This window comes from Podarcis muralis, chromosome 9 (genome assembly GCF_964188315.1).
Source record: "Podarcis muralis chromosome 9, rPodMur119.hap1.1, whole genome shotgun sequence".
Lineage (NCBI taxonomy): Eukaryota > Metazoa > Chordata > Lepidosauria > Squamata > Lacertidae > Podarcis > Podarcis muralis.
The window spans coordinates 78,607,135-78,895,492 of NC_135663.1; the positions used below are offsets into that span (position 1 = coordinate 78,607,135).

The following is a 288,358-nucleotide window of genomic DNA, read 5'->3' on the forward strand; positions in this document are numbered from 1 at the left end:
CATGGACTGCAAGAAGATCAGACCTCTCCATTCTGAAGGAAATCAGCCCTGAGTGCTCACTGGAAGGACAGATCGTGAAGCTGAGGCTCCAGTACTTTGGCCACCTCATGAGAAGAGAAGACTCCCTGGAGAAGACACTGATGCTGGGAAAGATGGAGGGCACAAGGAGAAGGGGGCGACAGAGGACGAGATGGTTGGATAGTGTTTTCGAGGTTACCAGCATGTGTTTGACCGAACTGCGGGAAGTAGTGGAGGACAGAGGTGCCTGGCGTGCTCCGGTCCATGGGGTCACGAAAAGTCAGACACGGCTAAACGACTAAACAACAACAGCAGCAGCTCCGCCTTTGCCCCTGATACTCCAGAACACTGGCACAAGTATGACTAGCCAAAATTTCCTGCATGGTCCTCTGCCCAAGCCTGGCAGGAAGGAAGAAGGGAGGCTGGAAGGGCGGCTCAGTCGGGCGCTCAACTAGCGGCCTCGTTGTGCCAAGCAAGCGGGGCCATGGCAGGGTTGGCGGGGCCCCTGAGGGCCGCCTGGTGGAGACAGGCCGAGGCGGTGGCTGAGGCAACGGCAGCTGTTCGAGATCCCCCTGGGAATGAGCTGCACATGGATCTGAGCAAGGAGGAGGAGGAGGAGGCAACCGGCCCCTGCGACAAGGACGGGGCCAGCATTGAGGAGGAGAGGAGACAAGTGACTTCTGCATGTGTCTTATGGGGCTCTTTTGCCCCCCCCCCCCGAAGAAAGCTCCTCCAGCGTCTTCCCCCAGACTAGCCCGGCGTCGTCGTCGTGTTGCCCTGCCTCTTGGCCCTGTGGATGCTGCCTGACCAGCTGGTGCCTCCAGACTCCCAAGGGTGCTGCCAGCTAGTCCCTTGGCCCACCTGCAGGCTTGGGCACCCCTGCAGCACTGGAAACTTGGTCTGGCAAGATGCACTTGCCTGTTCCAAGTGGCGTCAAGGGAAATGCCCTCTGTTCATCTGCAGCAGCAGCAGCAGCCATGGTGGGGAGGCTTCCCCTGTCTGGGTTTGGGGCTGTGCCTCTCTTTCCTCAGGACGCTGGACCCTCTCAGACTGACCCTCCCTGGAGATTTGTCTGCCAGTTTCCAGCGTCTGGGGGCCCCTTTTTGCCCCAGAGTTGGCCTCTGCTGACTTCCAGATGCTACAACCTGCTAAAGACTGCAGAAGCTGGATTTCCTGAGGGTGGCATCTCCCCCTCCCTTGCTTTTGACCGCAAAAGACATTGGTGCCGAGTGTCCTGGACTGGCAGAAGTCAGGGTTTGGGCACCTTGGTGGTTTGGCTGCTTTGCTTTTCCCCAAGGGCTCATGGAGTTTTATTTTTATCTTCCGGCCCAAACCTCTGGGCTCGTGTCTCCCCTGCCCACCCTCCCTGCACCCTTTCCAATGCCAGCCTCCTTCCACCGGATGCCCACCTCTTTCTCCTTTCAGGCTCCACTCTGTAGCCCAACGGACTCATTTCTGGGTTGAGAGGAAGGAGCGCTTGGTACCTCCTCTGCTCAAGAGCTGAAGGAACATTGGTCTTTTCTGCAATCTTATGATCTGATTCCAGAGGGCTATGGCTGTAGGGGCCTCTATCCCTTGGCTTCTCCAAAATTACTCCAGGCCCACCATTTGGAGCAACCTGCCAAGAACAACAGGCTTAGTCCCTTGTTGCCCCCCCCCCCCAAGGTTGGCTTGAGAAGTAGCCTGCTTTTGGTCCCCTTGAGGCTTCCTCGCTGCTGTTTCCCGCTGCTTCCCTTGCCCCTGTGCTAGGCAGCAAGGGATTTTGGAGCACCCCTTGGCCTCTTTCCCTTTAGATCCACTGGCTTGTTTGCCACCTCCTGTTTAACTCTGTTGCCTAGCAATTTTATTATAAAATTTTATTATAAAAAAATAGAAAAATCTTGTTAGCTCTTGAGAGTCTTGTTAGCTGTAGAGAACAACTTGCTCCTTTTTGTCCAGAGATCATTTGCTGTGACATTTTTGGGTCTTGCTTCAAGTGTGTGGGTTTTCTCTTCTTTGTCTTCCTCCGATGCTGAGGTCCTCTGCAGTAACGAGCACAAGGAAAAGCTTAGCATTAACTACAGGGGCTGTAATGGGCCCTTTGTTTATCCTCATCAGTAGCTGAAACAAAAGTGTGTGGTGTAGTGCAGGATTGGGCAACAGTTTTGGCCTGGCAGGCCAAATCTTGATCTCTCCATAATGATGCCAGGTGACTGACAAGTGGGTGAAGCAAGGAACTGATGCATAGGGACTTCTTTCCAGCCACGGGCATGACATCTACCCCACATCTAACATCACATATTATGTCAGATGTGGGGTAGGTGGGTGTGGTTTGGAGAATACAGCCTTGCAGTTAAAATGGAGAGTTCTACCTTACCAAATCTGACCCACAGGATGGAGGTTCCCCACTTTTGTTGCAGAGGTTGGAGTGTTGATCTGGACTCATGTTCAAATCCCCACTTAGCTCCCTAGGCAATATTGGGCCAGTAGGTATCTCTCAGTCTAACTTTTACCTCACAGTTTTTTGGTGAAAGTAAATGGCAGGGGGAAGAACATGTTTGTCACTTGGAGATCCTTGGAAGAAGGGCAGAAGATAAATAAATAAAATAAATGATTTATTAAATAAATAAATAAATAAATAAAAAACAGCCCATTGAATCTTTCCATTATCTTGGATGGCAAACAGTAGGAGAAGAGTTTTCCATTCTTCCCTTCCAGCCCCTTCTCTCTATGAACTGAACCCAAAGATTTTCATACTTAAAGCAGACCCTTTGAAAGTGGAATTTAAATTAGCCTGGATCTAGTTTGTAGCAGGCCTGGGTTTAAACTACACAGGTCTTTCACAATGATAGCTAGTTGAGTTTTTATATCTGACTCCCTCTAGAAACGCCATTCCATACTATACAAAGTTGAACAACAATATAAGCAGCATAGGGTACCTACCATGTTTTCAGGAACAGACATTGCAGCTGGTGTGGCCAGGATTACTGGTACACTGAAGCAACCGAACTGGCCTGTTACAAGACATAAGAAATACACTAGCAACTTCATTTGCATTTAGTGGCTGTTTCAGTCAAAGACAGTGCTGAAGAGCACAGGTGCCATTTAATAAAATAATTACTTAAATAATCTCAGATATCCCTGTCTTTCTGTCTTCACAACATGAGGGCTATTCCATTGTTTCATATAACAGAATAAACCAGGGGTCGGAAAACTATGGCCCCTGGGCCACATCTGCCCTGGGGGTGGTCGTTTAACTAGCCCCTCCCACTCAGTCCCCGCACAGAGGTAAGCTGGCGCAGCGTGGTGCCGGCTTGCCGTGTGGGGACTGACTTCTGTGACACAGCCACGGCTTCCCATTGGCTGCAGGAAGCTCCTGCAGCCAATAGGAAGCTGCGGACACCTCCTCCACCGCCACCTTTGGCAGCAAGGAAACCGGGATGTGCGCATGTGCGCCTGCCCGCACCCATGCACCTACTCTGGCCTGCCCCAAGGTTTTGGGGGCAGTTTACCGGCCCAAGGCTTTGCAGCTTTGCCGGCCCCTGGAATAAACTGTGAACCACAGTTTCAGAAAGCTTTCATTGCCCTATCAGGCTGGAAAGTTAACTATCTGCCCCGGTTGGGCCAAAGGTGCTGCTCTGCTTTCCTTTGGGCCACATCAGCAAGGATGAGAGGGAGGTCTGGTCCTCACGGCAGCTCAGAACCTCCATCAACACTGCCCCTGCTTGCACTCTGGGGAGGTCACTTTGGTGCCGCTCCTGCAGCAAAAAACAGGCTGGGCTGCAGAAGCACCAATAGCTAACACTCAGCTCTTACAGAGGAATCAAGGCTTTTCTGAACTGAAACGCCCTACTGAAACGTCTCCTTTAAGAAATTAAGCAGTTATGACACTATTCCATCTCTAGATTCTTATTTGCACAAAGGCCATACTTTGAATTGCTGAGTAAAATAATTCAAGCTGAATACACACAAAAGACTTGTGTTAATCCAGGGGCATTTTTTTAAACCAATGCCACATCAAACTGCTTTTGAAACTCCATTTGGTTCTAGCAACTGTTTCCCACGTGACACGGCGGGGTGCTGCTGTTTAAGGAAAAGGAGCCTTTAAGGACCTAGTTAAATGGGTAGTACTTAAACTGCAAAAATAAAATGTTGTCCATACAAGCTAAGGCTCTCCTTCAAATTCGTATTGAAAAGGAGATACCCACACTACTCACATTCTTTTGGAAACATTCAGCAATGTTTACCGATCATTGGGGGAGCTGTTTTGACCATTCAAGTCAGTCAGATTTAAGGTCAAACTAGCATGTGGAAGTGGCATCAGGCATCTGCTGCAGCAGTTTTCTGCCTTCCTTGATCCCTTCCCTTCTGCAAAGGATGAAAAAACCTCACACACACCCCGGAACAACTAGGGTAAAGGGCAGAAAGGCTCACCACTCCATTTTTTGGGGTAGACTCCCCACCCTCCCCTTATATCCAAGTGAATGGGGATGTGTGATTTATGCCCCTCCATCACATCTAATTTTGCCTTCGCTCTTTAAAAACATGTTGATAACCCGGTACACAAAATTACCTGTAATTATCTTCACAAGAGACACTTATCTTTCGGCTTTCCAGGATAGCTTTCAGCTTTAAAATGGATTGGCCCGTGCAAGTTTCACTGGAAATAAAAGCAATCACATTTCCATTCAGAATGAAATTTGTATGTCCGTCGGTCCTGTAATGTTTACAAATTAACTGTCTGCAGGAACTAGTAAAAGCATTTTAAGAGAAGAAAAGTACATCTGTCCTTGCTGCATGACCCATAAAAGTTCTTGAGAGCTCCAGAGTCTTCATTTCCTCTGACATGTTCTTCCTCATACAAATAGAAATCACATGAATGGGTAGGTTCAGGCTAGCTGCCATGTCCCTGGGGGCTACATGCTGGGGGAATGTCTGCAACAAGGAAGCCTGCTCAACTTGCATAGACTCTCTGGGTGACCTGGATCCTGACTGTACAAGTTTCTAGACAAGAAGGAGAGCCTGAGGGCACTTAGAAGTCTTCCCCACGGCAGATATATTCCACCAGTGTGTGGACAGCTAAGGAATGAGCCAAGCAGGAGATACCGGCAGCAGGTGCAGGCAGATAGCGTAGCCCAGCTCTCCCCCCTCCTGCAGTTGTTAATCACAAGAAACACTTCAACGGGGGAGAGGGCTAAGGGGATATAAAAATCGAAATCCCTTCCCTCAGTATGCCATAATATCCAGATTCCAGAATAACTGTTTATTTAAAAAGTGCTGAACCATTTAAAAAGGCATAGGAAAGTACTGTAGTGAGTTTGGGAATTGCTCTACCTCTCTTTTAAATCAGAACCAGTGAAGGCGGTGAAGGTCCTGTGTGAGTGTCTGGAGGCGGTTGGAGGATGGATGGCGGCTAACAGATTGAGGTTGAATCCTGACAAGACAGAAGTACTGTTTTTGGGGGACAGGAGGCGGGCAGGTGTGGAGGATTCCCTGGTCCTGAATGGGGTAACTGTGCCCCTGAAGGACCAGGTGCGCAGCCTGGGAGTAATTTTGGACTCACAGCTGTCCATGGAGGCACAGGTCAAATCTGTATCCAGGGCAGCTGTTTACCAGCTCCATCTGGTACGTAGGCTGAGACCCTATCTGCCTGCGGACTGTCTCGCCAGAGTGGTGCATGCTCTGGTTATCTCCCGCTTGGACTACTGCAATGCGCTCTACGTGGGGCTACCTTTGAAGGAGACCCGGAAACTACAACTAATCCAGAATGCGGCAGCTAGACTGGTGACTGGGAGCGGCCGCCGAGACCATATAACACCGGTCTTGAAAGACCTACATTGGCTCCCAGTACGTTTCCGAGCACAATTCAAAGTGTTGGTGCTGACCTTTAAAGCCCTAAACGGCCTTGGTCCAGTATATCTGAAGGAGCGTCTCCACCCCCATCATTCTGCCCGGACACTGAGGTCCAGTTCCGAGGGCCTTCTGGTGGTTCCCTCATTGCGAGAGGCCAAGTTACAGGGAACCAGGCAGAGGGCCTTCTCGGTAGTGGCACCCACCCTGTGGAACGCCCTCCCATCAGATGTCAAAGCGATAAACAACTACCTGACATTCAGAAGACATCTGAAGGCAGCTCAGGGAAGTTTTTAATATGTGACATTTTAGTTTATTTTTCATCTTTGTTGGAAGCCGCCAGAGTGGCTGGGGAAACCTAGCCAGATGGGCGGGGTACAAATAATAAATTATTATTATTATTATTATTAAGGAACTTCTGCTGCTCTGAAGGGAGTAGAATAATTTAATCTCCCAACATTCTTGAATAACTATTCCAACTATACACTGAAGTATAGTTGACAGTAAGCACTAACAGCTACTACAAACACACTTCTCTTTTGCCCGGCAAAATCCCACTATTGACAGCTGAATTGGAGCAAACGGCATTCCAGGGGAAACCCAAATTGCTATTTGCAATTTGATTGAGTGGTAAAGATCAGGTTTTCCTGGGGGAAGCGCCAGGGAAGAAAAAATGTGCTCAGAAACAGACCAGAAAAGCGCAGGGCAAACGGTAAGAGCTACACTTGCAAAACATTTCTAAGCATTGCATGCAGAGCTCTGCAAAGCTCTCTAAATGAAATATTACTGAAATGGTACAATATTATCTTGTATGAAAAATCTCAAATTATTATTAAACTGAGACACTGTTGCTATCTGCTCCTTTCTCTCTCAACTATTGCCCTCTAGCATTTTCTCTTTTCAGCTGTCCCTTTCTTTCTCTTTTTTCCCTCAGTCTCATAATTTTCTTTCATTCCTCCTCCTCTTCATTCTTGGTAGTTGCGCCCACCCTGTGAAACACCCTCCTGTCAGATGTCAAGGAAATAAACAACTACCTGACTTTTAGAAGACATCTGAAGGCAGCCCTGTTCAGGGAACTTTTTAATATTTGATGTCGCCCAGAGTGGCTGGTAGAACCCAGTCAGATGAGCGATATATTAATAATAATAGAAGGGGAAGAAATGGAGGCAGTGAGAGATTTTACTTTCTTGGGCTCCATGATCACTGCTGATGGTGACAGCAGCCACGAAATTAAAAGACACCTACTTCTTGGGAGAAAAGAAGAAGAAGAAGAAGAAGAAGAAGAAGAGGAGGAGGAGGAGGAGGAGGAGGAGGAGGAGGAGGAGTTTGGAGATGATATCCCACTTTATCACTACCCGAAGGAATCTCAAAGCGGCTAACATTCTCCATTCCCTTCCTCCCCCACAACAAACACTCTGTGAGGTGAGTGGGGCTGAGAGACTTCATGCAGCTGCATGTGGAGGAGCAGAGATGCGAACCCGGTTCCCCAGATTACGAGTCTACCGCTCTTAACCACTACACCACACTGGCAAAGACAAACCTAGACAGCATCTTAAAAAGCAGAGTCATCACCTTGCCAACAAAGGTCCGTATAGTTAAAGCTATGGTTTTCCCAGTAGTGATGTATGGAAGTGAAAGTTGGACTGTAAAGAAGGCTGATCGCCGAAGAATTGATGCTTTTGAATTATGGTGCTGGAGGAGACTCTTGAGAGTCCCATGGACTGCAAGAAGATCCAACCTCTCCATTCTTAAAGAAATCAGCCCTGAGTGCTCACTAGAAGCACAGATCCTGAAGCTGAGGCTCCAATATTTTGGCCACCTCATGAGAAGAGAAGACTCCCTGGAAAACCCCCTTATGTTGGGAAAGATGGAGGGCACAAGGAGAAGGGGACGACAGAGGACGAGATGGTTGGACAGTGTTCTTGAAGGTGCCAGCATGAGTTTGACCAAACTGCAGGAGGCAGTGGAAGACTGGAGTGCCTGGCATGCTCTGGTCCAGGGGGTCACGAAAAGCCAGACACGACTAAACAACTAAACAACAACAACAACAACAACAACAACAACAACAACAACAACAACAACAACAACTAATAATAATAATAATAATAATGTAGGCCACTGATACACACACTTTTTATCTACCCTTAGATAGAAACTCATCCACCTCCCTCAAGTATAAAAACAAAATCCATTTGTGTGATGCAGATGTCCTCTACTGGCAAGAGGCAGCACTGCAACCAAATCCATTAACTTCTCCCGAGTATGTACAGTACATGATAGACAGGCAAACATTAGAGAGAGACAATAGTTCTAGAGAGACAAGAGAGGCGTTATTTCTCCTGATAGCCAACTTTCTCTTCTTCTGTGCGTGTTCATCTCTTACTGAACAGGCTTTTGCAGTGCTTTTTGTCATTTAAAAAAAGGTTTAGGGGTATTCTCATTTTACTACTCATATTGAAACACTGCCCCTCACTGAGACCAAATTTAGATTCACAAAATGTTTAGGGGTATGTGTACCCCTGCGTCCCCCCCAGAAGAAAAGTGATGGGTTTTTGAAACACCAGACAAAACTGTGAACAGAGATGACCATTGTCCTCAGTTCATTGAGGACCCCACAGTGCCCTTTTCAACTCTTTGGGTAAATGTGCACTGCAGACTTGAACAGGTACTCTTTCTGTCTCTCCAGGTAACACTTCAAATTGTAGGTCTGGGAGTGAGGAAGCCTAAGGATGTCACACAACACCCATTTCACACTGGGTTCTTCATGGAAATTCATGACATTAAACTGATAGAAGTTTTCAGTATCAAATTTGTCTCCAGCCAAAAGACAAAGGCTGTGCCAAAAATTGTGAGAAAAGAAAATATGCATGGTTTTTTTTAATGTGGGATAGATTACATATAAAAGTACCAGATAAATTTTTTTTTTAAGTGCTTAATTTAACAACAGCAGCAGCCAAACCCCCTCCCTCCAAAAACACCTTTAAAATGACTGCCTAAACTGAGCTTTTTCTGAGAAAGCAGAACAGTACTGCTAACAAAGAAGGAATCATTCTTGGAAAACCAGCATGTCTGTTGGATAAGGATATGCCATGTTGTAGTAGTCTGTTTCTAACTGAACCCTAGATATAGAGAGTTATTATATTCTGCATTATCAAAACATACCTTTGTGGTCCATCAATGTCCTGCATAAGCCAAATCTGCATCTTGGAGACTTTATTCGGATTTAAGTTAACAACTTCAACACTGCCAAAAATGCTGAAAGAGCATAAGAAAAGAGCTCAGATGTTTACCAGCCTCAACAAAACATATCAGGTAAAAATCCTTATGGATGTTATTCATTGCCATTGCCTAGTGATTTCAGAAGATAAATATGTCTGTATGTATGATTTTGATTAATTACCCATCCTTCACTCTGAGGTGTTAGGGTGGATCACAACAATTTAAAGTACAATGTTAAAAACAGTTTAAAATGAAGTACAATCACAAGCCTAGGGAGAGTCCTTAAAATACATGTCTAAATTGTCAAAGGCCAGGATAAGGCCAATGAGCTATGTTAAGTTGACTCTTATTGACAGCAGTAAAGCTAGTTTGTTTATTATGAGTCTTTATTTACCTCTCCATCAATCAAGAGTAAGAACAACCTAGCTGGAAGCAGTGTGGCTGCCTTCTTAATCCAAAATAATACCACGTCTATCAATTCACTTTGGGAACAACAGGAAGATATACACAGGCCTTGGGCAGCATATCACAATGACCTGGGCATGGATAGGCAGGCATTACAGTCAAGTGGGAAAATACCTGTTGTTTATGAATGCTCCAGCTTCTATGGACCCATTAAGCATCACTTGAGTTATACCACAGGCTGCTTCTGCAAACTAAAACATATTTGAAAACATAGTTTAATGTAACAAGAGAACCTGCTCAATACCTTGTACCCACTTACAGTTTTGACCTTTCAACAGTCACCAATTTTATGAGTTTGCCTAAGTGAAGAAAAGATTGCCCAGGTTCTGCAAAATGCCCAACCATACTGGGGGAGCCAATAGAGTGCCTTCTAAATTTTGTTGGACTACAACTCCCATCTTCCCTGACCATTTGCTGTGCTGGCAGAGGCTGGCGAGAGAATTGTGATTCAACAGCATCTTGGCGGCACCAACCTGGCTATCCCTGGGTTAAGGGATACGATTTTGTTTTATTAGCCATTGGTTTTAATTCAATTGTGTATTAGTGAAGCATAATATATATTTCAGTATCGCTAACCTGGGTTGCATAGAACATACCATCTTGGACGACATTTTCCAGTACATTGAACTAGGGTTATTCTCACACTCAGTCCATTCGGGGCAAGATTCGTAGTTGACTCCTATAATAAATACAGTTTGAGCATAAATACAAGACTGATATATTGTGCCCTATGAGAGGGGAGGGAAGAAGAACTAAGTTTTAATGCAATGCCTCTGCTACAACTGGAAAGTAAGAATTTTAGGGTCTCAAGTAGAAAATAAAAAGGTAAAGGTACCCCTGCCCATACGGGCCAGTCTTGCCAGACTCTAGGGTTGTGCGCTCATCTCACTCTATAGGCCGGGAGCCAGCGCTGTCCGCAGACACTTCCGGGTCACGTGGCCAGCGTGACAAGCTGCATCTGGTGAGCCAGCGCAGCACACGGAATGCCGTTTACCTTCCCGCTGGTAAGCGGTCCCTATTTATCTACTTGCACCCGAAGGTGCTTTCGAACTGCTAGGTTGGCAGGCGCTGGGACCGAACGACGGGAGCGCATCCCGCCGCGGGGATTCGAACCGCCGACCTTTCGATCGGCAAGTCCTAGGCGCTGAGGCTTTAACCCACAGCGCCACCCCCGTCCCTCAAGTAGAAAATAAATGTTCATAAATGTACATGGCAAACACATTCCAGTATGTAAGTATATGAACCACGTGTCTGAAATAGTTTTGACTCTCCCAAATTGACCTCAATATATTTCTCCTCAAGGAGGGAGGAAATGGGGGAAGCCTTCCCTTTGTCTTTTTGCTTACAAATCCTGTCTTAAGGGCATATTTGTGTATGACTAGGGTGAGCCTGTGACCTGGATTCAGGAACAAAAAGTATTTACCATCACAAAAGAGTGGCCAGGCTGCCCAGGTAAAGCAATCAGTGACCATTAACAGATATCCTGGCAAACAGGATTTCTGCTGGAGACCGCCTCCTGTGAAGCATGTCTGATGTTTTGGGGGTTGGTCTTGGGCGCTGTGGGTTAAACCACAGAGCCTAGAAGACACAGGACATACCCAATCTGGAAGAATGGCAGATGAAGGTGATGGACTACATGGAATTGGCAGAAATGACTGGCAGAATCCGAGACCAGGGAGAAGAGACGGTGGAAGAAGACTGGAAGAAGTTTAAAGACTATCTACAGAAATATTGCAAAATTAATGAACGTTAGAATGATGTTGGATTGAAATTAAGTGGTTTCTAGCTGTAATGGTATAAAAGAATATGAAAAAATGTTTTTTTATAAGTAAAAATTTAATGTCATAATAATTTAAGATTAAAGATCAGGGTAAAATAAAGAGGGAAAGAAACTGCTGAACTAATAAATTGAATTGGAATACAAAAAAGGGAGGTATGAGGAGGTCCGGGAAACAAGTAAATGAAAGATAAGTGATGAAAAGATTGATTGTTTTTAACTATTTTTATTTTGTATTTTTTCTTTTATCTTTTTCATTTTGTAATATTGTAAAAACACTAATAAAAATTTATAAAAAAACAAAACAACCACAGAGCCTAGGACTTGCCGATCAGAAGGTCGGTGGTTCGAATCCCCATGACGGGGTGAGCTCCCGCTGCTCGGTCCCTGCTCCTGCCAACCTAGCAGTTCGAAAGCACGTCAAAGTGCAAGTAGATAAATAGGTACCACTTTGGCGGGAAGGTAAACGCATTTCTGTGTGCTGCTCTGGTTCGCCAGAAGTGGCTTAGTCATGCTGGCCACATGACCCAGAAGCTGTACAACGGCTCCCTCGGCCAATAAAGCGAGATGAGCGCCACAACCCCAGAGTCGGCCATGACTGGACCTAATGGTCAGGGGTCCCTTTACCTTTACCTTGGGCTACAGGGTGGGCAATTTCAAAAGTCTATAGAAGAGTTTGCACACCATTGTTCTGGGTTCCTCCTCCCTCCTACATGTGGTAGCGAGCACCCTGTTGCAACAGTTTAATAAACAGTTTACTAGCTGCTTTGCTTCTCAATATTCCTTGGTTGGCCTCTGCTATTTTCTCCTACCGACAGGAAACCCACTTAAGGACTCTTTACGGGCTCTTGGAGACCCCATAAAGGAAAAGGAGCAGGTTTTTCTTATAACAGTGCAATGCCTCCGCTACAACTGGAAAGTAGGGGTGAGGGTGAATTTGATGTCTACACACCATATAGAGCATCTATTGTACATTATTTCTATTGCTTTGATTTCTTTTCTTTTATTCTGAAGTTGTATCTTTCAATCACTGGTTAACAATACATTATTATATCCTTTCTACTTCAAATCTTCTTAAAGGATACAATTCCTACCCTCCCCCATACCAGAAGGGGGGAACCCTAAATCTCTCTTTTTTTTTTTTGTAGAGAATAGGACACTCTTCTTACCTGGGCTGGAGGGGTCTCCACACCATGAGAGCCCATCTGCCATGTAGCCTAGTAAAGTGTCTTCCAATGTGAGGAAATCACGATTAGTTTTTGTGTAACGGTGTACAAGGTCTTTTGTCTTGCTCCAAAACAGCGACTGTAAGTAAAGTGTCAATATTGAATTCCTAGCTCTGACACATTTCCTGAACTGTAACAGTAATATAACTCCTCCTCTTTCCATTTCTCTCCACAGTTTTGAGCTTTGGGCTTAAAGCTTCTGGATTTTTAAAAATATTTTTTTGTCTTAAGGGGCACGAGACCCAGAAGAAGTGGCAGAAAATATTTGGGCATCTGTACAGATAAGAACAAAAAGTCTTGGTAGTAAGAATGGGTAGGTTCTGTTGTTTTGTTTTTAATGCAATGTTTGCTCCACGAACTCCTGAGACCTCCCCCCCTTTGCTCATTATCCAGTTATGCTTACATGTAGAGGGGGGTATCTTAATTTCTGCCAATTCCCCCTTCCAGTTTCAGGCCTTCCTGTGCTATTCTAGATCTAATAAGTGGCCATTCTTTAGTAAAATCCATTCTTTCAACATAAACATAACTGTAAGTCAGGGAGAGCAAAACCGCCTCGCTCTTTGGTATCAATCATAATTTTATGTTTTATCCTGGATTTCCCCCCCTGCCAAATAAGCTTAGAAAGCTCTTTCTGTCATTCCTTGAAGTTTCAAATGTCATTAACTATAGGTACTGTCTGGAATAGGATTAGTATTTTGGGACTATGTTCATTTTTCTAGCCGAAATTTTGTCCAGCAAAGACAACTGCATTCTACGCCAGATTTTCAGGTCTTTTTTTATTTCTTTCCAAACATTTACATAGTTACCATTAAAGATGTTGTGATTATTCGCCATTAACCAAATTCCCAGGTATTTCACTTTCTTTTCACTCTTTATATCACTAGTTCTTTCTAAGTCTTTTGTAAGGGGACAATCCATATTTTTGACTATCATTGCTGTTTTTTGTTTATTCAGTTTAAAGCCTGCTAGATTGCCAAATTCCCTTATATCTTCCAGTACTGCTGGTACACTTTCTAGTGGGTTTTCTAAGGTCAAATATTATTATCTGCATATGCTTTTAACTTAGAATTTTGCTGACCCACCCTTATACCGCTTCTTTTGTCATTCATTCTTATCTTTGTGCCAATACTTCTGAAATCAAAATAAACAATAATGGGGACAATGGGCAGCCTTGTCTGGTTCCTTTCATAACTGTACACCCATCAGATATAGTTTTATTTACAATAATATTTGCTCGTTGTTCAGTATATATTGCTTCTATAGCCTTTAAAAATATTTTCCCCAAATCCATTTTCTTCAGGACTCTTTTCATAAATATCCAAGACACATTGTCAAATGCCTTCTCCGTGTCCAGAAATATCAATGCTGCCTGTTTTTCGTTATGCACTTCTAGGTATTCTATTATGTTTATAATATTCCTAACATTATCTTTTAATGGTCTGCTGGGGAGAAAGCCTGCTTGGTCCTCACATATTAAGTCACTCATAATTTTTTGAGTCTATTTGCTAATATTGTTGCAGATAACTTACATTTGCAGTTTAATAGCTATATCGGGCAGAGGTTTTTGGGATTTGTCATGTCTTTATCTTGGTTGGGTATCAAAGTGATATAAGCCTCCTTCCAAGTTTCTGGTGCTTGTCCTGTTTCTAACACTTTGATCATAATTTATTTTAGGTATAGGCCTAACTCATCCTGAAATTTTTTATAGTGCTCCACCAGGAGCCCATCTGGTCCCGGGGCTTTCCCAGATTTTCCCTGGCTTATCACCTGATGTACTTCCATCGTGGAGATCGGCGTATTTAATAGCTCTGCACTTTCTCTCAAAATATTACCCAATTTACTTCGCTCTATATAATTCTCTATAAGTTTAAAGTCTTCTTTCTCTCTTTTATACACATCTATGTAAAAGGTAAAGGGACCCCTGGCCATTAGGTCCAGTCATGACCGACTCTGGGGTTGCGGCGCTCATCTCGCTTTACTGGCCGAGGGAGCCGGCGTACAGCTTCCGGGTCATGTGGCCAGCATGACTAAGTCGCTTCTGGCGAACCAGAGCAGTGCACGGAAACGCTGTTTACCTTCCCGCCGGAGCGGTACCTATTTATCTACTTGCACTTTGACGTGCTTTCGAACTGCTAGGGAGGCAGGAGAAGGGACCGAGCAACAGGAGCTCACCCCGTCGCAGGGATTCGAACCGCCGACCTTCTGATCGGCAAGTCCTAGGCTCTGTGGTTTAACCCACAGTGCCACCCGTGTCCCAACACCTCACAAATTCCTGTCTGATTTCTTTTGGATTGTTTATGTGTACTCCATCCTTCATCAGCTCATTAATTAACCTTTTCTACTCTCTTTTTAAAGTTGCCATGCCAGTAACTTCCCTGGTTTATTTGCAAATTCAAAATTCCTTTGTTTTACAAACTTAATTTTCCTTTCTATTTATTGGTTTACAAGCATTGAATACTGTATCTGTAATAAATTAATCTCTTGAAGTGTCTCTTTATTTCCTGCGTCTGTAACCAATTCTTTCTCTTTTTTTATTAATTTGTCAGATAGTTCCAATTTCTTACATTCCCTTACTTTCCTCTGGTATGCACAATTCTGAATAAAATCACCTCTTAAAACTGCCTTACTTGCATCCCAAACAGTTTTTAAGTCAACATCTTGATTACAATTTAATTCAAAATATTCTTTAATAATTTTATTTGAAATTAACAAGCACAAAATAACTACCTTGTTACATGGGATGGATTGTCTGGCCAGGTCCATCAGAGGCTGGAAATCTTCCTCTGTCGCCCTGCATGGATGCTTGTACATAAAGGCATTTTGAAATAGCTCCCAAATTTTGAGGCAGTCTTTGTCTCTGTAGAACAAACAAACAAACAAACAAACAAACAAACACAGGGGTCTTTGAGAATGGCTGCTGTTCAGCCTGACACTATTAAATGTGAATTATACAAAATACCGTATTTTTCGCCCCATAGGATGCACCGCCCCATAAGACGCACCTAATTTTTTGGGGGGAGAATAAAGAAAAAAAAAATTTTCCCCTCCCCAGGCACGGGGCAGGCGCGGGGGAAGCCCAAGCTTCCCCCGACCCCAGCCCCCAGAACAGCCTGATATCCGCAAGCCTAGGGAGCCACACTGGTCTCCCCAGGCTTGCGGAGAGGTGCGTGAAGCCCGGGGGTGCTCTTCAGCGCGCACCAGGCTTCGGGATGCAGGCAGCTCTGCGCTACCCTCCGGAGCCCGGTGCGGCTTCGCGCTGGGATCCGGGGGGTGGCGCGGAGCTGCAAGAAGCCCTGGAGCGCAGGCAGCTCCGCACCACCCTCCGGAGCCCCGCGCGGCTTCGCGCCAGGATCCAGAGGGTGGTGCAGAGCTGCAGGAAGCCCTGGAGCCCAGGTAGCTCCGCGCCACCCTCCGGAGCCCCGCGCGGCTTCGCGCCGGGATCCGGGGGGGTGGCGCGGAGCTGCAAGAAGCCCTGGAGCGCAGGCAGCTCCGCGCCACCCTCCGCAGCCCCGCACGGCTTCGCGCCGGGATCCGGGGGGTGGCGCGGAGCTGCAAGAAGCCCTGGAGTGCAGGCAGCTCTGTGCCACCCTCCGCAGCCCCGCGCGGCTTCGCGCCGGGATCCGGGGGGTGGCGCGGAGCTGCAAGAAGCCCTGGAGCGCAGGCAGCTCCGCGCCACCCTCCGCAGCCCCGCGCGGCTTCGCGCCGGGATCCGGGGGTGGCGCGGAGCTGCAAGAAGCCCTGGAGCGCAGGCAGCTCCGTGCCACCCTCCGCAGCCCCGCGCGGCTTCGCGCCAGGATCCAGAGGGTGGCGCAGAGCTGCAGGAAGCCCTGGAGCCCAGGTAGCTCCGCGCCACCCTCCGGAGCCCCGCACGGCTTCGCGCCGGGATCCGGGGGTGGCGCGGAGCTGCAAGAAGCCCTGGAGTGCGGGCAGCTCCGCGCCACCCTCCGCAGCCTCCTACGGAGGGCGCCCCGTGCTCCGCGCTGCTGGCTGCCGCCCGCAAGCCGTGCACGCCGGGGGGGAGTTCCCCTGGGCGCGCAAGGCTTGCGGACAGCTGCGCGAAGCACGGGGCGTCCTCCAAAGGGCGCCCCGCGCTCCGCGCTGCAGGCTGCCGCCCGCAAGCCTTGCGCGCCGGGGGGAGTTCTCCCCGGCGCGCAAGGCTTGCGGACAGCTGCGCGAAGCACGGGGCGTCCTCCGAAGGGCGCCCCGTGCTCCGCGCTGCAGGCTGCCGCCCGCAAGCCTTGCGCGCCCGGGGGGGAGTTCCCCCGGCGTGCAATGCTTGCGGATAGCTTCCTGGAGCCTGGAGAGCGAGAGGTGTCGGTGCGCACCGACACCTCTCGCTCTCCAGGCTTCAGCGAAAGCCTGCATTCGCCCCATAAGACGCACACACATTTCCCCTTCATTTTTGGAGGGGAAAAAGTGCGTCTTATAGGGCGAAAAATACGGTAGTATTTGGATAGTGAGAAAGCACTCCTAATTCCTAAGCATAATGGAAGTCTGACAACCTGCTTTTCCCTCTCCTGAACAGCCCAAGAAATGTACTTCTGACTAAGAGGATTACTTCAACTAAAAGCAGTAGTCATAGTAAACTATGAGCATAACAGTAAGCTAACCAACATGCTTGAGTCTCATTAATTTCTCTTTCAACTGTGGAGATGGAAGTTACATTGAAATTAATGCTGCTTTATCTGGAGGCTGGGACGCAGGTGGCGCTGTGGGTTAAACCACAGAGCCTAGGACTTGCCGATCAGAAGGTCAGCAGTTTGAATCCCCATGACGGAGTGAGCTCCCGTTGCTCAGTCCCTGCTCCTGCCAACCTAGCAGTTCGAAAGCATGTAAAGTGCAAGTAGATAAATAGGTACCATTCTGGCGGGAAGGTAAACAGCGTTTCCGTGCGCTGCTCTGGTTCGCCAGAAGCGGCTTAGTCATGCTGGCTACTGGAAGCTGTACACCGGCTCCCTTGGCCAATAAAATGAGATGAGCACCGCAACCCCAGAGTCGGCCATGACTGGACCTAATGGTCAGGGGTCCTTTTACCTTTATCTGGAGGCTGATATTCAGAGCAACAGTGAGAAACATACACTGTACCAACAGAGACAGAATAGGGCACATTTGCTTGCTGTGGGGCAACATTTCAAGCGGAGACATGCCATCATTGGGCAAAGGTGGGCAGCAACAGATGTTCCTTGGGGTCAATGAGAAACGCTCTTGCCCTCAAAATACTAGACCTGGATTCTGTGAAAACATACTGGGGAGTGTACCCTGCAGACTCCATAATGAAGGAGCACTTCCTTATGGTCTGAGAACCTCTGCTGTAGAGAATCCCACACCACCTGTATAATATTTGATGGGGGTGTCTAACCAGGTAAGTTACAGGCTGACCTATTTTGACCCAAGGCTCATATTCACCCTTGACAAACCCTCCATACCAGTGATGGGTTTGGCCAAAAGTAGGCTTTGCCCCCTTGTACACAACACACAGGCCCTCCCGGAATCTGCTGATGCAATTCTGCACAAAGCAGCCAAAGAGGACATCTCCTCCACCCTGACTCCAGGTCATAATGCATCTTGATAAGAGATAAATAGTTAATCTGATAACAAGGGAGAGGACAATTTGCATCTTTATCAAGGTACTGGGCTGGGTGGAGAAGTTTAAACTTTCCTACTGCCCCAGAACCATTCAGATTAATGATGATAATGATGTTTAGTTTTTTATATATAAAAAACAATCACCAAAATAGATGCAGTCTGACAGGGCAGAATCTTTCTGGGGGAGGGCTGAATTATTGCTTTTTGCATTGTTGGGGAACTGCAACAGGAAAAGGCAACTATTTGTTTTTTCTGTGTACAGTGGTACCTCGGGTTACATACGCTTCAGGTTACAGACTCCGCTAACCCAAAAATATTACCTCGGGTTAAGAACTTTGCTTCAGGATGAGAACAGAAATCGTGCTCCGCCGGCGCGGCGGCAGCAGGAGGCTCCATTGGCTAAAGTGGTGCTTCAGGTTAAGAACAGTTTCAGGTTAAGAACAGACCTCCGGAATGAATTAAGTACGTAACCACTGTAGAAGTAAGAACCGTAAAAACTCCCCAAACCTTTTGCAGCTTGAGCTCTCTTTATCTTCCTATGAAAGTGTAAATCAGTGTGAAATACAGCCACCATGTGGAAGAGAGAGAGAGAGATACACCGAAGGCAACATTTGTAGCAGCATAGTTAAAAAGCAGAGACATCACCTTGCCAACAAAGGTCCGTATAGTTAAAGCCATGGTTTTCCCAGTAGTGATGTATGGAAGTGAGAGCTGGACCATCAAGAAGGCTGATCGCCGAAGAATTGATGCTTTTGAATTATGCTGCTGGAGGAGACTCTTGAGAGTCCCATGGACTGCAAGAAGATCAAACCTCTCCATTCTGAAGGAAATCAGCCCTGAGTGCTCACTGGAAGGGCAGATCCTGAAGCTGAGGCTCCAATACTTTGGCCACCTCATGAGAAGAGAAGACTCCCTGGAGAAGACACTGATGCTGGGAAAGATGGAGGGCACAAGGAGAAGGGGACGACAGAGGGCGAGATGGTGGGACAGTGTTCTCAAAGCTACAAACATGAGCCTGACCAAACTGCGGGAGGCAGTAGAAGACAGAAGTGCCTGGCGTGCTCTGGTCCATGGGGTCACGAAGAGTCGGACACGACTAAACAACAACAACAAGTTAAAACTAGCACTGTGTTCTCTCCCCCCCACTGCAAAGTATCCTCCATCAATTAATAAGAACAGAAATTGCATTTGATCATTATCAAAAGGAAAAGAACATTTTGGTGAAATTCTCATGGGGGGTGGGGTGTAGGGGTTTTGCTGTGAATACCTTACTTTTGAGGTGGCCAAGGGGCATTTGTGGATGTCTTTGCACTAATTTTACAAAATAATTTCTCCCATCTTTACACATTTCAGTTGAACCTTCAGGAAAGACATCATGAGTTATTCTCTCCCATGAAGCTTTTCCAGATTAGGAAATGCAAGCAGCCAGAGAGAGACGGAAGTACAGAAGAAATGTTTGCTGGGAAACACAAACACACCCCATCCTCAGCCACCTGACAATGAAGGTGTGGTTATCTTTATGGAACAACCCCACTGAAAAAGGTAACAGTGGTCCCCCAGACCTCCTTGCTGGTTGCAAAGCGGCCCCCATAACCAGTTCAAGCTTCAGGGCCCCCAAAATGTAGGTCCACCACTGAACAAAGCTAACTGGTGGTGTACAAATTATGCAAGTCTACTGACTCCAGTCATCATCCAAGGTCAGGATGTGCGAGGAGAGCCTTTTATGTATTCTCACAACTGGCTGTGCGAGGCTGTGGAACTCCCTGCTCCATGAGATCCCCCTGATGGAGATCCATTGCTGGTTAAAGAGCTTTCTGATTCAGCACCAGTAGGCTTATTGCTTGTTCAGGCTTGAATTTATAGGTCAGGATCCTCTTTGTATTATTTTATCTGCTGTCCCTACTTTGCATTTTATGTAGCCAGTGGTCAAAGTGTTGAACTCGGTTCAAATTCCAACTCAGCCAGGAAGTTAACTGGATGACTTTTCTCCAGTCACTATGGCTGTGTACACATTCACATTTACACACTCCCAAGCTATGTACACATGATGCTAGCCACAATCCCCCTCTGTCCTGTAGCTTCTTGAGAAATGCTGAGTTTGGATGCATTCCCCCACAAACCAGTCTTGATTCCATTTGAAAAGGTAGACTGTATGAAGACGCCCATGTCCGCTGTCTGACCTCTGGTGTGGGCAGACAGTAGGCAACTTGGAAACAAATCTTACCACACCAATGTGCATGACGACATGCAAATACGACATGAAGTGTAGTGGAGGGCGGTGGGACAACCTCTCTGCATTTTAAACCCGTATTGTGTCTAGCCCAACGCAGGATTAACTGGGAGAGGAGCATGTAGGAAAGCAGGTAGAAAAAGGTTTTGTTTAAAATTTGTTCGGTTTAAAATTGTGGGTCTGTTTCCTTTCATATGGAAAGATGGATACAACATTAAGCCGGGCTCTTACTAAAGTGCCTGTGGCAATATGTTTTTCACATCACAGATGTTTGAGGGAAAGGTCCTTATACTGTAGTTTTTTGTAATGTTTCTCTTTGTTTTCCATTTATGCCTGTTTGGACTCTTATCTATGGAGCTTGTTTGCACAAAATTACTGTAATTTCAAATGAGCCTGTCAGAGGCTTTATGCTGTCCAGCTGGCATAGATAAAACTCCGGGCTCACGGCCAGTTCCAATCTATTTGATTTATTGACAAAGTTCAAAGGTACATCTCCAGCGTTTCAATTTACGTCCGTCTCTTTTGGCACAGTTGCCGCGTCTACTTTTTCCTTTTCTTTACCCAGCATGCAAGTCTGCGGAAACCCCGCCCCTGCCTTCCTCTGTGTACAGAATGACTTGTTCCAGGCTCATCTTCCTCCCTCCCTGTGTCAGACGACAGGCTGCTAATGATCTCTTTAGGCTCTCTATAAGTGCTGGTTTCTGTTCTTGAATCTTTTCCCGTTTGCCTCTCCCTGACAGAGCCGTCTTCAGCCAGAAAGAGAAAAGGGAAGGTCCAGTTGTTACCAGCAGGAGTCTTGGCTTCTGCGCTCTCTCCCCTCCCTTGGGCACTTGAGGGACGGAAATGCGAAGCTTCTGTTCTTGATTCAGAAGGTGGGTGGCTAACCTAATTTGGGCTGGGGGCTGCATCGACCCATAGTGCACCCTCTGGAGGCTAAAGTGCAATAGTGGGGGTAGTCAAAATGCAGTTCTCAAGTGTGCCTTCCCAAAGACTTTCCCATCAGCTATTCTGCACCATTTTTCATCATCTTAATTCATGATTAAATTCAGTAAAAATAAAATCAACAAATGATTATTGCAGGGTCTGGGCCAGGGAAAGGAGGAAGGGAAAGGAGATTGTTAGCCGCTTTGAGACTCCTGAAGGGGAGTGAAAGGCGGGATATCAAATCCAAACTCTTCTTCTTCTTCTTCTTCCTGAGCCATTTATTGGGTCCTGAGCCATTTAAGGCTTTATAGGGCAAACCCCAGCGCTTTGAACTGGGCCCAGAAACCAACTGGCAGCCAATGCAGTCTGATCAGGATTGTTACATGTTCAAACTGTCTTGCTCTGGCTGCTGAATTCTACACCAGCTGAAATTTCCAAACCGTCTTCAGTAGAGGTTACCAGAGCATAGGTGACAAAGGTTAGGCTATCTCTGTCCAGCTGGGGCACAGCTGGGCTGCCAGCCGCAGCTGATGGATAGCACCCCAGACCACCGAGGCCAGGATCCAGGAGTACCCCCAAGCTACATACCTGCTCCTTCAGAGGAAGCGTAACCCCATCAAGAGCAGGCCACCTCCCAGCCATCTGGTCTAAGGAACCACCCACGAACAGTGCCTCGGTCTTATCTGGATTGAGCTTCAGTTTGTTGGCGCTCATCCAGTCCATTACCAAGGCAAGGCAATGCTCAGAAGTAAGTCCCACTGTGTTAAGTGCAAGTAAGACTGTAGCCCAAGTTAGCTACCGATAAAAGGAAATCTGTCTTTTTAATGAGAAGGCAAAAAATCAAATAGTTCTGAAGATAAATATTAGGATTCCCAGGGTGTGTGTACTGTATAGCTACTGTTTCCACAGGTACTTCCCCAAACTGCTTTCTTCCATGTTCACAGGACATTTGTTTCAACTGTAAGTAAGCTAAACAAGGGGGAAACAAGACAAACCTAGGATGGTGTCCAACATTAGTCATTATTTAAAACTGAAGTCAATGGACTCAAGTAAGTTCATTGATTTCAATGGGTCAACTCTGCATAGGACTTAGAAGGGTACCATCCCATCAATACAACTCTAAACTGGTGGTAGAAGAGAGGGGAGACTTCTTCCCTTTTCGAACCATATTTTCTCAGTCTTAGAGAAGTGGAAAGACTTCCTAGCAAAGACAACCTGTAATGCACATTTTTGCTGGAGGAAGAAAATAAATGGTTGTTATGGACATCAATTCCAAGCTTTGGGGAAAAGTAGTCACCCCCCCTGCTTTCTCCCTTTAAATGTCGTAGAAGTCTGAATGCTTGCTGAATTCAGAAAAAAGAGCTCTTTCAGGTTTTCTTGCACGCCTCTGAAAGTTCTTGCCAATTTCAGAGGTTCTGAAAAAAATGGCTTTTCAAAGCCTCTTTGTAAGCTTTGTTTTCTTTTGGTTTATTACTGCATACAAAGTCCATGACATAAATAAAGCAGAACTAGTCACCAACTCACACCCAGGCAATATCACATTCTGATAAAGAGCTAGCAAATTCACATTATTTTTTTTACATGTGCTTCAGTGACAATATAAATGCATATAGGTAAAGGGTCATCCCAGGCTGTAAAGTTTTGTTTTAAAATGCTGACATTTGAAGTAGTGATCCTGATTAGTATAGTGTGCACGTGACTGAAGCCTGAAGACTTACGGGCAGACTCCATGCTACACAAACACCTGGAACAATTGCTCAATAAAATTGAACCCTGAACCCTGCTAACTATCTCAAGGGGTCTGAATTTTGAGAACTTTTGGTTCAAGTTTTAACCTTTAAACTAAGAGGGAAATTGACTATAGTTAAGGAGCATTGCTCCATGATGTTATTGTTGTGAATTAGGGGAGGGCATGTCCTACTGTGATCACAAGTAGGTAAAGGGACCCCTAACCGTTAGGTCCAGTTGTGGCCAACTCTGGGGTTGCAGCGCTCATCTCACTTTACTGGCCGAGGGAGCCGGCGTTTGTCATCAGACAGCTTCTGGGTCATGTGGCCAGCATGACTAAGCCGCTTCTGGCGAACCAGAGCAGCGCATGGAAACGCTGTTTACCTTCCTGCCCGAGCGGTACCTATTTATCTACTTGCACTTTGTGTTTTCGAACTGCTAGGTTGGCAGGAGCTGGGACCGAGCAACAGGAGCTCACCCCGTTGTGGGGATTCAAACTGCCAGCCTTCTGATCGGCAAGTCCTAGGCTCTGTGGTTTAACCCACAGCGCCACCCGTGTCCCTGTGATCACAAGTACCGGTACTTGCAATTATAGCTATCCTCTGAATGGATAGGCCAACGACTGGACCTAATGGTCAGGGGTCCCTTTACCTTTATCCTCTGAATGACCCGCCATCTCTGCACAAGCAAGAGGAGCTCAGCAAGGCAACTAGGAAAGATGACAAAGGGAACTCTCCACAGCTAAACCTCACTCTTACCAGAGATAAAATGGGTACTTTGAACGCATTGTTTTTGGTACACTGTACATTCACAAACCCCATACTCACATGTTTGGTATGTACAGTCGTACCTTGGAAGTTGAATGGAATCCGTTCCAGAAGTCCATTTGACTTCCAAAATGTTTGGAAACCAAAGCGCAACTTCTGATTGGCTGCAGGAAGCTCCTGCAGTCAATCAGAAGCTGCAGAAGCCCCATCGGACGTTCAGCTTCCAAAAATAGTTTGCAAACCAGAACAGTCACTTCTGGGTTTGCAGCGTTTGGGAGCCAAAATATTCGAGAACTAAGCTGTTCAAAAACCAAGGTATGGCTGTATACAATTAGATGGTTGTAGGAAAGATGGAATCAACTTCAGCAACCAAGAAGTTGTAATTAGGGGAAGTTACTTTTCACATTTTGTCTTTTTTTCAGTTTGATCCACCTTTTTGAACCCCAGTATTCCTGGAGGTATGCATCATCTAAAAATGGGAATATTCACTTTTATTAATATTCATTTTTGTTAAATAGCACTTTTTGAAATCCAAGGTTGAGGGTTTTACCTCTGTACAGTTTGCCAAGTGCAAAAGAACCGTCAATGGGCACTGACTTCCAGACATTTCTAAAAACCACATTCTGAATGAGATGGCAACTTACAGGCAAATGACCAAGCAGCCGTTCTTGGTCCAGAGCAGAGATGCTGCGTTTCCTGGGTTACCAAGAAGAAAACTGGGACATACGAGCCATCAATCCTGAGTAGACTCTGAGTTTTTGCTTTAAGTGTGGAATTTTTATGAGACAAATCTGCTCTTTTGTCCTATCATCATACTTCTCTTAAATTTAAAAATGCATGTATGAGTTGAATGGAACTTAGGTTAAATGTTCTAGTTGAGGACTTTGATGATGCCACAGTGCATTCTAACTAATGATTTATTATACAGTGGTACCTCAGGTTACATACGCTTCAGGTTACATACGCTTCAAGTTACAGACTCTGCTAACCCAGAAATATTACCTCAGGTTAAGAACTTTGCTTCAGGATGAGAACAGAAATTGTGCTCCGGCAGCGCGGCAGCAGCAGCAGGAGGCCCCATTAGCTAAAGTGGTCTTCAGGTTAAGAACAGTTTCAGGTTAAGTACGGACCCCCGGAACGAATTAAGTACTTAACCTGAGGTACCACTGTATTTTTAATGGCTATATGAATGTGTGTAAATAAGGAAGTAGGGTGGAAAGGGACGATCCAAATGCTATTTGTTGTTGTTGTTGTTTAGTCGTTTAGTCGTGTCCGACTCTTCGTGACCCCATGAACCAAAGCACGCCAGGCACTCCTGTCTTCCACCACCTCCCGCAGTTTGGTCAGGCTCATGTTTGTAGCTTCGAGAACACTATCCAACCATCTCATCCTCTGTCGTCCCCTTCTCCTTGTGCCCTCCATCTTTCCCAACATCAGGGTCTTTTCCAGGGAGTCTTCTCTTCTCATGAGGTGGCCAAAGTATTGGAGCCTCAACTTTACGATCTGTCCTTCCAGTGAGCACTCAGGTCTGATTTCCTTAAGAATGGATGCGTTTGATCTTCTTGCAGTCCATGGGACTCTCAAGAGTCTCCTCCAGCACCACAATTCAAAAGCATCAATTCTTCGGCGATCAGCCTTCTTTATGGTCCAGCTCTCACTTCCATACATCACTACTGGGAAAACCATGGCTTTAACTATACGGACCTTTGTTGGTAAGGTGATGTCTCTACTTTTTAAGATGTTGTCTAGATTTGCCATCGCCTTTCTCCCAAGGAGCAGGCGTCTTTTAATTTCGTGACTGCTGTCACCATCTGCAGTGATCATGGAGCCCAAGAACATAAAATCTCTCACTGCCTCCATTTCTTCCCCTTCTATTTGCCAGGAGGTGATGGGACCAGTGGCCATGATCTTCGTTTTTTTGATGTTGAGCTTCAGACCATATTTTGCACTCTCCTCTTTCACCCTCATTAAAAGGTTCTTTAATTCCTCCTCACTTTCTGCCATCAAGGTTGTGTCATCTGCATATCTGAGGTTGTTGATATTTCTTCCGGCGATCTTAATTCCGGCTTGGGATTCATCCAGCCCAGCCTTTCGCATGATGAATTCTGCATGTAAGTTAAATAAGCAGGGGGACAATATACAGCCTTGTCGTACTCCTTTCCCAATTTTGAACCAATCAGTTGTTCCATATCCAGTTCTAACTGTAGCTTCTTGTCCCACATAGAGATTTCTCAGGAGACAGATGAGGTGATCAGGCACTCCCATTTCTTTAAGAACTTGCCATAGTTTGCCGTGGTCGACACAGTCAAAGGCTTTTGCACAGTCAATGAAGCAGAAGTAGATGTCTTTCTGGAACTCTCTAGCTTTCTCCATAATCCAGCGCATGTTTGCAATTTGGTCTCTGGTTCCTCTGCCTCTTCTAAATCCAGCTTGCACTTCTGGGAGTTCTCGGTCCACATACTGCTTAAGCCTGCCTTGTAGAACTTTAAGCATAACCTTGCTAGCGTGTGAAATGAGTGCAATTGTGCGGTAGTTGGAGCATTCTTTGGCACTTCCCTTCTTTGGGATTGGGATGTAGACTGATCTTCTCCAATCCTCTGGCCACTGCTGAGTTTTCCAAATTTGCTGGCATATTGAGTGTAGCACCTTAACAGCATCATCTTTTAAAATTTTAAATAATTCAGCTGGAATATCATCACTTCCACTGGCCTTGTTATTAGCGATGCTTTCTAAGGCCCATTTGACTTCACTTTCCAGGATGTCTGGCTCAAGGTCAGCAACCACACTACCTGGGGTATACGAGACATCCATTTCTTTCTGGTATAGTTCCTCTGTGTATTCTTGCCACCTCTTCTTGATGTCTTCTGCTTCTGTTAGGTCCTTTCCACTTTTGTTTTTTATTATGGAAATCTTTGTACAAAATGTTCCTTTCATACCTCCAATTTTCTTGAACAGATCTCTGGTTTTTCCCATTCTATTGTTTTCCTCTATTTCTTTGCATTGCTCGTTTAAGAAGGCCTTCTTGTCTCTCCTTGCTATTTTTTGGAAATCTGCATTCAATTTCCTGTATCTTTCACTATCTCCCTCGCATTTTGCTTGCCTTCTCTCCCCCGCTATTTGTAAGGGCTCGTTGGACAGCCACTTTGCTTTCTTGCATTTCCTTTTCATTGGGATGGTTTTAGTTGCTGCCTCTTGTATAATGTTACGAGCCTCCATCCATAGTTCTTCAGGCACTCTGTCCACCAAATCTAAATCCTTAAACCTGTTCCTCACTTCCACTGTGTATTCATAAGGGATTTGAGTTAGATTGTATCTTACCGGCCCAGTGGTTTTTCCTACTTTCTTCAGTTTAAGCTTGAATTTTGCTATAAGAAGCTGATGATCTGAGCCACAGTCAGCTCCAGGTCTTGTTTTTGCTGACTGTATAGAGCTTCTCCATCTTTGGCTGCAGAGAATATAATCAATCTGATTTCGATGATGCCCATCTGGTGATGTCCATGTGTAGAGTCGTCTCTTGTGTTGTTGGAAAAGAGTGTTTGTGATGACCAGCTTGTTCTCTTGACAGAACTCTATTAGCCTTTGCCCTGCTTCGTTTTGAACTCCAAGGCCAAACTTGCCAGTTGTTCCTTTTATCTCTTGACTCCCTACTTTAGCATTCCAATCCCCTATTATGAGCAGAACATCCTTCTTTGGTGTCACTTTTATAAGGTCTTGTAAGTCTTCATAGAATTGGTCAATTTCAGTTTCTTCAGCACCAGTAGTTGGTGCATAAACTTGGATTACTGTGATGTTAAAAGGTCTGCCTTGGATTCGTATCGAGATCATTCTATCATTTTTGAGATTGCATCCCAGTACAGCTTTCACCACTAAATGCTATTTAGCTCAATCTTTTGTGGGGGATGTTTATTCAAAGAATGTCAAATCTCTGTGCAAATAGTTCTCCCTGCAAACATTACCTAAAACTTAGATTCTTTCATGCCAAACTCAGCGGCTTTCAGAAGTAATAAAAACACTGCAGTAAAGTTTGCAAGTTTTCAGACCCATGATGTTGGTGCAATACAGAGAACGAGCAAGAAAGGAGAATTCCTGAATGAAAGTGCTCTTTGATGACAGAACCCCAGGAGAGATTTAAAATCACAAAATATGCAGCAAACTAAAGGGTGGAAATATAGGTTAGATTGTTAGATTTTTAAAATATGTGTCCTTCCAAGTGAGTTCCAGAATGTCTGCTTGTTTCTTTCCAAAGTTTTCCTCTTCCCCCAGCTGAGGAAAAGATCACACCTGGACAAGTTTTAAAAATGGTTTACTTACAAAACTCAGGTCCTTCAGAAAAGTTGCATGGGCAGTAATATTTAGCTTAGTTACAAAGTGGTGATCGTTCCTAAATTATTGGTATTTGAACTTGAGTGGCTTATGAGAGCCATATGGTTTAGCTGGAGGAACCAGCTCCGACCTCTTCACTCACTGAGCTTCTCAGGTAGACTGGAGGAGAACAAAGGCTTGATTACCTTTTGTTGTTGTTTAGTCATTCAGTCGTGTCTGACTCTTCGTGACCCCATGGACCAGAGCACGCCAGGCACTTTTGTCCTCCACTGCCTCCCACAGTTTGATCAAACTCATGCTGGTAGCTTCAAGAACACCATCCAACCATCTCATCCTCTGTCGTCCCCTTCTCCTTGTGCCCTCCATCTTTCCCAACATCAGGGTCTTTTCCAGGGAGTCTTCTCTTCTCATGAGGTGGCCAAAGTATTGGAGCCTCAGCTTCACGATCTGTCCTTCCAGTGAGCACTCAGGGCTGATTTCCTTCAGAATGGATACGTTTGATCTTCTTGCAGTCCATGGGACTCTCAGGAGTCTCCTCCAGCACCATAATTCAAAAGCATCAATTCTTTGGCGATCAGCCTTCTTTATGGTCCAGCTCTCACTTCCATGCATCACTACTGGGAAAACCATAGCTTTTACTATACGGACCTTTGTTGGCAAGGTGATGTCTCTGCTTTTTAAGATGCTGTCTAGGTTTGTCATTGCCCTTCTCCCAAGAAGCAGGCGTCTTTTAATTTTGTGGCTGCTGTCACCATCTGCAGTGATCATGGAGCCCAAGAAAGTAAAATCTCTCACTGCCTCCATTTCTTTCCCTTCTATTTGCCAGGAGGTGATGGGCCCAGTGGCCATGATCTTCGTTTTTTTGATGTTGAGCTTCAGACCATATTTTGCGCTCTCCTCTTTCACCCTCATTAAGAGGTTCTTTAATTCCTCCTCACTTTCTGCCATCAAGGTTGTGTCATCTGCATATCTGAGGTTGTTGATCTTTCTTCCGGCAATCTTAATTCCGGCTAGGGATTCATCCAGCCCAGCCTTTTGCATGATGAATTCTGCATATAAGTTAAATAAGCAGGGAGACAATATACAGCCTTGTCGTACTCCTTTCCCAATTTTGAACCAATCAGTTGTTCCATATCCAGTTCTAACTGTAGCTTCTTGTCCCACATAGAGCTTTCTCAGGAGACAGATGAGGTGATCAGGCACTCCCATTGATTATCTGTTGTTGTTGTTTAGTCGTTTAGTCGTGTCCAACTCTTCTAGTTCCTCCCAATCTGAGGGGAAGTGGACATAGTAACCTAGCTGTTCAGCTTACTCTATGGTATTAACCCCTTCATGCATTGATTAAACTTAAGCATTTTGGTTTTTTGAGGTTGGTTATTCCACACATAGAACCTATGACAGAATTTGAAACTGGAAATAAAAATACATAGTAAACAAGAAATTAATGTCTATTAAAAAGGGTGTACTGTGCCTAGAGCTCACAAACTGCTTGCACTAATGAAACTCCCTGTCGCAAAATGTGCCTGGAACGATGGGAGTTTCTAACGCTGGTCCTTGCACTCAGACACTTCACTGTAACTCTCCATTTTCCTTTTCCTTTATTTTAAAATGGGAAAGTAAATGATATTTCAAATCTAGGACTAGGTTGTTGTTGTTGGTGACACACATTAAAAACAGAAGTAGGCATGGGCACTTCCACCCTCTATCAGCAACTGAAATTATATATAGATTTGTTCATGCATAGGCACCAGCAGGGTACATGTGATACTCCTAGAGATTGAAGTGGAGGGGGAGAGATTTAACTCTTACCCTCCCTAGGAATATCCCATGCACACAAAACAACTATGGGTGGGGGGACCTCTTTCGTGCCTAAGTACTGCATGCTGGGGCGTTTGAAGTGGGGATGGTCATAGATGGAGAGGAGATAGAGAAAGGTGCCTCCCCACCCCCAAACAACAGCCTCTTGTGCCACAATTTAGCTTGAAGGAAAGCTAGTGACCACTATTCATCCAAATGAACATGAGCCATCAAGTCCCTCTGCTAAATTGCAGTCTGAAATGGTATTGTGCGGAAATGTTTCATGAACTGATTCTGTATGAACTGGCTCTTACTTGAAATGCCCTAAGTGATTCACATGGTTCTAGCAGGAACCATGCATTTTTCAAGTGCACTTACACTTCCTTAAGCTGAATTTAGCAATAATTAATTATAAGTAGAATGACAAACATATAAATTTAGCTCTGGAGATGAGCACCTCCCAGAGGATTTTTCAGCTCAACTGGGTCAGTTGCAGTGCCTAGAAAGGTTTTTAATTAAACGGTGATGCAGACATGATGGAGGACTAAAGGAAGTCTGGGCAAGAATTTGTGGCACTAAAATGTTTAGCCGTTGAAGCAAAGCCAGAAACTTGGAACAAAGAAGTCTTTTTCCCCCTTCACAAGCACAGGCTTTGAATCACTGAAGGGGTAGGAGGTATTGCCCTTCTCAGGAACTTATCAAGCAAACGAAAGAAAGACCAAGACAGATGCCATGGGCTCTGTGACATTCCTTCTGAAATAATGTTGGTGACTAGAAGTATTAATAATAGGCCTAAAGTGAGAAATGAAGGCCATGGTTTGGGGGATGAGGAAGATAGGTGAACTAATGCCAGTGTACTGGAAGAAGCAAAGATCACCAGTGTGGAAGCAATTATTCTTCAACATCAACTTTGTTGGACTGGTCATGTTGTTTGGATGCCTGATTATCATTTTCCAAAGCAACTACTCTATTCCGAACTTAAGAATGGAAAGCGAAATACCGATGGACAACAAAAGGGGTTTAAAGACACTCAAGAAAAGAAAAAAGATACTGTACTCTCAAGGCAAATCTTTAGAAATGTAGTATAAGCACCAATAACTGGGAAACACTGGCCTGCGAGTGCTCCAACTGGAGAACAGCCATTACCAAAGGTGTCAGGGACGCAGAAACCCAGGGCAAAAAGGAGAAAGGAGCTAAGAAGAAGGCACATTTGGCAAAACCTCACCGTGATCAACTCCCGCCCACAAATCTGTCCCCACTGTGGAAGGACTTGTGGATCCAGAATTGGCCTCCACCGTGACTTACGGACTCACTGTTAAGACCGTGTTCATGGAAGACAATCTTACTTGGCTATGAGTGATTACCAAAGAAGAAGATTGCACATTAAAAATAGAACAAAATCATGATACTGATGTTCAGAAGAACCTACTTTGTGATCAGAGCTCTTTAGAGAAAACCATTTCCTGCCAACATGAATAAGCTGGACTGTTTTTAGGAGTTTTCATGCTGGATTGAAGAAATTTCCAAAAATAGGCATCTTGTTAGTGTGTAGAATTTAGCATTTATTTTCAAATTTTCAAAGCAATTCACATGCATTCCCTTCTTTAAATCCTTGAAAACAATCCTGTGAAAAAAGTCAGCATTGCCATCATCTCCATATGAAAAGGCTGAGGCAGTGATGGGTGGCAAGCTTAAGAGTTCATCTACTGAATTCAAAGCAGAGGCAAGAGTCCTAGTTCTTAATTCTGATGTAAAGCACTCAGAATTTGGGTTCGGGGTCCCAAAGGGGTCCGCTACGGTTGGAGGAGAAGACGGGTGATGTCCAACCACGGAAAGAAAGAATCATGTGGCTTTTTAAAAGCACAAATCCTTTATTCAGTTGCAACCGGGTTCCCTACACAAAGGTGACAAAAGGTATGAGGAACCCTGCCCAAAGGTAAGTTCAGAATTTTATACAGTTGCAGTTGTGGGGGGTCTTATTTGTCACAGGTTTGTCAATTTACAAGGTAAGGGGGAGGGACATAGTGCAAAAGGGAGGTTCGGGTGCAAGAGACAAGGTGGGGTGCAAATCCTATCTATATGAGTAAGGTAATACCTGGAAGATGCAGGTGGCGCTGTGGAAGCTTATCAGGTTCCTTGATGAGAAGAGAAGCAGTAGATGGCAAACTATCTTTCCTGGCAGACAGCTTTTCATCATTATCTTCCTTCAGAAAAAGATGATAGAGCTTTAGCCCTTTCAATGTTGTTGTCCCAGACAGCCTAATCAGTAATGATGGATGAGGGGAGCTGCTGGAGTTGGAATCCAACAACATCTGGAGGGCTCTACAATAGGGTGACTTCTTTCCTACAACCATATTGTCGAGTAAGAAGGGATCCCAAGGGTCATCTAGTCCAACCCCTACAATGCAGAATCTCAGCTAAAGAATCCGTGACAGATGCACCCAATCTCTGCTTAAAAACCTCCACAAAGGAGAGTCCACAACCTCCTGAGACCGTTCCACTGTCAAACAGCTCTTACTGTCAGAAAGTTCCCCCTGATGCTTAGTCGGAATCTCCTGACTTGTGACTTTAATCCACTGGTTCGGGTCCTAGTCTCCAGAGCAGGAAAAAACAACCTTGCCCCATCTTCCATGTGACAGCTCTCGAGATAAGGTAAGCTTGCTTGACCTTAGTACTGTACAGTTGAATGTTTGAAATGCACAATATACTATAGAGGTAGAGACATCACAAAAGGTTCAGTTGACCAGAAGGAAGAAAAAATCCTACTGAAATGTTATTACATAAAGTCACAGAAGTGATGAAGGCATAGAATTCTTCTCGGTGCCACAGAGAGACAACTTCAGGTGGAGCTAGAGGGGTTGAAGGACTACGGTGCCCAGGAAGTCACAGACAAACTTCCTCCCTGCCAGAAAGCAGAACGAACCCGGAACTACCGTATTTTTCGCCCTATAGGACGCACCGTCCCATAAGGCGCACCTAGTTTTTTTCGGGGGAAATAAAGGGGAAAAAATTATTTCCCCCCCAGGTGCGGGGCTGGGGCGGGGGAAGCCCGAGCTTCCCCCGACCCCAGCCCCCAAACAGGCAGCTCTCTGCAAGCCGTGGGAGCCCAGCGCTGGCTCCCGCTGCTTGCGGAGAGGTCCGCGAAGCCTGGACACGCTGAGCGCGCGCAGGCTTCGGCATGCAAGCAACTCTCCGCAAGCAGCGGGAGCGCTCCCGCTGCTTGCGGAGAGGTCCGTGAAGCCTGGAGAGCAGAGGGGTCGGTGCACACCAACCCATCTCGCTCTCCAGGCTTCAGCGAAAGCCTGCATTCGCCCCATAGGACGCACACACATTTCCCCTTCATTTTTGGAGGGGAAAAAGTGCGTCCTATAGGGCGAAAAATACGGTATTTTTCATTTTTCCCCCTCCTGGTTAGAAAGCAGAATAATAGGTTGTATTTTCTTTCTTTCTTTTCATTATCTTTCATTTTAATTGCCTGCAAACTCCAATTTCCTTAAACACATTTGATTTCACTTTTCAGTCCTACAGGATAAATTCCTCAGCCCTTCTCACACTTCAGTGGAGTTCATGCTCCTAAGGAAGATAAAAGGGAGTTATTTTGTAAGATGTTTTAGACTCATTCTCCCCACCACTCAAAAAATAGAGATTAGAGGTTTCATGGCAGCCTAAAATCAGGCAACTAAAGATTTGTGTCTTTAAGATAGTGACATGGGGATTGTGTGTGACCCTCACACATAATCTCTACAGAGGCTAGATTAACTGTATTAAAATAATCTGACCCACTTCCTGTGGTAAAAGAAGAGAGGGGAGTTTACGGGATCAGAGGAAATGCTTTGAGGTATCACAGTCTCTTCTGAGAAATGACTACCCACTCAAAGAGCAGACGGACACGTCTTCTGTAATGCTCTACTCAAAGCTTACAGAGCTCCACAGAGAGCTCTGTAAGGACCAGTTCAGATCAGATTCAAGGACCAGTTCAGATCAGATCACAACATATCAGAAGCAGAGAGTAGGTACATAACCCAGACAGCTGACTATCAGCTAAAGAGGTCCAAGAAGTCAAAATACCACAGAAGCCAATTACCGCTAAAGCCAAAATACCACAGGAGTTGGCAGCTTGCCAACCTACTCAACTCCAAAGTATGATGACTAGGCAGTTTTGGTTTCTGAACAAATAAAGCTAATCACTGGTTTTTTCAAAATTGGGGAGAAGGGTGCTTGCTTTGGCAGCACATATACTAAAATTGGGGAGAAGGAGGTCTACATGATGCCACACAGGAAAGGAGGAGGGGAGACACATTTTGCAAACCATTTCCATGTAGAAAGAGTGTGCATCCTATATGTGGATGATCATGGGCTGAATGCACATGCATGCAACTTGAACATGGATTGCTTCAAACAACAACAATATACAAGTCTACTTTGCATATGGTCTTGGGCAATTTTCTGATGTATAGAGGTATATGTGTAAATGCAATCCATAATTTACACACAGCAACCATTATATTTTATGTACAAATGTGAGTGCACTGCACATATTATATGTAGGAATTTTATCAAATTTGAAGCCGCTACAACAACAACAACAACAAAACAACAACAAAACAACAACAACAACAACAACAACAGTTTATTGTTTTTACCCTGCCCATCTGGCTGGGTTTCCCCAGCTACTATGGGCAGCTCCCAACAGAATATTAAAAACACGATAAAAGATCAAACATTAAAAACTTCCCTAAACAGGGCTGCTTTCAGATGTATTCTAAAAGTCGGGTAGTTGTTTATTTTCTTGACATCTGATGGGAGAGCGTTCCACTAGGTGGAGAAGGCCCTCTGACTGGCTCCCAACATTTACCCAGATAAAGGCTGAGCAGATGAAAAGCGAGCCTTCTGGTGAATATCTCAACAGGTCTTTCGGTAGCAGATGCCAAACGTTCCTCATATGGCCAAAGTTTGCTTCTCACCAACCTCTCCCTCTAGTCAGAGACAGTATTATTTCCTCATTGCAACATTGTGATAAGGTTCAACAAATGCTATTACAAGATACTGTACTGATAAGGTTCAATAAGTTCTTCTGTTGACAAGTTTTTACAACATGCCTCTGAGCACCAAAGCTAGTAAGATAATGAAAATATTGTGATTTGAGTCCTAATCAACCACATCTTTTCTCATGTATTTGGTGATTTCAACACTTTCCCCCTGGCTCTTATTTAAAAGTCAAAGACTGCAGCCCTAAACCCAATGTACTGATTTCATTGAATTTAGTAGCCCTTGTTTCTGAGTAAACCACACATAGAATTGTACTACCAGGCCGTAATTCGGTTCATACTTACCTGGCAGCTATTTCAACTAAATGGAGTTGGATTAAGTTCTGGAGAAATATGGGTAGAACTGTACTGGGAGCCTTGAACCAGGAACAAGACGCCCCCAAGTTAAAATGTCATTTCTGTCGTAACATCACTAAATGGCCTTGATCAAGTCAGTATTCTTTAGACACGCCATCTCCAATATCATTAACCTACCTCACAATGCCATTGTATGGATTTCTGAGCTGATGTACATGAAGCACTTCAAAAACTGTGAACACTGTAAGTATTGCTAAAAAAAATTACATTTCTGACCCGTCCAATCTACTTACTCATACATACAGGAAACCCTCCCCTGCTTTCATTTAAAATACCCACTTCTAAATACCATCTTTGTGCAATTCTTACACTTTTAGCAGCTGTGTAACAGGCCAGAATTCAAAAGGTGGAACTTTCCCAAATCACTGCATGCTGGAGAAAGCCAAGCTCCTTATTATCATGCATATAAGAGAGATATAAAAGCCCTGAACAATTCCAATGCAGGAACTGTTCAGCTAGTTTTCAATCCAGCTTTTTAGCACTTTGGGGAGGAAATGAACAGCTTCAGATCTCAGCCTATACATTTTTCTCTAGAATAGCTGCCGTCCAGTTTCCCTGCTGCTCCTTCTTTGTCTACACTGCGCACTCCTGCTTTTATTCTTAGCACTCACCTGAGCTCAGGATTCACCATGGCAATGTAGTTGTGACATCTCCCCAAGACGATTTCCTTCAGCTGTTTAGTGGTCCCTTGGCCTTTCCACTGCAATACTTCTGAGCCAGGAGTTCCTTTCCTTCCAGGTATGAACACAGCAAGCAACACAGCGCTCACTAAGACAACTAAAACAACCATGGTCCCTGCCAATATGAGTTTGTGCCGTTGGGTCCTGGAAGAGCTGCTTGGAAAGGGCATCTCGCTGGAAGTTTCTGAAAAGCAGCAACAGCTGCTGCTTCTGTTTCATTCATCCTTGGCAGAAAAGTCACTTTCTTATATCTCCTCCTCCTCCTCCTTTCTGTTTCTCTCCCCCCCCCCCATGTAAAGACCAATGAGCAGAGGAGCATGAGTTGCATTTCTATTGGTTTAGATAAAAAGGCTGCACCCAAAGCAGGCCAGATCTCTGCAGCACCCTGCAAATTTGATATAGTGACCAGACATTCCTGTTCTTAAATACATTGTCTGTATTTAGGTCTGCTACGCAGTCTTTGTAATCTCCTTCTCACAGGGAGGGCACTCATGTCCCACCCTTGTCAAAAACTGCAGAGGGAACATTTTGCAAAGTAAATTAAGGGCTATCTGAAACAGAGAGAAAGGAATCCCTTCCAGCCAGTGCTTTCTTTTCTAAAAAAAATAAAATACAGTGGTACCTCGGGTTAAGAACTTAATTCGTTCTGGAGGTCCGTTCTTAACCTGAAACTGTTCTTAACCTGAGGCACCACTTTAGCTAATGGGCCTCCCGCTGCCGCTGCATGATTTCCGTTCTCATGCTGAAGCAAAGTTCTTAACCTGAGGTACTCTTTCTGGGTTAGCGGAGTCTGTAACCTGAAGCGTCTGTAACCCAAGGTACCTGGAAGTAGTCGCTCTGGGTTGCAAACTTTCTCCCAGGATGAAAACAGAAATCATGCAGTGGTGGCATGGTGTCAGCGGGAAACCCCATTAGCAAAGGTGCACCTCAGGTAAAGAAGAGTTTCAGGCTAAGAATGGACCTCCAGAACGAATTAAGTTCATAACCCAAGGTACCACTGTAATATTTAGGGGTACTCTCATTTTGACTCAAGAAAATTACCATTTTATAGTTCAAATTAGGAAAAATAAATAGAGTAAATGGACAAAAGTGCAATGATTCACAAACTGTTTAGGAGTATGCACAGGGCCGGATTTAGGTTTGATGAGGCCCTAAGCTACTGAAGGTAATGGGGCCATTTATATGTCCAGCTGTCCTCTGTCAACAACAAATTGCTGCTGTTTCATGTGTTGAATATATGCCATATGGTAATTTATGGACCTAATAGGTATCTAAAGTCATTTGCACATAACAAATAGGAGCCTACACAACACAAAACACTGTTGCTGTATGTAGGTTTTATTTTATTTTATTTTATTTGTTTTTTATCTTATATTTTGGAAATGTACATCCAGTTTTCCCCCCTTTAATTCCCCCCCCAAGAGATTGGGGCCCTAAGCTATAGCTTGCTTAGCTTATATGTAAATCTGGCAGTGGGGTATGCGTTCCCCTGCATCCCCCCAGAAAAAAAGCACTGCTTCCAGCTATTAAACAGTTCTTATTCTTCTCTTCCTAATTCCCATCTTTTTGCAAGGCGGTCTGCCAATATGTTTAAACTGAATGCAAACCTTCGTTACAAACTATGCTGATATAAATAAACTGGGCGGAACCATCGTTTTGGAATTCTCCTTAAAAAGAAAAAAGACATTCTCAACAAGCCAAATAACAAGGTAAGGTAAAGGTACCGCTGCCCGTACGGGCCAGTCTTGACAGACTCTAGGGCAGTGTTTCCCAACCTTGGGCCTCCAGCTGTTTTTGGACTACAACTCCCATCATCCCTAGCTAGCAAGACCAGTGGTCAGGGATGATGGGAATTGTAGTTCAAAAACAGCTGGAGGCCCAAGGTTGGGAAACACTGCTCTAGGGTTGTGCACCCATCTCTATAGGCCGGGGGCCAGCGCTGTCCGGAGACACTTCCGGGTCACGTGGCCAGCGTGACATCGCTGCTCTGGCGAGCCAGCGCAGCACACAGAAACGCCGTTTACCTTCCCGCTAGTAAGCGGTCCCTATTTATCTACTTGCACCCGGGGGTGCTTTCGAACTGCTAGGTTGGCAGGCGCTGGGACCGAACAACGGGAGCGCACCCCGCCGCGGGGATTCAAACCGCCGACCTTTTGATCGGCAAGCCCTAGGCGCTGAGGCTTTTTACCCACAGCGCCACCCGCGTCCCCTAATAACAAGGTAGCAATTTTGTGACAATTTTCAGAGGGGTAGCGTGTTAGTATTTTGCAGCAAAAATTACTTTCCCTGTGGCACATTAAATGCTAAGGATAAATTTATCATCAAAAAGCAAAATCAACAAGAAAATTTTCAAAATCCGCATTAGAGCAAGCAAGGCCTTTATTTGCCCAACCAAAATGTCACAAAATTGTAAGCAAGCTTTTGAACTCTTTACCTTTTATAAGATAAAGTCCAGCCTCCGCCTCTTCCCTGGCGCCCTCCAGAACCTGGCGTACTGGCGCCCCGCGCCACTAGCTTCTATGGGTAAGATGCCCCTAAGGAGCTCCCAGGTAACCTCAGCTTCCTCCATATAACAAAACCTCAGCAATGCATAATAACAATCATTGCAGAGTTCTCCTAGTGGTGCAGCAGTAAAACTGAAACACATTAAGGAGGGTACAGTATGGTTTCCAATTGGATGGGGGACTGAGATTCTTGCACTGCAGAGGATGAGAGTAGATGACCCTCAGGATCCATGCCAACTCTACAATTCTATGATTTTGTTCTTTTACAATAGGCTCTGCAACAAGAGAGGCTGAAACTTTCTCACCATGGGAACTGTTACACGGAGGACAGAATCAGGAGTCAAGACGACCTTGACAGATTGGAGAACTGGGCCCAAACAAAGAAAATGAATTTCAATAGGGACGAATGTCAGGTTCTGCACTTAGGCAGCAAGAACCAGCTGCACAAATATAAGATGGGGAAAACCTGGCTTGCCGATAGCACATGGGGAAAGGATCTACAGTGGGATGCAGCAGTAAAAAAAAAAGGTCCTGAGATTCTAGGTTGCATCAGCAGCTGCCTAGTGTCTAGATCAAGGGAGTATTACCCCACCTGGGTATTACCTCTGCCTTGGTCAGACTCCACCTGGACTACTGTGTCCAGTTCTGGGAGCCACAATTTGAGAAGGAAGCTGGGACATGTGCAAAGGAGGAGCATCAGGAAGATCAAGGGTCTGGAAACCAAGCCTTATGATGAACGGCTGAGGAAGTTGGGTATGTTTAGCCTGGGTAAGAGGAGACTGAGAGGAGATTTGGTAGCTATCTTCTAATATCTTCCAGCCTCTGGGCAGCTGTTCACAGGTCTAGGCTGTGCGGAGCAGTTGCAGCAACAGAGAGACCCTGATGGGTTGTGCACCCATAACCTGAGAACTCCTGCACAGAAGGCACCACTGCTCTTCCTGCTTCAAGCCCCTCCTGGTTCTCGTAGACAAGTGGGGCAGGGAAAGGCAAGGAGTCTGCTGAGCCACCTGTCAGCTGAACCATCTCATCTTCTTCTGCCGGATCTGGTGCACCTTCCTCTGTCTCAGACTGCCCTTACTCTGCCCCTTCCCCTGGTTCCTGCCTTGTGGGCGACATCAACCCCCCCATCACTGGCCCCTTCTCCTGGGTCACTCTCCTGGCCCCATGCCTCTGCCCCACACTCTTCGGGGTGCTGTCATCTTGTCCCGCTGCTTCCCTGCCCCCTGGAAAGCTGCTCTTTAGTGCTCAATTGGAGCTAACAGCAATCAGGTTTCCCATTTAAAACGAAAGAGCGTGTTTTCCTTGGCAAAGAAGCAAGGCAAAGGGGAAACCGCTCGGATCCATGCCTAGAGAGTGCGAGTCGAGTAGAAAACCGCTTGGACTTGTGCTTCCTTTAGGCACAGAAGAAGCAGAAGTGTGGATGAGCCCTGAATCAAGATTGAAAGCAGGTTGCTGAGGACGCACAGGAAGGATTCCAGATTGAGAAAAACTGCATGTTTGTGTTACAAACGGGTTAGTGTGTGCATAGCCTTACATTATGTCCAGGCAGCTTCACCAGCAGCCATCTTCCCCTTTTGCTGGTGGTGGTTGTTGTTAAACCATCCAGTCTGATGAAGAGTTCAGGAGAATTTGAAAGCTTGCACACAGTACCCTGAATATTTTTTAAAAGGCTTAATTGCTTTGATTTCCCCCTGACCTATAAATATGTATTTCCTTTGTTTTAATAGTTCCAGGCTGGGGGCGGGGAGGGAGAGCACTCTGGAGTCTTCCAAGAAACTGCAGCCGCAAAGGGCTCAAGAACTGAAAACAGATTCAGGCACTACTATTTCTTTATTTATTACATTGAGCTCCCAATTTTCTTCCCAAGAGCTCAAGGTGAGAGATGACCAGTCTACAAAGCAGCTTGAAACGAGGCTGGAGAACTAAACCGGGTGCCCAGCAAGTTGCTCTCCTTGCATGGGAAAATGACCAATTTTGACTCCTTGTAGAGGTTAACCAAACCTTGCCTCAAGTTAGCTGGAAATACGGGAAAGTCTTGGAAGGAAACTGCAAATAGGTTTCTTCATCATCACACCTGCCCTAGAAAAGGATGGGTTAGAAACTGCAAGTGCTTAATAGTCATTGTACTTGTATTTGTTTGAAAACCAATACAAATTTGTTTTTTTAAATTAAAAAAAATCAAGGATATTACTTACACGTTGCCCCCCTGCTCCTGAGCTGGATGACTGAGGAACTGTTGGTGGGCTGCATGATCCCCTAAATCCAAGTAGGCTGTTTTAATGTCCCGGTTAGGGAGTATTCTTGGTGTTGGCGCAAGACAGAGGATGCTGCAACACCAAATGTCTAAGAAAAAGCTGCAAACCGAACATTCTCTTGACTGTATCTGTTACACAAAGGTGCCATCTAGAGGATACGGCTCTTCATAGATTTAATCTGACAAATGGCAGCCTGCTTCCTACAACAACCGCAGAATAGGTAACTTTAAAATCGCAGGTGAGACCTGCGGATCCTCCCTGCTAAATACAGCCTGCCAGCTATACCTTGGCAGGGACTCAGCAAACCCTTCAGATTTTGCTGTCTGCTTCATCCAGTTTGGTAGGTCACAAGTTATGGTGGCTTGACGTAGACCGCATATTCACTCAGCGGTCCTTGTTGCACTCAGCAAGGAGAGAAGGGGATATGAAGAGATAGACCAGGCTCCCCCAACCTCGGCCCTCCAGATGTTTTGAGACTACAATTCCCATCATCCCTGACCACTGGTCCTGCTAGCTAGGGATCATGGGAGTTGTAGGCCAAAAACATCTGGAGGGCCAAGGTTGGGGAAGGCTGAGATAGACCCTTGTCCCAGTTGGAGGATCAGAAGGGACTTATCAGTACCACTATTTTTTTAACCACCCTCAACCATCATTTCACCATACCCTCCAACATTTCTCTCTTGAAAATAGGTATGCCCTATCATATGTGGGTGTCACTGTGGTCTAAACCACTGAGCCTCGAATCCGCATGACAGGGTGAGCTCCCGTTGCTCTGTCCCAGCTTCTGCCAACCTAGCAGTTTGGAAGCCCACCAGTGCAAGTAGATAAATAGGTACCACTGCGGCGGGAAGGTAAATGGTGTTTGAGTGCGCTGCTCTGGTTTCCATCACAGTGTTCCATTGTGCCAGAAGCAGTTTAGTCATGCTGGCCACGTGACCCAGAAAGCTGTCTGTGGACTAACACTGGCTCCCTTGGCCTGAAGCGAGATGAGCGCTGCAACCCCACAGTCGCCTTTGACTGAACGTAACTGTCCAGGGATCCTTTACCATTTTTACACCCTATCATAACCCCCAAAATTTCTCCAATGAAAAAAGTAATGTCCTAAGGAAAAGAGTGACATTCTGGGATCAAATCAGAAACTGGGATGGCTCCTGCAAATCCAGGACTGTGCCTGCAAAATAAGGACACGAGGGCTCTGTTTTACCTGCCACTGCCTCTGGATGCTTCTACCAGCCCATCCACCATTTCTTCTACCATCAGCTTCCATCTTGTGTCCTACAGTCCCTAGGGATGTGGGGGTGGCACTGAGGTCTAAACCACTGAGCCTCTTGGGCTTGCTGATCGGAAGGTTGGCAGTTTGAATCCACGCAATGTGCTGAGCTCCCGTTGCTCTGTCCCAGCTTCTGCCAACCTAGCAGTTCAAAAGCATACCAGTGCAAGTAGATAAATAGGGTATCGCTGCGGCAGGAAGGTAAACTGTGTTTTTGTGCACTCTGGTTTCCATCACAGTGTTCCATTGCGCCAGAAGTGGTTTAGTCATGCTGGCCACATGACCCAGAAAACTGTGGACAAACACCGGCTCCCTCAGCCTGAAAAGTGAGATGAGGGCCACACCACATAGTCACCTTTTACTGGGCTTAACCATCCAGGGGTCCTTTACCATTAGCCTGCAACACCCACCAGAAACATCCGGGTCCCACATCTGAGACATCTCATCAAGGCTGCTGTTGTTTCTCCCACCTGTCAAGAACAGCCCAATGTGCATTACAGAAGGCAGAAGGGGTGGAAACCTCGTTTCCTTTGAGCTTTCAAAGGGCTGAGCAGCATGCAGACCTTGAGTCCCTTCAGGGAAAAAGACGAGTATAAATTAATAACAATAATATAAATACTGGTGTGAGTTTACAGGGAGTTAGGTTAGCCTGCATGATGCCTGAGTCCCTTTTAATACCTGAGGTTGTTGAGCTCTTGAAGTGGTTGTGGTTTGCTTTTGAAGTTTTTGAGCTATTGGGGGGGGGGGGGGGGAGCGTGCTGACACGAGTTGCCGTATATATCCGGATTTTCCCGGACAGTTTTGTGTGTGTGTGTGATTTCCACATGGACACGGCTTCCGACTGCAGTATTCCGATTATGTTCGGGAAATTCCAGGCATATGGCAACCCTAAACTAGCCAGGCAAGTTTCTTGATGTATTTCTTGAACAAAGGAAGTTGTTCTGTGTTAGAGGGTAAATGGGAGAGGCCACCACTGCTATCTACTGAAGTTCTCGCCCTGGGCCAGCAGGGGGATACTGTAAATAGTTTTCACTCAGGTCCACATATGCAAATAAGGGATTGAAAGTGACGTTCAGTGATTGGATAGTTACAGAAAATGGTTACTGTTGCGTTCTAGTGGAGTTCTATATAAGCAGGCTGGCTGAACCCTTCAGTTCAGTTCTATTCTGGCCTGCAAATAAACAAGAGCTGTTTGAAGAATCACTGTGTCGTCTGATATGTTCACCCACAACTTAACAACCACCTTTTGTTGGAGTTTGTTCTGCTGTTGGACAGCTCTGTTAGAAAGTTCTTCCTGATGTTTAGTCAGAATCTCCTTGTTCCCTCTTCCACATGACAGTCCTTTAGATATTTGAAGATGACAATATACTTCTGTTGATGCAGCCTGGAATAGCAGTAGGTTTCCCCGTGCTGCACCACACTGTTGACTCGTGTTCAGCTTGTGGTCTAAGACTCCTAGATCCTTTTCACATGTACTACTGGCAAGCCCGGTATTCCCCATCTTATATTTGTGCAGCTGGTTCTTCTTGGCTAAGTACAGAACCTTACATTTGTCCCTACTGAAATTCATTTTGTTAGTTTGGGCCCAATTATCCAATCTGGTTTTCTGTGGCATTGGCTACCCCTCCCACTTTGCTATCATCTGCAGATTTGATTAAAGGTAAAGGTAATCCCCTCAATTCCTCAGTCCAGTTCCTTTATAAAGATGTTGAACTACAACGGCTTCAGGACAAAACTCTGTGGCACCCCACTAGTCGCTTTTTTCCAGCACTCTTTGGATTTGGTCAATCAAGAAGCTACAAATCCACCTAACAGTTACCTTGCCCAGCCCACAATTTACCCTATACAGTATCATAAAAACGTCTCTGCTGTTTGCCCTTTGTAATAGGAATTTTATGGTCTTAGATATATGGTAATGTTCATAAGTGTACCAACCAAGCACATACATAGATCAGCACAGGAAGGCCAACCTGGAACCATTTCGATTCCTAAACTGACTCTCTGCAAGGTCAAAATGGAAAAGCCTCTCCATTGTCTTTTCCTTCACAAATCCTATCTGTGTTTGAACAGGGTGTGAGCCTGTGACCTGGACCAGGAACTAAGTATTTATCACTACAAAAGACTAGCCAGGCTACCCAGGAAATCCAATCAAGTAACCTGCCAGACAGGAGATAAACAAGGACAAGAGATAAACAACATTTAAATTTCTGTTTAGACCACCTTTTCTGTGACGTAGGCATGATGTATCTGAGGGGTGGTCTTAGGTTACACCCCTTCTGGGATATATGTATGAAGTTTCTGGGGGTGGTCTTGATCTACAGGGGGGCAATTTCAAAAGTCTTTATAAGGTCTTGCACACCATTTTTCTGGGTCCTCCTCCTTTCCTGCGTGTGAGGGGAGCACCCTGTTGCAACAGATCAAAAAAGATCAAGCTTACTAGCTGCTTTGCTTCTCAATATTCTCTGGTTGGCCTCTGTTATTCTCTCCTACCAATAGGGCAGTGTTTCCCAACCTTTTTTGGGCAAAGACACACTTGTTTGATGAAAAAAATCTCGAGGCACACCACCATTACAGCCCCGTGACGTCAGCGCGCAGCGTCGCGCTGGGAGGGACGCACGAAAGTGTAAGTTTCAATTTTTTTCCCTCCCCTCCTGTGTAAAGGGGAATGCACTCTGCTAAGTAAAGGCACTTGCCACAGCAGCGTCAACGTCACAGCACCCACCGGCACCCAAGAGAGAAGGGGTCTCAGCAGCCCTTTTGCCAGGAAGAGGAGCAAGAACGAGAGGAGGAGGAGGAAGAGGAAGAGAGTCCCCCCCCAAAAAACATTCTCCTTTTGATCTTCCTTATTTGCAATTCCTCATTGCAAAACAGCGGTTGATATACAGCTGATTTTTTTGTTATTACAGTCCCCACCCCCTCACCTAGAAAAACACCACCTGTCAATTTTATTATTATTATTATTATTATTATTATTATTATTATTATTATTATTATTATTATCATCATCATCATTATCATTATTATCATTATTATTATTATTATTCCCCGCCACTCTGGGAGGCTGAAGCCCTTTAAGGCTTCCTTCTGTCCACTCTCTGTGAATTACCTGCCCGGAGCGGGTTTCTGGGGGGGGGGGGGCGCTGCTGCCGGTGTCCTCCCCATCGAGTCTCACCTTGCCCGGTGCGTGGCGGCCGCCCTTTCCCACACTCTGCCGGCTGCGCTGCCAAGCCCCGCGGCTCGGCCTGTCAGCGTTACCGGGCTCGGCGGGCGGTAATTCCCAAAGAAAGCCGGCGGCGCTTGAAGAGCTGGCAAGCCCCCATTTGCATGTCTGTTTTCCGCAGCCCTTGGAGAGGATTAAGTTCCCTCCTTCCTGCCGGGGAACCTCCAAGCTTTGGGGGTGGGGGGGGGAGGAGGCAGCAAAGCGAGGCAGGAAGGAGAGCGCGGCTTGGCTGGGTGAGCTTTGGCAGGGGCAGGGAATGAGAGCCGCGAGGCGGGCGCTGCGGACGGAAGCGCTGCCCGCCGAGCTCGCAGGCAGCCAGGCAGGCAGACGGCGAGAGCCCCGCGCTGGGCGGCCTCTCCTCGCCGCCGCTGCCCCGCCTCTCGCCGCCCGACTCGCCCGCCTCCCTCCCACGGAGGTAGGCTGGTGTGCCGTGGGAGGGAGGCGGGCGAGTCGGGCGGCGAGCACACGCGGGGCGGCGAGCGAGCTCCCTCCCACATCCCATCGCCGCTCGCTTCGGCCGGCCTACTGGGCTGTCGCAGGCGGAAGGCCTGCGCATGCGCGAGGTCTTCGCGCCTTCCTCCAGTAGGCCGGCCGAAGCGAGCGGCGATGGGATGTGGGAGGGAGCTCGCTCGCCGCCCCGCGTGTGCTCGCCGCCGCCGCCCCGCCTCTCGCCGCCCGACTCGCCCGCCTCCCTCCCACGGAACACAAGGCAACGTTCCGCGGCACACTAGTGTGCCGCGGAACACCGGTTGGGAAACACTGCAATAGGGAAGCTATGTAAGGACTCTATATGGGCTCTTGGATACCCCATAAGGGAAGAAGGGCAATTTTTGTTTACAACACCTTCCAAAGGAAACACAAACCCTGGGTAAGCTCCTGGAACCTCGTATCACACAGTGGTGTCCAGCAGATTTGAATCATTCGCCTTTAGATTTCATAGCAAAGTAGGATTATATAGTTTAATTTAAAGTTTAATTATGGATGTGTGAAAAGCTGGTTTGGCACCATTTCTAAAACTCCCCAAAGCTACTGGCTTTATCGTTAAGGCCTTGGTATAGTAAAGTGATGGCAGCGGTTGGAGGAATCAGTAGTTTGGATAAAAGCTGGTTCTCCCCATATAAGACCACAGAGCAGTGGAGTGTCTCTCCACATTTGGTGGGGTTCTGAAGAGCGGGGTTGGGGGAACCTGTGACCCACCAGCTGTTGCTGGATTGCCCCTCTCCTTCCTACTTCTGAGTGACCACTGGAGATGCTGGAGGTGGGGGTGCAATAGGCTTGCCACCCCCTGCAGACACTATTATTTCAGCCTTGCTCTGACCTCCCACCTTCTAGAGTACTTTGCAGTACTATGTTGTGATCCATTTTTCTCTCTCCAAGTCTCAGATCTCCAATCTGGAATATGAGGATAACTTTGTTGCTATGTTATGTATTGTTAAGGAAAAATCTAGGTGTGAGGCTGCTCAGTCCCCCAGGTGGTCAGGCAGAGCCCGCGGGTCCCTGCGGAATAAAGGAAGGAGTCCAGCCAACCGGAGCAAATAGCTGTAGACCAAAGTTTATTGCGCAATAGGTTCAAAGAGCAAATTTTGAACCCCGAGGATGGGGTGACAAAGACTTTTAAAACTTTCCTGCCACATCCCAGAATACAGTTCGAAGGGGAGGGGTTAACCTTGGCAAACATGTCCAGATAAGTCCTTGGTACAAGATTGGCATAAGCAGACATGGGAGGGCAAGGCTCAGGTATAAGATTAGCATAGACAAATAGGTCTTAAGTACCCACCACCCAAAAGTACAATAGAAGTTCCTTTGCATGTCTGGAGCCTGAGGCGAGTCAGGTGATGAGATTGGGCTTCCTTTGGCTAACAATGAGCCCAGCAATTTTCACCTCTGGGAACTTCCTGGAGTCCTTTTGCCTGGGGGAAAATAACTTTGGAATGGGGGGAACTGGGAAAGGAGATGATTTTATATTATTTTTAAAGTTAGGTGACTTCCCTGAGCTATCAAGTTGGAAGGATATATTCAGGCATAATATTTGTAATATTTAACTTTAAAGATGTGCCCCCCCTGTAATTTCTGTAACATGTATTCCGTGTTTTTATATCGTAAACCGCTTTGTGATCTTCCCATGAAGGGGTGGTATGTAAATTTAATAGATAAAAATAAAACAATAGCTACACGAAAAACTTAAGCCCCCAAGTGGAAAATGAGCGAGGTCCCAAGGAGAGAAGGATGGCAACCTAAGCTGATGGAATATGCGCAGCTTGCCGACTTAACACATAGAATAAGGGAACAGGAAGAAAGTGCGTTTAAAGAAGATTGGAAAATGTTGGACTATATGGGGGGAATTATTTACACCTGGAAATGTTGGCAGCATTAAGATAAATTCAACAGTGCAAATAAGTTTTGATGGAGGTAATAATGAATGGTATAGTTTATATAAAATATGCAGGGATTTATGATATGCAAAATGAACCATGATATCTTAAGGATGTTTAAATGAATATTCTAAATTGTAAAACAGAAAATTTAATAAAAATGATATATTTTAAAAAAGAAACCCCAAACTTAAATGTTTGACCACAAAATGAAAACTGATCTCGGAAGAGCTGGAACTTCTCTGTTCACTGGGGTGTGGATGTAGATCCCTGGTTTGATTTCTTCCGAGTTCTGCCCTGGGAGACATTGAAACAAACAAGGGGAGCGGGGGGGAGGCTCCTCCATGACACACCCGGAAGCGGCCTATCCAGTCCGCGCGTCTCCTCTACCCTCCGCAGCTCTCGGGTTTGTCCTTCGCGCACGTGACTCGGCGGGTGGAAGCGAGGCGCAGGCGCAGAAGGGGCAGCGTCTCTGGCCGCGGCTGCCGAGCGAGAGCGCCTGGTCTCTCTCTGTCTCTCTCTATATATATGGGGGAGAGAAGATGGCTCCCTTCCCTGAGGAGGTGGATGTTTTCACGGCCCCGCACTGGCGGATGAAGCAGCTCGTCGGGCTTTATTGTGACAAGGTAGGAGGGGGGAGCTTTCTGAGGGGGGAGACGCGCCGGCCATAGCCGTGAAGGGGGGGCGCGAGGTGGTCGCGCGCCCCTCGTTACGTGAGGCGCCGGGACACGCCCCTCGGCCCCCTCAGGCCTCGCGCGGCCGGCGTCCGTTTGCTGCGTGAGAGGGGATGCGCGCGCACCCTCGGGGGAGCCGGAGGAGGGAGGGGCGCCTGCGCAGCTGCCACCGCCTGGCGCGCGCCGTGACTCCTCTCGGCCACCGTCGTCCCCCCCCCCCCCAGCGCCACCTTCCTCCGCTTGCAGGTTCCCCCTCTTTCTTCCCCGTTTTTTTTTTGCGCTTGGTTGCGATCCCCTTTCCCTCGCAGGGCTCTGTCGCCGGCTGCGCTTCCTTCCCCGTCTTAGCGGAGACGTGACGCAGCTTCTCCGCTGCTGCTGGTGGTATCTCGGATGAGGCCTTCTTGCCACACGTGTGCACGCACGCACGCGTGTCCCTGGCTTAAGAATCTTTTCCAAAGGCAGCCCCCCCCCCCAATGAAGCGCGGCCTAAGTGCCTTAGGCGCCGACTTTCCCTTCTCCACCCCCCTCCGCCACTGCGATTCCCAGCTAGGCTGCTACATGAAGGCGGAAACTCTGCAGAAGACGTTATTGGACTTTCGATGACATGAACCATGCGTGTCAAATATGGACAAAGAAAAGCTCGTTCAGAAATCCAAATGTCAAAAAACATAGGTGGTTGGCGCCCCTCTGTGCGCCTCCAGGGTTGAGGTCAAACTCTAGAAGAGTTACAGTGCCTGCTGTGACTGTAGAGACATTGGCATTTCTTTTCTCTGCGCTTCCCCCAGCAGTCCTCCCTCCTCCGGTCACTGCTGTGGATGAACAAGGATTCCCACATGATGAGGTTAATGTTGCCAGCCTTCATGTCACATTTGCAATGCAGAGTTGGTGTGTCAGCAGGCGCAACTTAAAGGCAGATTTTATCTCCCTGTATCATTTTAGAGTGCATGTTCCTTGAAGCAGGTGTCTTTGCTTTTTAAGTTGGCAGCTTAACAAGTAAGGGAGAGGAAGGAAATGCAGAGATCGCAGGGGCCGGAGATAATGTATTGCTCAATGTATTTTGGTTATTACAGCTTCCTGATGGCATGTTTGGCTTGACCCAGTCAGTTTAGCCAATGATTAGGGGTTATGGGAGTTGTAATCCCAACAAGCTTTAAAAGCTCAAGGTTGAAGCAAGGTGGTCTAGCACACTCTGTAAAATAGGCAGTCCACACTGTGAATGGGGAGCATAACTGATTTACCTGGCAGCTGCACACCCCTCTTCCCTCAAAAGTAATTTGCAACTACAGTGGTACCTCTGGATATGAACGGGATCCGTTCCAGAGCCCCGTTCGCATCTAGAAGCAAACGTAACTAGCGACGGCACATCTGCGCATGCACGCGTCGTTTTTCGCCACTTTTGCGCATGCGCGTGGCGTCATTTTGACCGTCTGTGCATGCGCAAGTGGCCAAACCCGGAAGTAACGCGTTCCGTTACTTCCAGGTTGCCATGGAGCGCAACTCGAACGCGCTCAACCCGAAGCGCAATCAACCCGAGGTATGACTATACAATTCTTGTTAGCAGTTTTTTCCACATAGCAATGCAGATTTTGATTATTGATTATTGTGCCTTTATTTCAAGTTGCCAGTAAAGAATAACTTAAAACAATATAAACTGTAGGTTTCAGGTGGGTACTATCAAACTGTAGGGCAGGGCACATTCCAGGCTTGCAAGACTTACTTTTTCACTAGATTCCTGAGGCCTAGTAAGTGGAGAGAGGTACAAAATACAGGTACTTAGAATTAAATCTCAGTTCGTGAGCGGTTTTTTTGAACCAGAACTGAATTGAACTCACACACCTTCCAATACACAAATATCCATTTCTGTGTATGCCTCTTCTCCACCCTTCTTCATGTCAGTAGCATAATTGTTGCCATTGTTAATTATCTGGGAGTAAGAAAGACTTGATCTATTTCAGGTCACTCCCACATGTACAGGTATATCCTGATCTACCTCCCCACACCCTGCCCCTGCTCTACTTCAGGAAAGCCTTTGTAGAAAAGAGCAGCTCAGGGTAAACTTTATTTGCAGTTTAATTTATTTTTTTCAGGTGAGGGGCCATTTTACTTGGCCATATGCATGTCAAATACACAAAATTTACTGAATATGATCACATGTAGTGTGTGTTGCTATAGTACAGCTCTCAACCCCCAGAGCCCACTTGACTGAAAAATATTGAGGCCCAACAAGATGGTGGTGCAGGGCAAATGGTGGCAGATGGAAGCGAGGTTTAACAAAATCAACATGCAGTTATGGACATCATTTCCCACTGATATTTAATCCAACTTTTGAATTTGCTTTTTTTTGGTCACATTTCCTTGTGGCAAGAAGTTCCGTAGATCAGCTTTTCTCAGGCTAAGTACAGACATTTTCTCTGAAGGGACTGTGACTCAGCCTCTGCGTTTGAGGTAGAACTTCCTGATCCAGAAGCTTCTAGTAGAATCATTTTCTTCAGCCATGGATATTTCATTTTGTTTTTGTTTGTAGACAGGCTTCACTGTCTAAATATTATGATACTGTAGTTAGAAGTTAACATGGTGTACTGGTCATATTTACACTGTTATTTTGGTATTATATGAAAAGTGTCTGTGGGAAACTTGATCTAAATTAGTGGTTTAAATTTGCCTCCCCCCCCCCCCCGGTGTTTTAAATCACCACCTTGCCCCTGCACTATCCTCTTAAGTTATGACGTTTGTTGCTGCCAGTACTAAGGTCACTATCAATGTGGGTTGATATTTTCCTTTGTTTTCCTTTGCGTCATTTGATGAAATATGGGAGTGGAAAGAAGAGAGGAGGAGGAGGTCCTCTGAAATTCTTAGTCTTTAATTAGTGCCTTTGCGGGGCTTACACAGTTATGTCAGAACATGCTACATAATCTCTGAAATAAACCTTTGACCTTAATTGTGTTGTTTGCAATTTGCGAAAGGATTTCTCTATCTTCTTCTTCTCCCTCACCCAGTGTGGGTGCCAGTTGAGAAACAAGAGTGCTGGATACTAGTGGCAGAGTTGGCATTGATCCCTACTTTGGGGGTCCCAAGGCGGGAAGAAGTCTTTGTTGTCTGGCCAGATGTTCCTGGTCTGGGTGATGAGGTTTGCCTGGATGTTGCCTCTGTGGTTGTTCTGGGGCTTGTCCTTTGACTCTGGTTGGGAACACTGATACCTCAGAATAGACCATAGTCACATATTTCTAGTGTAGAAGGATGGTTGCCAACTTACTGTAAAAGAGAGCATCATCCTGGGCTATACTCCTGAGTGTAGGAACTGAATTCCTTGAACTTCTTTTTCAAGACATTTCATTTTCTGCCTTCATTGGTGCTAACATTATAGCCTCACATTATAGCCTGGCACATCTTAGAGAGTGAGCTGAATGTGGTATCTTTCCCAAGCTAATGATTGAGTCTGTCCTGGATGTGTGGCGATGCCTAGAGAGGGATGAAGCACCCAGCCTCATCTGTTCCAGTATTGTGGGATGACCTCTGTTGAGAGTCAAAGGATGCCAGAGACTGGATATCCCAAGACACTTCATCTGTTGTGGAGAGTGTCTGTGACAAAATGAATTTGCAGTCCATAGCTGAGGGTCACTGATGGTTCCTTCAGCCTAGTGGGAGCAGTGTGTGTGTATGTATGAAAAGTCTCTGAACCTCAGCACTGAATGACAGCACAACCCTAAAAGCACTTTAAAAGCTTGTGCTCTTACCAGATTTATGAGCAAAACCTTTTTTCTATAATTACAACAAAAATGATGATGATGATAATAATAATAAAATTTATTTATACCCCGCCGATCTGGCTGGGTTTCCCCAGCCACTCTGGGCAGCTTCCAACAAAATATTAAAATACAATAGTCTGTTAAACATTAAAAGCTTCCCTAAACAGGACTGCCTTCAGATGTCTTCTAAAAGCCTGGTAGTTGTTTTTCTCTTTGACATCTGGTGGGAGGGCATTCCACAGGGCGGGTGCCACTACCGAGAAAGCCCTTTACATTTACTACTAAAGTTAAAACTGAGGTTTTGATATATTTGCCATATGTTAAAATAACTTTCCAGGACTTTTTACCTGTAGTAATAATGTGTTGTCAGGTAGGTTTTGTTTTGTTCTTAATCAGAGTTAGAAACACCTGTGGTGGGGAGGGGAAACACATTTGACCAGGGACGTGGGATGGTGTCAAATACCTTTTTAGAGGATAACATGATTTACTGAGTATTAGCCCAGAAAGAAACTGATCATTTTTTGTTTCTTCCCATCAGCTTTCTAAGACCAACTTCTCCAACAACAATGACTTCCGGGCTCTCCTCCAATCCCTATATGCTACTTTTAAGGAATTCAAAATGCATGAACAAATTGAAAATGAATACATAATTGGATTACTTCAGCAACGCAGCCGGACTGTGTATAATGTACACTCAGACAATAAACTCTCAGAAATGCTTAGCCTCTTTGAGAAAGGGTTGAAGAATGTGAAGGTGAGCTTTCAGAAAGAAGAGTGTTTGGTTTCTGGGTGGTACAATGCAAAATCACATTTCTGAGATCATGTGTGAATTTGTGCAATCTCAGCGTAGTTCTGGTGCCACAAGGCTGGTTGTATATATGCTTGCTTAGAAAGAAGCCATGCTACGCTTAGTGAGGCTTATTTCTTGTAAGTGTGCTTTAGAATTTCCAGCTTAGTCATAACTTTATTGTGCATCCTTGACTCCTCCAGCTAGAAGGGAAGCTCTCTAAAAATATGGTTTACTTCCTAGCAAGCAGCTGCTTTTTGTTGAGAACAGTTTGGGCGATGTCAGCAGCTGACACTTCTGGCAGTGTGACATGCCTGAATAACACACCTTATGAAACAGGAGTCACATGGGATGTGGATGCATAAGAACATCATAGCTTTAAGATTTGATGGGTGGGGAATCTTTTTCAGTTGGAGGGCTATGTTTCATCTTCACCACCCCTCTTGGGGGTCGTATGCCATTGGCAGGAGAGGCTAATTCTGGAGTATGTGATTAAAGTGTCCATGGGCACACCATGCGCTTTCTCCTCTGCACCACCAGAATGCACATATAGCACACTCCTCACACATGTATGTATGCAGATTCTTACTCTTTCTTCCCTCCACCACACTAGGGTGGAAAAATAGCTGCATGGAGGGGCGTGTGTGATCTTCATAGGTATTAGTTAGGAAGGGGAAGTTTAAGCCTTCCTTTGCTAGCTGTACTTTCTGTAAAGATAGCCAATTTTCCCAAGTGGCAGTTAGCATTGAAAACAGCCCTCCATTAGCACCAGTAGAAGGCTTTTCCCCCCAAGCCTTATTCTGGTATGAGGGATTCACAGCACAAAGAGGGCAAGCACTTCCCTCCCCAGATGCAAGCCCTGCCTGATTCTTCCCTTCCAAAATTAGACTTGAAAAGCCCCCCTAGGTTTTTTCTAAAACCCTAAAACTTGTCTGGGAGGAGAAGGGGGTTCTGCAGACTGAATGGAGGGGCTACATCTGACCCATGGACTGCTAGTTTCTGACCCCTTTAAATGTATAGTGTCAGGGAACTGCCATCGGAAAGACAGGAGGTGCAAAGGCTCACTGAGGTTGAGAGAGACGTAACAGCGGAAGAGGGAACCAGTAGGGGGAGATCAGGAACTCCAAGGGAAAGTGAGTCGGAGGGATGGCTCAGAGACGCTTCCAGCGAAAACAGTGGGGAGGTCTCAGGACCTCCTATAGGGACACCCACTCCTCGTCGGAAACTGTCACGCCGAGAGTCCAGGAGACGTGTTTCCGTTAAGGAGCTTTTATGTTGGAAACGATTCCGAAAGCAACCACTTTCGGATTCTGCTAGCGATTGACGCAGCCATGCTGGAGGGGCTCCGTCACAGGCAGAGGTTTGAAAACCTGATCAAACTCTGAGGGACTTGCATTTTACGCACAAGCAGCTCATCATCCCATCACATATAGGTATATCAGAGAGACCCATGAGTTTATAGGCTTCTGACTCACTGAACGTTATCTTTACAAAGTGGCATATGTAGTTACTTTTCCATGCTTGTGACATGTCAGACGGTAATCCTTTTAATCTTTTCATCTGTTGAATTCTACCGGTACCACTGCTAGTTTTCAATGCCTGTTAAGTACTTAAATTATATAATGAAATACTCCCAAAATCTGGTCACCTACAAGTTCTTTAAAATTAATCTGAAGCATCATCTGGGGAATTATTTCAAAATCTACCTTACTGTAATTAGACATCCTGACAACAAGTGTTTACATTTGCACTAAAATAATAGCATTTTAGAAATGAAATGCTAACATATTTTATATAAGTTGGTCTCTGGGCATCTGTTTTAAGACATCTAATGAAGAGGTGTGTTGTTTTTGATGGCTTGAGCTTACTGTGAAAACTAACACAAACCAATTGGTACTTCAATATTGCTTCATATTTAATTTTAAGGATTTTAGAACTTAACAATTTCTAACAATTGATCGTAAGTGTTCAAATGGCACAAATGCTTCGTAATGGTATTTTTTATCATTCTCAGAATGAATATGAACAACTAAACTATGCGAAACAGCTAAAGGAGAGGCTTGAAGCTTTTACCAGGGATTTTCTTCCTCACATGAAAGAAGAGGAGGAGGTGAGCTGTACTAGGAAATGGTTTCTGGCCATTACGTTCGACTGTGCCCAGTGAATGGATGGGAATTGGATGGTTAATTAAGCTTCAGAATGCCATTTGTCCAAGCAGGCTTTAGATGTGCTTTTTGAACAGGAGGCATATTTACTTTGTGGCAAATGCTTGAAGCTTTAAGAGCAGTTGGTGGTATGCAGATTTTGCTATTCAAAGCAAATAAAAAAAAAGGGGGGGAGCCTCATTGTATTATCCTAAGTAACTCTTTCGATTCTGACTGTAGTAGTCAAGAGCCTTTAGTCTTAGATTTGAGTGTCCTCCTCAAAAGACAAAACTGGTCTGCTGCCAAAAATGGCAAGCTCATGTCTACTTCTCTTCTTTTCCATTTTCTGCAAGGATATTTGGAGCACAGTGCCATCAGTATGTTGAGGACACACAGCTCTATCTCTCCATTCTGTCACTTTTTTTCGGGGAAGGCTGTGAAGGTGGACCAGTGTCTGGAAGCCATGATGGGATAGAGAGGGACTAATAAACTAAGGCGGAATTCTGATAAGATGGAGGTGTTGTGGGCCAGTAGTTCCCGGGTCTAGGAACTGGATGTACAACCTGTTTTCAGTAGGGTTATGCCCCACTGAATGAACAGGTTCATAGTCTGGTAGTACTCTTGGGTTCCAATTTGTCACTGGAGTCTCAAATGGCTTCCATGGCTGGGAGTTCTTATGCCCAGCCTAGGCTTCTTCATCAGCTTTTCCTGAATCAGCCTGCCTGGCCTCAGTTGTCCGTGCTCTGGTGAACTCACACCAGGGCTACTGTTATGTGCTCTATGTATAGCTGCCCTTGGAGACCGCAACTAGTGCAGAATGCAGTTGTTAGATTGGTAAGTATGACAGCCCAATGGGACCAGTACCTGGATCACTACACAACTGTCATTGAGCTGCCAGACCCAGTTCAAGAATAGCTTTTGTTGTTGCTTTTGAGCTTTTGTTGTTGTTTAGTCGTGTCCGACTCTTCGTGACCCCCTGGACCAGAGCACGCCAGGCACTTCTGTCTTCCACTGCCTCCCGCAGTTTGGTCAAACTCATGCTGGTAGCTTCGAGAACACTATCCAACCATCTCATCCTCTGTCGTCCCCTTCTCCTTGTGCCCTCCATCTTTCCCAGCATCAGGGTCTTTTCCAGGGAGTCTTCTCATGAGGTGGCCAAAGTATTAGAGCCTCAGCTTCATGATCTGTCCTTCCAGTGAGCACTCAGGGCTGATTTCCTTAAGAATGGAGAGGTTTGATCTTCTTGCAGTCCATGGGGCTCTCAAGAGTCTCCTCCAGTGCCATAATTCAAAAGCATCAATTCTTCAGCTATCAGCCTTATTTATGGTCCAGCTTTCACTTCCAGTTTGAGCATACAGTGCCCTAAATGGCTTGGAACCCAATTACCTAAAAGAGCACCTTCCCCAGGCCATACAACCAGCAGGGGAGGCTCTGTTGGTGGTGTCTCCACTGGGGGTTGCCGAGTTAGCAGTGACCTGTGGCAGGGCCTTCACACATTGTAGGGGGTTGGACCAAATGACCCTTGGGTGCCTTCCAACTCTACAATTCTATGATTCTATGTCTCAATTTTTATGAGTTATTGTCGGTCCAGGTTCTAATCTGCAAAAGAGAACCTGCAGAGCTTGGTGATATATCAATACATCGTCTGAAACTGGTTGGAAGTTCAGATTGTGATAATGGCTTCAGAATTTTTGAGCTAGCAATATATTGCACATCTCCATTTGCTCCCTAGCTGCTGCCAGCAAAGCATATTTCACCCCTGGGCGCCCAGTGCTCGCTCACTCCCTCTGTAGTCCAGTTGCCGGAATTGGCAGAGGGCGCCCAAGAACCTGGGCACCTGTCTGCCTACACCTTCGTTGGAGCAAGTGGGTTGCCTCATTTCTCCTGGTCGTGCTTCCTGCTTGCTCCCTCCCTCCTCAGTCCAGTCTCACCCATCATGACATCAGACATCATGATGTATTGCTATATTGCGATGGTTCGCTGGTGATATTTCACGTTAAAAACCAGATATCGCCCAGCCCTACTGCAGCTAATCCTATGTGTATCTTGTTTCTCATCCTTGTATGTGTATCATATGTGTTTGATGATCTGAGACTGAGAAAGTTAAATGTAGTATTTCAAAAACAAGAGCAAGTTGGAACAATTGGGTTATTCAAAAAGTGACGTTTGTTGTGTATCTTAGGTTTTCCAGCCAATGTTGATGGAATATTTTACTTACGAGGAATTGAAGGACATAAAAAAGAAAGTAATTGCGCAACACTGCTCCCAGAAGGAAGCTGCAGCAGAAATACGTAAAGGTATTAGTCTCTGGAATCAAGCCGAGGAACTGCAGAAAGCTTTTAAATATTCTGTGGATGAAAAAGCAGATCAAGGTGAAGGTAACCTTTTATTTGTAGCAATCTTCTGAATTTCTCAGCTGGTTTTCTAGAAAATAATGTCGCATAACTCCATGGCACTTAAAATTATGTTCTTGCAACTTGTAGAGCTTTTGATGTAGGTTACAGTTACTTTCGGTCTCTTTAGTGATCTTGTCTCTGCTATACTCATTGGTCAGTCTTACTCATTGAAACATTTTTCATATCCTAAACTGCGCATTTTCACCCCAGACTAGCTTTCATTTTCTGATTGAAGGTAGTGCTTAATAATAATAATAATAATAATAATAATAATAATACTGCAGAGTAGAGTCCTGCAGGAAAATATCTGGGTTGCCAAAACAAGTAGCAGCAGTGCTTTGATGAGCTTTCTTGAAAATAGCAGCATTTATTTCCAAGTACATATTTTACTTTGTGGTATAGAGATTAATAAGGAACACCTGCAGGGTAAGAAAAGGTTGGGAAATATTCTAAAATGGGTTGGTTATGTTTTTATTTTGAATTATGTCTATGGTGGTTTAATATTCTGATTTTATCCTGTGAACCACCCTGAGACCTGCAGGTATAGGGCTGTATATAAATTTAATAAAATAATAAAAATAAATAAAAACACAATGATTTTGTCCTGCATGCTTCTTTGGTTTTGGATGAAGTGGCTAATATGAAAGCCCATTAGATAAATGGCAACAAAGAAATCAAGACTTTAAAAAGTGATGGCTGAATTGACACTAGAGAGCTTGGGAAGTAACATTTAGGCTTCAGTCCAGGACAGCTGAGTGTGCTTATGTTTGTTGGCTTTTCATTAGTTATACTTGTTTAATTGCTTAATGCTTGTGCAATTTAGTAGCAGTTGAGTTTGGGGTATTATTTATGTTTGTTATTCTTTTGGGAAAGGATGTCAACACTCAGTGCTGTGGCTCTGAGAAGGAGATGTAAAAGTTGATGGGCTCTGCCCCTCTCCCCATTTATACATGCTGTCAGCTTTGCTTTTCTGCCACAGCTTCAGTGATGATTTTTTTATTGTAGATTCTAAACAGAATAATACTTTTCAAGCCACTGCCAAAATACTGAATGTATTCCCATATATTTCAGAAACCGAAGAAAAAGGGCAAACCACCAATATTGTTGATCTTCCTTCTGAGGTTGTGCTGACTATTTTTAGTTACCTTAGCCCTCAGGAGTTGTGTCGATGCAGTCAAGTAAATAGCAAATGGTCTCAGTTGGCTAAAACTGGATCTCTTTGGAAACATCTTTACCCCGTGCACTGGGCCAGAGGTAAGAGGTTTAGAAGCTTAGATTACCATCCATTTATGTGTAAAAGAAAAGCCATTAAGGAAGAAGGTATATAATTTCTGAGATCAAGCACTGTAAACATAAATTACTCTTTTTATGGCATATCTATATTATTTGGCTAGTGTACACTTGTGAATAGCCCTACATTGACCCGTTACTGCTGATATACTACATACAAGACAGACAGAATTAATTAATTATGTTCAGTCTTAGTTATTTTAAATCACCAAGTTAAGACTGGGCTTAGAATTATTTATCTTGTATCTAACACATTTAGGGTGGCTAACCTGTGGCCCTCCAGCAAAAATTGTTGGATTCAACTTTCAGGGATGATGGGTGCTGTAGTCATACTATATCTGGAGGGCACCTGATTAGCCACACCTATATTACAAGATTCCTGCCCAGCTAGCAGTTTGAAAGCACGTCAAGTGCAAATAGATGAATAGGTACTGCTCTGGCGGGAAGCTTAACGGCGTTTCTGTGCACTGCTCTGGTTCATCAGAAGCAGCTTAGTCATGACCCGGAAGCTGTCTGTGGACAAACGCCGGCTCCCTCGGCCTATAGAACGAGATGAGTGTGCAACCCCAGAGTCGTCCGCGACTGGACCTAATGGTCAGGGGTACCTTTACCTTTACCTATATTACAAGATAATATCACCAAAGCAACTATCTGTAAACAAACAATAAACATCCATAAAAATGGCAAAAGTAGTTTCCTTCTCAAATAGGTTTTATCATAAACAATTGCAAATGCAGTTAAGAGTGCAGTAAGGAGATTAAAATAAGTGTTTCAGTGCTCATTTCTTCTCTTTCCAAAATACAGTCATACCTTGGAAGTCGAACAGAATCCATTCCGGAAATCCGTTCAACTTCCAAAACGTTTGGAAACCAATGAGTGGCTTCTGATTGGCTGCAGGAAGCTCCTGCAGCCAATTGGAAGCCCCGTCGGATGTTTGGCTTCCCAAAGAACGTTCACAAACCAGAACAGTCACTTCGGGATTGCGGCGTTCAGGCACCAAAACATTTGGAAACTAAGCTGTTCTAAAACCAAGGTACGACTAGATTTTATTTTGAACAACTGCATTGCAGTAATAAAGAGTCCACTTGTGATTAAAATTAAAGAAAAATTAAGGATTTTTAATTTTAATTTTCCTTATTCTACTTGTTTAATTCAGTGCAATTCTATTACAACTGATTTTGACACCTCGATGACTAAGCTGTAGCAATAAACGTCTGATTACGGGAACGACATCCGAGCACTGAACCGCAGGTATGTTCTGAAAAGGGAGGGCCCTTTTCAGAACAGGAGAGGGGAGATACAAATTCTACATGTGCTACTTTCCCAGTCTCCAAGGATTAAGGACAAGGAGAGCAACATGCATGTTCTTTGTAACACCATTGTGTTTTCTGCTGACTGACACTTCTTAAAAGAGCCCACTCCTTCCTGATATGTGTGGGTAATTCAAAGGTTTCTGTAACATAATTAAATGCTTTCTTGTTGGCTACTTAGGAGACTGGTCCAGTGGCCCACCAGGTGATCTTGATACAGATCCTGATGAAGAATGGGTAAAAAACAGAAAAGATGAAAGCTGTGCTTTTCAGGAATGGGATGAAGATGCTGATATAGATGAGTCTGGTAAGTTAAGGGGTGAACTGTATATCTTCCCTTTACAGTTTTGTCTTGGGTCGTCTAGAGCAGTGGTTTCCAACCAGTGTGCAATGGAATCCTGGGGTGCCTTGAATGATGGTCACAGGTGCCATGGGCGACACTGGCCTCTGTCCCTCTTTTCTTCCCTCTCTCCTCTGATGCCCTCTTGCATCCCTGCCTCCCGAAGGATTGCACAGCTGTTGTAGCAGCCCTGGCTGCAAGCTTCATAGGCAAATGGTGCCTCTGGGACTGGTCAGGGGTGGGGCTTCCCAGGTCCCTGAGGGGCAGTGGGAGGAGGCAGCTCTCTTTGGAGCGGAGGGGGGAGCAGCTCAGAAACCAGGGGCAGCAGCTGTGGCTGCCCAGAAGACTCCCAAGAGGAGAGAGGAGGCTAAGGGAACACTCCACAAGGGAGGGTGTTCGGAAAAGGGCGAGAGGCTGCCAGCTCTGCAGGGAAGGGGTGACATAACAGGGCTTCTGAGCTCCACAGGGGTGCCGCACAAAGTGTAGTTGGTCAAGGGAGCCAAAGCTTGAAAACCTCATCTAGTGTATGATACCTGGCAAGGATACCTTGAGAGCATGGCTTGTTTTTGCAGAGGAATAGGTCTGTGTGTCTGAGGGATGTAGACACTAGTCACCAAAAAAGCAACAGCAGGACATTTAAAGGGGCTATTCTTTGATGATATTTATTAGTACTGCTGGTCTTTTTGACTGATGTTTAGAGTTAAGTAAGCATACTTCGAATCCCCGCGGTGGTGTGCGCTCCCATCGTTCGGTCCCAGCGCCTGCCAACCTAGCAGTTCGAAAGCACCCCTGGGTGCAAGTAGATAAATAGGGACCGCTTACCAGCGGGAAGGTAAACGGCGTTCCGTGTGCTGCGCTGGCTCGCCAGATGCAGCTTCGTCACACTGGCCACATGACCCGGAAGTGTCTGCGGACAGCGCTGGCCCCCGGCCTCTTGAGTGAGATGGGCGCACAACCCTAGAGTCTGGCAAGACTGGCCCGTATGGGCAGGGGTACCTTTACCTTTACCTTTTTAAGCATACTTGTACACTTGTACATCTATATAATCTTGATTGTCATATTTCTCATAGTCAGTGCTCCTTTTCTGTTGGTTGAGTTTGCTTGACACTTTTGTTAGAACTACCATGCCCGTCAAATTTAAGGCATAGTTTCCTTGATGTTTTGGGGAAAGCTTGGTTTGTATGTACAGGTGAAACTTGAAAAATTAGAATATTGTGGAAAGGTTCATTTATTTCAGTAACTCAACTTAAAAGGTGAAACTAATATATGAGATAGACTCATGACATGCAAAGCGAGATATGTCAAGCCTTTATTTGTTGTAATTGTGATGCTTATGGTGTACAGCTGATAACAACCCCAAATTAACAATCTCAGAAAATTAGAATATTGTGAAAAGGTGCAGTAGCTATTCAATCCATAACACCTGCAATGGGTTCCTGAGCCTTTAAATGGTCTCTCAGTCTGGTTCAGTAGGAAGTACAATCATGGGGAATTTGTGCAGAAAGCCATCATTGAGCCATCCAAAAGGAGGGAATGCCTCAAAAGGTAATTGCAGAAGAAGTTGGATGTTCCCAAAGGGCTGTATCGAAGCACATTGATGGAAAGTTATGCGAAAGGGAAAAGTGTGGAAGTAAAAGGTGCACAAGCAGCAGGGATGACCGCAGCCTGGAGAGGATTGTCAGAAAAAGACCATTCAGACTTTCACAAGGAGTGGACTGAGGCTGGAGTTAGTGCATCAAGAGCCACCACACACAGACGGATCCTGGAGATGGGCTTCAAATGTCGTATTCCTCTTGTCAAGCCGCCAAATTAAGAATCTCAGAAAATTAGAATATTGTGAAAAGGTGCAGTAGCTATTCAATCCATAACACCTGCAATGGGTTCCTGAGCCTTTAAATGGTCTCTCAGTCTGGTTCAGTAGGAAGTACAATCATGGGGAATTTGTGCAGAAAGCCATCATTGAGCCATCCAAAAGGAGGGAATGCCTCAAAAGGTAATTGCAGAAGAAGTTGGATGTTCCCAAAGGGCTGTATCGAAGCACATTGATGGAAAGTTATGCGAAAGGGAAAAGTGTGGAAGTAAAAGGTGCACAAGCAGCAGGGATGACCGCAGCCTGGAGAGGATTGTCAGAAAAAGACCATTCAGACTTTCACAAGGAGTGGACTGAGGCTGGAGTTAGTGCATCAAGAGCCACCACACACAGACGGATCCTGGAGATGGGCTTCAAATGTCGTATTCCTCTTGTCAAGCCGCTCCTGAACAAGAAACAACGTCAGAAGCGTCTTACCTGGGCTAAAGAAAAAAAGAACTGGTCTGTTGCTCAGTGGTCCCAAGTCCTCCTTTCTGATGAGAGCAACTTTTGCATCTCATTTGGAAACCAAGGACCCAGAGTCTGGAGGAAGAATGGGGAGGCACACAATGCCAGATGCTTGAAGTCCAGTGTGAAGTTTCCACAGTCTGTGTTGATTTGGGGAGCCATGTCATCAGCTGGTGTTGGTCCACTGTGCTTCAGTAAGTCCAGGGTCAACGCAGCCATCAACCCGGAGATTTTGGAGCACTTCATGCTTTCTTCCACAGACGAGCTTTATGGGGATGCTGACTTCATTTTCAAGCAGGACTTGGCACCTGCCCATACTGCCAAAAGTACCAAAACCTGTTTCAGTGCCCATGGGATTACTGTGCTTGATTGGCTGGCAAACTCGCCTGACCTGAACCCCATAGAGAATCCATGGGGCATTGCCAAGAGAAAAGTGAGAGACATGAGACCAAGCAATGCAGAAGAGCTGAAGGCTGCTATTGAAGCATCCTGGTCTTCCATAACACCTCAGCAGTGCCACAGGCTGATAGCATCCATGCCACGCTGCAGTGAGGCAGTAGTAATTGATGCAAAAGGGGCCCAAACCAAGTACTGAGTACATATGCATGCTTCTACTTCTCAGAGGTCCAATATTGCTCTATTTGAAATCCTTGTTTTGCTGATTTCATTTAATATTCTAATTTTCTGAGATTGTTAATTTTGCGTTTTCATCAGCTGTACGCCATAATCATCACAATTATAACAAATAAAGGCTTGACATATTTCACTTTGCATGTCATGAGTCTTATCTCATATATTAGTTTCACCTTTTAAGTTGAATTACTGAAATAAATGAACTTTTCCATGATATTCTATTTTTTTGAGTTTCACCTGTATATGGTAAGTTAGCTTCAGGATAGAAAACTACCGTATTTTTCGCCCCATAGGACGCACCACCCTATAGGACGCACCTAGGGGTTTTTTTTGGGGGGGGAAATAAAAATATATATATATTCCCCCCCCCCCCCAGGCACGGGGCTGGCGCAGGGGAAGCCTGAGCTTCCCCAGCCCCCAGAACAGCCTGCTATCCGCAAGCCTAGGAAGCCGCGCCGGTCTCCCCAGGCTTGCGGAGAGCTGTGCGAAGCCCGGGCACGCTCTTCAGCGCGCCCGAGGCTTCGAAATGCAGGCAGCTCTGCGCAACCCTCCGGAGCCCAGAGCGGCTTCGCGCCGGGCTCCGGAGCATTGCGCAGAGCTTCCTGAAGCCTGGAGATCGAGAGCCTCTCGCTCTCTAGGCTTCAGCGAAAGCCTGCATTCACTCCATAGGACGCACCCACATTTCCCCTTCATTTTTGGAGGGGAAAAAGTGTGTCCTATAGGGCGAAAAATACGGTACTTTTGCTCAGTGTCAGATTAAGACTGTTGACACCATAACTACAGTAACTTTCATTGCTCTGAAGGCTGACCTCTTGTGGTTGGCAAAACATGCAGGGAGATGCTCTGCATCTGGAATTTGTCCTTTTGACTAAAGTACTTAGGCTGCAGCTTTTATTATACTAATTAGTATTTGATATATATTGATGTTTTTAAAATTAATATATTTGCATACTTTGTATATATGTCCATTTTTTATTCTTAAATTTGTCCTTTGATCCCTTTTATAGAAGAAAATTCAGAAGAATCCTTGGCTATCAGCATTATTCAAAAAGAAAAGGACTTTCTTCAGGGCTTAATTCACCATGTTCTCCCACGTGTAGGCACCTCAGTGAAAACAATTGTGCTCGCATACAGCTCAGCCATATCTAACAAAATGGTACAGTATACATAATGAATACATCTGGGGAATCTGTAAAGAATAATAAGGGTGCTTAAGTGGGTGTTTTTCAATAAAATAATCTCTTTGTTGCTTTTCTGCCTGCTCTGTACTCAAGGTGGATTAACAGTATAAAGACAGCAATATAACCTCTGGCACAATTTTTATTGCAACCATAAACTGATACTCCATTTTCTTTTAAACCTAGGTCAGACAGATCTTAGAACTTTGTCCTAACTTGGAGCATCTTGATCTCACTCAAACTGATATTTCTGATTCCGCATTTGAAAGGTTGGTAATCCTTTGGGGTGCCTGTTGCTTACTTTGCCATTGGTAAATTACCAACAGTATAGTAATTACTAGAGCCTTGATTATGTGAACTGTTTTTGGCAGGGAGAAATGTTAGTTTTGGAAGTTGTTACGTATCATACGCTACCTGCAGAATGAGGAAAAAGAGTTAGACAAGGGTTATTATTCTGTCTAAGACTCTACATTCCATTGCTCCTGTCTCTGATAAAGTGTAAGTCTTTTGCTTCTGCAGCACATTGTTTCTGCAGAACAGACCAGCAATACTTAGGCATTTTGCTATTAATCCTTAACTGATTTCTTTTAGTATTTTATGCATTTAGGGTTGAACATTCATTGATCCGAATATGACTACTTTATCTGCAATAGCTTGAATATGCTGGTTGGGACAATAACGAAATATGGGTTAACAAATATGTTAATATTTGTTTCAGTTGGTCTTGGGTTGGTTGCTGCCAGAATCTCCGGCATCTTGATCTCTCTGGATGTGAGAGAATCACAGATGTGGCTGTAAAAAAGATTTCCAGAGCCTTGGGAATTTTGTCACCCAATGAAGCAGGATCTCTGAAAAGTTGTCAAAACAGGAATGGAAAAACTGTGTGGAAAAACAAAGACATTGCCATGCAGGCCAGCAAAAAGAATTGTAGTTTGCATGATATTGCAAATGAAAATTTGATTAAAGGAGAAGGAAATGAAAGCCATTGGATTGCACCTGTCAGATCAGAGAGCTTTAACTCTGCCTATATCTGGATGTTAGATGCGGAAGATCTGGCAGATATTGAAGATGCTGCTGAGTGGAAACACAGAAATATTGAAGGAGTTTGTGTGGTAGAACCTTCATCAAATTTCACTTGTTCTGCATCATGCTGCAGCAAAGACATTTTTGGACTAAGGACTAGTATTTGCTGGCAGCAGCACTGTGCTCCTACTGCCTTGACCTACTGTGGTCACTCTTTCTGTTGTGCTGGGACAGCTTTAAGAACTATTCAGGCACTCCCAGGATCCTCTGCACTATCTAAACATGCACCAAGGACTAGTAAACAGTCAGAGGGGAAAGACTTTGCATACTTCAGGAGTGCAAAATCAGACCATGAGACAGCGCGAGTTCTTCAGTTCCTCAGTCTGTCAGGATGTTACCAGATAACAGACCACGGTCTCAGGTATGTAGCCTCTTTGAAACCCCTGCCAAAATCCATTAATGCCATTTAAAAAACAACACAAAATCATATTGTTATCTCATCATTACTTAGCCACTGAATCTGGTGGTAATGCATTGACGATTGGAGGTGGAGAAGTGCTTTGCCCAAAGCAGATGTGATTATTCCTCTCCTCCCTGCCTTTGAGTTCACATTCCTCTTTTTTGAATTTTTCTTTCTCTTAGACTACAATCCTCTGTAAAGTTTTCTCTTCCAAAATCTGGGGTGGGGAGCGGAGCTTTATTTTCTAAAAAAAACCCCAACCCTACACTTTCCCCCCTTCTGGTGTCTCCTTGCCCCCCCCCCCCCCCCTTAGGTATATCTGAAGGCAATAAAAGAAAACATGTTTGTCATTGGGAAGAAAGCTCCCAACCAAACAGTGGATGCTAATCTCTCCCTACAACTCAGGATGACCTTAACTGCTCTTCCATCTCAACTGGATCTGGGCATTATCATGTTGCTGATATGTGCTCCCCCTGGAGTTCCCATGACTACCATCTTCTATAATACATGAAACCAGTTTCTGGCTTGGAAATTGAAATAGCCTTTGGGATGGATGTGTGCATCAACATTCACCAGACATTACAAGTTAGAACTACACACATAAACTCAAGTGGTCTTCAAAAGAAGGGTTTTCTAGAACAGGGGTCAGCAACCTTTTCCACTGTCTCTCAGACCATGTGGTGGGCCAAACTATATTTTGAAAAAAAGATATGAATGAATTCTTGTACCCCACAAATAACCCAGAGATGCATTTAAAATAAAAGGACACACTCTACTCATGTAAAAACATGCTGATTCCCAGACCGTCCGCAGGCTGGATTTAGAAGGCAAATGGGCCGCATCCGCCCCCCAGGCCTTAGGTTGCCTACCCCTGTTCTAGAACATCTTGCCACCAGTTTAGACAGCTACATTCGTTCTGCTGGGATTCACTGTTAGATGTGACATAGCATGGGAGACATCCACTTAGAGCAGTGTTTCCCAACCTTAGGCCTCCAGCTGTTTTTGAACTACAATTCCCATCATCCCTGACCACTGGTCTTGCTAGCTAGGGATGATGGGAGTTGTACTCCAAAAACAGCTGGAGGCCCAAGGTTGGGAAACACTGACTTAGAGTATGTGCAAAAGCTAACTTGAGAAGGGAGCATTGGTTCATTTACCTTGAATAGGCTTTCTAGATTGGCATAGGAAGACATCCGCTGCCTTACCCCTGTCTCTTAATAACTGCTGTCTACTCTCATGCACTTCAAGCCTCATCAAGTTGTCTTGATGCCAGGTTACTCCTTTTTTGTTATCACCATGGTCAATTTCTTTTGGGATCTAACTCTGATTTCTTTGCTTATTTACCTATCACTACTATGGAATCTCTGCTTTCCTCTAAGCTTGGTTACAGACAAAAGTCAAACGGGATCCTATATGACTGTAGTATCCCTACTTCACTCCATTGCCCATCTCTGTTCCTTGCATTTCATCCACTATTATCTATGGTAGGGCTGGGTGAGGAAGGTAGGTGTCTAATTCTTAGAAAGTTTTGTTTAAGTCTGAACAAACCATATATTCCTGCAGGGCCCTACACTAATAGTGGCAGTCTAGAATTCATTTTGCATGAAGCAGGGTAGTGTTTAATGAACTTTATGGCTGCTATAATGAAGGCCGAGGAAAGAAATGCTCAAATATCAAAAGTCCTGAGTGGTTCAAATGTATATATCATCTTGCTAAAGAAGCAGAATTCTCCTGCTACCTGTTTGGTTCCTGGCATGGTCTTAATGTGCCTTTATTTTCCACATTAGGATGCTGACTCTGGGAGGTGGACTCCCTCATCTAGAACACCTCAATCTCTCCGGTTGTCTGACTGTAACCGGTGCAGGCCTGCAGGATTTGGTGTCTGTATGCCCTTCTCTGAATCATGAACACTTTTACTACTGTGATAACATTAACGGTAATGTCATTGGAATAAAGTACCTTTTAAAAGCATTAATATTTAACCCTTGGAATGTTCAGAGTTTGAAGCCACTTCCTTTCTGTAGTTGTAGATCCTCTGAGTTACGTTAGCCTTTCATTGTTAAAAGTTTAATGTGTCTATGAAGGCATAGATTTAAATATTACAAGTTCTTCTATACTGCCCGTTGTACCGTGTTAGCTGAAGAGAGCTAATTTTACCGTTATTGAGGAAATTATCTGGCGGTTCAGAGGAAACTTATGTTAAATACCCTTTTGCCGATGAAGATTTGGATATCATCAGGCCTGTTGCGAAATTCTGTTTTATAGCAGCGAGGACAAGACAGGCAGTGGTGACAGTGATAGCCGGGGAATGAGTACTGATTATGATCTCTGGAATACAGATTTTAGCTGAAGGAGTGTTATTTTTAATGTAAATAAGTTTATAGGGAATTCTCAATTACATCTGCTTCTTTATGCGGTTGTGGCATATGTTGCTGTTGTTAACTTTGCTGTCTGGTCTTAGACCGCAATAAAGATTGATTGATTGATTGATTGATTGATACCATTCTAGACATAGAACAGGGAAGCATACTTGTGGTGGATCATTTAAAATCCCATTTCAGTGAAGTAACTGGCTCCACCTCTTGATAGCTCTCATTTTGATATAAAGAGATTGAAAAAGTTTGAATCAGTTGAAAGAATAATGTTAATATGGAGTGTTGTGTATCTTGAGCAGTGTTCAAAATTCCCATTGTTCTAGGCACATTTTGTGACAGGGAATAACATTAGTGTGAGCAGTTCCCAAGCTCTGGGCACAGTACTGCGCCTAAGATTTCAGATTAAAACTGCAGAGTGGAAGGCAAGGAGGACCTTTTTCTGCCTCCCCACTTCCAGCTACTCCCTGCAGACTGTAGAAGAGACCCTCTTATTAAGAATATTAGGGGAGTGGGCAGGGGAATGACTAGAACTTGTGAAAAATGAACATAGTATTTCAGCTGCATTTCATTCATTTTCAGCTTTGGATTCTTGTTATAGAAAAGCACACCTAGACATTTTGTTGTTGCACCCGTAACTTGGATTAAGGTGCCATTTAGCTCCTAGCTTTCATATCTCAGTTTCTAACACTGATCTTGAGCTCTTGAAAATGGATTGATTCTGTTTAACATTTGCTGCTAACTTCCTAACTATTGAAATGCCTTTGTTTTAATATGACAAAAGTCATGGTAGTGTACAAGTTTGAAATCCTATTAAGCCTAGCCTAGACCTCCGTGTTCTGTGGGAATCTTGTTGGCACAGGTGCTTTGACTGGTTTGGTTCACAGAAGAGGAGCTGTGATACTGGATTAGTTATTGACATGAGACAACTCTCAAGCTAGTAGACCACAACGTAATTTCCCCCTCCCAGGTCTGCCTCAGATAAGATTATTGGAACAAACTCTGAATCATCCTATTACTTCTGAACATTTCACAAGTCTGTATCCGTATCTCTTCCAGTTGTGTTAGCTTTGTGCTCCTCTGTGAAGTTTCTCACAGCATAAATGGAGAGTTCTCTTTTTTTAATACTGTATTTTTTGCTCTATAAGACTCACTTTTTCCCTCCTAAAAAGGGGAAATGTGTGTGCGTCTTATGGAGCGAATGCAGGCTGCGCAGCTATCCCAGAAGCCAGAACAGCAAGAGGGATTGCTGCTTTCACTGCACAGCGATCCCTCTTGATGTTCTGGCTTCTGAGATTCAGAATATTTTTTTCTTGTTTTCCTCCTCCAAAAACCAGGTGCGTCTTGTGGTCTGGTGCGTCTTATAGAGCGAAAAATATGGTAATTTGTCCTTAGTGAACAGTGGATGCATGAATGGTTTGTCTTAAGGTAGCTATTGGAGGCTGCATTTTAGGTTGTATTTTAATCTTGTTTTTATACCTGATGTTAGCCGCCCTGAGCCCAGTCTTGGTCGGGGAGGGCGGGGTATAAATAAAATTTATTATTATTATTATTAATTAATGAATAAAAGGAGTTTGGGGCCAGTTGAAATTAGCCTAAGGAGCAGACTTACACCAACCCTTTCAGTAACAACAACAACAAATCCTCATTGCACAGTTCATTACCTCTCAAAAGATTATGCTGTTTGGCTGTTTCAGGAAAATAAGACTAATTTGTCCTAACTGGCTCAGTTGGAAACATCCTGGGGCTTATCTCCTATTGAGAGTGGCTTGCCCAGGTTTTGTTTTATTTTGTTCCTCTTGCATGGTACAACAGCGCATTTTGCCTTGCCGACAACCTAAAAGTCTAATTTAACGTGTGTAAGTGACCAAATGTCAGCCACTGAAAAATATTTCACCTTGGCTAATGTTTGAATAAACTGTAACTATTTTGCTGGCATCATCTTTAAGAGTAGATTGTGAAGAACTGCTATAATGGATAGCTCTTAACATAATATCTCTTCTCAAAATGTAAGTACTGGATGGTTCATGCCTTAACAAACATTTCCTTGTTTGGATGTGGTTTCCCTTTGGGATGGGTGTATGGGTTTGTTCACTCTTAAGGAGGGGTCATAAGTGCTAAAGCCCTTCAGTGCCTTTAGGCTAGGCAACTATGGTATTCAATTCCAGCCATGCCTTGCCCTTCATTTTTGGAAAGCCCATATATGCTGCAGCTTCTCACCTACCTGTTTTTCTTGCTGTATAAATAAATAAAGCACCACACCGACTGCATACCTCCCTTATTTACTCTGATGGTGTGTGCTCATGCTGCACTTACGACAAGGAAAGACAAGGAAAAGCAGATTCTGCTGGGGAAGAAATAATGCTATGATATCCATATTTGCTTTGATAAGGACAAATAAGGCTGTGCTGTGGGTGTGATGCTCTTCTCAAGAGTGCAGAACAAGGTGATGGCAAAATGGGGGGGGGGGGGCTCTCTTAGCTGTGTGCTGGAACCAGAGGTCATCATATGTACTTGATCTTCTGGGAAATCTGTTTCATCATTATTTAGAAAGTAAGTTCATAAACGAGCTCTAAGTTGTTGGATACAACAGGAAGTTAGTTGGTGAATGTGGTAGTGCACAGAGAGTTGAAAGATAATTAACAGATTAATTCAAGTTAAATGGGTGGCACTGTGGTGTAAATCACTGATCCTTGGGCTTGCGGGTCGGAAGGTCGGTGGTTCGAATCCCCGCAACGGGGTGAGCTCCCGTTGTTCAATCCCAGCTCCTGCCCCCCTAGCAGTTCGAAAGCACGTCAAGTGCAAGTAGATAAATAGGTAGCGCTCCGGCGGGAAGGTAAACGGCTTTTCCGTGCGCTGCTCTGGTTTCGCCAGAAGCGGCTTAGTCCTGCTGGCCACATGACCCGAAAAAACTGTCTGAGGACAAATGCTGGCTCCCTTGGCCAGTAAAGCGAGATGAGTGCTGCAACCCCAGAGTCGTCTGCGACTGGACTTAACTGTCAGGGGTCCTTTCCCTTTCCCTTCCTTTCTCTTTACCCTAGTTTCAGTACTCATGGTGACAGTACCTTCTGAAAGAATTTTTCTATACTTATTCCAAGTTGTTAAATTTCTGTAAAGCTATAATAACACCAACTGCTAGTGCCCTACTACTCTCTGGCCCTTTAGTGAAAGATGTTAGACTTGACGGGTGACAGGAACAGGTCTTCCTTGGTTACACATTTTTTGAATGCCCTACCCCCAGATAGTACAATACGCGCTGTCATTGTTGACTTTTAAACAAGCTTTTGTTATTTATAGTTTGACCTGAGTTAACCAATTGCTGTGTTTTATTATTACAGCTCACTTGAAGAGAGATGTGATATGGTTTTAATCTGATGGGTCTGATATAGTGCACTGTTGTGAATCTTTGTGTGCTGCCTTGTGACGGCAATGTGCCTGAAAAGCAGTTTAAACATTTGCAAATAAATAAAACAATTCCACCTCTATAGTGTAGGGCTTTTGCATTCTCATAGTGAAAATGTGAAGCTAACTAGCCGAACTAATAAGCTTCATGATACACCCTTTAAATTAGGTACTGCCAAACAGATGTCATCCTTTTCTGTGAAGTGTTAATATTTCCCCCTCCCAAAGTAAAAGGCTTGCTAGATGGCTTTTTTCTTTTTTGAAATATGGAGATAATGATACATTCCAAATATATATATATATCTGTAACACTACCTTCTTACCTGTCTTTATTCTTGCTGACAAGGTGTAAGTGCCAAAAAAATCCCTCTCCTGATGGATGTGTTCTGTAAGTTGAGAGTGACTAATTGGTTGCTACTCTTAATTACGTGAATCAAAAACAGGAACCAGTATCTCCTAGAAAGTTTTTTATAGTATACGGTACTTCAACAAAGTGTTTGGTGCAGGAGATTTCTTCTTTATTTTAATTTATTCATTCTAAAATTTCCTGTTTATTACTAAAGTGGTGATAAAACCATTCCTTAATAGAAAATATTCTGTAAAGCATACTTCCATCTTTTGACCTCTGAATTGTAACAGCTTCACAAAACAACCCTTAACTTCATTCCTTTAGCTAAATTGCCATTATGTTTAAATGGGGGGACTTATTTTTTCCCCTGTCACTTTCTTGTTAAAAGTTTATTTCCCTATTTAAAGTGCTTTTTAAAAGCCAGACGTTTTATACCTCTAAGGGTATCCTTCTTACTCAAGTTTTTTTGCTGTTTTTCTAGATCATATTTCTTGAAACATCTGTTTAGTTTTTTCATTTCATTTTATCACTTGTGAATTGGTATCGATTGGATGAAAGAGATCATTCAGTTTTTCCCTGTTTATTGTTTTGCAGCAGCAAATAATTAAATCCTGCCTGCCCAGATTTTCCTAAACTTCTTAAAATTGTAGCTTGAATATAAGATTTGGGATTACTTACCTGGAAAATGATCCTACTGCATTTAATTAAACTTAATTCTGAGTTGGCATGTATAGAAGTGCACTGTCAGAGTACTTGGAAAACTAGCAAATAAAACACATTGAATATGATTTGTTGGGTGAAAGGGAAAGCATTTGTGGTTGGTCTTAAAAAATGCTTCAGTCAACTAGGCTTTCATTCATGACCAAAGGTTTTTCAGTTAAGATTTGTGTTTTGGGGTGGGGGAAGATATATATTTAGTGTTGGACTCTCAGAGAAAAAGAAAATCATTCAACCCTTCCAGAAGCTAGCTAGTTTTCTTCTTGATCATGGAAATTCTTTAATTCTGAGTTTGGGGCGCAAAACCACAGTTTTTCTGATCTTCCAGCATATACTGTATTTTTCTGTGTATAAGACAGAACTAGGGACTCAAAATTAAGAAAATGGAGGGAGATTGCCCCCGTATATAAGACTATCCGCCCCTTTTAACATTAGGGTTTTGTTTTTTTTACTAAAAAATAGTCTTATACATGGAAAAGTATGGTCATGATTAGATGATGATACATAGCCTAACTTGAACGTATTTCTTAAAATTCTAATTCAGAATTGCTATTTCTCTAGTTTTGTCTCAGTAAATTTCACCTTCAAACTTCTTAAATTAAGGAACTGAGTATCCATCTAAGAACCAAACTGCATGTTGATTAATGTCACACACTTTTAAAAAGCATACTCAACTTTGCTTTTCGAGGAAAACCAATTGCACTCTCCCAGTCTGAAATGAGACACTGCCTTCATTTCCTGCCAAGAATACCTCCCTCTCCAGCTGCTTTTGCCCAAAGAGATGCTGTTTATTACAAGCACAAGGAGCAAATAGCAGGTTGGGAGATCAAATTTTGGCAGGAAACAAGTGTGACGCTGGAACAGGACGCTTTGCCTTCAATATAAAAACTGTACTTTGGCCTTATGACAGGGCATGCAGAAAGAAAGACACATATCTTCATGAAAATTGGTCTATTTAACCCAGGTACATGAAATAATTGATTTTACTTGCAGTCTTATAGAAGGCAAAGCACTGCTGATCGATTCATATGATCCTAAAAACACATCTGTTTAGGCAAGCCTTTCCCTGATCTTATGTCTTGGTTATTTTAACTGTTGCTGTTTAAATTGTTGTGCATTTTAATTACAAATGTGCATTTTAATTACGGATTTATTTTATAGCTGTAATCTGCTTAGAAGCCATTTTGACATATAAGCCGTTAATTAATTAATAATAGTATTCTGCTGTTACTTGAAGGTGCCCTTCAAGTGAATCCTACAAGATGAATAGCCAGAAGTGTGTGTTCGGTGTATTTCCAGAATATTAAATTGTACTAACAAATGTTGGTTTCAGTAATGAAAGAGGTTCATTTCCCCCTTAACTGTTTTCAGACATGTTATTCTTTGTTAACACACCCTCACATACTTTCTGTCCAGTTTTGATTATATAAAATACCCTAAGTATTGCAAGGAGACAGCAGGGTTGGTCTGGCCAGTTTCATGGCTTTAATTCATTAAGATGAATGTCCTGTGCCTGAAATAATGCAGGACACCTCTAGTTTTAAATGCATATGTGGCTTTTGCCAATAGTGCAGTGATTTCACTGTTTATTAAAATTACTTGCAAATGAAGGTAAGTGATGGTTGCTGAAACTTGGTAAAACTTTGGTATGGGACTTTAAAAAAAATAAATTATAATCTTTGAGCCAGAACTCATCAGAGTATACATTTGGGAAACAGATCATCTATTCTGGAGGGTTTTTAAAAAATTAGGTGCATTATCATTTCTTCCAAGTAAAATAGGTAGCTCATACAGGAGCTACTTTTGTTACGCCCAAGGAAGCTAACCTGGACCCTCCAGATGCTGCTGGACTCCAACACTTATCATCCCCAGCCAAGGATGATGGGTTTTGTAGTCTAGCACCTGGAAGGCCACAGCGCTGCTGTGAAGTCTGTTGGGCAAATAATATTTTGTATATTTAAATGTGGTATAATCAGTTGTATACCAGTAAGATATTACAATTGCAGTGTGAGACTTTGAATGAATATGAAATATCCCTTGATGAAAAAGGCTATGAATGGCTACTGCACAAGATGAACACCATCCCTTTTTCTTCCTTTCACATTTGTTCTGTCTTTACACAGGTCCTCACGCCGAAACCGCCAGTGGATGCCAGAACTTGCAGTGTGGTTTCAGAGCCTGCTGCCGCTCTGGTGAATGACCTGACTACTTTCCTTTTCAGTCTACTTCATTAGCTCAGCAGGCTTCCTTTCATGCACTTTACTTACAGTCCGCATCTTGTGTTAACAGTTCCCTTCTGAAGTGCAAATTGTAGGTCCTTTCTGCCCCATAATTCAGAATCTTATAAGCAAACTGTGTAGGGTCACACCATTCTCACAATGTTTCACTCTGATTTCGGAAGGTGAGAGGTTTAATTCTTTGTGCCGTGAAACTTACTCAGATTGTTTTTGACACTTTCCCCCTAACGTTTGGCACTTAATATTTTTATTTTGTGTTTTGTGCTAAGCCCTTAAGATTATTATTTTTTAAGCTCATGCTTCAATATAAATATTGAATACATCTGGATAACAATATATATTGTTCAGTAGTGATTTCTCCCATAACGTCTGATCCCAGAATTGTCTTACTGCAGAATTACAGATACTTTGTCTTAGCACTGACTTCCTATGTTATAAGCTTAAAGAACAGCACATGGAACATTCCCATCAGCATCTGAATTTGTTAGAGTCTGGATAAGTTAGCAAGCCAATGACTGTTTGCCACATCTTTTTGTGGGCTTCACAAAGTATTTGCTTAACTGTAGTTGCATAGCAACCAGGACCCCCTGTATCGTCTATAGAAATTCATTAAAGACGCTGAATTCTGAAAGGGACTTTCCAAGAAGTGATTTCTCTGCTGTAAGAGCAACTGAAATAAATAAATTTTCAGCTTTAAGGAACTTGCTGGTGGTAATCTGCTCATTTGAATGGAGGGGAAGTTCAGTTGCATTGCAAAATAACAATATTGTTCCAGCAACTTGAAAGCTAAATGTGTTGGTAAACTTTTTAATGCAGTACGGCCACAACTTACATGTGTTTAATGTGTGCAGTTTCAGCTTAACACAGTTGAAGGTTGGTTGAAATCACATAAATGCCTGGAAGGAAGACAACTTCAAAATTCTTTTAGCGCAGAGTTTTTTTGGGTGCACAAAGCTTTTAAGCTCTCTGCTTTGCTTATCAGGCTCTGCAGTGCTCTCACGAGAGCATCCCAGGAGAAGAGCAAAACAAACCAGTGTTTGTGGCCAATCCAAGTTGTCCCCTGCATTTTGGGGGGGGTGGGCGAGGTGGGCAAGGCCTACTCAGTGCATGGCTCTGGAAAGGTAAGCATGCTTGCACAATGGTTCCAGGGGGGTGGTTTGAGTATACAGTGGTGCCTCGCAAGACGAAATTAATTCATTCTGCGAGTTTTTTCGTCTTGCGAAGCACGGTTTCGGAAAAGTTTTGGAAAAGCTTCAAAAATCACCAAACTTCAAAAACCTCAAAAAAGGCTACCACACCGCGTGCTATGAGTTGCTCCTCGAAGTCAAGTCGCAACTGTATTAACGGTTTTAAGAAAAAGGAAACAAACTTGCGTTTTCGTCTTGCGAAGCAAGCCCATAGGGAAATACGTCTTGCGAGGTACCACTGTACATGCTTTCCCCTAGACGTTTTACCCCAGGAATGGAACCTCCGCACAAGACACGGTCAGACTGTACTGCTTCAGTACGAGTAATTGCTGTGTTTGCACATCAAGTGAACTAGAGTTCCAACTGTGTATGGCATTAAGCTGAAGATGAATTTGCACAAAACTTTCTGCCACAACTGGAATGAAATTTAGGGACAGTAACAGACGTTTCATCCCATCTCTTTAATTTTGTATCTTGACCCTGAGTTTTAATGGTTAGCATATAAACAGGAAAGGTACCTGCAGTACAGACACTGTTAAACCAATAGACAGATTGGTCCCACCTCTTGTGTAGCATCATTAAATGGTCCTTATTATCAACCTTTCTGCATGTAGAAATCATATGCCTGCCCTGTTACATTCTAGCTGTGTTCCAGCTAAAGCAGCATTCACTTTGTGCATCAGAGGCCCTGGGTAGAAAATATGAAGATGTTCCTTGATATGGGGGAGGGCCAGGAATTGGTTTTACTTCAGAATGCTGCCATGACTAGGCAAATACCTTTTCTGTGCTGATACTGCCATATGGGAGCAGTGAAAATAGGGTGCCAGAGCCACCTTGATTTCATAGAGCATTTCACATGTCAAGTTGATGAGTGAGTAACCCATACAGACATGGCAGTAAGTCAGAAGGAATTTAAACATCTTACATATTTCCTTAGCAGAGGTACGCAAGTGTTTTCTGCAGCCTGGCTTTGCTATGGCAATTCTTAATTACAGGAAAACAACCTGCTACCCTGCTCAGCCTAATTGTGAATACATAGCACAGCATGGCTTCAGGGGTTTTGAGCACATGATTTCCAGTGTGGCTGGAGCTGAAAGGTTTTATTCAACTTTAATGGGGCACTGCAGAAAACTGATCAAATTAAGAGACTCCTTCCAGCATTTTAATCTGCACATTTTAATGATCTAGAGTTTAATACAAAATCATAAGAAGTAGTATCAAGTAAAAAGTAAGACTGAGTAACTCTTACCTATTACGAACCAGTGAAGCAACATAAATCCACACTGAAAGAATGTTTTTAGGGTATGCATGAACATACACAGCTAATGCAAACTCTATGTTTGGAACATCAATGCTATGAACTCCAGTACTATATACCGCCTCCACTAAAGGTGTAACTTCTGAAAATGCCATGTGGATAGGAAATCCTGACACCTGCAAGTAAGAGGGGGAAATGTAAAAAAATGTCAATTTACCCACAATACCACCTCTGGACTCAGTTGGCCACTAAGAAAACTTCCAAAACGTTCAACTTCCAAGGCGTGGCTTCTGATTGGTTGCAGTAGCATCCTGCAGCTAATCAGAAGCTGCACTAGACGTTCAGCTTCCGAAAATCATTCAAAAACTGGAACAATCACTCGGGAGCCAAAATGTTCCAAGTTTAGAGCTGTTTGTCTCTCGAGGTTCCACTATAGATGTTACGATGAATGAAATGATACCATATACATTCTGCAATTATGGGCCAGCCCTTCCACTTAAGGCAGGCATGGCCAAACTTGGCCCTCCAGATGTTTTGGGACTACAACTCCCATCATCCCTAGCTAACAGGACCAGTGGTCAGGGATGATGGGAATTGTAGTCCCAAAAACATCTGGAGGGCCAGGTTTGGCCATGTCTGACTTAAGGTAAATTGAATCTCTTGGCTCAAGATGACTGGGAGAACAACAGATCAACTGCATGCCTTCCTCCTGACCACCCTCCCCTGCCCTAGGGAAGACCTCTGTTGACTGGGGTATCTTGACAGCTACCTTTCTCTTAGATTGAAGCATTGTTCACCATTACACTTCTGTGCTTGTCGTCGTAGTACAATAGCAGGTAGCACACTTTCCCCCTGCCCAGGTGGACCACCCATGCTGCTGGCCAGTTGATGCCCTCCCTCCCAGCAAGAAAAGCTTGTTACGCGTTGGAAAACTTACTGTAAGAGACACATTTCTAGACTACTTTCAAATAAGTCAGCAAAATGCTTTCACTGTATCACAAGCTAGAATGGAGAGATTTCATCATTCACGCGGAGTGAATTACTGCTAAGTCCCAATACAAACATCACCCTGGGGGTAGGCAGGGAAGCACTATCCTATAATCCCAGTCATGTTACTAAACTCCCAGTTCCCTAGGGAGTTCTATACATTACCCTGTAATCTCCTAGTTGCTTCTGTAATTCTGCCTGATGGTCATCCTCTACATCTTTGCCCTGATTTTTTTCCAGCAGAGGTAAGAAGTGTCGAAGGGTAGAGGTACAGTATCTGTTCCAACGTGTCAAGTGTCTTGGCCTCCAACCCATGATCTTTTCTTTCAGTATCTTCTCAAGTCTGCATTTTAAAATGTTTCAAAAGTTGCATTTGAAATTTTGCTGCTCCAGTGCAACTGTGGCTTCACAAGCACACTAGAGATCTTTAAAAAAGGTAAAGGTACCCCTGCCCGTACGGGCCAGTCTTGCCAGACTCTAGGGTTGTGCGCCCATCTCACTCAAGAGGCCGGGGGCCAGCGCTGTCCGGAGACACTTCCGGGTCACGTGGCCAGCATGACATCGCTGCTCTGGCGAGCCAGAGCCGCACACGGAAACGCCGTTTACCTTCCCGCTTGTAAGCGGTCCCTATTTATCTACTTGCACCCGGGGGTGCTTTCGAACTGCTAGGTTGGCAGGCGCTGGGACCGAGCAACGGGAGCGCACCCCGCCGCGGGGATTCGAACCGCCGACCTTTCGATCGGCAAGCCCTAGGCACTGAGGCTTTTACCCACAGCGCCACCTGCGTCCACCTGAGATCTTTAGAATGCCACAATTACAGCCAGATTTGAAATGCCACAGGCATTCCGTATTTCGATGACTTCTCCACAACATGCTTACGTAAGAAACTGAGGTGGCAAACCTAATTCTCAAGCATCATTTCAGACTGGAGGAGGACCAAGCCTTACATTATTGAATGCTCCTCCGGTAAAATAACTTATATCTAAAAAACTAGATGGGACTGTGGGTAAAAGCCTCAGCGCCTAGGGCTTGCCGATCGAAAGGTCGGCGGTTCGAATCCCCGCGGCGGGTGCGCTCCCGTTGCTTGGTCCCAGCGCCTGCCAACCTAGCAGTTCGAAAGCACCCCCGGGTGCAAGTAGATAAATAGGGACCGCTTACTAGCGGGAAGGTAAACGGTGTTTCCGTGTGCAGCTCTGGCTCGCCAGATGCAGCTTTGTCACGCTGGCCACGTGACCCGGAAGTGTCTCCGAACAGCGCTGGCCCCCGGCCTCTTGAGTGAGATGGGCGCACAACCCTAGAGTCTGTCAAGACTGGCCCGTACGGGCAGGGGTACCTTTACCTTTACCTTAAAAAACTAGATGCTTGGGATAAAAGTTTTAAACTCGTCTGACTTACTAGTTTTCTTCTGCTATTTGTTAGAACAAAGTCAGGATGTTATGGAATGTCAAACTTGGAGAGGGCCAAGCTAAATATATTGCAAGGTAACCAAAATAGCTGCATAATAAAGTACCGTAGTCCAAGTCACTAGAATTTTCCAGATCCCTTTATAAAGTATTGAACTTAAAAGAGCTATGAATCAAACAATTTCACAATTGGAACCACCAAGCATTTCATATCCAATTGGAACTGACATTTGATATTGCTGGCATTCATTTTTCTTCAGAGTGTGTATATGGAGGTGCTGGGCTGCCCAAATAACAAGACCCCCCCCACCCTTGGCCTCGCTGATGTGGTCCAAAGGTGGGCAAACTACCCCAGAAGGACCAGAGGTACTGCCTCTCCTCTTCAAACCCCATACACCTGAGATCTGATGTATGTCATGGTTAAATGCAGTTGCAAAACACATTCAATAGACATGGGTACCTGTTCTGCAGTTCTAGGGCAGCTGTCTTGTCCACCCGTTGATAGATTAGTTCGTCAGGCTAACAAAATATGAAGGGGTAAGGTATAATTCGGTATTTACATAATGTGAAATATGCAATCTTGCTTTTAAGATGTACTGGGATATACTGATACTTCAACCCACCTACACTGCCGCCCACAAGACCTGGAGGAGGAGGAGGAGGAGGAGGAGGAGGAGAAGAAGAAGAAGAATTTATTATTTATACCCTGCCCATCTGGCTGGGCTGCCCCAGCCACTGTGGGCGGCTTCCAAAACAATATTAAAATACTGTAATACATCCAACATTAAAAGCTTCAGATGTCTTCTAAAAGTCTGGTAGTTGTTCTCTTTGACATCTGGTGGGAGGGTGTTCCACAGGGCGGGTGCCACTACCAAGAAGACCCTCTGCCTGGTTCCCTGTAACTTGGCTTCTCACAGTGAGGGAACTGCCAGAAGGCCCTCAGTGCTGGACCTCAGTGTCCAGGTAGAACGATGGGGGTGGAGTCGCTCCTTCAGATATACTGGACCGAGGCCGTTTATACTGGAGAACTGTACCTGTGGTAGGCACCTTAAAGTGGGCACTCTTGCAGCAAGCAGGGAATCTACAAACCTACACAGGAACCCCAGAGAGTCCCTGTAGCCAGAGTTTTTTATCTTCATCCAACTTGCAGTTCTCTGATTCTCAGTACTGTGCTAAAAGCTGAACTTCAGATTGTTTCTCTATTCCCTCCCATTAGCTGGATGATGTTCCCAAATTCTGATGGACATTAGACTCCAAACTTAGGAGAGATTCCCAACTCCCTGATTATCTGGAATAATCTGTATATAGTAAGAAGTTGGCAATGCAAATATAGCAACTGAAGTTTTTCTCTGGATACTTAAGAAGAAAGATTCCCACACTACAAAATATTACCTCATCTCCTTGTTGCAAAATCATCTCAGTGTTATCCTAGGCTTAAGCATCTGCATACTATAATAAGCATTTTGCAATGCTATTTGAAACATTCTGATTTTCCATGCTTATGAATAAGGTAGGAATGCAGTCTTAATTGGTATCCAGTTTGTGGAACAAACCACATGCAAATGTTTTAAGCAAGCAAAATTCATTATTGCATTTCCTAAAATAGCAAAATAAGTTTTACCTCTCATTTTGTTACAGTTCTTTAATGTATCTGTCCTGTAATCTCTCCCTTAAGGTCAAAACAATTTCAGATACAGATGAAAGGATGCAGATATTATTTCTATGCAGCCCTATAAAATTAAAAATCTTAATACCTGCACACTGGAGAGACCAGGAAATGGTAAACTTCTTGAAAAAAAGGGTTTCCAGAATTTTGGTTTGCTGACATCAAAGTTTATTCTTGGTGGAGAATCGTATTGTTGAATATTGAACCAAACCTGAAAGAGAACTTTTTTAGTTACTTTCTTCATCTTAACCACAAATCAGTACTACTTCTGCCCTCTGTTTTGAGTTAACTTTGATTCACGGAAGAGCCAGTGGAATTTCCCCCCACTCTCTTTGAACAGCTGACCAGAGCACCTGCTATCACTCAACAATCCTGGCCCATGGAATGGTCTGACTCACGATAAGGCAGCTTTGTAAGTTCAAAGAATGGCAGATAGAGAGATGTGAATTACTTACGTTGTCACAGGAAATGAGGCAGCCCACACTCTGCAAGGGGCAGAAAGCGTCATACTGTCCATAAAAACGGCCACAACTTGGATTCCAGATCACATACTGATTCTGCTCCCAAGTTAGTACATATGCTGTTGGTCCCTGGAAATAATGGTCAAGTTCCTTCAAACCTTGCTTTTCCAATGCAGAATATATTTACATTTTACATGCATTTCCTCCCCCTCAGAACTTAGTAGTGGGTGCAGCTGATGTATGTGATATAAGTTTCAGCTCATTTTCTCTGCAGTAGCCTCTGTGAAGGCTACCAAGCACCCACTTTGGGGATTATATCTGCAATTCATAGGCTGAAAAAATATTATTCTTGCTAAGCTGCTAAACAGGATGAACTATTTTCCCAATTTGCACAGTGAAGAATTCCATGTAACTGGAAACCTGTCTACTCCATTGCCCACAGAAGTTTGTCCAATGAAACAATACTATTTTACATATGTTGTATCCAGTCCTTTGGTATTAATGAATTCTGTCCAATGCAAGATCAGGACTTTCCGATTACTCACAGGCTTGCAGTTTCACGCTGCCTTGGCAGGGGCTGCTAAATGTTGCACAGAGTAAAATCTAGGAGATTCTACAATGTATGGATTCCTGTAACAGGTTGCATGTACCAAACTTCCAAGTTTTTAAAAATTAAGTTTTTCTTTAGCAGGCCTCATGTTGAAGCACAAACTGCCTACTAAGATTTAAGGTGTTTTAACTTGGAGGGTGAACAGGGTGTTGTAAGTATAATGGATAAGGCTCTTAGCTACAGACCAATAATTCCTTGTTTTGAATTATTTCCTCTTTCATGAACTCACAAGATGGCTTTAGGCAACTCATCTCTCTTAGCCTCAGCAGGAGATAAGTATTATCTTCCTCCTATGAGGGTGTATTTGAGAACTACAAGAAGATAGTAAATGTGAGGTGCTTTGAACACCTGAGAGGACTATGTACTTATCTTCAACTCTAGGCAAATATACATATTCTCTGGGGAAATTTGTAGGGCTGAGAACAAACAGTAAATTTGCCATGTAACTTAGACCAGCATTAGGAAGCAGGGGAAAATATCTCTATCTTATTATGGGTCCTTGCAAATAGCCTAGTCTAGTACAACCAGGTATTTGATCCATGCAATACCATTCAATTCCGTCTGAAGAAGATTAAGTTGCAACCACTAATTTTTTTATTGACAACAATATCAAAACCAGAGTTTTGCTTGCATCATGCCTTTGTCCGACAAAGTTGCTTTAAAAGTTTGACTACAATATAAATCTGACCATTATTTGTGATGTAATTCATTCAGCGTGTGTACTGCATTCTCAGGCATGTGGAAGTTTGTTGGGAGTATAAATAAATTACTGACTTACCTCAGGAATAGCACTTCCAATTAAAAGCCAAGCCTTTTTGCCAAGAGCAAGAAAATAATTGCACAAGAGTACAGCGTGCTCTTCTTCATCTCCAGCCAAAAGATCAAGGAATTGCTAATGAATGCAAGCAAACAAGTTGCTTTAACAATATAGCCAATGTTTCTAGTTTATCTGCACTGTTCAGGAATCTTCCTCCCATAAAGTATGGCTCTGTTTGTCTGGAAATACGTTTATGTCCCCAAAGATTTTGGCTCAATTGAAACTAGAATCAAAGAAGCTGAACTGTGATTTTACATGATGTCTGAGTTGGCAAACCATTGCTCCAAACTCTATTCATTTTGAACGGTTAATTTATGAACCATGAAAGGCATATGAAAACTATGAAAAATAAATATATAGATGAAGAAAAACATTTTCTTATTAAAAAGATACACACCATTTTTCTAGTTCGTAAATGAACCAAACAACTAGAAACAAAAGCAGACAAGCAACTTTTGAGGTTAATGAAGTGCATGCAATGTTCTCGTCTCCTACAATTCAAAGTTCTGTGGAGGTGGACTGTAAAAACAGACTGGATAAAGTCTCTCAGATGTCTGTGGAAAGAACCTCCGCCTGCAGTTCTGATATGGAACTTCACCTTAATGACAGGATTTGGGATCTATTTATATTTAAGGCATTAGATTCTGGTTCTGGCCTAAGAGCATTTCTGGCATAAAGAACCCAGAACCTTTCAAAGAGGATTCATTGCCTCAGCAATTAGCTCTTCATTCTATCTAATCTGGACCTTGAACTGTGCATTCTAGGCACACATAGTAGCCGAAGGATAGTTCTGTAGTAAAAAAAAAAAATCACAATGAACTCAAAAAGGCCAACCCCACAGAATTTAAAAATCAATTATCAATTTTCCCTCCCAAAAATTTAAATTCTTGTAAGTTTATTGATTCTGTTCTGAGACTCTACTACAACAGCTGATGAATTAATCTATAGATGATAGCTGACATTAAGAAGAACTCTACACTTGTGGTGGGGGTGTAAATATGTACAATTTTTTGGCAAAGGGTTTTTAAGGAGATATCAGAAATCACTGGGTTAAAGCTGACCAAAAGTCGAGAGGTAGCATTATTATCAATTTACGATGGGGTGGGAGGTTCACAGGCTATGAAGGAATTGCTCACAAATTTATTGACGGCTGCACGAGTTATTATAGCTAGGAAGTGGAAAGGGCAAGCAGAATATAAAATGGAAGAATTGTATAAAGAGGTGTGGGATATAGCTATTCATGTTAAGGTAAGACAGGGAATATGCAGGATAAATGATTTTGAGGAGATATGGAGGGTGGTTGAGGAATTTGTACTGTTAAAACGGAAAAGGGTCAAACCATTGCAAGGGGTGTTGAAATTTTGGGAGGTTGGATAGTTACAATGGAATGGTCTCGGTGGTGGAGTGCACATTTTAATTCTTTTTTCCCATTTTTTCCCATTTAGTTCTTACCATATCAGAGTATTACAATGATGTGAACAAAAATAGATCAACCTTCTTTTAACATTCTAACAAAACATTCAACATACGTATCTCCAAATACTTTTACTTATTTATCACCCTCTGTGACTTCCCTCCACCCATGTTTAGCACTATGAGCTTTGTTGCGGTATCTTTTAAATTGTGTTTGAACGGTATATTATTGCTATTAACCGTAAAATCTTGTCTCTGTTTCCTTTTAACTTTGTGGATCTCAGTCCAAACATATTAGTACATCACTTTTGGAACATCGTTTTAACATATATTCATCAAAACGTACCCATTCTTTCCTTAAATTTTGATTAGTTTGTAGTCTGATTGCCGCCGTCTATTTGGCCAATTCAATAAATTCGCACATTTTCATTCTTATTTATTTATGATTATTACTTTGTAAATAAGTAAGTAGATAAAATAAATAAATAAAAATCTAAGCCTTTTACTTACATCTGATGTACTCCACAAGTCACAGATTCCAGCAAATGATACACTGTCAGGTAAGAAAGGAATCAAGGCAACATAGCGGGCCACCAACTCCTACACATAAACAAGCAGAGAACACTCCATCAGTCTGGCGCTTGTAGCTGCCAATGAAACCCAGAGCCTAACTGACTGTATCATGGCAACCACCAAACTCTCAGTACACACACTTATTGGATTGTGTAAGGATTCCTAGCCTGTTTTCTGACCCATCACTGAAAACATATTCCTCTATCACATGAGAAACACTTACTGACGTTTCTTGGGGATTGTCGGCGTGAACCCGTAGGAGCTCATCTGGTGGGTTCAGAGGTTTGATGTATCGAGTAATGAAGACTGTTTTCCCATTGATGTCAATTACAGTCGTCAGGCACTGGCGACCTGGAAACTTGAGCGCACAGTCAGCTTGGTACGTCTCAGCTGCTTGGAGAAGTTGTTCATCTTCCTGGGTGTCAAACTTGGGGGGGAAACAAGTTAAGTGCATGTGATTTTGCTTATGAATTCTCCCTCCCACCACCACATCCCCGCTTCATGAATAGGACAACTTTGCCCTCCATTCAAGTACAAGAAGATGATAACACACTGTGATTTGGGTATGCTGTCTAGATGGAGCCTTCAAGGTTTTTGCGTGCAACTTTCATGTCTCTCAGAATTCCATATTATACCAGGAAGTACAGTATTACCAGTCACAATGAAAACGCTGTAATATCTAATTTGTTCTGGTGTTAGGTGGTCAGGAATAAACTGGTAGAACAGCTGACAGGGAGTGGGTGCTGTAATTCTAGATAAAGAATGGGCATATTCCATACATCTTTGTACAGAAAAAGGAAGGAAATGTATATTTAACTATCATAATATAATATTTATCTGGCCAGACATCTAAAAAGGTACTGATGCTTTTCTAGATTCCCATTAAAATAAATACCAATTTACACTTTTCAAATTTTCCAAACAGCAAAAGATGAATCTATGGGATGCACAAAGCATGAATTGTCCAGAGACCTTTCTATGACTGACTTTCACTGCAACATGGTGGCCCATGGGGGGTGGAGCACTCACAATTTCATCACTCCCATCTTCTAGCTGGCTCTAAACTTTGCAGAAATGTTTGCACCTTTGGTTTAAAAACAGTTTCTTACAGATTATTTGGCAACAACTGTTGCTCAGAGTAAACCCATTGAAATGAATGGACCTAACTTAGTCATGTCAATTAATTTCAGTGGGTTTACTCTGAGTAAAACTACCACCCATCATTTTTTAGTACAACAATTAAACACATAGGAATTTGCCCTATATTAATTCGCACCTTATAGACAAAATACTACATTAACAAAAATTGTTAGGCCATGGACACATTAAACAATTCTAACAGATCACCACCACTGTAAAATAAGAAGTATGAACATTTTGTACCTTCTTAAGCATTTCATTCATCTACAAAGATTCAGGAAGGTAAGCAAGAAAAGAGATAAAGGTGTGAACAATGTAAAAAAAATGCAACGCGAAAGACTCTCAAAGTTAAGCAGCTGAGAAAATACAGGCACACATCCAATTGTTTTGTATTAGTGGAAAGCTTAGAAGTAATAATAGGGGTGGGGGGAGGTTTAGGTATTCTGCATGGTCTCCATGCTATGACACATAGCATGGATTGCGCTTGCATAAACTAGAGGGAAGAGACCTTCTGGAAATTTCTGGAAACTATGAGGTTCTATCAGATAGAAGATTTAAAAAGAGAATAATCACATTAAAAGAACTGATGCAAAAAAGAAGTTAACACCCACCGCCCCCTGCAAAATATATTCTATTCTCATCTTAGCAACTTAAGGCACAATAAATAGCTGATCTGTGAAATTCCTTACCTGACTTGTTCACTCTGAGTTACTTACTATGTTTAATAGCACTGTCTAGCTAGCATTTTGATAGTAACTGTCTTCCAACAGACTGAAATTTTGGTTCTAGCTACTACTTTTAAAAAGGTTGGTAGTATAGCTTTTTGCTGCAACTCCAGGGTCTATGGTACATCCTTTCCTTTCTAACTCTTAAGAGTCTGGATTCTGTCTTGAAGGAAACTAGCTAACATTGATTCTGAAAGAGAACAAATGAGGTCAGTGAAATCTAAAGAGCTTCCTTTGTTGCTTACATTACTTTGTAAAGGGCCACATATATATGTAAGCATTTATGCATGCATGCTAACAAACTGCCATAGATGTCGAGAGGAGAGGTAAGCTGAGCTCATCCCCTATGCTTGGCTTGCTCAATTCCTTACAGTCAGCTACTCTCTCTAGGACCTCTGTAAAGAGAGGAAGAAGGAATCCACCATGTCCCGCCTTACAGCACACCTGAGAGCCTTAAGGAACAGCAGTGCCAGAATTGTGACAATTGCAATTATTTATTTCAAACAATAGCACTGCCACAGTTAATTAATGCATTTGGTCAAGCAAATCACCTTATTTATTGCTAATCAGGTTTCCACTCAGTCTAGTTCTAAAAGTGATGTATTTCCTACTTTTTTACTGCCACTTGCCCTTACACATGCTTACAGTCTATTAAAATAAGTGTATACACATTGGCTCAGAAAGTAAGTCACTCCAGCAGGAACTCGCAGGTCATTTATATGACTATTGGCTCCACTACCTTTGGTCAAGCTCAGCAGTTAAGGGGTAAGTGAACTATACTGTAGATTTTAAAAACATGCCCAGAAGTAAAACGCGAAGAGATTTACCTTTTCGCGAACTGATTCTCCAGGAATGAGCTGGGGTTCAATAGTAATAAACAGTGATAGATATGATCCTTCACTCAGATTTCGAATGGAATCATAGGCTCTTTCAAGTCCAAGATTTTTTCCCTTACTGTATCCAAGAAGAACTGGAGGAATATCTACCTTAAATGTACCATCTATCTAAAAACAAAAAAACAAAACCACCATGCAGTTGAGCATAAGCAGCCACGAATGGCAACAATATTATTTTATTAATAATAAAAAGGATGACTTATTTTGATATTTTTTTTATTCACTGCTTAAGGCTCGAAAAACATTAATGCTCCTCTGCCTGTTCATGTTTACTTACCCTTGCTTGAAAATATACGGTTGTAAATGGAATCCGAACAGAACCAAGCCAGTGCTTCTCGACCCGCGTATGAACTCCGCCGCATTCTCTTTCACGATCATCCTAAGAAAAGTCACAAAACTCTTGACAAATTCTTCCAGAAATGAAGTGGCTACTTTCCATGCCTCTCCTTTTTCAACACAGCTACTCTGCATTATTAGGGATGCGGGTGGCACTGTGGTCTAAACCACTGAGCCTTGGGCTTGCCGATTGGAACGTCAGCGGTTCGAATCCCCACAATGGGGTGAGCTCCCGTTGCTTGGTCCCTGCTCCTGCCCACCTAGAAGTTCCAAAGCACGTCAAAGTGCAAGTAGATAAATAGGTACCGCTCCGGCGGGAAGGTAAACAGCATTTCCATGCGCTGCTCTGGTTCATCAGAAGCGGTTTAGTCATGCTGGCCACATGACTTGGAAGCTGTACATCGGCTCCCTTGGCCAATAAAGCAAGATGAGCGCTGCAACCCCAGAGTCGGCCACGACTGGATTTAACGGTCAGGGGTCCCTTTACCTTTACTCGGCATTGTTGCATTATTCTCCCCATTAAAGTGAGGAGGATATTTTGGGTGTGTGTGGGGGAGATGAATTATAAAAACTTTTGCAGGGGTTGTGCAATGTCAAAATATGAGGTGGCTCTGGGTTTTACTGAAGCTGCTTTAAGCAGTGCCCTGGCTCCTCACTGCGTTCCCTGAAACAGAAGACTTCCACAAACTGCACTGCATCATGATGCAAAAGCGTTCTTGGGTAGAAAATATTCTTACCCTTATAGCACCACACACACACACACACACACACACACACACACACACACACGAGAGACCAGACAAGAGCAGAGCATTTCTTTGTACTTCACACTAGCCGTTTAAATGGTAACACCTCTTTGTAAGTTCCTTTGCATTTATAACTAAAAGCTAAAACGTTGCAACGTTTGCAGAAGCCCAGTGTGGTTTAGACATTGAACTTAGGCGTCCAGAAGTCAGAATCACTGAGCAATCCTTCCAGGTAAGTTTGCTCTGGATAATAATCATGCCACACACAAAAGAAACCTTGTCGTTAAGGCAGCAAAGGCCTGCTCCTTTGCAAGCTGCCTGCCTTCATTTTTTAATAGCAAAATGTCTTATAGAAAATTAAAATAGGCACCTTTAGGTTTACGCCAGAAAATATTTGCGTTTATACTGAAACCTATGTATCTGGGTCTAAAGGGTGGGGGTGGGATTTGTCAAAAGCAGTGGTCCATCAGCCTACCTAATGCAAGTGTCACGTCACTTCATCAGATACTGTCTGCAGTGAGAAGCGCATGCAAATTGTGTCGCACTGCCACAGTGCGACTGAACCAGATTGAGAGACTAATGCTTGGCTACCAAGACCGCCCAACATTTGTTGGCTTCTGCTTGAGACCAGTGCTTGACAGTTCAGCCCACAAAAGCTGATATGGGCTGGCCACAAGGAGCCAGCTGATGAATCCTGGGCGGATTCCAGAGGCTTTTCATCACTGGACTCCATTTGGGCAAACATGTCAGGCTCTTTATACCTTGACCTCCTTATTATGCATACACAGTCAACATAACTCTTGAGATTTTGTTTTTTTTTTACCTCTAGGACATCGTACAATACTTCATCAAAAATGTTAATGAAGATATCGTCTTTCACTGACTGCAAGCTGGAGGTGCTGTAGTCACCATTTGGGGCTCTGCAACATTATAAAAAAATGAGAGAAATGTCTGAAATAAAAACTCTGTACAATTTGCAATCATACATATATAATTCCAGTTTATGTGCATCTTCCCTCTCACTCCTCCCTGCTCCCCCCCACCTCTTTCCTTCAGTTCAGTTTATTTATTTGGTATATAGACCATAAACATCAGAAAGGAAAATATATATACCACATTTTTCGCTCTATAGGACGCACCAGACAATAGGACGCACCTAGTTTGTGGGGGAGGAAACAAGGAGGGAAAAATTCTGAAACCCAGAAGCCAGAACAGCAAGAGGGATCTGGTTTCTGAGATAGCCTCTTGCTGTTCTGGCTTCTGGGATAGCCGCCGGGATAGGTGGTCTAGCTTTGCGAGAAGCCTCCACAGGGCATGGGGAGCCTTCATCCCTGTGCCCTGCGGAAGCTTCGCGGGGCCATCCAAAAGCCAGAATAGCTAGAGGGAGCGCTGTGCAGCGTTCCCTCTAGCTGTTCTAGCTTCGTGCGAAGCCTCCCCGTGCCCTGCAGAGGCTTCTGGGACAGCCCGCAAAGCCTCCAGATGAAGGCACCCCGCTGCCCTGCGGAGGCTTTGCGCAGCTAACCCCGAAGCCTTTGGAGCGCAGCGCGAGGGCACTCTCCAGGCTTCAGCGAAAGCAACGTGTAGCCTCCGGAGCACGGAGGGGGCGCTCCCTCTGCGCTTTGGAGGCTTCGCATTGCTTTCGCTGAAGCCAAGGAGCCTGCATTTGCTCTATAGGACGCACACACATTTCCCCTTAATTTTTGGAGGGGGAAAAGTGCGTCCTATAGAGCGATAAATACGGTATAAACGCAAACAAAAAGTGGCTTTTCAAACAAAAGTATAACAAAATCCAACTAGTTAAAAATACAGATAATCTACTCAGAACTCATCTTCCCTTTAACAAAGGTGACCTGATTTTCATGGCTATAGAAATAATCTTTCTGAGATCTTGGTTGGAATCTGTCATTAAAATTGACATAAAATTAAACTCCAAGTGAATCTTCCCAAGCTGAAATGAAACAGGTTCTTATGCCCTGCCAAAAATTGCAGCCGAGAATCACCTGAACTAACGTTTACACCAAGCAGCTTTAATAAGGACAATCTGTCAGGTGCTCAGGTAGCCTGATTAACTTTCCATAAAGGCTGATGGCAAAAAAGCATTTAACTTAGCCAGTGAAAAAGTTCTCCTGTGTTCAGGAGTGAAATATACTTGGGAGTCGAGTGTAGATTTCATGCTCTTTATTCAACTCATAGTGGTGAGGAATGGAAGTTCCCCCGAAATGTCTGCTTTATATACATTATTTACGCAATGGGCCCCACATGATTGGCTAATTCCGGGATTCTCCTGTAGGCCAATCAGGCTGTGGATTCACTTCCATCTGGAGTTGGATTGGGTGGCTCCTACGGACCAATTAGACTGCTGAATTCTGGATCCTATTGTTCTAGGACCAATCAGACTGCTGCATTCTGGATCCTATTGTTCTAGGACCAATCAGACTGCTGCATTCTGGATCCTATTGTTCTAGGACCAATCAGACTGCTGCATTCTGGATCCTATTGTTCTAGGGCCAATCAGACTGCTGCATTCTGGACCCTATTGTTCTAGGACCAATCAGATTGCTGCATTCTGGATCCTATTGTTCTAGGACCAATCAGACTGCTGCATTCTGGATCCTATTGTTCTAGGACCAATCAGACTGCTGCATTCTGGATCCTATTGTTCTAGGGCCAATCAGACTGCTGCATTCTGAATCCTATTATTCTAGGACCAATCAGACTGCTGCATTTTGGATCCTATTCTACTCAGTACATAGCACATTGATAATCAGTGCTAGGTTGCAGACCAAGAAGGAGCAGTGGTGAGCAAACTCCATTTGCCAGACCTCATGGAAAGCAGTTCATGGAATTGCTATCGGAAATGCTTATGAGATGGAGTAGGGCCCACCCACCACATTTCTCTTGAAACTGGGATTAGCAGAGCCTGGGGAAGGGGCAATTCTATTGACTGCCCATCTCAACTACAAATCTTTTCTTTCTCTCTGACAAGCCAATGGAAGCCATCTGTTTTAATAAGAGAAAGCAAAGAAGTGCAAACAGAGACCTCATGTGGTGGCAGCGAGAAAGCCAGACTCAAGCACCACCATACAATGGTGACACCAATATCAGAAAAAGGCTTGAGGCCTCACCCTGCCGCCTCAACAGTGTTCCTGAATTCAGAAGTCAAAAGCTAGCTATTTAGTTATATGCAGAGAGCGAGGAGTACTTAAACATTCACGCTAGGCTATCATTTGTCATACCATGAGGCAGAGAATTAAACATTTCAGAAGATGCATTCATACCTAAATGGAAGTTCAAGCTCCTCATTCCAGTTTGGGTTGGGTCCTTCAGCAGTGGTTGTTCGGCAAACCGTTCGCTGAAAAGAAACTTCTACAAAAGGCCGGACTAGGACCTACAATGAAACAGACAAAGCACTCACGTTTTTCCAAAGTTTGCAGAAGGATGCTTGCAAATTATTTAATGGCAAGTATTAACTTTCCAACATGTAAGCCACGACGCACCTTTTACTCTCAAGGGGCTTTTAAAATTATTTTATTATTGATGTAATAACTATTATTAATACATTGCTACAGAGGTACACTGAACAATTATTGATAAATAGTTGTTTTATCAAGTTATATATTGTAATTGCCTGCATAACAAAACTAAATCGGACACAATAGTGACCATGGCTCTAGAAAAAAGTGCCAGTCAAGAAAGGCTATAATGGAAATGGGAAAGAATGTGCTTAAGAACAAACATATGGAAAACTTTCAAAAACTGGAAATAATTTGACCCACCAACCCTAAGGACCTCACCATAATTTTATTACACTGTCTTAAAAGATAGACTTGGGATTGGTTACCAATCATCTGATTATTGCTAAAGTGTATGTATTATGCTTTCCAGAAAAGGATAAATATTCCATTACTTTCAGATTAGTATAAGAAGATATGGAACCAAACTGAATTACCTTGAGGAGTTGTAAGGAAACAGGAGACAACAAACCCCATTTTTCTATGTTTTTAAAAAAAAATTAGCTGCAAACTCATGAAATATATTTCTAAAATAAATGTTTTGGGGTTTTTTCTATACTGACAGTCAGATCTGAAAGAGCAGTTTCCAAACTTGCGTCTGGCTGGTGCTTGGTGTTACCTGATTAAAGGCCCAGTCTACGCTGTGGGTTGGGCTCTGTGGGGAGGCAGAAGCAGCAAACATCTCATTGAAGGACCATGATGATTTAGATGGCTGCTGAAGCTTGCTAGAGAGGAAGAAATTTTTAAAATCACAGTGAATTTCCAAGAAGACCATGAAAAAATACAGGTACACTGAAAACTGAATAAAATATAATTCTGCAAAAAAATTATATATATATATATATAAAATTCACTACCTTTGTAAGAAAGCTTTGCAGGGCAGATGTTTTTCTGCTGCAATGTTTTTCCCTGGGATTTTTTAAAAACATTACTTGCAGATGTAATATAATTCCAATCAAAATGAGGCTGCCTGAAGTTGTAATACACTTTTATATAACTATAATAAATATATTGTTAGGCTTGCTAACAATAATATGTCAGTATTAAAATTAGCATGTTATATAGCTTTTGATGTCTTCACTTTTTCTTACTATTCAAACAATATAAGGAAATGTATGCTATTGAATACGGGTGGCGCTGTGGTTAAAACCTCAGCGCCTAGGACTTGCCGATCGCATGGTTGGCAGTTCGATTCCCCGCGGCGGGGTACGCTCCCATCGTTTGGTCCCAGCGCCTGCCAACCTAGCAGTTCAAAAGCATCTCCGGGTGCAAGTAGATAAATAGGGACCGCTTACCAGCGGGAAGGTAAACGGCGTTTCCATGTGCTGCGCTGGCTCGCCAGATGCAGCTTGTCACGCTGGCCACGTGACCCGGAAGTGTCTGCGGACAGCGCTGGCTCCCGGCCTCTAGAGTGAGATGAGCGCACAACCCTAGAGTCTGGCAAGACTGGCCTGTACGGGCAGGGGTACCTTTACCTTTACCCTATGCTATTGAATTATGCTCTTCCTATAATAACATTGCCAAGGTAAGCAATACAGGAGTTGTCAAGAGTGTTTCAGAAGCCTGAGTAGATCCTTTAACCAAAATGGGCAGCTCACAAATCTCACCTTATGGTGCAACCACACTAAAATCAGGATGGAAGCTACAGAAACCAAAGGATGAGCATTCCCCACCAGCTTTAAGAGACAGGTACTCCATCTGCTGCTCCTTAGGAGGAAAAGACCCTGGTTGCCAATGGTCTGGATCTGCCAGTTCTGGACAAAGGATGTCAGTGTGGATAGAAGTCGAAAGCCAAAGTATGGACTGTGAAAAGGCCATTAGACATGGAGACTCAACAATGTACTGAGAGCTCCACAGTGTGTGCCAAGGGGACCCTGAGTAAAAGGAACATCTGTCCTAATCATTATATTATCTGGATCCATCATGCCAGTTATTCCAGGCTAAGTGAAGGTAAACGCCATTTACCTTCCCGCCGGAGCAATACCTATTTATCTACTTGCACTTTGACGTGCTTTTGAACTGCTAGGTTGGCAGGAGCAGGGACCGAACAACAGGAGCTAGTTTGTTGCAAATGCACCTCTCATAAATGAGACTTTGCAGCACTAAATACTAAGGTTCTTGATCTTATTTGAAGGAATAGCCATAATCCAGATCAAGTCTCTTCCATGCCCATCTCCATCTTTCAGAGTGGGTAAGTGAGCACAGAGCATATGGAAACGGGGGACTAGGAAAGGTGTAGCACACTCAACTCTCTGCCAGGAAAAGAACCTGTGATTCATGCACCCAAAATATACACTCTGTGAAAGGAAATAATTTTAGAAAACATGGAATTTAAGGTGCATTCAGTCCAAAATAGGCTGGGTACACATTATTTCAGGTGTGATTGCACCATTGGTTTGTATAGTGGTGTTATGTCATCAGTTTTCTTTTCAATCCTTGTCCTACTGACCACCCTAGTGTGTCATTTGCCTTTTTCAGAGCTGCTGCACACTGACTCTTCCTAGCAGGCAGGGGCTGCAGTCTCCTAGTGCCCCTTGGTGCTTTGGCTAGTGGCAGATGCCAACGTGTGTCTTCCCCTTGCTTCTGCAGTCCTAGGGCTACTGCATTTTTGGACCATGAAGAAGAACCAGTTTGAGCAAATAGCCAATAAAACAAAATGACTTGGATTTTTTTTTTTTTTTTTTTGGGAGGGGGTCACAATTGTTTGGACCCTACCAAGAAGCTCAGAGTGCAAGAAACTGTTCCATTTTTATCTTCACATGTTATGAGGTTGGTGTGGGTTAGAGTTTAGAGATAGAAGCCCCAAGGGATTTGTACTTTATTTACATTAAGATAGAGATGGATAAATAATTTATACCTTTTTGATAAAAACATCAAAACAGTATACAAAAGATAGTGCTGAAAACACTTAAAATCAATCGACTAAGTGATCTACTCAAAGGATCCTCAGAAACTGAAGACCTTGATTAGCCTTCTAAAGACAGCAAAGAAAAAAACCCATACATGTTTCTCAGGAAAGACAATTTGTGTGTGAAGAAAAATGGAAAGAAAGTTCCATACCTCCCAACAGGCTTTCTAATGGGAATCTCATAAGCTCTAATGATGTTCACCAAGAGTTTTATGTCGCCGTCTGAGAGATTTTGCACAGTTACTTTTTTCCTCTCTTTTCGTCTTGGTTTTAAGGGTCTTTTTGTCTCCGCCAATTTAAACAGGCTGAGTCCCAAAATGCTAATTATAAAAAGCAGAGTTAAATAGATTTGCACATGTAACTTTTTCTGTTATTATAATAAATGATAAAATACTTTGTATTAAAAAGGTAATTATCAATGTTATTTGACATAAAAAGTAAAGGAAAAACAGACAGGAAATATATACGGGAAGGTATAAATAAGAGCTTACACCGTATGATACATATGGCATATAAGCAATGATAGTACTCTACAAAACATGCCTGTTTGGATGCATGTATCATAGCAAAAGCAACCAGCAACAGAGAAGCAGAAATTAACAGATGCATAATGACATACCCTGGGCCATCAGAACTTAACAGAAGGCAAAGCGGGACAAAAAGAAAAACCAAGAATAAAACACAGTTATGCGGATTTGTATGTTACAAACTCTAGAGAATCCCAAGCAAAAACAAATGCATGCATACAACAGACGAGTTATCTGAAAACTTCCCAGAAATAACAAATAAGAATCATAGTCAAATTCCCATGTTAATGAAAGTGTGTGTGTGAAATCTCAGCTGCTCTCCTTACAAGCCGCTTGGGGGAAGGGGGGAGGGGAATGGAGCTATCAATCATGTGTGCCTAATGTTGCCTTTTTCTGTAGCATGAAATACGACCTGACAGGTGTTTTCTGTCACATCTACATGTATGGAATAATTACCTAAGCATGCATGGATGACCAGTTAAACGTATAAATAAAACTATGCAAGTCTTAGTAAGCTCCTCACTAGCTCAAGGCAGCGACATAATACTATAAAACACTGTATTTTAGCCAAAGTCTGGCTGAGGTCATTCCTGAAACATTGCAAAACACATGAAACTCCCCACTCCCTTTTCTTGCGCTGAGATTCTTAAGGACAACTCAAGCCTAGGCCAAAGTCACAGAGCACTGGCTGCAGGCTAGTGGTGGCTGAAAAAAAGTGGCTGGAGCAATTATTGTAGCTTTGTAAGCAGGTGACATTCCAGCCACGCAAAGGAAAGCTCACAGGTTCCTGCAAGCAGGAGGGCATTCTCACAGTTCAAGGCCACATCTCAGCCAGGGGGCAGGGAGGGGTGTGGGATGAGGGCAGTCCTGAGGGCCAGGCAGAGAAGCCTTGAGGGCTGCATTTGGCCCCTATGTTATTTCAAAAGCATACACATTTGTGTAAAAGTCAGATATCATTTGCTTGCAGAGATGTTTGTGACACCTTGCAGAAATCTTCCACTTTAAAACGACAAAAAGGAATTGCAGGTGAAAAGAGAGCTTGGGGAAAATACAAATCAAGAACTTAATAAAACAGAAATGTGTTTGACTTGAACATTATTATGGTTCTGATCTAACTTTCCATTTTCTTCCTTACCCAAGAGTAGGGATCTCATCTTCATTGACCAGATCAGAAAGCAGAAAATGATGCCTTGCAATCAGAAATCGGTTAATGACTGATTCCCTAACCTGAAAAGAAAAGAAAACTTACTTTGAATCTGAAATCACTTAAAAGACATTGGAGTAGAATTCTAGGGATCTTCATTTACTTCTCAACAAGGCAGGTCAAAGATTACAGCCTGTACTTACATAACCAATTATTTCACAAACTCAAAGCATATGCTAAGAGCTGACGTCTTAGTGGGCTGTGTAGTGTCACCTATTTCACTTTGTAAACACACTTTTATGCATTTTATTCACTACTTTTTCCTCAGCAATCGTTAGGCTAAGTTGAAACCAAGGATGCAATCCAATCCAAATCAAATAACTTTATTGTACTAGCCATTGGCCATGACAAAGGATGGATTCCTATGCACAAGAAGCGAGCGTAAGGCAGGCTGGTGTAATTTAGATGGTGAAGGTGGCGATGTGGTCTAAACCACTGAGCCTAGGGCTTGCTGATAGGAAGGTTGGCAGTTCAAATCACCACGACGGGGTGAGCTCCTACCAACCTAGATGTTCAAAAGCACGTCAAAGGGCAAGTAGATAAATAGGTACCACTCCGGTGGGAAGGTAAATGGCGTTACCATGCACTGTTCTGGTTTTCCCAGAAGCGGCTTAGTCATGCTGGCCACATGACCCGGAAAAACTGTTTGCGTACAAACGTCGGCTCCCTTGGCCAGTAAAGAAAGATGAGCGCCACAACCCCAGAGTCGTTCGCGACTGGACTTAACTGTCAGGGGTCCTTTATTTTTAAAGTTACACTAGAGGCAAGTTCCGCTCAGCACTGAGCCTGCTCTGCCTAAGCAATGAAAGATGGGGAAATTGGTCTTTAAAATAGTATCTTATGCTAGGTTGCCAGGTCGTATGACCAAGACTTAGGATCCAGCCTAAGTCTCATCTCTTTGGTCCCACCACCACCACATCCCTGGAATGCCCCCTTTGGGGGACTTAAATACTGGCCATAGCTAAGCCAGGATGAGCAAGTTACACTGAGGTATAAGACCGGGCTGAGGACTAAACGCCAGCTAAGCTTGGCTGAGCTGGAGATACAATGCGTCCTAAACCGCTCAACCTGGCAGATCTTCCCATATGATTGCTCCCCACCCAACCTAAGCACGGTTTGAAAACATCCAATTAGGGGGTTTATTTAGGCTGTCTAACAACCCACAAGACATGCAGGACAGTACACAATCGTTTTTAAAAACAGAGTACAGTGGTACCTCGTGTTAAGTACTTAATTCGTTCCGGAGGTCTGTTCTTAACCTGAAACTGTTCTTATCCTGAAGCACCACTTTAGCTAATGGGGCCTCCTGCTGCCGCTGCGCCGCTGGAGCACGATTTCTGTTCTCATCCTGAAGCAAAGTTCTTAACCTGAAGCACTATTTCTGGGTTAGCAGAGTCTGTAACCTGAAGCGTATGTAACCTGAAACGTATGTAAGCCAAGGTACCACTGTATGTACCTACAAACAAGATAACTGAACAGGAGCAGCCTAACAGCCCCCCCCCAAGCATAATCAGCAACAGCCAGATAAGATTCGCCATTCAGGTGGAAGAAATCAACCTGCTTTGAAGGCCTTGGTTATCACTTCTGCTCCTGTCTACAGCCCCCAGTACACATTTTCATGGGGGAAAACACCCCAAAGAACTAAAAACACATACCATTGGGAGATTACAGTGGTACCTCGGGTTATATACGCTTCAGGTTACAGACTCCTCTAACCCAGAAATAGTACCTCAGGTTAAAAACTTTGCTTCAGGATGAGAACAGAAATTGTGCAGTGGTGGCGCAGCGGCAGCAGGAGGCCCCATTAGCTAAAGTGGTGCTTCAGGTTAAGAACAGTTTTAGGTTAAGTACAGACCTCCGGAACGAATTAAGTACTTAACCCGAGGTACCATTGTATTGTATTTGAAGGAACAAGACCACAAAGCAGAAACTAATAACTGTCTCTGTATTCAGCATTTGATTTCTACAGCTCATTGGACGCACAGGTGTTATCTCTTAATTCATCCTTTTGGATTGGCAGCTTTGCAATGTTTCACAATGTCAGGATACCCAAAAGGAACTTGCTGAATCAAACTGGAGATGTCACAGCTGAGGGAGCGTATGCAAGTGCCTTCAAGGTATTCACATGTCTCCTGATGAACATCTAATTTGGCCCTTTGCATCGAAGGAACCAGAGTGCAGAAGCCACAGAGGGTGGCCGCTGAAGACTTCAATACACACACTCCAGCACAGTTCTTGCCAAAATAAACAATTGTGCATAATAAAAAGAAAGACTCTATTTTGCCTCCTACCTTTTGGAGGTACTTTGCAACTAATGCTCTGTGTGCATCCAGGTGGTCTTTAGTATCAACGACATCCCTCTCACGCAATCTTTTCTCGTACTCCTAAAACGAAAATGCCAGCAACCACGAACTCTTTAAATGTTCTACATCACTTCTGGTGCTGTCAGGCAGAGAAGGGGCTTCAAAGGGATTTAAAAGGGACCCTGAGGTATAAACAGAAAATCCCACTTTTTAGGGAGGGGCAAGGAGCCCTAAACACCCTCCAAGAAATGCATGCAAACCAATGAAAGGGTGGTCAAGTGATAAAGATGAGTAAGAAACTAGAATTTTAGCGATCCAAGTAAATAGTCAGATTTGATTTTTTTTTAAATGTAGTCCTGGACTTTTCTGCTTCAAATGTATTATACTACCACCATCCTGTAAACCAGCGGTTCCCAAAGTGGGTGGTCCTGCCCCCAGTGGAATTAATCTAATTTAATGTAATCATTTTGACTGGATTTTGAAAATGTGCAATTAATAAATGTGCAATTAATTGTTAACTGTTTTGAATTTTACTGTGCTGTTATCTTCCTTACTGGGTTGGGCAAACCACTATACTAAATGCTGCTTTTTATAGGACATGGTAAGGGGACATTGGGAATGAGTTTATGGAACCAGTGGGGCAGTGGTCTTAACAAAGTTTGGGAAGTACTGCTCTGAACACTCTAAAATGAGGTTCACTGGGTTTTTTACACACTGCAGCAGTGAATCTATTTAACAGGAGGATACTTCATCCAAAAGCTGATGAACTTAATCCCAACCATTTTAGGTGACATCTGACCTGGAAGAGTCTTTCGCTGATTTCTCTTTCCAACAATGGGACGCACTTATAACTTCGAAACTCAGCCACTTCGCTATTTCTGAGCTGGAGAAGCCGGAATCTTTTAGATCTGTCAAACTCCTCATCAGAAACAAAATTAAATTCTTGCTGCAGCTGCTCCAGCCTGAAGAAATCGGGAACCGAAGCATCGCCGCTTGTTGCAACCTAAACAATAAATGTGAAGTTTATGGAAAGGTGTTGCAAATTTAGGTGGCTTCTAACCCACCCCCCGCACTGGGAATCAGCACACGGTTCCTCCTGGATGCGGCCCACCTTCTACCTCCTTGCCAACCCAGATGTAAGAGAGATATTGAGGACACAGGGGAGCAACATTCTGGCCCACCCCCTCTGCAAAAATTAGTTGCAGACCAAGAACCCAACCTGGCAACCTGTGACTATTCAACCATATGCGGAAATACGGCATAGCTCTCTCAGCACTGGGCAGGAAAATCTCTATGAAACTCCAGAGGCAGAGGGAGCGGGGACTGCAAATCCAAGGTTTCAGCACCATGTTTCACGGAGCCATTCTTACCTTTATGAGTTGCATCAGAGCAGCATTGCTTGGGTCGTTTGGATCGAGCTTTGCCTCTGCTACCCACTTGGAAAGTTTCTTCATGTCAGTCAACCCCGATGTGCCGATTGATGCAATGGCATCAATATTCTTTAAAGCACTGAAATGACAACATTTAGTAATATTTTTTAAAAACAACCAACCAACCCACACCCACACCCACCCACACACAGAGAGTTAAAAGAAATCTGCCTATTCTTTCTGGGACCAGATAAGTGACACTTGTCCGACAATCCATGGTTCTAACAGGTATGGGTTTCTGTACTTTGGAAACTTAGTTCATTTGCCTTCTTATTTGTACACCAAAGGTTACATTTTGAAACTCACTTCTCAGTATTCCTAATTGCTTAACTTAAACAACAACAACAACTAAAATGTCCTAGAACTCCAAGAAGATTTTCTGTATTGATTTGTCTCCTAAGGAGTCCCTGCGCACTGGGGCATAAATAAAGGGCAAGTTTTAAGTTTACAGAGAGACGAGGCAACTGCAGGGAATCTCCACTACACAAATTCAACCGACAACTCTTGGGGGGCAGTGAAAAAAGAGGCAGCATACGCCCCCTACTCCCTAATTGGGTTAATTATTATTATTATTAATTATATTTATATAACGCCCTTCATCTGAGGTAAAGAAAAATAATACGGTTTTGTGTAGTTCTCCAAAAAAACGCAAAAAGGTACCTAACTTTTTGTAATTTCAGCAAAACTCTTATATTATTAACATAAGGGAGACAAATGGACAGACTTTGAGCTTTGCAGAACACCAGCAAACTATATCTAGGCTTGGTCTTAAGGGACACGATACCGGAAATCTGCTGAAATTTACATCTGAGTCTGGTCAGTGCTTAGATGGAGACAGCCTAGAAACCCATGTGTTGTGCCTAGAGCTCTCTTGATGAATAGTGGTCTATCATGCTAGTCATGTTCAGAGAAGACCCACTGAAATCAATGTACGTCAGTGCAGGGATTTCAACAGGCCTACTCTGAGTACAACTAGAATTAGAAATCATGCATAATAAATAAAATGCCTTTTATAGGGAGCAGACGGGTTTCTATTACTTTATGTTGCTGACCAAACAGATATTAAAATGAAACTGCTTGCCCGTAGAATGATTTATCTAACTGCATATACTAAAAATGTTTCTGAAATGCTTGCTGAAGTTCATTTACCTTGAGATTCCAGCGTTCTTCTGTGATGCTGGTGGAATTAAGGGTATCCCGTTTTCTCCAACTGCCCAGGAAACACTGCAGGACACTTTGCCTGAGGTCATTAAAATAATTTTATTACTGCCATCGGCTTCAAATGAAAATGGTACACCTGCAATGAGAGACCAAACACATTAGCGTGATCAGATGTAGCAAACAAAAATGTGGCTTGTTGTTACATGCATGAGTGGTCAGAAATCTCAAGCTCCACACCCTTTTTCACAAGCATAGGAAGAAGATTTAACATTTCCATTCTTGGTTAGCAGCAAATTTGTTGCTTTGTCCAAACTCACCAAATGGTGATTTCGTCAAACCAGTTTGTTAACTGTTACATGCCAGGGACATGCTAGATAGTCAGTGGCTCAGATCACACTTCCTGAGTGAATGGATCACTAGACATCAGGGTCACAACAATAGGTGGGCAACCCCACCTATAAGTCACAGAGGCCACCAAGGCTGGAGTGGGGAGTGTCCTAAAGATTCAGCCCACCACCCCTCTCCACTCCTGCCCTATAGAATGGCATTGGATACCACGTCAAATTTAGACATGAAAATTCCACCAAATGGGTCATATAGGCTGATCTCATGAGCTCTCCAGAATTTCAGGACATCCTGAACAGATTAGAAACTCAAACTCTAGGAAATACAGCTAGTCAAAATATCTACTTAGTAAGTAATAAACAAATAAATAAATAAAAAGTGAAGGTTCCTTATAAATGCTTATAATCATAAAAGAAACAGGAAAAAGAAAACTAGGAAGTATTTGTCGAAAGAAACCTGAAGTGTTTTCCTACATTTTAATCCTGCAGAAAAATCAAAATAATTAATCATGAGTGTAATATGGAACACATGCAGCTCTTGGCTGGCTTGTACCAACAATCGTAAAATAAGACTTTTACAGCCCAATAAAGAAGTAAAGGCAGTATGTATTGAGCTGTTTGACTCAATTAGAGTGTCAGTATAGCGAACAGTGTGTTGGATGTGGACCAGGCAGACTTGGATTTCAATCCTCATCTCCCATTCAACTATCATGCTCACTGGGTCACCTTGGGCACCTCACCATCTCTTAGCCAAATCTGCATTGCAGAACTTGTTTGTGAAAATAAAATGGGTGGTGGTGGGGAACAAGGACACACACTTACTATCCAGGGTTCCGGGGGGAGGAATAAAAAGAGATAAGGTAATAAATGCCTTTTCTTTAACTACATTTATCATCATACGAGGCGCACAGGTTGCTATATAAATATGATTCCCCCCTAGGCCTTTTAGGCTGAAAGACAAAGACATAGGCATCCAGAGAAATGGAGGAAATGGAGGCAGTGAGAGATTTTACTTTTTTGGGCTCCATGATCACTGCAGATGGTGACAGCAGTCACAAAATTAAAAGACGCCTGCTCCTTGGGAGAAAGGCGATGGCAAACCTAGACAGCATCTTAAAAAGCAGAGACATCACCTTGCCAACAAAGGTCCGTATAGATAAAGCTATAGTTTTCCCAGTAGTGATGTATGGAAGTGAGAGCTGGACCATAAAGAAGGCTGATCGCCAAAGAATTGATGCTTTTGAATTATGGTGCTGGAGAAGACTCTTGAGAATCCCATGGACTGCAAGAAGATCAAACCTCTCCATTCTGAAGGAAATCAGCCCTGAGTGCTCACTGGAAGGACAGATCCTGAAGCTGAGGCTCCAAGACTTTGGCCATCTCATGAGAAGAGAAGACTCCCTGGAAAAGACCCTGGTGTTGGGAAAGATGGAGGGCACAAGGAGAAGGGGACGACAGAGGACGAGATGGTGGGACAGTGTTCTTGAAGCTACCAGCATGAGTCTGACCAAACTGCGGGAGGCAGTGGAAGACAGGAGTGCCTGGCGTGCTCTGGTCCATGGGGTCACAAAGAGCCGGACACGACTAAATGACTAAACAACAACAACAACAAATCCAGAGACCTTTGGGGATTTGAACCCAGGTGCAGCAAACAATCCACTATGTACCAACACAGGGTCTGCAACAAGCATGTGAGCAACTTCTGAATCTTTGGACTTAAAAGACAACTCTGTACCACTTCCCACGCCTTCATGATCCAGTTGCACACGCTGGTCACTGCTGAATTCCATCTCTTCCACAGGAGCTCTCCCAGTAAGAACCGTAGTCTCAGGGACTGGTATGAACACTTCCACCAACAGGTTAGTGCTGCCGAGCCCAACCGTTTCATAGAGCTGTGTGGCCAAGAGCAGAACACCATTTTCATTTCCAGACACTATGCCCTCATTTGCATATAATCACAGGCATGCTATGGCTTACCACAAATGAGAAAACACGAGGCCTTCCAGGAAAGAGATGGTGGGCACTGGGGCACTTGGTTTTTTCCAATGCTACAGCATGTGGAGCTCAGCTGGGGTTTGGCTTAGGGTGTCACCCAAACCCAGGCTCATGGCTGAGCTATCCCAGATGAACCACAAGCTGTAAACCATAGGAGAAACCCTGGCTGCGGCCTGTGGTTTGTCTGGAGAGATGTTAACCACTAGACCAGTTTTTGATAACACGCTAAGCCAAATAATACTAATGATTTTACTAGATTCAGGTAGGTAGCCGTGTTGGTCTGACACAGTCAAAATATATATATATATATATTTTTAAAAAAGTCCAGTAGCACCTTAGAGACCAACTAAGTTTGTTCTTGGTATAAGCTTTCGTGTGCATGCACACTTCTTCAGATACCCTGAAGTGAAAATGATTTTACTGTTTAAACCCCAGCCATACTGGGCAGCTTATAGCACATAAAAAATGGTAAAATATTAAACATTTCCCGATACAGGGTTGCCGTCAGATGTCTTCTAAAAGTCAGATAGTGGTTTATTTCCTTGACACCTGATGGGAGGGCGTTCCACAGGGCAGGTGCCATTGCTGAGAAGACCCTCTGCCTGGTTCCCTGTAGCCTCACTTCTCGCAGTGAGGGAACTGCCAGAAGGTGCGGGTGCTAGGCTAAAATAACAGAAGTGTAGAATTGTAGCGATGGAAGGGACCCTGAGGGTCATCTAGTCCAACTCCCTGCAATGCGGGGAAAAAAATCTTTTCTCTGATGTATTAACTCTCTATGTAAATGGACTTTTGGTGAGGAATATTCAGTCCTTCAAGTCCGCCACTTGTTGTCTGAAGTGGTACAGTCCAGACAACTCCTTGGGAAAAACCAAAACAAAGACAAAAAGCCAACAACCCTGGGCCCAAGTGACTATTCCTTTGACATGGAGCTGTGCATAGCCAGATCCTCATTGCAACTCTTCATAAAAATGGAACTGAAGTTTTTACTTTGCAGTTCTAAGGGCTATTTTAATTGCTTATTGCACTGCTTATGTTGTTTATTACCTTTAATTGGTTTATTGAATATTTCAATAAGGTTTTGTTTAAATTACTCTGTGAACCTGTGAACTAATTATTATGAAGTTGTTGCTTTTTACTTTGTAGGAATATAAAATAAATAATGCACAGGACCTCAGTATGTATGTCTATGTACAGTAATATATAGATATATATTTAAAAAACCAATATGCAACATACCTGAAGCTTCAAACTCTCTGGCCAGTTGAATATTTGCAAATTGAAAATCTGCCCAAAATGAACTCTAAAGTCTGAACTCATCTGCCGGGACACCGTTCTTGACACCTCTTTTGAATTGAAAAGGACTTTTAGGAACAGAGAACGTTTCTTTACATCTTCGCGTCTTGAAACTTCAGCCCTGGAAACAAGTTTTAAAAGATCACCTTAAAATGTGCATATTCACCAAAAAGTTCTCTTTCACTTTTGGGGTGCTTGACAAGACATTTATTACTTCAAACATGCAGAACTTGTTATTTATAGAGTATGACAGAGCTCCCAACAAGTATTGCCTCCACACGCTGTGGGTTAACAGAATGCTGCCTTCCCACCTTCTCCGTCAGTGATTATCTGACCACTGGATGACCATGTATAGGTGCGAGTCAGCTTTAACCCTTTGCCTCCCTGCTGTGGTCCTGATCCAGAATGGGGCCCCTTGCATTGCAATTGGCATTGCCCAAAGAAGGATGGGTTGCATCCAATCCTAGTTCTACTCAGATCAGACCTACTGAAATCAATGAACATGACCAACTTGCATCCCTTAATTTCTACGGGTCTGCTTTGATAGCACTTAGTCGGCTATAAGCCTTCATATCAAAAACAAATGGATCTCTTTTGGTAGTGCAGATTCCAGGGGTAGGAGGCCCAATCTTGAATGGGACCAAAGGAGGGCAAAAGGTTAAAGCCCCCCTGCACACACACTTGAAGACTAGAATCTTGATCCAGATTCAGCTCTTTGCACCTGCTATCTGAATGGGTGGGGCATCCACCTGATGCGGTCCTCGGGGCGGAAGAACATTGCACCACATCATCCAATGGCTTCTTGTAGAGCAAGGGTAACTTAAGATTTCAATGAGTTGCAAATTAACATTTTAAAGTAGGGATGTAAGAACCATGAGCTAAATAGCTGAGCAGACATTTCCACCTTACCTTCATAAAAATGTTCATGCATAAGCTCACCTAGGACAAAGCTCGTTTGGAGTGACGCTCCCCGTCAAGCTCAACTCAGGAATTAGAATGGATTCTCCTGGTTTCCTTCTAATCTTAGCAGCTCTCTCTCTCACCTCCTGCTCCACCTCCAACCTGTCAACTACGGGCGGCGGAGGAACAGGTTTCATACGTTCCCCTTCCACACACTCGGATGCTTCTTCTGTTTCTGCTTCATCTTCTGCATTTGGGCTTGTTTTCTTCTTCTTTTTCTTTCTGATTTTCTGTGTGTGTTAAAAAAAGATTTCCCCCCTTCAGCAGAGAACGTCAATAAAAACTGGACCTATCTTTGGATTAGTTACTTCTGATAATTTTGAAGTGACCAAACTGATAATAAAGAAGAGCCGAATATCTAAGAAAAGAAAGTTTTGCTATTTCTAGCCTCAGTCGCTTTTTAGTTTCATGCAGAACTTATTATTATGACAGATTTTTCCTATTCTCATCTGATCTTCTGCCACTCAGATATGTATCTACACAATGTCATTTAATTCACAAACTTGTATCGCACACTCCTTGGGGGGGATGTGTGTGTGTGTTTGGGATCCAGGGCAGCTTATAAGCTAAATACAATAAAACCTAAATCCAAACACAAATTTACAACACAACACAACAATTTTTTAAAGACAGATAAAACAGCGAGATAAAAAGTAATTAAACATGTAGCCATTTCAAAAAAAAAATTATCGAGAATGAAAAACTTGGTACAAAGACTGACAAAAAAGGTTCAAAAATTAAAGCTGTACTGAAACTTGTCCTTCCATTTCTCAAAACTTTCCTTCCTTGTGAAAGATTCCATTCTTCTGCCTCTTTTTCAGAGCTCTTTATTTAACTTAACACTGTGTGGTAGCTATGAGTGGTACACCTCTCACCCCGCAATCCCATTAAACATTTTCCCACTGCTCTCCAGCCTCCCCAGCTGCCTTTGAACTGAAAAAGCTCCACAGAAGCAGTTGCTTCATGATGTCTTCTTCTGAGGGCCTGAGATATGTGCAGTTGCTGATTTTAAGGAAAGTCCTTTTTTTCGCCCTAAAAAACAGTGACATCGATTTCTTTAAAAGTAAAAAGACTTTAAAGCAATGATAACAGCTGTCAGGAACAAAGGAGGCAGTCTCCTCTAAGCCGAGCTGAGGAAAGTCATGCAGTTTTCAGGAAACACAGGCACCCAGGAAGGCTGCAATGTGCAGATGACTAGAGATTTGGAAAAGGAAAGAAACAAACTGCGTTGGCTGTGGTCATAATTTCTGAATGCAAATGTTTTATTTTATCATAAAACAGCACAAATATTGTGGTAGTTATAAATATTATCAATAACAGATATATATGGGGGTGAAGCTGTCCTCCCATTTTGGGGGAAGAAGAAGAGTTTGGATTTTATATCCCACTTTATCACTACCCTAAGGAGTCTCAAAGCGGCTAACAATCTCCATTTCCTTCCTCCCCCACAACAGACACTCTGTGAGGTGAGTGGGGCTGAGAGACGTCAGAGAAGTGTGACTGGCCCAAGGTCACCCAGCAGCTGCATGTGGAGGAGCAGAGACGCGAACCCGGTTCCCCAGATTACGAGTCTACTGCTCTTAACCACTACACCACAGTTTTCCCAGCCCTTAAAGATTCCTTAGCTGCTCATGGGCCTCTCCCCTCCTGCTCCACCGCCATGACATCTCATCTAAGAAATGCCATTTTGCAAGGAAGAAGTAAGGAAGGGCTTAGATAACTAGTCTTGAGCCTGTCCCATGCATGTTCAAATACACAATTATGCTCTCTCAAACCTGTGCCTTCTTCCAAGATTTCCACTCTTGAAGTTCAGTTTTATATTCTTCCATTTTCTTTTCATACTCTTCAATGTGTTCTTCTGTTAACTCAGATATTTCAGCCTGAATTTCTGCTTCATATGCCTTCTCGTCCAACCTTTGATCAACGTCTTCCCTTCAACAACAAGCAATATATTTATTACTTATAAGGTTAATTTAAGGTTATCCACACTTTAGAGTTCTGACACCACAACAAGCTGCGGCAAATCTAAAAATGGAAGGGGGGGGAGGAGGAGCTGAAATCCTCCTTGCAGGCATGAAAGAGAAGGTTGGGAGGGGGTTGTTAGTTCAGCCTTATGTCTCCATGCCATCTCCTTTCCAGCAGATTCTAGTTCAAATTAAATAGAATACACTGGTGCCTGGAATTTCAGGGGTTGGACTAGATGACCCTTGGTCCCTTCCAGCTCTAAGATTCTATGATAATCGTAGAGGGTTGGATGGGGCTACATGCAAAAACTTACTCCATACAAGATAGAAGTACTTATGGCTTGGGGGTGAAAATGATCCAGATTTATTTTGGATGGGGTATGTTTTTTTTCTGAAAAAGAAGGTTCATAGTTTGGGAGCCGGAGCCTGACTACAGTTAACGGAGGCCTTGGTAACCTCTAGGTTAAATGTCAGCAAGAGCTCTTTCTGGGGCTGCCTCTGAAAAATGCTTCAACTGGTACAAAACTCAACTGTTGAAAGTACTAACTGGAGAGGTAGCCTGTAACACTAATACAGCGACAACTTTGACCGTTCCATCTGCCTTCTTTGCTCCTTTGGGCTTTTGATGTGGGGTTAAAATTTTTGGAAGTCTTTTCGACTTCAGGGTTAGTGTCACCAGCTGTGTTGGTTTTGCTGAGTTACACTTTATTTTGCAACTGATTTACTGTACTTGTTTTTAATGAATATCTTAAACTCTTGTTGGGCACGTTGGGTGTTTCTATTGATGGGAAAGTAGGATACAAAGATTTAAAAATGAACTGAAATAAGTCTTTGGGTTGATTGACATGCTAGATTTCTGTTTGTTGGGATTTTTTATGTTATGGTCTGGAGGAACATTCAACCCCGTGAGTAGGCTAGAGCAGTGTTTCCCAACCTTGGGCCTCCAGCTGTTTTTGAACTACAATTCCCATCATCCCTGACCACTGGTCTTGCTAGCTAGGGATGATGGGAGTTGTAGTCCAAAAACAGCTGGAGGCCCAAGGTTGGGAAACACTGGGCTAGAGTAGTACATTAGACCTTAGAAATGAATCAGCACCAAATGGAAGCATTAAATCTTATCTTACTGCTACAACGAACAACCAAGTTCCTATAAAAACATACTTCCTCAGGTAGAGCTTCAGGGGTGTGTTAGTGAACTTCTGGAAATCACGCAGGGATTTTATTTCTTTCCAGACTTTGATAATGGCCTTAAGCAATGTCCGATCTCTTTCTTGCTCAACATCACGAAGTCGTCTTGTCTGCCTGTGCACACAAACACACGTGCCATTAGAGGGAACCACACACTGAATACATGCACCATTAAAAGTCAAATGATGTGTTGACATTTAACTTTCCCGATTGCAATGCGCTGGATTCAATTGAGCCTTAGGGTTCCTACACTGCAGGGGGTTGGACTAGATGATCCTGGTGGCCCCTTCCAACTCTGCAATTCTATAATTCTATTATTAGGGTAAAGCGACTGGCGAAAGAGCGAAGAGAGAAAATGATTAAAGCATCCCCTCTCCCTTGCTACTGCTCAAGTAAAATGCCCTTGTGGCTGCATGAAAGATAAACAAAACCCAAAACCTTTAGGACTCACGTACACTGTGATGCATCTAGTTTGGTCAGCGCTTAAAAGTTTATTATAAATGTATTTATTTGTCCTTTCCACTGGAGGTGCTCAAAACAGCAAATAGAAATGTGACCAAACAAAACATTAAAACGAAGATTTATTTTATTATATTGATTATTTATTGTCTTTTTATCCCACATTTCCTGCTCCAGTTTGCTCATGGTTCTCCCTTTACCCCATCTACCGTATTTTTCACTCTAGTGGATGCACCGGACCACAGGACGCACCTAGTTTTTAGAGGGGGAAATCAAGGAAAAAAATATTATTCCCCCCCCTCCAGCCCCAAAGAGCAACGGACAGGCTGCGCGCTTCCTCTTTAGCCTTGAGCAGCATCTTTAGCCTTGCACAACGGGATGGATCGTGCCCGCTGTCCACCGGGGCTGGACTAGATGACTCCTGGGGTTCCCTTCCAACCCTGCAATTCTGTGACCTCGGAAGTTGTTGGGGGTCTCCACCACTGGAGGCTTTTAAGCAGCGGTTGGGGGACCATCTGCCTAGCGTTCTTTAGCTGTGATTCCTACATTGTGAGGGGGCTGGGCTAGATGACCCTTGAGTGGCCCTCCCAACTCTATACAGTCCTACACTTCTGCGGCAGGAGATCCACAGCCACTTCACACAATGCCCACTCCCAATTTTCATTGGAGAGACATGTGGCTTCACTGTCTAGGTAGGTACCCCCCTACCTGCCACTCTTCCCTCACCCCACTTAAGCCCAGGGAATTCCTGCCCAGAGAAGCTCCCAGGTGAGGCAAGGGTTAAGATCTACCTCAGGTGAATGGCTTTGTATCCCCCTCTTTCCCTTTTCCCTTCTTCTTCTATGCTAGTTCCTTCTCTTGTGTTTTGTTTAATCTGTTTTTATTGTATACTAAAATAAAAGCTGCAAAGTTTCCTTTTTTATAATATTCCCCCCCCTCCAAACTAAAACGTTAATCTAGATAAAAACACTGATCCAGAGGAAAATAAGGGGGTGGAGAAAGGACGAAAAAAGAAAAAGAGGTAGAGATAGAGAGATTTTTAAAAAGTTGGCTTCTTTAGCCTTGTGCAGCCTCCCGCAGCTGGAGAGGCGTGCTAGGCAAAAGAGGAAGCCCGGGCAGCGATGGATCGCGCTCGCTGCCCTGGCTTCGTCTTTAGCCTTGCACAGCCTCCCACGACTGGAGAGATTGCGCAAGGCTTTTCTAGAGGAGGGAGAAGGGACTGACTGGCCGCATCAGTCCCTTCTCCCTCCTGGGGAAAAGCCCGCAAGAGCCGCGCGAAGCTTGTGTGTGGCTCTTGGGGGCTTTTCCTGCTTGCCTCCCCCCCTGCATTCGCTCCATAGGACGCACAGACTTTCCCCCTTAGTTTTTAAGACGGAAAAACTGCGTCCTATGGTGCGAAAAATACGGTACTTTGTTTACACAACCACCTTATAAGGTAGATGTGGCTGAGAGGTAGCGATTGTTCAAAGATCGCCCAGTGAGCTTCCTGACTGATAGGGATTTTAATCTAGGTCTTCCCAGTCCTCGTCCAACACTCAACCCACTATCCCATAACTGGATGCAGCTCCTTGGATCTGCATTACGTGATTCTTCATAGCCAATTATCTTTTCCCCGACTAGAGATCTCCAGCTCAGATTGAGTTCATTAAAACAAACCACATCAGGAAGATGCCAATGGTTGTGGCTGCCAACCAGCCCACAAATATGTGCAAGTCCCATTATGTGCAAGCCAAAAATTCATACACATGGCTATGGGCTGAATTATAGCCAACATGCATAAACAGCAATTACAGTGATCCTATGAAGCAATACTTACTGAAGGTATGTATTATGGTGTCAGTTAAAAAAAACCACGAAGTCAATTTATTTATATCCATATATTTAATTATCTATTTTCTGAATAGAGGCACAAACAGAATGAAGCCATTGAGAACAATGGGTTGTAGCCAACTAATAGTCAGAGTAGACCCATTAAAATACATGGACTTCAGTTGATTAACTGAAGTCCACTGATTTCAATGGGTCTACTCTGAGTATGACCTAGTTGGATACAACCCGGCTCCTTCTGCTATGAAACAATGCTATTGATGTCATGCCTATGAGGGGCTCAGAACACTAAGGCTTTGGTCGAGATTTGCATGAGCAGAAAGGACTTTCTCACACAGAGGAGCTGCCAGGGCTGGACTCTATGGCGTGACCTTAGCAACAGGAACTACAACTTCCTTCCTTGCTCTTTTTCCTTTTGAAGGAAAAAGTCCGAACGGACTTGCCCAGCATCTTCATTTCCCACAGGCAGAAGGAAAGGAAAGACATGACAAGTGCAGCCTGGTCCACCAGCTAAAGGTATGAGGGGAAAGGGACCAACCAAGAATGGAATGAACTGGACCCTTTTCCAAAACTTTCCACAAAGCTTGTCAGGCCTGCTGGAGGCAGCGTGCTTCACAATCTTTGTAAAAAAGCTTTTGGGGAGGGGGCAAGAAAAGAAAAAAGGCATCCATTTGTTCTTTTCTGACTCTTGGCAAGTGTCTGGGATAGGACAAGTAATGAGCAAACGAGAGCAGTGGTTCAGGGAGCTGATCATGTCACAGAAACTAGGCCTTCAAACCTCAAGTTGGAGAACCTTTCTACACAAGCACAAGACACAGTAAATACAAAAGTGTCCTCTACTTGCCTTATTTCAATCTTGTATTCAGTTCTGCTTTGTTTTGCTACTGGATTAAGAATCCCACCTTCGCCAGGATCTGAAATATTCTCCAAGGCATTTCTCAGAGCACGCAGCTTAAAAATAAATCGGGGGGGGGGGAGGGTTTAATTGATATATTGTAATTGCGCTACTGTACTCAACCTAGAAAACTGGCAGAGAAAAGAAGATTCTACACTTAGGCAGAACTCACAGGTGACAGGCAAGCGATAGCTTCTTTCTGTCATATAAAGTATATAAAAGTGGATCTTTAGACACTTGCTATATCCTCATCAAACATGTTATGAAAGGTATATTTGCAATGCTTCACCAGGATTTGTATTTTACTGTGAAGCTTCAAAAAACTATGGCATTACCTTATCTGTAAGAAGTTCGGTAATATTTTTCTGTCTCCTTGATAGATACTGATCATACAACTGAGCCAGCTTAGCAGCTAAGACATGCTCACGGCTGAAGCAGGGGTGGTGAGTGAATATTAATCCAGAAATATCGACATCCAGCTGAAACTGCCCCTGAGGGTCCCCGGATCCGACAATGTACTGATTAGCAAGCCTCATTTTTATGGCCTAGGAAACAGATTAAAAATGGAAACACAAAGCAGAGGTTTTAAAAAAAAATAAAACAGTTCACTGAGGTGTACATTAGAGCGGGAAAGAACAGAGCCATCAAACCACAAATGCACATCTTGGCCCCTTTTGGATGTAATGATCCTGGCTTGCTAAATGATGGGTTGCCAAGCTAGAAATGAGTGTTGAGCCTCACTCTTCCCCACGCCTCATACACTGGCTTCAGTACTGCAACACTGTTTGAAACAGAGTTCTCCACTATGTCCAAAATTAGGAACTCTAGTTTAATGACAATTTACTAACCAGGAACGTGGTATAAGTTCCCTGTTAGCAAACCAGTGTTAAACCAGAGTTATTGTATTGCATGAAATGGGAAACACTGGTTTTAACTGGCAAGGACTGCAGTACCAAAGTCAGCACGCAAAGAAAGGAGGCAGGGGAGGAATAAATGAATCTAGGGCTGGTATGCGTCTCCCTCACCCACCCTATCATATGCAAAACTTAACATGAAACTTTGGTTGTACATCTAATTCATTTGCCACAAAATCCCAAAATTAGTAAGGCGGACAGACTGCAAGCACAAGGTGTACAGAAGTCTTTATGTACGCTCCAGGTCACAAAATATTTCATGTGAGGTGAATTGTGCATACAAATCCTAGCCTCCTTCTTGGCTTCTGCTCCTGAAGCCAGCGCCAAACCAGACACACTTCACTACACAGCTATGGAGCCTAGAGTCGTTTCAGTTCCACAAGCTTGAATATGAAACTACACCGATTGCACAGGAGCAGGTGGGGTCTGTTTAAATAGCTGGCTCCAAGGCTGAAAAACTGCCCAGTCTTTTAAGCCAGAATAATTTAATCTTCTTATCCAGTAGGCCACACTGCTCTGACAGATCAGTAAGAGGTAGTAACAAACTCACCTTTTTATAAAATGTCACCAGCTCTGGTTCTTTCCCGTCCTCAACTGGGAATATCGGAGGCCTAGTAAGAGACTGTTTAACTGGATTGGGCAAAGCCCGAATCTGGCCATCATCTCCAAACCACCTTTTCCCCTACAAACAACAGAAGACAATAAAAATGCCTGTACTTCACTCAAAACTATCTTCAATAAATGGAAGTTCAGTGACTTTCCATCATTAACCCTACATTCTGCTACTCCCTTCTCTACCAAACATCATCTCTCAGCTTCTTCAGACATCTTGCAAAGTCATCTCTTTTCATTCAGCCTTTCCCTGACCCACAAACAAATTACTAAATCTCTGTTCTTATGATAACCATTTCAAAGCTTTTCTGCTTTTATTTCTGCACACTGTCCAGATTTTGTAGATATTGCGTAGCTTGGAAAGGCTTTTAATAGGTTAAATAGTTGCTGTGATCCTGCAAGGTGTGTGCATCCAGGATTCATGTGTCCATCACCAGAATTAAGTGCTTTTAAAGCAATGGGATATGCAACATTGGGCATGGCACACTTCCATGCGGGCATAACCACCCACCCACAAAGGGATCGCAGAAAACCCCACAGAGCTTTGTTCCTTTAGGGATTGCCACACACACAGCACAACAGGCCATTAAAGGAACAAATGTTCTATTCCGCCCATAGCTCTTTTGTCCAGCACACAGTACTTGAGGCACTATGCCTGCGCTTAGCTGAACTCTATGCCTGCACTTTCCTCAGGGCTCAGATAGCACTGACTGACAACTCTGCCCATACAATGACAGATCGTGTTCATTGTTTTATTAAAAAATAAATAGATAAGACTGCATGGTTGAAGCTAGCTAAATGTTTAAAATACGGTCTGACCAGCTCTGTCAGTTCCATATCTGCATTCTGAAAACCTGAAAGGAAACAACCAGTTGCCTGTCGTTCACTTTGTCAATTAATTAAGACACACACGCAGCTGGTTTTCAGTTACATTTATGTTGTTTAAATAATTCTACCATGAAATCTTGCATAGATTTGTAAGAATATTTAGTTCACCCTGCAACACATAAAACCTTTCCCACTACCAGGGAAACGGAAGTTTTGTTAAAAGGGAAACAAGATGAAAACCCAGCCATTTCCTGAAGTCAATGAGGCTCAAATGAAAGAGACACAGCTCACATGGATCAACCTCAAGGGCCCTTAGGCTGGATTGCAGAGGAGAGACCCTTGTCAACGTAGCAGGATCACCTAGCCACTGAAAATCACGAGGCTACATCTTTTTCTACATTGTGTGAAGGAAGCTTCCGCCTGCATTAACTTTTATGATGCTGAAGTGAGGCACTGCTTGAGTGAGTCATTTGAGAATCACAAGGTACTCTAGTTGCCTCCCAGAAAGTGCCTGTATTCGTGGCACCAAAATGAGAAAAAGAAGAGGACAGTGTTACCTGTTCCTGCCTGAGAATCCTGTTCTCTACAATATTTTGGTTTGACAGTGACACAGCCGGACGCACTCCTGTATACAGACCTTCATCCTCAAGGTACCTTGGCTGCATATTTTCTGGTACCTTCAGAGAGGCAGGCACTAAAAGCAAGAGACACACAGTACACAAACATACTATTAGCCACTAGTCCAGTAATGTTGCCATTACGTGTTGCACTCTCAACATGCACTCTTCTTTGCAATATCTGTTTAGCTTTGAGAGGAGTTGCTATACCCATATTACAGGCAGAGAACTCAAGGCAGAAGTCGTGAATGATCCAGGCACATGGCTGAGAACTAGAGCTCTAGGTGTCCTTAAGTCAAAGGGTCTCTCTAACTGAGATGAATAAGAAATAAATGTTAATAGCTTTTGAGTAGTCCTATACAAATCTTGGGATGCGGGTGGCGCTGTGGGTAAAACCTCAGCGCCTGGGACTTGCCGATCACATGGTCGGAAGTTCGAATCCCCGCGGCGGGGTGAGCTCCCGCCGTTCGGTCCCAGCTCCTGCCCACCTAGCAGTTCGAAAGCACCCTTAAGTGCAAGTAGATAAATAGGTACCGCTTTATAGCGGGAAGGTAAATGGCATTTCCGTGTGCTGCTCTGGTGCCGGTTCGCCAGAGTAGCTTCATCACACTGGCCACATGACCCGGAAGTGTCTGCGGACAGCGCTGGCTCCCGGCCTCTAGAGTGAGATGAGCGCACAACCCTAGAGTCTGTCAAGACTGGCCCGAAAGGGCAGGGGTACCTTTACCTTTTTTTATACAAATCTACCTTAATAATCTGCTGTAAAAATTGAAGGGTCAGAATCATCAAAGAAGAAAAATGCAAAACTATGCACAAACCTTGAGCAATTAAACCTTATTTTTACAGAAAAATGAAGGGAACAACTGGTGGCAAAATTATACTTTTCTTAGGACCAACCACCACAACAAATAGTGGCTTTTTTAAAAAACAAGAACAATTATTCAGGCTGAATGTTTTAGAGAGAGAGAGTGTGCACACTGTAATTTTAATGAATTTTTTTTGGCCCTTCATCATGTACGTTTAGTCTTGGTCTTGCAGCTTCAGTTCTACATTGCAACCACATCCCCTTAGTACCACCCCTCCGAATTCTGCAGCAACAGCAAAAAAATCCCTTATGAAGATACAGCTTATCACGTCACTTCCATACCATCAGTAAATTACATACCTGACCATATCCTTACTTTCACTGTGATTTGGCTCTCTGACTTTGAATTTAAAAATAAAGAAATAGAGGCTATTTAAACTACCGTATTTCCATGTTAACTGTGCTTTGGACTGCAGTACTGGGTACATTTAGTTTTTGAGAAGCGATAGCCAACAGATATTAATGACAGGTATTTTGTTCTTGGCAGATCAAGGTCTGGATGGATGTTTCCTTGGCAATGTGTGAGACAAACCACCCACCTAGAGCATTTCAGATTTTTGTTGTTGTACACCAAATATATCTTGAATTATTTTATATCCCAATCATTCTGAAAACATGTCCTTTACTTATAGACCCATAAGCTCAACTAATAATTATTGCAACTACAAGTGGCACATTAACAACTTGAATAACACACAAAACCTCACAGTAAAAATACGCCAGGCATACCTCTTCGCATACTCGGGGTGAACAGTATTTCTCTCTCTTTCTGCACGCGTGCAGAGTAGCTTTCATATTCTGCAGGTCTCGTCACTAGGAAGTCCGGGGCTGTGTGTTCTATAAGGAATAGGTCATCGCCCTCTTTTTCATGAACAAGATGCTCCTCTTCATCCTGCATTTCACATGCAAACATTAAAAAACAACAACTTTTCATCATAATCCCTGGACAAACGACATCATACTTCACAGGTCTGCATATGCAAATGTTTTTTTCAGCCACCGCATTGCTGGTATATTAAAAACTTCCCACTCATTGTTTGAATTGTGTAGGGATGATCGCTGGGTCTGGAGGGAGGACACTCCCCACCCGCAGGCAGCCTCAGCCTGCCTGCACGCGTGACTTTGGGGTGCGGGGCACACTCCCCCTCACAGAGAAGCTACAGCTGTCTGAACATCGTACCCTCTGTCTAACCTTTTGCGGTCTCAGTAGTCTACAGTGTCCTGTCTGTAACCTTTGTCTCTGAGACCTTTTGTCTCCTTCGTCATACACTGTGCAAGGGGAAAATGACGCGGTGGAAACAGGTGCCAAAATAACTTTGTACCACCCCACGATCTCGGGACCAGAAGATGTGTTAGGGTCACAGCCCAAAATGCATATTTTTTGCATATTTGTGTCAATAAAAGGAGGCTCCACAGGGCTGGCTGGCAGCCTGCATGCAGCTCACCTGTGCGCAGCTCACCTGCATTATCAACTCCTGCCTCATGTCCATCACTTCAGAATTACACTCAAGCATCTTCAGCACAAAGGCTATGCTTGCACAAATCACGCCTGTACTCGGGAAATTACTAAGTTAGAATATTGGTCTCACTAGGTCAGCATCGCCCACACTTTATTGCAGTGCATCGCCAGAGTTTCAGACAAAAGTCTGGGTGTACCATTAAGCTCAATATGCAAACAGTCATATAGATAGGATTCTGCTGCCCATCAGCTGCTGGCTGCACACTTCCAAGTTTCATATACCATACAAAACAAATAACGTAACACTAAAACCTTGCCCAAACAGGTAGGGATGCATAATTTCATTAGTACCATTTCATTTTCTTCTTGTTCTTCTCGGGGGCTGAGTGCAGATTCCTGATTTTCCCTCTCCTTGCCATCTAGATTCAACACACCCTTAGTCTTGTCTTGCATGTCACCCACAACATTCTCTGGTTCAGGACCAAAATTGAAAGTGAAGAAATTATAGGCTTCTTCAGAAGAAGGATAACTAGTCTGGAATGAATGGAAAAAAGGTAATTATAGATCAGTTTCACAGTGCAATATTTCAATGAAAACAAAACAGTTAAAATTATTTTTTAATTTATATTTCTACACCACCGTTCACAGGGCGGTTTACAATACAAAAACACAGATTGCTTCCCCCAGATTTTTTATTTAAAAAAACTTGTACACTCCAAACCAAAATATTTGAACTTGTGCATCATATACAGCCAACTCTCTTGTTGAAAAGTCACGTTTCGCAATCTTTTCATTAAACGCAGCAGCTAATATTTCGTAGTCTCTGCAAATATTTGCAGGCTCAGCAAGCCTTGGGATTATACTGTCAACCAACTGATATGTTTATTACTTTTTAATAAAGAACTGTTTTACTTTGTTCATTTATACTGAAGCAAACATACTGAATGTGCATACTTTTGGAGTTGAGAAGGGAGGCCTCTTTATGCAGAAGAATTGGAGAGACTGCAGGCTGCTTTACAAACTACAGGGTTGATCTGGTCACCTGCCACACGCTCCCCACCCCCTCCTGCTGCTGCTCCAGGAATGGGACCACTCCCCAAGAAATCACTCTCTGGGGAGATGAAAGCAGCACATAACAGATGGTACACATAAAGGACTGGCTGGCTCAGCCTGTGTATTTTAAATTGCAATTATACACCTCACGTTTTATTTCAAAATAAGATCGGCCCTTACCTGTGATTTTTGCTTGACTTTTTTGACAGAATCATGGAACTTTACTCTTGCTGACACCTTGCATTTATTCTCTTCTGTTGCACTTAGTTCACCTTCATCTACCTGCACATACACACACACTGTTAATGATCACTGTTAATTATGAGTGGTGGAATGTGAGGAAGTGTGTATTTTAGGTGTTGTCACATGTTGGCCATGCAACATGTGGAAAATGATGGGGTATCTAAATAAAATAAAATGTTTTTGTGCATGTATATATACATGCATACACACACACACACACACACACACACACACACCACACACACACCCTGCATCTCTATCAGCAGAGGTCAGGTTGGCCAGTGTTAGAGACAGCAAATGTGTGTCAAGTTGTGCTCCAAACTGAAGCCAGTTCACGGCATCACTACATGCAGTGTCACTACAATACATGCCCTCTGTGGCTCTGCAATGGGGCTTAAGGGCTGAGTGCCCAATTCCATTTGAGACCACTACCCTAGAACGTAATAGTTCTGGCAAGCTCTGGAGGGGCGCATGATACAGAGAGCTAATGTAGAGTGTTAGACCTAGACTAAGGAGCCCTGGGTTCAAATTCCCACTCAGTTTTTGGGCATGTGATAAGGCAGTTCCTTGGTGCTGCAGGCTGACTCTGGACTTGTTCCCTTCGCCCACTTACTGCTGCTGAGCTGCTGCCGCTGGAAGCAGCGGTTAATGCCTGCTCAACTGAAATGGAAGCATCACCAACACAAGCAAGGGTTTTCAACGCTGCAGAGTCAGGTCTCGGTCCTTTTCCACTGGGGATGACAGGAATAGTCAAACCTCCTATCTCTTTTTAAAAAACAGCTGGTTGATAAAACACACACTTGTCCAGCCGCAAAATTAAAAACAAAACAATGCCTACTCAGCTACAAAGCTTACTGGGTGATCTTAGGGCAGTCATCATCTCTCAGCCTGACCCGTCTCTCAGACTTGTCAGAGGGGTAAAAAGGGAAGAAGTGACATCATGAAAACTGCCCTGAACGCCGTGGAGGAAGGGCATAACAACATGAAAGAACTACAATAAAGGGTGACACCTAGGATACCTGTCTGGTGCAAAAGGTTATTTTGCTCAACCTCACATAGGCTGCAACTTTTATTTGATTCCCTAAAACTTAAGTGGTTCCTACTCAGTGTACAGGGTTACCGTGTGCAATTTCTGCTAAACAGGGAATGGTTTACAAAAAAATAAGAGTAAGAACTGGTATAAGTCATCAAAAAGGAATTAAATTAACCTTCCAAATGTCAGACAGCCCATCTCTTTCTTGTGGCATATTTTGATGTAATGAAGGGAAACAACACAGGGACTGACAATTTGCTCACCTCATTCTCCAAACTAGCTTGTTCTTTCCTCCCTCTGAGGCTTTTCAGGGACCGCAGATGAGGACCTGAGGCTTCTTGCAGAAGAGCACTTTCTGCTTTAGACTAAACAAAGGGAAGAATCTTAGCTCTCATTAGTTATGTGCTGCTTTCCGTTAACAGTCTACAACCAGGAAGTACAAAAAACAGCTTGGCAGCTTACACAAAACTTCCACCCAGAGCTGCTAATAGGGCAGACGAAGAAGAAACTCCCAAATTCTACCCAGATGCTACTCCTACATACACAATCTCCTGGCTTCAAAGTTGTAGCCCAACTCTCTCGATTTTCTGGTTTGCTAACATGAACACACTGTGTACAGGTTGTGATATTATTTCATAGCAGTTTATCTTGGCAAATCTCAACTTAGAATACAAATATTTCCTCTAAGCAACAATCTATTATTAGAACAGGTGGAATTAGCTGTATAAAATCGGTAACAAGAGTCCTTATCAGAAAGCATGTGGTGTCAGCAAGCAGCACGTTAATAGGTATGTTAAGGAAGAAACCAGAAATGTTGTATATTACTGGGACCAGCAAGAGAATGATGCAGTGTACCCCTCTAACCTAGGAGTGCTCTAGTCTTGGCCTCCAGTCAGCCTAGAGAAGGATTCTTCCAATGCAGTTCAGGTTTGGAGTGGGTACAGCGGTTAGTATGCCTTGTTTTCACCCACACCTAGCTTTGGTTGGATCGTAGCACCTCTTTCCTCCCACTCAGTCCCTGCACCCCATTCCGCAGATACAGGAGTTCATGTCTTCAATGTGATTTACAATAGCATTCAACGTGGACTTGGGAGATCCTCTCCCCAGATAAGAGGAACAACTCTACTATTTTCTTGACTCTATGTCCTCAAATCGTGGGGACACGGGTGGCGCTGTGGGTAAAAGCCTCAGCGCCTAGGGCTTGCCAATCAAAAGGTCGGTGGTTCGAATCCCCGCGGCGGGGTGAGCTCCCGTTGCTTGGTCCCAGTGCCTGCCAACCTAGCAGTTCGAAAGCACCCCCGGGTGCAAGTAGATAAATAGGGACCGCTTACTAGCGGGAAGGTAAACGGCGTTTCCGTGTGCGGCTCTGGCTCGCCAGAGCAGCTTCGTCACGCTGGCCACGTGACCCGGAAGTGTCTCCGGACAGCGCTGGCCCCCGGCCTCTTGAGTGAGATGGGCGCACAACCCTAGAGTCTGTCAAGACTGGCCCATACGGGCAGGGGTACCTTTACCTTTACCTATGTCCTCAAATCAGGAAGCTCACAGGTCTTTGGTCAGGCCATTTGCAGGCCAAATTGCCAAGCGTTTGGAAACCACTGATAGCTCTGCATGGCTAGGGAGTCTCCAAGGAGGCAGCCACTTCTTCCTTGTTTTAGGGCAGCCCTGTTCCATTTCCAGACTGATAAGCACTAAACATTTTACACACGTAGTCTCACCCGTGCAGCTTTCAGTTTCTCTCTCATTCGCTCTCTCATGGAAAACTCCGCAAAGCTTGTCCCCGAGGTGCCTGGAGCTGGAGGCAAGCCTGTACAGGAGAGAGCAATACCATAAATTTCTAAAGGATCCTCACACTGGAGATTAATCTGACACTGCGTTAAGAGAACTTTACAAAACATTTACAGCATTTGGAAATCTGAGTTAGAGAGGAATAAACTTTGAAAGAAGACGCTTAAGGTTAAGAAAAAACATGTTTTATTATTGAAATCTTATAGTTTAGCAATCAAGGCTCTCAGTAAGACTGTACATTAACCAATCTAGCTGGTAAGTTCTGCTCTATCAAAACAGAGAATACAAACAATAACTTAAGAACTGCATTGTTGGATCAGACAACATCTATCCCAGTAAACTGATTCCAAATCACACTACATTGGGGTAGGGAATCTTTTTCTGTCATACCCTTTAGAAAACTTTCCTGGTGGGAGGTTTACATGCCAGTGGTAGGAATCAATTAACATGAACATTAATTTTGTACAACATGAGCCTTTTCTGCGGTGGCTCCCCATCTGTGGAATGCTCTCCCCAGAGAGGCTCGCCATCATTACATGTCTTTAGATGGCAGGTGAAAATATTCCTCTTTACCCAAGCCCTCAGCCATTAAAATAATCTATGGCCTGTTAAATGCCGGGAGGAGGGGCTGTTATTATGATTATGTTATTATTATGCTGTGTATTATTATGCTGCATATTATGTTTTTATTATTATGGTGCATACATTATGATCTTAATGTTGTACTCTGGGATCTTTTGATAAATGCCTGCATGAAATGTATTCAAGGGCAGTGGGATCCTCAGGCCATTTTGCAATAGGCAGTGGGTGGGAAAAGCAAACTTCTTACGAAATCCACTCTAACTTCTTTCCTGACACTTTTGTGAAAGAATGTCTGTGTGCAACAATAATGTAAGGACTACAAATGAGGAGAGGCTGTTCAGGGACAGTTTTCTTTACAGCAATAGTAACACTTGAAGCTAGGAAAGCAATAGGCCAACATTTCTCCTTTCATTAAAATAAAAATCAAGGACTACAATCAAGACTTGTATCTGACAGACTAAATACAGATACTGCTCTTGTGTGTGAACTTGTGCAGACTCCTAAAACCCCCACGGCTCATAAAAATGTACTGAGGCACGACCCCTTTGGCCATCTTAACAGCAGCACTAGAAATAGAGAATGAACTCCACAATGTTTTCATCTTCCTGCATTTGTCATGGGAATAAATGTCAAATCTTTAACGTCTCCTAAAACACCTTTTCCTCATTATTCACAGCTGTTTTCTATTCACTATTAGTCTGCTTGATTAGGGGATTAAAATACTGCCAGTGCCTTGGAATTAAAATGGTAGTTCTGAATCCAAGAGACTGCAAAGATTAAACAAAGGGGAAATGAAAGATTTTTGCCAAGGGATTTTAGCCTTTAGAAAGGCTAAGGAAACTGTTGAACAATACTCAAAGGGAAAAGAAAGTATCTTGTTGCAATTGTTAGTCATTCTATGGGTGTAATTTTAAATACACATTGTCAGACGGGGAATGAGGATAACAAAATAAATATTACACTGAGTGGCTCCTAGGGACATTGAGTAAGTTCTGGACATGCCACAATTCCTCCTCACCACCCCCTACCAAAAAAAGAAAAAGAAAAGAAAAGTTTTGAGAATAATCTCAGCGTTTCAAGACTGTTTAAAAAATGGGAGACAGCAGATCCCCAACCTTCAAGAACAATTATGATTAAGTTACAGCTATTCAGTGGGGGAAGGAATCAGAGTAAAAGCACTCCTGAGAAGGCAGAGATCAGAATGCAGAGAGATTTAGTGAGGACATGTTGCACACTGAATATATGTTTTAAAAGATCAAGTTACATAGTGCCATCTTAAAAGGAACCTTCTTCTAGCTATGCACATGATCTACTTTCAGGTAGAAAGCAGGGATTCCTAAACTCATATATGTCATAGCATCTGTGAGAATGGCAAATTAGCATTCTTGCCTGCAGAGACACCAATGTGGGTTTCCTGAAAAATTCATTTTAGCAAGGAAAATACATACTTAATAGACAGGATCAGAACACATCCAGTCCAATTGTATTGTGATTCAGTGCTTCTTTCTGCTTGGAGCACACTAGGGGGTGGGAATATTTGTGGGTGAGGCATATGCACAAAACCTAGGTCCTTGTGGGTCAACCTGCTATATTCTACTGTCCATTCTTGACCTACTCCTAAAATCCTAAACTATTTCCATCCCTCTCCAAAGGAACTTCACCAAGGTCCAATTTCAGGCATGCAGATCTAAGAAGGATTCAGGCAAGGGGCAGTTCAAGGGCCAGGTAAACAGAAGGTCATGATCAGAACTCTCCCACGGAGGCTTCTAAACCAGAGCTCCAGAATTATATCCTGGGCCCAGCTGCTGCCTCTTAGAGCTTTCAGCAGAGAGCTCTTCACATGTTGAGGGACCTACTCCTGAGTAGCCCTTTACTCCACCCAGTCCCACCACCCTTCTGAGTAATACCCCTCCCCACCTTCTCACTATATAGAAGGATCTGGCAACTTCTGTTTCAGTGTACTGTATCTGAAGAAGTGTGCATGCACACGAAAGCTCATACCAAGAACTAACTTAGTTGGTCTTTAAGGTGCTACTGGAAGGAATTTTTTTTGTTTTGACTATGGCAGACCAACACGGCTACCCATCTGTAACTTAAGGCAGCGTTTTATATTTAAAATAGATAAATTAATAGAACTATGACAATATTAGGTAAATGGAATGTCCACTCTCGCTATAAGTAACCTATGCTGGGAGTATAAAGGAGGATGAGCTGAGAATAACATGCCCTGTTTGTGAACTTCTCAGAGGCACTTGGGGGGAAAGCACTGCTTGACCCAAAACACCGAGCTAACTTGGGCTTCAGTCTGATATGGCAGGTGGCTCTTAACCTAGAATGAACATAAGCCACACTCAACTGAATTTTGGGGTATTTCATATGGAGGCGGGGAACAGTTGCATTATTTAGTTCCCTCTGCTACGGAATATATAAATATTTGAAAAGGCTCTGCAGAGTTCAGCTCAACAACCCAGCACTATTAAACATATGTCACACAATTACATTACAATTTAGAAAGCTCTCTGCCCTGTACTTTAGATAAGAAACATGCAATAGGAAGTAACTGTTACCAATTTCATCTTATGAAAAGGATTTTAGTCCTTGTGGCTGCATCAAAGAGAAAAGCTTGAAAGAGTGCAACTTTATTACTTACAAAAGTAGCAAAACAAAACTCACGCACACAAAAGACAGTCGTACCTTGTTTTGTGACCGGGATCCATTCCGGAGCCCCAGCTGCTAGCTGAAAAGGACGCAGGGCAAAGCGCTGCATCTGCGCATGAGCACGGAGCGGTTTGCGCTTCTGCGCATGCGCACTTCAGCACTTCTGCACATGCACGAGTGGCAAACCCGGAAGTAACCTGTTCTGGCACTTCCAGGTTTGCCATGGACGTTCTACGGAATGGACGCTAGACGAGGCAGATGTTCGTGGATGTTTACTGGATCTTCCTTTTTGAGATAGCTGATTTTTAGTCACAAAGTAGCTAAAGTGTATGGTTAATTTCTGCTGAGCCAACAGAACTGATTCCCCTCTCGTACCGGCAGGCAAATGTGATCCGTGCTCAACAAGGCCCACTCCTGCAGATGAGTCAAGGGAAGGACAGGCCACTCTCCACCCCTCCGTCCCAAATGATTGGAGCACTTACTGCGTGGTGACCGGTCACTGGTAGTTGCCATAGTGTGTCCCTCTCACTCAGCCTCCTATCTCTTAGGCACTGCTTGTCTTCTCTCTGCAGCTTACAAGTCAGATTGAGAAAGAAGAGAGGGAGGGGAGAAGGAGTGCGAGTGAGAAAGGGTTGGAGATCCCATTGCTAAGCAACAATGGGTGGCTTCTAGGTGACCCAGGTGGAAGATGGCTTTCCCAATGACGCAATAAATAAATGTGTGTGTGGCTGCTTTTCACTAGTGCACGCACATCCATGCACCGCTCATTCCAGGAGCATCTCACTTGAACATTTTATTCTATGTACGTGAACAAGCAGCAAGCGGCTGAGCTTGCCAGAGGAGGGTTCTCAAGTTCCTTATCTAAATGACTTTAGCTTGCAAAACAAAGATTTGCGATGTTGTTAGAAACAAGTTTGGGAAAGAGGCTCAGGCTCATACCTCCTCTTTGCACATCTGAAACTGGAGACAGGTGAGCAGTCAAGCAGCTGAAACACATTAAGAGGTGATGGAAGGTAAATGTGGCCTGAGATGCACCTGCAGCTAACCCAGTGGGGCAGTAGCTGCTCACTGAGGCGGCCAGTGCCGCCATAAAACCAGCTGGCTCCAAAGAAGCTTCTCAGCATAATCAGATGTGCTTGTATCTCAATGACTACATTTCAACATAAGAGCTATGGTTTATCATTACATAGACAAGCACGGGCTTTTCAGATGTTCTTCCATTCTCCTCCCCCTGGGATTAATCTTAACCCTAAATGCAATTAATCATAAACCATGGTTTGAAGATGGCTGTTTCAATAAACCATAGTAACTACAGTTTAGGGCTCAGGTTGAGACATTTATGATAAACTGCAGCTAGTTGGCATAAACCAGGGAACAGGTGAGGGAGGTGTCTTTGAAATAATCCTTTGGAACAACTTTACGGTAGAAGAGGGGCACAACGGGGTTAATTCGAATTTCAGAAGAGTCACTGTGCACAAGAACCAACGCCGAGTTGATGGGCACTGCCATTCAAACGGTGTGCGCGCACCGCGTCCTGTATCGATGATGCGGGCCAGGCCCAAAGTGGCGCCCCTGCGCCCGGACGCGCAGGTTGGCACGCGAATGGCCGGGAACATCCTCGCCGATTACCGCTGGTGTGAGACGCCACTCGCCCCAGGCCGCCCCCCGAGGAAGGCGTCCCAACAGAGAAATGCACTCCGCTTCCGAGCCGCTTCTCCTCTGCGCCCCCCCTCTCCTTTTTGCACATACCTTTGGCCCCTCCGAGGGCGGACGGGGCCCTCAAGGCCGGAGGAAGCGCGCTCCCGACTCGCTGGCGCGGCCCGCCGTTCCCCCGGAGACGGCGGGGCGGGCCGGAGACGCCTCCCCTCCCGCGGCGGCTGCGCGCTTCGGCTCTCCGGCGCCGAGCTCCTCCCTCCGCCGGCAGCCGCGCGCGGGGCTCCCCTTTGGGCGCGGGTCGGGCGCGGGGTCCGGGGCGCCGCCGCCTCTCGGCCCCAGGGCAGTGATGCAAGGGGGGAAACGGAGGCAGAGGCCTCCGGGCGTGTAGGGCGCTGGGGGGTTCAGATATCTGCCCCCTGGGATTGGGGCGGGAGCTGCCCTTTGAAAGCATACGAAATCGGGGTGCAAACTTCAATAATAATAATAATAATAATAATAATAATAATAATAATAATAATAATATACCCCGCCCATCTGGCAGCGTTTCCCCAGCCACTCTGGGTGGCTCCCAACAGAATATGAAAACCCCCACAGTTGATCACAAGACGCAGCCCATGCACACCATTTGAATGGCAATAGCCATCAACTTGGGGGGGGGGCTCACATATTTTATTGGGGGGCCCAGGACCCCTAGTTGGCTCCTATGCATGAACTCATATGAAGGGACAGGCTGCTTTAACCTGGCTGGCAGCAGTCTTTGGACTCGGCCGTCCTCTGGGATCCTCCTGTTTCCCATACCCTGCAAACTCTAGAATCAGAATGGTGGAGTTGGAAGGAGCCCCGAGGGTCATCTAGTCCAACCCCCTGCAATGCGGGACTCAACGGAGAAAACCAACATTTTACAGTGAGTGGGCACAAGTGAGTCAGCCGTTGTTCCTTCAGCCCTGTCCAGACAAAGCCCAGCCTTCCATGTCAAAATAAATAAGGCTGCAATCCTCCACACTCTTAGAATCATAGAATTTTAGAGTTGGAGTAGACCCTGAGGATCATCTGGTCCAGCCTCCTGCAATGCAGGGATATGCAGCTGACCCATCCGGGGGTCGAACCTGCAACACTGGCGTTATCAGCACCAGACTCTTGCCAACACCGTTTGCAGGACAGTGGGCGCAATAGAGTTGTGAGGCTATAATTCATCTAAAAATTTGAGATCAATCCATGTTGCAGGTTGCCTGAAATTTAGGTGTTCAACCAAAAAAATCCCCCAAAGCAAATACTCAGTTCTTCAAAGAGCAGTATAAAATTGCCCCCTTGTACCTTTTCCCAGGCCTGATCCAGTACTTAGTTCCATGCAAAAGCATTATGCTCTGTTGACTTGCATGCATTTGTCCAAAATGTCTTTAAATAAAATAATAATAATAATAATAATAGTTTTTCAGGTAAAATAAGAGCTCTCTTTTTTGCCACTGAAGAGGATGACAATGGTACATTTTCCAGTCACAAACCTCCTTTTTGTATATGATCTAAATGTTTGAAATTAAATAAAAATAGATAACACCAGCTATCCTATTGTTCATCTTTGGGATTGCCACTGCTGTACAGTTTGTGTGGCTTTAAGTACCGTGCAGCAGGCAAAAATCCAAGCAGACAAAAATCCAATCCCAACAGAAGTGGGAATTTCTGCCGGCACAAGAGCCATATAAGAAGTTGGCAACTCTGTTTATGGAATATCTTCTTCCAGTTCTTCTCCTTCTCAGCTAAGGAAAGATCTGTCACATTTGGCAGACCGCTTCAGGGAGTGATGGCAAAGCCCAATGTTCATGTCAGTGCTATGAGGATAAAGAGTTGGCAGGATATGTGAAACAACAGGATCCTAGAGACTTGTGCAGAGTCAAGGACTGCTGCCAGCCACGTCAGAAGCAGTGTGCCCCTTCATTGCTGCTGCTTTATGATTTAATTTATCCTGTGTCCTCACAACAAGCATGTGAATACTGATAGTGATACTGATAGTGTAACTGGCCCAAGGTCACCTTTTAAGCTTTGTGGATGGGCAGGGATTTAAAAACCTAGATCTCTCTGGCCCAACAGGCTGCCAACTATGTGGGAGAGCTCAGTCAGGAGAGCATGAGGGTTGTGGTTTTCTGCCCCATGTTGGACGAAAAGGTTCCTGCATTTTGGGTTGGACTAGATGACCCCACTGGTCCTTTCCAGCTCTACAGTTCTATGATTCACTGATTCCCATTATGACAGTCGGGATATATGTGCAATAAATATTTTTGTGCATTAAATAGAGGAATGCAGTACGGTAAATATTTGTGCAGTCTGTTCTTAAAGATATACTGTGCTTGCACACATGAGACCCTCCACTGGCAGAGTCGTGAATATACAGTACTTTGCTGCCTCTGTAATGGTGTCTGCAGAAGCAGCAGTCTGGTTTTTTAGAATTATCCTATGTGGGAAAACAGCAGCCATTTTCTTATGTGCAAGAATACAATGGAAGGCAATCAGAAATTCCATGAGAGAGGTGGCTTCACCAAGTGACTTTGCCTCCCAAGAGGAGTCTATTCCTAATACTGCACTACACCTTGGCTAATTTACATATGGCTCTGAATTGCAAAGAGCTAATTGAGGAACTGGACTTTGGTCAAATCACTGGGATTTAGCACCCTCTAGCAGCTAAAAGTGATTTACTATCAACAAGTTCAGTTTAAAAAAAGCAATTAAGTACACTGGATTACATTTCTCAATAGCTCTGATTTTAATTTACTTTATAAACTAACGTTTTGTTCTACAGATGATGGATGGCAAGTCAAAAGTGTGTAACAAAACAAGAAAAAATGTCTCACGGAAAGACCATCCCAGTCTAATGTGATGTGTGCATGAGATGCTTCTAAAAAATCACACGTGGCACATTACATGCTACTGAAACGTGTATGCTTCCTTCAATAAATGTCCTACATGCTGAATTTAAACAGCAAGCAATAAATTGTTTCTTGAAAAGATAAATTACTCAAAGGGAAAGATATAACTATTAAATAAGACAGGGCAGATGCAGTTCAGTAGGTGATATATAACCTATTGACTCAGATAGATGGCTTTCCTAGCCATATTTATCACCTAGGGGTTCAGATTAATGGCTTATTGAGTCAGATTTATCACCTTCTGGAACAGATTTATAAAAATGAACTGGATGCTCTACATTAAGCCACAGTTACCATTTATTGATTCACCAAATTTCTCACTAAAATATAAATAAACCCATGCTGCATATTAAAGATGTATCAAATGCTAAATCTGTTACTGCCAAAAAGTGGTGTTGGTGTTGTTTTTTAAATGTTTGCTTTCATTGAAAATGGGAAGCAAGGCCGTAATGTACACACACTCAAGACACTTTTCCTATATCCTACAATAAAATGTGCTCAGCCTCTACCAGGCAACAGAAGGTCCAATGGGCACTAGTAGCCAGTCATGTTGATGGGTATTTTAGAACACAGCATTAGATCACATTCTCTTATGTAAACAGGTTTTATGTCTTGACAGCCACTATAACCTAATGAATATACTTGGAAACTTTTCAGAACTTTTTTCAGGGGGAGGTAAACTAGCTTTATATAGAGTTACGGGGAGCTTGCTCACTATTTTGCAATATTTTGGCTGATTTAATAATGGTATTGACCTACTGTGGAATTTGGCCAACACAGCTACTTTTGCTCTTTTAGAAATAATATAGATACCAGTATAATATCTAAAGGTTCCCCCTGTGACCGATAGTATCAGACAGGCAATCTCCCACATCATGTCTACTTGTGGGCTCACTCTCCTTATCACAAGCATCACTTTTGCTCTTGGCATGAATTTTGTTTTTCAGATTCCTTGCACATGTTCTAGATCTCCTTCCTTTACACTGCCAGAGTTGTGCAGTTCCCAAATGGCTATGGAAGTGTTCTTGGGCGCTATCCAGCATGGGGCATGGAGGGCCACTGGGGCGGTTGCCCCAGACGCAAAATTATAAGGGGCACAAAATTTCAACACCCGGTGCTGCCTCAATAGAGCTGTGCGCTTCCATCACAGGCTGCATTGAAAATGGCTTTTCCATGCAAACCAGGAAGTGCCCTCCCCAGAAATAGGAATGACTCTTCTTATCTCTGCAGCTGCTATCTCCTAGGTGTCATGGACATAATTAGGCAGTTGAATAAGCCTGCATGCTCCGTCCTTTTTCCTCCCTCCCTCCCCCTCTGCAGAGCCCCGGGCGCTGGCAATCCATGCTATGCCACAGGCCCCATCAGATGTAAATAGTTCCGACTGCAGACTCTTCAGCTGCCAGGCAGCATTTTGGAATGAATGGTGTAGCATGGACACTTGCCAGCACCACTTACCAGCTAGAAGAAAAGTGTTTTAACTGTGCAAACAGACATGAGGAGAGACCGGGAACTGGCCACAGGTGGTACAAAACTGGCGTGAGGGACCCTGTGGCCATCAATATGTTGTTGGGCTCCCAACTCCCAGCCAGCCATGGCCACTGGTCAGGATGAAGGAAGCTGTAGAGAGCCACAGCTTCCCAGCCTTCCCCAACCCTAGTACAAAGGCCCTGAACACCTGGAAGGATTTTTCAGGTGGCAAGGAAAGGCACTCAGAATAGTTCCCACTCCTTTTGTCTGATACCAAAATCCATCAGTTTTTCTGACAGTAAGAGCTGTCCGACATTGAAAGGTCCTCCTTGGGAGGTTGTGGATTGTCTTTCATTGCAGGTTTTTAAGCAGAGGTTGGATGGCCATCTGTCATGGATGCTCTGGCTGAGATTCCTGCATTGCAGGGAATTGGACTAGATGGCCTTTGGGGGGGGGGTCCCTTCCAACTCTATAATTCTGATTCTATGAAATGCTAGAAATGTGTTCTTTTACCTCTATTGACAGCTGGGAATGTGGGGTGCTGGAGGCCCCCCCCCCCCCCCCGCACAGCCCTGGGCATCTTGCTGTTATTTTGCCAGTATTGATATTTTCTGAGGAGCTTTTCTGTATCTGCCATGGAATACCTGTGAATAATGAGAGTTGTTCATCTCTTCTACATCTTCTTCATGCCTAGCTGTGCAGTTGGGGGAGGGAAGAATTCAGTGTGCCCAATAATTTTATTTATATTTTTGTTCCTCCCTGAAGTTTCTAAATTTGAAGGAAATAAGTTTTTTCCTAAAACTTTGATGTAATTCTCTTGGAAATACGTTCTTTGCAGCAAAAGCTGTTGTACACAGCAGTGGCTTGTGGGAAACAAGTCAGGTCACTAACTCACTTCCCAAAGAAGTCTCTTTAATATTTAAAAATGAATGCTACCTTTTTTCTTAAGGAGCAATAAAACAAATGTACATAACATTGAATGAATGCACACACACACACACACAGCATTTTAAATTTCTTTTAAAGAAAGAAAATGTAAACATTCGAACTTAATTTGTTCCGGAGGTCTGTACTTAACCTGAAACTGTTCTGAACCTGAAGACCACTTTAGCTAATGGGGCCTCCTGCTGCCGCGGCGGCGACAGTGCACAATTTCTGTTCTCATCCTGAAGCAAAGTTCTTAACCTGAGGTACTATTTCTGGGTTAGCGGAGTCTGTAACATGAAGCATATGTAACCTGAGGTACCACTGTATAGGTTCATCTTGCTGCTGACTGTTGTCTATATACTGACGCAGTTGTTTCAGGCTGCCGTGTTTCCTAGCCTTACTTGGAGATGCCAGGGACTGTGTTCTGCCACCAGGAGGGGCAAGACAGGCTCCTGTCTCAGCATTCAGCTACAAATCAAATGGGTTGCAGAATGATGGTGGGGAGCAAGAGCAAGCAGAAAAACCTGCAGTGATTTGTGCATGCTCTCTATCTAAAGCGGTCAGTTGCGACCCATATTTGTTACCAAATAGTGAAAAATAAATTGCCGGGCTTTCAAACAAACCATTGTTGTAAATCACCATTGTGTGTATTTCAAGAAAAGCTACGAAGTTGGGGATGTGCTGTTTATTCTATAGTTGCTACTCATTGTTTATTCTATATTTGTTGCTTATTTCTGTAGCTGTTACTCATTGGAGCTGCTTCATGCTGAAATCTGGTACAGGAACATGTGGGACCAGGATCATTCAGGCTGTGATCCTCCTTCTTCCCTGGTGCCGTACGAGACAGTCCATGCCAAAACCCTCCTGAGGCAAGGGAGAGGGGCTGAGCAGTTGGAATTGGCTCAGCCTGTGATGGAAGATGTGGCTTCTCCTCATGCCAGCCACGCTGAGGTAAACACGGCCGGGCTGAATATGGGCGGTAGCTGTGGGGCACGCTGTGTGTGTCTCTAACAAAATACACCCATATTCCTAAGCAGTTTTTGCCAGTACCTACAAGAGCAATGATTAAGATGTTTCTTGTTTAAGGAAATGCATGCCAATATTATTCAGCAGTTGAAAATACATAATCCACATGGGGAAATCTAAGGAAACTGAACTCACTTTTCCATTGCTGTCATGACCCCGTTAAAGGGTAACATCTGTCTTTCCCGCTACGTATATTAGTGACTCAATTTCAGTCATAGGTGTGGCTAAGACACTTGTGAGACCACACTTCATTTTAGCTTTATGTGGCTGTTAACACAGAGGGTGAGTAGCTGCACTTAGAGGCACGAGCACAGCTGGAAATAATGAATTATTTTTGCCTTTTGCCATGTTATCACTTCAACGATCAATTTGGAAGTAGCTGCTATGAAAATGTGTTATAAGCAGGGATGAAAAATGAGAGTGCAATTGGGTAAGGAGGCTCAGCAATGGCGGCTCACCCCCTTTCCTGGGTGGGCCATGTTTATGGCCTCCCCCTTTTTCCTAGCAACCATCCCCGGGTGGTTAGAGATCACGTTGTGGCTGGTCTGCTGGGCGTAATTGCCTGACAAAACCTTAACTTCAAGTGGGCGAATGAGAAGCCCTTATTTCTCGTCAGGGACTCACTGGTTGGCCAGGCACTGTCTGCTTTCATACCCTGCTGGCCAGCAATGCATTTAATCTGGCTGAGCACCCTCAGCATCATGTGGCAGTTAAGGCACTGGGTAGAATCTTAGTCATCAATTCCGGGATGAAGTGGTGCATCTCCCTGTCTTGAACCAGTGGCGGATTCAAGCATCTAGTTGGATACTGTGAGAACAGAATGCTGGACTGGATGGGCCATTGGTCTGCTCCAGCAGGCTCGTCTTATGTTCTTATGTATAATATATGCAGGGATGCGGGTGGCGCTGTGGTCTAAGCCACTGAGCCTCTTGGGCTTGCCGATCAGAAGGTTGGCGGTTCAAATCCCCACGACGGGATGAGCTCCCGTTGCTCTGCCCCAGCTCCTGCCAATCTAGCAGTTCGAAAGCACAACAGCACAAGGAGATAAATAGGTACCGCTGTGGCGGGAAGGTAAACAGTGTTTCTGTGTGCTCTGGTTTCCATCACGGTGTTCCGTTGTGCCAGAAGTAGTTTAGTCATGCTACACATGACCCAGAAACAAACGCCGGCTCCCTCGGCCTGAAAGCGAGATGAGGGCCGCAACCCCATAGTCACCTTTGACTGGACTTAACCGTCCAGGGGTCCTTTACCTTTTTTTTTTACCTTTTAATATTATATGCTTATGGGCAGCTTAACTTAGGAAACCTGGCCTTTATAAACACAAACATTTTATGCATAGAATTGTTCATATTTTTAGCTAATAGGTGAGATTAAGGATCTGTCTGGGAATTTTTAAAAACCTGTGTGGATACGTTTGGCTCTGAGTTTCCCCAGAAAATTCCATTCCTATTTGGGTGGCAGGTAAGGTGGAGGGAAGGCATACTGGAATCAGCTTGCACACTTTTCCAAGTCTTGACTATGGTCAAATCATTTCAAAGAGTGAACAGCAGTATAATTGCATTTACAATTTCCCCCTGCATTACTTTATTAACACTTACCTCCCTTGAACCATAAAAGTATTTACCACAGATATCATTTATATTTAGCTTTACAGAAATAGTAATCCAGCCATTTACTCAACATATTTTATATAAAACTGCATATACATTATCATACATTTGCTTAAATATTATAAGCATGGTTTCTGAGAGGACTGTTATGTACATCGACTTAGTAGAACCATCTGCTTAATAAAAGCAGCAGCAGACAGCATCTGTTACTGCAGGAGAAGTCTTCTGCTTCGGAGGCCTCATCAGCAAAACAAAAATCCTCCCTTGATTTGTCTCAGTAACAGCGAAGGCCAGATTCTGTTCATTGTCTTGAGTTCACTTAGAGGTTGCTTATCTCCAGCCTCACAGTTCATCTTCATCTGATAGGGAGTCAAGATAGTCTGTATCAACGTACAGGAGGAATCCTGAAAACAGGCTGTCTGCCCACGTGGGATCGGCAAAGAGACCGTTCTGATCCGTGTAGAAGATCTCAAGCCAGACCTCGTCCTCCGGCTGAAGGTACATGACGGTGGACCCGGAAGCAACATCGTGGTTCCCTGTGTTGGCGTCAAAGGTCTTTATCCGGAACTTCCCATTGTGGACCAGGCCAATGGCAAGGTGTTTGTTTGCCAAAGTGATGTCATAGGAGAAGTAATAGATCCCTGGGATGGCGCATATGAACTTCCCGTTCGAAGGGTTGTAATGCCCTCCTTCATTGAAAAGGACTTTGTTGAAAACAATTGGCAGCCTTTCCTCCGGGTAACTCGTCGTGATCCCAACAGAAAAGGCGGATTTTAGAACTATTTGCCCACACTTGCAGGTTCCTGGTAAACCTGGTTTTCCTCTGTCTCCTTTCTCCCCCTTGGGACCCACGGGACCCACAGGACCCACACTGCCTTTCACACCTCCTGACCCGGTGGGTCCTTTTTTGCCAGCTTCTCCTTGGTCTCCTTTCTCCCCAGCTGGTCCTACAGGGCCAGTCTTCCCTCTTAAACCTAAAAGAAAAGAAAGTCACTTAAATCCATTGTTTTCAAAGGCTCTAATATGTGACTTAGTTGGCTAGCATCCAGTTATTATTAAACACACAAATAATCCAGGATTATTAGATACAAATGAAGCACACAGCCAGTGGCAATATAGCTTTAAAGAATTCTCTTCCTTTATTTGCCCAAGGTATATATTTCTCTGATAGCAGGACTCCCACTGTCTCCACCAAAATACATAGGCTATCAAAGTATACAATGTGAATCTTGCCTGTTTTTTAAGTTTAAAATATTAATTTCCAAGAGAGCAAGTTAAGTTTAGTTAAGAGCTGCATCAAGTAGAATCAACTGAATGGAACAAATGCAATGAACTCCTGACAATCAATACAAAATTAAACAAATTTGAATTACGTAGTGCTGAATACTTCCAATAAAGCATTTTACAGGGCTGGCATTGGAATCTAGGGGTGGTATTCAACTCAGAGTAGACCTACTGAAATAAATGAACCTAACCTAGCCAGGCTCAATAATTTCCCTGTGATAACATTGAGTAAAACTTAGCTGAATACCACTCAGTATTATAAAATGCTTTTGAGAGAGTTTTGTTTTAGAAAGAAAGAAAGAAAGAAAGAAAGAAAGAAAGAAAGAAAGAAGAGAATGAATATTCAGTACCTGGATTGCCTTTCTCGCCCCTTTCTCCCTTCCTGCCATCTCGGCCATCTCGTCCCGGGATCCCAATGCGCCCGTGAGGTCCAGGTAATCCATTATCTCCAGGAAGACCTGCAGCACCTGGCAACCCAGGTATGCTGCATACGTATCTTGTGGAATAATGCTCGCCTTTAAACTGGCTGAGAAGAGGCTGCCCACTTGTACAGATGGCCAAACTTGTGACACAAAACAACACAAACATCTCTGGTGCTGGAAAAAATGCAAAATGTGCAGACAATCAATTCATCTTATTTAATTCAAATTTTAACAGTAGTTGATGGGCACTTGTTTAAAATATGTGCATTTATACACACATATAGGTACATAACAACACATTCTAGGTGCACACATATCAAAATACACAAATTATGTACATCTTTATGTTCCATCAGTTAGGGTTCTCCTTGATGGCTTTATGAAAATAATTAATTTCTAAGCATTTCCTTCTAAGTAAATGCGCTAAAGCTTAGGCTGTAAGAATCTTACCAACAGACTTTGTTTCAGGCAGAAAAAAATACCTAAATATACTATGCCAATCTCAATAGCATACCTTATTTTAGAAGACCAAATTATGTGCAGTTGTGGAGGCCCACCTACTGTATTTGTTTGGCAGGCAATTTGGGCCTCAACCTTAAAAGCGTTATTTTCCATGGGCAATTTCCCCTGGTGCTCTTGCGAAAATATATATCTTGCATTAAGAAAAAAGATTTGACAGCTCTGCTCCTGAAAAACATTACATGTGTATGACTATGTGGCTTGTGACAACCAATTAATTTATGCCAGCTTTTACTCTTGGAAGAGAAGGTTATGCCTGGCAATGCTATACAGCAAAAGGATGGGATGGCAGGGAACAGAAAATTGACAGAAAATCTGCGTTCATCTGGCAATCTGCAAAACACAAGTAAACCATTTCCATTTTAGGAACCCATAAATAACATGGTGGCAGGAGGGTTGTGGAAGAGTTCGGGGCTGGCCCAAGAGATTTTGCTGCCTAAACTGGAGTCAAGTGGCACCCTTCCACACCATATGGCCTCTATTCTTGCTGTACCGTTCAGACACCAATTCCTGTCTATGCTCCATGACGCTGCCTGAAACCAGTTGCTTGGCTCTGCTGCCGGGCCTGTGTAGCCCTGCCCCACACTGCTTTCTTCTGCTGCAAACTACACCCTGCCCACTGCTCTGCAGCTGTTAGGGTGTAGCGGGGTCCTCAGCTAAGCATCTTCCTGCACACATCCAGCTCGGCCCTAAGACAGAGCAATCAGACGCCTTGCAAACTTTGCCAAAGCAAGAGGTGGCATTTTGCCCGCATTTTGTACATGATGCCAAGATGAAATACAGAAATATGAATGTAGCTGGATGTTGTTTTCATTGTTTTCCTTTTCTTTCTGTAAAATTGACACTAAAATAATTAATGTATGTGCCAGCAAAAACATTACAAAATACACACCGGTTACTAGAGCCAACACAATCTGTCAAGGATCAACTTGGAGAAATGCTGAACAGCTTGTAGAGCAACTTCTGCATAATAACTTCTATACAATTCACTGAGGCCATGTAGCTGGCGCTGTGGTCTAAACCACTGAGCCTCTTGGGCTTGCGGTTCAGAAGGTCAGTGGTTCGAATCCCCATGATGGTGGTGAGCTCCCGTTGCTCTGTCCCAGCTCCTGCCAACCTAGCAGTTTGAAAGCACACCAGTGCAAGTAGATAAATAGGTACCGCTGCAGCGGGAAGGTAAATGGCATTTCTGTGCGCTCCGTTTAGTCATGCTGACCACATGACCCAGAAAACTGTCTAGACAAACGCCAGCTCCCACAGCCTTAAAGTGACATGAGCGCCACAACCCCATAGTCGCCTTTGACTGGACTTAACCGTCCAGGGGTCCATTACCTTTACCGTTACCTAAACCAGTTGGCCTTGACGAGACCACATACTTTTCATAGACATCAATTTAGCCCCAGAGTCTGCCTCTGTGGTTGTGTGTTCATGTGTACTGTACCATTACAGTAGAAAAGCTAAGAAATACTGTTGTGAATGTGTTCAGACATGAACCTATCACCACCATCATAACATACTCTCCAACATTTATCTGCTGCAAATATTCCATGATGATCATTTTGCTATTTATACCCCACACATCTTGCTGGGTTTCCCCAGTTACCCAGGGCAGCTTACAACATGTATAAAAACATAATAGAACATTAAACATAAAAAAACACCCTTCCCTATACAGGATTGCCTTCAGATGGTCCGGGGGTCGGATAACACCACACCGTTCACTGAAAATGGGAACATCCGAAGGAAAATCCCTGCGACGGGGTGAGCTCCCATTGCTCGGTCCCTGGTCCTGCCCACCTAGCAGTTCGAAAGCACATCAAAGTGCAAGTAGATAAATAGGTACTGCTCCAGTGGGAAGGTAAATGGCATTTCCGTGCACTGCTCTGGTTCGCCAGAATCGGCTTAGTCATGCTGGCCACATGACCTGGAAGCTGTCTGCGGACAAATGCTGGCTCCCTTGGCCAATAAAGTGAGATGAGCGCCACAACCCCAGAGTCGTCTGTGACTGGACCTAACAGTCAGGGGTCCCTTTACCTTTAAGGAAAAGTGGGACATTCTGGGAAATCAGAAACTGGGACGGCTTCTCTAAATCAGGGATGTCCCTGGAAAATAGGGACACTTGGATGATCTGTCATAATTATTATCATCATTATTATCTTTATCATCATGATGATGACGATGATGACAACTACTACTATTACTTAACTCACCCTTCACCATAAGATTCCAGGGCAGGTTACACCAATTAAGGCACAGTATTAAACATTTTAAAACAACTTTAAACCACAGAAATAAGGTGTCTCTGTTATTATTAGCCTCTAGGCTCAGGTAATGGGGGGTGGGGAACCACAGCAGAGGGGTGTGGAAGGGGGCTGATTCAGTGGCAAGTATGCCAACTGTATGGGGCTGAGGCCTCTACATCCCCCCCAGGTCATCTAGAATGGGGCTCAGCTCCCCTTCAATCTTGAGGGGGCAGAGGATGCTTGGTGGGACGTTGCCCTGGGCCCCACAGTGTCAGGAGACAGTGCACAGACTAGCGTGACCTGGCACACGAATGTCACATCAGGAGGAGGTCTGAGCGGCCTCTCCTGATACAACAGTTCTCCAGTGCAACACGTGTGACATCATGCACATGTGTGACGTCACTCCCCCCCCCCCCGTTGGATGCATCTCAGGCCTGTGTTCATTGGAGAACGATCCTTTAGGCCGAGGGCCCACCCATGAGGCGGACAGAGGCAGCTGTCTCGGGTGGTGGAATCACACGGGTTGGTGCCCCCACGGGTGCCCTGCTGCCCCTGCCAGAGATGTGGCAGTTTCTGGCCAGATCTCACAACAGTTTCACGAAGTCTTGTGAGATCTCGTCAGAAGCCGCTGCTTCCAGTAAACAGAGCAGTGGGGAGGGAGGAAGCAGCAGTGGGCAGGAGCGGCACCTTCCCATTTCGCCTCAGGCAGCAAAATGGGATGGGCCACCCCCTGCCTTCAGGACAAACAGAGCACTCTCCCAATTAGCTGAAACTGCCCTCAGTCAGCACCCACCTCTCTTCTGACTTACAACCAATAGTCATTGCCTCCACCGCTATTGCACTGACTTCTTTCCCCTTAGTTTCTATGCGGCCGCTTGTAGAACTCAGCAGGGAGGAGGAAGGGGCTTGCGAGAATCCCTCATCTCTGCCGGTCATCAACTCTCTCTCTCTCTCTCTGCAAATCATCTCTATTGGTTTCTTTTAATTTACGTTCATGGCAAAATGTATTTCTAAATACATGTTAATTGCTTGAGTCATTCGTATTCCTTTTATACTTGACTTCCCTCCCCTTCTTACTTGGGTCCTCACTTGTACTTATTTGAATGCCTCTCTTAACACGTCTATGAGTTTGTTTTCCTGATTTTCCGCTATATTTTAGTATTTTATTCTTACAGGAGTTATTCTAAACCAGTCAAAATTTCAACTTCCCCATAATAGTCTTTCAAATATTGTTTGAATATGTTCCAATCTTTTTAAAATTTTTGTTTTGTTTGATCTCTTATCTGCCCAGTCAACTTGTACATCTCCATGTACTCCATTAATTTGGTCAACCAATCTTTTTTGGTCGGTAAACATTCCCTTTTCCAGTTCTGTGCAATCACAACTCTTGCTGCGGTGGTGGCGTACATGAATACTTTCTTTAAATCTTTCGGAAACTGCTGTTGGTCTCTCTGCCCTCTGCCCTGTCAGGCTCCACGGGCACCAGCTGCCACTGCACTGATTGCTCCCTTGTCTCAGAATTAGGATATTTGGCCGGGTAAATATCCAAACAGGGCCATTTGGTTGGAATAAATCAGATGAGCACCTTCAGCAATGGCAGCTCACTTGTCCACCAGCCTCTCGAAGCTCTGTTTCCACAATCTAACCAATCTAACTCATTCCCAATATACAGTACTCCTTCCCCTCATAAAATCGCTTAAAGTCATTGGATCACACAACAGGCAAATAATATCATCAAAGTATTTTGGCATGTAGACCTGTGCTTGAACAAGTTGGTTGTGTTTTTCTTGACTCAGGCACCGCAGAACTTGGAAGTTAGCTGTCTTGTCAACTGCTTTCAAACATGTGAAATACAAATGTCTGAAATGTCAACTATTTTCTATAGCAAATACAGAACCCCTGCCAAATTTTACTTATGAAAACAGTCATTCAAACTGTGGCAAGTTCTGTTATTAAAGCGGCACGACTACAGTGACATTTCTACATCTCAGTTCTAGAATGCTGGAGGTGGGACAACTTTACTGGTCGTTAAAATTAAAAGCAGTAAAATTGAATATAATGGATGCATCATGAGCTCTTGTGCAGTTCTCCCCTGCAGGCTTAAGTGCCACTAAAATCTGATCAGCTGTTGTAGCCAAAACAAGAATTAATGCTTTTGCTGCAGGAGGTACCACTTAATACAGATGAAATTGTAGACCAAACAATCTTTGTTCCATACTCATGCTATAAGGAGGAATATAGAGCAACAGATCCAGTACATGACTCACAACATATGCATGGAATCTTGTTGTTGTCGTTTTAAGTTGGTGGTTTGGCAAAACCAGCTAAGCAAAAAAATATTCTGCCATTATGTGCTTCAATTTCTCTCATGGGTGAGAAATCCAGGGTTGAAGTACTTAGCTTCCTTTGTATGAGATAGCACTGGAGAGTTATAGTCTATTTTTTGCTTTATTAACAAATATTTGTTTTATTTGCAAATATTGAAGCACAATCTGTTGGAAGGGGACTCATCAAATCAGGCAAGCAAAGCTGCTCATTCTGGAACAGATCCCCTCCACCAAAGTCTACCATGCTCCAACTCTGCACTCTAGTCTTAGTCAACACTTGCTAAGGTCTCAGCCTACCCCTGATGCTCCCTGATTTCAACTGCAAAACTGCATTCATACCGTTTCTCTTTTCCTTTTATTAGATGAAAATTGTTGGCTTCCTAATAATCCGGTTTTTTGAAAGCAGAAATTGTAGCTTTGAAACAGCCAGAGGCTAGCAAAAGATTCATGGATATCAAGAAACATGGTGGTACCTTTGTGAAAGTCCCTGAACACTCATCAGTTGCCCATTTATTCACAGTAAGCAAAGCATCCCAGACACAGTTGTATAACATGGTTTTGCTTGTTAATGTCCCAGCACCTTCTCTTTTAGTCTGCAGTGCAAATTCCATCTGTATCTCTAGAAGTGCTTTCCTGAAACCACCTTCCTTCAGCGGACAAAACCACTTTTCCCCTTCACAGTTTAGCATACTCTTCCGTTCTCACTCTAGAAAGCTGATAAAGACTAAGCTGTTGCAACCAACTGAACTTCCTGTGCCACAAATGAGTCAACAGCACCCATGTGTGTTTTGGGGGTCCTTTCCCATGCAGGTGTCAGGGAAGGGGAATCCCTTGCAGACGACCGCAGTGCTTGGAAACAGACAGTCAGATCATGTATCCAGAGTGACCAGAGAAGGAATGACCGCTGGGAGGAGCGCAGAGAGCAGAAACGCCATGGTGCATCTGTAGCAGCAAAACCGGACGCCTTCACCTGCCCTAGCTGCAACAAAACATGTCTCTCCTGTTTTGGTCTCTACAGCCACAGCAGGCACAGTTTGACGTCACCTCTGAAGGTGCACTTCTTCATTGTCTACTCAATTCTAATGCCAAAGAGTTGGCTGAGTAAGATTTCTAAGAGATGTGCTTCCTTGCCTCTTCCCATAACTAGCTGAAGCACTTTAAATTATGTATCACTACTCTTAAGCTACCCTCCCTGCATGCACATTTTATACGATTCACATAACTTCCCTTTTCTTGGTGCAGAATTTGGGGTTCTTTTGTGTCTGCATAAACCCTGGCACCAATGATAGAACTACGTATGCTTCAAGGGGGAAATATGTGGGCAATAATGTAAAGGATGGCAAAGAAGAAAGATAAAATATTATATTTTCAGATTTGTTGTGTGGATTTGGAACACAATACTTAACATCTGGTAATAACCATTAATCACAGTAAAGTAATTACGACATGGTGGCACAAATATATTTTTTGCATTGTCGCTTGCTAGATAGAGTGATTCATACAGACCACCAAATAGCTGGCATAAGCTCATGGCATTCTGTCGCTGAAAACTTGGGCTGAAATCAAGGCAGAGACAATTAATTTTTTCACCATATTGGTATTCCACTATGTTGCCATCCAGTTCTGTGGTTATGGATTTTTTTCCAAAAGCCAAAGGAAACCCAACATCACTCAAACCACAAAAAGACTTGCTGACAGAGTCTGCAGGACACTGAACTTCCACCTCATTCAAATGCTGCAATTTTTCTCCACACTGGGGGATGTCTGCCAAGTTAAGTGTGAATTCCAAACATTATGGATAAGTCATATAAACAAAACTCCAACTGACAGCTTTGTGGACCAGGAAAGAGGATAAACAATGAAAGATTTAAGGAGCAAATGATTGTCCAGTAAGAGAAAAGATCCAATTCTATGCATGGACGGTGCAAAAGCAGAGAATGGTGTGGAAACAGAAACATGTCTGCTTTGCATGGGTGCGCTTGCCCCATATAGCACAACGAAAACAAAACAGAGCCCACCCACTCCAGAACATTTGTGATATAAAACATTGCACAGCACACCTTTAGCAGGAAGTTAAGGACATGCACGGATGGGAACCGAAGCAGTATGTCTGCCCTGAACCATCTGCATGCACAAAAAACATTGAAAGTGGGATCACATATAACTGCCCCAGTACCATCTTGAGCACAAATCATCACAAATCCACAATAAAAAGGATGTCTTAAAGGGAACTATGAAGCATAATGAGGCCAATAGAATGAAACAAAGTATTGTAATGGCGCCATTCTCTCCCAGATTTTGTTTAGGTAAAGGAACCCTTGACCATTAGGTCCAGTCGTGGCCAACTCTGGGGTTGCAGTGCTCATCTCGCTTTATTGGCTGAGGGAGCCGGCGAACAGCTTCCGGGTCATGTGGCCAGCATGACTAAGCCACTTCTGGCGAACCAGAGCAGTGCACGGAAACACCGTTTACCTACTTGCACTGCACGCTTTCAAACTACTAAGTTGACAGGAGCAGGGACCAAGCAATGGGAGCTCACCCCGTCGCGGGGATTTGGACCACTGACCTTCAGATCGGCAAGCCCTAGGCTCTGTGGTGTAACCCACAGCGCCACCCACGTCCCATCAGATTTTGTTTAGCTAATACCTAAAATGCTTCCTCAATAGATACTGATGGCTAGAACATACTTGCCACATAAGTCAGTGATGCCTATTAACTGCCAGTTATCTGACAAACTCCACTGGCTGAAGGAACCCTTTAGGCACATGGAATGAAGCCAGCACTGAAGGAGCTTGGCAGGGGCTTCAGTGCCATATTTACTTTGGGGAGAAGTAATGGCGCTTTAAATCTGTGATGAGGAAGATATGTTGATGGGCTGCCCCTCCCACCAATCAGTCCCAGTCGGAATAGTCAGTAGCCATGTTATCAAACAATATTTGGAGAGCCACAGGTTCTCCACCACCACTTTAAATATATTCTGTCTTGGTGTTTCTATGGTCCTCATCCTGCTTTATAAATAAACCAAATGAATTAGACAGTGCAAGCCTTCATGCTCTTGCATCACAGGGAAACTGACAGCCTTCACAAAAAGCTGCTCTGGAAAGGGAGAATAAACAGGTATCAAAAGCTGAGCTAGAAATATATAATATTGGTATCCTGATCCTAAACACATTTTTTTGGGTGGAAACCCCATTCTTTTCAGCAAAATAAATTTAGTTTTAGGTATGCATGCAGTCTGAATTTCTGTGTATTAAGATTTGACACAGGCACAACATGGGAATGACAAGTCCAAGACTCTTCAAAGTGATTCATGATTCTGGCACTTCTAGGAGCACAACATTCTTGCATCCTCCAAGTTTAACTGTCAAAGTAGGAACACTCTTACCACGTGGGTTTGTGGGGCGCTAGGCATAAGAGTCAAGCACCTCAGAGAAGTGGCTTGGCAGGCAATGGCTGGATCAATGCTACCTGGCATCAAAGTATCATAAGCAGAAATTGGGAGTTAGATGTTCATGCAAGCATTTCACATGGAGCGGCCCCAGATGGTGAAAACAGCAAGGCAAAGCAAGGCACCGTTGCCAGAGTGGGGCCAGTGGGTGCACTTCCCTAGCTAGAGCACGGCTTTGCCCCACTTAGCATTTGAGAGGGGTGGTGCCTTAATTTGTGATATAACAGCCCCATTTAACAACTGAGAGCTTGTTCTATGGCTGGGCCAATAGAAACCACACTCAGATTTGTCATCAGCAGAAAGTGGGCGCTCAGTGTGCCTGCAGGCGGATGGTTCCGAGGCACAGCTCAGACACTCCGATTGTATTACCCACACACCATATGGAGATCATTGGCCTTGTTTTACAGCTCCATACCCTCCAACATTTCTCTGATGAAAATAGGGACATCACATTCCATAATGATAATTTTACTCCTTATACCCCACACATCTTACTGGGTTGCCCCAGCCACTCTGGGCAGCTTCCAAAACATATGAAAACACAATTAAACATTACACATTTATTTATTTTTTTAAAAAAACCTTGAGTTTGACCAAACTGCGGGAGGCAAACTGTGCCTGGCGTGCTCTGGTCCATGGAGTCACAAAGAGTCAGACACGACTAAACGACTAAACAACAACAAAATACAGGATTGCCTTCAGATGGCTCGGGGGGGTTGTATAACTCCATACCCTCCAACATTTCTCCCATGAAAATAGGAACATCCTAAGGAAAAGTGGGACATTCCAGGATCAAATCAGAAACCGGGACAGCTTCTCTAAATCAGGGGCGCCCCTGGAAAATAGGGACACTTGGAGGGTCTGCATCTGAGACACACCCTGAAATGAATTAAGTGACTAAGGCCAAGCACGTGTCTTATGGAACTATTTGGAGGTATCATTGGTTTGTTTTTGTACCTGTTTCAAAGCAGTTCTGGTTTGAATAATATTTATAGGCCTGGACAATTTTTATTCCAAGAGGAGTCAGTTTTTATGCATCCAATTGCTTCAAGCTGCACAATATTGATATCTGCAATGCATTCTCCCCACCCTTTCCCTACCCCTTCAGCAGAGAGGGAATCTGTGTGTAAAAGAGGAGGGAGCTGGGCTGGGAAAATTGCAAAAGAAGAAACCTCATAACCTATGGCAAATTTGGTGGGGAATCTGAATAAACTGTGGAAGCTGTGAAGTTCCTCTGAAAGCTTATTGAGTTGAAGAGTTATGTGTGTGCATAAGGAGGAAGTGAATGAATGGAAACAATAATTTGAATGATTAGTTCTTTGTAAGCCAACGCCAGCTAAGGAAAGAGAGTTGCATAGGAATAACCCATGGCTGCTACCCAGAAGCTGCTCCATTTGGAAGCTGAAGAGAGCCTTCTCAAAGCATTCATGTCATGTCCTCAGTGAGGTCATAGAAGACCTTGGCAGCTATGAAGAATAAGTGGTATCTGGAACTAACCTAGGCAGCAACCAGCTAAATTGTCATCTGCCTCTGTACATGAACAGAAAAGAAAATACTGAGCATGAACGCAAAGAAAACCCAGGGCTCCCAAACGTAGAAAACTGCTGCACTACTCCCACATTAAATATAATCTAGAGCACTGGTCTTCCACCTTCTCAGGCCAGAACCCATATTTAACCCGTGCACCTGGGGACTCTCTTAATTTTTTTTTTTACCATGTATTTGTAGTGTACGGTGGTTGTGCTGCTGTAGCAGCTCTCTGTAGCTCAGTGAGTAGATCCCAACCCACCCACCAAAGACCAATGATCCAAAGCCTTAAAGCCATTTTTAGACCAGGTGGTCTTAAGGAGACAGTATCTGCCACATCAGAGCTGAGTGAAATAAGATCTAGGTACTAAGCCAAAAGTTGCGAGTTTATGAGTTTCATCAACACCAGGTCTGATATTTAAAATGTGAGTAGAGTTTAATAAGAAGAGCCTTCTGGATGAGGCTGGTGGCGTATCTGGTCTAGCTTCCTAGTCTCACAGTGGCCAACCAGATGCTTGTGAGAAGCCAGGAGGCAGAACCTGAGCACAACAGAACCTTCCCATTTCCCAGCTGCTGATATTCAGAGGTTTGTTGCCTTCAGTAGTTGAAGCAGCCCTTGTAGGGTTAAGGACAACAAACCGGAGAGAACCTGCTCTTTAGGGCTAAATGGGAGCAAATGCTAATCCAGAGGAAACCCAAATTGCCCATTTGCTCCAGCTGAGCACTAAAGAGTGGTTTTTCCTGTGGGAAAACTGCAGGACAATAGGAAGTATCAATTTGTTGCCCTGCTCAGGGCTTGCTTTGTCGTAGAGCTCTAAACATGCATATCAGTAAAACATGCTATCAATGAAACACCTTATCGGATTCTGCTACCATTGTGGTTCAGTCCCTCACACAAGATATAATTTAGCAGACTGAAAGCAAGAGATTCCAGACAATTACTGTTATCTGCCTGTCTCAAAAGACAATGGAAGTTTGCACCACTAGATGTAAAGTCAAACAATTGGAGAGTTACAAAGGTCTGGAAACGATGCCTTATGAGGAACGGCTAAGGGAGCTGGGCATGTTTAGCCTGGAGAAGAGGAGGTTAAGGGGTGATATGATAGCCATGTTCAAATATATAAAAGGATGTCATATAGAGGCGGGAGAAAGGTTGTTTTCTGCTGCTCCAGAGAAGCGGACACGGAGCAATGGATCCAAACTACAAGAAAGAAGATTCCACCTAAACATTAGGAAGAACTTCCTGACAGTAAGAGCTATTCGACAGTGGAATTTGCTGCCAAGGAGTGTGGTGGAGTCTCCGTCTTTGGAGGTCTTTAAGCAGAGGCTTGACAACCATATGTCAGGAGTGCTCTGATGGTGTTTCCTGCTTGGCAGGGGGTTGGACTCGATGGCCCTTGTGGTCTATTCCAACTCTATGATTCTATGATTCTATGAACCTGCTGTGGCTGTAGAGACCAATATGGGAGAGACATGTTATGTTACATCTGGGGCAGGTGAAGGTGCCTGCTTTCGCTGCTACAGATGCACCATGGTGTTTCAATTATATAGCAGGCAGTTGAAGAATTTGCTCAAGTATACTCAGAGGTACATTGAATAACTAGTTACTGCCATACCTCAAGCAACAAAAGCACGGTACCTTAATGTCTCTCTTTTTCTAATATTCCTTACTCAGATTGGGAGTGGGGGGGAGAGGAGACTTCAGTAAATAATAATAATAATAATAATAATAATAATAATAATAATAATAATAGCAATAATCATACAGCTGCACCAGTATAAATGACAGTTTACCATGTTGAGGTCATTTAGACCCCTCAATACCTTAGAAGTGCATTTTTTTTTATTTTCCTGCCCCATTCACAGTAATCGGAATCTAATTGATCATTATTAGCTTTTAATGAAACCTTCATTTAAAAGTAATACACATGTTGAAGCACTGCAGCACAATTGACCTCATGGCTGAAGAATAATATAACAAGTATGAAATGAAATAGTTTATCGCAGAAGAGTGACTGTAGAAAATGTTGTGAGGTTAGGAGCCAATTTCTGGAGGCTAAGGGGTCTTCGGTCCCCCCCATATTTGAGAGGCCTCCCCAAAATTGATGGGCATTGCCATTCATCATGTGATCGATTATGCGGGGTGATGCTTACCTGCCTGCCCCCAATATTTTATTCAAGTTGGCACTCCTGGTTGTATGGCAAATCACAATACAGACAGCATTCCAGTCACAAACACAGCAGCTTTTACAAAGTCCAACAGACAATATCAGGTCTCCCCCCTCTTCCTCCTCATTTTACTTGGCTCCATTAAGTCTCCACATGTTGACAAGAAACTGCAGGTAGTGGCAGAAATCCGAACTGCCTCTGGGGATAGCATAAGAATTTCCATGGCACTCCTACTTGTGGTCAGGAGGAATGCTGATTCTGCTCTGCTGTTGCACCTGCACATATAGGGCTTAAAATCTCTCCAGAGCACCATGCAACACAGGGCGACAGGGCTTTCTGGAGGTGCAGAGAGGGAGGAATCAGCGATCCTACCCCTGAGTTCACCAGCAGAAGTTCCTTCCACTCATGTATGGGAATCTTGGGACCCAAGCTTATATTTCCAGCCTTAATTATTTCTCCCAGCGATATTTCTTTTGCTGGCTGCAGAAGGCAACACCACCACAGCTGCCCACAAGGACAGAGGCTAGCCTCAGCAGGAGTCAGGGACTGGGCAGAGGAGGAATGGCGGAGACTGGCTCCCCATCCTGACCCTTCCAGGGAGGAGGAAGAGGAAGGTTTGAGGGAGGTGGCAGCTCAGAGGCAGATGAGGGGAGAAGCTGGGAATTCATGGGAGAGCTGGAACAACACCAAGCTGACATGTTGGCTTTAGAAAGCATTCCAGACCCTCCATCTCCCAGAACCCGGCGAGCCTTAAAAGTAGGAGAGCAAAGAGCTGAAAGACAGAGGGCATGTAGCAGCATCCATAGAGGAGACGGATGAGGAAGTGGGAGAGATGAGGGGGGTTGAGATTCACTCAGGACGACACCATTATCCAAGAGGCTGGGATCTATAGCCTCTCTCTGTAAAGATTGGAATAAAAAAGGACTGTAATAAACTTTTCCTTGTCTTTATACTTTCCTGGGCAACCAGCCGGGAGCCGCTGACAGCATTCTGACAGTAGGTGAGTTGAGGACAAGGAGAGGAGGTAGGGCTTTGAGAGAGGGGGGAAAATGGGATGTTTGGGAGTGAAGGGCCTGCAATTTCTAGATCACCCCACTCCACCACTCTTCAGCCAATTTTCCAGGCATTTATCAAGTCATAAATCTGAGCCACCCCACTTATGCCTGCTCACCTGGCCAGCCCTTTTAAGCTGCATCCTCACACGGAGCTGCAAAATTGATACCGGCCCCTTCAAGGCCTGTTGCTTATTAGTGATTTACGTAAGCAATGAAGTTTCATCTTTTAGGCTACAGACTGACCTAAAAAAAAAAAAAAAAAAAAGCTTGGCAGGCAACACCTGAGGATGATGACATCTTTCCATTGTATAGGGGATTTATTTTGGAGCTCCTTTCTTTCAGCTGTCCTTTGCTGTCTGGTAGCTGAATTCCACCTGGCGCTTGAATGCATTCATCCTCTTGCTACAATTAAACAGCATCTGTTCAAAAACAAAACGCTGTCCTAGCAGACAAATGCTTCAATAACATACATGTCATGTGGCAGGATGAATTCCTGTCTTGAATTATCCTTTAGGGAACCAAATTAAATCTGCATTTATTTACTGCAGAAGAAAGTATGCAGAGGTGGGGGAGGGGAGACTACTAGATTTGGCTGGCCAATCACAACCATTCCAAAATCTTGTGGGTAAAAACAAGGGATGTCTAAAACAAAGACATATATGTATTTTTGCATTGAGATAACTTCCATTGTTTTTCTGTTGCCCTCATGACGCATATGCATGTGAAAGGCAGAAAGATCAAGGGCAGATCCATATAAATAAATATAATTTATTCACATATTTACACCTGAATTTAGATGGAGGCTGTCCAGATCTTGCAGCATGGTACTATCAAGAAGGTCTTATTCCCGACAGCAGTGCAGCATTGGAGTCTAAGTCATCTTTCCCAGCTTGCCTTCAGCCAGCCTGCCCAAGATGGATCCCAGTCATTATTATTTTTGGCCTTCTTCCCAGCACACCTTGCTAAAGACTCTCTTTTCCTGTCACCTCACACCCAGTTGCCCTGGCAACCTTCCAAATCCCCAGTCTCTGTCCACACCTCAGGGCAGGGGAAGGCCAGTTCTCTTGCATTGCCAATGGCCCTGTCTTGTTTCTTCATGACCAGGTCGTTTTGCATAGGCTAGCCCAGGAATTCCTCTTCAGCTTGTGTTTCCCCCTTCATATTCCAAATAACTAAAACCCTACCATGGAGATGGTGGTGTTATATATGGTTATATTTACAAACACATATAGGCTGAGCTGAAGACACAGCATAATGCTCCAACAGAACATGCTCTCTGGTTAGGTTTCTTTTGGTGTCCTCCAAAGCCAAGGCCATATTTTTGGATTCAGCACAGACAGCAAGGCAAGCCTCTGTGTCTCTTCCCGGCCACAATATTTGTGTGTTCAGACCCAGAGACCTCCCCCCTAAATAAAAACACATTTGACTCAAATTTTAGTTTGGATTTTGGCAGAATTTAGGCCACAACTTTATTGATTACAGAAAGTGTGTAGTTGCATAGGCTCTGGTTTGACTAGCTCCCTGCACCCTTGCAGGAAGCGCTGACCCAGAGCTCTATCATAGGTCAGCCACGGGTGAACACCTGAAGGCAGGTGAAAAGCCTGGGAACAGACTCTGTTCACTCCCCAGATGCTCGCCTGGACTCAGGCACGGGCGCAACCCCCTCTCGGGGGTTGACCAAACCAAGCTGAGTCCCTGGATTCCTTTAACGGAATACCCTTCACATAGGGATGGCGCGACCGTTCTCCCACCCCATCACCTGAGCCAGAGCCTATCCACAACCTTACAAGTTGTGACGATTTGCTACGCGGCAGGCAAAACCCAAATGGCAACAGCCAATCAGCCAAGTGGGAAAAAATCCTGCCGTGCCCCTGTCCCAACGACAGATGATACATGACGGCATAGCAAAGTCAATCGCAAAATGCCCTAAATATAGGGAGAGGTGGGTGGGTGTTCTGAATGCACGAGCCAAAAGAGGAAGCTCTGGGTCAAGTGCATAGGTATATATAGGTCCCTCGATCTGTTGTAATTCTATCTTATACACGTGTTGGACTAACCAGAGCTCTGAAGATCTTTGCCACGTATTGCCAACTCAACCAATTAACCATCAACCATGCTAAGTCCAAGATTCTGATTTTCTCCAGAAGCCGGAGATTATACAAATGGAAGCTTGGTGGAGCAAAAATAGAGCAAGTCCTAAAATTTCAATATCTAGGAGTTATTTTTCAATACAACTTGGGATGGAAAGCTCAAATTCAACACCTACTTAACAAGGCCAAAACCCTGTTATATGCGCTCCTCCGATTTTTCTTTTCGGACGGAGCTTTGCATGTCCCTTCGGCCCTAAAGGTGTTCAAGGCAAAAGTGGTTGCAGTGCTTGCTTATGCTGCCCCGCTCTGGGCCGTGATGACAGATCTTGCTCCCCTTGAGACTCTGCAAAGCCAATTCCTACGTCGGCTCCTAATGCTCCCCCTATGCGTAAGCAACGCAGCCATGCGACTAGAATTGAAGATCGCATCCTTAGAAACTTGCCTGTGGAAGCAAGTCTTCAATTACTGGTTATCATTGTGGCATAGATTACCAAACCATTACCTTGCCCAATGCTTATGGCGAGATGAATTCTCCAGCCTTTGGACTAGTAAAATTCATGCCAAACTCCTGAGCTATGGAATCTCTCCCTCAGATTCCCTAAAACTAGACCAAATCACTGCTCAAAGACTGATCCGTCAAAGACTGGATGACATCGACTTGCAGCAAAATTACACGCTGGGGGGAGGTGTTTGTTCGCCCCAGAACATTGGTATCACTTTAACTTATTGCGTTCCATCATACCTCTCCTCCCTTTCGACTGTTGCCCATAGACTGGCCTTCACCAAAGCGAGGTTCAACGTTTTCCCCTCCAATGTCCTGAGACATAGATTCTCAAAGGGCCAAGCCCCCGCCACGTGCGAATGTGATAAGGCGACGCCGGAGTCGCTCCAGCACATTATGTTCACTTGCCCCCTGTTCAATGTGCCACGGGCAAATTTGTTGGGATCAATCATACAGAAACTAGAGGGTACCCCACCAAAATTCCACCTTGCCCAAATCTTGCAGGATAAGGATTCCCACACGACCCTGAAAGTGGCTAGGTTCCTGGTCGCTGTCCTCTCCCAAAAGCGACGCCAAGGAGCGCTACAAGCTAATTAAGGCGCAGTATGCCATCCCATCTTATAGTATTTTATTGTTATAGTGGTGTTTTAGCGACTGTTTTTTTTTTTCTTTTCCCCACGGCACAAGCTGCCACTTATGTGTTGTTTTTACCTGTATGGGCCTATGGCCGTAATAAATATTATCTATCTATCTATCTATCTTTAACGGAATACCCTTCACATAGGGATGGCGCGACCGTTCTCCCACCCCATCACCTGAGCCAGAGCCTATCCACAACCTTACAAGTTGTGACGATTTGCTACGCGGCAGGCAAAACCCAAATGGCAACAGCCAATCAGCCAAGTGGGAAAAAATCCTGCCGTGCCCCTGTCCCAACGACAGATGATACATGACGGCATAGCAAAGTCAATCGCAAAATGCCCTAAATATAGGGAGAGGTGGGTGGGTGTTCTGAATGCACGAGCCAAAAGAGGAAGCTCTGGGTCAAGTGCATAGGTATATATAGGTCCCTCGATCTGTTGAGACAGCACCCCATTGGCCAGATTAAACCCAGCAACGAGGGACCTACCAGCAGTGGCGTAGCGTGGGGGGTGCAGGGGGGGGCCGGCCGCACCGGCCGCAACATCTGGGGTTAGGGCAAATCCACAGGTTAGGGGGCGCAAATCCACGGGTTAGAGGGCGCAAATCCACGGGTTAGGGGGCGCAAATTACTTGCCTTGCCCCGGGTGCTGACAACCCACGCTACGCCACTGCCTACCAGTCGGGTGTTGTGGCTGTCCAATATACCCACCCACAACAAGTAGGTCAGTCTCCAGGTCTCACTACAACACGTGCCCTCTTTGAGGGAGGACATGCTCTCCCTCATTGTCTGCCTCAGATTCCTTCCTCCAGATCACAATGTGCTCTTTCTTCCCCAGCTTTCAAACCTACCAATGGGTCACTATATCTCTGAAGGACCACTCTCTTTCTCACCCAAAGGCCAATGGTATCACTTCCTCAGCACATGCCAATTCCCCTTTCTCCTTTTTCAAGCCTTCCTTGGTGTCAGGAAGAAAGAGAGGGAGGGAGGAGAGCCTCCCCCCTTGGCTGGTCATGGCAGCGCCTCTCCTTCCTATCCTCTTCCTCCCAAGGTGACCTATTCAGCATCTGGGGTAGATTCCCGGAAGGACCGGCTTCCAAGTATCAGTTAAGTCTATGTGCCTCTTTCACTCCCCTAGTAGCTCAGTGTGATGACAAGAGTATTAGAAATATTATAGTGAGAGATTTTACCAATAGAACTGCACCATGTGTGATCCACCAAGCTAAATGCAGGACTCTGCCATGGGGGTTTTTTTTGAAGCATGTAACAAAAACAGAATAATTACCAAGCTTCTGGTGGGCTTTTTGGTGAGGAGCATGGGTTGTAACAATACAATTTCAGCATCTTCACTGAATATAGCTTTTGGGGACTAATATCCAGCAAAACACTTCCTTACGCAACAAATCCTATTTGATAGGTTGCATAACTAGCGTTGAGCCACATTGAAGCATTTCAGTGCAAAGGCTGCCAGTTGGAAACCACGCATTAAGCGAGAGGAAGAAACTAACCATCGCAAATACACAATATGACATGTGTGGCTTATTAGCTTTGGAGCCAGGAAATGACATCATTCACCAGTCAGAAGGGCTCTTCATTCAGTATATGAAGTCTATATGATACAAACCAGCACATTCCTGCATAAAGAAAATGCACTGAGCAGAGCATTTGAGGATTACAAAGAAAATTAAATAGGCTAACCATCTGTGGACCAAGGGACATCTGTTGGATCAAACAGATAAGGAATAAAAGGTTCAGAAAGCTTTATTATATAGGATGAAAGGATCTACGGACCTACTGAAAACACTTTACCCTGAACACCGAAGTACATGTTTTTGCTTTTTGAGATAATATTCCATACCAAACACTTCTGAGTGTTCAAAGTTCTTTGCTTACACCATTTCAATAATCATGGAAGAATCCTGTAAAATAAGTCAGTTTTATTATCATCCTTATATTGTAAACGGTGTGTGTCTGTGTCTCTGTGTGTAAGTGAATGAAGATCAAACTAGAAGAGACTTTGGAGAGCCAAGTTTGGATCTCCCTTCTTTTTAAATTTGATAAAAAGCAGCTGTGGACAAAGAGGTTTAATTTAGATTAGGATGGAAACACTTGGGAAATTAACAACCTCCAGCTCCATTTTCCAGATGGAAATTCCATCCACTCTGCCGCGGTAGCAATTAGCCCCATTAGCACACTCTGTGTACTCTCAGGAGCCCCCTCTCCAGCCAGAGGCCTAGAGGCTGGAAGCGTATTTTGCTACACAAAACGTCATCCTCATGAATGCTCAAGCTCCATAATAAAAATGCCAGATTAAAAAGAAGTGTGCAGAGTGCTCACCACAACAAAAAGCAATTTTTAAAAGGTCAAGACAGTCACTGTAAATTGTACTAAAATTCATCCAGAGATGTAAAATATATAAATAAAATGGAAAAAGTACTATGTACACAATAATAAAATGGTGACTACAAACCTGCAAGCCAAATATAGACACATACTTTTAAGCTATCAAACTGCAAGATGAATCAGCTTACAAATAGCATACCACCAAAAAAATCATCACCAAAATCTATTGCCCATAGGTAACTTAGTCAGTTCTCACAAACACTTTAATGGTGGTGAATACCGTTTGATAACTGAAAAGTGCCTGTCTGCATTTGGTTCATCAAGTTTTCCCAATTAATCTTATTTTTGTGTAGTATTCTTTTCCATTTTATTTGTATATTTCACATATCTGGATAAATTTCAGCAAAATTTCCGGTTCCAGTTCTTAAAGAGTGTTTCCATAATAAAGATGGTAAGAGCAGTAACATTGTTACGCACAGTCCAAGGACCCCCCCAAAACCAACTTAGTCTAACCCCAAACCCACTGCAATATTAAAGTGCAGATATTTAAATGTTTGCAAGTTTTTATTTCCTTAAAATACAAACTGTGAGAAAGTTCTCTTTCCAAGCCTTGATTGAAATTCAGTAGTCACAGGCAGCCTGGTTAGTTCCGGGGCTTGTGCTACAGAGCTGAAGAATTCTGAAACAGGAGGCAGCCATTTTGGGGTTTTTTGGAGCTATGATACTCGTAAAATAAGAAGTATTGCTTTACAACTTGACAACCACACAGGATCACTCTTTTCAAGCTCCCCTCTTGGGACCACTCTTCCAGAACCTTGTTTAGTCCATCAGTTCCTCGGCCTGTGGACTTCTCTCCTTTCTCTTGGTCCTGTGAAGAACCACTTGACTTGTGGACTTCTCTCCTTTCTCTTGGTCCTGTGAAGAACCACTTGACCAGGTTGATGGTGCTAGGCTCCAGAAGGAGGATCTCTCCCAAGTGAGAAAGTGGTGGATGGAAAGGGTTTGGCCTAGCTTAGAGACATCCTTCTGGAGCTTGGTGCAGTCTGCTTCAGTAGAGAGTTCTCCAACAGAAAAGGGAGAGGAAGGCATGCAGATTATGCAGTGGGTGGCGTAGGGCACAAATCCATGAATGAGCAAGCCATGGCTGTGTGCGTTTACCACAAAGAAAGTCACATTGAAGTTAGTGGGCCCTACTTCTGAGTTAGCATGCAAAGGATGGCACTGCCCGTGTGACGAAGCTGTGAAAAATCATTACTAGCAAAGAGATAAAAAGTAAGTGAAATTAAGCAGCTCAAATTGGGTGGTGGGAATAGGGTTAGCTTTAAAAAGTAGAGACTAGGGGCCCAGTGCTTTACATTTTAGCAATGATCTGCTCTGGATACTGATGAAACTTGTAGCCTTCCCACTAAGGCGTGCTTGTTGCCTCCAGATCCACAAAGAGCAGCTGCCCCTGGGTCTAGCTCTATATTTGAGATGAGATGTTGGAAGTTGGAAGGGGAAGCAGAAGGGGGCAATTCTAAAGTTGCGTCCCAACATCAGGATCAGCATCATGGGTTGGGCATCTCACTGCATTCTAGCTCCACAGACTTCAGTGAGTTTGAAACAGGTTAAATCATTGAAATCTTGCTTAGTTAAATTTTGGAGAAAACTGATTGGCTACTGAAATGGGCCATATCTTCCAATAGCTACTAATGACCATATACAAACACTTCAAACATGTTTGTTCCTAAACTTCTCAAGGAAGATATCTAGTGATGTCATAGACACTCACCAGTAGACACCTGCTGCAGCCATATAAACAATGGTTGAATCAGCCATTGTCTCCCATTTGACTGAATCATACCAGAAACTGCAAAACCAGTCATTTGACAGGAGCCCATAGCAGAGCAGAAACAGATGTAATTTGTATTAAGGGCAGCAATGATTCCAGCAAACTGCCCTATGTCTCTTAAAATGTTTCATCTGTCTCAAATCACAAGCTACAATCTCAAGAAAAGCAGCTTAGTAATAACCATGCTTATTTCCGCAGTTTATCAACAGCACACTTTACTCTGAAAATAAATTGCGCTGTGTGCACTGGAAAGATTAAAAAAATAATAAAAAAAATAAAAAAAATCAGAGATCCTTTTCTTGAAGCCACAAATGCAGAGATTTCTATAATTTAAGAGCAAAGGAAGAAAATGCTGCCTAGAGAATAGGCTAGCGTATCATTACATTTACAAGCAAAACAATATGCTGTTTATCATGCCCACGGGTGTGTGTTGCTGTGTAAGAAAGCCAGTTAAAACCGGAGCTGGTATTAGCAAACCTATTTGGAATCTGGTTTCTCTGAGAGCTTTCAGGAGCCAAGAGAATAATGACAATTCGCCTCAGAGAAATAAAGTTTTTTCCTCACTTACATAGCTTGAAAGAGTTCTGAACAGCTGGAGCCTCAAGATTATAATGTGTGCAGATGTTGTGTGTTTGGTCGAGCCTTCCCCCCTTCCCCACCCCAAACGTTGGCACCAGAACCTCTGCAAAGCTGGAGCTTGATAAGTAATTTCCTGGTTTCCCCCTTACAAAGTTCTCACATAGTTTATCAGTTGTCCACCCTGACAGCAGAAGAACTCAAAGCAGACTATGTGCCCTGCAAATGTATGCAGAGGAAAGACTGCGCTGCGGCTTTGGTCTGATGGGGAAGAAGGAGAATCTCTCAACTTCACCACCCCCACTCCCTTTTACCAAAAAATTACATTATCTTCTGGCTGAATGCATAGCTGAGCAATAGCACAAGGACAAACAACTGCAGCACAAAAATGGCAGCGTGGTTCGTAGAACTTACCTGCTCTGCCATGCAAAACTCTCAAAGAGATACATAGGAAGGGTTCTCTGCACCCCTCAGAAGATAAAGCCCAGGGCCCAGAGTATAGCGGCATCGCATTTCATTGTCCCGCCATGGAGGGTTGCGAGTCAACTAAAGACTTTTACTCCAGTAGGAATAGCGTGTGCAAAGTGTGTCACGGCACAGTCCCGAAGAGGAAACCACCAACAATATAAAGCATTCAGAGATAGGCAAACTCACCCAGCCTAATTCAGAATTCCTCTGGGAAAGTTAGACAAACCACGTGGCCATTAATTCAGGTTTCCTGGATAGATTCTAGGCTCCTGACTTGCAGGCATGCCTCAGGGTACCAGAGACATCGGTGCCTGCCGTGGATGGGGCTCTTCACCTGTCATATGCCGCAGAATCATATAGAGCAGGCTTCCCCAACCTCGGCCCTCCAGATGTTTTTGGCCTACAACTCCCATGATCCCTAGCTAGCAGGACCAGTGGTCAGGGATGATGGGAATTGTAGTCTCCAAACATCTGGAGGGCTGAGGTTGAGGAAGCCTGATACAGAGGAAGGAGCAACAAGGGATGGACCATGTGGGAAGTGGCACAACAGGCTCAGGGGACTTGAGGCATCACCAGACAAGCACCAGGGCATACAGACTGTAGACCTTTTGGACCCCAGTTCAGGCTCCAGTGAGGTGCACTAGACCTCCAAATGGCCCCTACTGCGCCCCCTGATCTCTCAAACACAGCAAAGAAGAAAAAAGTGTGCTGGGGCGCAGCAAGCATGTGCACATGTGGATCCCAGTCAGTAGCATATCATGTAGGGGCCCATAGGGGCAGTTGCCCGGGGGGGGGGTGGGAATTGCTAGGGGCGCAACATTTCAACACCCAGTGCTGCCTCAATACTGCTGTGCACTTCTGTTGTTGGGCTTCTCCATGCGAACCAGGAAGTGACCTCTCCAGACAATGAAACAACTCGTTTTTATTACCTCTGCGGCTGCCATCTCCTGGGTGTCATGGACACTGTTAGGCAGTTGAATGTGAATACGTACTTCATCTCCCTCCCTCCCCTAGGCACTGGCAATCCATACTACACCACTGATCCCAGTCCATGTACAGAATATCTAGGCACGAGTCGGAGTGGTTTAGCCTTTGCTCCACTACTTTCCCCTGGAAAACCTGCTCTTTAGCTCGGAAGTGGAACAAACAGCAATCTGTGGGAAACTCAATTGCAGTTTGTGCCGATTCAGCACTAAAGATTGGGTTTCCCTGAGGGAAAGTGGTAGGGGAAATGGATGTGTTGATGAGCTCTGAAACACACACGCCAGAACCCTCCAACATTTCTCTGATGAAAGCAGGCACATCCTAAGGAAAAGCAGGACATTCCAGGATCCAATTAGAAATGGGGACAGCTTGTGTAAATCCGGGACTGTCCCTGGAAAATAGGGACACTTGGAGGTCTGTTGCTTGATAGCTGCTATGTCTCCCATTTTACCCATATGTGGCTCTGCTACAAATAACAGGTGGTTAAGATGTAGGGAATGCTGAGAAAGCGAACAGAGGAAGGATTTCTTGCCCTGGGACTCATCCAGGTCTTGTTCAGATCACAAGCACCCCACAGACATGCACTTAAAATAAATTTATGCTTTCTTTTAAAGCCATGCCTATTTTTCATTAATATAGCAGCCTTCTTGCATAAATGTTTATTTTCTAGCAGACCACTCTTGCAATTGGTTACATAAGCATTTTTAGCAAATAATTTCACAGTGCAGGGGATTTGGGCCGCTGAACTAGCACAGTAACAAATTTTCAGACATTGCAGCAATTTGGCTGGATGTTTAAATATCCATTTCTGTTGAGTCAGAGCTCAGTATGGGATGGGGGGGGGGGTGATCACAGCTAATGGCTTTTGATGGCTGGGACACCTCACTTGCTTGTGTGCAGGCCGAAAGGGTAGTGTAGGCTGACTGCTGATTCAAGTGTGGCAAAACCTGTGCTCAACTTGCATACGTACACATTTGTAAACAACAACTCATTACAGAAGGTACCCTGAGTGCAGAATATTCACTCTACTCTCAAAGAAACTGAAAAAGTTGCTTGCATACACAGGGAGGTGTGTATCTTACTACAGGATCACTGCCTATTTTACAGTCGCAACACATAAGGAAAAGGGCACAGGGAGGGGGGGGAGGAAAAAACAAGTTTGGGCATCAGTTCTTAATATTACCGTTCTTGTAACAACCACCCAGGATGGGAACAGTTCAAGTAGTCTGCTGGAATGGCTGCCACAAGGGACCAAAGGCAGCCGATCTGTCAGCAGAGGTAAAAGAATAGTCCTGTGTGCTTCTCTCCTGCTTCTCTGCAGCTTTCTAGAACAGCTGCTAGCAGGTGATTGTTGCAGAGAGCCAAAGGTAGCTGGTCTCTCGGCAGAGACCAAGAAATAGTCCTGCTTTCCTTCCTTCCCGTCAACTTACTGTGTTCAGTTGCCTACACAGCTGAACATCTGGGCAGAGCTTCTGAAAAACAGCATTAAGAGTCAAAGACACAGAGTAGTCTAGAAAAGCTACATCTCACCCATCCTGTTCTCAGGATATTCTCAGAGCAAATCTTTCGACTATCTCACCTCCTTTGGAGCCAATTAATTACCCACATATCTGTTTCTATTCATAATCCATTATGTCTGCTCTTACCAGTCAAGAGCAAAGATTAAGTGTTCTATCCACAAGCAACGTGTGGACACACAGACTGTTTTCAGCTTTGGTTGGAGCGCTTGGCTGCTCCAACAGTGGCAAGCCATTGAAACTGCTGCTAAAACAGAGCTTTGTTGCTCCATTTTTGCACTGGTTTCGACAGAAACTGCTCGGTGCGATTGAATAGAATCATAGAATCATAGAATCATAGAATCATAGAATCATAGAATCATAGAGTTGGAAGAGACCCCAAGGGCCATCGAGTCCAACCCCCTGCCAAGCAGGAAACACCACCAGAGCACTCCTGACATATGGTTGTCAAGCCTCTGCTTAAAGACCTCCAAAGACGGAGACTCCACCACACTCCTTGGCAGCAAATTCCACTGTCGAACAGCTCTTACTGTCAGGAAGTTCTTCCTAATGTTTAGGTGGAATCTTCTTTTTTGTAGTTTGGATCCATTGCTCCGTGTCCGCTTCTCTGGAGCAGCAGAAAACAACCTTTCTCCCTCCTCTATGTGACATCCTTTTATATATTTGAACATGGCTATCATATCACCCCTTAACCTCCTCTTCTCCAGGCTAAACATGCCCAGCTCCCTTAGCCGTTCCTCATAAGGCATCGTTTCCAGGCCTTTGACCATTTTGGTTGCCCTCCTCTGGACACGTTCCAGTTTGTCAGTGTCCTTCTTGAACTGTGGTGCCCAGAACTGGACACAGTACTCCAGGTGAGGTCTGACCAGAGCAGAATACAGTGGCACAGCGATTGGAGCAAGGTGTGCTCCCCACATCCACCATGTGATTGCTGTTTCCTTCTAGACACATTGGTAGCTGCCCCACACCTGAAATGTTCTGGCAGGCCGGATGGGGAGGCCTGGTGGGTCATTTTTAGCCCACAGGCTGGAGGTTCACAGCCTGACAGTGTGATGTAGTGGTTAGTGTCAGACTGTGACTGAGGAGACCCAGATTTGCATCCTGTTCAGCTCAATGGGTGAACCAATTGGCCTAACTGACCACACAGGATTGTTGAGAGGATAAACTTGGGAAAGGAAAATCCTGCACACTGCTTTGAGTTCCTTGGGGGAAAGTTGGCATGGAAACAAACAGGGCTACCACCCCATGTCAGGGACCTATAGCCTGGGCGTGTGCTGTGCTGGGATCCTAACTAAACATGCACAGAAGCTGAGCACCTGAGTTAAGTGAGACCCTAGTACATTTACACTGTGTGGGTTAGTCCTTTTTTGCTCACCTGGTTTCATGTGTACACCAGATCTTAGTGAGCAGTTGGGTAGAATACTCCCTGCACGCTTTCCCTGATATCTTTCTAAGTAAAGGGTAAGAAAACTTGATTAAAAAGATAAGAATGCTGAACATTTGGCAAAGAGAGTCTGTTCTTTCCATGGCTATGATACTGGATATTTTGGGAATTTTAAAATGAGTTGACCTCTCAGATCGATCTCTTTATCTATAATTTCATGTTCAAATGCCAGAGACGTTTCAGAAGTTCTTTTCCATTTGTCTATGGTGTGGCTATTTTGAACTCCACCCACAAACATTGGATTGTTTATTTTGTCTTATTCTGCATTTGTTTACCTTACTATATTGTAAAGCATTATTGAAAACCTTAATAAAAATTACTATTCATTTTTTAAAAAATCCCACCCACAAACAAATTCTGTTACCTGAATCACCGCTAGCACTTGGATTATGTCTTGCTCACTGGTGAAAGAAGGCACTCTGTATACACTCAGAGGTACTTTGTTTTACTCTATATTTCTCCTCACCTGTGTCTTTTAGTGAAGGTTATGGCCAGAGGTGGAAGTGGGTGGCACTCTATGGGTGGGATGGGGGCTGCCCACCCACCAGGCAAGGGGAGGTGACCTCAGGCAGAAGGATTCACAGGGGCAGCAAATCCTGATGTAGATCTTCACTTACCTCTTCTTCCCTGAAGGGGAGGGGGATGCTATTTTGCCTCAGGTGTCCAAATGTCTTGGGCTGGCCCTGGGTTTGTCTCAATTTACTGGAATTTCTCCTTCTTAGTCCCCACTGAAACGGTTGTGAGCTCTTGTGTGGTTCTCATCAACTTAAGTGTGCCTTCTCTAAGAGACAACCTTGTGATGATGATGATGATGATGATGATGATAATTTATTATTTATACCCTGCCCATCTGTCTGGGTTTCCCCAGCCACTCTGGGCGGCTTCCAACAAAATATTAAAATACCATAGTCAGTTAAACATTAAAAGCTGGGGGATTTGCCCCAGATTTTTTGTTTGTTTTTAAAACCGGGTGAGCTCTTATTGCTTATAATGACTTAATATGCAGTGTTTCTTAAACCTGAGTCCCTTAGCTGTTGTTGGACTACAAACCCCATCATCCCTAGCTGGCAAGACCAAGCTTGGTCAGGGATGATGGGAGCTGTAATCCAACATCAAGCTGGAGACCCAAGTTTGGGAAACACTGGATATAGCTCTACAAACCTTGTGTGGTGTTTGCAGGGCCTGAAAGACTGGAACCTCCTGTGGATATTTGGCATCGTGAGTCCTGAGTTCCAGCAGAGGCCAAAACTGCCACAAAATGCTTCCAGTGCTATGTGTCAGGCAGACCCTTCCTTTTAAGGATATCTTGGCAGCCTTAGTCCAAACAAGGCTTTTTTCTTCCTATGGGATCATCTAGCTTTAATTTCTAAGAATCCTGAGCACATTCCAGAAAAACCTCAGAGGTCAGTCGAACATGGGAAAAACAAAAGCATTTGCATATGCAAAGGACAGTCCTGCTACACGTATCGTTTAAAATAGCTAGGTGCCCCCTCCACCCTCAACAAAATAATGTGGTTGATGAATTTGGAAACTGATGTGGCATCCCCTTCACTCGGCGAATCTGGATGCCAAACTTGCTTTGCATGTCACTTCACCTCATACAGAAGGTATGGGAAACCACCCACTAGTCCACAGGGCATGACGTTAGGATGTTTTTAAAATGGAAAACACAGCCAAATCCAACCAGACAGAATAAATAAAGACAATCTTGGACTCTTTGTTTTAGCCGGCACGCTTTTAGACAGGACATCACCCTCTAGGTATGCCTTGATGGTCACAATAGGGACATTTTGTGGGGGGAAGGTGCGCCGAAGTGTTGACTTTTTGAGGAACCGAGATATTATCTAATGAAGCGATACAAACACAGAGACCAGTCCTGGCCCCCAAAACATTTGTTGTCTGGCTCTTTGCCAATTTTAACTGAGCTGTGCTAAAAAGTTTGCTGACAGTTTCATTTCTATGGAAATGGAACAAATGTTCCCAAGAGATCGTCTGCACTTTAATGTTAGTACTTTTAGATTTGATATGCTGCAGTTTATTCAAGGAGGGGGAAATCCAGGCACCACACTACAATGTTTAGGGTTATTTGGATGAGAGAGAGCAGCTTTATATATTTGCTGTATTTACTAATGAGCAAGCAGAGCATGGTGGAAACAGCACTGATGCTTTCAGCAGGGAGCACAACTACTAATCATGCACTCAGTCCACAAAGAGAACAATTGTCTTCCAAGGATACTTCCTCTCCACTCAGCTAACAATTAGAAATTCTCCCTCAGTCTCTCTGTTCTAGCTGAAAAGGGCTCCAGGTTGTCTCCCTCCCTCTTTCTTCCCTAACTAGCTGAAAGAGTAGTTTTACATTGCAGAAGCTGCAGAGAGATTTCCACTTATCAGGAGAACAACTCCAGTTTTCGGAAACATTCTGTTTTGGGAGCAGACCATATCAGTCTAAAACAGTTAGCAAACAATGAACATTTTAGGGTTGCCATATTCCCCATAGTGGGATTTTTACAGCATTTTTCTTTAAAAAATTGCCCTAGTTGTCATACGTCCAGGTTTCCCCGGACAAATGGACGCCATTTTGACAGTCCGATTCCTGGACGTATGGCAGCCTTACTTTTACCAAATCACGCCTCTTATTTCCTTACATTTGCATCTCTAAGCTGAGAGTGTGTCTGTCACATGTTGGTCACAAGTCCATAAAAACAAGTTGTGAAACTTTACAAATGCCAAAAAATGTAACAGGTTCCTGAATCTGAAGCCTTCTTTGAACTTGAGGCCCCGAGCCAGGTGACCCTCCTGCCCCACTCTCCAACTGGCCCTTCAGATTTTGGGGTGACTCTAACTCACATCAGCCACAGCCTGCATGGCCAATGGTGAAGGATTGTGGGGGTTGTAGTTTAGCAACATCTGAGGGGGTCACAGGTTAGCTACCCCTGCTAAAGAAATGACAGGTTTCAACAGTCATGTACTACCATGCAGCTAGCAGCTATGCCTTCATCACACCTGTCTCCCACCCTTTCTCCAAGGCAAGAGGACCATCCAATTTTATCGCCACAACAATTATGAGGGGTTACGTTAGGCTAAGGGAGCCATGGGACGCGGGTGGCGCTGTGGGTAAAAGCCTCAGCGCCTAGGGCTTGCCGATCGAAAGGTCGGCGGTTCGAATCCCCGCGGCGGGGTGCGCTCCCGTTGCTCGGTCCCAGCGCCTGCCAACCTAGCAGTTCGAAAGCACCCCCGGGTGCAAGTAGATAAATAGGGACCACTTTCTAGCGGGAAGGTAAACGGCGTTTCCGTGTGCGGCACTGGCTCGCCAGAGCAGCGATGTCACGCTGGCCACGTGACCCGGAAGTGTCTCCGGACAGCGCTGGCCCCCGGCCTCTTGAGTGAGATGGGCGCACAACCCTAGAGTCTGTCAAGACTGGCCCGTACGGGCGGGGGTACCTTTACCTTTACCTTTAAGGGAGCCTTGCCCAAAGTTAGCACCAGGCTTTCCCATTCCATATCCAGCACTCTGGCAAGAGTGCACAATTGCAATAATTCTCTCCATTATTATTTTTTAAACAGTCTTTCCCCAGATGTTCTGACTTATGGCACAGACTTTGCTTTCCAGATTCTGAAAGTGTTCCAGAAAGGGTTGTGAGCCGAGAATAGCCAGGGGTGGTCCTCATTCCGTTTGAACACATTGTTGCACACAACCCCAGTCTCTGAGCAGGACGAGATTCCAGGTGCTTACCCAGGGTTTGCGTTTCCTTTGGAATGAAGCACAGCAGAGACTGGGGTGTCTAAGCCAACAATAGAGGGGTTCACAGCATTCACATCCCATAGTCACAGCCTTGGATTCAAACAGAAATCAAACACCAGTCTGATTCTCTCTCCAGCTTGCTGCTATCCCTCTAGCTCAGTGTTCCCCAACCTTGGGCCTCCAGCTGTTTTTGGACTACAACTCCCATCATCCCTCGCTAGCAAGACCAGTGGTCAAGGATGATGGGAATTGTAGTCCAAAAACAGCTGGAGGCCGAAGGTTGGGGATCACTGCTCTAGCTCACATCACTGCAACACTAAACTCTGGCTTTGTCCTTCTAACTATATGTGAGCTGAGGGATGGGCTCCATCTTGCACAGAGCCCCTTTCCTTTGTTCCCCTTAATGGCCCATCGCTCAGGCAATTGCCTCATCAGGAAGCTAGCTCATATTTTAAGACTTGCTGGGATCTAGGGGTTAGAAGGGTCTCAGCATACAGCCTACCCAACTCATAACAACAGCTATAAGCTATCGTGACCTGCCAACAGAGAGCTGGAATAAATTCTTATGTCAGCAAGGCATGGCGTTTGCAACAGATGAAGCCCAAATAGTACATGGGTTAAACAGAAGCCAGTATAAGTACTCTGGCAAAATATCTGCCATAAGCGGTGGAGCACATTTGTGGGAAGTGTTTGTGCATTGAATCCACCTGCAGAATTCCTGTTGGTGGGGGCCCAGCCATGCAGAACCAAGAGGCAGGGGACAGATTTTCCCTTCTCTTCAACAGCCCAGATCTTTAACCCCCCCTGCCCTGCAGAAGACTGAAGGACACCCCCCCATATGGCAGAAGGAAAAGTAGGCTGCTCAAGGACACTGAGGCATGAAGGGGGCACATGTGTGCTTTGCCCCTGCTGCTCCCAGCAACCGATAATCAAGGGTGCTCCTACCAGATTACCTTCAAGGCTGGGGGGTTCTTTTTATCGGTTGAGTGTGACAGAAAGTTGAGAGCCCCCACCCACACCAGATGGATGTCCACCGTTCCTTGTGTTTATTTTAGCATTGCTTTTAGTATTATATATCTCGTGTTTCCCAGATCTCCAAAGTAAGATTCCAATATTCATTTCCTTTAACAAAAACCCTGAAATCCACACCCGTTGTGAACTACAACTTTGCATTATTATAAGAGAGAGAGTTGTAAAAATAAACTGAGCACTACTTCCACAGCTGTTAGCTTCAGGCAGGTTCACCTGGCATAAGAGAAGGATGAGTCTTGGGCCTTAGCCTGCCCTCATACTGACTCCACAGCCAGACACAGAACGTTAACACCCAGTTAAGGAGACATGGCACCTGCCTGTACCTTAAATTTCCCTGACCCTGTGGTCTGTCCTCTCCTGTACTCCAGCTTCGGGATTGTTTGTGCAACCAGCAATCAGGGACAAACCATAAGCCCATTGCTCCTTGCTGTATTAGATTTGGCAAAGCAGTATCTGAACACAGCATGTGACACACAATAGTACAACCAAGCAGGTGGAAACTGACTTCACATTTACTGATCTCAAAGAGAACATTATTATTACGATTTTAAATTCAGGGAAGGAAACTGCCTCAAGCACTGCCTAGCCAAAGTTAAACACTGCAGTTCTGTACACTGACTAGCCAGGCTTTTAAAACTAATTCCTGGATAAGATGTCGATGCATCATGGCTTTTGCACAAATTGGCACAAAATGAACCATGCATTTTGACTAAGGCCACTGATGGGGATCATAAAGGAAACTTGCTATTCCCGACATATAAACATAAATAACCAAGCACAATCAGAGCACAATATGCTACTCTGCATCTTCAGCCACTGACAAATCTTTCTGCCTAATTAAAAACATTTTAAATGTGAGGCCATTATATTCATCCCGCTTCATTATCTTCCATGAAGACTGAAGCTTCCCACACCAGCAATTGAAACAGATGTTGGGTTAGAGCACAATTAAGCCAGGTGGCCTTTAGAAATCAGGAGAGCTAAAATTAGTTTGCCAGAACCCTTTTGGCTGCACGCAATGCAGTCTTTGAGGCAGACTGTTGCCCTCCCCCCTCTAAAGATACCCCCCCCCCCACTTTTCCTCTGGCCTCACCACATTCAAACCTTCATCAGCAGACCTTAAAAGGTGGCATTCAACACAAGCCCTACTCAGAGAAGACCATGCCCTCCAACATCCCTCAGTTGGAAACAGGGAGATTTCTCACTCCTCCACAACTGACCCTCCTCAATCCCCCATTTTTGTCACCACAGAGTATTCCCACCACCAACGGGACACAGCATACATACCCTCCACCGTCCTGAGAAAACCACTTAATCCTGATTTGGTTTTATTCTTTGGTAGATTTGCAAATAGAAAAGCACACACCAATAAATAAATTTTAGAACGGGGCAAGATTAGACACGGACGCACAAAGCAAATTAGAAGCCCGGATGGCTTTTGTAATTCCGGGACTGTCCCTGGAAAATAGGGACACTTGGAGGGTATGGAAGACCTACTGATGTTGAGGGACATGACTAAGTTAGGTTCATTAATTTCAATGGGTCTACTCTGAGGAGGACTAGTTGAGGTCAATGGGTCTACTCTGAGGAGGACTAGGGCAGCTCTTTATATTTTCAGCAATATTCTTCTCCAGGCTTCCTCAACCTCAGCCCTCCAGATGTTTTTGGCCTACAACTCCCATGATCCCTAGCTAGGATGTGGGAATTGTAGTCTCAAAACATCTGGAGGGCCGAGGTTGAGGAAGCCTGTCCTGGCTGGCTGACTGACTGACTGATTGATTGATTGGCTGGCCGGCCTTAACCATAAGGCTACAGCATCATGGTATTTTGCGGTACGGACACAAACTGGGAGCAGAAATTTCACCATAAAAGAGCTCTTCATCAATGGGAACAAGTATCTAGATTAAATTAGGTAGTTGGAACATTATAATTTTATCCCTTAGGCAGAAAGGATACAATGTCCTGCAGTTTTAGCCATGAGGTCATCTTCATAAAAAAATAACATTCTGATTTTTTAAAACACTGATGGGATTACAAAAGATCTATCACCAGATCCAAAGGAGAAAACCAATAGTGTCACTGTCTCAGTTGGCAGGAGGGGTCTCTGGGATATTGTTGGGAGCCCCCCCCCCCATCTGATTATTATTGGGAGAGCTTACAAACATCTCCTGGTGGGAAGGATGAAAACACAAGGGTGACAGATGGGGTAAGACTCAGCTGAGAGCTCATTTCAAGCCTGAAGGAAGTGAAGAAATAATAATAATATAATAATAAATTTTATTTATATCCCGCCCTCCCCAGCCTTAGCCGGGCTCAGGGCGGCTAACAACAATAAAACAGTACAAAAGTACAGCATAAACAACACTCTAAAATCATTCATTCTAAAATTAATTAATTCAAGCCACTGGCAGCCATTGGGCCAGAGCTCCGCGAAGATTGCCGAGGGAGGGAGTCAGGCTGTGCCCTGGCCAAAGGCCTGGGGGAACAGCTCTGTCTTGCAGGCCCTGCGGAAAGATGTCAAGTCCCGCAGGGCCCTGGTCTCTTGTGACAGAGTGTTCCACCAGATCGGAGCCACAGCCGAAAAAGCCCTGGCTCTAGTTGAGGCCAGCCTAACTTCTCTGTGGCCTGGGACCTTCAAGATGTTTTTATTTGAAGACCGTAAGTTTCTCTGTGAGGCATACCAGGAGAGGCGGTCCCGTAGGTACGAGGGTCCTAAGCCGTATAGGGCTTTAAAGGTTAAAACCAGCACCTTAAACCTGATCCTGTACTCCACCGGGAGCCAGTGCAGCTGGTATAGCACCGGGTGAATGTGATCTCGCAGCGAAGACCTCGTAAGGAGTCTCGCTGCAGCATTCTGCACCCGCTGGAGTTTCTGGGTCAGTCTCAAGGGCAGCCCCACGTTGCGTGAGTTACAATAATCCAGTCTGGAGGTGACCATCGCGTGGATCACAGTGGCTAGGTCAGGGCGAGAGAGGTAAGGAGCCAACTGCTAACCTTGTGGAGATGGAAAAATGCCGCCTTTGTTATAAATCTTCCTTCCATCTCTATATCTGCAGAGTGTTGGTGGTGAAAGCAGTTCTGAGGGGTGATGAAGTGTCTCATATATATTTCCTGGCCTTTGTGAGGTGGAGTAGGACTCTGAGAGGCCCCTTGTGACTAGTTTGCAAAACACTTGGCAGAAAAAAACACCACCCATTTGCTCCAACCTAAGACTTCAAGTTGACTGTGGAGCTAGTGGATATGCTGGAGGTTTCTGCCTGGTTTTGTTAGTGTGGGTACTTTGCAGCTTTTTCCACCAGAGGATGTGGATAAGAGTCTTGGAAGCGTGAGCCTTCCCATTTGCATCCTCTATTTTTGCCTGCCCTGGCTGCTTAAAACAACCACTGGTAGTATGGGCAAATGGATGGAGCACATTCTAAATGTTTTCCAGCAAAATAACCCTCATGCCCTTACATGATTGCTCGGTTGGGTACAGCAGGCTTCCTCAACCTCTGCCCTCCAGATGTTTTTGGCCTACAACTCCCATGATCCCTAGCTAGCAGGACCAGTGGTCAGGGATGATGGGAATTGTAGTGTCAAAACATCTGGAGGGCTGAGGTTGAGGAAGCCTGGGTTAGAGCATAGTGCTGATAATTCCAAGATTGCAGGTTTGATCCCTGTATAGGCAGCTGCATATTCCTGCATTGTGGGGGTTGGACTAGATGATCCCTGGGGTCCCTTTCAACTCTACACTTCTATGGGTTTCTCACAAAGCACGTCATGCCAGACAAATCTCATTTCTTTCTTTTTTTGATAGAGTTACGAGCTTGATGGTTCAGGGGAATGCTGAGGACATAGTATATCTTGAATTTAGTAAGGCTTTTGACAAAGTGCCCCAAGATATCCTTGCAGAGAAGCTGGTAAAATGTGGGCTAGACAAGGTAACAATCTGCGCATACAGCCCTCAATAGCTGCCACAAGTTTTAGTAAACAGATTTTTTGCCTGACTCGGGAGGCTAATCTACAATACCAGCAGACTTGTGTGGCGGACCTGCACCTCCTCTTCAGATCACAGGTGGGGAAACTAGGTGTCTGAAATACCCCCACCCTGTAAAGAAAAATGGTGAGTCAGAGAAAACACAGGCCTATAAAGCTATTTTCTGGGATGTTCGTTTTCTATAGACAGCAAAGGTGTCCTCTTTCTTTAAGCACACCTGTACTCTGTAGGGTTAGGGCACAGCTGAGCGAAAGATGGGTTGTAGAAGTCTGCTATTATTTAATTAAAATACTTTTATTCCAGCTTTCCATCATCTACATTCAAATTAGCTTACAACATCAAATTTAAAGAGATGAACTTATTACTGTGATAATTATCTTTTTTTAAATCACATATTGAGCGTCTATGATGGAAAGCTATACCAAACTAGCCTGACAGATTATAGGTTATATGAATAAAGACAAGCCAAATGTTAAAATAGCACCAAAACTGGTAGCACTAAACCAGCAGGAAATCCCAAAGTCATTCAGAAAAATGCCCAGGGAAGCAAAAGACTCTTTTCTGGCCATCTAAAATATACAAACATGGGCACTAGGCAGACGTTTTCGGGGGACACATTTCAGTGAGACACGGTGTCTCCATTGAAGCAATGCCAACTTCAGCTGCCAGGTGGGTCACCCCCAAAAGCAGGATGTCTAAGCTTGTGCCTCTGATGAGGATGATATTCATTTATATTCCACCTTTTCTCCTGGCAGTGACTCAGTTATGAAGACTGCACTTGCCCATGGCTGGTATTGGGATCAAGTAGATATATAATGGCAGACTTGTCTGCTTAACTGAAACCCAGGTCTGCTCATGGGCAGAGTCCGTGAGAGCTTATTCTTGGTCTTTTGGCTCTAAGCACTGGGACATCTAGGGAGACTCCTGCCGCCTGCTTCTTACATGACCGGGGCCGCCTCAGGTTTAAACATGTGAGTCCCCTGCAGCTCTTACAGGTAATTTAAGTACTGAAGAAATGAACCTATGCTGTGTAGTAGACCAGTATGAAGTAAGCAGCACATAAGCAGAACACAAAACACTACCAAACCATTCTACGTTCTAAATCTTATATTAATAATCCAAAAATTGAGAGTACAAGGGAGAAGATCTACTACAGAAGCCACAAACAGAAAACTCATTCAAATTGTGTCCAAAAGGAAGATTCAATCTTTAAAGTCGCTTCTGGCGAAACCAGAGCAGCGCACGGAAACGGCATTTACCTTCCCGCCAGAGCGGTACCTATTTATCTACTTGCACTTTGACGTACTTTCAAACTGCTAGGTTGGCAGGAGCAGGGACTGAGCAACGGGAGCTCACCCCGTTGCTGGGATTCGAACCGCCAACCTTCTGATCGGCAAGTCCTAGGCTCAGTGGTTTAACCCACAGCGCCACCCACTTCCCCCTGCACACAGTAGGCACCTCCAATTCCAAATGCGTCAGTTAGCATGATATGAAGGGACTCTACATGAGTGCACCACCTTTGCCATGTGGTGAGGGTCTCTAGCCCCCACCACAGTTATAGAAGCTATTTCAAAAGGTGGCAAAATGTGATCTAGGAAGGAACAAATTGCTTTGCTTATCGAAAAAATCCAAATAAGGTGTGCACGTCACAGTGACTATAAGCTAAGGACTCACACCTCTGCTCTCATTTATTGTTAGGTACAAAAAGGATGAGGAAAAAACTATAACCAATGCTCTTCAAATGCACAACTTTAAAACATTTAATTTTGAATAGATGCAGGTGCATGCTTTCAAACTGTGCACCCTCTAACTGAAATCCCCCCATGTTTGAAAAGGCACCCTTGGAACGTCCAGATATACAAAGACAGACTCCTTTCTCCCCCAGGGAATCTGCAGTCTAAAGTCACACAGACCAGGGAAAGTTTTATTACAGTGCTTGGTTTTACTGAGTGTATAAACTAGGCTTTGGGCTTAAATTGTCAATTTATTTATAATGACAATGAAATCTGACCGACTGTTTCCTGCCCTGGTTATTAAGTAAAAGAAAGCTGCAATCTTGTATTGTACAGAACAAAATGGTATAGAATTTACCTGGGAGTAAGCCTTACTGAAAATGATGGTACTTATGTCTGTGTAGACATGTATAGGCTTGAGCTATAAATCTCTCAGTGAGATTTATAGTGGCTTAAAATGTAGCGAGGCTGTTACAGCACACACCTGACGCACATTACCTTATTTGTTTTCCTGCACCTGCAACACTCCCAAATGCCTATTCAGTGAAGCTGTCATCTGCACACATGAAACGGCTGCCTCAGATATACACACCTCAGCTTGATTGCATACCCTCCAACATTTCTCCGATGAAAATAGGGTCATATTATTATTATTATTACTATTATTATTATTATTACTATTATTATTATTATCTGCCCATTTGACTGGGTTGCTCCAGCCACTCTGGGTGGCTTCCAACATATATAAAAACAATGAAACATGAAACATTAAAAAACTTCCCTATACAGGGCTGTCTTCAGATGTTTTCTAAAGGTTGTGTAGTTATTTCCTTGGCTCGGGATGTCTCAAAATTCCAGACGTACCCTCCAATGAGAATAGGGACATCCTAAGAAAAGCAGGACATTCTGGAATCAAATCAGAAACCGGGGTGTCTTCTGTAAATCTAGGACTGTCCCTGGAAAATAGGGGTACCTGGAGGGTTTGTAATTGTGACTTACGTTTTCAAGTTGAATGGAAGTTGGTTTGAGGGGAAAGGCTCCAAACAGGAGTATTTCTCAAGGAACTGCGGCAAACATCTGGGTTATGGCCAACTGCATGTGTACTCAGCTTCAGACAGGAGGAGTGGGAGCACACAGGTGCCAAAGTAAATGCTCATGTGTACACAACCTACATCTCACACTTTGTAAGAGGGCGTGAGCAGAGAATGGAAGACTTCCTTTCATTCTGGCATGTTTTCTCCCACCAAGTGTTAAGCAGCCGCAATCCTTCAAATGTCAAGAAAGCTCAGTAAGTTCTGCTGCCTTAACATGTTGTGATAGATGTTTCAAATGATGCTTGACTGACCAACCCCCCCCCCCTCTCTCTCTCTGTGTGTGTGTCTAAGAGAGAGAAAGAGAACTGTTTTGGGATTGCTCAAACTTTGCTAAAGCATGACTCCAAAGCCTTATCGTTTATTTTGTATTTACAGAGCAGTTAGAAAAACAAGTGCACAAGGAGCCATAGCAACTGAGCTAAAGGGAATGTTTGGAATTATGTTCACATCTTTCATGGGAAAGCAAAACCAGAAACATTCAAGTCAGTTGGTAAAGGAATGAGAGAAGCCAAACCAAATATGTATGCCTTTTTTAAAATAAAAAAAAGGAAAGAGCAATTGAGCAGTTTTAAACCCTGCTGATCTCAATTCTCATTGAAAGCAAATGAACACAAAAGGTGTTTAACTATGGTTGTATTGTGTCCCCTTTAATTATAATTTTTTAAAATTAAAATGTTCTTCATCATTTACACATTCCTCTCCAAAGGGTCATTCTGTTAATATGCATATAAAATATATGAAAGCACCCATTTCCTCCTCTTAATTAATAGAGAAACTTACCTTCCGTACCAAGCCCAAACTCTTATAGCAACATCCAAAAGGTTTTGTGCAATTAAAAAACAAAAAAAAAAAAAAACCCTAGCCCCTTCACTGAAATCCAGAAGTTTCAAATGTTAACTTCCTGTGCCTAATATAATGAAAGCTGTAACCTGAAGCACGTTTACAGCACAATCCTAACCATATCTACTCACAAGTCCAAGTGAATTCAGTTGGGACTTATTCCCAGATAAGCAGGGCAAGGATTGAAGCCTTAGCCAGTAGTCTCATAGAATCATAGAATTGTAGAGTTGGAAGGGACCTCTGGTGGTCATCTAGTCCAACCCCCTGCAATGCAGGAATCTCAACTGGAGCATCCATGACAGACGGCCACCCAACCTCTGCTTGAAAACCTCCAAGGAAGGAGAGTCCACCACCTCCCAAATAGAATCATTGAACACGGTGGGACTTACTTGCAAAAATGGAAATACTTCTGCTGTAAACTAAGTTGTTCTGTTTGTACAACAGAGGGCTCTTACAAGCCTTGTTTGCTCTGAAAGGAATGTTCCTATTTTATTGGGATATACAGCTCTGCATTTAAGGTATACACAACTTCTGCAGCAACTTTACAGCACTGGAACCCAGCTATTATTTTGCACAAACCTGCATTTTGAATCAAAACCCTCTCCATTTTTGTTCCCTTCATTAATTGTTGTTTGAAAAAGTTTTGCAGCAAAGCCGCTTTCTTCTTACCTTGCTTCGGAGCCACCGATCTCAGCTTTCCCAGCAAAACCGTATGTTTCCTTTCGAGCTGCAACATACTGGTTAAAATTCACGCAAATGTAGCTGTCCCAAATGAGTAAAAGTCCTTCCAAAAACAAGGAGAGGTGTCTTTCTGTCAAATAATAGGTTTCCCTGCATTCATTTGGAGCTTGATTCCCAAGTTTTGCAACTGTCTTCTTCAGCTAAATGAACACCCACTCGCTGCCTTGAACTTGAGCCAGCCACTCTAATTTAAAGCAACTGTCAACTTTACTTTTAAATGCTGGGAAGAGGTCCCTGCACACTGCAAGCGGCTTCCTTCACTGCCTGCTTGAAGTAATACAGCACAGACTGTAATCGTAGACCCGCTTACCTAGGAGCAAGCCCTATGGAACTCAAGGACTTCCAGAAGACCTACTTCTGAGTAGACCTGTGTAAGATTCCGCTGGTGCTCCATATGTTCTGGATAATGATGTGACATAATATTTGGGAAATGCAATCTTTCAAATTGTCTCCTCCTGTGAAAAGAAAAACATAAAAGAAGGGAAACTCCTGTTGTTTCTGGCCAAAGCTGAATTGGTGATGGGTTTTGAAACAAGCCTTACAAACCTCCAGGCTCTGAATGAAAACCAAACGAGCGGATCATCCATAAAGGCTGGCTCAGGGCCAGACGAGACCTGATGCTGGAGACCGGCCAACGTGTTCTTCTTTGGGGCTTTTGTTTTGTTTAATGCAGCTGTGTGGTGGTGGGTGATTTAATTCTAGAAAATGGTAGGTACAAAGCTGGGGACAAGGTTAACTCTATGTAAAAAATAAAATAAAATAAGATAATAATAATTATTCTCCCAGCAACATGTTCCCAGCCTGAATGGCAGCATCCTCTTAACCCTCAGGCTGATTGTTCATCAGTATATCCATATCACAAGTCTATGTTGGTTTTACCAATGTGCATCCACCTGCTCCTGCACATTGTGCAGTGGTACCTCAGGTTAAGTACTTAATTTGTTCCGGAGGTCCGTTCTTAACCTGAAACTGTTCTTAACCTGAAGCACCACTTTAGCTAATGGGGCCTCCTGCCGCCGCTGCACCGCTGCCGCACGATTTCTGTTCTCATCCTGAAGCAAAGTTCTTAACCTGAAGCACTATTTCTGGGTTAGCGGAGTCTGTAACCTGAAGCATATGTAACCTGAAGCGTATGTAACCCGAGGTACCACTGTACATGCTGGGCTGTGGCGAGGGTCAGGCTCCAGAAAAACAAGTACCAAGTGGGCAGGTATATTGTCAAGCCTAGAAAGAGGTCCATTTCCAGAACGGCAAACAAGGTCCAGAAGTTCCACAGGCATGTGGATAGTCAAAACCAGGCAGGACCAGAAATTAGTCAGTATTGCAGCCAGGCAATTTTGGGGTCCGGTAGACAAGGACTAGTCCTTGAGGTCTGCTGACTGGGTGTTCAGGCCAGCCAGCACTGCAGCTTAGATGGTGCACTTGAAGCATAGAGGCTTGCAGGAGACTGACTGCTAGGGAGTCCTGCTTTGAGACCATCCACTGCCCTCTATACAAAAAGATGATTGATACAGGTAAGGACCCCAGGACGGGTAAGTCCCCTCAAACTTGACTATGTGGTGCGGTGCTCATCTTGCTTTCAGGCAGAGGGAGCCAGCATTTGTCCACAGACAGCTTTCCAGGTCATGGGGCCAGCATGACTAAACTGCTTCTGGCACAACGGGACACCGTGATGGAAACCAGAGCGCACGGATATGCCATTTACCTTCCTGCCGCCGCAGTAGATACCTATTTATCTACTTGCACTGACGTGCTTTCGAACTGCTAGGTTGGCAGGAGCTGGGACAGAGCAACAGGAACTCACCCCGTCTTGGGGATTTGAACCATTGACCTTCTGATCGGCAAACTCAAGAGGCTCAGTGGTTTAGACCACAGCGCTACCTGCGTCCCACCTGATTGATACAACCAACTTTGCTTTTGTTTTTGCTGTGTTTTTATCTGTGCACAAAAGCACACGTGTGCCTTAATGACCAGCAATGCCATTGTGCATAGGCTCACATCGGGATTGTGTTTTAGCAGTGAGCGCAAGTGCATCAGGAAGGTGGCGCACCAAACAGGCGCAGCCCTGCAAGATTGGACGGGTGATGTTGCCATGAGGGAAAGGGTTAAGCGCCCCTCTTCAGTTTCAGCCCCTCGTTCTGTACTTTTTGCTGGGGCCTTATAAAGGAAGACAGTTCAAATCTGTACTCCCAGCTGGTTGTAAAATGGTGTTTGAGAGCCACTGTCGACTATTTATGGCCCTATTTTATGACCTGGCTAAGCTGAAGGTAGAGCTTGTCTCAGGAAGGACGGCAGATTGCCCCCCCCCCCTGCAGCCATAGCCTGTTCCTACTTGCTGTTCCCACTTTATACTGGAAGTCTGTGCTTCCTCAGTAGCCAGGTTCCTCCTCTTTCTCTTCCAGGGATGCTTCAGCCAGCCTTTTCCCTCTTGCCTCTTTTGTGTTTCCTTGCCCCAGATGAAAATGCTCCGGAGCTCAGCCAACTCACTCATAGTAAGCAATCCTACACAGGCAAACCCAGCCCCCTGTGGGTTGAGCAGGGCTTACTCCCAAGTAGCCATGTAGAGCCTGCCATCCTTTGCTGCCTTCCTTACTGGCTAGTCCCAGTTGCTGTTCCCTTTTCTACAACATTACGAGAAGTGAGTGCAACACACGCTCAAAAGACATGTTGTCTTTTAGTTAGTTAGTGATTAGAGTTTGTATTTCACCCTTCTGCCTCAGTTTGACACGCTCAAGGCAGCTCAATGAAATAGGCTGAAACTCAGATGACACTCCCTAAAGTACCCTAGGAATCGTGGTTCTCTGAGAATTGTTCCCCAGCATCCTCAAGAAACTACATTTCCCAGAATTCTTTGAGGAAAATCATGTGTGTTTCAATGTATGGTGTGGAGCTGTCCAAGGATTTGGTCTTAAACAGAATGCCAAATGGATCTTCCAGGGCAGGATATTCCCAAAGCCTCAGCTCAAGAACTGAGAAGCCCTGTTCCAAGCACCTGCCATTTTGAGCCTCAGAAACCAACACAATATGCAACAAAGCCTCTCTAGATAACCTCAGAGAATGGGCAGACTCGCATATCAGGAGGGCTTTCAAGGGAGTGAGCAGGACTTTGAACTGAGTCTGGAAATGAACCAGAAGCCAATGCAGATGGTGTACTGACCAAGTCTGATGCTCCAAACAATTGGCTCCTGTCAAAGGCGACACAACTTCATATGGCACTATCCTAGATGTTCCCCAAAGGTAGCTCCATGTAGAACACATGTCAGTAATTCAATGTAATAGATGTAATAAATCTCCTGGAAACATCAGGAAACAGTCTGGGTCCATCAGTCTTTGGCGTGGTCCTCCATTCCTTTTGAGTTAGGATTCGCAGTGATCCTAAGCTCTGCCTTCTAGTGATCTGCCCACAAGAAAGGAACAAAGGAGTCCCTCACCCTCCACCTCACCTTTATTCAAACCAGCCCCAAACACCAAATCAAGACTGAGCCTTGCCACATAGCTGGGCCCAGATGTTAGCAGCTCTTACTGCCCTGGGTTAAGTCTCTAGGGGGCACCACTGAGGCTCCCAGCCTGTGTCTGTATGCAAATGTGTGTGTGTGTGTTGGGGTGCCTAACTGGGTCTTCAACCTGGGCGAATGAAGCCTAGTTTTGCTCCTGGCTTGAGGGACATTAGCACGTTGCTCACGAATGCTTGGCTAACTCAAGCACATAGAATATTGGACTTTTCCTTTCTGTAATCTAACCTCAAATTCATCCAAGAATGGGCCTTAAAACATTGCTGAAAATCTTGTCATTTCACCACTCAAATATTTTTGCCCCACCCCTGAAAACTAGTGTATGTGGGGGTCTGTGGGTTCTCAAGTACCTGAAAGACCACAATGCCAAGATTTTGGAGGGGGGGGGCTGCCTTGTGTGTTAAGTTGTGGGTGAACATATCAGACGACACAGCGATTCTTCAAACAGCTCTTATTTATTCATAGGCCAGAACAGAATTGAACTGAAGGGTTCAGCCAGCCTGCTTATATAGAGCTCCACTAGAACGCAACAGTAACTATTTTCTGCAACTATCCAATCGCTGAACGTCACTTTCAACCCCTTATTTGCATATGTGGACCTGAGTGAAAACTATCTACAGTTGCTGGCCCAGGGTGAGAACTTCAGTACATAACACTGTGCTTGGTGAGTTGCAAGCTGTTTGGGCCACAGCAGGGTATTGGTTTGACTGTAAATTCAGTATAAAACCAGCTGGTGTCAAATCCCTTCTAGGCCATGAAGTCATTAAATGCCATTAAAGTCACGTAATGTAGCCAGGAGTGCCTCTGCCAAGATCCAACTGGTTTGGCTCCTTCCTGGATCCAGATAACTTTGCCACGCCAATTCATGTTCTGGTAACTTAGAGACTGGAATATTATATATCTTACTGGAATTGCCTGATTCCTGCATGAACTGTACTGGCTGCCTGTTCACTATTGGTCCCAATTCAAGATTTGGATACTGACATATAGAGCTCTAAATGACTTGGGCCCCAAAACTCAAAGGAGTTTATCTGCCATCCTGTCAATAAAGATCTGCAGAGGGCTCTGCTGGCAGTCCTGCCATTGTGTGAAACTTGTGGGGAAGTGACTAATAGCAGAGCCTTATCGGTGGTGGTGCCTAGGCTGTGAAACGTCCTACAGGAGGTTCAGCTTGCTTCCTCATTGTTCAAAATGTCAATGTGTCTGAATGATTTTTACGTTTTCTTGATTTTAATGTCTTATTTTGTGATTTCTGCCCTGTCACCCTGATATTTTCTCCAAATTCGAGACTAGAGAAGGAAGCTACAAACCCTGAAAAAATCTGATCCAAACCCTGAGACGGGGCAATAAGTGAAAATGATAATAGTCTACCTTACAAGGCTGTTGGTAATAATTTCTGAAGTAATGCAAGTGGAGCACTTCGCAGTTGAAATATATAAATGCACAAGCATATTAAAAGTAAGAATTTAAAACTACACAAAAAAGGGAAATCGTGGCTCCTTTCCAGCATTTCCCTCGTAGTTCATAGATGCTTTTCTTGAGTAAGAGGGTAATAAAATAAGCCCAAACAACAGAGGGACATGTGCAGCTGGAGGTGAATGTATCAGAGGCTGCAAACCATCACGATACCCTTAGCAGTTGTTGTCTTTAACGGGCTCATGTGGCAGGCAGCTGTGCCTTGTTGAGGGCTGCTCCTCACTCTCTCTCTTTCCAAGAAGTTCCAAGATGCAGCAGGTTCTAATCAGGGCTATGGAAGTAATTTCCACCGCAAGGAGCAGCACTGGGAATCAAGTGAGTGTCTTGATGCACAGCGAGTGTCTGGCAGGGCGGAATGTGACTGTGGCATAAAATATGGCTCAGTCTTTGATGTCAGCATCTGCGATTTCCCTTGTGCTCTACAAACTGAATACATCTGCATTCAGAAACTCATAACTGCCCTTGTCTTCCTTGCATTACGGCTGACTCTGTCGATTGGTACAACCTGGCATAATTCCTACGTGAAAAGTGTGGCGAATGTACGTTGCCGTAAGTAGCTCACGGGAGCCCAGCAGTAACTGGAAGTTACATTTGCTAAACTGAGAATTAAACAGGAAACAGGAAGTAAAACTGCAATGAAGGGTAAGATTTAAAGTAGATCACAGTAAGAAAGCAATTCCATAAATGCCACGGCGTGTAGTCCGCACAAAGTGCACATGTTTCACATATATAATCATCAGCATGTATGTTGAGTGCTGATTTCTACACAGAAGTGTTTAAATGTATGAATTAGTGCATGTTTGAAGTGGGGTCAAGGCAACCCACCTTTTTCCCTGACAGAGACTCAAGGTGGCTTACAGATAAAAGCAAGAACTACTAAACACATTTTGTATTACTGTGTTGTGTTGTGAATTGCCCTGTAATCTTCGGATGCAGGGCAGCATATAAATTTAATATGCAGCAGCAACAACACACACATTCTAAGAAAACCATAACAATAAATAACCAGGTGAACAAATATAATATGGAGTGCACCTGGGTGGCCAGCAGTACATGCAAAAAAAAAAAAAAAAGGATATAGGTGTCTTAGTAGACCAGAGCTTAACATGAGTCAACTGTGGGATTCAGCAATAAAAAATGCTAAAGCTCTTCAGGGCTGCATCAACAGAAGTCTAGAGTCCAGAACGTGTGCAGAGGAGGACGACCAAGATGATCAAGGGTCTGGAAACCAAGCCTTACGTGGGACGGTTGAAGGAGCCTGGAAAAGAGGAGATTGAGAGGAGACATGATGAGCCATCTTCAAATATCTCAAGGGCTGCCATATAGAAGATGGGGGTAAGCTTGTTTTCTCTTGCTCTGGAAGGTAGAATCCGAACCAAGTTATGAGAAAAGAGATTTCGACTAAACATCAGGATGATGACAGCTGTTAGACAGTGGATCACACTCTCTTAGAAGGTGGCGGACTCTCCTTCCTTGGAGGTTCTTAAGAAGAGGTTGGATGTCATGGATGCTTCAGCTGAGATTCCTGCATCTGCAGGGGGTTGGACTAGATGACCCTCAGGGTCTCTCTTCCAACTCTACAATTTTATGATTCTATGATTCCCGTTGACGTAGTGGTGGCGGTGGAGGGAGGGGATATCCATGTCCACCAGACCTTTGTTGATAGCAGGAGGGCAGGGGGCAACTGCTGTCTACCCCAAAATGGCTTATTGCTAGTGTATACTCACCACAGGACACTCCTGGAAGCCCATCCCTCTAATGTACTAGCACAAGCCACAGCTGGCTAGAGAACAAGCAGAACTGATGTCTGTTTCCCAGCTCACCTTCCACTCTCAGGTCTCCAGACTTGCTGGGCACAGCAGCCATGGCTGCCCATTGTCAAACTCACATGGACTAGGGACATCTCACACTAAGCGGCAGTGGAGGAAATGGCTCACAGACCATTCTGCGTAGGAGGGAGCAGATACTTCCCAGGAAGTTCTAGATCAAATGGCAGGGACTTGGTGCATGTTCAGTTCCATTGTGCAGGATCTGCACCAATCACTCCCCGCCCCGCCCCCCACTATGTTTTCTGGCTTTCCATTTGTCAATGGATTCAGATTTTTTTTTTAAAAAATAACTTTCCAGAGGTTACAATAGTCTTAAGACTAAAAAGATGAGCTACCTGTAGACTTAAGCAACGGCTTGAAACGTTAAGAAATTCCTGCAATGAAATAATCTGTAATAAAGCATGCCAGCAACACGCATGTTACCCATGATGATCAGACGTGTGCACATTTCATGCATAACTGACTGGCTGCTTCAAAGTACTCCTCCTGATTGCTTTCTGTATACGACTGCCCTCTAGTGGTACTTTTTAAAAAGACACAATATTTCCGAACGATTTCCATGTTATTGCTGCAAAACAACAAAGAATCTCTTAGCACCAGCTTGTTATGGCAAAAACCTTTGTGGACCGCAGTGCATTTCTTCAGTTGCATGGAGTGTAATCTTCAGGCGGCTAAGAAAAAATATAATATATAACATAGTATTGTAGATTTGGGGGGGTGGGGAACGACGACGACAAAGGGTGAGCGCAGAAAAAAACTGATGTGGGGCATTTTTTACTCTCAGACTGCATGCTAATCACTCCTGCTTTAGAATGGGGAATGAGCAACATTGGTTTCTGGAATAGTACATGCAATAGGAAGAAGACTGCTCTTGGTGATTCCTTGCTTAGCCAAAAATGCCAGTCTTTTGTTGAATGCCCTTCCCTGTAGAAGACTAGTGGAAACTAGCTTATATGAGCAGACCCTCCAAATTTCCCTGTTTTCCAGGGACAGTCCCAGATTTACAGAAGCCATCCCAGTTTCTGATTTGATCCTGGAATGTCCCCCTTTTCCTTAGGACATCCTCATTTTCAGTGGAGAAATGATGGAGGGTATGCTTCATTGACTATGCAAAAGCCTTTGACTGTGTCGACCACAGCAAACTATGGCAAGTTCTTAAAGAAATGGGAGTGCCTGATCACCTCATCTGTCTCCTGAGAAATCTCTATGTGGGACAAGAAGCTACAGTTAGAACGGGATATGGAACAACTGATTGGTTCAAAATTGGGAAAGGAGTACGGCAAGGCTGTATATTGTCTCCCTGCTTATTTAACTTATATGCAGAATTCATCATGCGAAAGGCTGGGCTGGATGAATCCCAAGCCAGAATTAAGATTGCCGGAAGAAATATCAACAACCTCAGATATGCAGATGACATAACCTTGATGGCAGAAAGTGAGGAGGAATTAAGGAACCTTTTACTGAGGGTGAAAGAGGAGAGCGCAAAATATGGTCTGAAGCTCAACATCAAAAAAACGAAGATCATGGCCACTGGTCCCATCACCTCCTGGCAAATAGAAGGGGAAGAAATGGAGGCAGTGAGAGATTTTACTTTCTTGGGCTCCATGATCACTGCAGATGGTGACAGCAGCCACGAAATTAAAAGACGCCTGCTTCTTGGGAGAAAAGCAATGACAAACCTAGATAGCATCTTAAAAAGTAGAGACATCACCTTGCCAACAAAGGTCCGTATAGTAAAAGCTATGGTTTTCCCAGTAGTGATGTATGGAAGTGAGAGCTGGACCATAAAGAAGGCTGATTGCCGAAGAATTGATGCTTTCGAATTATGGTGCTGGAGGAGACTCTTGAGAGTCCCATGGACTGCAAGAAGATCAAACCTATCCATTCTGAAGGAAATCAGCCCTGAGTGCTCACTGGAAGGACAGATCCTGAAGCTGAGGCTCCAATACTTTGGCTACCTCATGAGAAGAGAAGACTCCCTGGAGAAGACCCTGATGTTGGGAAAGATGGAGGGCACAAGGAGAAGGGGACGACAGAGGGTGAGATGGTTGACAGTGTTCTCGAAGCTACAAACATGAGTTTGACCAAACTGCGGGAGGCAGTGGAAGACAGGAGTGCCTGGCGTGCTCTGGTCCATGGGGTCACGAAGAGTCGGACACGACAAAACGACTAAACAACAAAATGACTGCGTGGTGAAGCTGCGTAAACGAGAAAGGGTAGGGTTGCTATATTTCGAAGAGCAAAAAAGAGATAACATTTGCCGACTTATACTCTTAACTATGGATTGCTAGGCTGGCTCTACCCATGAAAAAGAGGGCGTGTCCTGGAAAAAGAGGACATATGGCAACCTTAGCAAAGAGATAGTAATGCTTGGGTTTTATTCTCATTACATAGCTGGCAATATAGTAGTTACTAAGGTTACTCTTCTCTGGAGGCTGAGACTCTGAGATGCAGGAGGCAGAGCTTAGAAGCCAAGCAGTGGTGTTTAGTAAATTAAGGCGCACAGTCCGGTAGGATTGGGGTGGCGTCTAACAGCACATCATGGTAAAGGTAATGAATTTGTTTTAATTTATTTTTTCTCATGGCACGATTCCTTCCTCAGTAAATAGATCTTATTTTTTCCAGCGTTACTTCACTGGAGATGAAAGTTCTTTTCTTAAAAAAAGAAAAAATTAAACATTGCAGCTGGTAAATGGCTTTTGCTGTTGCTATGGGATTAGGACCATTTCATGCTGAGACTGAAGAGATGTTTTGTGAAAGGGACATTTCCCCCTGGAGGTGGCATGCTTAAAAATGCTGACTAAGGGTTGCACAAGGCAGGCTGTCAAACATCAAAGGGAAGCGATCTTCAGAATATGGTTGCAAATATAAAAGCGAGTGTTTTGGGGGAGGAGGCCGCTCAGAGGAGGAGGCTCAGAGAAAGAGAGATTTGGCAAAGTTTTTATTTTTAAAAAACCCTCAAACTATAATATAGGAACACAGAAGTTCTCATATAGCTTGTTTGTTTTTAATATATTTTTATTAAAAATTTCTTGGTTTACAAAAGTATGTGCAATGTCTCTTTTCCCCAGTTGCATTTTCTACAGATCAGTTTCATCTGTTGTGAGACATTAGTGTTACATTAGGAAGAAAAGAGGGAAAGAGGTAGAGAGGGGAATCGTGAGTGGGGTTGGGTGGCAATGCTTCAATTCTACTTATTGTATGTGTGGGGTTTTGTGTCAGTGTCACTTGTGTGGGTTCTCTTTACTCTTTGCTTGTGTTCCTTTGGTGGTGAGAGAGGTTGGGGTTGGCCTAGGGCAGGGGTCTGCAACCTTTAAGACAAAAAGAGCCACTTGGACCCGTTTCCGAAGAAAAAAAAACTGGGAGCCGCAAAACTCGTCATTATAAAAATAACTTTTTTGTCACTTTTATTATTATTTCTTTGTTTGACCCCTCAGAATTACTCCTCCTCATAGAAATAAACGTTAAATTAACAAGTTACCTTTTTGTGTGTGTGTGTTTTCACTCCCCTTCAAAACAGTGACCAGCGTACATGCCCCCTTTCAATGCAGTGACCAGCGTACATGCCCCTTACAATGTAGCGGGCGGGCGGAAAGGTGACATCGGGACGGTGTGTGACTAACGCACGCACCGCCCCCATGCGACGTCACAGCCAGTACAGCGCCCGCCACAGTGGGGAGTGCCAGGGTGCACAATGCGCCTCCTCCCCTCGCTAGTATCTGCCCCGGAGCCGCGGCAAAGGTGTAAAAGAGCCACATGCGGCTCCAGAGCCACGGGTTGCAGACCCCTGGCCTAGGGTGTGGTTGGTTGTCTTTGATTGGCTGTGGTGAACTTTGTTTTCATGTGTGAGTGGGGTCTTTGTGTGTGTGTGTGTGTGTGTGTGTGTGTGTGTGTGTGTGGAGCAGGTTAGCCAGATTGATTCAAATGCTGTTGGCGGGTTCTTGTTGTTGTCTTGTTGAGCAAGTACTAAACGTCACCCCAGAACTGGCCCTACTGAACATCTTCCAAGATAATAATGCCCATTCGAACTATAAAAAGCTCATAACCCACCTACTTTCAGCAGCCAGAAGCATCATAGCCAGACACTGGAGAGACCTGTCAGGAGTAAGCATGGACCAATGGTATCAAACAGTATGGGAAACAGCCTTACTAGAAAAATTAACCAGTAAACTGAAACTGACACGGGGACAAATAGAAGAAGACGCCTTCACCCCGATATGGGTCCCCTTTATCACATACACAGCCCAACAGAAGTTCTCATATAGTTAAGACCCATAGCAACAGCAGGGCTCCATCATTGTAACCTTAATGAAACATGTCTCTCCTGTATTGGTCTCTACAGCCACAGCAGGCGCTGTAAATCTCCAATGGTTTGACTTCACCCTTTTACTCTTTCATTGCCTCCCAAGGCAGAAGGACGCCAACATAATAAATGGCACCTTTTGAGCAAATGACTTGGAACTTGGCAGGCGGTCTGTGAAAGTGCCAGATTTCAAACTGCTCTGGTAAAAATGGCCCAAGATACAGCTAGGTAAAAAGTACTGGAAACTGGCACTTTGACCCCTTTCCCAAATAAAGTATATCATATACTTCTTTCAATTTTGATGAAAATAGTAGTAGTAAATGTGCTTTGCTCAGGCTTGTTGTGAAGCACAAGCTGTCTTTGGTTTGGGGAAGCTCTGATCACCAACTAAAATTTTATTAAGGTTTTCCCACCCCATTAAAGTCTGTGGAAGGTTTTCCAGCAAAATAATGCTTATCTGAAAGCAAAAGTTAAGTTGTGTGGTTTTTTTTGCCAGGATTGTAGTATCTGCAAAGGGTGGGTGCTCTATACCAGTGTTTCCCAAACGTTTTTGGGCAACGGCACACCTGTTTACCGGAAAAAAATCTCGCGGCACACCACCATTAAAGCCCCGCCCCCGTGACGTCATTCGGGGAGCCGGCGGCCCGGGCCTGAGCTGGAAGGAGAGGCGGTGCTTTTCGGCACAAGGCAATCGGCCTGGAATTGTTTCCCGCGCGCTGCGAAAGGGAACAGCTGCGGTCGCGCGAACCCTCCGGCGCTGGGAGGGGAAAGGGCGGAGTCGCAGAGCACCAGCTGGCCGAGCGGTTGCGCGCAGCGTTGCGCTTTTGGAGAGCGTGCGGCTGCTGCTAGGGGATCCGGGGACGTGAGCAGGCCTGGCCCGACCCGGGTTGAAGGAGGACAAGCCGGCAGCGCGCCAAGTGAGTTCGGTTGCGCACGACGGCCCCCGCTCCCCCCACCCCCGCCGGATCCTCGCCGCCGCCGCCTCTCGCCCGCCTCCCTCCCACGGCACACCACCCGATGTCTCACGGCACAGTAGTGTGCCGCGGAACACCGGTTGGGAAACACTGCTCTATACAATGCCTATTATGAAATTTCACAGGAGGATTCCTCTAGCTTCCAAAAGCCATACAGGAACAGGACATTGTGTGGGGTATCTTTGCTGGTCGCTGGCAGCAGTATCTCCTCCATCTAGATTAGGACCTGAAAGACCAAGGAAAACTGTTCCAGAGCTTGGAGGATAAGTTGTAAGCATCCACAATATCATAGCTGACCTTCCCGTTTTCCTGTTTTGTGGAAACATGAGATAGCTTTAGCTCTGGCCTTAGACTGGCAGGGTGTTGTTGTTGTTGTTGTTGTTTAAAATCATTAAATTGATTACTTGAGCCATGAGAAGACCTAATTTTAAAACTTCTTCTAGAATCCTGAAAAGATTCCTAAAGAGAAAAATCCAAAGTCAAAACAAAGCCTAATGGCTTAAAACAGCATTGTCTGATGACTGAACTTAAGGTTGGAAAAATGAGAAACTGAAATTGAGAGATTCATCCACTCCTAATTGCATCATAAAAGGATGTTTTGGGACACTAATATAGCTTATGAGAGGTAAATACATGTCCCCCAACAAAAACTTGTAGGATGGAGAGATCTGTGAACTATATGTGTGGAGACATTTACGGTACATGGACAAGCTGCTCTTAGTGGTTTGTGGGCTTTGGCTGGAGTTTGTCTGTCTCTCTGCTCACAATTTCTGGGTTCTCTCGCTGGTTCCTAAAAACTCTAAATGACTTGCCATAGTTCCAACATTCACAAGAGACAAACTCATTACTTGTTTCCTATTATAATCTCTGAGACTCTCAGAAGATGCTCTCCAAATGACAGCACCATAATGGAAGGTTCAGACACAGCTATGGAGCTTCCTCCCATGGGAGATTCGCCCAAATCCAAGAGTATGTTTTAGAAGTAGTGTAAGACCCGCCAGTGTAGTGTAGTGGTTAAGAGCGGTGGACTCGTAATCTGGTGAACCGGGTTCGCTTCCCCGCTCCTCCACATGCAGCTGCTGGGTGACCTTGGGCTAGTCACACTTCTTTGAAGTCTTTCAGCCCCACTCACCTCACAGAGTGTTTGTTGTGGGGGAGGAAGGGAAAGGAGATTGTTAGCTGCTTTGAGACGCCTTTGGGTAGTGATAAAGCGGGATATCAAATCCAAACTCTTCTTCTTCTTCTTCTGTTTGAGTTGATCTTTAGAGATTGCAATGGTGGAATTCCAGTGAGTTGGGTTCAATATGATTCTTCCCTGCTTGGAAGAGGTCTTGCTTGTCACACCTGTCTGAATCCTTCAGGATGTAATGAGCTATAAATGTAAACTAAAAAAAACCCTTTCCACTGATTTTCAGTTTTAGGCAAATTCTAACTACAATGGATTTTGGGAAATAGAGTGATGGGCTAGATTTATCTTTAGTCTGACCCAGAAATGCAATTTTTTGCTGATCTGCAAAGTGCTGCTCCTGAGTAGCTGCTGCTTTTTCATATCTCTTATGTATTCATAGTCACCTTCCTATATATCATGGTGGGGAGTCTGTGATCCTTCAGACAATCATGCATATCCCAACATCACCCCGACCATCGGCCTTCGGTGCTGCTTCTATTTGCTATGAATGCCAATCTGAGCTTCTTTGCTCTTTTAATTCTATTGAGACCAGGAGAAGGTGGGAAAGCTTGCTCTTGTTCTAATGTTGATACAGGAATGTTCTCAAAATAGAAAGAGCAAGCAGCGCATCACAGAGAAGAAGAGAGCCACGGAGCAAATCCTTATTGCAATATACGCCTGCTAACTGGTGAGGCAGCTATTTCATGGGTTACTTCTTTTAACTTCCACAAGATGGTGCCAGACCTGTTCTCAGAAAAGTGATATCTCCCTGGAGCCAGGTTCTTTCAGGACAAGGGTCGGGTGTTCTTCTTTTGATTTAAACTTCCTTGCTGTAGTTCTGCTTAATGCTTCCCCTTCTTCCCATTTGTTCTTTGGCGTTCCTGCCCTGCTCCATCAATCTCATGCCTCCAGCAGCTGCTGAAGCTCCCTAAAATAAGATATAGCTCATTCTTAAGACACAGCTGCAAGAGCTTAATTATTATATGTCAATAAATCATACAAATTGGGAGGACTGTGGGATATGGGCCAGATAAGAGATTTTGGGGGATTATGTTGGTGAATAATTTTGGTGAATTTGTTTTCAGACAGGAGAGTTTCTTCACTCTCACTTCAGGCAAAGAATGAGCTTTGCCCCCCCCCCCCGACCTCTCCAGGGTTTCAGCAGAGGGTAGGCAACCACTTTTGTCAAGCAGGCTGAACCCAGAAGGGGCCGCTTCTCTGGGTCACCTTGGACAGGTGGGCAGACCTGTCAGTCATCTGATGTCATGTAAGTAAGTTAGTTTTTATTTATACCCCGCCCTCCCCGGCCAAGACTGGGCTCAGAGCGGCTAACATCAAATATCAAATACATTAAAACACAATCAGACAATTGATTAAAATACAGCTTAAAAATTAGAATCAGGATAAAATTAAATGACTGCCCGCAAATTACAGCCACAGGGGTTGGGAACCTCAAGTATTCATCAGGGCCAGCTGTCCATGTTGGTCCCATGTGACCCGATAAAAGGGCCAAAGAGGGAACTTACAGGGTCCCATAGAAGGGGGTCAAACTGGGCCTGGACCAAAGGCCAGGTGGAACAGCTCCGTCTTGCAGTCCCTGCGGAAGGATGTCAAGTCCTGCAGGGCCCTGGTCTCCTGCGATAGAGTGTTCCACCAGGCTGGGGCCAAAACCAAAAAGTTTAACCTCCTTGAGGCCCATGACCTCCAAGATTTGCGGACCCAAGACTGCAAACCAAAGGAGTGGGGCTGAATTTAAACAGCACGTAAAGGCAAGCCCTTTTGCAAAGGAAAAAATTAAAGCATCTTTTAAGCCCTGCTCTCCTGATGGTTCCTTGGCGGCAGGACTTACCTTTGGCACTGCTCAAATTCAACACCAAAAGGAGCGCTTGGCTGCTTTCAGCAGAGCTCACCTCCACCCAGGAGCTCCAGGTGAGAGCTCTTGAGTGGACCAGTTCCAACGGGGCTTGCCTTCTGTGCCAAATTTAAACAGTGCTGAATGCAAGCCCTGGATGGGCTTTACGAATCCCACATCTGATGTCAGGGCAGTGACAGGTGGGGGTGGCCAGCAGAAAATGAGCACAAAGGCCAATCTGGCTGGCCTGCCAGGCCTAATTTGGCCCATGGGAACTTCTCCACCTCCTGGTCCTGCTGTCCCCCCTTCTTGCTGTTGCTGCCTGTCCAAGAATGCAAGCAATGCTCTCTCGCGCTCTAGTCCATTGTGCGCATTCCGCCCCAAGGATGAAGATGAGTGAGCAACAGTGACTGTGGGGAGGAGGAGAAGGGCGTCACCAATACAAGAGACCATTGGCTCCAGCGCAGCTCCAAACACATGCAAGCTGCAGTAAATCCAAACAGGGGATAAGCCCCCAAAGGTGCATTTGAAATACAATTGGGGGCCATCATTTACTGAAGTTAATTACATGTGTCTGAAAGACGCATTGTAACATGTCACATGCTAGGATTTGGCGCGTTTGGCCTCCTGGACTGTACTTTCACACTGTTATTGGATCTAAGAATAAGTTTCTTGAATGCCAGTATGATACTGTTACCCTTTGTCGTGATTTAGATGCCATCTACGTTGTTTCTATACCTATTGCGATGCCTCGCCACCAGGTTATTTCCCCCCCTCATAATTTTCCAAGCAGCTAGATATGACAGCTGAACATCTCCATCAGCCTGGAAGTCTGAGCAATAAACTCTATTGGATGAAGAGTCTTTTCCCCCCTCCATAGATGGGCAAGAGATGAAAGTCTCAAATGCTTTCAGTGGAAATTTGATTTGTTTTCAATAAAGAATACAGAGGATGATGACTGCAAGCAGATATTTAAGGCTGGGTGGCTTGTAATGGGATTTGCTCAAATTCCTCCAAAGCCCAAATCTTTTATAAAGGACGAATCATGGGGTGAAAACTCCTTTGCTCTTTCATTTTCATAGATGAGAACTACTGTCTGGAAGCCTGAGGTCACCATCTTTTGCAGCTACAGTTCCTGAAGCAGGCAAAGAAGACTGCAAGCTCAGCCTCTTCCTGGTTCATATTGCCGAGGTGAACCACTTACTTGCCATGAATAATGCATGCATCCTTGCCAGGTTTATTATTATTATTATTATTATGAAGAGAATTAAATTCAGCCTGGTGCTATTTTATTCCCATTCCCATCTGTGGTGATTGCCAATCACTTCCAACAGATTAACTTTGCAGAAGTTAAGAGCAGGCTGATCTCAGGACGTTTGGCTTCCCACTCCCTGCACACTCTTTGTTCTTGGGCCTAAATAAGCTGATGATGAAATGCACAAATTCAGGCTGACATCAGATGCAGAAGGGTGCCTTTGCTATTGATGGGCAGATTTTTGTCTGTTTTGGTTTCTGTCTGTTTCTCCCTTTTCCATTCTTAAACTCAGTTTGCTTCATTTCCACAGTTTGGCAGCAGAGGAAGAATGTTAAAGCCCCCATGAAAATCATACTTATTTTTCTAAACATTGCTTCTAATATGCACAATGTTCTAATGTGCATATGTTTGCAATTTTCCACAACATACTGCATTTTGTACATTATTTACACTGACGTACACATTTTGGAGAACTGCGATGTAAAATCCAGAGAAGTGGAAATGTTGAAAGATGGCTGTTTTGGCTTGTGTATTGGCTCGGGAAGTGCAGATTTCTGCTCAGATTTTGCATTTCCAAATCATCCGATTGTATTTGTGGAAACTGTATTTCACAATTCGTTATTCTTTTCACTTATAAACTGCACGTGGACTTTGATGCAGTTTTACTCTGTAGGCTTATCCACACTAACCTTTCCTCTGCTCTTTCCAGGCACAGTCTGTGCTTCAGAGCTACATATCTGTTATGTACTAAACTTGGATCCTAGAACAATAGGCAAGTAGGATTCTAGAATGCAACAACTGATTGGCTTGCAAGAAAAGACCAATCAGGCTCCAGGAGGAAGTTAATCAGCCAATCAGACTGTGAGGAGGGCTGGACAGAGGATGCCAAGGGGATAGTAGAAGGGTGAGGCCCATAGAGCAGGAGGAGCGGGTAAGTGAAGCAGAACTAGGAAGACCAGAAGTGACCCCCGAGGCCGAGCAGCCACAGGAACCAGAACCATGACGGAGTGGACCAGCGGCGCCCAACCCAACAGCCCCGTCACAGCCGGCAGCCCCGGAACAAGAGCCAGAACCAGGAACCCCTGCCGAGAGACACCCAAGACCACAACACATACATCAGTGACTGGCATACCTCAACGATTACGAACCTTCTGGGCACAATGGGAACTTAGAGGGGAGGGGGGTTATGTGCTAAGCTTGGATCCTAGAAAAATAGGCAAGTAGGATCCTAGAATGCAACCACTGATTGGCCTGCAGGAAAAGACCAGTCAGGCTCCATTGTGTAAATAATGCATATAAAAGCCTGAGGGTGGGGGGTGGGGGGCGCGCAATGCAATCACTGTTTTACAAGCTGCAATAAAGAGCATGAAATCACTACAGGACTCCGAGTATATTTCAGTATCCAAGCTTTCTTCTTCTTCTTCTTCTTCTTCTTCTTCTTCTTCTTCTTCTTCTTCTTCTTCTTCTTCTTCTTCTTCTTCTTCTTCTTCTTCTTCCCTGGAACTTTCCCCATGAAAACCTGCTCTTTATTGCTGAATCAGAGCAAACAGCAATCTGTGGAAAATCCAAATTGCTGATTGTTGTGCTTTGACTTTAAAGAGTGGGTTTTCGCAGGGAAATCTACTGGGTGAAAAAGAAAAAAAAGAGCACTCAGACTCAGAGATTTAAAGTGTAGGGCCAAAGATAAGTGTGGATGAGTCCTGTGAGTTTCTGCCTTCCTCCTCACCTGCATTTTAAACAATTGTCTACAGTAGGATACAGAGGCATAACATGAGAAGTGAAGAGGGGCCATGGTCCTGGGTTTACAATTTTTGAATGGGCACCAACTAGGTGACCCAACATAGGTGACCCCAGTGCGGCCTGGTTCGGTGCTCCTCTCTACAGTGGTACCTCGGGTTACAGACACTTCGAGTTACAGACTCCGCTAACCCAGAAATAGTACCTCAGGTTAAGAACTTTGCTTCAGGATGAGAACAGAAATTGCGCGGCAGCGGGAGGCCCTATTAGCTAAAGTGGTACCTCAGGTTAAGAACAGTTTCAGGTTAAGAACGGACCTCCAGAACGAATTACCGGTAAGTTCTTAACCCAAGGTACCACTGTACTTGCCAAGGACTGCATTGGCTGGCTGGGCTCCCCCCAGGCAGGGGGCTCAGTGTGACCCTGCTTTGCTTCAGCAGCATCAGCAGCGAGGGCTGGGCTGGCATCCCCCATCTGGTGCACGCACATGTGTTTGCCCCAGGCCCCGGCAACCAACGCTACAGCACTGGTAGGATACAAGAACTGCAGTGGGCAAACCTGGCTCCTGAAAATCACTTCCATCTTCACCTGGCCACCGACAGCACAAGGCCTTTACAGGGAGAGGAACAGGGCTACCAATTTCTCTTGCCTCTCATCTTCTCCGATTTCACGCCAGGCTGACACAAAACCCACTATGAAGTAATGCCATGAGTGGCTTCATGGCCACTAGATAGGGGAAGGCACAGGGAATCGGGGAAGGGGGTGTGGATTGGCCAGTGTCTGTGTGTCTCCGTTCTATGCACATTTATTCAGAAGTACATAGGATTCTTGCAGATTATCAGTTATCTTCATCAGCTTTGTTGGATTTCAGTTGTTGCACACAAAGCTTGCATTCATGTATGACCATCTTGCTTCAGAGAATAACTTTCTCTACAAAGTATGCAGAGTCTGGTGATACCTTAAAACAGTGGTTTTCAAAACTTTCTTCTCTGGGCCACACTTCCAGAATAAAAATTTCCTCGCGCCACATTATTATTTTTTATGGTTAAGAAATATACTGGAAAACACTTTAAAAAGATACAACTTCTAGCAATGCCTGATTTATAAAACACAACTACTTTATAATAGGGACGCGGGTGGCGCTGTGGGTTAAACCACAGAGCCTAGGGCTTGCTGATTAGAAGGTTGGCAGTTCGAATCCCTGCGACGGGGTGAGCTCCCGTTGCTCGGTCCCTGCTCCTGCCAACCTAGCAGTTCGAAAGCACGTCAAAGTGCAAGTAGATAAATAGCTACCGCTCCAGCGGGAAGTTAAATGGCGTTTCCATGCGCTGCTCTGGTTCGCCAGAAGTGGCTTAGTCATGCTGACCACATGACCTGGAAGCTGTATGCCGGCTCCCTTGGCCAATAAAGTGAGATTAGTGCTGCAACCCCAGAGTCGGTCACGACTGGACCTAATGGTCAGGGGTCCCTTTACCTTTTCACTTTATAATATGACCATGGGACATGCAGAAAGTATAAAACAATGCAACTACACAAGAACATGAATCAATCCCAAAGTATAATATTGACTGTACAGTGGTACCTCAGGTTAAGTACTTAATTCGTTCCGGAGGTCCATACTTAACCTGAAACTGTTCTTAACCTGAAGCACCACTTTAGCTAATGGGGCCTCCTGCTGCTGCCACGCCACCGGAGCACGATTTCTGTTCTCATCCTGAAGCAAAGTTCTTAACCTGAGCTACAATTTCTGGGTTAGCGGAGTCTGTAACCTGAAGCGTATGTAACCCAAAGCGTATGTAACCCGAGGTACCACTGTACTTGATTCTTCCTGCCACATTTGCCATCCTCTCCTGCCACACCAATGTGGTTGTCACGCCCTTTCAGGACCACTGCCTTAAAGACCAATAAGTTTTTTAATGAATAAGCTTCTAAGGGTGCTGGATTTTCCTGTAGGATCTTTCTGTGTACCAACTATACTGTGCTGTGGAATGAATCAAGAAATTGGGCTTTTCTTTATTCATAGTAATAAACACCTAGCCTTCCTCAGTGGTCTTCAGCTTGGTCCAGCCGCTGCGCTTAAGATAAATGATGTCACTAAATAGGGAATTAAGTGCAAGCTGCTCTCGAGTCTTATGATCTGCCCATCCCCCACCTGATCTCCTGTGAAACTTCTGCCAAGGTTCTTTATTCCAAATTTACCGTTCTGTTGGCTAGCTGGTTTGTTTATGTGGGTTCATCTCCGTCTTTAGAATGACATTCAGAATTCCTGTACTGGGAACTGCAGGGCAGGAAGAATGCTCTGTGAAATGGATCCTTCTGGAGTCACCATCTGGGCAATATTCATCTTGCTTAGCAAAATGCCACGATATTCTGCCGAACGCAGGTGCCGAGGCTGATCACGAGGCACTGGTGACCACAGCAATAAACCAACATCCAGCAGAAAGATAATTAAGGCACCTGGTGCTGCCTTGGCTTCGAATGAGCCAATTTTATTTTCTGTATTGATCTGAATGGAAAAATCCACCCTTTGTTTCACTCTGCAGCAGCATTGCAAGTTGCTTCTAGACAATCTGTTTCAGGAATATTCAGCCTGATTTGTTTGCATTAATTTTGCAGGGCGGCTGGAAGTAGACAATGGCAGCTATTTGCTGAGCATTGATTCTGATCTGTTTGTGGGGAGTATATATGAAGTTGCATCAAGCAATTGTTATCCTACACATTCCAGTGCAAATTCCCATCCCTTCCCTTAACACAAGAAGTCTGGTTTTTTTGTGTGGGGGAGCAGGTTTGTTACACCTAAATTACACCATTGCCCATCATGGCTCCACCTTAACCCTCACCCCAAAGCAGCATTCTACAAAGCATGCTAAATATCTTGTACTTTTAAAATTACCTTAATAATGGTATTATCCTGCTGATATTTTGATTTCTCTTCCAAAAGGGACAACATGGCTGCAAACATTTTATAAATGAATCAGTTCATTAATTGTGTCCCCCCCCCGGCTTTTCTGATTGCAAAATCATAAATTATTTTCCCAGAGTCCGTTTCTCTGCCAAGGTCACACTCAATAGAGAAAAGAGCTCTCTGGTTTAATGGTCCTTGCACTTTAGCAGAACACCTGCAGCTTCTGATGAGCGCTAGCTTTTTGAAACACCTTTCAGCTTCTGCGGAAAATATCCAGCGGACTGAGCAGATTACACTGAAAATTAATTGTACTTGGCTTTTCTAAATCTCTTTTCCCAAAAGTAGATTTGAAGATCCCCACCCAATGCAACATTTCACAAGGAAAATATTAATAAATATCTGCAGGTCTGTGTGGCTCACCTATCAGGTTATTATCTCCTTGGAATGCTAAACCTCTTGAAGCAAGATATAAGGGGGGGGGGGGAGGAACTGCCCAGGAGAAACTGCACCCACCTGATGTCAGATGTGACATTAGATGTGGGGCAGGTATGGATGCAGTTGCAAACGAATGACCAGGAGTTTTAATGAGCTGCTCTTTGTTCCTTGGCAAGCAGGGCTTACTGATTAGCACTCATATAAGTTGGCCAAGGGACGCGGGTGGCGCTGTGGGTAAAAGCCTCAGCGCCTAGGGCTTGCCGATCGAAAGGTCAGTGGTTCGAATTCCCGCGGCGGGGTGCGCTCCTGTTGTTCGGTCCCAGCGCCTGCCAACCTAGCAGTTCGAAAGCACTCTCGGGTGCAAGTAGATAAATAGGGGCCGCTTACTAGCGGGAAGGTAAACGGTGTTTCCGTGTGCGGCTCTGGCTCGCCAGAGCAGCGTTGTCACGCTGGCCACGTGATCCGGAAGTGTCTCCGGACAGCGCTGGCCCCTGGCCTCTTAAGTGAGATGGGCGCACAACCCTAGAGTCTGTCAAGACTGGCCCGTACGGGCAGGGGTACCTTTACCTTTTTAAGTTGGCCAAGGTTCTGGGGTCTTGGGCAGGGGGCATGGTATGCCATCCTCACAGGCATGTTTGGTGGGGACAGGTGGGGATGCAGGAGAAGGCCTTCGCAGAGGCTGCTCTAAAACTTTGGAACTCCTCCCTAGGAAGGTTAGACTGGCCCTCTTCTTGCAGTCTTTCCACCACCAACAGGTTTTGGGGAACTGACAGTTTTTAATGAAAGGGCTGGTGCCATGTTTTTAAATGATTGTTTCTCTCTGTGTGTGTTCTCTCAGGGCCGGATTTAGGTTTGACGAGGCCCCAAGCTACTGAAGGTAATTTGGCCCTGTATACGTCCAGCTGTCCTTTGTCAACAACAAATTGTCACTTTTTTGTGTTGAATAAATGCTATATGGTAATTTTTGGACCTAATAGGTATCTAAAGCCATTTGCACATAACAAAATATGTATTTTATCAATGTAATTGTTGAACTTATCTTATATTTTGGAAATGTAATGAAAGTGGGGCCCTAAGCTATAGCTTGTTTAGCTTATACGTAAATCTGGCAATGTATTAGCTGTTCTGAGTTTATCTGTAAGCTGCTTTGAGACCCTGTCAGCAAAGAAGGTGGGAAACAAGCAAGCCCCATTGGGATTGGCTACTAAGGGGGTTTGCTGTTAGCAGCCATCAGCTGAAAGTGACCGCATGTGAACAGTTAGAAATTAGCCAGGCGCGAGGCACATTTTGTGTCTGCAACAGGTCCAGTTGTGACCATGTGGAAATCTCTGGATACCAGGCTGGCAACTGCTCTCCACTTAGAGAAGGATCTGAAATATTTTCCTTGAAGCTTGAATTTGTTATTTCCCCTCCCTGGATTGTTTAATTTGATGCTTTAATGTGTTGCAAATTGCTTTGAGATTTGTTCTTTAAAACTTGTTTTTTAAAACTGCTTTGAGATTTGTTCTAGAAAGTGGTATAGAGATGAAATTAATAAAATTAATAAAAATAAATAAATAATACAATACAGTGGTACCTCGGGTTACATACGCTTCAGGTTACAGACGCTTCAGGTTACAGACTCTGCTAACCCAGAAATTGTACCTCGGGTTAAGAAGTTTGCTTCAGGATGAGAACTGAAATCGCGTAGCAGTGGCGCGGTGGCAGCGGGAGGCCCCATTAGCTAAAGTGGTGCTTCAGGTTAAGAACAGTTTCAGGTTAAGTACAGACCTCCGGAACGAATTAAGTTCTTAACCCGAGGTACCACTGTAATAATAATAATAATAATAATAATAATAATAATAATAATTCCACTAAAACAAAAAAAGGCATCTAGACATTCGATTGTGGCGAATGGAACCCAGATTTAAGGTGCCATTTGCTGATTAGATTATGTATCTCAGTTTCTAACACTGCCTGTGAAGGCACACTTTCATCACCAATTAGCTGATTGGTGCTTTGAGCCCCCTCCCCCACCTTTTGTCTATTTGCAGGTGCAATTTGGATTCAAACTGTGTCTGCAAATGGACAGCTTTCCTCTTCAGCCATGGTTTGCATCCTTTTGGAGGTGCACTGCTAGCTCCAGTGAGCTGATTCGTGCTGAAAACGAGTCCCTTTAAAATTGCCACCAGAAGTCCCAGTGACATTGGATAACTGACAAGTCATCAGTGGCAGACTTTGGGCTTTAAAAATTCAGCATTGCCCTGTGAAATGCCATCCCCCCCCCTTCCGTCATTCATCATTGTTTTAGAGCCTCCTGCAGCAGCCTGTTGGCTCAGCAACCAGTGCAGGCAAACTGATTGTGCTCCCCCCAATCTGCCTGTGCCCCCAACTGTCTTTTATCCACAACACAGCCATTAATTTAATCCCATTCAACTGCTCCTATTAACTTCCTAATTATATTCACTTTATTTAACTTTTTAAGCATCTTCCATGCCTTAACAGATGCATTTTGGTTTTTTGCCGCTGTTAAAATATATTGCATCTGTACTGTATGGTGTGTATAGATCTTGGAGGAACTTTGGCTTGTTGCAGCTGTTAGACTGAGTGCAAATCACGACAGACAAGGGAATTCTCGTATTACACATGGACTGCCACACTCAAGGGCATCCTGATCAAATTTGCAGATGGGAGGGGTGGCTAACACCCCAGAGGACAGGATCACACTTCAAAACGACCTTGACAGATTAGAGAACTGGGCCAAAACAAACAAGATGAACTTTAAGAGGGAGAAATGTAAAGTATTGCATTTGGGCAAAAATAAAAAATAAAAAAATGAGAGGCACAAATACAAGATGGGTGACACCTGGCTTGAGAGCAGTACATGTGAAAAGGATCTAGGAGTCTTGGTTGACCACAAACTTGACATGAGCCAACAGTGTGACGCGGCAGCTAAAAAAGCCAATGCAATTCTGGGCTGCATCAATAGGAGTATAGCATCTAGATCAAGGGAAGTAATAGTGCCACTGTATTCTGCTCTGGTCAGACCTCACCTGGAGTACTGTGTCCAGTTCTGGGCACCACAGTTCAAGAAGGACACTGACAAACTGGAACGTGTCCAGAGGAGGGCAACCAAAATGGTCAAAGGTCTGGAAACGATGCCTTATGAGGAACGGCTAAGGGAGCTGGGCATGTTTAGCCTGGAGAAGAGGAGGTTAAGGGGTGATATGATAGCCATGTTCAAATATATAAAAGGATGTCATATAGAGGAGGGAGAAAGGTTGTTTTCTGCTGCTCCAGAGAAGCGGACACGGAGCAATGGATCCAAACTACAAGAAAGAAGATTCCACCTAAACATTAGGAAGAACTTCCTGACAGTAAGAGCTGTTCGACAGTGGAATTTGCTGCCAAGGAGTGTGGTGGAGTCTCCTTCTTTGGAGGTCTTTAAGCAGAGGCTTGACAACCATATGTCAGGAGTGTTCTGATGGTGTTTCCTGCTTGGCAGGGGGTTGGACTCGATGGCCCTTGTGGTCTCTTCCAACTCTATGATTCTATGACTGCTCCCCCTACCTGACTTTGTCCTGCTCCCCAGCATTGCTTGGTGAGGCATGCTTTAAAGTGACAAATATCCACATCTTTTACTTAGTCAGAACATTTCCCAAAAGGATGCTGTGTCGTTTGAAACAGATTTCTTACGTTTTCTGGGGAAATTAATCACCTTAACATGAGGAAAATCATATGCAAATAAGTAAAGGTAAAGGTACCCCTGCCCGTAGGGGCCAGTCTTGTCAGACTCTAGGGTTGTGTGCTCATCTCACTCAAGAGGCCGGGAGCCAGCGCTGTCCGCAGACACTTCCGGGTCACGTGGCCAGCGTGACGAAGCTGCTCTGGCGAGCCTGCACCAGATATGCAAATATTGCATCCCTAAAGCTGGAGAACATCAGCAAACTGTCAAAAGATGGAGCTTGGTGGTCCTAGAAATGATTCCATTCCGCTTGCTTCAAGCACCCCATGCAAACTTAGCTTGGGCAACTCTTACACCAATTGTGGGATGCCCAGACAGATGGACCTCATGCACCATGTTAGACACCAATCTAATTTTCATTCCCAAGGCAGCATTTTACAGAGGTGGAAGGTTAATGTATTAACACGTCCATTTTAATGCATGTCTAACTCCTTGAACAAAATGGCTGAGTTTTAAAATCTGATTTATGATGACACCCTGACAATGGAAGTGATTTTCTTTCTTTCCTTTTTTTTAAAACAAAAGATCAGCAAGTGAACACCAGCAGTCATAGAGAACAGAAACAAAACTGTGAACCAGATGTTTAGCTCATTATACGATGTCCTACATATATTTGGACCCCTTTGCCACTAATTATACGCAGGATATGTGTGTTGTGTGTGCAGCCTAGAATAATCTGTTCAGTTTATGAGACTCCCTCCCCACATTTGAGCCAATAGGCAGGGTCACCCTTTCGAACTAAAGTTATGAATCAAAATGTGCAGGCACAAGGTGGCTCTTTGGCCTGTGCTGATAACATTGCCGTACACCGCCACCATCTGAAGGATCATAAGATCTGTTCACGATCTACAGATTCATTACAAATAATGAAAGCTGGCTTGTTTTTTTGCGTGGTTTAGGGCTGGCATTGGAGGACTGCTACACGGCAGGTCAAAATTCAACAGGTTAAGGCTTTTCTAGTATGGAAATACAATTAGGAAGAAATTGTCACCAGTTCAGTCTTCTAGAGATATTATTACATGCATATGACTTCTTATTTATTTTGGGGCCCTCTACCCTGCTCACCCCCTTCATGGATCACTGCCTTCTCATGGCGAAGGGGCTTGAATACCTCCAAGAAGCTATGAGCTATGCTGTGCAGGGCCACCCAAGACAGACAGGTCATAGTCGAGAGTTTAGACTAAATGGAGAAGGAACTGGCAACCCACTCCAGTATTTTTGCCATAAAAACTCCATGGACATGAAAAAGGAGCTTTGAGAAGATAGTGAGTTTCCAAGGCATGATCTAGTTCATGGGATCACGGAGAGTTGGACATGACTAAGACGACTAAACAACAAACAATACCCTACTCACAAAAGGATACAAATCTATATAAGACACAAAGCATGCACAATGCGGGCAGAAAATCCTATTGGCACCCCTACCAACAGGCCTCCAAGATGGATATGTTTTTACTTTTGTAAGCCATTGGGAGAGTGATTAAAACCAGTAGGAAACAGCAGTGTGTGCAAAGTGGTAGCAAGGTCAGCATCGTGCAAATGCAGATCGAAAACTTCTTGGGCTCCTGTTGGCGTATTTGCACTCCCACCACCCCTTCCCTTTCCGTAAGCAGCAGTAACTCACCTGCTGAGGGGCCAGGTAAGCACCTGCCCCATCATATTCCTCGCTACCAAGGCTAAGATGATTTGCAAAGCTTATTAAAACGGAGGTCAAAATGAAAAGATGTCAGGAATATAAATGCATCCATTGTGGGTCATGCAAGGCCTCATGAGCTGTGCAATCTGTCCTCCCTTTCATTCTAGAGATGGTCCACTAAGGGCAATCAAGTAGTGCAGTAGAATTCATGCACTACTATTCTGCAGCAGAATGACAGCACCATCTGAACAGGGAGGATTTTCTGGTTGGAGAGATGAGAGTCAGGGAAAATGACAGCTCCAAAGCAGTCAAGAAAGTGAGAACATGCATTCAAGGTGTCCCATGGAAATAAGTGCATCCAAAACACTTGCATCAGGGGTGGGGGAACCTTAGCCTGGGAGGCCAAATGTAGCCCTCTGCAGCAGGCATAGGCAAACTTGGCCCTCCAGATATATCGAGACTACAATTCCCATCATGCCTGACCACTGGTCCTGTTAGCTAGGGATGATGGGAGTTGTAGTCCCAAAACATCTGGAGGGCTGAGTTTGGCCATGCCTGCTTTGGAGTCTCCCAGGCCACCCTGTCCCAGCTCTGCACCCTCCTTGAGTGCTTGTGCTTGGCTGGAAGGTCCTTGAATTGTGATGCTTGCCTGGACGGACATGTGTGTTTCTGGCACTCAGGGTCCCTTCCAACTCTACAGTTCTATGAAACCACCAGCAAGCATAGTTGGCAGGCAGCCTGCCGTACAAAGGTAAGAGTCACATTCACTGCTCTGTCTACATTTGCCTTGCCCATCTGATAAGTTGCTTCGAAAGGGGTTGCCCATGAGAGAATGGGGCTCTTGGGCTGAAGAAGGCTTCCTGCCCTGATTTAAACGTTACAAATTCAAGTACAAGTTTTGCACAAGTTCAAGAGAAATTAGCGTGGCGAGGGGCATTTCTTGTGTGACGGTAACAGCACTTCTGTTTTTAGGGCTGTGGAAGAAGCACATTACTTAATGATAGGATAATCACTTTTCATCCGTGACTCAAGCAGAAAGCAAAACAATTCAGAGAGAAAAATATGCCAATAACTTAATAGTTTATTAGTCAGTCAACAATATTACAAATATTTAAAAATTACTTATTATATAAATAGTTGGCAGCAAACTATTCCATTACAGAGTTAAATTACCAGTACAACAGACAGACTGGAGATTTAGACACCTGGAAGATAACAGTAAAATGAACTAAAATATTTTAACAGAAGATTTTAAGCTGAAGGCGATTAACTAGAGAACCAATCTGCCAGCACCGCCGCTGGGTCACCCCATTCATTTCACTGGGACTTTTATGGGGCTCCACTGAAACCAACGGAGGGTGCTCAGCGACGGTGCTTTGTGCATTGGTTCCTTTGTATCCATAAAAAGCATGGGTTTTCTTTTTATTTAGAAAAAAATAAAAACTGTTTTAACACCACATTAGGAATACAAAATAAAATTAACTGAAAATATTAATTTGCATATCAAAGAACCATTTATAATTACAATCCAAACACTCCATAAACCACTTGTGCGATTCTTTACACAAACTCGGAATTTAGAAACTAGTTGCTTTAATATTACAAAGATTTAGGCTCCAAAAATAATTCAACATAAAATAAACTTTTAGCAATTAGCGTCATAAAATTATATATTTCCACATAAAAATACAAAATAATATTAATGACAAGAATATGAAAAATTATTCCAAGTATTTTTGCTATTTGAAATAAAACAAACAAACAAAACCCAAAACGACAACAAAATAGAAATATGCATGAAAAAAGTCTCTCCTTTTGTTAGCAAAACACTATCCAAAATAACTACGATCATTTACATCAGTACAAAGATTTCTGGATTTTAAAAAATATTTGCAATGACAAAAGGGGTTTTCTTTTCTGACAGTAAAAAATGACACTGTGGATAAAATTTGCAAAAGATGCAATGAAAAAAATAAAATTTGCATTAAAAAGGTTTACACTGTTATTCTTTTTATACAAACATTAGAAACAGTATTGCACGTCACAACACAGAATCGAGGTTAGTCAGCCTTCCAAAATGTGTTATATTCAAGTTTTGTAGCATCTTTGAGGAGAGGCTCTGTGCAGCCAGATGCAACAGGGAATAAAATATCAAGTGTTTTCCATACACAAATATATAAATGCTAAATGTTTCCTTCTTAACAAAAAGTGTGGACTTTTAAAGTATTTTTTTTTCTTCCACAGTCATATGTTTGGGCAGCAATATGCACATTTGGGGAAATAAAAGAAGCTTTAAAAATACAAAAATACAATAAAATTAACAATCTCCTACAAAAATAGTAAAATAAATATGATTTATATAAACAAAAACCAATACAGTGTTGAACAGTTAAGAAAATAAGGGCACAATCCACTAGGGAAGTCTCTTACATTATTACCCTGCCTTGAAACAAACAGGAGCTGTGCAAAAGCACATTATCTCAGCCTCCATTGAGATGAATGTGCCCATTCACTTCAAAGAGTGCTGATGCAGGAGAACTTCCAGGTGGATTGTGTCCTAGGAACATGGATTTAAAAAGGAATAAAAAGAGGAGATGTAAGTTACAGGAGCTATTAGCCTCAATAGCTCCAGAAATGAAGTGAGAAGCATAGCCTGATATTTAGAATAGTTTACCCATACCAAAGAAAGGGTATCATTGTTTTCTTACAGTTTTATTTGGGGAGAAACAAAGGATTTTAAACATCTCCAATTATTTCAATTTTCCATATTCATTTTCATTATTTAAAACATGTAAAGGCTCTTTAATTTTAAACTTCAAGCAAGAAATATGAAAATAAAGTTAAAAACATCTGCGGAATTAAATTATATCTAAATAATTAACATTGCAAAACTACTGATTTTTTTTTTCCATTTCTAAATTCCAAAAATTGAGGTATAGCAAAGGAGATGTCGTCAGTCAAAAAAAGGTGTGCCTTAAAATAGCTGACTAGTTGGAAAAAAAATCTCTCACAGAGATATAAAAATAGTGCATAACAAATGTCAAAAATGGATCAAGGTCTGGCAGGGTTTAAGGTTAGAAAAGAATACTCCAAAAAATCTGGAGGATCATGGTTAAGTAACAAATAGGGTACATTGACAACTAAATCAGTTAAAAAGCTCTTCTTAAAACAGCATCAACTTTAAAACTTTAAAAACTTGAACCACAACCACAACGAAACAGCAGATTTAGACATGAAACCACATATTGAACAGTACCAAAAAGCACATTGCGGACAACCAATATAAGAGCAACACTTTGCTTACATGAAGGATTGTCCCCAAGGGATTGCCAAGGGCAAAACCCTTGCAAATTTCTCTCTTGGAATAAGACTTTCAATTCTGCACTGGGTGCTTGCTTAAACTGTAGAGTGGCTCTTTCTTCCATTGAAACATAAGGGCTAGTTGCATTTAAATGTTTTGTGGAGGACAAAAACACTGCTAATGAATTTCTTGCATTTCAATCCAGAAACAGCCCCCCTCCCTCCCACCCCCTCAAAAATCTTGCAAGCAATGTCGTCGCTTAGAACTCCTTCATCAAAATTAAAACACTGCGCTTGACTGTCCGTCAACTAACTACATTTCATGCAACAGTGACCCTAGCTTGACAGAAGTCTTAAATGCATCTAAGGTCAAACAAGCACACACAGTTTAAGCCAGATTTCACTGTTGTCTTAAAGGTAAGATTTAGCTTATGCAACTAGCTGTCTGTATATTACACCATCTCCATTTTGACTTTATTTTATTACTAAAGCATTAAGTTTTCTTGTATGAGCACATTTTAATGCTCATTTCTCAGTAGTTTCCCATTTGGTGACTGGTTAGCAGTGGGCTGGCCATCTTTGGTTTGTAAAGGAAGTTTTAACTGTGAACAATCAAGAGGGCTGAAATAAATATAAATCTATTTAAAAATCTAGTAATTTTGCTCAAACGTGTCTAAGCTACACCACTCCACACTAATTAGAACCACACATCACAAAGTTGCACAGGGATTACAATATTACATCCAGTCTGCAAAAATTGAATTCCACTACCAACCAGGTCACAAAATGGCTGCACTTTCTAATCTAAAACTAGTTTGCATATTGTACACATGTAGGACATTTTTAGAGAAAAAAAACTTGAGTCACAATAATGCATGCAAGTGTCTTTTGTTACAAATTTTGCGGTTTGCTCATGCTATCTAGATTTCAGAGCATTAAAAAAACATTTTCAATAACTCACCTCTTGTTAGATCTAGTGCATGCATATGGTGTATACAGGTAAGTAAACATGCAATTTTTCACATTCTAAAACTATGGCACTTTATGCCATATTGTGCTGCCTGCATTTTAATCGGCAATGCAGTGTATCTTAAAACGTTTTAATCCCGTATTAATAGGTGGCATTACACACAACACCTATATAGCAGCAAAGCTAATACAGCTTGTGATTATAAATGTTTAAAAATAGCTAATAAATCAGATTATCTTGAGGTATTATTTCTTGCAAGTCAAAATGGAGAGCAAAAAATCAACCCTATTTTTTTTTAATCGATGTATACACTGAAAATAGCAACAACAATAAAAATAAGCTTTTTTGTAGCAGACATATCCCATCTTCACTATTTTTGCTACCTTTGGTAAATTACTAGGGCAGATCTTGAAGTTAAAAACCCATGTTTAGAAATAAGTGCACGCTTCACCCACTAAATATAGCAGCAGACAGTGTGCCCCTATGCAAAAACATTCTCATATCTAGTTTTAATTTTACATATAAAAATAAGTTGGAGAAAATACAAAAAAACATTTTTTTTTATTTTAACATGAAAATATCACAAAAATTATTAAGCCTGAGATGTAGGGTTTTGGTGAAAAACAAGAGGCTTTGTAGTGTTTTGGCTGCTGAAAAAGATGCATGTATTGAGAGTCGGGGTGAGAAGCAGAAGAATGCACTTATTTCTTCTGCATGTCAGTATCTTCAAACACAGTAAGCCACATGCACCCTTTGTTCCTTAAGGAGATGCTGGAGAAGAGGCTCAGTTCCAGCGGAAGTGGATCTGGCGCGGGCGGTCAGCCCCTTCCTTAACCAATGGCTTATGGAATTCACGTCCTGCCCGAGAGTGGATATTCGCCCAGCAAAACTCACAGTAATACTGCAGGCATGTGACATTGGCACAAAAAAAGGGAGCAAACTTTCCACCACACCGTGCGCCCTGGCATTCGTCACACATCTGGTCATCCAGCACATATGGCTTTACCTCCACCTGTTTAAGAAACAAGCGCACAAGAGGACAAGCGATCGGATTAGCTTCACATATCGTTGTTAAATCTGTATCCTTTCTTTTCTCCAGGGAAATCTGGGTGGCATAAAGGAGCTCGCCCCACGAGGACGGTGCGCATCAGTTAAGTTATATTAGATAGTGACTGGCCCAAGTTAATATAGTAAGCTTCATGCTGAACAGGGGCTTTAACACAACCCTTATTTATGGGACGCGGGTGGCACTGTGGGTAAAAGCCTCAGCGCCTAGGGCTTGCCGATCGAAAGGTTGGCGGTTCGAATCCCCGCGGCGGGGTGCGCTCCCGTTGCTCGGTCCCAGCGCCTGCCAACCTAGCAGTTCGAAAGCACCTTCAGGTGCAAGTAGATAAATAGGGACCGCTTACTGGCGGGAAGGTAAACGGCGTTTCCGTGTGCTGCGCTGGCTCGCCAGATGCAGCTTTGTCACGCTGGCCACGTGACCCGGAAGTGTCTCCGGACAGCGCTGGCCCCTGGCCTCTTAAGTGAGATGGGCGCACAACCCCAGAGTCTGGCAAGACTGGCCCGTACGGGCAGGGGTACCTTTACCTTTACCTATTTCTAATTTAGCAACTGATCCACTTCATCACACTAGGCCTCGAGGGTTGGTTTTTTTGTGGGAGATAGGGATAGTAGTGAGAAGCAAAGAAGATGTATAGTATTACATCTGGACTCGGGGCTTAAAACGAAGAAGTAAAAAAATTATCAGTGAACAATTTGGCTTGCCCTCTCAAATTTTGACAGGCACTTTTACAATAGTTTTATAGATTATAAAATTAGAGAGTTTACAGTAAAAATCAGAGTCAGGAAATCAAAGCAAATAAGTGAAAAATGACCCCCCCCCACACAAATGGGTTTTAACTAGTGTTCACTATGTATGTATAATAAAGATAATCTATTCAGAACCCTAGTTCAATCAATATACAACTATCAACAAATTGTGAAGATGTGCTGTGAACATGCAGACATACACGTGAACCAAATTTATAATTGTGAGTATATGACTCTCATGTTGAGTTTTTGCTCAAAAAATATTTACTTATTTAAATGACCCTGAAGCGTATATGGATTGTGTCACTCATTTAATAAATCTCTGTGGTTGAAAAATATGACATGATCATCAAGGTAGCTACCATCAAAAAAAGAACAAAATTCATCAGTATCTATTGGACCAGGTTCACTGTGTTACCTCTCACTGGAAAGGTATTTCCATGTGCTACAAAACTTTCCATTTTGCTTGAAAACTTCCCCTTTTAATTTTGGGCTAATTTTTATTTTTTTAAAAAACATTTTTAGAAGTATTACAAAACTAACAGCTTAATTACAATTGTTTATTGATTTAGTGTTTGCAATGCAGATGCCCCCCCCCCCCGCCAAATAGAAATGTCTTTGGGTGAAGAAATAATTTAAACATCTCCTAAGTCCAAGAAACATGTTTTCTGGAACACGTTCTATTATAGAAATACCTTTCCAAAAGAGTTTAGTGAATTAATTGGTTGAATAGATAACTAAATAATGTAACTGTGTCCATCTTGATGATGTAGTCACAACTGTAAATAACAGCTGAGAAAGTAACATCATAGATATTCTTCAACTACCAATATTTATGAATCAAAAGAAACTATATATAGTTAACATTACATTTGATACTGAAGGATTTTTCACACATTATGCTTGCAGACTAAATGTGAAAGTGTTAATAGACTCCACCAGTGGTCAGAAATGTAGAGATCTTATTAAAACTTCTGCTAATTAAATCCTAACAAGATACAGGATTAAGATGTTATATTTTATATATGCAAAGCAGAAATATGTAGGATGGATGTTATCCTTTTCTTACTTGAGTTGTAGTTGCATCAAGTAGTTCTGGATCATTTTCTTTCCTTGGCTAACTTGTTTATTCTTTACCTGACCCCTCTAGGAAAGATTCAGTAGCACTGTAGGTGGGTGAGGTGTTTATGTTCATTTGCTAAAAGCCTTAAAATAATCCCAGGCCTTTGCTGTTCATTAATGCCAGCTTGTTGTGTCTGCTCTGGAAATGCTGCTGTATTTTAATGTATTTTTATATTGTTGTGAATTGCCCTGAGATTATTTTTTTTAAGAAATCATTTTAAATAAACAATTTTCCAATATATGTTTTTGTTTACTTAGTGGTGGTACTTTGGTAGCCCCAGCATCTTCATTCTAACACTGCAAGCTATTTCTCAGCATGCTTTTATAAAGGTGTCTGTTAAGGTTCAGTGTGGATTTTCAGGCTGCCAGAGAGACACCAAGTCTTGCATACTGGTTTTCCTCCTCAACAAATCTGCCTGCCCGAATGGAAAAATGGCAGAGGTCCAGTGCCAAATTTGCATGAGACCTTGCTGCTGAACTGTAACAGATTGTGTTAAGGAAGAAATCGGAACCCCGTAACAAAAAACAGTTCAACATATTTTTTAAAGAAGACATTTCATGTTTCTCTTTTGTCCCTTATACAGTGAATAAACCAAGAGTTTACAAAAGTTAAAGTAAACTGTTGCTGCAAACTGTACTGAAACACTGTAAAAACCTTGATAGCAGAATGCAGCTGTGAAAAAAATGTTATTTGTTTCAAGTGACTTAACTTAACTTCAAACTACACCTTGTACACTGAAGAATCTTGAAATACCGGGATATAATGTGAAGAACATCAATTTCAAATTATATGGGTGGGTTTACAAAAGAAGACTTTCCAACAGCATAATGCGCAGCCTTCACATAGATGGTGCCCTTTTGGGTTAACATGGTGTGGCTGTTAGCTTGTCACTGGCAACACATGTACCCAAAGCACTTGCGGGAGGGCACTGAGAAATCCTTACCAATTTTGCAAAAGGTTAGTATATCTGAATATAATCTTTTAAAAACTAGATGTTACAAGTTTCTAAAAACAGCTTTTATTTAAATTGATGTATTCTGTGATGACCAATAGTTTCCCACAAATAAATTAAACTGAGAACTCCCCAAAAGTTGATTGTTCCTGCGTATCTTTCCCAATATGATGATTTATGTACGTTTAGACTTTCAATCGAAGTAGAACTGGTGTGTGTGTGAAGGGGGTGGCATTGTGCATGCTGGCTCTGACTCCTTGCTGTACTCAGTGTCCATACAATCCCACGTATGTGAGACCTAAAAGCACACTCCTCAACATAAGTGGACTTTGTTCCTTCAATTTTTGCAAATACATGGAAAATCAGTGTGGTGAGGGTGTGTGACGAACAGGTACAGATCAAACATATGTAGGCATCTGACACACGTCAGTCAGTACAATGTGCTATTTGCCCATTCAAACTCTCAAAGATATTCCTAAGAATTTGGATTAGGGTCAACAACCATTTTATAAGCTCATCAAGGGGCCAATGTACACAGAGGTTTTGGAAACCTTGTTTGGTGAGACTTGTATTCGGGATACAGTTTCACCTCAGTGTAGCTTTTCCTGCACCAAAATCTCTGTGTTGCTCAGATTTTGTAAGTCACTGTTTGTTGCTGATTGACACGATCGGATGATCTAGACCAACTAACACCTTCCGTTATCTATCTCAGGCACTCTGCTGCCAGAGATCTTACTGTGGCAACCCCTCCCTGCCTTCGACTTGCTTCTTGTCATGCTAGTCAATGTTTTCACGAAACAACTTCTTACATAATGAAATCAAATCCAAATGTTGCCCAAATATAGGTTGAACACAAAACAAGAATTCCCTTGAGATAAATATTCAATTATCAAAGCTTGACAGAGATAATTTCTGACTGACTGCCCACTTTTGGCTTTTTTCTATGAATCATGCATTTATTCATCTATGAACCACCTTGTGGCTCAGTGTCCACCAAAGTGACTTCTAATACACAAGAAATTGAAATAAGCACCATATGGTTCAGAGAGAAGAGAGGTTTTCAAGAAACCAGAGGAACTGGAACTACTGCATAGGGAGATTGATTTATTCTCCTCTTGGCAATGTTACTGCAAGGTCTAGCTTGACTTGAATAACCTGCAGGGAGACAGTAGACAGGGACCTGTGACTTATTTTGGGAGGGCAAGGGGCTGCTGCCCTACTGGAAATTTCCCCAGCTGTTGTTGAAGGTTCACCAACTGAACACTGGAATGAATGTCTCTCTGGAAAAACATGCTGCGTGCTTCAGGAATCATCTACATGTTCAGTGAAATCACATGTTGATGATATTGGATGGAAACACGCTATGTAGTAGGAAACATATTAAAAGATAGGGCAGTGGAGATATATAACTGGCATGTGTGTGTGTGTGTTTTGTAAGAGCAGTGCCTTTTCAGGGGGTACTCAAGGATATGCAGTACCAGCACCTCTCTTTCTTTGGTTAAAAGATGTGACTCTTACTGTAACAACTTCATGGTGAGTACCAGCACTTATTTTTCTAGAAGAAAAGCACCATGTAAGAGCAAATGCAGTTCCAAGCTCTGGAGCAGGTCTATGGCACCATGGGAGGGATATTAACCCTCCAATTGATTAGAGCCAGTTAATCTTAACATCTTGTAAGATCCTGACATCCCACACAGACACTAGGCAATAAGTTTCTCCTAACGGCAACTGGCTTGCAGCCCAGGCTGTGCGCATGCATACACACATACACCCTTTGACTTTGCACCCAAGTAAAGTGCCCCCTCCCATGCTTAGACCCTCATATGCTTTTCAAAATGCAGTCTGTCCAGTTGCTCCCATAGAAAATAATAGTTGCTATGAAATACAGCAATGTCATGATTGATATTAATTGGATACAACTTACTCGTTTATCAATATCACCATGTTGAAGCTGAACAAACCGAGCACTAATAGCAGCAATGTAGCTCTGCTGATTGGAAAAAGCAACTCGCCCAGCGCCTTTTGGATATTTGAGTTCAGGATCTGTATCAATTCCTGCGTAACAAACTCCACCATACAGACGGTCCATTATCATGGCTAATTCCACTACAGAAGAAGAAAAAACATTGCCGTAACATTAAACTAAGTTGATATACTTTAAATGGGACACATATTTATAAACTATAATGGATTATGGGATGGGAAAACCCATAAGCCATGGATTCTGTGGTTTGCTGAACAGCAAAAACAGTGCCTAGAATTAAGAGTTAAGCTAGCAGTGGTGGGACAAAAGGGCAACTTGTACTGTACAAGGCTACAATCCCTGGCACCAGGCAACACCAGGCTTGCAGTGCTGTTGTGTCAGCAAGGGAGTAACACCCATTGTGGTGCAACACTATTGCACAAATAGCAATTTGCAGACAAAAGGAGATGGGTTTACCAGTGGCATTTCATGCTGCCTTCTACAGGCAGAAGTAAATGTCTAGACATTTTGTTGTAGTTATTTTTCTTCAACTGCTAGCAATAACCTGTAGTGATGAGAAGAGTTTTAGGAATGCGTGGTTTTGATCCCACAAGGTATTTGCTATAGTCTTTATGGTACAAACTTGTGCTTGTACCCATGCCAACTAAACAAGATTTGGTTTCAAGACACAATTATTTTACCCAGAACTACCTATTAAAAAAGCTGAGCTGCAAAGTTGCTTTCGTTCAGGGCCAGCGCACATGGTTATAAGTGCTATATGTATTCCATCATTCACATGCAGACCTACTTTACACAATGTTATTCATGCAAAGTGAACCCATGTAGAGTGCATCTGTGCCACAAGTGTGAAGGGAAGAGTGTGGAAACTGGGGATATGCACGTTTGATCCATTATATATGTAGGATCCATAGCTAAGCAACTGTATTAATCCAATCCATGCATTTACTACATTTAACCTACCGTTTCCTCTGAGTTAATCTATATTGGAGGGGGAACATCCAGCCTGTGGGCCAAACTTGTCCTGCCAGTTTTCCCCATTTGGCTTTTTGCAAGTATCAGCACGGGGAGGGCCTTGCAAGCCTTCCCACATTCCCCTTTCAACCTTTGAGGTTTGGATTTTCACAGGTGGGTGTGGCCTATCAGTAAATTGTGATGACAAGTGATTGACAAGGGGGCTGCCTTGTTCACCTTTCAAAGTTGGCCCACAAGGTGCAGCCAAAAAGCACTGACACAAGCACCTGTTTGATAGCACATCCCTAGCAAACACTTATGAGAATGCCTACTAATAGCTCTTTAACAGTACCTGACAATACGTGAAAGTAACTTGCCACATTTTAAGATTAACGAATTTATTATGGCATAAGCTTTTGTGGACCACAAAGCACCACATCTAATACATGAAGCATAATTCTAAAATGGCAAACAGATGGGGTGGAGGAAATGTAGAGGAGTAAATGAAATGCAAAAAGAACAGGCAGTGACTATTACATAAAAGGAAAATAGTTAGTGACCAATTAACGAGGCAGTGTAAGTAACAGCACATGCATCCTGGGTATTGGTACTCTAACTGTCATATGTAGCTTTTTTAAAAAAGTATAATCTTGATTCAAGCCATAGGTGACAGAACTGATTTGCCTAATAAATTTAATCCATCTGATTCTCTCAGTGGAGTTTCCCTTTCAATTGTCTTTGTTCAAAAATGGTTATCTTGAGGTCAAGTTACACAGTTTCCTGGTAGACTGAACTGTTCACCTACTCATTTCTGGATATTACCAAAATGTCAGATTTGCATCCATTTATTCTTTTGCACGGAGATAGATCTGTTTATTCTATGCAGAGTGCAGAAGAACATTGCTGGCAGGTGATGGTCTATGTCACTTTGAATGATGAGAAGTTATATGAACTCTTGATGCTGTGGCTTATGTCCTGTAATAGTATCGCCAGGGCAGATTAGAGGAGAACACTGGGATCTCAGTTTACTGCACAGTCTGGTGTTCCTGTTTGTGTCTTTGTTATGTGGCCTGTTGTTGGCTGAAATCAAAGTACTGTACCACAATTAAGCTAGTTTGTGAACAAGGGTGGTATGTGTGTTTAAAATAATGCAATGATATTGCAATGTTAACATTTGCTACAGTGCTTTAACAGTTCTATACTTACCAGCTCGTAATGGCCTGGGGACACCACCAACAAAAATTGTTTTTCGGGGGTCAAGAGGCTGAGAACCATCCATCACAAAGTCACTATCACTTAAGTTCCAGGGACGGATCTGGACCTATTAAAACAACAAAGAATAGATCTGCATATAAAGTATGTAGTTTATTAATGCTTGGGACATAGGTCATTCACATGCAATATAAATAGGTTCAGTACAAAACCCAACAGTATAAAATACTGTATAAAACCACTGTGCTACCTAGAATCATACATAAAACCTACATCTTCACAATACTACGTAAATCACAGTAACATATGTAGAACTTATAAATTGAAAGAGTAAAATTTAATACAGATTAAAAACATTAATTATTAAAAGATATTAAGGTTAAACAAAGCAGTCAACTGCAATCTTCTTAATAATTCTTGCCTGGATTTTCATTGCTGCTAGGGCAAAAAGAGAGACCTTGTGGGTTACCCTACAGCTGGTGTCTGACAGAAGGTATTTTCTGGAATGGTATGGAATATAGATGAGGCAGAATAGATCCCAGAAATTTGGTTTTTGGATCAGAGTAAAGTGAATAAAAGAACTAATAGATCCTCAATTTCTGGGGCCCTGCAAATACACAAGAGGAGTGCCAAGGAGGTATGAGAGTATCTGCCATCAACCAAAGCTGTGGGCATCATTAAGAAATGAAGGGCTTTAAATGCTTGTATAAGCTTTGAAAGGGACGCGGGTGGCGCTGTGGTCTAAACCACTGAGCCTAGGGCTTGCCGATCGGAAGGTCGGCGGTTTGAATCCCTGTGACGGGGTGAGCTCCTGTTGCTCGGTCCCAGCTTCTGCCAACCTAGCAGTTCAAAAGCACAACAAAGTGTAAGTAGGTAAATAGGTACCGCTCCGGGGGATGGTAAACGGCGTTTCCGTGCGCTGCTCTGGTTTTGCCAGAAGCGGCTTAGTCACGCTGGCCACATGACCCGGAAAAACTGTCTGCGGACAAACGCCGGCTCCCTTGGCCAGTAAAGCGAGATGAGCACCACAACCCCAGAGTCATTCGTGACTGGACTTAACTGTCAGGGGTCCTTTACCTTTTTAAGCTTTAAAAACAGTAACCAAGGGGTATGCACTGGCTATAAGATTTGGTTTGAGCCCTGATTTGGTGCTGTAAAAATTGGTTTAATTTGGCTTGAACTGTGTTCAAATCAGACCTCTGGTTTAGAAAACCTGAGCCTTTGTCTCTCCTCACTGACTATAATGGAGAAATCAATGTCTATTCTGTCTATTCTGGACAGAACTGAATGAAATTTAGAGATATTTATTTGTTTGTTTTTGTTATTAACATTTATGTCCTACCCTTCCTCCAAGGAGCTGACGATGGTATACTTGGTCTCCCCCTTCTCATTTTAGGTAACCCAGCGAGTTTCATGGTTGAGTGACCTTGGGACTCCCAGGTCCTAGTACAATATTCAAACCACTATACATCACCCTGGTTCATACTGGTCCCATCTCAGTGAACAAAACCTGACAAACTACAGACTAACAGGTACAGGGTGCTTTTAAAGTATGAATTTTAAAAATAACCCTCTATAATTTTTTATTTCTTTTTGCCATATTAGATGAAATTTGCTAGCATGATAGCTCATTCCAAGGAGATGAATACAGTGGTACCTTGGGTTACATACGCTTCAGGTTACAGACTCCGCTAACCCAGAAATAGTAACTCGGGTTAAGAACTTTGCTTCAGGATGAGAACAGAAATCATGCTCCGGCGACACGGCGGCAGCAGGAGGCCCCATTAGCTAAAGTGGTGCTTCAGGCTAAGAACAGTTTCAGGTTAAGAATGGACCTCTGGAACGAATTAAGTACTTAACCCGAGGTACCAGTGTACTGTTAAATTTCAGAAGGATTGGTGCAGGATATTTAGAGCTAGGCACCTTTACATTTGATTGAACCTTTATATTTGATTGAAAGGATCTCAGAAGGATAAGTGTAGACAACTAAGGAATGCTGTTGAATGAAAAAATATATAAACAGTTCCAGTCTTTTTTGTGCCCTGCTCACTGGAATTAAAGTCAGGAACTAAATGCAAATCTGATTTAACATGCTGCATGTTTAACATGTAGGGGCAAGTGGCAGGGGCAGAACCAGAAGGACTTGAACATGCAGCATTTTGCATGCAAGCACCTCTAGCAGAACTACCAAAGAGCACAGAACAGACAAGAACAGGGTTGATGTATTACTTCACTGTGATTGGAGAGCCCTGATAAGATCAACTTGATTAGTTGCTGTCTTTCAATATTCAAGGTACTGAACTTTTTATATCAACTGAATATATCCAGATGTTTGGGTCCAAGGATCAAAACAGTTATGAAAATTCTAGCAGAACCACTGCAGGGATCTGAGGAGGATTAACCTTCTTCCCCGCAGCAGCGATCCTGCTAACCCTCCACCACTGCTATTGCTGAAGGGGGAAAAACAGACACATTAAATGCTGGCCCTAAGTAACAACTTGCTTCTAGCTATTTTCATCACCATCCTCTTGGAAGCAGCCTTCATACAATGACAGTTAGCCATGTTAGGTTCACTTACTGGCTTGTCCTTGATAGTAGGGCTGGAAACACACAGATAAAGCTTTCCATCTTCTTCAATGCAGGCATCAATCAGTGCTTGAACAGAGGTCTCCTCTTGGAAAAGAAGGAATGCATAACCTGAACAGCACAGAGGGGAAAAGGCTTGAGTATCGTTAAGATATTCTTAAGTATGACCAAAAACCAAAGGACTCCATATGTATGTTTCCATGTGCATACAGGAGTTTCCCTTGCACTGCTATCAAACACTCCACTGTTTCAGGTGGGTGTTCAGGAGAATGGGAACCTGCAAAGTTTACCAGCATTGAAGCTACCTGATGAGATCCCAGGCCATGTTTTAAAACTTCTAGGTAGTGAACAACTGAAGAGAGTAGGCTCTCAAGCAACACATACTCTGCCTTTTCTGAGTTTTCTTTTTAGGGTGGGTAGACTGCCCCACCTCAGAACCATAGAGAGGGAATTCACAAGGTAATCTCACATTTTTACTTCCTCTATTTACATATGGGCTGTAGAAAAGTAGTACATACTGTACTATAATAGGGCAGATATCAACAGCACTAAAGCTACCTTCTATAATGTTTATTTCAAAGGCTGTGTTGATGCATTCATTCTCTTCCATCTAATAATGTTCAGTAAATGGATGAAAGACTCCCTTGTAAACTGACTCTACAGAGAACTTCTATATGCTGCTGAAGTGGCTGGATGTCACCCTGAGTGGCCTATGGCGCCTTTGGGAATAGCTATTTTCAGGGCCTGATACAGTCGTACCTTGGTTGTTGAATGCCTTGGCTCCCGAACGCCACAAACCCAGAAGTGAGTGTTCTGAATGTTTTTGGGAAACTGACTGTCCGATGGGGCTTACGCAGTTTCCAATTGAGTGCAGGAAGCTCCTGCAGTCAATCAGAACCTGCACCTTGGTTTTCAAACAGTTCCGAGAGTCGAACGGAGATTAAGTTCGACATCCAAGGTACCACTGTATGTTTTAAGAATATAATCCATAGATACTAAGCAGCTGTAGAGATGGATACCTGAGCTCCCCATCAGGAGGGTTTGAAAGTTTGCACACTATTTTGCGACATTTTAGTTTACCTAACAGAGGTCCTAATATTGGTTTTGGATTTTTTCTTATGAGTGAATATACTTACCTTTACTTTTGGGGTGTATTACAAATAAATTTGGTTTTGTTTGAGTAGGAGCATGGCTTCTGTTTGTCATGTGGTATATTAAAAGTAAGGAAAGTAAATTAATATGACATAAGACCGTCACTTTATTCTTGTAAGGAATGAAATACACCTTGCTCCTGCTCTCATAGCAGCATGCAGTGTTACCTCTCTTACAGAGAAATGATCTACAGGCTTTGAGGGCTAGTTCACAAATTGGAAACAGTGACTGTATGTAAATTTGTGGAGAAACTATATGATGAACTGGGCTACATATTGAGACTAACTGCAGTCATCAGTAGGCACTTTCACAAGTGTGTTGACACTTTTCTCTAGCTACTATAAATATAGTAATGGATGCTGCACTTTGTTACGTGTACTGCCCAAGTCACCACACAATCAAGTACAGATAAAGAATAGAGGGAAGCATGGCTCACATGTGTGAACGAGCTTCAAGTCTCTTCAAAAACTGCCTTATATGGAGTGAAGAACTCAGAAAAGCAATACCTTTAGGTGGAAAGTAGGATTTACTTTCTGCTTTGTGAGGCCAGTCAACGACCAGAGGTCCAAATCGTCTGAAGCTAGCAGTAATTTCATCTAAAAAAAATTGATGCAAATAATTGAGTAAATGTATTGGCCTGCATTTCCTTTCTTAACATTTTCCACAGCTACTTGTGAACCATTTAATTAAGTCTAACGTAATGTAGGGGATGCGGGTGGCACTGTAGTCTAAACCACAGAGCCTAGGGCTTGCCAATCAGAAGGTCGGCGGTTCGAATCCCTGCAACGGAGTGAGCTCCCGTTGCTCGGTCCCTGCTCCTGCCAACCTAGCAGTTCAAAAGCACAAAGTGCAAGTAGATAACTAGGTACCACACCGGCAAAAAGGTAAACGGCATTTCCGTGCGCTGCTCTGGTTCGCCAGAAGCGGCTTTGTCATGCTGAACAACATCAAACCTAGCGTTATGTAAAATACAATTGATGAAGCCCAGGAGGGCGAAACAAGGCATTATTCCGGAAATCCTTGTCAAGATTCTGTGGAACTGTAGTAAGCTTCCATTTGGATTTTTTAAACATACAAAGACATATGTGGAACAGAAAGTAGCAGATATTTGGACTCTATGAATGAACTGATCTATTGGGACTTCTGTTTACATTGTTCTACTTTATGTGTTGATTATGTGCAAGAGAAGTGTTTGATACTGTGATAAAAATACAGAAGAGAATTGTTTATGTGAATACACAGTCGGTTACATTTTGTGTGTTTGTTGGATTAGTCATGCTGGCCACATGACCTGGAAGCGGTCTGTGGACAAACACCGGCTCCCTCGGCCTATAGAGCGAGATGAGCATGCAACCCCAGAGTCGTTCGCGATTGGACCTAATGGTCCTTTACCTTTAACATAATGTAATTTTAAATGGCTCGCATTGAAAGTAGTTCTGTGTGAACTCTCTTCCATGGAACCATTTGGGCTTACTAAACATTCCAGTTGAACAATCTTTGAACACTGCATTTAAAATGAATGCTTGCAAATCCCCGGATGGTTTTCCCACACACAGAAGCCCACCGACCTTTCACGAGTAAAAACATCTACTTGCCTTTGTAAAAGAGAGATGGGTAACTAAAGGTAGAGGTGGCTCACAGTACACCACGCTGGCAGGAGCTTGAGACAATGCTCCTGAGCGCAGGAGTACTGTATGGAATTTGTGACAGTTATGCTTCCCCCACCACTTCCCCAGGAAAGCCCACTTCTGTTTACCATTAAATTGGAACAAATATCAATTCGTTTTTCTGTGGATCGATGCATGTTCTGATTCATTGGTAAAGAATGGGTTTTCCCAGGAAAAGCGGCGGGACAAATGAAAAACCATGTCTACAAAGCATGGGACAAGCAGAAAACTTATTGTGCTTTCTAGGAATGGGACAGGCGGAAGTGAAGAGGAGCCCATAGTCTGGCATGCTAGTTGTAGCCTTTGCAAAGGAAGAGGATTTGAGAGGGTTGATTGTAAAGGTTAAAGAAGGAATTGGCAGGGAGGATAAACCCCATTTTAAGGGGGGTCTGGGACCAACTTGAAACGAGGTGCCCGTTTTCAAAGCTTTTTTGGCCTCACTTATTTAAAAGATGAAACTATAATTAAACTAGCTTTTCAGAGCCTTGAAAACCAAAATCTTATAGACATACTTTTATTGATATATCTTTCAAAAACATGGAAAGGCAATACAAAAGCAGCAATGCTTTATTTTTAAACTGTTTGTACCAATTGCATTCCTGCTCTGGGAAGGGCAAGCTTGCCCTGCTACCTTCTAGAGGCAAGAGACTAAGGGTGGTTTATTCCTTTGGGAGAGTGGACCATGTGCTATAAAGTTTACTTTGAAGTTAATCTTATTGATTTCAGTTACAGATGGGTAGCCGTGTTGGTCTGCCATAGTCAAAACAAAAAAAATTCCTTCCAGTAGCACCTTAAAGACCAACTAAGTTAGTTCTTGGTATGAGCTTTCGTGTGCATGCACACTTCTTCAGATGGTATCTGAAGAAGTGTGCATGCACACGAAAGCTCATACCAAGAACTAACTTAGTTGGTCTTTAAGGTGCTACTGGAAGGAATTTTTTTTGTTATTGATTTCAGTAAAGCTTACTTCCAGGTAAGTGCATATAAGATTGCAGTATCAATTCCATATCTATTTCGTTTTTCCAAGACCCCCCCCCCAATCAAGCAACTCACCTTCATCAATATCTGGAGGAAGACCACCAACAAACACCTTCCGAGAGAAACGTTCTATCCGTTCTCCATTCTGATGAGCAGAATAGCATGTAGGTGAATTCAACATGCCTACTTGGTCACTATGACCATCATCCAGTAAGCCATCATCTATTGGAAAGAGGGAAGAACGACCTGTGGGGGGGGGGGGGGAGAAAGAGAGAACAGAATTCAGTGTTATTTATGGATTCTTTATTCAAACCTCTAATGGTCAGACTAGATGTCATTGAAAGCTTCACGCTGGAGATCAGTAGCTTTGGGACCATGATACGGGAGGAAAAAGTTAAAAACACACCTGCTACACGGAACAGTCCCAATTATGACATGCACACCTCCCCGTGTTTAAAAATAGTATGGGTTTTTTGCATGGGGGTTACGTTCTGCCTTGCCCCCTTTTCTGGCCACTTCCAGGTCGTGGAATGAACACATGCGTAGTTGCAGACTTGGATAAGTGTAAAACGGTCATTGCCTGTATGTGAAATATGTATTCACAAATTTTATGTATCATGCAGTTGGACCCTTAGTAGCCTTGGGCATGCTACTATCTCTCACAATCAGCATTCAAAACTGCAAGTTGAAGACAATAATAGACATCCCTATAAAGCTGCCATAAGGATTACTAAGATCACATAAGTGAAGTGTTTTAATGCACTATACAAATGCCAATTCTGCAATGCGAAAGAAAGAAAGAAAGAAAGAAAGAAAGAAAGAAAGAAAGAAAGGTAGGTAGGTTAAAGGAATTATGTTTTCAAATAGAAAAGAAAATCATTTTTGCCAATTTTAAAATATTTAAGGAGAGCAAATTTCAAAAGTAAAGCAAAAGATTAATGTGTTGCTTTAATAAAACTATATTGTTTTGAATAAATATAATTAGAACTGTTGCAATATCGGTGCTTCAGAGTTCAGGCTGTGATCCATTGTGGGATTACCATTTTAACCAATGTGGAACTCGCATGCTCAAACAAATACAGAATCCATTTACAAAAGCCACGCTTACAATATAGAATTCATAGCAGTCCTGTCTTTCCCTGGTTTGTTCTCCATTAATCCCTTTGCAATACTATCCAGGCCTAGTTGCTGTTATACTGAAGCAAAACATTAACTAGGATAAAAAGGACAGTTTGTTTAAGAGATTTCTTTTAGTGGGCATTGCTCTCCAGTTACAATAGAACAAGATTTGGGTAGTAAGAGCTTGGCTGGGTACATAAAGGTCAGCTGGCTCATTCTGTTGTTGAACCGATGCTTGTAGGGCCCTAACTAGCTTTGAATTTGCAGTAATATTTTACCAGGGTAGGAGAAAAAGGCATTGCAGCTACTTTTTATAAAAGATTACTTGATATCCAGATGGGACCTTTAGTAGGATTACATACACCCACACCCACTTACGTGCATTCCACTTGAGTGCAACCACATCTACACACGTCATAGTTAAATAAATGATTCTGGGATTTCTGAAGCGGCAAAATGTTATTTATAAATTGTTTAATAAAATTATTTTTTAAAAAAAGTAAGAAATTAATAAGTATTGGTGCTTCAGACAACAGAGAATTAATTTTAATATGAAAACATCCTAAAAACTAGCAAGTAAACAGTCCAACAAGTTCCATTTGCCAGCAATTGTCAAACTGCACATAAAAGCAGAGGGATGTCATACATATTGCTAAATCTCCTATGTTCCAATGAAACTGGGCATAGATCCCTAACTGACTGGTTCAGAGGAAACTACAGAAGATAATGGTATTTCAGAATAGATTTTTCTCAGTTTCTTGGGAAAGCTTTTGTGACTGAAACAAATTTTAATTCAGCTGTGGTGTGAAAGCACCTGATTGGCACTGAGGCTCAGCAACCGGACAGGAGTTTGCTTGGAAGCAAAAACACAAAACAGCAACCAAACAAACAAGACAATGCTCACCAGGTGCTGAAAAAAATATTATTCATTGGGTGGTGTCCAACAAACTCATTCCATCTGCTCAAGGATGTCGGATACCACACAATATTTACAAAAGCATTCCTATGCTCCGTTATTATGGCTAACACATTCTGAATATGACATCTCGTCACCAGAGGCAGTAGATACTTCTTGTATCCGGAATGAGAAGTTTCTTTGTCTTTTCAGAGAGCACTCCCAAAATACAAAGGAACGTCTCATTCAGAAGAAAAGTACTGCCTCTGATGAGAAGATGTCATACTCAAAATGTGTTTGCCATAGCAGAACTTAGGAATGCTTTTCTAAATAAAGTACTCATTTTTTTAGTACCTGCCAAGGTATGCCTTTTCGTTTTGTCTGGTATTGTTGCCCTTCTTTTTTCCTACAGATTGCCTATGAACTCATTATGCTTGGAATGCCTCCTTTAAGGAAATAAACATATACACGGTGGTGGTTGTTTTCAAAAAAGAGGGAAGGGGAAATATTGTATGTAAATGAAATTTATCCAGACTCGTTTCTGAGTATTTAAATAGCAAAGTGGCTCACTGTGACTTATTTGTGAAGGAATTTCACAGAGTGAAACAATCAGATGCCCTTTAATATGGGCTCCACATTGTTTTCAGTGCAAAAAGAGCTGCTTCCATGAGAGCGTGAGTTACTTCTGCTTGGATAGGTTTCCATTAGTGAGGCCAAGGATGCTGACAGGGTGCATGGAGGGGTATGACTTACACTTGTGCACTCAACCTTTGCACATCTTGGCTGGACAGGGTAAAGAGGATGATTGGCTGGGTCCAGGAGACAATGAATGCTTCACTGAGAAATGAACCAAAATTTGGTTGCCTTGATGGCAACAGTTATGAGGCACTCCTGTAGAAGCTGTTTTTGGCCACTGATGATTTTGGTAACAATTGACTGTTCACTGATAACTTTTTCCCCACGAGTCTCTCCAGCAGTTAGTAACAATTTAGCTCCAGAAATCCTAGATGAAGCTGATTATCTAAACCAAATTCAGTGTGACTTTCAACCTTGTATGGAACACTTGGGCCACCCTTATGAAAGATCTACACAGGAAGAGAGACAGACGGAGCCCATCCCTGTCTATTTTTTTTAAAAAATCTTTCAAGTAAAGAAGAAGGTGGTGGTGGTAGATAGTTGGCCTGCCCTATGATGCTTATGTTAAGAGTTTCCCAGGCTATTTAACATAAAACCACCAAATGAGGTCTTTTGGAGATTTGGAATAAAGCATAGTAAGTATTACACAGAAGACACCTGCATTTCTCCTTCAAATCCAATCCAAGTGGGGTTGTGAATATTCAGAACAGGTATTTGGAGTTAGTAATGGTCTAATAAACCAAGACTCAAACTAGATAAAACTAAGATATAACAATAGTAATGTTTGTTGGTGTGAATTGACCAGAAAATAAAAGGGGTGGTCTGCCTTGGATGGGGTTCTACTCCTATTAAATAATCTGGTCCACAATTTGTGTGATGCCTTAAAATCAGGCATTGCATATTATATGTAGATGTTTTAGATGGGATGAAGTGTTTTTGGCTGCTAGGATATGCCAGTTACAATCTTTATTAAAGACACGTGCCTAGCTAGAGTCACTCATGCCTTGGCAACATCCAAGCTGGAGTACTGTAATTAACTTTACATGTGACAACAACTATTATTTGGGGGCCACAAATAATTCAGAATGCAGTTGCTAGGTTGTTTGCTAGGACATCTAGAAATGAGTATACTTCACCTGTAAATGAAGACCTTTCATAGCTACCAGTTCATGTCCGGGGACAATTGGTTTTGACCTATAAAGTTCCATAAGGCCATGGACCATGATATCTATTCCCTTATGGCTGCTAAACTATCTGCTGAGCAACTTATTGGAATTTTCTTGTTGTTTTGAAGACCACACTCCCCGATACCAATTCACCAAACTTGATGGTTAGGCACCAGAAAAACAGTTACTTAAATTGCTGCTGGAGATGACTCATTTGTCATTATTTTATTGTTATTTATACTGTATCTATTATTTCATATGAAATTGTGAGCAACCTGGAAGGCCGAAAGTCAGACCAAAAATATTTTAAACAAAACAAACAAAAGACTTAGGATACAATTTCATGATTGTGGAGTCATGTTATCATGAGGTTACTTGCAAGACTATGCAGGCCACCACCCTAAAAGAGGTAGTGGAAAGATGCACTTTTGCCCTAGAGGAAAGAAATATTTGAAAAAAGGAACGGAAGAATTATAACCAAACCAAAAGAATCTGAATAAAACTATGGTGAACTGATACGAATGCCAACTCCACAAAGCAGGAGAAAAGAACATTTAACATGCTGTTAGCCTCTTAACCCAAAAAGCTCACGTTGTCATAGCAACAACACCCACATAATTAAGAAAACACCACAAGTGAAGTGCAAAGGGCAGAATGAGAGTCAAAAGTTCTCTCTTTTGCATACATAACATCTTTCATCAATACATATTAACAAAGAAACATCCTCCACTGGGAACAGGGTGATATCCAATGCTGCCTGTGCACAAGCAGGACAGACTTCCATTTACGTGGTGAGGGTTCCTCCTCCTGCACTCCTTTCTGCAGCCCCCACCCCCAACAATGTGTCCCTAAAATCTGCTCCAGAGGGTTGGGGGAACCTTCAGAGCAACATTTTAAGGGAACTCAGGAAGGAGAAGACAAAGTGTAAGTTTGCTTCCGTGATGTTGGATATTACTGAGACCGCTGTGTATGTGCAAGCATACATGTTCACCAGTCAATATGCACATAGCTTCCCAAATGATAGCGGTTGGCACCCACTCACTCACTTCCAAGTATTTGGAACAAATTAGCCAGCTATAAAATGGCACCCTAGTAAGGAAGTGGATGACCTATGACCTAAGGATTATTGGTACCTTTGTTTATTTCACATTTAGCTGTGATTTGCAAAGTATGGGCCAAGCAATTGCTATCAGAAATAATATAGTATCAGAGATTTAAGACACAAGTTTCATCTGGATTCTGTGCAGAGTGGTAGGTGTGGTGACATGGATACCACTGAATTTCTTGGTCTTTTCAGTAAGTTATGTGGAATTAATGAGGATGTGTTGGTTCTATCCAATACAGTGAGCCGCTGAAAATACAAAAACATATGTAACCATGTTAGTCCAACATGGATACATATGCATTTTATGTATCTTGGAGAATATCAAATTTAGTTGCCCAGGTGAGAGCACCTGAAACTGCAGGTTATGATTTTCAGCCACCTAAATACGGGAGTTTACATTCTGGAATGCTACATATCCTCCAAAACAAGAAGGCAATGCTACCCAATTTGGCTTCGTGGTGACCAGGGGCACTTTTGCCATCTCACACTGGAACACCAACTATGAACTTATATAGAGGTAACATACCTTTGCCACAGCTATACATGCACTAGTGACTTCCAGGTTAGGCTACTAGGTAAAGGTAAAGGTACCCCTGCGCGTACGGGCCAGTCTTGCCAGACTCTAGGGTTGTGCGCCCATCTCACTTAAGAGGCCGGGGGCCAGCGCTGTCCGAGGACACTTCCGGGTCACGTGGCCAGCGTGACAAGCTGCATCTGGCGAGCCAGCGCAGCACACGGAACGCCGTTTACCTTCCCACTGGTAAGCGGTCCCTATTTATCTACTTGCACCCGAGGGTGCTTTCGAACTGCTAGGTTGGCAGGCGCTTGGACCAAACAACGGGAGCGTACCCTGCCGTGGGGATTCGAACCGCCGACCATGCGATCGACAAGTCCTAGGCGCTGAGGTTTTTACCCACAGCGCCACCCGCGTCCCACAGCGCCACCCGCGTCCCAATTAGGCTACTATGATACCCGTTAGGCTACTATGATACTCTATATAAGGGGTTGCCTTTGAAGACTGTTCAAAAACGTCAACTAGTACAAAATGTGGCTGTCTTGACTACTCATTGGGCCCAGGTGGATGGAACAATTTCACCAAAATTGTGCCAGCTGAACTGGTTACCAGTGCATTACCACTGGTGATGACCTTTAAAGCCCTAAACAGCTTGAAAGTAAGTTACTTTAAGGGCTACTTTGCACTTGATCTGCCTATCTGTTCATTAAGATCTACTTCAGAGCCCATTTCAGACACCTACCTATTAAAAAAAATTAGGCACATGGAAACAGGCCTTTTCAGCAGCTAATTATGGAACTCGATTCAAATCAAGATATCACTACTTTTAAATGAGCCTTGAAGACTCATTTTTTGTGATCTTTGAGGGCTAATCTAGGATCTGTAAATCGGATGCTCATTTTGCTGATTGAGCTAGATTATTTTTAATTTATTGTATGGTTTGTATATTTTTGGATGTAACTGTGTATTTTTAAATGATTTTATTGTTTGATTCTATGGGTATATTTATGCACAGTTGCAAACGAGATTGGGAGGCAGTGGTGCCTAAAAAGTGGGCTAAAAACCTGTGAAATATATAAAGAACATAAATCTGAAGGTCCATTCAGCATCTAACAGGGACTAATCTAATTAAGTCTATACATTTCCTTCTGTAAACCATATTGGGGCAGTTAAAATATGAAGGTATCATGCCTTTAACATCACACCAACCTTTTCTCTTTTCCCTCCCATGTTATATTGTTAGACTTTAGCCTGATGGAGATGTTTGAGAAGTCAATCACTTTCTCAGTATTTTATGATGGTTCACTTGGTCCTAATAACTGTATTGCCCCATTGTGGATTTTGGGTCATGGTGACAAGAATCTCTTTGCTGTGGTGTTTCCCCATATTGTTCTTAATTTAAACCAATATATTATTTACCAATGCCCATTGCCATTAGATAGTGGAAATCACTTATGTGTCTCAAGCAATGAGTCCCACAGAACATGTTTTATTTTAGTGCTATATTTACAGGAAAGTACATATAGCATTAAGGGACGCGGGTGGAGCTGTGGGTAAAACCTCAGTGCCTAGGACTTGCCGATCGCATGGTCGGTGGTTCGAATCCCCGCGGCGGGGTGCGCTCCCGTCGTTCGGTCCCAGCGCCTGCCAACCTAGCAGTTCGAAAGCACCCCCGGGTGCAAGTAGATAAATAGGGACCGCTTACTGGAGGGAAGGTAAACGGCGTTCCGTGTGCTGCGCTGGCTCGCCAGATGCAGCTTGTCACGCTGGCCACGTGATCCGGAAGTGTCTTCGGACAGCGCTGGCCCCCGGCCTATAGAGTGAGATGGGCGCACAACCCTAGAGTCTGTCAAGACTGGCCCGTACGGGCAGGGGTACCTTTACCTTTACCTTTTACATATAGCATTGCTTGAGATAACCATGGCTTTCCAGTGTTGCAAAACTGGTTAAAATTTCAGATATGGACCTTCTCAGCATCCACAATTACGTTCTCTTTTGCTGTAGTCCATGGTCCACTTTGAGAAGGCTATTCTTTTCTTATCATGACTCCAAAATACATTCATTTCAATACTTCAGTTTAGAGTTTATCTTGTCTCACTGTTTGAGGCAGGCCAAGCCAGGACACTTCAAAAGCAGGTGGTAAAACAACAGTAGCCTCCCCATTATGCATTACAGTAATCTAACCTTAATATTATGTAGCCTGGACAATTCAAACCCAGTTACTAGGTCCAAATATACAGTTTCATGAGGGACTTGCTCCAATCCCCATGGTTGGAAATCTGATTAACCAAATGTAATCAAAATCCATCCATGATCATCTGTGATCCATTCATGATCATTCTCTCTCTCTAGACAGGTGGTCTTAGCCTTTCCTTTACATGGCACCAAACTATTTTCCTTTGTGACCCAGGCACTCGGTCGTGAAATTAATATTTACCCTATTAATAAGTCATTTAAGCTGAGTATATCTGAGAATCATGGTTTGAGATCTGAACCACTAGATGTGGAGCTATGCTTCTAAGAGTTGTTTTAGTCTATATAAAACTGTATATTGAATCTGAAACTTGCTGATGGAATGAAACAACTTTTTTAGGAGGGGAAGGTGTGTTTTTTAAGAAGCCTATTCAGGAAGTATTTACTGTAAACAATAATGTGAATAAGGAGGGAGGGAAATCAAGCATCAACATTTAGATAATACTAAAATCAGTATCTAAAGCAGATAAAGATTTTGCTGAAGTGTGGTCATGCAAAATGAAAGGAACAATCTATTATTAAAAATCAATTGTTAGTTTACCACCAACTTCAACGAGAAGTAAATGGCACCTTCAGAATCACTGATTTGGAGTAATTATCAGAATAACAGCCAATCTAACCCCAATCAGCATTAGATTTATTATAGGAAACAGAAGGGAATTACCTCGTCTTCGCCCATAACTCCTTGCTGCATGTAAACAAAGGACAAATGGTAAAACATTTGGAAATACAAATATAATGTAAGTGATTTGTGTGTATACCAAATTTAGTCTGCAGTGTCTGTTTAAGATGTGCATTTTTACTTTCATTTGATAATGAGCACCAGAGACGCTTCCTATGCAAGTATGAAAATGGTTTGGATAATTTTATTTAAATTTTAATATTTTAATGCCTTATAAATTCTGTTCGTATTAGTTGTAACAAATATCACACACACTGCGTGTAAATATTTTAAAACTGTGTTTCCCATTTTCAGCTTTCAGGATGGAGTATAAACAAGATGAACAGAGCTTTACTCTTAACAGAGAGCACTTTGATTCTTTTCAGTGTAGAAATATGCAAATGAATCTGAGAAATGTCCTGACTCTTGGGACATTTTGTACTTCTTTTGCAGTGGTAATACAAATACTATAAGCTATGACCTTCATTTGCCATGAAAACAGCTGGAAGAAAATTAACTCAAAGGCTTTTGTCTCAAACAAAAGACTCCTTTTGATCTTAGATTAGTCTTGCAGATAAGTAAAAAAAACAACAATCTTTTGCCTGGCAACTCAAGTGTGACAGAATCACTGCTGACTTTTTTGCAGTTTAAAGGCTCAGAGTGTTTCACATACTGTATAGCTGTAATAGAAGTCCTGATCTCTCTCTGGGCCCTCTACTCTGGCCACAAATAGCCATATGACATTATTGTGCCAGACTCTGTTCTCTCCGATTTTTAAAAGTGTGGAAAAGTATCATGCATAGGTATGGAAACCTTGGAATGCCACTGCCTGTCTGTGTCAGTAATAGAGCCAGGTCGTCTGACTTTGGATAAGGGAGCTTCTTATGGACTAAAAGTCATTCTAGCCCTAACTCCTACTTCCAGCTACTCTAGCACAGAAGAACTAGCATATGCTGTGCATGCACTTACTTTAATACACACACACACACACACACACACACACACACAGAGAGAGAGAGAGAGAGAGAGAGAGAGAGAGAGAGCTTTTTCATCTCATATGGGTCTTCCAGAGAATAAAAATATACAATATACAAAAATTAAAACATTCATTAAAATATTAGAGAATTAAACATAAGAGCAGCATTCACAGTGCAAACAGCTGACTGTATGGGAGTGACTCATGTGGTTCGATTCAGGCATCAAGCAATGGCTTGAGGTAGTCATATTTTAGGACCTAAGCCACAGTATGAGCCCAACAGGTAAACCATGGTTTACAGCTACTTGTTCGCTTTCATTTCTTAGTATTTACATGCCATCCTCAAACAAAGTTCAATTGATTCTTACTACACTGACTTCACTCCTGACAGCTATCACCCCCTGTGCAAAAAGTCTCCCCCTCCAATATCATCAACCATACATGTATGCTGTTTCTTTCCAAAGATTATCATCCAAGTACAAGCGTATTTACCTAACAATTGTAGAAAAACAAAACACATTAGCTAAAATAATTATTCAAACTACAGATAGAATGAAACTTATATTTCCATTGGATCTTGCAATAAATAATAATAATAATAATAATAATAATAATAATAATAATAATAACAACAATAATTTATTATTTATACCTGCCCATCTGGCTGGGTTTCCCCAGCCATTCTGGGTAGCTTCCAACAAAATATTAACCTACAATACTGTGTCATACATTAAAAGCTTCCTTAAACAATAATGGTACAATAATGTACCAGCGTTTTATATATGTATGTATACATCCACATACAAGATTTCAAAATAGAGAAATCCTCCTCTGGCAGACTGGAAATGTCTCTAGTATTCAATCATTAAGATTACAGGCATTTTACAAATTAAGATACCCACAATATACAGTGTCTAGCAGTGGCATCCTCCCATGGCAGCGGCAATGTACTTGTTGATACAAGGGGAGCGTGGGGCAAGGTCAGGGCAGCTCTGGATTCTTTGTGGAGCTGCTACCACCACCACGAGTTTCCTTAACGTTGCTGCTGCCACCACCTTACCCCAACCTGATGAGCTTAGCGCCACCATCAATATACTACTGCCTCCCCTCCCCAGCCACAACTGTCATTTACTCACAAAGCCTAAGTACAGCTGTATTATCAAGTATGACCACATGCAGCAGGTGGTGGAAAGCACTCAAACGAGCCTAATTGCAAAATAAGAAGGAAAATAACTTATAATTTGTTGTGGACAAAAATGGTAGCACTAGAAAGTTGTGGTGGTAGATTCTGACAAATGGTACTTCAGACTCCATGATGAAGCCACCTATTACCACGACAGCACTTTGACATGACTAATGCAATCTGCTACAGAGAAGACTGCTGTGATGCCCTTAAAGCAGTAGAGACAAATGATGAATGCTAAAGAATTTGACCTTGACTGACACAGTGGAATAAACAGTCCATATGGCTTCTAAAAACTAATCAAGCAAGCCAGCTGCATATTTACTGACAGTTGCACAGGATGCAGGGCATCTGCAAAAATATCATCCAGTATCTCACCATCCAGTATCTCACAACTATCAGCCTTTTGGTACCTTAAACTCTTACATATTTGGCTGCAACTCTATATCAATAGAAGACATAACTCATGTACTCCTTGCGTGCCCTTTCTATGACGATCTCAGAAACAATTACATCCACCCATTGCCAAGATCGCAGAGGGGTAGGTCATCTCTTGCAAATACCTGTTTTTTGCTGTCTGATGTTGAGAGAGAGATATCCTTTAGAACATCTAAATTTCTTGTTAAGGCTTTACATATTTCGTGTAACAAAATCTGAGGGGGGAATGGGAAATGATTTATCCACTAGGGGTTGGGGAGTAGAAATGTTTATTAGTAGCAGTATTCCTGTTATTATTATTTTATGTGTGTAATGGCTGCTTGCTAAACACAATAAACCAAATTGACTGACTTAGGTGGAATCTACACACACACACATATATAAAAAAATTCTGAAAATGCTTTATTTTAAAAAAAAGCATTTTAAAAAATACATCAAATTTTCCATAAGGCTCACCATCGCCACGTAGTGTCACATTGTATATTGCACTAAAACACACTTAAAACATTTGTTTGCAGCTCTATAGCTGAGTCCTTAAACTCTTACTGTATTAAGGCATAAGCTTTCATGACCTAAGTCATCTTGATGTGCGGCAGGAGAGGAACAGCTGTTTACACAACAGCACCAGGGTGGCGTCAAGACACTGTAAACCTTGGACTGCTGCTTGGTTTACTGGAGACCTCTCCTGGCAATGAAACAGAACAGGAGACAACTGGAGCGCTTTGGTTGGGAGGGCATAAGAGTACATAATTGGGCTTGCTGTGCAGCAGCAAGGGCAGCCTTCTTCGCTGCCTCCATCATGCCTTCAAGTATCTGTCCAGCAGAACATCCCTATGAACTCAGTTTTAGAGACATTGGAAGCCCACTGTGCCATTTTTTGAGTCACTTTGCGGATAAAATTGCAGACTTGAATGCTGCTGCTGATTCAGTGCCTGTTGATATGTCTAATGAACCTTCTTGTGGGATCAGTTTTAGTTGTTGACACCTGCCACTCGCAGCTGTGCAGCAAATCTTATGCTCTTTTGACTCTTGCCCTTCTAGGTCATGTACTACCCATGGCAAAATGATTGGGTGGATTCAGAGCATGACAGAGTGGTCCACATTGTCTTGGAAGAGATGATGGTGGAAGCTCTCCTTAAAAAATAACTACCTTCTCTGGTCATTAAATAGCTCAGTTGGTTAGAGCGTGGTGCTAATAATGCCAGGGTTGAAAGTCTGATCCTCATATGGAACAGCTACATATTTCTTCATTGTAGGAAGTTGGATTAGATGATCTTCAGGGCCCCTTCCAACTTTACAATTCTATGAATACACCTTTTCTAAGCAAGGTGTAATCAAGAGTAGTTCAGCCCTCACCACTTGGCATGCCTGACCCTGATAATCTCACAATTAGTCTATTGTAATGTACTGCATGTGGGGCTATCCTTACACTTTTTTTGGAAGCTGCACTTAGAGCAAAATACAGCTGATAGCGTGCTCAGTAGGACAACAGTTCTGAAAGATATGCCCTGGCTGAATATTAGCCACCAAGTTAGGTTGAAGGTCCGTTTGCTAACATTTAAAGCCCCAAACAACTTGAAACCTGGGTACCTAGTTGACCACCTTCCCCAGCAAATCCAAGCTTTAAAGTCCCCTGAGGAGATTCTGCTGGGCATTCCACAATCAGTGGATTGTCACTTGGTAACAAAATGGGAGCAGGTCTTTGATAGTAACACCTTTCTAATATTTGTTTAGCCAAGCTTTCCTGAACTCCAAATCCTAACTTTTAAATTCTTTTCAGTTTTACTTACGATATAAAAAAATATATGTTTTTACTGAATTGTTAGAAAGTCTAATTTGAATGTTATTGTTGTATTGTTACATTAATGTTGGGTTTTTTCTGAATGACTTATGTAAACAGTTTAGATACTTATTTATATTAAGCGGTATATACATTCTGTAATGAATTCCAAGCTGGAATTAAGATTGCCGGAAGAAATATCAACAACCTCAGATATGCAGATGACACAACCTTGATGGCAGAAAGTGAGGAGGAATTAAAGAACCTTTTATTGAGGGTGAAAGAGGAGAGCGCAAAATATGGTCTGAAGCTCAACATCAAAAAAACGAAGATCATGGCCACTGGTCCCATCACCTCCTGGCAAATAGAAGGGGAAGAAATGGAGGCAGTGAGAGATTTTACTTTCTTGGGCTCCATGATCACTGCAGATGGTGACAGCAGCCACGAAATTAAAAGACGCCTGCTTCTTGGGAGAAGGGCAATGACAGGCCTAGACAGCATCTTGAGTAGTAGAGACGTCACCTTGCCAACAAAGGTCCGTATAGTTAAAGCCATGGTTTTCCCAGTTTTGATGTATGGAAGTGAGAGATGGACCATAAAGAAGGCTGATCGCCAAAGAATTGATGCTTTTGAATTATGGTGCTGAAGAAGACTCTTGAGAGTCCCATGGACTGCAAGAAGATCAAACCTATCCATTCTGAAGGAAATAAGCCCTGAGTGCTCACTGGAAGGACAGATCCTGAAGCTGAGACTCCAATACTTTGGCCACCTCATGAGAAGAGAAGACTCCCTGGAGAAGACACTGATGCTGGGAAAGATGGAGGGCACAAGGAGAAGGGGGCGACAGAGGACGAGATGGTTGGATAGTGTTTTCGAGGTTACCAGCATGAGTTTGACCAAACTGCGGGAGGTAGTGGAGGACAGAGGTGCCTGGCGTGCTCTGGTCCATGGGGTCACGAAGAGTTGGACACGACTAAACGACTAAACAACAACAACAACAACATTCTGTAACTAAATCTCAGCTGCACAAGCATTAAGGCCAACTCAGTCTACTGAATGGCTTGGTTGTCTCACAAGTGTTTGCGGGGCCATAAGATGCCATGCTTTCTTCAAAGGTTGGGAAGGGCCAAGGAGAACGCATCCTGCGGCTCACTTGCTCAGCAAAGGAGGAAGACAAGAACTGTTTAACCCTATCGCCTCCATTGTGTATTTATCTGTCAAGAACTATATGAAAAGATGTTTCCACATTCTATCCAGAACAGAAAGTTGCAGGTATCTGCTTGCAATGTAGCAGAAATGTTAAGAGTTTTCTGTTCTATATTTAGAAGTGCAAGCATTTCACATTTTACAAATGCAAGAATAAAGTCAGCAATATTCACACATAAAAAATCTTAGCCCTGCATCTGAAATTATTGTCAGGGGTTTTATAACTACCAGAACATTCATAATGTAGAGCAAACACATATTACCAAGCGGTAAATTGAGAGAAGCTCATCTATTTCTCAACTGTGTGCCAAAGTACATATTTAGGGAAGTAGGTTGTAAATATGAAACAGTGCTATTTCAAAGAGGTCATTAAAAATTTGCTCCTGTCTTTGAAGTATCCTCTTTGGGGTGTGGCGGGGAATCTACCTTTTAAAAAATATGGTGGTATTATTGCTCTTAAGTTTCTAATGTACTGTTTTACATTGCTGTTAAGTCTGTGAAGTCATCAATTTTGTATAATTACACACCTTAAAATCTAGATTACTCATACACACACCACCTAGCTAAGTCATCACAGAAAACTGTAACTTCAGGAATATGTCTAAAGTTTCTCACTTAAAAACAAACACCTTTTAAGTTTGCACTCTGTAGTGATCTTGTGATTATGGGGATAGAATCTTTTATTATTATGGGTCAAAGAGGCACATTGCACTGAGATTTTCTATTCTACTTCATTACAATTTCTAGTCAGTGTATTCTACAAATAACTAGCAAGTTTTCGTAGTATGCAAACATCGATTTATTGTTCTTAAAGAATACACACACTCACAAAAATTGCAAATATTTAAATGGTTCGAGATGTATCAACAACACACCTGCACCAGAAATCTTAAATATAAACTCTGAAACATGTGGAGAAGTAGAGAAGAAAACTATAGCGATGCGATTCTATAGCTCACAGAAATTTATTCCCATCTTTTTTACTAATAAGATTATCAATTTACCAGCTTTTCCAATTACCTATCTTGAGTGCTACCTTGGTAAGGGAACTATAAATAAGTAACACAAACACATACGAAAAGGTCTCCAGCATTTTATCACATATTAGAGTGCATGTCAAGAAAAAAAAAATGATACCACATATTTATTAATACAACAACACAATAACAACGGAAGAAAACCTTACCACTTGGTAAATCGTATCAGGGAATAATTTCCAGCAAAAAAATACTTTTAATCTTTACTACTGAGTGGTATTTTTAATTCTTTATTTCAGCAGCTGACATCTGCTTCTCAATCTCTAGAAGTTCTGGAATTCCAACATCTAGATTGCACTTTTTGTAAATATTCATGCGATCTGGAAAATGCTTATGCTGGTCTAAACTACTTTTGGAGAAAATCTTCATAAACCACCATTTTAAACACCATTTGTACAGTTTGAAATGCATACTAAGTACTGGACTACCAACCTGCACAATTACCAATAATTAGATTAATATATTCTGCACGCACACACACACTTGTTTGTTTGAGTTTCCAAAGTGTTCAAGGTGGTACAAATGGTTTTCCTCCTCCCCATTTCCTCCTCACAATAACCCTGTGAGGTAGGTTAGGGCGTTAGGCTAAGAGATGGTGACTGGCCCAAGGTCACCCAGTGAGCTTCATGGCTGAGTCTCTCAGGTCATAACCCAACATTCTAACCATTATTTTTATATTGCTTAGTTTCTATATTAGTGTGTTTCAAAAGTTGTAGGGTGGGAAATCCCTTAATAAATAAATATAATATCTAATCTTTACAACATCCTGTAATACCTGATTTTTGCAACATCCTATCAATTCAAGGGATGCGGGTGGCGCTGTGGTCAAAACCACAGAGCCTAGGGCTTGCCGATCAGAAGGTCGGTGGTTCGAATCCCTGTGACGGGGTGAGCTCCCGTTGCTCAGACCTTGCTCCTGCCAACCTAGCAGTTCGAAAGCACGTCAAAGTGCAAGTAGATAAATAGGTACCGCTCCAGCGGGAATGTAAACGGCGTTTCCGTGCGCTGCTCTGGTTCGCCAGCAGCGACTTAGTCCTGCTGGCCACATGACCCGGAAGCTCCCTCGACCAGTAAAGCGAGATGAGCGCTGCAACCCCAGAGTCGTCTGTGACTGGACTTAACGGTCAGGGGTCCCTTTACCTTTAACTGTCAATTCAAATATCTCTGCCACGACTGTACTACAGTATATACTACTGTTAATAATGAAAAAAACAGATCTATGTACAGTGGTACCTCGGGTTACATATGCTTCAGGTTACATACGCTTCAGGTTACAGACTCCGCTAACCCAGAAATATTACCTTGGGTTAAGAACTTTGCTTCCGGATGAGAACAGAAATCGTGCTCCGGTGACACGGCGGCAGCGGGAGGCCCCATTAGCTAAAGTGGTGCTTCAGGTTAAGAACAGTTTCAGGTTAAGAACGGACCTCCGGAACGAATTACCGGTAAGTACTTAACCCGAGGTACCACTGTACGCTCCTATGGTCGTGGCAATTCTGATTTGTTTTTGCATTTATATGAAGTATTAAAACTTGAATTCTTCACTATTCATAAATGCAAGCATGGCAAACTATACAGTAGATAATGGAATTCTGTGTTTATGAAACCGCAAATGCCCTCACTCTATTGTCTAACAGCATAATTATATGCATGTTTATTCAGAAGTAAATCCCACTGATTTCATTAGCTCCAAGTAAGACTTGCAATCCTATGCACCCAAGGAGTGTTTTAAATCTAAATCCTTTTAGTTGTAAACACAGGAACCAGCTCCTAGGGACCATGGAGGCTTTAGTCCCCATAATAAAATATGTGAGGAGGCCAGGCCCCCACAAAGTTGATGGGCATTCTCATTCAAATTGTATGTGTGCACTGCATCATGTGATAGATTATGTGGACCAGGGCTTACTCGGGCCCCCATAGTATTTTATTCAAGTTGGCACCCCTGGTAGTAAAATTTGCAGGAAGCATCATTACAGAAAAGCAAACTTATTTCAACCGTGTAAAGTAAGTGTGTCAGATGACAAAATTTCAAATGAATTGTCATATATTGGTAGAAAATAAAGCAGATGGAGGAGGAAAAGCATACCTGAAATGCTATAATTAGTAACTTTTGGTTTCTGTTTTTTATTTTATTTTAACGCCAGTAGTTTTATATTGATGTTAAGTTTTGTAGGTGCTAGCATAAAATGGATTCTGTGAGCAGCAAAAATAGAGGAACCAGAACTCCGCATTGTCGAGTACTTCCACACACAAAATGCATTGGATACAACGATATATAACATACTGTAAAATGAGCTACTACTTTTTGGAAGTGGAAGACAGCCATGGTTCTCAGAAAAGCTGGCTCTCTTTGATTATTTGTGGATTATTCAGTAACAGAATGCAGTGGTACATAAAAAAATAAGCTTACTATGACAATAGAAAATTAAACTGCTAGAAGACTAGCTCTTACCATTTAACATTAGAAGATTGTCAGTTCCTGGATGTGGGTAATTCAAACGACCTAAGAACAAATAGTTGTAGGATTTTAGCCATTATATTCAATGGAAAAAAGAAGATGTGCAAAAATACTTAATAAAAATAAAAAAATTCTTATTTATATCCCACCTCTCTGGCTGGGTTTCCCCAGCCACTCTGGGCTGCTCCCAGCAGAATAGTAAAACACGTTAAAACATCAAACATTTGAAACTTCCCTAAACAGAACTGCCTTCAGATGTCTTCTAAAAGTCAGATAGTTTATTTCCTCGACACCTGAAGGGTGTTCCACAGGGAGAGTGCCACTACCAAGAAGCTTATATACGTGGATACACCCATCCACCATAACTCCATTTTGTTCAAGAGCAGAACCAGCTAATATTTTACTCGATTAGCCAACACCACCCTTGAGCCAACTTAAGTTGAAAGAATGAACTTCTTAACCTTAATTCTCTGGTCATAAGATCTGCAATGTGCTTTGGGATCAGCTCCAAGAGGACAAAGGTTCTCTTTGTTTCAAGAAATCCAGAAATAGTGCCGACTATTCCAAGTCTCCTTTTCCATTCTTACTACGAAAACTTCTACCTAACTGCTTAAACTCAGTCACACTGGAGAAATATCAAGCGGCTCAAATCTCAAACACATCTTCTGACACTACAGTTCAAACAAAATCATTTATTCTGGTATAGCTGGTTTTCATTTACTCCAAACATTTAAATAAATATTTTAAGATAATACAAGTTCCATGAATGTTTTATGTCTGGTACATTTTAGAATTTAAGTTAGAAAATACTAAAGAGAGAAAGAGAGAACTCCTATAATAATTGAATTCTGAATATTTAGAACCACATAGCAAAAGGTTTTGTATTTTACTAAGAAGTTTTAGTAACATACAACAGCTGCTTTGTTTTACTATGATATGGAAGACTGGCATATTACCTCAAGCTCTAAATAAATCTGCTATAATCCCCAAATATATACTAATATACTGCAGCTTTTAGAATCACTGCTCTGTCTTCAGGATGACCGATGACAAATCATGAAGGGTCCATTCATGCAGGACTTTGCATACATAATTTAGATCAACTGAATATATTAAATACTACTGACTCAAATAGGCATCTATATACATATGAAAGCAGTAATTTCTGTTTTAAGACAGATTTAATTAAACTCTATATAGATTAGCATCCTTTTTCTCATTTTTAAAAATACAATACTTTACTGAGTGAAATCAGTGTCCAGGACATACAAAAGTAAGGTCCCCTCATTTCAGATCAAAAGCCCCCAAGGTGATTACCCAGCTGCATCTTCTATTTTTAATATTCTGATTTGCCAAACCTAGTACCACCTATAATCTAACTATGGACAGCACAGGAGAAGGGGCAGCAATGGCACAATTCCATTTAACCCTGCAATTTTTGCACCTTAATCTTAAATAGTTGTAGATTCAGGTAGGTAGCCGTGTTGGTCTGACACAGTCAAAATATATAAATAGAAAATTAATTTTTTTCCAGTAGCACCTTAGAGACCAACTAAGTTTGTTCTGGTTATAAGCTTTCGTGTGCATGCATCAGAAGAGTTCCTCCTTTGTTTGCTTCTGTTTAGAGTACAGAACGCTGATCAGAAGTGTGCATGCACACAAAAGCTTATACCCAGAGCAAACTTGGTTGGTCTCTAAGGTGCTACTGGACAATTTTTTAATTTTTAAAAAATAGTTGTAGTTGCCTATGTACTTTCAAGGCAGCTGTACATTTTACTGAGCTAACATAATAGGAGAATGCTGAGCGATGTAATGTGGATATGCTCCAAATAATGCATTATGTTGCCACTCAGCAAATCTTCAGTTTAGGCTCCTAAGGAATAACTTAACAAAATGTTCTCTGCATAAGCCCCATCAAAATGAACTGGAGCAGGTGCAGCACACAATTCTGCACTCCTCATTCCAGATTTTGTGCATGCATCTCTGGAGCTCCTCATTCAACCATTACAGAATGACGTTCCCATTACAACTGTAAGGGTTATCAAGACAGCGATGAAAGACTGGAAGTCAGGCAATAATAGCATTTTGGGAGAAGATGTTTAAATCACTGTGAACAAAAATAATAGAAAAAGCCCTTTCGGGATCAAAAAATGATTAGTTTTAGTAACTTTAAACTATACTAATGATAGTCCTCATCAAATAATTATTACAGTCATGCATTTAAGGACTCATCAGAAGCCACAAGGATGGTAGGCAGACAAGGCAGTGGGAGATGGTTGATGAAGGATGGAGCCCACCACCCCTCCTCTGTATACCACATAGGAAACAAGTAGGATATCAAAGTAAGGAAGCCCCCCCCCCTTCAGTGGACTGGTGGAGGTGGGATAGAGCTCTTGGTTCCTCCTATGCCACCATCGAGAAAACGAGTAAAAACTTTTGAAACTTCGTGGGCTTATTTACAAGATTAGATTATTATAGCTATTTAAGGACTATTAAGAGATACAAAACGATGAAAAGGCAACAAGCTGTTACTTCATAGAATTGACATTCTGTTAAATTGCTTTTCTAAATCCTGACAAAATCAAGACCCTGATTAATCCAAGATTTATTTATTTATTTATGTATTCAATCAATCAATCAATCTGTTACCCAATTTATTCTTTAAAGTCTGATTTTCAAACATAAATACAATTCTCAATAAAGTAGCAGCACCAGCCTGAGCTCAATGGGACCTAATTCCTATTAAGTGTGTTTAGCATTGTAGTCAATACATACATTTAGTAGGCTATGGTATGCAAACTTATCTGAGAGTTTGTATCCCAGGAAGTCAATGGTGCTTTCTTATCTGTAGATATGCACAGGATAGTGCTGTAGATGAATTTTTAAAACAAACCCAAACTGGGCAAGACTCAGTCAGAATCTAAATCTGAAACATGCTTATAGTTCTAAATGCTTCATTTTTGATGCTACAAATGTAAACATACAGTGGTACCTCGGGTTACATACGCTTCAGGTTACATACGCTTCAGGTTACATACGCTTCAGGTTACAGACTCCGTTAAGAACCGACCTCCGGAATGAATTAAGTACTTAACCCGAGGTGCCACTGTATTGTCAAAAGAATAAACCACAGAACCAAGGCAGCCAGGGAGTTGGCACCTATGGTTCCCAATATGCTTCATTCTTCTGCTCACCAAAAAGAAATTGATTTAATGGGATATTTGCCTGCAGCATTTCCTCATTTGGGCAGGGAAGAGAACGTGTGATACTTGGATGATGGGTGGTATACAAATTTAAGAAAATAATAATATTTTTTAAAAGCCCAAAGCTCTCTCCGTATCTTTTCCAGGAGAGAACTGTGGAAAAGGGGCATAACTTCCAACAATCACATCTGAATAGGACCTATCTTGCTTTATTCAGTGAAAGCATATGATTAAACACCAATGCAACATTAATTTTTTCAAGGAAGGAAAAATACAGTAATGGTGAAAGAGCTCTCCTACAGACTGAAACAGTAACCTACAGTAGTAACATACCTTTAAGAGGATCATGTTCAGCCCTCATTATATCAATGAGTGAATTTTCCAAGGAATGCATATTCAGACTGTCATACATTCTGTTTCGATCCTAGAAAAGAACAAATACATAGCATTAAAGCTAAAAAAAAAAGGAGAAAAGGACAGTATTTCTAGAATAAGTGAAAGTGTGCTATTGTTAGAATAGTCTTCATTTAGCCTTGTAATAAAGGTCTCTACATAAAATTTCCTTCCAACTGTTGGTACAACAGGACACAGATGCTTCTCATAGACATTTTTATAAATCCGTTTTTAAAAACTTACTTTTACTACAAACTAGAGGAAATGAAATATTCTATTGTCAGTGCTTTTCCTCACAGATTGACCCATTAACCTAGTCATGCTTACTTTGAAACAACTGCCACTGAAGTACCGCTAAGTTTGGCTTACACACGTGTATTTAGCATTAACTATATTTAGCATCTAACTAAACAGCTCAGATGCTATTTGGGAATTAGAAGCGAGTGTCTTCTGAAATACAGATTGTTAAAGAAATATGTTCAAACAACAAATAAAATAAAATCTATAAAGGTTAGGTTGGCGAGAAGCAACCTGCTTGGTTTATATGTCAGTTCAAGTAGATCTGGTGCTTTTCCTTTGAAAACACCATATATTTATAAATGATCAGAATATTTAGAAAGAAACAGCCTCTCTCTCTGGACCCAGGGTTGTAATGTTACAGGGAACATTCAGGAGACAATCACAGGAGGACACCTAGATTTGACCAGAACCATCTAAGTAAAACTGGTAGGGGAATTATGGCACAATCATTATTTATTTCCTAGAAGTGCTTACTGTCCCAAGGAAGAATTAAAAATCAGACTGTTTCTGGTGCTCCTGCTAATATATTCATCCTCACACAAACAGCTCTAGGCATGACACTAAGGTGAATGGGTAGGAAACAGAGAATGAAGAAATCTATCCCATTTCCTTGTAAAGCCAGGAGCAAAATAATGCATGTGCAGATTGTTCTGCAGGTCAGCAAATATTTTTTTCTGAGAGACACTTCAAGAAGAGAGAAGTAGGCCATCACCTCAACCTTTACCCTCTAATGATTTGTTTGCCACAGATGCAGCTTCCTTCACATCTAATCTGCCTACTAGTATGGCATACCACACTGCTCTAAACTATACTATCAGGTTATATTTAATCTGACAATCAGCCACCACCTTGAAATGAAACGAACACCATGAACACACACACTGCCTTTAAAATTGTTAACAATGCTACTTATGTTTTTGATTATCAAAAGGTTTGCAGCAGAAAATGTCACTAATTGATTCATTTGGTTTGTTTAAAAAATGTTTTATTCAGTATTTCTTAACAGAAAGATAAAGCAGCTTATAGTCTAAAATAGTACAGAGACTGAAGCACCTTCTCTGAAGGTCTCAGTTGGAGGAGGGGAGAAGGGATTAATTCCTCCACTTTGGCTATGAGTACCTTCGCACACAATGGGTTTCATTTATCTAATTAAGTCAGAGATGACCCTCTACAACTGTTTGGTTGGTTTTGATCCATGACAGGGCCCTTTCCTTGGTGGTTCCCATGTTTTGAATGAGATGTCTCTGTTTCCATCATAACAGACTTTCAGGAGGAATTTGAAAACATTTCTGTTTACCCACCCAGACATTTGATGGCCGAAAGACACCACTCTTGGCAACCCTGAGATCACTCGATGAGAAAGTATTTAACCGTTTTACTATTCTTTTAAATGTAACTTTTTTAGATGTTAATTAACTATGTTAATGGAGCTCACTGGGGATCCTTCCCCAATAGATGCAGGCACTAAGTGAAACCTTCTGAGTATGCATCTATTTTGCTTAAGAAATCTTTAAGAGTGTGAGGTTTTTGTCAGGAAGTCCCTATACTTTGGAACAAATATTTGATTTGTTTCATTGTACAGTAATTAGCTTTTGTGGTACCAATTTTTGCAACAATCACCAATCCTTCTTTATCCAGAAGACAGTGTGTAAATGATACTTGTAATCTATGAAACTGATCACCATAAGTTCCTAAGGACTAGTGCAGGAACAAAAAAAGGGGTAACATCATGTCTGACTACTGTTCTTCCTGGCCACCATTCCAGCCAGGAGCCATGTTTCATCTGGCCTATGTGAGAAGTCCCTTCCCCTAAGTGATTTCCAATGGAAGCACATTGAAGAACATAAGAATACAATAATATATATTGAAGAATATAAGAGTAGCAGTAGCAGGAATATTACACAGCTGTGGAGAGACTTTACTATGACCCCCTCTTTGTTACAGTAACACTATAATATGAGCTATTAACTCTTGCTAATGTAACTAATATGCCCCAGAGATTGTTTGATTGGAGGCTACACATCTTTAAATAAATATTACTTCAATCATCCTAAAAAATCCCTCAATTTACCATCTATTTCCATAATATGTTACATTAGACAGTGAAAAAGGACCATCCTAAAATGATGGAACTGGAAAAATAAACATGGAGGCCACTTGCAGAGAATAGTATAAGCAGCAACCCAATAGTGGTGGTAGGGGACTGCTATCTAATTTAACTCTTGAACACAATAGTGTAGTTTTCCAGGAATGTAAATTTAGATTTTTCACATGATGAGAAAGAAAAATTAAGGATTGCATACATGTAGTTTTTCCTTTATGGTTGAATGTCTAATTTCTACTTAAAAAACCAGACACACACTTTAAAACATAGCCTAATTAGATTTGTTCATGATACATCAGTTTAACATTCTGTATTATTATACAGAGGGTCAACACCCACATACTCATCTAAATATTTACTGTTTATGCGATTCAAACAAAGCAAAATAGCATCTGATCTGATAAGAGTTCAAGGAAACCAGCTTGACTTGTAGCTCAAAACTGTCACTACAGCTCTAGTTGGTTAGTAATCATCTTGCAGGAAATGCACACCATTCTGTAGAGTACAATATAGTAAACCTTCCTTCGCCATTACTTTTAAAATTATTGTCTGGTTTTAACTTTTCAGGCATGCTATTTTGCATTCTATAATTTACTTCCATGCAAAACAATCCCATCCTTATTTCTAAAGAGAATCATCTGAACAAGAGTCCAATAATGGACTCAAGAGGACATGAAGCTGCAGCACTGCTGAAGCTAAGCAAATCTAAACATTGCAGCCCCATGTAAGAGAATTCCAGGAGTATATAAATTATTCTTAAAATTGTATTATTGCATGCTACCCAGTTTCTTCTCTTGCAGCTACCCATTAAACATGTATTATAGTGGCCTCTATAGTACTGACAAGTCAGGGAAAGGGGAGCTATGATTTTAAGCCTATATATCACGTCTATGTATCACCTCCAATTTCTCAGGTGCTTCATCATAATGAAGGCAAATTTCTTGCCATAGGAACCTGCTTTTCTTTGTTTTAAAGCAGACATGGAGAAACATGTGGCCCTCCAGATGTTTTTCTACTCCAACTGCCATTAGCTCAAGCCAGCAGAGCCGATGATCGGAAATGATGGGAGTTGTAGTGCAGGAACATCTGGAGGGCCATAGGTTTCCCATCCCCAACTTAAAGCAACATATACATTGACTGCCATATAATAATACAATACTGAACAGTGTCGGTACTAAATATGGGCATAATTGTAACTTGTGCTTGTTTATCCTAGTCGATTGAAAAGGGTGTGGGATCATTGCCTCTTGGGAAAAACCATTACTCCAACTATTAGCTTTTCTAATCTTGGCTGCCCTTTTATTCCTAAAGCATTTATTTAGAATTAAATCCCTATGGATTGACTTTAGCTGTAGTAGCACAAAAAACATGAAAGATTCCAAGTATCTAAAGTCGCAATCTACACATTGCAAAACATCCAGTACTGCCCAGCACTGGCAAACAACTACACATTATGGTGCACAACAATTCACTTTTTCAGTCTAAAAGACTTTTGAAAACCAGTTCACAAGTTTTCCAAAAATTTAGATTTACAGCACAGACTAGCCCGTTAAAGTATTAGTAGTGTGCTTCCAAAGCACCTTTGTGACAGTTGTGAAGGGTTGGAGAGTGTGTGTGTGTGTGTGTGTGTGTGTGTGTGTGTGTGAGAGAGAGAGAGAGAGAGAGAGAGAGAGAGAGAGAGAGAGAGAGAGAGAGAGAGAGAACTGTAGGTGTTTTGCATGAATTATTTTAATGGTATAATTCATGTTTATGTTTTTAGATGTGTTATAAGAAACTTGGAGACCTTTGGGTAACAAGTCACTACCAAATCTAAGAAATAAAACAACAACAACCATTATCACCAAACTTTGAATCTGAGTTTGACCTGAGTGTCCAATGCACTGTTGAACCTGAAGGACAAAACATGCACAAATATGTATAGTCAGTAGGGTTCCTCCAATCAATGTTGTAATTTGAAGGTTGTAATCTAATACTCACTTACTAGGAATGAAACTGCACTAGAATTTATTCTTGGGTAAACATGTTTAGGATTGCACTGTATGTTAGCTAATGTCCAAACACAAGGAGGACCCACTGAACAAACCTACAACCGTGTCCAACAATGTTCATGTGAATGTAAGAAATTCATGCAGGGATTCTGAACTAGCAACAGACGTTTTAATAGCAAGAATACACAACACTATTTTCTCCCAAAGGAGCAACATGTTCAATGAGGTTACAAGAAGCTATCCTTGAGCACTCCTTGGTTCTGCTGCCTACAGTGCTAGACAGTGTTACCAGGGAACAGCAACAGAGGGAACTTACTCCTGCAACATTCACATGAATAAACAATGAAGGAGCCAGAACAGAATGTTACTCTTCTCTTTAAAGAGCATTCTGTACCCTTGTTTCTTCCTCATTTTAATTCTTCACTCAGTGTAAACAGTACAGAAATTAAATAACTGCAAGTACTTAAAGCACATTTGTTAATCTCAAATATGACCTAAGTGCTTGGGACATTTGCAGGCATCTAGCCACTCTCCTTAAATGAGCATTGCAAAGAAATAGAGAAAACAACAGAATGGGAAGAACCAGAGATCTGTTCAAGAAAATTGGAGAAATGAAAGGAACATTTCGTACAAAGATTACCATAATAAAGGACAAAAGTGGTAAGGACCTAACAGAAGCAGAAGACATCAAGAAGAGGTGGCAAGAATACACAGAGGAATTATACCAGAAAGATATGGATGGCTCGTACACCGCAGTTAGTGTGGTTGCTGACCTTGAGCCAGACATCCTGGAGAGTGAAGTCAAATGGGCCTTAGAAAGCACTGCTAATAACAAGGCCAGTGGAAGTGATGGTATTCCAGCTGAACTATTTAAAATTTTAAAAGATGATGCTGTTAGGGTGCTACATTCAGTATGCCAGCAAATTTGGAAAACTCAGCAGTGGCCAGAGGATTGGAGAAGATCAGTCTACATCCCAATTCCAAAGAAGGGCAGTGCCAAAGAATGCTCCAACTACCGCACAATTGCACTCATTTCACATGCTAGCAAGGTTATGCTTAAAATTCTACAAGGAAGGCTCAAGCAGTATGTGGACCGAGAACTCCCAGAAGTGCAAGCTGGATTTCGAAGGGGCAGAGGAACCAGAGACCAAATTGCAAACATGCGCTGGATTATGGAGAAAGCTAGAGAGTTCCAGAAAGACATCTACTTCTGCTTCATTGACTATGCAAAAGCCTTTGACTGTGTTGACCACAGAAAACTATGGCAAGTTCTTAAAGAAATGGGAGTGCCTGATCACCTCATCTGTCTCCTGAGAAATCTCTATGTGGGACAAGAAGCTACAGTTAGAACGGGATATGGAACAACTGATTGGTTCAAAATTGGGAAAGGAGTACGGCAAGGCTGTATATTGTCTCACCGCTTATTTAACTTATATGCAGAATTCATCATGCGAAAGGCTGGGCTGGATAAATCCCTAGCCGGAATTAAGATTGCTGGAAGAAATATCAACAACCTCAGATATGCAGATGACACAACCTTGATGGCAGAAAGTGAGGAGGAATTAAAGAACCTTTTATTGAGGGTGAAAGAGGAGAGCGCAAAATATGGTCTGAAGCTCAACCTCAAAAAAACTAAGATCATGGCCACTGGGCCCATCACCTCCTGGCAAATAGAAGGGGAAGAAATGGAGGCAGTGAGAGATTTTACTTTCTTGGGCTCCATGATCACTGCAGATGGTGACAGCAGCCACGAAATTAAAAGACGCCTGCTTCTTGGGAGAAAAGCAATGACAAACCTAGACAGCATCTTAAAAAAGTAGAGACATCACCTTGCCAACAAAGGTCCGTATAGTTAAAGACATGGTTTTCCCAGTAGTGATGTATGGAAGTGAGAGCTGAACCATAAAGAAGGCTGATCGCTGAAGAATTGATGCTTTTGAATTCTGGTGCTGGAGGAGACTCTTGAGAGTCCCATGGACTGCAAGAAGAAGAAACCTATCCATTCTTAAGGAAATCAGCCCTGAGTGCTCACTGGAAGGACAGATCCTGAAGCTGAGACTCCAATACTTTGGCCACCTCATGAGAAGAGAAGACTCCCTGAAAAAGACCCTGATGTTGGGAAAGATGGAGGGCACAAGGATAAGGGGATGGCAGAGGACGAGATGGTTGGATAGTGTTCTCGAAGCTACCAGCATGAGTTTGACCAAACTGTGGGAGGCACTGGAAGACAGAAGTGCCTGGCGTGCTCTGGTCCATGGGGTCACGAAGAGTGGGACACGACTAAATGACTAAACAACAACAAAAAGCCACTCTACTACATTGTAAATCCTAAGCATGCTCACACAACAGAAGGTCCAATACTCTCTCTCTCTCTCTCTAGATATATAAAACACCCCACAAACTTATACAGTGGTACATTATGTTACGAACTTAATTCGTTCCAGAGGTCCATTCTTAACCTGAAATGATTCTTAACCTGAAGTACCACTTTAGCTAATGGGGCCTCCTGCTGCCGCCACTGGTGTGCAATTTCTGTTCTCAGTCTGGCGCAAAGTTCTTAACCCGAGGTACTACTTCCGGGTTAGCGGAGTTTGTAACCCGAGGTGTTTGTAACCCAAGGTACCACTATAATTTATTAACTACATCTTTAAACAATGGCAAAAAACAAATGTCAGCATCAAATGCATCTTAGACCAGGGGCCATTTCAAGGCCAGGCAATCACTACTGAGAAGGTCCATTCCGTGCCACCATGCTACATCCTGTGTCTGGTGATGTAGCCAAGAAAAATGCATCTCCTGTTGATCTTAACACATGGATAAGCCCACGAGGGAGAAATTATTCACATATTCAGGCCACAAGTCATTTATGGTTTCATATATCTACACCATCACCTTGGATTGGGATTGGAAATGTATAGGCAGCCGCCACAGGTTCTTCAGGACTAGTGCTATATTGTCCTAACCTGGTGTACCTAGTTAACTTCCTAGCAGCTGCGTTCTACAGCTTCTCAAACAGCTCCTCAAAAAACTTTACAGCAATCAAAGTAGGATGTTATCAGAGCAATTGTTACCATGGGAACGGAGCTGGGGAACCATGCAGAACTTTTATGAAATTTTACAATTATAGCAAAGTATGTATTTCAAATATAAAATCACTAAACAAACAAAGCAAAAATAATAATCTGAGTCAATATAGGTTAAAAAAAATCCCCTAAAATGTATGAAATCAATTACAGAGGAACTGTGGTGGACTGACAACAATGTCAGTACTAGGTTATACTTACTCAACTTTGTTATCTGTCAGGTAGAGGACAACCATGTTCCTTCATGTTTGTAAAAACAATAAAATCACGCCAAGCTGCCAAAAACAAGTCATGTCCACATTGACTCAATTTCCACATCCACTTAAACTTATGTATCAATTTCTCAAGTAATGCTACTTCCTTAGACCTTTTGGTAGCAGAATCTATAGTTACTGGACAGAAGTCACACCAGGCACATGCCACCAACACTGACTGCAGATAACAAACTGTTTATTAGTTTGCTACTTTTCATACTTCTGTGATGACCTAGAAATAAATTTAAAAGAGCCAGTTGCAGCGAGTTTTTTTACAGCCTGTCTTGTAATGGCTCTAATTTCACTAAAACTCACTGGCAAAATTCCCAAACTCTGTGGCTTCCCCACCACATATGAAGGTAAGTATCAGTTACCTGAACTCTCTCCAACACAATGGAGAGGGGATCTAGGGTTGATATGACATACTTCTGTGGAATAAGATAGCAGTTATGAATTAGTTTTAATAATGATCCCTTAATCAGAGTTATTGATTTGAAAGGTTTATCCCAAAGTGAGATCAGTTGTCCATCATCTATTTCTACTTAACTATTTTCTTTTCAACACATACAAAGACCATCTACTGCACCTTCCTCATGGTTTATCAGTAACCTATACATGTTTGGGGCCAAACCCGTCTTACTACTCACAGTCTCCAGCAAACAAAGTAAGCCTTCTATAGGCAACATCGTAAATCTCAGGCTTCAACAAAAAAAGAGCACAGCTGAACCCAAGAGAACCATGTGGCTCTAAAATTCTCTCTAACCATGTGTTCAGTAATTAGTGTTCTGCATAAAGAAATTGGAGAACCAATACAACCACTTAGCACACCATACCTCAGACTCGAAAGCTCTGTCTATTGAAGAAAGAGGGATGAAAGACTAACAGCAACAATGGAGACACGGCTGGCATTAAAATAGACATGTTAGATTCCCAAACCTTAAACTTTGCCAGCATCACACAATTGTTGAGCCAATGGAAGGACCTAAATTTAATCTTTAAGAAGAGGAAATACACCTAAGAACACAACCTAGGAGTACCAAGTAGTCTTCACCTTGTGCCAAAATGATTGTGAAGGTGAGACTGGCACCAGGGAAGCCTCTCAGGGGACAGCTGATATGCTACCAACAAGAAGGCCCTTCTCCTGGTAGCTACCATTTGGCAAGGGTATTAGGAGTAGAGACCCTGAAGAGTAGGGATAGGGGAGAAATTAGATATCATTTACATTTAAAGGTGAACCTGCCCAATGTTCACTTCTGAAACAATATAAGGACGAAATGCAGCTATCATTCGAAATTTGCACTTATCTGAATTTTGCAGTGCAACTCTCCAACCAATGTTTATAAAATTGCCTGTATCAGTGGAAAGTGTTCATAAAAATGAATATATTTATGAAAATAACATACAAAATATTAGGGGGAATTCTTGCAAAATGTGTAGTCAAAACTGTACAATAAACATGTAATTATTAGAAGAAATTTGTACTAAAATGCTGATGAATTTTCATTATTAATATTTCTAATCCACGAATTGCTGCAGAAATTTGGAAAACTGAAATTAGAAAAATCAGAAACTGAGAACACCATAGTTGAAAGGTATGCTCATCCCTAAAGAAGACTATCTCAAAATGTGGGTGGATATAACTGGGAGAAGATTATTTTAAGATGTCCTGGTCCTAAGCCAATTGAGGGCATTTAAGGTTAAAACCAAGAGTCAGAAAAGAGACTGGGACCTCATCTGCACTATACATTTAATGCAGTATCATATAATTTTAAATAGTTGTTGGGTTTCCCCAAAGAATTCTGGGAACTGTAGTTTAAGGATTGAGAGTTGTTAGAAGACCCCTGGTTTGACAGCCAATCCCTCTTCCCTGGGAATTGTAGTTCTGTAGGGGAAAAGGTCTCTCCTAACAACTCTCTCTCTGCATCTTTAACAAATGACAGTTCCCAGGATTCTTTGGGAGAAGCCATGATTGTTTAAAGTATTATGATGCTGCTTTTAATGTATACAGTATGTATACTGTATACCTCCTACTGTACCTACTGTATACCTATAATGTATACCTCCACCTACGAACTTAATCCGTTCCGGAGGCCTGTTCTTAAGCTGAAACCATTCTTAACATGAGGTGCGCTTTCGCTAATGGAGCCTCACGCTGCTGCTGCACCGCCGGTGCGCGACTTCCGCTCGCATCCCGGGGCAAAGTTCACAACAAGGGGCAACTACTTCCGGGTTAGCAGAGCTCATTACCTGAAGCATTCGTTAGGAGGATGGGATGTAACACGAGGTTCCACTGTAGTGCAGATGAGGCCTGTCAGCCAGTGTAGCTGATAAGACACCAGCATACTGTTACTGAATCATCTAGACCCAGTTCACCATCTTGCAGCCCAACTGTACTTTCTGGATTATTTTTTTAAAGAGCCTGTATACACAGTGTTAAAATAATCCTGAGTATGTTTATGTGACACTCTTGGGCAAAATGGTACCTACGAGGAGTATCTCTGGCACCTGCCGTGCTTCTGAACCCATATATATATATATTCTCACCGTCCCCAACATTATGTGCGGGTAAGGACAGATTAGCTTTGCTTCCCTTGAGAAGTATGCAACAATGAAGGAGGAAACTGGAAGAGCAGCATTCTTTTTAACTGCCCAGAGTGGCTGGGGCAACCCAGCCAGATGAGCGGAATATAAATAATAAAATTATTATTATTTCAGCTCTGTGCTCCTCATGGAATGGGTCAGCAGCTGAAATGCTGATCTAAGCTTTGAAAAGTACATTGAGTTGAAATGAAGTGGGAAAGAACATTACCCTTCCAACTTTGTCTTTCATCTTTCTATACTTTTCAAGGCTCAGACTGCAACCTGAGCAGCTGAATAAAAAGCAGAGTGGCCAAGAAGGTGGGAAGGGAAGGATAGCTGAATCAGAGCAAATGTCAATTCGAGTTTTCCATGGATTGAAGTTTGCTCTGACAGAGCTTTAAAGAGCAGGTTTTCATGGTGGAGGGAGAGGTGCTTGGACACAGAGCTTTAAACTGCAGACTGTGTCTGTAAGGAATGGAGGAAAGGTAAGTGTGGAAAAGTGCACAAGAGAAACAGACAGACAGATGGAACACCCACATACGGAAGCTGGATCCAGTGAAATGGATACCATTGGAACTGACTAAATTTTCAGTTTCCCCCACCTCTTTCAAATCACAGATCCCAGCTGTCTTCATTGACTAAACCGTAAAAATAATAGGATTTAGTTCCCAACACGACACAGATCCATATAGATTCTCAAAATTTTTCAAAGGATCCAGTCAAACTACCATCAAATTGTAGTTCACATCTGTGTTCTGTGATTTGTTGCTGATTTTATTGGCATACTTTGTAAAAAAATATGAAGATCCATGAGGATCTGTACCTCGAATCAATATTTTAGGGTGCTAACAAGCACTGCATCTGTGATTTTTTTACCATGCAGTCTACCACTGCAAAGTTTAATTTAACATAAGGACCCCATATAACATAATGCAAATTCAAAAGGATCCATTTTAATCCTATAATGAATGTGTCCACAGATCCCAAAAATGTTTGTGACCTCTGTATTGTTGAAGCAGGAGGTGTAATAGGGTGTGGATAAGTGGTGTCAGGCCATCTCCTCCCAGATATGCTTGCTGTTGGTGTATCAGCCAAGGTACTCTAAACCTTGGAAGTCTCTTGACACAAATGATGCAAGCTTTCATGGATGCCTACATCGCTACCTGAATAAAGTGTGCTCTAAAGTAAAAAGGTTATACCACAATTCTCTTTGCTGCAATACATTAATATGTAATTCCTTCTGAAACTTGCACACACAGTTGTTCAGAACCTCTGATTACCTCCAAGTGATTTCCAAACAAGAAAAAGAGCTATCAGTAAGGTCAGAATAATGCAAAATAAGAATATGTATTTCCTGGATACAAAACTAACACAGAGAAAAAACAACAGAAGTTGTTACTCAAGTCTAATATTTTGCTTTTTGGAACCACAGATTTCGATGTGTTTGCTGTTCAAAAGCTGTAACAATTGAGCAAGGGTCATAGGCCATGACAGCTTTACCACTTAATCATAATTGACTATATGAGCTTTACAATATTTGTTAGCAATGATAAAGGAACAATAAAATAGCTACACGTTAAAGTGGCAAAGTATTAAAAAGCTGCATATTAAAAGCTGGAAGACTATGGAGAAACTACTTTAAGATACAGCAGTTGCAGCTTGAAAAAAACTGCTAGTTCAATATATCTTGGATTCAGTTTTGCTGAAACGAACCTGTAATCTCTGCATATGTTATTAACAATGTAGTATTTATAGCTCTCTATAATAGCATTTTCCTCAAATGCTGGCATTTCTAAGTTGCAAATGGGTTAAAATTCACATATTGAACTACTTAGGGTAAGGTTTCTGGAGCGAAATTAACGTATTTGCCCAAGGTTTGAATACAATCTCTATAAAAAATATTTTACTTGTTCATGGGATATCCAAGATGGATCACAATGGTCACTGAGCCAGTCTAATAAAAATACCAGTTTGGATTATTTGTAATGCAACTGTAGGCTTAGCACTACAATCCTTTTTCCTAATCATAAAATAATTTTCTGCTTCACTTTTCAGCTTTTTGCTACATCTGATAAATTTTAATGATATCTGTGAATCTCATAGTCTTATCTGGGATAAAAATCAACAGGTTTCTAAAAAAGGTCCCTTTTGGTTAAATTCAGAATGATTTCATTATCATTTATATGAGAATTCCTTGCTTCAAGGTAATGCCCAGTGAAGGAAATAAATAATCCTAACTTCACCTATACACAGGTGATGGTGGGGAGGTCTAAACTGACAGTCACAGACCAGAAGATAAAAAACAGCACAATGAAAATGTAAAGTTTGCATGTTGCAGCTGGGATAGCAACAGCAAATTCCATGTTGGGAATGATTAAGGGGGCTGAAAAGAAAATTGCTAGTCTCTTCCTCTCAAGGAGGACAACATAGAACAGAAGAAGGTACATAAAAGGACAACAAGAATGATAAAGGTAATGAAACATCCTCTCTATGAGGAAAGGCAAAAGTATTTGGAACTATTTAGCATAGTAAAAGATTTACTGAGGAAGGAATATGGCAGAAGTTTATAAAATTATACACAATCTGGACAGAGTGAAGAAACACTGGCTCCATTCAGATGTCATGCTAAGTCATGGTTCAAGGTGACGTGAGTGAGCCTACTCTCTTCCCACGTTTTGTGTTTGCCTTTGTTTCCCAAACCATAACTAAGAGCCAAAGTGGAAAGTTCTGAACTCCTTCTCTTGGTCATGTGGGTTGAAGCAGAGTGAATAGGCCTGGGCAGTGTCCGAAACTTAGATACATAAGCTCAGTGCCAAATGGCTCCATAAACCAAGGTTAGAGTCAGCAAAACAAAATGTCTAGGGGTAAGATGGCTCTAAAGTCTTATATGATGGACTATGACTGATTATCAATTAAATATCTGGCTAGTTCAGATGACAACCTTGAGCTAGGTTAAGAACTTTGAGAACTTAAAGTCACACGATCCAGGGAGAGTCCACATATGTATTAGCCTATTCCTACCTCTTTTTCGTAACGGTGACTGTTCCTGCCCAGGCTGCACAGAAAAAGCATTTTGGTTCCTGAAATTATTTTCAATTGTACAGATAAAATATAACTGATAGAATTGTACAGGATGTGGTATTAGTGTGTGAAAACAGTCCAATGAACCTCAGGCATGCACTCAAGATGGTGGAGATGTCAGGCACCATCCAGACATCTTCATTTGGTCACAAGTGTCAAAAACCAGGTGCAAAATGTGCCTGGCTAATTCCGAACACTGGGCCTGGGAGGAGGTTAGGTGCATTCATGCAACACTAAGCCATTCACTTTCTCCCCGTTTCACAATGCTGCAACTCCAGTTCTTATATTCTTAATTACCCTCATCCAAATGAGATATTTAAATTGATAAACAAGACCACCAGACCTTGATTTTCTTAAGAGTCTGAAGTTATTCTTAATTACATTAATATACTGTATATCCTTCTTAAGAATTCACCAAGATATTTTATAGACCTTTCAGTCCATTCTAACTTCCCTAGAAAGAACTTATTTAAAGTTGAAAGCTATTACTCTGGTTTTTGATATTATCTTGTTTTAATCCAAGTTATATTCAAATATTTTACTGTTTTTAAAAACCCTCAAATGTGGAACTGGTGTTCCCTTACCAAAAAATATGTGACCTGCTGTCACACAGGACCTTGGTCTCCTACCTCCATCATTTCTCTAAGCCAGACTGTCATGTATCTCCCACTAATTCTACTCACATGGAAAAAGGTACTTAAGAAGCCTACCTGGGATATGTGACAAATCTGACAACATGACTATGGCTCTCATTGGTCAGAAAGATCCAAAGGTCACTCTCTTCAGGGAGAAGGGAGAGGAGAGAGAGTATTTAAAAACCTAGCTCAACTGCAAGGAATTGGCTGGAGACATGAAATCTGCTAGTCCAGGATCCCGGGATTTAACCATTAATTGGATATCCTCATCCCCTACCCCTTGTTTCTGGGGATATAGGTGACCAAAAAGGAGTGGTGACAGCAGCGACTACTGGATATTAAGACTCAACTGGTAGTACTGCAGGGCAAAGGAGGGGGTGTGAGACGCTCTCCTAAGCATCTTCCCTTCTTCAGGTCTATCACTAAAGCTGACCTCCTCAACATGGGGTTAGAAAGAAGCCAATTGATATTTAAAACTATGGAGATAAGGGTTTAAGTCAAATAATTGCATGACAACAACAACAACAACAACAACAACAACAACAACAACAACAACAACAATAATAATAATAATAATTATTATTATTATTATTATTATTATTATTATTATTATTATTATTTATACCCCGCCCTCCCCAGCCAAGGCCGGGCTCAGGGCGGCTAACAAGCAATAATAAAAACAACATGCCTTAAATTAGGCATGATGTGAAGAACTGGAAAAGAGAGGGGCTTTTTATACATGAAAAAACAATAAAAAGTACAATATGGGTCATTCAATGAAATTTATTGGCAATTGATTAAAGGAAGACAAAAGAAAGGACATCTTCACACAATGCATCATGAGAGTTCTCTTGGCACAATAAATGGTGAAGACCAGGGAGTGAGATGACTTTAAAGGGGGATTAGACAAATTCATGGAGCATATGTTTATCAGCTATTAATCATGTACACTAAATGGAGTCTCCAGATTCAGAGGAAGAGTACCTCAAAGTACAATGAGGGAGGGTATTGTATTCATGCTTTGCACAAATCTTAATCTAAAATACTTCCATATGAGAAACTGCACAAGTCCTGCACATAAAACTTTACATGTGAAAACAGCATTAAATGTGAGGAAAAGCTAAAATTCATGACAACCTACTAATGTGTCAACAGCTTTCTACTATAGGTACAGGGCACTATTACATGCATACATAGATTCATCAAGGTGTTTCAGTCCAGACAACAGGAAGAGATTGCTCTATTACAGAGACAAACTACATGTGATGCACAAGATCTGTGATTAGATACTGATGGCATATTTTATTTTTTTGCTAAAAGTGCATATGAACGAGGGTATTTGACATCTAGATCAGGGAGGGCAAGATGTATAGGTCAAAACATACAGGTGCAATCAGAGAAATGGGGTTTGAGGGGGGAAATGAACTGGAAAATTCAATCTCATTGTCTAGCCTGCAAATTAGGGTAATTTGCAGGTTAACTTACATCTGAAAACTTTCAGTTAGCATGAGGGGAGGGAGAGTAGAATTTGGTGCCCTACAGAGTTCTAATTTAGTATGGCTGTTTTATTTGTATTTAATGCACTAAGCTAAAAACTTTGAAAGTGCCTAGCTTGTCTAAAACTATTTGAAGTTTGTTTCTACACATCCATACTTAGTTTCCACAGAAAATAAAGCTACAAAATGTTCTGCCCCACATGACTGGGTGCAGTTTGTGCTCATATTCCACTCCACGGGGAAAGTGTTGTTGGGGTTCTAGTATACTAGCTTCTGCATAGCATTTTAGAGCACCAAAGGTAATAAGGCCACCAAGACCCAGATCCTTTTCACATGTACTGCTAGTAAGCCAGGTGTCCCCAATCCTATATTTCTGCATCTGGTTCTTCCTGCCTAAGTGCAGAACCTTACATTTGCCCCTACTGAAATTCATTTTGTTAGCTTGTGCCCAGTTCTTCAATCTGTTAAGGTCATTTTGAATTCTGATTTTGTCTTCTGCAGCATTAGCTACCCCTCCCAGTTTGGTGTCATCTGCAAATTTGATTAGCATCCCCTCAATTTCTTCATCCAAGTCATTTATAAAGACATTAAACAACAACAGGCCCAAGACAGAACCGTGTGGAACCCCACTTGTTACTTTTTTCCAGGGTGACAAGGAACCATTAATGAGTACTCTTTGGGTTCAGTCAGTCAACCAGCTACAAATCCACCTAACATTTACCTTGTTCAACCCACATTTTAGCAGCTTCCTTGTGAGAATATCATGACAGACTTTAAGCCTTACTGAAATCAGGATACACTATGTCCACAACATTTCCATGATCTACCAAGTTTGTAATTCCATCAAAAAAAGAAATCAGATTGGTCTGGCATGACTTATTTGTGAGAAACCCATGCTGGGGCTTAGTAATCACAGCATCCCTTTCTAAATGCTCACAGACCAACAGTTGAATTATCTGTTCTAGGATCTTCCCTGGTATCGATGTCAAGCTCACCGGTTGGTATTTCCTGGGTCATCCCTTTCCCCCTTTTTGAAGATGGGGACAATATTTGCCTGCCTCCAGTCTGCAGGGTCCTCACCTGCTCTCCAAGAATTCTCAAAGATAATAGACAAGGGCTCTTAAAATACACCTGCAAGCTCCTTTAGTACCCTTGGATGCAGTTCATCAGGCCCTGGAGATTTGAATTCATTTAAAGTAGCCTGGTGTTCCCTTACTGCCTCTTTTCCTATTCTGGGCTGCAGCTCCCTCCTTATATCATTTATTCTGTTATCACCAGATTGGGCATTGCTTTCCTTTTGGGTGAATATAAAATAAAAGCCTTATTTACCTCGAGATCACACAGTGTTTGTTGGGAAAAGATCTTGCAATTTTGCTTTTAATAGCAGAAGCCAATAAGCCAGTAGGATGGCATGAATAATCATGTCATATAACACAGGCAGAGAATTACCGGTAGCTGGAAGATAGCACTGTACAGGTGCCCGTGTAGATCATCCATACTTAACACAGCCAAGATGCAATGAGGAATAATCACAATCATAGAACATGCTCAGAGGAATAACTGAACTGTTATGGTGCTGTCTCAGCTACAATAGCTGCCAATCTCTCCACTCATAAAATGTGCAAAAGCCATTTGCTATTCCAGAAGTGTGGGAAACAACAACAACAATCCTATTGTCTTATACTTGTTTTATCTGCTTGCTTACAATTCATAAACAATTTTATGCTATACAGAACAAAATGATCCTAACTACTATCAACTTCAGATTAAAGTTTATTTTATATAAAAAAGTAGACTTGACATAAATACTACAAGGTCAGAATGAGAATGTCTGTAGCTCATGCTGCTCCTCTTCTTTTTAATTCACATGCTTTAATGTTACAGCCTGGGAGAGCTTAGGTTCAATATGATAAAATTAGTTTCAAAAACTGTATAAAATGGTGCAAGGGTGGAGTCAAACATGCATCCTTTGTTACCATGGATGTCGCAACACATTTATGAAATCTACTACACACAGCACTAAGAAGTGTACTGTATAAGGAATAAATTCATGTTTTCCCAATAGCAAAGTATTGTGTTTTCAGTGCTAGGAAAATTCAATTCCTTCTCAACAAGACTTCCTTGAAAGTGATCTCCAGATTTCTCATAGTAATGGATATGCCACTGCACATTAATAAATGAAAGATAATGGTCATACTGACTACTAACCTCACTGTTAAGATTAAGGTATTTTTCGTTCTTTGAGAATACTTTCAAATGGAGAAAGAGTAGAGGAAAGACTCTGTTGATATATGGGGCACTGGCTTAGCAGTATAGTAAGCAGTATTAACAGCCAAGGCAAAATAGAATAAGACCTCCTATTCCTGAATGACAACTCTACCCAATTACCAGTACACAATATCCAAGTTGCTTCTCAACACAGCAATATTAACCATAACACTTTTTTTATTAAAAAAAATACAGTGTGTGTGGAACAATTTTCAATTTGCATTCCCAAAACCATAAGCAATATAAACTCTGGGACTTTATCAAAAAAATATTTTAAAGCCACTAAATTCTGTACAAGTACACATGTATCATTTGAGAAATACCTCAAATTTCTGTGCCACTCAAACATCTACAAATGCATCAAGAAAAGCTGGCCCAACAATAGTATTATGAAGTTTCAGAACTTAATACCTAACACATGCAAAAACTAAGTGTTGAATGAAAGATGATTTTCAAGATAGGACACACAGATTTATACAAAGCCATCTGCTGCAGTTAAATCCAGTTACTTCAAAATCATTTCTACACAATTCTGCCCTGTAGGATGCAAGCTTCCAGCCTAAATGGGGAGCACAAAACTATGCCCACTAAAGGCCTACTCAATGTCGAATGAAAGTGTTGCCTCCTGTATCTTTGATCTGAGGCGATCTACATTGAAATTCCATTTTCAACACAACATGGTTGATTTATAGTTTGTGATCTTCTACACAGATTGTTTTCTCAGTACTGTCTAGGCAAGCCACTCCACTGTTATCTATTAAGATTTTTTTTTATGTGCAATATACTTTAACACTGCTCTGGATAACATCTTATTGAACTCTAATCCTAGCCTTGGTTGCAACATCTGCTAGTGTACACAACATCAACAGCACCAGACTCTTGGGGCCCAGGGAACATTTTTTCACCTGTGTTGGGAGTGTCTGATTGTAAAAAAAAGTCATGGCATAATGTGTTTCATTAGTTTTCCATTATCTTCAAAACTTCTATTCAAATAACTCTACAAGGTTGGCTTTTAAATATATGGCACAACCAAACTCGACAACTGCACCCCAAAGAACTTACAACATGGCTGCTGGTACCACCTAGGATTATCCATGTTGCAAAAATTGAAGACAATAGGATCTGCAAATTTCTTTATGGTATAACAATGCATGGAACTTGATAACCAGAGAAATGATAATGTACAATGTAAAGTCCCCAAAGCTCTCAAACACCCAGAACATACTTTACTTTATGGTGGGACTATATTACTCATACTAATACAAATAATTTTCATTAATAAGTCCATATGCCATGCTTTGTAGAAAAGCATGACATATGGACTTATTAATAGTTGTTCTTTGATATGTGTCTACATCACTCATGTACTCATTGAAAGAAGTGATAATACAACACATTTTCTTTGATATTTCGGCTATTGCCTTGTTTTGTAGTTTATGCAAAACTGAAAAAAACTCTTCCCCCCCCCCCCCCCCAGATTCTCTAAGTACCAAGTTGCTCATTTCAGTGGTATGAAATGCAGGGAAAACTGACAAGGAAACCAGAGTTAATTTACAAGGGAAATCATATGACAAAAGTATAAAAAAGAGAATACTTGCATTCCAAATCTAAATATTTGCAGTGCCACGTTTGCAATTCGTGCAAAGCAGAAAGTAATTGCTATACCAATGCAGTATCAAGATCCGCAATGCTAAGTATTCCACCGTACTGACTGATGACCTTCATAGCAAGTTTCAGGGTGCAAAACATTGCTCTGACAATATACAGTGGACCTTCGGGTTACGTGGCCTTCAGGTAACGTAACTTTCGGGTTGCAAACGTGGCCAACCCGAAAGTGTATACTTCCGGGTTTCATCACGTGCGCATGCGCAGTACCGCTCTACCACGCCGCGTGCGTGCGCAGAAGCGGACTTTCTGGGGTACGTACGAATTAAGTTTCGTACCAGAACAAATTAAGTTCGTATCCGGAGGCTCCACTGTATAAACGTTACAAAAGTTGCATGCTTAAGGAAGTATTCAGTTTTATCTCATTCAATATCTACAGAGAGAACTAAACAACACAAGCTATATATTAAGGAGATGTAACTGTAGTTAGAAAGTACATTTTCAGCCATCTTACTTATTTAAAAAACAGTATGTTGGCAAAAGTTGAACAACATCAAAAGGCTGTGGTTACATACCATTCTTACCTGTAAGGGTAAGAGCGTGTTACTGTTGCTGTCTGTTCGGAAAACATTATCTTCAATCCATGATTTAGGAGTCAGCGATGGAGTAGAACGAGTAAACTTGGGAGGAGCTATGACGTTACCAGAAAACGGCTTCTTTAAGGGAGAGATCTGGTTCATAGTTCCTGGAATTCCCATGTTTCCAGTTCTACGATGGTCTCTACCATGCACACTTCCCCAAGACATATTTCCTGTGCTCCAGCCAGTACTCTGATGGTTGCTCCAGGGTGATGTCTTCAGAAGAGGCTGAGAAGGGGAGGCGAAGAAGGAGAAATACTAAAGTTATTTGAAAATATTTCTGATCAATTTCTTTAAAAGTATTGGTAACACAGCCTAATCCTATGCATGACTGCTCAGAAATTATTTCTGCTGAATTCAGAATTCCGCTTACTCCCAAATAAGCTTAATACTACAATATTATTAAAGCCAAATTGACTTTTTCTGGATCAGGGCAACAGGAGAAACACAAAACATAGTTTTTAGTTTTTTTAAACCTAGCATATACAGTCATACCTCAGGTTAAAGTAGCTTCGGGATGAGTATTTTCGGGTTGTGCGCTGCGGTGACCCGGAAGTAGCGGAGCGCGTTACTTCCGGGTTTCGCCACTCGCGCTCGAAATGATGTCACGCGCATGCGCGGAAGCAGTGAATTGCGGCCCGTGCACACGCGGACATGGGTTGCATTCGCTTCAGGATGCGAACAGGGCTCTGGAACGGATCCCGTTCGCATCCAGTGGTACCACTGTACGTAGTGGTGACATGAGAATGACAGGTTTCATACACACACACACACACACACACACACACACACACACACACACGTAATAATAAGTATTTATCCCTATTTCAATAACACTATCTTCCTATATACATTTATTTCGATAAGTGAGGTGATTCTCTCAGGATTACAGAAGTATGCAAGGCTTAAAGTGCAACTCAAAATTAAGTCTTACTGTGTTCAATGGGGCTTGCCCCCCAGGTGATCAAAGTACTGTATAAGACTGCACCTTTAATGTCCCACAGATATTTGCCAGCTCAACTGTCCATAATACTTATGTATACTCAGCTCTTTATCTTTCAGACTGTTGATGTGACATAAATAACTGTTACAATTTTCAAAGGTTTTCTGACTAGTCACCTGGAAAAGATTCTTATTTATCACAGCTGATTGGGTGAGTTGCTATTTACAAGCTTAAGGTAGCTATATTTGGGGTTTTTTATGAAACAGCTAAAGCTAGGCCATAAAGCATCATCATATACAATAAAAGCATAAGAAGTTGATGACTTAAGAAGTAAGTAAAAGCATAGTAGCCCTAGGAAAGGTAGAGGGATGGTCCAGGTTGGGGGGGGGGGGAAGAGATGTTGTACAGAATAACCATTCAAAATTCCTTCTTTAGCTTTTGGTACAACATTTTATGTCAAGTGATATGACGGAAAAGCTTTTCAATGACACTGATACGGGAACAGCTATAGCTGTGCAATGTGTCAACCTCCAATGTTAATAATTTAACACTTGGCTTAAAAAACAACAACCCCATACATTTAAAAAGAATTTGGGAGGGGCAATTTATAGTGCTGCAACAACTATGGGGTTACTATTCCCATTAGCCCCAGTCACCATGGCCAATCGTCAGGGATGATGGGAGCTAGTATCTCACAGGAACAGTCACGATATAATTATTTCAAAGTGAAATATTTTCAAGACTGTTGTGATACATCCTGGGGAAGAAGATATATAAACCATTTGGGTAGGATAATTAAGCAGACACTAAAGTCCTATATAATTGCAGATAGACATGATCAGTCTTGAATGTCTTATGCTGCAATTTTTAGGAGAAATATGCATCATACTGTAAAACTAACAGGGAAGGTAACAGGATTTTCATCTTTACAGCTAGTCTGATGCCCACCAAGTACTACTATTTATAAAGCTTAAAGCACAAAAGGCAGAAGAGATTTCATTTGCTTTGTGAAAAACTTAGAAATTGTTTCTGTAATTCTTAGCTTGTCCAACAATAGACTGAATAGTGAATATCAAAGATACTTTTTAAAAATCTTATTTTAGTTTCTCCATTAAATACAACTTATAATTCTTTTTTGTTTTGTCATTGTAGGTCTTTATTACAGAAACACAGTTGGTTACACAGACAATCATAATTAGATTCTACACCATCATGGGTGACATTTGATCTCAATCCACTATTGACCTGCTAGGCAGCCGCTTACTCTCTCAGCCATCTGTAAAATGGGAGCAGCAGCAATCTACTAGGCCAGCTTGTTCCAAGAAGAAGCAAGAGGCCTTTAACATTAAAGAGCTTTAAATGAATCAATAAAAAGATTAGAAGGAAAATGTTTAATACTAAGCATAAATGTACAATACTAGAGCACAAACAAAATGCAGCACACTACCCGATGAACAAGGAAGTTTAAAGCTAGTCTGTTATAGAAAACATGAAACTGTAAACTTATATTACTGTGAGTATGCAGAGCTCATTGAAAGAAGAAAGCTTCCAACCAATGGGAGAAAAGGTTTTCAGCCCACCCATAAGGTAGCAGTAAGTGCTGCATGCGAAAAGACTGGGACAACCTGAAATACCACACTGAAACTTTTCTTGGCATCTACAGCTGCTTATGCAAGCTGCTTAGCACATAGCTCAGTGTTGCAAAATAAAACGTAAGCGGAAATTTGTGTACAGACCTATTCACAACCTGGATAAATCAAGATACTGAGTTTAAGCTGCTTTAGGCCAATTTATGGGTGTGTGGATTGGAATGCCAGATTTTGGAATACCACTTATGGTTGTTGGTTTACACATATGTATAACTCATTTAAACAAAAAACAGTCACTATAAACTAATAAACTTGTCTGAAACAGATGTTCTAAACTGCCCTGTTCTGTTCATTATGAAGTTATGATGTTGTTGATTCACTGCAAAATAAAACTATTGAAAAAAGCAAATAAAATATATAGGTAGTCAGTATAACAACCCAGTGAATATTGCTTAAACATAACTATAAGTTATGTAGACCCTTCATCATGGGCATAGTCAGGATTTTGATTGATTGCCCCCCCCGGCTACACCCATGCCCTTCATAACTGAAATCCTGTGCATACTTATCCAGATGTAAGTTGTACTGAATACAGTATTTGGCTTGAAAAAACTGATAATCTGCTTTTTGAGCTCATACTCCACAAAGTGGCTATCATCGTTAGGTAAAAATACAATACAAAACCATTTACAAATATCCAGTGGAAAAACCCAATGCAAAATAAACAATAAAAACTAGCAGTAAAATTCAGCAGATCTCAGCATAGAAGCCCTAGTTTATTTACAAGTAGACATGCATAAAACTGCACTGACAGGCTGCAGTCCTATATCTACTTACCTCAAGTGAATTTGTTGTGAGCATGTATAGGTTTGTATTGTTAAGTGCATGAAATGTCAAGGCCATATTATATATACAGAGAATAAATATGTAATGGAAAAAGCCTAACCATGTTTACTCAGAAGTACGGTAAGTTCTACTGAATTCAATAGGGCTTTCTGCCAGTTAAGTGGGTTAAGACTGCAGACTTGATCAAGAGGATTGGGATTGGGAAGAGAGAACAGCAAACTGAATGCTAGTACAGTAATTTATTATGAATTACTGTAACAGAAACTAAGAAAAAGATGTGGGAGTTAAAGGTCTCCTTTGTCTTCCTAGGACTTCTTCACATATTACCGAATTCCAACAAAGAAAGCACTTTCATGTATTGCACAATGTAAGTCCAATACAGAACGCCGTATGTGACAATTACACCTCAATGGTTGATTGCCCTATGCACACATACTGTGCAAAAAAAGCAAACATATAAGATCATCCACACACAACTGACCTACACACAGGATTCATTTTATCTTTATTTTTTTACGACTTATTTTTCACATTGGAATTTTGTAACTTGTGAAATCATCCTAAAGATTATAGCACATATTTATTCCCCCTTGCCCCTACCCTGAGATAACCTTTGCACTAGAAAAGCCATATACATGGTCACAAGTGTTCCCTTGTGAGCACATTGGACCGGGAGGTCAGGTGTGGTACATCTTGTCTACTCCCAAGCCCTAGAAAAACTCCTCTCTCCGAAGGAAGGCACCTTGGGGCCCCCACCATGCTCCACTAGCCAGCTGGTGGCTTGACACTGCTTTGACACTTCAGCATGTGGATTTGTGTCCTTAAAAATCTCTCTCGCATGTGCGCACACACAGCCTGCCCAGGCTCACTTTGGCTCCCCAGCCCCTTCCTCATGCAGTCCCTCTCCTCAAAAACAGATTCCTGCCACAGCATACATGGCAAACTCTTCTTGGAAGAGAGCAACCCTATAGGGCAGGGTTCAAACCTGAGAAACAGAACTTGCCACCATATTTCCTTGGTCAATTTTCATGCATTCAAAATGAGTGTGTGTGTGTGTGTGTGTCCCCATTCTTTTATGTTTTCAGCAAAAACAATTTTTAAAGCAAAAATCACACACACACACACACGTATGTGTTTCCAAAGCAACCCCACTAACGTCCTTCAATCATAGGACATCCTCTTTCGAGATATATAGACACACACTCCTCTTCCTTTGACACACACACACAGAAACACACAAACCCTGGTTCACCACCAGCTTTCTGTAAGCAATTCAATTCCTCTTTACCCAGCCCTCCGGCCATTAAACAACCTACGGCCTTCCAAAGGGGGGAGGGCGACTGTTAATACACCGTTTTCCTGCGCGATCGACAGGTCCAAACTGCTTCGCCGCGAATGCCTTGATCGGACTCGGAGGGCCAGATGGGGGAAACGGCCAGTAATCGGCAAAGGCTACCACCGAGCTGGATCTCCTCCTACGGGTCGCCACCCACCCTGGACCCCCGAGGACCCCCGCAGCACCCACCTGGTGGTGGTTGTAGGAGTTCCTCTGCTGCAGGAAAGCGGCTGCCGCCGCGGCCGCGGCCGCCTGGTGTTGGTGGTGCTGCTGCTGCAGCTGCGGGCTGACGGGCGAGCGCCGGTTCTGCTGCTGCTGCTGCTGCTGAGGTAAACTGATCTGAGGCGGCGGCGGCGGCGGCGCTGGCGAGAAGGGGCTTCCGAAAGGCCCCACCGAGGCGGCGTGGGTCGACACGGGCGAGAAGCTCTGGAAGAAAGCCGGGTTGAGGGACGACGGCATCCCGCCGCCCGCCGCGTAGAAACTGCTGCCGCCCTCCGAAGACGACGACGACTCCGGGCTGGGCGGAGGAGCCATGGCGGCGGCTGAGGCGGCCGGAGGAGGCGGCTGCGGCGGCGGCTGCTGGCCCGGCGTCGGTTGCTGAGGAGGCGGCGGCGAGGTCTGCACCGACCACGGCGTGCCGAAGCTGGGCAGCGGCGGCGGCGGAGGGGAGGCCGCGGCTGCCGAGGAGGAGCCTCCGCCGTGAGGGCTGCCCAGCTCGGGGCTCTGCAGGCTGCTGAAGCCCGAGCCCAGCCCGCCGGGCAGGAGGCCCCCGGCGCTGCCCAGCAAGTGGCTGCTGCTGCTGCTGCTGCTGGGGGGAGACTCCATAGGGAGGAGGGCGAGAAGGGAGCGGGCGACGACGCCGCTTCACCACCACCGGGCAGCCGCCGGGCGCCACATCGGGGTCGGCCGAGCGAGCGAGCCGAGGGACGCCGTGAGTCCGCTGGCGGCGCTTGGGCTGCTGCGCTGTGAGGAGAAAGGGCGGCGCGGGCGAAGCGAGCCTTCGGGGCGGCTCAGCTCGCGAGGCGGCGGAGAGGCGGGAGGCCGCCGCGGGTTGACACGCAGCGGGCGACTCCCTCGTCCGGGTCGGGGTTTAAAGCCGGCCGGGGCGGAGAGAAGAGGAGAGCGGTGGGTGGGGGCCGCCGGCGCCGCCCGCTTCGCCCGGCGCTCCAGCCTCGCCTTCCCCGCGCTCAGCCCCGCCAGCGGCGCTCGCCCTCCCCTGACAAGCTGCTTCGGCTGCTCGGGGAAGCGGCGTCCGGAGCGGCGAGGAGGACCGAGGGCGACGCCTCCTCCCTCCGCCGAAGCGCTGCTGCCGCTTGCTCGGCGCTTTCCTTTTTCTCCCTCTCTGCAGAGTGCGGCTCTTTCAGTCAATGCAAAGGCTGCCCTTCTTCTTCTTTTCTCCCCCTCCTCGCTGCTGCACAGTTTTTATTTTCTTGGGGGGGGGGGGGGCGAGCCAATCTTCCTTCCTGGCTTGCTTCGCCCCCAAAGTACCCAGCGATGGCGAAACCAGACCTTCCCTGCTCCTTCCTAAAAGAGGCTTCGGCAGCAAAATCATGTATTTGGGTTCTTTTGGGGGGGGGCAGGGGGCGGAGAGAAGTGGGGGAGGGTTTTAACTAACAAAAACCTATCCTGGACCAAAAAAAAAGGGGGGGGGAGAACAATCACCGCCCTTCACGGAATAGAAATTGTCAAAGTTATTTTTAAAAAAAGATTCAGTATATGTATATCTAGAAGCAGCCCTGTTTCTGACTGGTGTCCAACTCTATTCAATGGATTTCCTCACGTCACTAAAGTACTGGGGGGAAATCCCCCTGTGCTGAAAAATAGCCCCCGCTTTAAAGAAGACATTGAAAAAACCATTGGGAAAAACCCCCTTCCGAAACCAGAGATTTCTTTCTCTCGGTATGTACATAAATACATATATCTGCCTATCTATCGATCTCATTTATCTGCATAAAAATTGAAGCGATCCCCGCCGCCCTCGATCTCGTGCTCTTAGCAGCTCCTGTCAAAGCCCCTCCATGGTCTACTGTCCTGCCCTACAAACGGCCTGCGCAAAAGAAAGGACTGGGAAGACACCCCCCCCTCCCCAAAGGGCGGCCGCCTCTTTTCCTTGCACAGGATCCCCGCGTTTCGTTTCTTCCGCAGCCGGTCTGCCAGCCCCGCCTGAGCAGCGCCAGCCCCGCCGCAGCCGCCCGCATAAGAACCCGGAACTGCCGTCACGGCCGTCACGCATCACAATCCCGCCCCTCGCAAGTCTGTCAACGTCCCCGCCGCGCCCTCAGGCCCCGCCTCCTTTTGAATTATTCATGCGCCGTCGGCTCGTGTCTCTCCGTGGCGTCTTCGACGTCGGTTATTCGGCGCTGGGGGGAAGCCGGACGAGACCAACGCGAGACATTTCATTAGGGGGGCTTTTCTTTTACAAAACATTCATTAACGCGCCCGGAGGGAAACGTTGGCTGACACGGTGGAAAGCTAATTTGGGCGTTTTACTTGGTTACGTTAGGAAACAGCGTCTCCGCCCCGTCCTCTCTCCCTGCGTCCCCCAGGAAGCGCGGCGCAATCGGCTCTCCCAAGGAGCCTGACGTCACTCCAACGCCTTGTTCGCGTTGGACTCGGTCCCGCCCACCACTCGCTTTGCAACGTCATCAGTCACTTTTCGCAAGCTGCGGCAAGTGGCTCGCTTTGGTTTTGATTCAGTATTGTATATTTCTACGCCTCTTTTCATTGAAATGAATCCCAAAGTGGCTCACAAACAACTAATAACGACAACATGGTAGAACACAACAGAACATCACAAATGCAGCATAGATCATATAAGATAATTAACGCATCATCAGTGAAACAAACATTTACAATCTAAAGAACACTTAACAAGGCAACAACTAAAACAAAACATCACAATACAGCAAAAAGTCACGTTTTATTGATTGACAAATAAATACAGCATTTATAATCTATAAAGTAAAGCCCAGAGAGTGGGGGAGCAGGAACTAAGCTGGTGGGAACTAATCTGCTGGCTGGCAAGATGCAGATGCCTGCTCCTAATGTTTTATTATGTTTTTATATGTGCTGGAAGCTGCACAGAGTGTCTGGGGCAACCCAGTCAGATGGTGGGGTACAAATTTAAAAAATAAAAATTGTTGTTGTTGTTGTTGTTTAGTCGTTTAGTCGTGTCCGACTCTTCGTGACCCCATGGACCAGAGCACGCCAGGCACTCCTGTCTTCCACCGCCTCCCGCAGTTTGGTCAGGCTCATGTTTGTAGCTTCGAGAACACTATCCAACCATCTCATCCTCTGTCGTCCCCTTCTCCTTGTGCCCTCCATCTTTCCCAACATCAGGGTCTTTTCCAGGGAGTCTTCTCTTCTCATGAGGTGGCCAAAGTATTGGAGCCTCAGCTTCAGGATCTGTCCTTCCAGTGAGCACTCAGGTCTGATTTCCTTAAGAATGGATGTGTTTGATCTTCTTGCAGTCCATGGGACTCTCAAGAGTCTCCTCCAGCACCATAATTCAAAAGCATCAATTCTTCGGCGATCAGCCTTCTTTATGGTCTTTAAAATAAAAATAAACAGCTATAAATATAGAAAGAAATGAAATCAAACAAACCTTGATTGATAGAACACACACACACACACACACACACACACACACACACACTATTAAAACCATACAAATAATTACAATAATAAAATAATAAAAGCAACAGGACGCTAGCCCTGTCATTGAAAGTAGTCAGTTCCCAAAAGCCTGTTGGAATCAGAAAGTCCTTCACTTGCAGGTGGAAGGATGGCAAGGAGGGAGGCAGTCTAGTTTCTCCAGAGAGGGAGTTCCATAGTTTTGGAGCAGCCACCACCGAGAAGGCCCTTGGTATCAGCTCCAGCCCTTTCTCATACAACCATTCTGTATCAAGTGGTGGAGTCTCTCCTGGAAGTAACATTTTTACATTAGTGAGACTGGTTGGAAAGCTTCAGCATGTTCCATAAGGTAAAGGTAAAGGTACCCTTGCCCGTACGGGCCACTCTTGACAGACTCTAGGGTTGTGCGCTCATCTCACTCTAGAGGCCGGGAGCCAGCGCTGTCCGCAGACACTTCCGGGTCACGTGGCCAGCGTGACAAGCTGCTCTGGCGAGCCACAGCCGCACACGGAAACGCCGTTTACCTTCCCGCTAGTAAGCGGTCCCTATTTATCTACTTGCACCCGGGGGTGCTTTCGAACTGCTAGGTTGGCAGGCGCTGGGACCGAACGACGGGAGCGCACCCCGCCGCGGGGATTCGAACCGCCGACCATACGATCGGCAAGTCCTAGCCACTGAGGCTTTTACCCACAGCGCCACCTGCGTCCCTCTAGCATGTTCCATACAAACATACATTTATCTGCCCAAGGTTGAGCATCTGAAAAACGGAAACATATCCCAGTGTGGTCAGTTTGGGCTGGGGTGTGAGCCTCTCCACCACTGCTGCGTGCCTCTTGCCTCTGTCCTCACCAGCTTTGGAGGAGACAAGGGAAGGGCAGCAGCCCCTGTACATAGCACACATAGAAGTGCTCTTGCTGGCCTCATCCTGCCCAGTACCCCAGCATACTAGCACATGCATGGAAATGTGCAATTGTCAAATAGAAAGTATTTAAAAATAGTTTTGAGGGTAATTATCAGCATGACAGGCTTTCTCCCACTCTTGTCTAACAACTGCTCTGAAAAAATGACAAAGCCGGCCAAAACTTTTCCACTTTGTTACTTTAAGGCATGATTATCATTGGTACATCAGAATTCTGAGGGAAACACAAAGGGATGTGATAGCTGGGCGTGACTGATGAACTGAAGGCCCTGCCATTTTGAAAGTGATGTTATGAGGAAGGAAGCAGGAAGTGTAGTTGGATTGTACTTCCTGTTCCATGTGCTTCTAAAATCCCTCTTCCAGGGCATGAGCGGAAATGCAAAAGCGCCAGTGGTTGGAGCTATGAGCTGCTCTTTTCTGGCCCATTAGCTGTTCAGTTAGCCCTTTCAGATTTCAGTGGTTTTGCAATTATCTCCTTTTAATCAATCTTGAGAGAACTGTGAGGATCTTAAAGATGGTACCCAAGTCTCTTTTTGTTCCATTCTCCCTCTCTCATCTCCTCCCTCAAATTTGCCTTTCTCAATGCCAACAACAAAAGAAGAAGCAGTGCAAGCAGCTACTATTTCATTTAGAGGTTGCTGGCCAGTTCTGATCTCTGAAGGAATAGGATGGGAGAAACTAGAAGACTATAGCAATGGTCTTTTAATATATACAGTAATTTAAAATGAGGAAAAGAATCAAGACTTCTCTGTCATAAAAACCAATGTGTTTTTTTCTGGCAAGCTAATATGCAGTAGCACTTTGAATGATCTAGCAGCTTAGTACATAAACCACATTTCCCTCATTTTGCTGTACTGCAGATAAATTAGGATTCCTTCACTGCATGCTCCTTCGTATAGCTGTCAGACGTACTCCTCCAGCCCTGGCCAATTTATATGAAAATTGTGTTCCTCTAGACACTTTCTCAGGTCGTACCAAATAGTTATTTACAAAATATGAAGGCAGTTCACAAGTAAAACCGATTTATGCTTTTAAAACGGATTTTAAAGTCTTATACCTGGTATGAAGAATGTGTACCAGTGGGAAATTTGCACAAGCTATCTGCTTGCCTCTTGGACATAGTGGATAAAGGTACATGAGTTTGGCTGTCCATATTTGCATGTAGTCCTATCGGTGCTTCCAAAAAATGAACACTTTCAAGCCACCTTTCCCTTTCACCAGCTCTGGCACCATTCTTGGATGCTGGAATGCATTTTACTTGATGCATCACAAGTTACGATTGCTATGATTTACAATGAACTGAAAAAAATGTTTAAGATAACCTTTGTGAAAAATCCAGAAGCTTTTTTGCTAGGCATTTCAGGTCAAGATTTGCCAAAAGAGAAGAAAAAAACTTTTCATGTGTGCTACAACTGCAGCTAGGATATTGCTAGTACAAAGATGGAAAAGTGTTGAAATACCAACTAAAGAAGAATGGCAAGGGAAACTGATGGAATATCCTGAAATGGCAAAACTAATGGAAAGATTTTAAGACAATAGAGATTTTAAGAAAGACTGGGAACCATTCATATCATACTTACAGAATCAATGTAAAGAAATGGAATCACTTGCAGGGTTTGATTAAAAATGGTAAATGGACCCCTGACCATTAGGTCCAGTCGTGACTGACTCTGGGGTTGCGGTGCTCATCTCGCTTTATTGGCCGAGGGAGCCGGCGTACAGCTTCTGGGTCATGTGGCCAGCATGACTGAGCCACTTCTGGCAAACCAGAGCAGCGTATGGAAACGCCGTTTACCTTCCCGCTGGAGATTCGGGGATTCGAACCACCGACCTTCTGATCAGCAAGTCCTAGGCTCTGTGGTTTAACCCACAGCGCCACCCGTGACCCAAGGGTTTGATTAAACACTTGCAATTAAGAAAACAAATGTAGGAAATAGAATGACGATGTTAAAATGATAAGAGAATAATAATAACTATTTAAATTTTTTTTAAGAATAAGAAATAACAAATAAGCAGGAGGAGATAATATGCCAAAAAACAAGAAGAGGAAGCTGAGGGAAGTCGTGGAGGGGAGGGGGAAATTGGGGAATGGTATTTTTGTTATATTTTTGTTATATTTTTGTTTATTTATATAAATATAACAAAATATATATTATATAACAAAATATATATTGTTATATATATATTGTTATATTTTTATGTTTTTAAAAAATGTAAAATCTCAATAATTATTTTTTTAAAAAAAGTTATTTTGCTGGTTATTCTCACAGCAAAACTCTTTCTGAAATACCTCTCATTCCAATAATTGCTGCACATAACTTTAAGCCATGGCTTGTTTTAACCATGGTTGTTCAAGAAACCATGAGTCATCCCACAAGCAAGTAGGCTAGCTTGGTCCCCCATCCCCCCCCCCCAGTTGCTCTTTGTGTATCTGTAACTTAGTAAATACCGAGGTGGAGTGGTCAAACAAATAATGGCTAAGCAAGACTGCTAGGTTTGGATGCAACAGCAAACCATTGTTAAAATAACCCGCGTTTCATAAGTCAATAACAAAAATGACTTACATTTTGGGGGTTGGAGGCTGGGTTTGGGTGTTTGAATAAAACATACTTTATGTGCCAAGGATCTGATTGTGTAAGACCAAAGGGGTCACAAGTATTTGTCCAACAGTAGCAATAGCTGGAGAGCAAAAACTTTGTCTTTACTGACAAAGGTGGTTGTATGCCCCATTGTCCTCGCTGGTTTGTGCATGCCAGGAGTTTTCCTGCATGCAGGGTTTCATGGCCAACAAAGCTCTTCCTCTACCCAGGGGTTGTCAACCTGGTCCCTACCGCCCACTAGTGGGCGTTTCAGGATTCTAGGTGGGCGGCAGGAGGTTCTATGGCATAAGTTGAATCCTCCTTCCATCGAGCACTGGTGGGCGGTAAGGAAATTTTACCATCCAGAAAGATGCATTAGTGGGTGGTAGGTATAAAAAGGTTGACTACCCCTGCTCTACACTGTATAGGAGACATTGCTACTACCTGTTGAGGGAGGAATTATTTTTTAGCTGGCACTCTGTTTCCCCATATTTGTGGCCCAGTTATCCACTCCTACGGGAAGGCAAGGACTCCCTCCCTTTTGCTTACCTGTGTTATTCGGCCAAACTGTTTGTGTCACCAGGTTTCCCATCACCAAAGTCCCTCTTGCATCCTCAGAGCTTCTCCAGGCATGAAGTGAGAGTGATGTGGCTCCATGCTTGTTATCCTTTGTTATCCAAGCTATGTGTTCCTGGGCCAAGATTTAGGGATGTTTTACATACACATCCTTCTCCCAGCAACCAAAAAAAGGAACACTGTGATACATTGCATCTTTATTATCAAGCACAAAACAGCTTTCTTTTTAAGAACCATAACTTACAATATTTGTGTGCAGGTGCTCACCTTTGTGGGAAAAGAAAGTTTTGTCTGAACTGCGTTTTGTTGAAGAATATTGAGTGATCCCTGCCATGCTGCAGAGGCAACTTCTTTCTCAGGAGAGCATCTTCAGCTGTGAATACATATTTTTCAATACATATGCTTCAATGACACTCAGCTGTCATGTCCGTAACACATTTACCACCCACCAAGGATTCTTTGCCCCTCTTTGTGACCTCTTGCCTGCTTGCCATACTGCGGCCATGGGGCACAGATGGTACCGTCCTGTCAAGCTATGGCAGGTGACAGCGATGTTCAGTGATTGGTAATCATAGGCTGTAATTAGCCAGACTGGATGCAGACTCGGATAATAAGGAACCAGCCAGCTGCCAGTCATGAGACCTTGTCTTTCAGACTATGGTAGATTGGCCAGGGGTGAGAAGTAGAAGAGAGAAACAAATAAGCCTTCCTTTATTTCTTATTCAAATACAGTGGTACCTCGAGTTACAAACGCTCTGCTAACCGGGAAGAGTTACCTCGAGTTGAGAACTTTGCCCCAGGATGAGAACGGAAATTGTGTGCCAGCAGTGCAGCAGCAGCAAGAGGCCCCATTAGCAAAAGCATGCCTCTAGTTAAGAGCAGTTTCAGGTTAAGAACAGACCTCCGGAACGAATTAAGTTCGCAACTAGAGGTACCACTGTATATTATATGTGGAGAACTCTGTTTTTGAACAAGTTTTTAAAAAACTCAGCAACTCTGAGGGAAAGTCATTTCAAAGTTTTGCATAATTGGCATGTGAGCTCTTTAAAATTAAGTATGGGGAGGGGCAGTACCTCTGGTGGGGGGGTACCCTACACAGTGGCAGAGTTAGCTGCTCCTGTGGTGGGGCGATCGGCATGGCGGCGCGATCCTCAGGGCATGGGTGTGATTGTGGCGCGGTGGCGCGATCCTCGGGGGGGGGGGAGCGATTGTGGCGTGGAGGTGTGATCCTCCCGGCGGTGGTCCAATTGCGGCACGATCCTCCAGGGGGGCGATCGTGGCGAGGCAGTGCAATCCTCCCAATGGGGGGGGGCGATCATGGCGAGGTGGCACAATCCGCCTGGCAGGGGCCCTATCGTGGTGCTGCAGCACGATTCGTCAAGGGGGATTTTGTCACCCCCCTCTGGGATGGAACCCAGGGCGAACACCCCCCGCCCCCCCCTTCGTATGCCCCTGATCCTGCACTCAGCTTTCATTTGTGGCTGCTAGAAGCTGTCAGCATGCGACAGCGGCCACAACCTGGGAACAGCTTTTACTGGCTGGCAAAACCAGGAGAGGGTAGCCAATGGATCTCAAACCCTCAGTGAGTTTGGAACTTCCCCCTGGAGGGTCTGGCAGACTAAGCGGACAAGACCAGCAGTGGGTCCAACAGTCAAGAAGGCGGTTTCTGCATGTGCTGTAGAGGGAAGTGGGGGGCAGATGGGGCTTGTCAAGCTGGGAAGGGAGCCCATCTAGGAGAAGGAAAACTCTGTTCCTAAAGCTCCGCTCCTAGTAAACTCTACACAAATCTGGAATGCAGTCCCTAAGATGGCTGGATGGTGCTTTCTGTGCCTCATGGAGTTGCTGTTTAGAAGGTTGGTGGTTCGAATCTGTGTGATGGGGTGAGCTCCCACTGCTCTGTCCCTGCTCCTGCCAACCTAGCAGTTCAAAGTGCAAGTAGATAAATAGGTACCGCTCCGGTGGGAAGGCAAATAGCGTTTCTGTGCACTCTGGTTTCCGTCACGGTGTCCTGTTGCACCAGAAGTGGTTTAGTCCTGCTGGCCACATGACCCAGAAAGCTGTCTGTGGACAAACGCTGGCTCCCTCTGCCTGAAAAGCGAGATGAGCACCACAACCCCATAGTTGCCTTTGACTGGACTTAACTGTCCAGGGGTCCTTTACCTTTTACCTGTTTAAGCTGGTGTGTGTACATCTGAGAAGGCCATTGCTCATGCACAGATGACAGCTTCACAAATTGGGATTTGGGGCCTTGCCAGTGTGGGGAGAGCAGACAGGTAATGCACATCAGCTGAGGACATCCCTGCCCGCTCTCTGGTGTGTACAGCAGTTTGCAAATGCAGCTTGAAATGCAGCCAGGAAAAACGATCTTGCTGCCTTTTAAGCTGCTAATGTGCACACAGCCCATGATCCCCTTATGTGGCACTTTCTACTATTTATTGCACTTTTATGCCACTTTTTCTGCAGGTGCTCAAAGCGGCATACATGCTTCTCTTCCTCCCATTTACATTTGAGGAAGGTTAGGCTGCGAGATTGTGACTGTTCCAAGGTCACCCAGTGAGTTTCATGGCTGAGCAGGGATTTGAACTCTGGTTTCCCAGGTCCTAGTCCAATGCTCTAATCACTACACCACACTGCCTCTTCTTGTGGTTCCCCATACCCCTGAGGTTCAGGCGACCTCTGCTAGGGCCCAAGCCTTTCAGGTGACATGTCTGCCCCATGGAACTCCCTGCCAGTAGAGGTTTGGTAGGAATCGTTCTTGCCTTTGTTTAGACATCTCATTAAAACTGTGTTATTCAGACAAGTTGCTGACCAGTATTTATTGCTGTTTTTACTTATGTTTTTATTGCTGTTATTGTATTATTATTATTTTGCAGTGCACTGCCTTGCTGTATTTTTTTGGTGAAAGTGCAGTTTATAAATATTTAAACAAACCAATAAATATCACCCATTATTATTACAGTGGTACTTCGGGTTACATATGCTTCAGGTTACAGACGCTTCAGGTTGCAGACTCTGCTAACCCAGAAATATTACCTCGGGTTAAGAACTTTGCTTCAGGATGAGAACAGAAATTGTGCTCTGGTGGCACGGCGGCAGTGGGAGGCCCCATTAGCTAAAGTGGTGCTTCCGGTTAAGAACAGTTTCGGGTTAAGAACAGACCTTCGGAACTAATTAAATTCTTAACCCAATGTACCACTGTATTATTATTATTATTATTATTATTATTATTATTATTATTATTAAACTTATTAGTTGCTTGCCATCCAGAGGTCTCAAAGCAACTTACACACACACAAACACACAAATACCCATAGTTATAATCAAAGGAGTGAGTGAATTAAACATGCTTAACAAGGTGATAGAATAAAAATGAAATATATTTAAATGCTATGGAATGGGATAAATGAACGCAATGAGATAAATTAAGTCCCAGATCTAATATAATAATTTTCAAGTAAAAATGTCAAATTTGTATATTTAAATTTTTGAAACCATTTTATAAGAACTAAATTGAACCTTTGCACATTTTTCATACACCTGGTAAATGATTTATTTTATTGCAATTAGCTGGATTTCCCAGAAATTGCACAATCTCTTGTGGTCCATGGAAAAACTGGCAGCTTTAGGAAGAGTCAAGCACAAGAGAAAAGTTAATGATTTTCTTGATTCCCCTCACTCGTTTGTTCCACTATGAAATAGGGACATTAATGTTACAATGGCATGTCACCCTTTTTAAAAACAAGCCAGTGTCAGAGAACATTTCATTTTATTTTGCAATAACCCGCCACCCACCCACACCCGCCGGCCTCCTGAAATTTAAATTCTATCTATTAAGAACAGATACTTGTAATCCTTCAGGGCTGCTGTGCAGAATGATCTGGATGACCTTCCCTTTATGAAAAGCCATTCTGATGTCATAGAAAATAGATATGGCATCTATAAATAAATTATTCAGAGCTCGGTGCGGAGATGGAGTTACACGTTGCTATTGTTAAGAGGGGAATATGTAAAGCCTGACCCCAGAGTGCAGCTGTTATCTTCCTGATTGGTATCCTGCATCTCCTATTGTTTGTGATTACAACATACAAGTGGGGCAGGTGGGGGGCAGGGGGGGGGGGGAGAGAAAGGATGCCTGTGCATGGAGAAAATTTGGCCTCAGCGCTGATTGCAATTATGGGCGTCTTAACTCAGGAGCTATTAGTCTGGAGGAGCAGGTTCAGTCGCTGCTCCCCAGCGCACCCCGTTCTCCCCCACCACCCTAATCTGCAATTTCAGGGGAAGTGAATGTGCTCACCTTCTGTGTTTGCCAGCTGGACTTTACCCAGGCGACACAAACTGAATTGTGTCAACAGATGGCAGAAAAAAGGAGGACATAAAAGGCAGTATCTCAAGTCTGAAATATTAAACAAGTGCAGAGGTAAGGAAAACCAAATGATCAAAAGCCCAAGATAGAGAGTAATAACTGTGCCTCTTAGTGTCTCACATCTACTGTCCTCTCTCTCTTTATCTCCCTGCAGTAATAATTTGAAGGAAGGATGCATTTAAATGGCGTATTCCAAAGGCGCACAAAGGAGATGCGAAGATATGCTTTTGCTGAACTGCGGCCTAGCTGTGGCGGACGTGTCAGCTTGTGAGGGACACTGAGTTGCTCTTCACACACAGTATTATATAAGCTAAATGGTATCAAAAGTCCAAATACACCCCACCCCCCCCTAATGGATATGGGTCTAGTAAAAGGAATCTCTGCCCTTCATCTTTTGGAGCAGCAAAGTGCTCACGTTCTTTTCCGTGAAAGCAGAACATGTCTGCTGAAAGAAAAGCACCATGGCGCTCTAAACTTTGAATGCAGCGCATGATATCTGGCAGAAAGCATTTGTTCCAAGGCGCCCCCCCCCCCCACGCTGCCAGCTGGCATTACTATAATGCTTAGTAATGTGAGGTTGCAGAATCTTTCTCTCCCTTCAAGATTCCATTGTTAGAGACGGTCATAATGATAAACCTTAGCAATTATATACCGTATTTTTTGCACCATAATACTCACTTTTTTCCTCCTAGAAAGTAAGGGGAAATGTCTGTGCGTGTTATGGAGGGAATGCCTACGGATTTTCCTCCTCTAAAAACTATGTGCGTGTTATGGTCGGGTGCGTGTTATAGAGCAAAAAATACGGTAGTTTATTTTGTATGTTCAAAGCATATCACATCACATTGTCTCTGTAATCTTTACAGAGATCCTGTAACTCATGCTTAGATCTTTACGGGGTGTGACAATACCTCTTTATTTTTCCCAAATGTGCCCTGTACTGCTTTCAGTCCACCACTGTAATGCTCTCATGTTCCTATTGCCTCTGCTGTTTTAACACATATGATTTGTTATCTTGAAGCATTTGTTGGTTTGTTTAAATATCAAACCAGCACAACTAAACATAACTACTTATTAAAGTGCCTGGGTAGGACAAAATGTTTTCACAAAGCATACAGGCCTACAGAGTTGGGAGGGCATTCTCCAGTCATGGTACCCTTTGCCCGTACTAATGTTCTGCCTTCTTCATAATCTGCTTTGTAAGCCTGTTAGTCTCCAGACTGTCACCCATCCTTTATCAATGAGCTTGACCTCTAGAGCCAAGTGACTCCCGTGGAATGGCTGCAGAATGAATGGGCCAGCCCAAGGCAGCCTTCCCGAACCCTCAAAAATATATCTATATCACCAACAGATAATCCCAGAAACATCTGCAAGATTCCTGTGTAGTCAACAGGGCAAATGTTGCATTTTTAAATGGGTAGCCCTGCATGATGACCTTCGTCGGGAGAGAGACAGGGGAAATGTGACCTTGCGAGTTCTCCTCAGCCTCTCAGCAGCTTCCGATACCATCAGCCACGGCATCCTTCTGGAGAGACTGCCTGAGTTGGGGGCAGGTGGCATCGCTTTGTGGTGATTCTGGTCCTACTCGGATGGTGATGCTTTTCAGCCCTGTGGAGCCTTCAACGTGGAGTTCCTCAGGGCCTATGCTATTTAACATCTGCATAGTTGCGCTTTTATCTTGTATTTTTTTTATCTTGTGAACCGCCCTGAGATATTTTGATGAAGGACTGTGCCTAAATCTAATAAATAAATAAAAACAGTGATATAAGTAGTTATGACTTATATATCACATATATAAATATATGTAAATATATTTATATATGTGATATATAAATATATTTACATATAAATATATCACACTGGATTGGAGGAGGGGGCAGACTTTATTGCCATTATGACAGTCATCCATTCCAGGCTTGGGGGCCCTAAAGCAACTGCAGGAGACAGTGGGAAGTGATGAGGGATGGGCATGGCAGGAAACGGGCGTAGTATCATCACATGGAATGGGAAGACTAGGGCTGATGAGAGAGCCATCTCTCTCCCTCTCGCTCTTTGGCTGCACTGTGCAGCCCAGCAAAGCACAACGCCAGGCTTCAGGGTGATATGAAGGTGGTCCTTTCTCATGTGATTGCAGAACTACTCTAAAGCAGGGTTTGGGGACATGGCAGATAGCAAAGGCAAACTGAACTCAGAGATTTAAAAAAGAAAACTACAAGGGTCATTTTGTTTTTGTAATGGTCAAAACTTGGACTGCAACCATACATAATGAAAGAAAACAAAAAAGGGAACACAATGCCACTGAACATTTCTTTTATTAGGGAAGAAATGTATAGTATATCTGCAATGCAAACAATATCACATTTCAAATACTCAGTTGCATCTATTGCTACAGTGTCAAATTCATAATCTTAGCATGTGATTTCCAGAAATGTAGAAATAAACTCCCATTTTGCCAGAACCTCATGATATGTTCTTCATTCTCTTATCTTCATATATTAAGTAACCTTTCTGTGAAAGCTATATCCTATATCTCTAATAACTAATCTACAATTTAAAAGTCATGTGATTTCAGGAATGATGGGAGTGTCATTCTGAGCGGCATTATGTGGGGGGGAAATGGTCCGCCGTGACAGGCAGTGGGCACTGGCCTCCCTCCCTCAGAATGACACTACGTCATGATGTAGCATTGTCCCAGGGCTTATTGTTCTGGGCTGGGCACAAATACAAGATGGGGGACACCAGGCTTGAGAGCAGTACATGTGAAAAGGATCTAGGAGTCTTGGTTGACCACAAACTTGACATGAGCCAACAGTGTGACGTGGCAGCTAAAAAAGCCAATGCAATTCTGGGCTGCATCAATAGGAGTATAGCATCTAGATCAAGGGAAGTAATAGTGCCACTGTATTCTGCTCTGGTCAGACCTCACCTGGAGTACTGTGTCCAGTTCTGGGCACCACAGTTCAAGAAGGACACTGACAAACTGGAACGTGTCCAGAGGAGGGCAACCAAAATGGTCAAAGGCCTGGAAACGATGCCTTATGAGGAACGGCTAAGGGAGCTGGGCATGTTTAGCCTGGAGAAGAGGAGGTTAAGGGGTGATATGATAGCCATGTTCAAATATATAAAAGGAGGTCATATAGAGGAGGGAGAAAGGTTGTTTTCTGCTGCTCCAGAGAAGCGGACACGGAGCAATGGATCCAAGCTACAAGAAAGAAGATTCCACCTAAACATTAGGAAGAACTTCCTGACAGTAAGAGCTGTTCGACAGTGGAATTTGCTGCCAAGGAGTGTGGTGGAGTCTCCTTCTTTGGAGGTCTTTAAGCAGAGGCTTGACAACCATATGTCAGGAGTGCTCTGGTGGTGTTTCCTGCTTGGCAGGGGGTTGGACTCAATGGCCCTTGTGGTCTATTCCAACTCTATGATTCTATGATTCTATGGCAGCCACATGCAGCAGGAGGTCTGCAGGAGTCCCACCAAGTTCCATGTTCCCTCAGAGACACCACAATTCACAGCCAGAAAGGGTTAGAGAAATAGGGTGACAAAGTGAGTTCAGCTGCAGCTGAGTTTTCTGAGTTTGTATGAAATGTCCGACTTGAAGGGAGTTTTGAAATGGGAAATCAGTATTCTCCACAGGCAATTCTTATTAGTGAATAAATGGACAACTTTCTACTCATCAATCCATCCAGTGGAGCTGCCCTCCTTCATATATCAAAGTTTCACAAAAAAAACCCCATCCTTGTTGAACTTGTCCATAAACAGAACTGATGGCAAGAGGCCTCTGTCTGGATCAGTTTTCAGATCCTCAGAAGACTTTCATTCAAAGTTTTAATCTGCACCCTTATCTAATACTGACGTCAGTCCACAAAACGTATTCCAGTGGAGTCTTAAAATAATTTTCTTCTAGCTCCCTCCATGGAGAATTACCTCCTGCTAAAACCCATCTTGCCAGGAAGTGCAGATGACATTGGAGCATAAGGCAATAACAGGAAGACCTAAGCCCTCGTCCCCAGGGAGTCTTGCCAGAGTAGCTTTCGTTACTCTTGGACGTTTGTCATGCCATACAAAATTCAAAAGATTTCCCCCATTCTCTAAGTTTCACTGGTGAAATATTAATGGGTAGATTATGGAACAGGAACATCAACTACAGCACAACTTTCTAATGCCCCACTTTTAAAAAAAGTTAATGCTTTGCAGGAAAAAAGTTCTGTTTGCGCACATTGCATTTCAGAAAGCATAAATATTTTAACATTTCAAAGGCACTCCGCCAAAAGGAAAGGTTTTAAATGTAGAGTTACCAGCTGTGTTTTACTTTGCTGGTGTGAATATGTGTGTGTGTGCATCTTACTTCTCAGGTCTGAAATATCTGTGAGGCCATTGTGTGCCATAAAGAATAGTAGAGAATGATCAGTCTATGACCTGCCTGTATTTTATTGTTAGATCTCTCACAGTGCAGTCCTATTCAGGTCTACACAGAGGTAAGTCCCATGGAGTTCTACAGGACGTACATCTAAAATTCCTATGTGATTTTTTAAAAAATGGTTGGGATCACCCTATTAGCATGTAGCAATCACACTGCTTCAGGCAGTCCTCAGTCCCACGCTGCCGACATTCAGTCTCTTCTTGGCCATTCAGCATAGCTTGAGCAAGAAGCAAAGTCCAGAAGGGCTCTATTCAGACAAAGCAGGCATAATTCTCAATGGCTTAAGGTGATTGTTGAAGTGCTGTTTGTGCACAGCTCTAATTGCTAAGACGATTATTAATAATATGATCCCAGACTCATGTGTAGGGATAGGAGAGAAATTTCTCATTGGTCTTCTCCCTCTATGCCATTCCTGCATTACAGGGTTTTGGACTAAATGACCCTTGGGGTCCCTTCCAACTCTACAATTCCATGATTCTGTTAGTCAAATGTGCATAATAAACTAACCTTAGCTGGGTCACACTTGTGGAGGAGCTGCTTCTTTATAAATACATAGATTCTAGAAGTATATAGGGAAGCGGGTGGCGCTGTGGGTTAAACCACAGAGCCTAGTACTTGCCGATCAGAAGGTCAGCGGTTCGAATCCCTGAGACAGGGTGAGCTCCCATTGGTTGGTCCCTGCTCCTGCCAACCTAGCAGTTCGAAAGCACATCAAAGTGCAAGTAGATAAATAGGTATCGCTCTGGCGGGAAGGTAAACGGCGTTTCCGTGCGCTGCTCTGGTCCGCCAGAAGCGGCTTAGTCATGCTGGCCACATGACCCGGAAGCTGTACGCCGGCTCCCTTGGCCAATAAAGCGAGATGAGCGCCGCAACTCCAGAGTCGGCCATGACTGGACCTAATGGTCAGGGGTCCCTTTATCTTTACCTTTAGAAGTATATAGTGGCACAACAATCACCTTCCTTGGCCAGTTTGCAAAACAAATGCTGCCTTTTTTGTTTGTTTGCTGTTTCCTTGTGTTTGCTGGTGAAGGTTAGGAATGTAAATTAAAAAGAGCCAGGAACAAGTGAGGTGGGGTTTCAAAAATGGTTGCTGCTACATATTTTATTTTGTCATTTATTGATGGGTTACACTTCGCCTTTTGGAAAATAGCCCCACAAGCCCAAAAATGTTAAAACAGCACTCCCAAAAAATTATAAATAAATAAACAAAACTCCAGCCATAAATGGTCTTGAATTTTAATCCCGCCCCCCAGCTCATTTAAAAGTACGTTCCACTTGCTGGAATGCCCTAGGGAAGAATCGCGCAGCTCCAGAAAAGAACCTGTGTCTGGTAGTCTCCCAGATGAGTCTGATTTAAAGCGGGACCTAAAAGTAGGTCCGGAAATAATGACCATATGCACTGGGAAAGTTTATATGAATGATAGTGGTCCTTTAAATAACCAAATACTTACCCAGCTCTATGAGGAGGGGCGGGGGGGGGGGGGAGGAGGAGAGGGAGAGAGAAATACTAATGGAAGAAACCAAGTCTGGTGTTTAAGTTGAGTCCAGAAAGATGAAAACTCCTTTAGATGATAACAGGTCTGGACAATGTCGCGTTTGACCATTATCCCATGTTAGCTCACTTGTTTCTGAAGCAGTGTTAAGTTGGCCAACACGACAGACTGCCCAACCAGTCTTGCTGGAAGCCAAGGTACAGGGAGAGGCTCATTGCTGGATCTTATTTTAGACATCAAGGGTTCAATTAAATCATTGTCATGTAAGTTTAGGCGCTGAGTTTCTTGGGTTACTCCCAAGTTTAAGCTATTGTATGAAGAAGAGAAATGAAGCGAAAGGAATGCAGGGCGCCCTGAGGAGCTCAACATTATGACAGGTCAGAAGGGTGTTTTCCAGAGGCTTGCAGGATGTGACCAAGCTACTCTTGCCTGTGGTACTAGCACTCAGGTTTTTTTGCCCCACTGTGGTCTCTTTCTGAATAGTAGGAATAGTGTGACCATTCAGCCAGGCTCATTTACAAAACCGAGTATCTCTGCTCCAGCGCTTGTGAGCACAACCGAGGCAAGCACTGCCCTGCTCATCAGCCTGCAGCCACCTCTCTTTCACCTTTCCCACAAACCCAAGAATGCTGTGACAGGGGGCGGCTACCATGGGTGCTCCCAGGACCCCCACAGAGTATTTTCCTACTGGGGATTTGGAGACTGCCATTAGCTTCTCATTGCGTGAGCCAGGCGCTCCCTCCCCCTAGGAGCGCCCGCAATGATTACACAGGACATGTAACTTAGGTCAAATAAGACTGCAACTTTTATTGATTACAGGTGAAGTGTTGGGCAAGGCATTGGGAAACCAGTTTGACCATCAGTCCGCTTGCTGAGCTATACCGTTTTGGGGTCAACCTGAGGCAAAGGGGACCTGATGACACACATCAAGTAGGTACCCCCTGTGGGGCTGCCAGCTTGCAGACCTTCCAAGTGTCCCTATACTCCAGGGACAGTCCCAGTTTTACAGAAGCCATCCTGGTTTCTGATTTGATCCTGAAATGTCCAGATTTTCCCTAGGATGCCCTATTTTCATCAGAGAAATGTTGGAGGGCGTGAGTTTGAGGAATGCTATGGCCCTTAGCCCCACCTGGGCTTCCAGACAGAAGCAGTTCCTCCTGGATTTCTTTACCGGGATACCCCTGAGCTTTAGAGGGGCAGGCAGAGGTTACAACCTCCACCAAAGACTAAGATTTACCCAATCCCTTAACCACCGAACTTGTTAGAATTGCTATGAGGCAAAACCAAAGGACAGTCCCTTGGGCGAATTCCAACATGGCCCTGAACACAGCAACCAACAGTAGGCATATCAAGGTCAAGTAGCACACAAAAGCCAACACAAAGGAAGGGAAGGTGGGAGATCCCACAATAAACTGGACAAAGAGGTGAACTAGGCTTAACCACTTAACCCTTCTCTCCCCCCCCCCCCCGCTCCCCAGGGCTTGGAGGTAGGGGGAGAGTGAGGTTGGGGCAGGTGGTTTGCAAGTGTTTACTGACCACCTGCAATCCTTCTGTTGGATCATTTGCAAAAGCTTGGCTGTTTTTGTAGGGTTGGATAATGCTTCAGACGGCATTTTTGTACATTAATGCATTTGTTTACTGATTTGACACTGTGATTCTTTAGAATTAGATTAGTCTCCAAAGAAATAAGAGCTATCAAGTTCCTGTCATACTCTGCTCCTGCGCAGCTGAGAACAGAGCAAATGTAATCTGTATTCTGAAGTGACAGGCCACCTAGCTGCTCAGACTACTGAGCAATCTTTCTGATCCAGAAGCTCTTATAATTTATTTATTTTAGGAGTGTCTATAATGTGCTTTCAATGGAAAGTCCTTAAGGCAATTTACAAAACATAAGAATACCAATAAAAACACAGTATCATAAAAACATTAATAATAAAACAATTCTTTTCTGAGTCAGGGAATATCACTTGATCTCCTCGGGCCTTTTAGTATAAAGTGGCTTCCTTAGCTGGTTTCACTGCAACAGAAAAACAACAACACCCAGAGCTGTGTGGTGGCGTCCTGGAAAACCCTGCCTGACAGCCCTCTACTCTTTTCAAGACATACTGGAGGTGTGATACATATTTGGTAATGGAATGAAGTTGAATCACATTCACTGGTGACTGTTCTACAGCTCATGTGTGTTGGATCAATGGGTGCACATGGACAATCTTTTAAAGAGGGCAACTGGCCAATGAAATAAGGTAAAGGGGAAATGAAGCAAGCAAAAGGGTTGGGATGTACACACCCTAAATTAGCCCTGATTCACGCAACTACTTGTTTTTCAATCCATGCAGACTTCCTTGCACATGGTAAACTAGTTGAATCAGCTGTTACTATGAACACTGATTGCTAGCGTGCCAATTATGGTGGGTGGGTGAGAATTCTCACAGCTATGGATGTGCTGGAAGTCTATAGCTATACTACGATGGTCTCTCCACAGAGCCAGATAACGTTACATGCCACATAGACAAAAGGGACTGAGAGCTGCAGCCAAGTACAAATGTCCTAACTGCCTAATGGACCTAAACTACCTCTTGCACATGATGTAGCTCCTGAGTAACACAAGGTCTTTCTTGTTCTTATAGACTATAACTGAGACGTTGCTTCAGGAATGAGAGCAGTGTATGACATTGGAGCAACTTGGCATTGATTAAAGGACCTGATCAGCACTGGACCTTACAACCTTTGTGTTTTATTGAAGAACTGTATGCTGTGTTTAAGACTGCTGCTGTTTTCAGCTTGGAATTGGACTATTTAATGCTGTTTCAATCAGTTTTCAAAATATATTTCTATGTTGTTTCAGCCAGTTTTTGTAAGCATATAAATTAATTAAACCTACAAATAAATGCTCAAGAGTATTTTTGAGAAATGCAAGAGATTCAGCCATGCATCTTTCATCAAGGGTCTGGAGCACCTTCCTTGTGGACAAAGGCTTTTTATTTAGAATAATTTGTTGGCATCCGTCTGTCTTGAGAGACAATGGAGTGTGCCGCCGGTGGCGAAGTCAAACCACTGCAAGCCGAGGCAGCGTGTATGGAGGTCCTGTGCTGCCAAGATGACAAGACTCCACTCCAGATTTGTGTACAGTTTACTCCTTAGTCTTTTCTTCTCCAGAA

The 288,358-nt window shown here is 43.3% G+C and overlaps 5 protein-coding genes across 21 annotated transcripts; 1 reads left to right on the plus strand and 4 right to left on the minus strand.

Moving 5' to 3' along the window:
* Nucleotides 1–1,833: 1,833 nt before the first annotated feature.
* LOC114604446 (ADP-ribosyl cyclase/cyclic ADP-ribose hydrolase 1-like) lies at nt 1,834–36,542 on the minus strand. Of its 2 annotated transcripts, none has more exons than XM_077934500.1 (9): nt 35,906–36,542; nt 15,262–15,391; nt 12,478–12,613; nt 10,128–10,210; nt 9,646–9,722; nt 9,010–9,102; nt 4,571–4,657; nt 2,941–3,011; nt 1,834–2,039 (listed from the first exon to the last, which is right to left on the minus strand). In XM_077934500.1, the coding sequence occupies exons 1-8, from the start codon at nt 36,142–36,144 to the stop codon at nt 2,948–2,950; spliced, it is 909 nt and encodes a 302-aa protein (XP_077790626.1). In that variant the 5' UTR covers nt 36,145–36,542; the 3' UTR covers nt 1,834–2,039; nt 2,941–2,947. The 2 variants fall into 2 exon arrangements, with proteins under 2 accessions (XP_077790626.1, XP_077790627.1); XM_077934501.1 differs by lacking the exon at nt 35,906–36,542 and adding an exon at nt 21,863–23,572.
* Nucleotides 36,543–48,031: 11,489 nt separating this feature from the next.
* On the plus strand, nt 48,032–75,671 carry FBXL5 (F-box and leucine rich repeat protein 5). 3 transcript variants are annotated; one of them, XM_028743241.2, is made up of 11 exons: nt 48,032–48,221; nt 52,554–52,769; nt 54,817–54,912; nt 57,129–57,324; nt 58,414–58,596; nt 60,124–60,249; nt 64,240–64,388; nt 64,597–64,679; nt 65,129–65,854; nt 67,681–67,829; nt 74,857–75,671. In XM_028743241.2, the coding sequence occupies exons 1-11, from the start codon at nt 48,138–48,140 to the stop codon at nt 74,931–74,933; spliced, it is 2,085 nt and encodes a 694-aa protein (XP_028599074.2). In that variant the 5' UTR covers nt 48,032–48,137; the 3' UTR covers nt 74,934–75,671. The 3 variants fall into 3 exon arrangements, with proteins under 3 accessions (XP_028599074.2, XP_028599075.2, XP_077790628.1); XM_028743242.2 differs by having other exon boundaries at nt 48,033–48,221; nt 57,129–57,318; XM_077934502.1 differs by lacking the exon at nt 48,032–48,221 and adding an exon at nt 48,859–49,110.
* A 907-nt stretch (nt 75,672–76,578) lies between these two features.
* CC2D2A (coiled-coil and C2 domain containing 2A) lies at nt 76,579–127,688 on the minus strand. Of its 8 annotated transcripts, none has more exons than XM_077934503.1 (36): nt 127,557–127,688; nt 126,290–126,379; nt 122,498–122,586; nt 121,046–121,147; nt 119,687–119,788; nt 118,805–118,987; nt 117,724–117,886; nt 116,070–116,206; nt 114,623–114,754; nt 113,494–113,703; nt 113,104–113,214; nt 109,951–110,087; nt 108,601–108,757; nt 106,805–107,055; nt 105,809–105,986; nt 104,313–104,469; nt 102,222–102,369; nt 101,013–101,151; nt 100,442–100,645; nt 99,631–99,723; nt 97,271–97,362; nt 95,761–95,928; nt 93,320–93,425; nt 92,467–92,576; nt 90,012–90,108; nt 88,384–88,485; nt 88,038–88,214; nt 86,729–86,749; nt 85,569–85,772; nt 85,283–85,372; nt 83,321–83,434; nt 81,927–82,061; nt 81,560–81,682; nt 80,266–80,324; nt 78,568–78,745; nt 76,579–77,591 (listed from the first exon to the last, which is right to left on the minus strand). In XM_077934503.1, the coding sequence occupies exons 2-36, from the start codon at nt 126,318–126,320 to the stop codon at nt 77,403–77,405; spliced, it is 4,689 nt and encodes a 1,562-aa protein (XP_077790629.1). In that variant the 5' UTR covers nt 126,321–126,379; nt 127,557–127,688; the 3' UTR covers nt 76,579–77,402. The 8 variants fall into 8 exon arrangements, with proteins under 8 accessions (XP_077790629.1, XP_077790630.1, XP_077790633.1 ...); XM_077934504.1 differs by having other exon boundaries at nt 126,290–126,373; nt 127,557–127,677; XM_077934507.1 differs by lacking the exon at nt 119,687–119,788.
* Nucleotides 127,689–135,356: 7,668 nt separating this feature from the next.
* Nucleotides 135,357–176,508, minus strand: C1QTNF7 (C1q and TNF related 7). Of its 4 annotated transcripts, none has more exons than XM_077934521.1 (3): nt 176,269–176,508; nt 137,046–137,291; nt 135,357–136,385 (listed from the first exon to the last, which is right to left on the minus strand). In XM_077934521.1, exons 2-3 carry the CDS (start codon nt 137,281–137,283, stop codon nt 135,754–135,756), a joined length of 870 nt encoding a protein of 289 aa, XP_077790647.1. In that variant the 5' UTR covers nt 137,284–137,291; nt 176,269–176,508; the 3' UTR covers nt 135,357–135,753. The 4 variants fall into 4 exon arrangements, with proteins under 4 accessions (XP_077790647.1, XP_028600853.2, XP_077790648.1 ...); XM_028745020.2 differs by lacking the exon at nt 176,269–176,508 and adding an exon at nt 175,887–176,262; XM_077934522.1 differs by lacking the exon at nt 176,269–176,508 and adding an exon at nt 174,283–174,503.
* Nucleotides 176,509–203,827: 27,319 nt separating this feature from the next.
* On the minus strand, nt 203,828–269,433 carry CPEB2 (cytoplasmic polyadenylation element binding protein 2). 4 transcript variants are annotated; one of them, XM_028743158.2, is made up of 11 exons: nt 267,410–269,433; nt 262,444–262,734; nt 242,415–242,505; nt 238,873–238,923; nt 229,804–229,827; nt 221,527–221,697; nt 219,313–219,402; nt 217,647–217,765; nt 215,063–215,177; nt 212,846–213,027; nt 203,828–208,046 (listed from the first exon to the last, which is right to left on the minus strand). In XM_028743158.2, the coding sequence occupies exons 1-11, from the start codon at nt 268,043–268,045 to the stop codon at nt 207,819–207,821; spliced, it is 1,998 nt and encodes a 665-aa protein (XP_028598991.2). In that variant the 5' UTR covers nt 268,046–269,433; the 3' UTR covers nt 203,828–207,818. The 4 variants fall into 4 exon arrangements, with proteins under 4 accessions (XP_028598991.2, XP_028598992.2, XP_028598993.2 ...); XM_028743159.2 differs by having other exon boundaries at nt 262,453–262,734; nt 267,410–269,432; XM_028743160.2 differs by lacking the exon at nt 229,804–229,827.
* Nucleotides 269,434–288,358: the final 18,925 nt, after the last annotated feature.

Bases quoted from the DNA above. Each gene is read 5' to 3' on its own strand.
- LOC114604446 (XM_077934500.1), bottom strand. From the start codon at position 36,144: ATGCCCTTTCCAAGCAGCTCTTCCAGGACCCAACGGCACAAACTCATA. The intron at 9,723-10,127 runs GTATGTTCTATG...AATATGTTTTAG, and splicing joins GGAAAATGTCGTCCAAGATG to TTTGCAGAAGCAGCCTGTGG. The intron at 9,103-9,645 runs GTATTTTCCCAC...ATGCTCTTTCAG, and splicing joins GGAGCATTCATAAACAACAG to CATTTTTGGCAGTGTTGAAG.
- FBXL5 (XM_077934502.1), top strand. From the start codon at position 48,874: ATGAACCATGCGTGTCAAATATGGACAAAGAAAAGCTCGTTCAGAAAT. The intron at 60,250-64,239 runs GTAAGTTAAGGG...TCCCTTTTATAG, and splicing joins TGCTGATATAGATGAGTCTG to AAGAAAATTCAGAAGAATCC. The intron at 64,389-64,596 runs GTACAGTATACA...TTTTAAACCTAG, and splicing joins CAGCCATATCTAACAAAATG to GTCAGACAGATCTTAGAACT.
- CC2D2A (XM_077934503.1), bottom strand. From the start codon at position 126,320: ATGGCAACTACCAGTGACCGGTCACCACGCA. The intron at 118,988-119,686 runs GTAAGGGCCGAT...CATTCATTCCAG, and splicing joins AAGTCAAGCAAAAATCACAG to ACTAGTTATCCTTCTTCTGA. The intron at 81,683-81,926 runs GTAAGTAATTCA...GTTCTCTTTCAG, and splicing joins GCCTCATTTCCTGTGACAAC to GTTTGGTTCAATATTCAACA.
- C1QTNF7 (XM_028745020.2), bottom strand. From the start codon at position 175,953: ATGTTGCAGCTCGAAAGGAAACATACGGTTTTGCTGGGAAAGCTGAGA. The intron at 137,292-175,886 runs GTAAGAAGAAAG...CATTTTTTCCAG, and splicing joins ATCGGTGGCTCCGAAGCAAG to CACCAGAGATGTTTGTGTTG. The intron at 136,386-137,045 runs GTACTGAATATT...CTTTTCTTTTAG, and splicing joins GGGCGAGAAAGGCAATCCAG to GTTTAAGAGGGAAGACTGGC.
- CPEB2 (XM_028743158.2), bottom strand. From the start codon at position 268,045: ATGGAGTCTCCCCCCAGCAGCAGCAGCAGCAGCAGCCACTTGCTGGGC. The intron at 262,735-267,409 runs GTGGGTGCTGCG...TCCCCTTCTCAG, and splicing joins ACTCCTACAACCACCACCAG to CCTCTTCTGAAGACATCACC. The intron at 213,028-215,062 runs GTAAGTATAGAA...CTTCTTCTGTAG, and splicing joins CCCCAGGCCATTACGAGCTG to TGGAATTAGCCATGATAATG.